Consider the following 288358-nt stretch of genomic DNA (forward strand, 5'->3'; position numbering starts at 1 on the left):
TTCGTCATGTAAATCATTTATATAAGCATAAAATGAAGTGGTCTTAAAACCTACCCTGCGGAACACTACTAGTCACTGGCAGCCAACCAGAAAAGGATCCTTTTATTTCCACTTGCTGCCTCCTACTAATCAGCCAATGCTCTAACTATGTTAGTAACTTTCCTGTAATACCATGGGCTCTTAACTTGGTAAGCAGCCTCACGTGTGGTACCTTGTCAAAGGTTTTCTGAAAGTCCAAATATACACCATCCACTGCATCCCCTTTATGTATCCTACTTGTAATCTTCTCAAAGAATTCCAATAGGTTTGTCAGGCAGGATTTTCCCTTAAGGAAACCAAGCGGACTTTGTCCTGTCTTGTCCTGTGTCACCAAGTACTCCATCACCTCGTCCTTAACAATTGACTCTAATTTCTTGCCACCCACTGAGGTCAGGCTAACTAGTCTATAATTTCCTTTCTGCTGCCTTCCTCCTTCCTTAAAGAGTGATGCGACATTTGCAATTTTCGTGTTCTCTAGCACCATGCCAAAGTCTTTCAAAATTTTTGAAAGATCATTTCTAATGCTGCCACAAACTCTAATGCTACCTCTTTCAAAACCCTATGGTGCAGTTCATCCGGTCTGGGTAACTTATGTACTTTTAGGTCTTTCAGCTTTTTGAGCACCTTCTCCCTTGTCATAGTAACTGCACCCACTTTTCTTCCTTCACACTACAACATCTGGCATACCGTTAGTGTCTTCCACAGTGAAGATTGATGCAAAATACTTATTTAGTTCATCTGCCATATGCTTGTCCCCCATTATTATTTCTCCTGCCTCATTTTCTAGCAGTCCTATATCCACTCTCATTTCTCTTTTATTTTTTACATACTTGAAAAAGCTTTTACTATTCACTTTGATATTATTTGCTAGCTTGCTTTCATATTTCATCTTTTCCCTCTTAATGATTCTTTTAGTTGCTTTCTGTAGATTTTTAAAACTTCCCAATCCTCTATCTTCCCACTAAGTTTTGCTTTGTTGTATGCCCTCTCTTTTGTTTTTGCATTAACTTTGACTTCCCTCGTCAGCCACGGTTGTACTATTTTGCCTTTTGAGTATTTCTTCATTTTTAGAATACACATGTCTGCACCTTCCTCATTTTTCTCAGAAATGCATGCCATTGCTGCTCTGCTGACATCCCTGCTAGCAGCTCCTTCCAATTTACATTGATCAACTCCTCTGTCATACCACCGTAATTTCCATTACTCCACTGAAATACTGCAATGTCAGACTTTACTTTCTCCCTATCAAATTTCAAGTTGAACTCAATAATATTGTGATCACTGATTCTTGAGGGTTCTTTTACCTAAAGCTCTCTAATTTCCTCTGATTCATTACATAACACCCAATCCAGTATAGCTGATCCCCAGTAGGCTCAACAACAAACTGCTCTAAAAAGCCATCTCTTAGGCATTCAACAAACTCTCTCTCTTGAGATCTATTATCAACCCAATTTTCCCAATCGACCTACATGTTAGAATCTCCCAACAAAATCTATTTCCTGTTGTAATCTGTTGTCCACTTCCCAGCCACTGTTACGAGGCCTGTATATAACTGCCAACAGGGTCCTTTTACCCTTGTAGTTTCTTAATTTATGACACAAGAGGTACTACTGATGCTGGAAATCTAGAGCAATACACGTAAAGTGCTGGTGGAGCTCAGCAGGTCAGGCAGGATCTGTGAATGGAAATAAATAGTCGATGTTTTGGGCCCAGACCCATTATCAGAACCAGAAAGCGGTGGAATTTATATTTAGGAAACATATATACACCAATTTATGGTCATTTACTTCCATTTGGTGACTTGCTTTTAGTTGGATGGATACTTAACAAATGTGATAGGAATCTGCAATTATAGATATTTTGAAAGGGATCACAAACAAGTGAGAGTAAATTAGTGCATAATTTAAAACTGGGAATAACATAGCAGGAGTATATATTTTTAAAATATATATATTCCACCATTTTCAGTTTCATTACCATATAGTAGTTGCTCAGTTTTCTACTCACTTGGACAATAAACAAAGGAAAATGTCAGCTTCAGCTTCCACTTGAAGAGCTGTACCTTTCTGTCCTTTTGTTGTTGCTACTCTCTTTTAGTAGATTGTGTACATTACATATTACTGTGGTTCAGAAGGCCAACTCGTCACCACCTTCCTTCTGGCTAATAAACATTAGTATTTATTATTAGTAACTCTCAGAATCTGTGTAGGAACATAAAACCAACTATTGACACGGTATGCTATTTAAAGAATGCTCCCTTGCAATTCATTTTGCCTTCTCTCTTGCTCAACATACCTACTACAGGAAAACACATGATTGTTAATGAATGGAGACACAAGAGAGGATGTTGGTTCACAATATCTAGAGCATCACACTCAAAATACTGGAAGAGCGCAGGATGTCAGGCAGCATCTATGGACAGAAATGAACAGTTGACATCTTGGGCCAGGACCCTTCATCTGTTAATATATGCAATCTTTCTACAGGAAGACACATTTCAAAAAAGAACATTAAAAATTCATGTTATTTTAATTGACCCCTTTTCTATGCCCTCAGTTAATTGAACTGGTATTTAGATAAGAAAGGATCTTTCTCTTCCAACACAATACTGAAACATTGATAAATGTTGCAATTCCAGAGGTCAGAAGATGATATTTATCTTACAAACACAGATAAACCTTTGACTAGAGGAGCATAAGTTGAGTCTTGTATTGGCCTTTCGTTATTCTCTCCAGACAGGCAATTTCTTGTTGCATTTCTGTTGACCTTTGCAGTAACTATTATTCTCACTTGTTTCTTTCTTTTTATTCTGAGTTATGATCCGATGATGTCAGTTTGACAGAGGACGGATGAAGATCTTACCAATCAACATCTTGGTGGTGACTCTGACCAATCGAAGGCAGAGTGTTAAAGAGCTGCTGAGAATAAATTAATTACATTTTGAACCAAAGCCAACTGAGTGTGCCCAATGTAAAAGAACCATATTCAAACAATTCTTTTCATCTACACAACTGTCTCTACCCGTGTTATTCCAGCTTTTTTGATTTCAGTAAGTAATTGTGCTCCTGCTACCTTACTTGCTCTATCCGTAATGATGTCAGGTAATATTTTTGTGAATCAAATGCAGATTCTAATGGTAAGTAATGACGAAATAGAATAAAAATAAATGAACTCAATAACAAAGGCATGCAGAAAACAGTTGACTCTGTAAGGAACAAATTCATAGATAAATATTCAGAACAGAACAATTTTCATTTTGAAATAATTTAACTTTAATAAGCAATATCATAATTTGGTATTTGTGAATTGATGGTTATATTCATTTTTACTTATTACCTTGGAGAAAAGAGCTCTTCAGCCCATTAGATACAGAACTTCACTACTAGAAATTATTTATGTCTTAATATGTCATACTTCTTCACATGAAAATGAGTTGCCTCCTTAGGCTTTTAGCATGAATTGTTATTTTCTTCAATGTATTATTCAATAGTATTGAGAATAGAATGCAAATGATGCTCTAATTTTATAAATTTGAAATCCTTTTGTTCAAATATCATGGGGACACCCAAGACTACAAATGAAATAATCTGTACAAAAAAAAAACAAACTGCTGGAGGAACTTGGTGTGCCAAACAGCATCTGTGGGTGAAAGGAATTTTCAGGATTGATGCGGAGACTTGACCCAAATCATTGGCAACTCATTTCCTCCGCAGATACTACTTGACACATTGAGTTCCTCCAGTAACACACGCTAATTGCTGGGTGAACTCTGTAGGTCAGGCAGGATTTATGGAAAGGAAAAAAAAGAGTTGATGTTTTGGGCTGAGATCCATTGTGTTTATGAGTTCCTCCAGTAGTTGATTTTTGCTGAAATTTCTTCTAACCTTCTTTGGCATAAAGATGCTGGATGGTTTGCATCAAAAAACTCTAAATGTGCACATGTACATTTGATAAAGAAATATACCAGAAATGAATAATTAAGCAAGACTACAAATTTTACTGCTGCTTAATTGGTTGTCAGCAGATGTAGAATAAGAAAGGTTCATTTGGTTTATGATCAGACTATTTGAGTCCATTGATAATATCCTATTTCAAATATGGAATGTTACAAATCATAAATACAGTAAAACAAAACTCAGAATCTTCAGAGCATGGATAATTAAACCATAGCAAAGGAGAAAAAGGCACATAATGAATAACATTTTCAGTTGAGACCGTGAATCCGGATAGTAAGTGTAGAGGGGATGAGGTAGGGACTAGTATGTGATACTTGGAACTAGATGAAAAGGGAGATGATGGGATTATGGTGCTAAATGCAAGAGTGGGAAGGATAGAGCTGGGAGATAGCTATTGGGCCATAAGATATAGGAGCAGAGTTAGGCCATTTTGCCTTTCGAGTCCACTCCGCCATTTCATCATGGCTGATCCATTTCCCTCTCAGCTCCATTTCCCGGCGTGCTTCCCATATCCCGTCATGCCCTGAAGAATCTATTAATCTCTGTCTTAAATGTACTCAATGACTTATCCTCCACAGCTGCCTGTAGCAACAAATTCTTCAGATTCACCAGCCTCTGGCTAAAGAAATTCCTCCTTATCTCTATTCTAAATGGATGTCCATCTATTCTGAGGCAGCGTCCTCTGGTCTTCGACTCCCCTACCATAGGAAACATTATCTGCACATCCACTGTATTGAGGCCTTTCAACATTCTGTGGGTTTCAATGAGATCCCCCTTCATTCTTCTGAATTCCAGTGAGTACAGGCCCAGAGTCATTAAACACTCCTCATATGATAAGCCTTTCAATCCTGAAATTATTTTCATGAACCTCTTTAGAACTCTCTCAAATATCAGCACATGTTTTCTTAAATAAGGGGACCAAAACTGTTCACAATTCTCCACGTGGAGCCTCACCAGTGCTTTATAAATCTTAACATTGTGTCCTTGGTTTTATATTCCAGACCTCTTGAAATAAGTGTGAACATTTGAAGGCATTTGCCTTCCTCACCACCAACTCATCCTGCAAATTAACCTTTAGGCAACCTTGCATGAGGACTCCCAAGTCCCCTTGCATCTCAGATGTTTGAATTTCCTCTCTCTTTAGAAAATAGTCTGCACTTTTATTTCTTCTAACAAAGTGCATGACCAGACACTTCCCCACACTATATTCTATTCACCACTTCTTTGCCCGTTCTCTTAATCTGTTTAAGTCCTTCTGTAGCATGTCTGCTTCTTCAACACTACTTGCCCCTCCACCTATCTTCATAGTGTAACAAACCTGGCCACAAAGCCATCAATTTCGTCATCCAAATCATTGGAATATAACATAATAAGAACCAGTCCTAACACAGACCCCTTTGGAGCACCACTAGTCACCAGCAGCCAGCAAGAAAAGGCTCCCTTTATTCTACTCTTGGCCTCCTACCAATCAGCCAATGCTCTCCACATGCTAGTACCTTTCTGGTTATACCATGACCTCTTAATTTGTTGAGCAGTCTGAATTGTGGCACTTTGTCAAAGTCCTTCTGAAAAGTCAAATATGCAACATCCACCAATTCTGCTTTGTCTATCCTGCTTGTATTTCTTCAGAGAATTCCAAAAGATTTGTCAGGCAAGATGTTACCTTGTGAACTTCAGCTAATTCTATCATGTTTCTCCAAGTACCCCAAAACCACATCCTTCACACTCGAATGCAACATCTTCTAACCACTGAGGTCAGCCTAACTGACTTATAATTTCCTTTCTTCTGTCTCTCTCCCTTCTTGAAGAGTGGTGTGACATTTGCAGTTTTCCAGTTCACTGGAACCATGCCAGAATCTATTGATTCTTGAAAGGTCACTACTAATGCTTCCACAATCTCTTCTTCCACTTCTTTCAGAACTTTGTGTGCAGACCCTCTGGTCCAGATGACTTATCTATCTTCAGACGTTTCAGTTTCCCAAACCCCTTCTCCCTAGTAATGGCAACTTTGCTTACTTCTGCCTCCTGACTCTCTCAAACATTTAGTGTACTGCTGGTACCTTCCACAGTGAAGACTAATGCAAAATACTTATTTAGTTCATCCGGCATTTCCTTGTCCCCCACTGCTACCTCTCCAGCATAATTTTCTAGCAGCCCAGTATCTACGCTCTTTTACACTTTATATATCTGAAGAAACTTTTGGTATCCTCTTTAATATCACCTTTGTAATCCATCTTTTCCTTCTTTATGACTTTTTAAGTTGCTTTCTGTTGGCTTATAAAAGATTCTCAATCTTCTAACTTCCCACTAATTTTTGCTCTATTATATGTCCACCCTTTGGCTTTTATGTTGACTTTGACTTCTCTTGTCAGCCATGGTTGTGTCATCCTGCCTTTAGAATACTTCCTCCTTGGGATGTATATATTTTGCACCTTCTGAATTGCTCCCAAAAATTCCAACCATTGCTGTTCTGCTGTCATCTCTGCTAATGTTCCCTTCCCTTCCCATCAATTTTGGCCAGCTCCTTCCTCAGGCCCCTGTAATTTCCTTTACTCCACTGCAATTACGATACATTTGACTTCACCTTCTCTTTCTCAAACTGCAGGGGGAATTCTATCAGATTATGATCACTGGCCCATAAATGTTCCTTTACCTTAAGCTCTCTAATCAATTCAGGTTAATTGCACAGCACTCAATTCAGAATAGCCGAATGAGTCAGCTCAACCATGATCTGCTCTAAAAAGCCATTTCATTGGCATTCTACAAATTCCTGCTCTTGTGATCCAGCACAACCTAATTTCCGAATCTACCTACAGTACATATCAAAATCCCCAATGACTATTGTAACATTGTCCTTTTGTATGTCTTTTCTATTCCTGTTGTAATTTGTAGCTCAAATCTGTGCTGCTCTTTTGGAGACTTGTATGTGACTTCCATTGGGGTCATTTTACCCTTGCAGTATCTTAGCTGTACCCACTATGATTCAATACCATCTGATCCTATGCCACCTTTCTAATGATTTGATTTCATTTTTTACCAACAGAGCCACCCCCCCCCCCCCCGCCTACCTGTCTGTCCTTTCAATGCAATGTGTAGCCTTGGACATTAAGCTCCCAGCTATAATCTTCTTTTAGTCACTATTCAGTGATGCCCACATCATCATACTTGCCATTCTGCAACTGTGCAACAAGTTCATCTACCTTATTCCGTATATTGCGTGTGTTCAAGTATAGCACCTGCAGTACTGTCCTCATCACCCTTTTTGATTTTTTCCCCCTTTTACACTGCAACTCATCCTGTTGACTGCAATTTTGCCCTATCATCAGTCGTTCATTACTAGTAATCTCACTACAGATTGCCTTTGTTTGAAAACCAACTTGATGGTGTTATGTACCCCGTAACTGGGTTGCCAAACCAGCAGAAATGGACCACTTAGTTGGAGTCTGGTTAACAGAAACTAATAAAGTTTTATTAAAGAAATAAGCAACACAGTATTCTAATCGTAAGGATATAAATGCAATAGGTTAGCAATGTTAAAACACACATGTACACAGAACTAGGGTAATAGGAATCAACCAAGCTCTATCACAGTCTAGGGGTAAAATGATCAGTCTCAAGTGACGCAGAGTTCAGTTCAGCTTAGTACAGTTCGCAGTAATTGCTGTTGTGCAGTTGGAGAGAGAGAGAGAGAGAGAGAGAATATGCAAATCTGATTCAGCCAGACCTTTGATGTTCTTCGCAGTTAGCTTTTGGGCGAGCCCTTTTACTGTCTTCGGAGGTCACCGACTGTGACCCCTCCATTCTGGATACGATCGTTCTTCCACGGTGAACCCAGCACCCAGGCAAGGGTGGACACACACACCAGGTTCCCGCCGATCGTACCTTTTCACAATGTGCGTCTATGGTCGGTCCTGCGAACAGACCTCCAAACTCTCACCAACTTGTGGGGGCACACCGCTCTTCCAGGGTCTCGTTATCTCGTGATCTTGTGGTGTGTGTCGTGCCTTAGCAAACTTGTTCTTTTTATCCCCCTGCTGGGGTATCACCTGTCCATCAAACTTCAAACAGTTCAGGTTCAAAGCAACCGGTCTGTCAATATTCTGAAATGTGTTTCTTTCTCGTTAATCTCTCTCTTCTCTCTTATTAGCATTTTGAATGTTTCTCCATTGTCTCCCTTATCTCTGTCATCAGCATCAATCTTCTGATAACTTGGTTTGTCGTCACAATGGGTACTGGATGTAGACAGTTATGGAGAGGGGTAAGAGGAGGCAGACATAACCAGCTTGGGGGTGGGGAAGGGCAAGTGGAGACAGAGAGAGTTTGGAAGGTGGTAAATGAAGACACAAGAAGATGAAGATGCTAAATCTTCGAAGTTCAAAGCAAATTTATTATCAAGGTACGTATATGTTACCATATACTATTTTGAGATTTTTGTTGCTGGCATTTACAGGTTAATAGTTGTAAAATAGCTGTAGTGGATGTAGCTGCTGCAAAGATGCAGAGGACTTGTTTGTGTGTTTGTGTGTGAGCAACTATGGCACCAAGCAAGGACCTGCTGGAATAGGCATAGAAGGGCAAAGGAGATGATTTGTTCCATATTGCTAGTAGTCTTGTCCATGGATGTCTTCAGAAGGTTTAATACAATGTGATGTGTTCATAGATACAGGTTTCTCAGTATCGACAACTGATCTACCCTTGCCTATAACTGAAGAGGTGATTTTCATTACCAGTACGGTGGGGTGGGGGGGGTGGGGGGAGGATGGGAAATGGGGAATTGAGAGCAGAGAGAAATGAATCTCAGGTATTTGAGATACAGGGAGTATAGTTTCCCGTAGGTTTCTCGGTATCTCCAAACAAGAGACGCACTAAGTAAGGTGAGCGTTATCATAGAATCAAGAAAGGGAGAAATAGCATAGACAAGACACAGACAGCAAAGATGTGGGACCCACAGAATAGACAACAAGGCCCACAGAGAGACAGCTGCCCCAAACCGGGCAAGAGATAGTGCAGTGTACGTGAATCATATCAAGAATAGTCCTCAGGCGCGGTCAAGAACTGTTGAAAGCAGTGCAGCTGCCTGCAGATGTAGCAACAATTAAAATTAAGACATTCCAGGAGGTGCGAGTAAGGAGAAGAAAGGGAATGAGTATGCAGATCATGGAGCAAAGGGAGCAGCAGAAGAACATAAGACAACAGAAATTGAAGAGCCAAAATTATACACATTACTCCAGAGGTAGTTGCGGTAAAATCTCTATACATTAGGTTTCAGGGACATGTACAAGGACACTCAGATTTATTTTAACATGAATATTTTACAAAGTTTTGAACATTTAAAATATATTTAACATTTCTACTGAGGTGGAGATATCACACGTGCACATCTGCCATGTTATTTATGAGGTCTTTCGGCATCATTTTGCTGCTCGCATTCCTACTTATGTTTATGTCATCAGTAAACTTTATCTTACATTTGGATCCCCTTGCAAAAATTGCTGATATGGATTGTGAATAGCTGGGACCCAAGCACTAGTCCTTACAGTACCCCATTAGTCATAGCCTGCCAACCCGAGAAAGATCTACTCTTCATTTTCTAACAAGTTTCCAGCACTCAGTCCAGACTTATCTTTACTCCAATTCCATGTGCTCTGATTTTTAACACCAGTCCTCCCTCACATACTCTATTAAAAACTTTAGAATCAGAATCAGGTTTATTTCCATTGATATCAGTCATGAAATTTGTTAGAGTTCAAAGAACTCCAATAGATTAGTCATACTTTATTTCCTTTTCATAAGTCCATTTGATTCTTTTCTAAATGCCTTGATGTCATATAGTTTATCATAGATTCCAGTATTTCCCTTACTACTGATATTAGGCTACCAAATGGGTACTTCCCTATCTTTTCTGTACGATCGTTCTTAAAATGTGGGGCCATATTTGTCTGATCTACAAAAACCACTTCAAAAATTTTGAAAATAATAGCCAGAGAATCCTCCATTTCCATAGCCACCTTTTTAAAAATCTGAAGATCCAGGATCAATCAACTTTCAGGCTCATTGATTTCTCCAGTAAGATTTCCATGCAAGTGTTTTTATTTCCTTGCTTGCATTAGACCATTGGTTCTCCTTTATTTTTGGTAATTTTTGTGTTTTATTCAGGGAAGGCAGAACACAGTTATCATTAAATCCCTGTGCCTGTATCATTCTTCAGTAGAAAATTCTCCTGTCTTGGTTTGCATTTGTCGCCACTAACCTTTTTCACATACATAAAGAATCTCTTGTAGGATAGTTTTATGAGTTTACCAGTTATTCTTAAATTCCACTTTCCATTTCTTCATTATACTTTGCTGATTTCTAAAGTCAGAATCCTCATGAATGAGACTGCATCCCGAGCAACTTTGGGAAAAGACTCTTGTATTATAAGTACAAAATCATAAAAATTTCTCAATGGAAACATATATAACTTTATCATGCAACATACATCAAAGTTGCTGGTGAACGCAGCAGGCCAGGCAGCATCTATAGGAAGAGGTGCAGTCGACGTTTCAGGCCGAGACCCTTCGTCAGGACTAACTGAAGGAAGAGTGAGTAAGGGATTTGAAAGCTGGAGGGGGAGGGGGAGATGCAAAATGATAGGAGAAGACAGGAGGGGGAGGGATAGAGCCGAGAGCTGGACAGGTGATAGGCAGAAGGGGATACGAGAGGATCATGGGACAGGAGGTCCGGGAAGAAAGACGGGGAGGGGTGACCCAGAGGATGGGCAAGAGGTATATTCAGAGGGACAGAGGGAGAAAAAGGAGAGTGAGAGAAAGAATGTGTGCATAAAAGTGAGTAACAGCTGGGGTACGAGGGGGAGGTGGGGCCTAGCGGAAGTTAGAGAAGTCAATGTTCATGCCATCAGGTTGGAGGCTACCCAGACGGAATATTCACACATTCTTTCTCTCACTCTCCTTTTTCTCCCTCTGTCCCTCTGAATATACCTCTTGCCCATCCTCTGGGTCACCCCCCCCGTCTTTCTCCCTAGGCCTCCTGTCCCATGATCCTCTCGTATCCCCTTTTGCCTATCACCTGTCCAGCTCTCGGCTCTATCCCTCCCCCTCTTGTCTTCTCCTATCATTTTGCATCTCCCCCTCCCCCTCCAGCTTTCAAATCCCTTACTCACTCTTCCTTCAGTTAGTCCTGACGAAGGGTCTCGGCCTGAAACGTCGACTGCGCCTCTTCCTATAGATGCTGCTTGGCCTGCTGCGTTCACCAGCAACTTTGATGTATGTTGCTTGAATTTCCAGCATCTGCAGAATTCCTGTTGTTTGCGTTTATAACTTTATCATATCTGCCATACAGAGAAATAAATTGTCTGATAATGTTTTAATAAATGGTTTGACTTTGATGGTCATTCATATTGACATTAATTTTATTAGTGAAATATTACCACCTGAATATTTCTGACTGTTTTTTTTAGCAAGAATAATTAGCAAATTGGTTTATCAGTGTGTTTCATTCATTCAGCTGTTCAGACTGTTTATAAATACTTTGAAGGCAGTGCTTTATGTATACTTACTAATAATATATCAAGTTGTTTGGCCAGATAAGGGATAAAAACTGCTTCAGCATAATGTGGACTAATTAACCAGATGAGCTAAGGAGTGGCAGATGGATTTTAATTTAGATAAATGTAAGTTGTTGAATTTGGAATAAAAAATTTGAAATAGACATGCATGATGAGCTAAAATTATTAAAGATGGGAAAGGAAAATTAATTTATTGTGATTATTGTTAATTAACTCAATATCATTGTAAAGACGTTAGCAGTGAGAAATGTATGTGCTCTGTTAGACCTCAAGGCATTTGATTACATCAAAACAAATTTCAGTGATAAGGCTTCACTTAGAAGTTATATGCAGTTTGGATGTACATCTTTGTAAAGACCATATGGTTACTACGGACGATTTAGACCTAAAGAGTGACAGGGAGGATCCCGGAATTTAGATATGTAAAATATGAACATTCTAAATGCTACTAAATTCCTTTCATATTTGAAGATCAAGTCCTCAAAACTGGCACAGAGCTCACTGTCTACCAGGCAGCAATGATCCCGGTCCTCCTTTATGTGTCATGAACGTGCAGTATCTATATCTACAGCACAGGGGAACCAGTATATATACACCAATCCACTGTTGGAAATGAATGTCAGCAGCCCCACCTCACCTAATACCTTCAACACCGAAGCTCTAATTGCACTCAGTGGCGTCCGTGGATATAGCCACGTTGTTAACGTGCTCCTGAAATAGATATTCCATTCCTGGAAACACAAGAGACTGAAAATGCTGGAATCTGGAGCAAGATGTTGGAGGAACTCAGTGGGTTCCTATAACTTCCTCAATCATATTGTTTGTTACTCTTATTTTTGACACTGTTACCACAAGAAATTACCAGGCAGATAGAGAACAATAATTCAAGAATGTTCTCCTACAAAAGCATAACAGCCCAGCTGACAGATCAGGAATCCAAGATCTATGAACACTCATTGTGAAGGTAGAGCTGTTGGGATGGCTTATGAAATCTCAGCAAAACACAGGAAACACTGGAGGAACTCCGCAGGCCAGGTAACATCTATGGAAAAACGTACAATCGACGTTTTGGCCGAAATCCTTCGGCAGGACATTTTTCCATAGATGCTGCCTAGCCTGCTTAACTTCTCAAGCATTTTGTATGTGTTGCTTGGATTTCCAGCATCTGCAGATTTTCTCTTGTTTGTGATTTGATAGAAAACCTCATGTCCATGCAGCAGGAGCATATAGAAGGCCAAGGAAAATAGTGGAAAGCGCACACTGCCTCGCATATCCACCCATCTGCCATGCATACATGTTCTGTCCCACATTCAGAGACACAACCTGTGGGTCCCATATTGACCTCTTCCATCATCCAGAATGCACAGAGCATGGATGGTATCAGGTTACCTCAAACTCTGGGTTCGATTTAAAAAGTGAGAACTTTATTCAGAAAAATGTTACCACATGATCATCTCTTACTATTTGATTTTTTTCATGTAATTATTTCATGCTTATTTATTTCTTAGAAACATAGAAAACCTATAGCACAATATAGGTCCTTCGGCCCACAATACTGTGCCGAACATGTACTTACTTAGAAATTACCTAGGGTTACCCATAGCTCTCTATTTTTCTAAGCTTCATGTACCCATCCAAGAGTCTCTTAAAAGACCCACCACCACTGTCGCCAGCAGCCCATTCCATGCACTCACCACTCTCTGCGTAAAAAACTTACCTCTGACATCTCCTCTGTACCCACTTCCAAGCACTTTAAAACTGTGCCCTCTTATGCTAGCCATTTCAGTCCTGGGAAAAAGCCTCTGACTATCCACACAATCAATGTCTCTCATCATCTTATTCACCTCTATTTGGTCACCTCTCATCCTCTGTCGTTCCAATGAGAAAAGGCCAAGTTCACTCAACATATTCTCATAAGGTTTGCTCCCCAATCCAGGCAACATCCTTGTAAATCTTCTCTGCGCCCTTTCTATGGTTTCCACATCCTTCCTGTAGTGAGGTGACCAGAACTGAGCACAGTACTCCAAGTGGGGTCTGACCAGGGTCCTATATAGCTGCAACATTACCTCTCGGCTCTTAAACTCAATCCCCTGATTGATGAAAGCCAGTTCACCTTATACTTTCTTAACCACAGAGTCAACCTGCGTAACCATTAATTTACCTAATCAAATTATGATCCAACCCCTAAGTTCTTGCAGCTTAACAAGCATTTATTTTCTTCTTCCCAGTTCTGATGAAATGACTACTACCTGAAATGTTATCTGTGTGTCTCTTCCCACAGATGTGGCATGATTTGTTGATGATGTAAACCCATTGCTTTATGTGTATTTAGTATTCTCATAACTCTAAATTCCCTTTGGAGTTACAGCTGGCATGCATTTACAAGACCAGGGATTTGGCTCAGATGTGATAGGTAGAAATTCTGTAGAGCCTCTAAAAGGCTAGTATCCAAGGAAAGGGCCAAGACAAGAGACCTCACATGGTTATAGACTCCTGAAGCCAAATCCTTCCATGAGTTGTGGCAACTCATTTGCCAAAACAATAATTCATAGTTAGCATATCAAGTAAGTACAAACAAGTTGATCATATCCATGAAATGTCCCAAGACTCCCAGAATACTGTATGCGTCAAAAAGAACTTCTATAGATATGTGGTGCAACATATATTGACTGGTTGTGTCACAGCCTGGTATGGAAACACCAATGCCTTGCATAGAAAATCCTAAAAAAGGTAGTGGATATGGTCAAATCCATCCAGGCCATTGCACACATCTACATGGAGCATTGTCCCAAGAAAGAAGCATCCATCATCAAAGACCACCACCACCCAGGCCATGTTCTGTTCTTGCTGCTGCTGTCTTGAAGAAACAGCTATTGCCCCTCAACCATTAGGTTCTTGAACCAAAAAAGATAACTATATTCGTTCCATTGCTGAACTGTTGCTAAAGGACTCACTTTCAAGGACTCTTCATCTCATATTCTTTATATTTATTGTTTATTTATTATTATATATTTTTTCTCTGCTGATAAAACCTGAGGTATGGGCATAGTCAAACACTCTCATTTCTCAATTGCTAGGAACTTTTGGACTATCTATTGGTGTTTAGAATTGAGGTTTTCTGAAGATTTTTATAACTATTGCTGTGCAGGCCTAATTGTTTAATACTATTGTGAAGTAAATTTGGGATGATACCAATTGTAGATGTTACTATCGGGACAATATATATCTTCTTCATCTTCCAAAGTCTTTCAATTTCCTCTTTTAATTCAGAGTATTTCTGGTGCTTTTCAATTATTGATTTCTGTATGTTATGTGTGTTTGTAATGGCTATATATACTAAGTAAGTTGTTCTTGCTTATATATCCTGTATTATTACATCTGTATGATTATAATGGATTGTCCTATCTGTAATTACTGATCAGTCATTGTATAATTTGTGATATTCTGACTCTAAAACTGGGGAGGCTTGTATTTATAGTGAGGTGTGATTACATTTAGGTTTGTATCTTAAAGCAAGATTTTGATTTGCCACTTGATTGTGCTTGTATAGGTAATCAGATTGTGTTAAACTGCTACAGGATACTGTAGTGTGCTGGATTGTTTCTGGTTTCTCTTAGCATTTTCTGCATTTATTGTCTTGAATTTGTGAGTCTTTTATTATGTATTTTTGATCATTTTTGTGTTAACCAGCCGGTCCAATCCTGTACTGCACATGGAACCCTCCTGTTTCTGGTCCAAGTGTTCAATGCTTCCTTGTCAACATCTAGTCTGCTCAGATCATAGGAATGTCTTCCACAGAAGGTCATGCTCTTCCATTGGAAAACTTTTTTCTTCAATAGTGATAATCTCTTCATTTTTCTGGGTTGTGCTCTCATTTAAGTTTAGTGGTGTATACTTCTTATCAGGATTACATACGTTTGCGTGGAGTGCTGATTCCTGTTTTCGTTCACGAAAGTACATCCTTAGAAATTTATCTGACTATTGTGCAGATTTTTAATGTCTGTTATTCCTTTTCCCCCTTTTGTCCTAGGTAGTGTTAATCTAAGCACATTCGAATGTACATAATGTTTTCTGAAATTTGTCATTTCAGTTCTTTTTTTTGTTGTAAATTTTCCAGATCAGTTTTGGGCCAAGATGTTATGCCAAAAGAATACATTAAAATAGGTATAGCACAAGTGTTTATTGCCATTGCTATACTTTTACTGTTGAACTCTGTTTGGCAGGTTTTCTTACGCTTCGAAGGAAACTCTGTCAGAAGTTTTTCCTTTAGCACACGATGATCTATTTTCTTTCCTTATTGATATCCCAGATAATATGTTTCACTTTCTTCCATCAGTTGTATTGTATCCTGTTGCTCTGTTTTGTATTCTATTAGCCTTACTGCACCTTTCTTTATGTTTATCTAGTCCAAATTCATGTTTATATCTTTTGAAAACTGAATTAACTGCTTCAGCTTAATTGATGAAGGAGCATTTAATTTCAAATCATCCAGGTATAGAAGTTGTGTAAAGGTATAGTTTTTGATTTGATACCCAATTTTCATCTGATTCAGTAAATTAGAGAGTGGGTTTAAAGCTGAACAGAACCATAGACGACTTAAATAGTTACCTTGGAAAATGCCTTGGGTTATTTAGGTAATGGTGGTTGTTCTTTTTTGTTGTTAATAGATAGGGTTGTTACAGTACGCCAATATTTCATCAGATGTTGCAGGAATTTCACAAGCATTGGGTGTAGTTTATATATATTGAGAGCTTCTATTAACCATGAGTGTGGGAGACAGTCAAATGCCTTTTGGTAGACAATATAGTATCATGAAAGATTTCTGCTTTTCCACTGGAACACACATCAAAGTTGCTGGTGAACACAGCAGGCCAGGCAGCATCTCTAGGAAGAGGTACAGTCGACATTTCAGGCCGAGACCCTTTGTCAGGACTAACTGAAGGAAGAGTTAGTAAGAGATTTGAAAGTGGGAGGGGGAGGGGGAGATCCAAAATGATAGGAGAAGACAAGAGGGGGACGGATGGAGCCGAGAGCTGGACAGGTGATTGGCAAAGGGGATATGAGAGGATCATGGGACAGGAGGCCCAGGGAGAAAGACAAAAGGGGGGGGGAACCCAGTGGATGGGCAAGGGGTATAGTCAGAGGGACAGAAGGAGAAAAAGGAGAGTGAGAGAAAGAATGTGTGTATAAAAATAAATAACGGATGGGGTACAAGGGGGAGGTGGGGCATTAGCGGAAGTTAGAGAAGTCGATGTTCATGCCATCAAGTTGGAGGCTACCCAGACGGAATATAAGGTGTTGTTCCTCCAACCTGAGTGTGGCTTCATCTTTACAGTAGAGGAGGTCGTGGATAGACATGTCAGAATTGGAATGGGATGTGGAATTAAAATGTGTGGCCACTGGGAGATCCTGCTTTCTTTGGCGGACAGAGTGCAGGTGTTCAGCAAAGCGATCTCCCAGTCTGCATCGGGTCTCGCCAATACACATGCCCTTACACTTCCTCCCTTACCACCATTCAGGGCCCCAGACAGTCCTTCCAGGTGAGGCAACACTTCACCTGTGAGTCGGCTGGGGTGATATACTGCGTCCGGTGCTCTTGATGTGGCCTTCCATATATTGGCTAAATAATAATTCCAGAACCAGCCTATTGGCTCAGGGTGTCTGAATTATGTGCCTGTTTGAGGTTAAAGATTAATGATTAAAGATTAAAGATTAATGTCATGCCAATATTTAGTCTGAAACATTGCATTCTGAACATGCGTGACATGAATGTGGCTTGATTACTTCAAATTTATAGCTATTTCTACAGAGAAAGCAGGATCTCCCAGTGGCCACACATTTTAATTCCACGTCCCATTCCCATTCTGATATGTCTATCCACGGCCTCCTCTACTGCCAAGATGAAGCCACACTCAGGTTGGAGGAACAACACCTTATATTCCGTCTGGGTAGCCTCCAACCTAATGGCATGAACATTGACTTCTCAAACTTCTGCTAATGCCCCACCTCCCCCTCGTACCCCATCCATTATTTATTTTTATACACAATCTTTCTCTCACTCTCCTTTTTCTCCCTCTGTCCCTCTGACTATACCCCTTGCCTATCTTCTGGGTTCCCCCCCTCCCTTGTCTTTCTCCCCGGACCTCCTGTCCCATGATCTTCTCATATCCCTTTTGCCAATCACCTGTCCAGCTCTCGGCTCCATCCGTCCCCCTCCTGTCTTCTCCTATCATTTTGCATCTCCCCCTCCCCCTCCAGCTTTCAAATCCCTTACTCACTCTTCCTTCAGTTAGTCCTGACGAAGAGTCTCGGCCTGAAATGTCGACTGTACCTCTTCCTAGAGATGCTGCCTGGCCTGCTGTGTTCATCAGCAACTTTGATGTGTGTTGCTTGAATTTCCAGCATCTGCAGAATTCCTGTTGTTTGCTTTTCCACTGGACTTGATTTAGAATTTTTGAATCTATTATGAGTTGATTTTTACATCCTTTCACACCCTTATGGCATCCTTTCTGCTCTTCTGTAAGTACATTGTGGTTATGCAAGTGAGTGGTGATTAGTTGTGAGATACATGACGTGCAACTTTATATATAGTTTGTAAACAAGTTTTAGGTCAATATTTTGATAGATCTTTTGTGATTTCCCCTTTAGGTAAAAGATATGTTTTACCTTCTGTCAAAAATTCAGGCACATTTTTTAAGATTTTTAAGAAAATTGTTGATATACTTAATAGGTATGGATGAAGGCAAGTTAATTTTTATACCAAAAATGTTGAATATTAACACTTGCAGTACTTTTCCAGTTGTGGGTATTGTTTATAGCCTCTTTCAGCATATCAATTGTACCTTCAGGTATTTGTATGTTGTGTGCTTTTTTCCACCCTAGCCCGCTTGCTTCTTGATTGTGTGTCACCCTATTTGACCAGATATTAGACCAAAAGTTCATGATCTCTGTGTTTGCTGGTAATTCTATGCTGGGGTTGGGATATTTTGGTGTGTTGAATGTATTTTCAATCTTCTGTATAAACCTGTTTCGCTGTTTTGGAACTGATAATTCTGTTTTCCTTGTCTGGTGCATTTCATGTATCTATTTTCTCTGACTTTATATGCACCAAACATTTATTTTAGTGCATCAATGAATACTAGAGTGCTTTTGTTAGGCTGATTGTATCTTGTATGGACCTTATATTTCCTTACTACTTCCTTAGCTTTTCTCTTAATTTTCTTGCTTGGTTATTTTCATACTCCATTACGTAGGCTATATCTGACCTTAAGGTTTTTATTTTTGGTTTTTAATCTATTCTGCCATTTTGGTATTCTCATTTCATTACACAGTTTTAACTTTCTATTAATAAATGCCTCTATTTTGGAACAAATGCACTGCACTGCTGTTAATGCAGTATTATTTATTGTGTGCAGTTCTTCAAATGTTTCAAGTTTTCCTAAAAGTTGTGGTAACATAATATTCGTGGGAGTATCAACAATAGTTTCAAATTTTGATGACGTATTTCGTTTTGGTGTGTAGGGTCTTTCTGTTGGGTTAATACCCATATATTCTCCTAGTATGGTGTTAAATATTAGGATAATTTTGTTTGTAAGCTCAGCTTCCTCATGTTAATGTCCAATTGTGAAGCAGCTGAAATGATTGTATTTTCATCAGTGCTTTGGTGAGTTGCGTCTTCATTATTTTCTTGCATAGTATTGTTGTAGATTTTATGTTGGTTTCTTTCTAGCTCTTGTGCAACTTCATGTTTTATTTGGTTTAACATTCTCTTATGCTACTGCTAAGGCTAATAAAATGGCTTCTTTGTTATGTTATAATAAAATGGCTTCTCTGTAATGTTAACTGCTGGGTTATAATTACTGATAACGGGAATTGTATTCAGTTGCTAACCAATTGAATAGATGTTATTCTTTCTCGTGTGTCTGTAAGCTATTGTTTTCGCGGGCTTTGGGCAGAAGGCGCGATGGGGACAGAGAGAGGAGATGCGAAGCTGTAAGCTGAGCGAGGATGGGACTCAAGAGGGATTCCGAGGCCCAGGGCTTTTCTGGAGGAGAACCAAAGAGGAAGGGCGTGCTGGACGTGCTCTGGTCGACCACTGTGGTTGGACCCAAGCGGCGGGTCGAGGAGTCAGAGGGGATCGAATGGTGGAAAGAAGACTCTGTTAATTGAGCTCCAACGGTTGTGCACGAAGTGGTTGAACTCTGATAAGTTTGCCGCCTTTTACTTTACTTTTATATTGTATCTCTATTAATTACATAGTTCCAGTAAGATCTATAAAGAGTAATCTGTAAATTGTACATTGTGTGCTGTCTGTTAATTGGCAGTGTGGGGTACATCACACAGCATCCACACAAACTTGATTACTCAGTTTGGCGGGGCCAAAGGCTGCTCCCCTTAGAGGAAAGCGAGCTGAGCAAGCCAGGAGGCTACATTGTGGGGGCTCGTCCGGGATTGGATTCCATTCGCTGCTGTGTGATTGCCCTAATTAAATTATGCATGCTGTGGGAGCGGAAAGCTGGTGTACCACTGTGGGATTGCTGGTTATTACTGCATGCGTGTTGGGTGGGGTGGCTGTTGGTACCCCGGAGGTCTTTGTTCGAGTTCAGACTAGCGCTGACGAGATGGTGGTGGGACTGCCAGTGTCTATTGGTTCCCCAGGTGAGGCGGGGCCATGGGCTGTCCATACTGTTAGGAGGCAAAGGAAAGAGTGGTCTGATTCGGAGGTGGTGCCTGCAAATAAATGTTCCAGCTACGGCAGGCTCTGCCTGGTTTTTGGGATAATGTCCACCCCTAAAGGGGCGGAGGCGTAGGTAGAACGGTCCTTGCAGTTGTTCGATGAGTGGCAGTGCTCGGCTGAGGGAAAGCGATAGGGATTAATTGGAAGTTTAGATAGGGGGGCTGTTGACGTTGTCAGAACTGTTACCCTGTAGTGACAGCTGCCGGTTATCTGAAAGTGGGGAAAAATGAGTTTGGTTCGACTGGAAGTAAAATGCAGCACCTGGGGGACTTTCCATACTTGTGTCAGGAGATTGGTGGGAAGTTTTCAGGGTATCTTCTCTGGCTAGGGGGGCAGATAAATTGCTTACAGTGCCAGGGGGATCAGTTAAGGGGATCAGCCCCTCCCTCAGTTGTTCAGTTGATCAGAGAGGTGTCAGGATACTTAGTGGAGGCCCAGTGGGGGCACGGCTTGAGGTCTCTGGGGGAGCATGTTCGCAGCAATGTACCAAGGAACTCCCGAAAGGAACAGACCCTATTCCTGAAGGGATAGAGGGATCACGCCCTCGGGTCTCATTACAGATAGATGGAAGCTATGCTAAGCCATCCTCGACACCTGGGCGCAGGTCAAGTTGTTGTACAGTTCGTTTTATAACCGGTCCCTGAAGCATTTACCCTTCACAATATTAAGGGCACTGGGGATTTGGGGTACCAGTGCCAGTGATTATCCAGACGACGGTTATTGGTCTGTGAAACTGGAGTTCTTGGAGGCCAATGGGTGGGTGTCAGAGGGTCATGAATCATTAATGCTGATGTGTCCGGACCCTGGTGCAACAGGCAGAGTTTTGATTCTGGAAGGGACCAACACCCCGCTGGTGAAGAAGTGCATGGGGGCCTGCCAGGAGGAGGTGGGTGAGAGCTGTTTGGGGGCATTGTCTGTGCACCCAGTGTTTCGAGCTGCTTGTGAGGACATGTGTATCTGCATTGGGCCAGTACTGAATTTAAACGAGAGCCGATGGTGGTACGGCCCGGGGGAAGTATCTGAGGGTGAGACCCTCTTAGTGGATACTCCAAAATACCACGAGGGAGGAGGGTTGACCACTCAAGACACCTCATGAGAGAGAGGTCATGGTGACTGACCCCTGCAGCCGTGGAAGACGTAGGCAACGTGTGTGTGAATTATAGGACTCTGAACAGGCACACTGTCATTGACCAGAATACGGTCCTGAGGGCCAAAGACGCGATGGTCTGTCTGATGGTGCGACGTGGTTTAATGTGCTGGATCTGACGAGTGGATGTTGCTAGCTCCTGATGAGTGAGGCTAACAAGGAGAAGACGGCCGTTATAGGTCCCCTAGGACTCTTCCAGTCTGAAAAGATGCCACAGGGCATATCCAGAGCCCTTGCAACCTTCCCACGGGGCATGGGGAAGACCATGGGGGATGTGGACTTGTTTGGAGTTTTGGTGTATTTGGATGATCTCCTAGCATTGGGATTTGCCTTGGAAGACTATGAAGCAAGACGAGTGAGGGATCCTGGGCAACTAGGGATTAAGGAAGTAAAACTTTCTCTGGACGAGTGCCAGGTCTAGAGAAGGATGCAGCTCCTGAGTGTTTGGCTGAGAGAGGAGATTTGCACCGCTGAACTGAACGCTCAGAAATGCAGGATGGAGACTGAGTGCTGCAATTTTGGGACAACCATTGAAGAATTGGAGCCCACGCTCATCAAAGTGGAGACAGGGAAATGGAATTCCGAGCTGAAACTGCGGTCATTTACTGATGAATTAATCCAGAGAGACGAAACAATGACTAACCTTTGAAAGAATCAGCAGAAACTCAAGAAATCGATCCAGAACAGCTTGGAAGAAGCTGGTGGTGTAATTGCGTCCCCGATGGAGATGAACACGAAGCGTGAGTCAGAACTGCTGAGACTGGGGCGAGAGTTGGAGGAGTCCAAGAAGAAGCTGACATCTTGATTGCAGGATGCTGAAGAGGCAGCAGAGGCAGCCCAGGCTAAGTGCTTCAGTTTGGAGAAAATCAAACAGCAGCTACTAATCGAGGAAATGGGGAAGAATACGGATTCAAAGGACGATGTGCTGGATGTGTGGTACATGCTGCCTTTCGCTAACTTCCCCTTGATTGAAGAAGAGACTATTGGCTCTTCTCCCACTGAGTCAGGGGTAGTGAGGAGGGCTATCTGTGGGCATCCTGGATTACTGCAGGACCCTGAAGGAAAAGAAGCAGGGCTCTGGACTGCTAAGGCTAATAAAATGGCTTCTCTGTCATGTTAACAGCTAAGTTAACGGTAGCAACTTGTTTGGGTTATAATTACTGATAATGGGAATTGTATTCATTTACTAACCAATTGGGATAGATGCTATTCTTTCTTGTGTGTCTGTAAGCTATTGTTTTCACGGGCTTTGGGCAGAAGGCGCGATGGGGACAAAGAGAGGAGACGCGATGCTGTAAACTGGGCAAGGATTGGACCCAAGAGTGAGCCGAGGCCCAGGGCTTTTCTGGAGGAGATCCGAAGAGGAAGGACGTGCTGGATGCGCTCTGGTTGACCACCATGGTTGGTCCCAGGCGGTGGGTCGAGGAAGTCAGAGGGGATCGAATGGTGTAAAGAAGACTCCGATAATTGAGCTCCAACGGTTGTGCACAAAGTGGTTGAACTCTGATAAGTTTGGCGCCTTTTACTTTCCTTTTATATTGTGTCTCTATTAATTACATAGTTCCAGCAAGATCTATAAAGTGTAATCTGTAAATCGTACATTATGTGCTGTCTGTTAATTGGCGGTGTGGGGTACATCACACGGCATCCACACAAACTTATTTACCCAGTTTGGCGGGGTCGAAGGCTGCTCCCCCTAGATGAAAGCAAGCTGAGCAAGCCAGGAGGCTACATGTCTATAGGGATTAAATTATTTTTTACTATCATTCTACGTTGATCTGCTATTTATTGAGCATTTACTTGCATGGAGGAATGTTGTGCTATAAACTGTTGATGAAATTTGTCCCTGTATGCTGTCATATCAGTCTCAAGTTCTGTTGCACGGTAATATACGCGCATTATGAATGTGTTCATTTCTAATGACCTTTTCATACCTGTCTCTCTTCTCTTAACGCTTGAGTAGTCTAAGCTACAAGTGGACTGCTGCCCTGAGAAATACCAGCAGCAGTCGCAGCCTGTGGTGTTGATGGGCTACTTTGAAACCTGGCAGTACCATTTCTGCTTTATTATTATTTATGTACGTGCACAGTTTGTAGTCTTTTGCATATTAGTTATTTCTTTCATGTCATCTTTCAGTGATTCTATTGTGTTTCTTGGATTTACTCTGTATGCCCACATGAAAATGAATCTTGCAGGGTTGTATATGGTGGCATATAATGTATTTTGATAATAATTTGCTTTGAACTTTGGACTTTGAAGATACGGCCATTTTTTCTTTCCTTGCTGTAAGAAATTTAAGATGGAGATCTTATTGTTGTAGTCATCTCCATGGAGCAGTTAAGTCAATGAATAGAGACAAGGTAAAAAATCAAAGCTAAAAGTCAATAAATAAGATGAAAAGTAAATCTTATTAAAATGCATTTAACAAACATAAATTAATTTAAAACATTAATAAATGTGACTGGTGAGAGACCAGATGACGTACCTTTACTTGACGTCAAGAGTTGACAGTGACCTGAATCTTCATTAGGCAGTCACTTAGGAGTGGATGACTAGCTTCCACCCCAATTCTATGAGGTCTGATGTGATTGATGAAGACCACGTGAAACTAGCAGATTTTGCCAAGAGGGAACAAGAGGTGCTTGATGAGGCAAATGTGCGGATAGGTAGGGTGGTGATACACTTTTCCACTATTCTTCACTCACCTCAAAACTACCCCTAAACCTGTGAGCTCAGCCTGCTGCTGTCCACAAAGGTGACACACACAACTGTACTGCAAGATCCAGCTTTAACCAGAACATTAAGTTTGCTGATGACACAACAGTGGTTGGCCTCATCAGTAGCAATGATGAGTTGGTATGCAGAGAGGAGGTAGAGTGGCTTGTGGACTCGTGTGAGTCTATATGTGGACAAGACTAAAGAGATGGTTGTGGACTTCAGGAAGCTGCAGCTGACCACACCCTACTGCATATATCTCCATGCCCAGAGTCAGGACCACCAAGTTTCTTGGAGTGCACATCATAGATGATCTCACCTGGTCCCTCATCACCACATCTTTAATCAAGAAAGCACAGCAGCATCTCCACATACTCCAGAGATTGTGGTGAACGAGGCTCCCTACTCCCATTCTAACCACTTTCTACTGGAGCACCATTGAAAGTGTTCTGACTAGGTGTATCTCCGTCTGTTATGGAAATTGCAAAGCATCTGACTGCAAGATACCGCAGTGGATTTTGTGGACACCTTAGTGATTTATTGGGGTCTCTCTCCCCTTCCCACCCATGACTAGAAGCACTGCATTCACAGACCCCTTCCATTGTCCCACAGTCACTTTGACCTCTTACAGAAGGCAGAATGTACCGTAGTATAAGAACAAGGACTGTTAGGCTGGTTAACAGTGTCTTCCCCTGTGAGACTTCCAATCACCCTGCTACCACCCAGTGTACTTTGTGTCAACTTTACTTCTAAAGAAGAAAACTTTTTAATCTGTTAATACTGTTGTGTTAATATTATATTATGTAATGTATGTGATATATGGTATGTACTGTACTTTGCACCTTGGTCCTTGATGAAAATTGTTTCGTTTAGCTGTATACATGTGTGCAATTGAATGACGATAAACTTGACCTTGAATTTGAACTATGGACTCAGTTTCAAAGACTCTACAACTCTTGCTCTCAGTATTATTATTCACTTGTTTATTTATTATTGTTACTTTTTGTGTTGGCATAATGTGTCTTCTTTGAACATTGCAATTCACATTGTTTGTGAATAGGTTTTCATTGATGCCTACAGTATTTAATTGTTCTACTCAGAATATTATATGGTGGCATTTACAGTACTTTACATTGAACTTTGTGCCCCTGACAAAGGGTTTTGTAATCCTCAGTCCCATGTTGCATGTTCCATCTGCACTTTAAGTGGATATGGTTGAGGAATTCCCACAAATTAATGGGGTTGTTCCTTTTTTTTTTGAAAATGCTTGAATTTCTTCCACATCCAACTCTTCCTTAAAGAGAGCAATAAATACTGTATCGTGTCTTCTTCGGGACTCTGGAGTCAGGCTTGATCAGTGGAACAGTAGGATGCCCATCTTGGTTCATATATCTTGCCTTTGGATTTGGAGGATTTTGTGGAGATAGCATAGGTTGTATTGCTATGTTTCTCTGAGGTGTCCACTTCAGGTAAACCAAGACTCAGGACTATACAGAGTCATGGGTGCCTGATAGACACTGAGTTGCATGTTGGCTTTAAATTTTTTAATCTTCTTATTTCTTCAGATAGCCAATACAAGCACATTAAATGTAAAAGCTAATTTAATGATCAATGTCTCCCTTCACTAAGAAATGTCTTTCCAAACATGAGATGGCAACACAGTTAGCCATATGGTTCCTGCAGATGTGAATAGTTCTCTCTTGATGTCTTAGCCAGCAGGCAGGAAGCTGAAGAGTCCTTAGCTCAGGAGGTTTGTAGTCTGGCCCTAGATTCTGTATTAAGCACAATGCTCTCCTCTCATTACCACCATCAGTGAGAATGTACAGAACCGTGAAAAGCCACTCTCAATATTTTAGGAACAGCCTTTTCCATTCTGCCATCAAATTTCTGAACAACCCCTGAACTCATGAACTTATTATTCCTCTTTCATATTTTTTATTTATTTGTGTCTTTGTTTATTTAATTCATAGTATGCCTGCACTGTACTGCTGCCACAAAACAGCGCACTGCATGAGTAATATCGACAATAAACCCAATTCTGCTTCTGATTAGTTGCTGGACATGTGGCTGCTAAAAAATGATAGGAGTGTGTGTTGTTACAGGAGAGGTACTAGATTAGATAGAAATTTGGCTGACTGGAAGAAGGCAAGGTATGGGAATAAAGGGGACATTTTCTGATTGGCTGCCAGTGATTAATGCTCTTCTACAGGATCGCTTTTAATCTGCCACTTTTCATGTTTTATATATATGTTAATGATCTGGACAATGGGATGAAAGGATTAACATATGAGGAGCATTTGATATCTCCGGGCCTGTACTTGCTGAAGTTAGAACGGTGAATGGGGATCTCATTGAAACCTACAAGATATTGAAAGGTCTGGATGGAGTGGACTTGGAGAACACGTTTCAAGTAGTGGAAGAGTCTAAGATCAGAGGGCGTAGTCTAAGAATAAAAGGAAGTCCCTTTATAACGGAGATGAGAAGGAATTTCTTTAGCTAGAGGTTTGAAAATCTGTGGAATTCATTGCCATAACTTGCTGTGGAGGTCAGGTCATTAGGTGTATTTAAAGCTGAGTTTGACAGCTTGAAAGAGCAGGAAGCACGATGGATGGAGTATTTCAGAGAATTATTGAATAGACCACCACCAAATGAAGAACCTGATGTACAAAAGGCAGCAGTGGACCTGGACATCAACAGAGATCAATCTAAGGAGGAAGAAATTGTTGCTGCAATTAAATCATTAAAGAACAGCAAAGCTTCAGGACATGACAAACCAAAAGTTGCAGCAGCCATCCTGCAACCACCGTTCACTATAACCTAGGAATAGGGACAAGTACCCAAGAACTGGACAAAAGGAGTTACTATTAGGATCCCCAAGAAAGGAGTCCTAAGTGACTGCAACTACTTCTGTCAACGCCCAGCAGGCTTCTCGCCAAAGTCATTGTCCAAAAGATTACAGATTTGAATTTGAATTTATTTAAATCTTACATCCATTCCACAATGTGAGAGAGTAGAAGTCTTTGCATTATGACTCTGTCGCAATGTACAAACATGTGAATTTATAAATCTAATGCCTTGCAGAAAGAAGCTGTCCTATAGCCTGTTGCTCCTGGCTTTAATGCTGCGATACCGTTTGCCAGATGGAAGCAGCTGAAACATTTTATGGTTGGGGTGAATGGTGTTCCCGATGTTCTTCGATATGTGCTTGAGGAAAGAGCAAGCTGGTTTTGGGAGAAACAAGCTGTGTCAACCAAATCTTCACACTGTGTAACATCAGAGAACAGTGCACAGAGTGAGTGAGACAACTGTGTGTGCACTTTGTGGACTTTGAGTAGGCTTTTGATAGCATCCACAGGGAGAGCCTGTGGCAAATTCTCAGATCATATGGGATCCCTTTCAAAATTGTCCGGGTTAGCCTGAATTTCTATGCTAACTTCATCTGCACAGTTGGGGACTGCAATTTGAGCTTTGAAGTCAAGATAGGAGCCAGACTGTGTGAAGTCGGCAATATTATTTAACCTGGTGATTGGGTTATGATGCAAGCAGTGAGGGATAAGCAAAGAGGCATTAGGTGGACCCTATTCTCTACTTTAGAAGACCTTGGCTTTGCAGATGACCTCGCATCACTATCACATATATACCAGCACATACAAGAGAAAACATTGCGCGTATTTACCTTTGATGGACAGTTGGACCCAGTCAACCAGAGAAAGACTGAGACCATGACCCTCAACGCAGGGTCTCTGTTGGAGCGATTTTTGGTTCAGCAGATTTACAATTAGCAAATGACTTTGGTTACCAGACTTCACATGTGAATGTGTACTGTGGATTTAATTTGGAGTGCAAGTCTGAACAATATGTTCCTAAAAGTCATGAATCCCAGACCAGACAATACTGATTAAAGTTCATTTGGATGTCTGTGATGTGAATGCGAATCGGGTGTGTGATGGTTGTATGTAGTTTCAAAGGAAGCATTGTCGATGCATTGTAAATATAGAATTGTCCTTTGATGTTTAGCACATAAAATATTGAGCCAGCTTGACCTTTTGACTGAAAACATCTCCACATGATGCATGCTGTACCTTGTTTTGATGAATAAAGAAGCTGATTCATATCTACCAGTACTTTTCTCCAGTGACTTCATTCACACAACACCAGCCTCCTCCTCCAGTCTGGGGAATGGCATCGATTTACCCAGCACTGGAAGATTCACCTTCCTCGGCAGGATCATTTGGAGGATGGTGGGACTACAAAAGATAGGAGCAGAATTAGGCCATTCAGCCCATTGAGTCCGATCTGCTATTCCATCATGGCTGATCCCGGATCCCACTCAACTCCATATATCTGCCTTCTTCCCATATCCTTTGATGCCCATCCCAACAGCTCTAGTAAATCCGCTTGAAAGATAGTCCTTTCAACATTCGGTAGGTTTCAATGAGATCCCTCCACCCATTTTTCTAAATTCCATTGAGAACAGGTCCATAGCTGCCAAACGCTTCTGATATGTTAACCCCTTTATTCCCAGAATCATTCTCGTGAGCCTCCTCTGGACTCTCTCCAATGACAACACATCTTATCTAAGATTATGGGGCCCAAAACTGTTGACAATATTCCAAATGTGGCCTGACTAGTGTCTTATAAAGCCTCAGTATTATCTCCCTGCTTTAATAATCTACTCCCCTTGAAACAAATGCTGGCGACATTGCATTTGCCTTCTTTACCACAGACTCACTCTGTAAATTAACCTTCTGGGAGTCTTGTATGAGGACTCCTAAGTCCCTCTGCACTTCTGATGTTTGTACCTTCTCCCCATTTAGATAATGGCCCGCACTATTGTTCCTTTTAACAAAATGCATTATTGTACATTTCCCAAAACTGTACTCCATCTGCCACTTTTTTGCCCATTCTTCAAATTTGTCTAAGTCCTACTGCAATCGCATTTCTTCCTCAGCACTACCTACCCCTCCACCTATCTTCATATCATCCGCAAACTTTGCCACAAAGCCATCGATTCCATTATTCAAATCATTACCAAACATTGTGAAAATCAGCAGTCCCAAGTCTGACCCCTGAGGAACACCACTAGCCACTGGCAGCCAACCAGAGAAGGCCCTCTGGACCTGGGACTGAACTACCTGACTCCCTGGACAAGGTCACTGGATTGGAGACGACAACCAGTGTAGTCTCAGCAAAGCTAGAAACATCTTCAGATCAATGGGGATCAACCAGTTATGGTGTCCATACCAAGGTGAAGCTGTACCAGCGCTGTGTTCTGTCCCCACTCGTGTACGGGTCAGAAAGCTGCCGTATGACAGAGAAGGACCTTGACAAGCAGTCATCATTCCACATCATGAGCCTCCAGAAGATCCTCTGTATTTTCTGAACAAGGAAGATTTCTAACCATAAGCTTCAGTATCACCAAGAGGCCGTGGCCATAATCATCATGAGAAAACACTGGAGATGGATTGGGCATGTGATGAGAAGACAGGACAACTCTATCAAGAAGACAGCATTTCATTGGAATCCTGAATGGCAGAGCAAATGCCAGAGACCAAAGAAAACTTGGCACCCTACCGTAGAGGCAGAAGTGAGGTCCTTGAACCACAAGAGAGGAAATGGCCAAGGACAGGGAGAGATGGAGGACATTCGCTGCTGCCCTAACCACAGGCGGCGTAACAGGCAGTACTAACTTCGACAGCTTCTTGATATGCAGGGGTGTCAAAGTTTATAGGCAGAAGAATGACTTCTTTGAGAGGAAAAATAACCCATTCATGATTGAATGGTAGAGCAGACTTGATGGATCAAGTGGTCTCATTCTGCTCCTATGTCTTTTGGTCTTAAGGTCTTATTTGTCTTATCTTATAGGTCAATATTAATAGATCTGATTCTGATTCTTATTCTAACAGAGCAGAAGGTACAACAAAACACTACCTACCTCTAGCTATTTCTATATTTCAGCAGAGGCACAAAAGTACACATTGACTTTGCTGGTGTGTCTATTCCGGACCGCTGGCAAAGACTACAGTGCCTTGTCAAAATGCCTTTGTTCACATAAATGAGTATTATAACCAGTGACTTTGGTCAATTTAATTCAGAATTTTTATTTGCTATTTTTTCACAGTAGAGCACAAAAAGCAGGAAAAAAATATAAATCCTGAAAACTTAAAATTCAAAACCATAAATGACATCAGTTCAAAAGTATTCATCCCCTTTGCTCAGTAATTAGTTGCACCACCTCTCACAGCTATTAGCTTTGCATAATATGACAGAGAAAGATTTCACCATTCCTCCTTGCAAAATTGCTCAAGCTGTGCCAGGTTAGTTGAACAGCTTTAGAAATTTTCCTGGTCTTTTTTTCGGGAAAAAAGGTGAAAAAAGGAGGATGTGATTCACCAAAAAAAAATTCTCTGTTAAATTGATCAAAATCCCTGATTGTAATATCAATTATGTGAACAAAAGGTTGGGGGACTTAATACTTTTACAAGGCACTGTAAATAAATTTTAGTCCTTAATGGCAATGCACAAATGAACACCAAATGTAATACATTTTTTGAAAGATTAGTTCTGACAAGAACCTTCATCAATCCACTCAATAAAATTTCAGCAGAATATTTTCAAGTAAATCTCATACAAAGTTGGTAAAGTTAAATATAGAATAAAGTATGCAAGCAGAAAGATCATTTGGCTTCATACCTACTTTATGCAGACCATCTATCCTGTCATGTGCTCTATTTCACCTCCTTAATCTCTTGAGGAAAAATTCTGCTTCCATGAGCACTAAAAGTAATCAAGCACAAATTCAAATATTTATTCAGTACTGCGATATGATACTGGTTGACTGCTCCCAATAGTGAACAGTTGCTCCTCAAGTTCAAACAGATATGAACCCTCTTGTCTCATTTATTATTTAATTTCTTTGTCTATATTTAACTTGAATACTGTTCCCAACTAGAATGTCATCTATCATTTGAAAAAATAATTAGCATTTTAGCAGCGGTACTACTCATTATGAAGTACTGTTCTAGACATGAAACCTGATCTGGTTGTATCATAGCTATACTTCTAATGTAGACTTAAAATAAAAAGCAATTAGCATTATTTGTCACATGTACATCAAAGTATTGAAACATACAGTGAAAGGCGTTATTGCGTCAAATCAAATCAGTGAGATCTGTGTTGGGAACAGCTCGCAAGTGTTGCCACACTTCTGGTGCCAACACAGCATGTCCACAACTTGTTATCTCTAACCGTACGACTTTGGAATGTGGAAGGAAGCTGGAGCACTTATCTTACATGTCCCAATGAAACCTCTTGTACAGGTTCCACTGGAATGTTTGCCATGAGATAGGACATAAAATATTGCAATGTTCCATAAATCCCTATTAATGCTATGTTCTTTAGTGGTCATATTTCTTGTTACTAAATATTTGTCACACAGATATCTCAATGTTGAAACATACAGTACATCATTTACATCAAATCAGATTAGTGAGATCTGTGCTAGGAGCACAGAAACTGAGTGATTATTCAACTGAGAAAAGATTTGTTTCTGAGTGTAGAAATTCTGTTGAATGCCACATTCAGCCAAAAATCATGCTTTGAGATTATACCACATCACTCATTAATGTTACAGCTGTCGAATCAATGACTTTGCACATCTGAGTACCTGACATTTTTGAATACGAAATGTGGAATGATTATGGAAAATCATTGTGAAATTGCTGATGTTGAAAATGTTTATTTTTTATTGATGCTTTTATTTAAAGATACAGCATGATATAACATTTTCTTCCAGCCCAAAGAGCTTACGCCACCCAATTAAATTACTAACCCGCCCATATATCTTTAGAATGTGGGATGAAAGTGGATCACCCAAGGGAAACCCATGTAGTCATAGGGAAAATATATAAACCCTTTGCAAACAGTGGTGAAATATAATTTCAACCTTCTGGTGAAAGTGCAGTGAAAATTAACTTTTTCTCTTTACACAGATACTGCCGGACTTGCTCTTTTAGTTCAGATTTCCAGTATGTGCAGTATTTTGGTATTCATTGTTAATATTTGCTAAGCAATAGTTTCACTCTGCATCTAACTGGTAACATGAACATTCTGGATTCAGCATAAAGACTTTCAGCTTTTTTTTCCACTGATCTTTATGACGGAAAAGGACTAAATTGTAATGGATATTCACTTCTTGGTTGCTTGCTAATCTCGGTTTTCTAAGCACAACCTCTGCCACTTGTAAGGTCAAAAATAGGTGTCAGTAACCTTCCAACTATATTGGTTTCTTGAGTTTCTACTTATAACTGGGAGTGGGTCTTCAGTTATTACATGTAAGTGGCAAACAGTAATCAGTTTGAAGTTGAATCAAAGTATTATCAATAGAACAGCTTAACAGACGCTCTGTCCACAAAAGCAGGTACTAGCTCACTACACCTGCTTTATTACTGCTGTAGAGTAGAATACAAGACTATAGGTTGTTTAATTTGGGTTGTTTCAAACAGACAAGCTGACTTTTAAGTCAGCTTGCAGAACAGATGGATAATATATCAATATATCATGGCATATCTATAACTGATATGTTTATAGTTGGAAGGTTTTATGTACTTGAGAAAGTTATCTTAACAGCATTCTCAGTATTAATTGAGCTCTATGACACCAAAGATGCTTATAAAGCATTTGTGTTAAAAGTATATCTGAGGAAATAGTAAATGGGTGTGACGTTAACTACAGTTGAAGTCAGAAGTTTACATACACCTTAGCCAAATACATTTAAACTCAGTTTTTCACAATTCTTGATAGTTATTTTCATTTAAAAATCTTTTTTATTAATTATTATTGAAGATTAACAAAAAAAAATTAAAGTAATCAAGTCAACATGTCAATATGTACAATGAGGAATTAAGTTACCAAATAACTGATTAACAAAGCTAAACAATATATCAATAATAATAAGAAAAAAATAAAGTGTTAAAACTATTTTTTTGGAAAAAAGAAGGAAAAAAGAACCCCTACTAACTAAAACAAAAAAAAACCCTGCTAACAAAAAAAAAGCCAACAAAAAAAACCCCATTGGGAGCACAACCCCGGAGCTATACGCCATACAAGCTTCCATAAAAGAAAAACATCAATCCGCCAACTCAAATCCATTTAAAGAAGAATCAATTTAATCTGAGAAAACATTCCCTGTCTTAGGTCAGTTAGGATCACTACTTTATTTTAAGAATGTGAAATGTCAGAATAATAGTAGAGAGAATGATTTATTTCAGCTTTTATTTCTTTCATCACATTCCCAGTGGGTTAGAAGTTTACATACACTTTGTTAGTATTTGGTAGCATTGCCTTTAAATTGTTTAACTTGGGTCAAATGTTTTAGGTAGCCTTCCACAAGCTTCTCACAATAAGTTGCTGGAATTTTGTTCCATTTCTCCAGACAGAACTGGTATAACTGAGTCATGTTTGTAGGCCTCCTTGCTCACAACTTGCTTTTTCAGTTATGCCCACAAATTTTCTATCAGATTGAGGTCATGGCTTTGTGATGGCCACTCCAATACCTTGACTTTGTTGTCTTTACGCAATTTTGCCACAACTTTGGAGGTATGCTTGGGGTCATTGTCCATTTGGAAGACCCATTTGCGACCGAGCTTCAACTTCCTGGCTAATGTCTTGAAATGTTGCTTCAATATATCCACATAATTTTCCTTCCTCATGATGCCATCTATTTTGTGAAGTGCACTAGTCCCTCCTGCAGCAAAGCACCCCCACAACATGATGCTGCCACCCCAATGCTTCACAGTTGGGATGGTGTTCTTCGGCTTGCAAATCTCACCCTTATTCCTCCAAACATAACGATGGTCATTATGGCCAAACAGTTCAATTTTTGCTTCATCATTCCAAAGGACATTTCTGCAAAAAGTAAGATCTTTGTCCCCATGTGCAGCTGCAAACTGTAGTCTGGCTTTTTTATGGAGGTTTTGGAGCAGTGGCTTCTTCCTTGCTGAGCAGCCTTTTAGGTTATGTCGATATAGGACTCGTTTTACTGTGGATATAGATACTTGTCTACTTGTTTCCTCAGCACCTTCACAAGGTCCTTTGCTGTTGTTCTGGGATTGATTTGCACTTTTCGCGCCAAAGTACGTTCATCTGTAGGAGACAGAATGCGTCTCCTTCCTGAGCGGTGTGACGGCTGCGTGGTCCCATGGTGTTTATACTTGCGTACTATTGTTTGTACAGATGAACGTGGTACCTTCAGGCATTTGGAAGTTGCTCCCAAGGAAGAACCAGACTTGTGGAGGTCCACAATTTTTTTTCTGAGGTTTTGGCTGATTTCTTTTGATTTTGTTTGTAAACTTCTGACCCACTGGAATTGTGATATAGTCAATTAAAAGTGAAGTAATCTATCTATAAACAATTGTTGGAAAGTAGATGTCCTCAATGTCTTGCCAAAACTATAGTTTGCTAACATGAAATCTGTGAAGTGGTTAAACAATGAGTTTTAATGACTTCAACCTAAGTGTATGTAAACTTCTGACTTCAACTGTAAGTGGGAAAAGGAGGGTATAAATGTAGAGAGCAGTCCATAAGACCATAAGACCCAAGACCAGAATTAGGCCATTTGGCCCTTCGAGTCTGCTCTGCCATTTCATTATGGCTGATCCATTTCCCTCTCAGCACCATTCTCCTGACTTCTCCTGGTAACCTTTCATGCCCTAACTAATCGATATCCTATCAACCTCTGCTTTAAATACACCCTATGACCTGGCCTCTAAAGCTGCCTATGACAATGAATTCCACACATTTAGCACCCTCTGGATAAAGAAATTTTTCCTTATTTCTATTCTAAATGGATATTTTGAGGTTGTGCCCTCTGGTCCTAGACACCCCCACCATATGAAACATCCCCTCCACATCCACTCTGTCTTGGCTTTTCAACATTCTATAAATTTCAATGAAATCCCCCATCATTCTTGTAAATTCCAGTGAGTACAGGCTCAGAACCATCAAACACTCCTCATATGATAAGGTGCCTCTGTGACACAAGTTTAACAAGTAAACAGTATAAAGCCTAGGCTTCGTAAGTGGTGAGGCCTGGGTGGTGGCAGAGTCTTCAGCTGACTCATGGCCTAGGGTAAGTAGCTAGTTCCCATCCTAACAGTCATAACAGTCAAGGGAATAACATGCAACATTTACACAACAAACCAACATCTCACATGTAAAATTTATTACCATTTGTTCTTTGCAACTAGCTCGAATATATTTATTGATGGTGATACCTTTTGTGTATCATTGGGACCTTGGCACTCTTCTACTTGAGTGCCTGAATATGCTAATCACAATAAGATGCTGTAGCAATTCAGAAGAGAAAGAATCGGATCCATCATAATTAAATGGTTCTCCTTTTACAATAAATCTTCTGCCTTTGCCATCTTCTTATCATCAGCAGCTCGGGCAGTTCTACCTGTTTTAACCACGATATACAAAGAAAATTAAACAAACCTTTGTTAAAAAGAAAATGTCAGCTTATGCTTAATAGCATAATGTATTAAAGTACAAATTTTACAGCAACAAGAAAGTGCACGGCAATCACCAACAACACTTGTTAAATATATTGTCCAATTGTTAAAAGTTGACGATGCACATACACATAATCAGACACCATTTGATGCCCACGGAAATTTAGGCAGTGCGTACACAAGGATTTTCTGTCCATGTGCTCGGAGCGTATCTGTGTGCACACTTACTTATAGTTATTATAGTTTAACTTGTTTACAGATGGAGTCAAGTTCAGTTTATGTTATCAACAAAGCCAGAGGAAGTGTACTCAAGAAATAACAGATAAAAAAGATGACTTATTTGGAGCAGTTCGAACTTATTCTGTCCCAGTGCAGATGCATTAAAATGTGTCAGGAAATCTTGTAAAAGCCTCATAAATTAGATCAAGCAGGCAATGAAAATCAACATGAATTGGGAAGTCTGGATCCATGCCTTTGCAGGTATACAGTAAATGCCACTTGCCAATAAGGTAAACCTAGAATAATTAACAATTTAATGAGCAGTGTGCTGTAGGTCACCTCAGCAACAATGTGCAAATGTTATTGCACCCATTATGATATAAGAAAGAATATGCTTCAGGCAGCAATTTTCATTGATAAATGCACCCTGTCTATTATGTTTGGAGGTGAAACTCTCCTTCAGCTTCAGCATGTATGAGGACATATAGCTGCACTCAAGGGTCAGAGCCCAGTCATTGAAAAAGGAGACCTTGTAAGGAATAAATGAAAAAAAAAAGAAAGGTTTTCCCTTATGTGGCACTTTCCATTAGTTCAAGATATCTTACTCAGCTCTAGAGGGAATTAAGATTAGATTAGATTATGAGGACACACAGTCCTCTTTTATTGTCATTTAGTAATGCATGTAGTAAGAAATGATACAATATTCCTCCAGTTTGATATCACAAAACACAGGACAGACCAAGACTGAAAAACTGACAAAAACCACATAATTATAACATAGAGTTACAACAGTGCAAGCAATACCATAACTTGATGAAGAACAGGCCATTAGCACGGTAAAAAGTTCAAAGTCTCTCGAAAGTCCCACATCTCACGCGGACGGGAGAAGGAAGAAAATTCTCCCTGCCATACCCGACCACAGTCCATCTCTGAGTCGTCCGAAAACTTTGAGCTCTGACCAGCCCTCCGACACCGTGTACGGAGCACCATCTCTGCCGAACGCTTCGACCCCAGCCCCGGCTGCCAGCAGCAGGCAAAGCCAAGGATTTTGGGGCCTTCCCTTCGGCGATTCTCGATTGCACAGTAGCAGCGGCAGCAAACCAGGTATTTCAGAAGTTATTCCAGATGTTCCTCCGTGCTCTCATGGCTGTCTCCATCAAATCAGAATTGTGCACGGCCCCTATTTAACAATACAATATCATTTCACCGGAGAGGCTACACCCACTGCGTCGTGCTGACATCTTCTCCTCCCGACTTCAGTATACCTTTTGAGTATACTGTTACTGTTGAAATATTGAGGACATGGCAACAAATTTCTGCGCTGTCACATGAACAGATATAATGATACTGGAGACATGGAGTGGGGGGGGGGGGTAATCTACCATAGAAGCAGGTCCTCTGGCCCAGCTGGTCCAGGTCAACTACAACATCCTCCCTGCAAGTCTCACATGCCATTGTTTGGTCCAATACTTTACAAGTCCCTTCCCTCTGCTTACTTGTTCAAATGCAACTTAAGATTTACAATTGTACCCTCCTTGGCCACTTCTCATTCCAGGTACTCACCACTCTCAGTGTAAGGAAATGACTGATTAGGTCGCTTTTAAATCTTTTCCATCTTGTACATGTGCCTTCTAATTTTGGTCTTCTCAACCCTTTGGAAAAGACTATGACCTTATCTATAACTTACATGATTCTCTAAACTTTTATGAGGTCACCCTTCATTCTCCTTTGCTCCAAGGAAGAAAGATCCAGCATGGCCAACCTCTCCCTATAACTCAGGCCCTCCAGTCCAAGCAGCTTCCTTGTAAATCTCTTCTGCACCTTCTCCAGCTTGACAATATAATAGGATGACTAAAACTGTACACAATGCATGAAGTGCGAACTCAGCAATGTCTTATATAAATGCAACTGAGCTTTTTAGTGATGTTTACCGAGGGGAACAACAGCAGATAGGGAAGAACCTACTACTCTTCATCAAAATGGTGTCCCAGAGCACTTAGACTCTCTTGCACAGCAGAACTTCGGCTTAATAACCCATCTGAAAGATCACTCTTAAAGAAATTGTAGTACACTTATGGTACTGTACTGGAAGAAGAGAAACAAGCATGTTCTGAAAAGAAAAACTCCTTGAAAATATACAACAGCTCCATTGACTCCTGTGAGTTTCTTCCCCAAAGCTTCTCAAAATGGACAGGAGCATTCAATAAGGCATTCAGGACATCAAATCCACACATCGAGATCACACAGAATCCCTGCATAAACGTGGAAGAAATTCATTACTATCCACCGGATTATCTGTCCTGCCAAGCACCTCCTGCCACAGTTGTGAGGGAAGTGTGCATGCCTCATCAGACACCTCAGAACTGGAGACGGAGAAAGTCATCTTCATCCAAGGAGCCACCTCAGTAAAAGAAGAGAAGGAAGAGAAAGGACTGGAGCATTAGCTTAGGACCTTTGTTCAGTTCTCTGGAGAGGAATTTGAACACTTGATGCTTTAATACATTTGGAAACGGGTAATCCTGATATTTGCATTTATTTTAAGCGTTGATGGATAAAATTTTCTTTTGCTAATAATTATGTTGTCATAAAACATTTATCCTATATCTAATCAATAATAAATATATTTTATGATTGCTCTGTTTCACACAGAATCTTGTCCTGTAGAATCAACTAAATAGCTTTAATACGAAGACAAATTTGATAGTCATTTACTGGTACATAATTCTGTTACTCCAGCTTTACCTGTATCTGTTACCATCTGTTGTAGAAAGTACCAAATAGACCATGTTTCATAACATCATCAACATATACAGCACGGAAACAGGCATCAATCACCCATTTACTGTACACTCATCCAATGCTAATTCCATCTTTTATTCTCTCCAAATTTTTATCAACTCCCCAAAGATTCTACCACTCATCTGTGCACCAAGGGCAACTTTCAGTAACTAATTAACCTATCAATCTGCAGAGAGAGCAAACAAAAAACAAACAGACAGCATACAGATTCACGATTGAACCCAGGTCTCTGTTGCGGTGAGTTTGCAGATGCCACTGGCTGTACCACTCTTCTCCCCAGCTTCTGTTTGAAGATTGTTACAAAGCGTAGTATTCTCCATTGTCACATCCCTGCTCCTATCCCTATCCTCTCTTTTAGTGCCACATAAAGCTAATATAGTTTCCCAATTCTGATATAGGATCTTTCACCTGAAACATTAGGTTTTCTATGTTGTTTCCTTCAGATCTCCAGGCTCTGCAGATTTTTCCCTTTAATTTTCGCCTTACTGTGGGATAGAGGTGTGTCTGTTGATATTCTAAAGGGAGAACAGGAGGGCCTGCTGAACATTCATTTACCTATTGCAATGGTACAAGGCAGGTTAGCAGAAGAACTATCATCTTCTCCCTGCTCGGAATCTCTTAACTGTTTCAAAACTAAGCAGAACACAAGCTCTGAGCAATATTCTGATCTTCATGCTTGTCAGATTTATGTTGTTGTTTATCTGAAAGAGTGCATAATTTTTATCCATGAATGTGGAATGAGAAAGGCAGAACAGTAGCAGCAGTGACCTTATCCTTTTCCATTCCATTAAGTTTTAAACCATATTTGTTTCCTCACTGCTGTATTCTTCTGATAACTCTCATTATTGCAGAACACCTCGAAATAAGATCACAATGAAACAAAAACTATTGTGCATTGTAGACATACATTGTGAAAACTTCTGAGGATTTCTTGTTTCCTTCATGATTAATTGGATTATGTGAAACGTCTAATTCAGCCTATGAATTATTTTATGAGCATTGGCTATTGCATAGCTAGCAATAGCTTTGACACTAATTCTGTTACATAATCTTCAAGAATCTCGGCCCCTAGTTGTCCAACTGGTCTATAAACAGGGGAATCACCTGCTAACCTTCACAATTATCCTTGCCAAGATATTCCCTCTGTCCTATCCATGTCTTTATCCCTACTCGTACCTTCAGTGGAGGTTGGGCATTGGCAAGGATGAGGCTCTATTCTACTACTTTTGTAATAATTACTGCTCATTTCTTTTATTTCACATTTCTTTACAGACCATTCATCCAATCAAGCCAATGCGGGATCTCGGATAATTTCCATTAGGCTCATTTATCTTTCTATAACTGATTCTCACTCATATATTCATCAATTCCCTCAAGCACTCAACTATGAGAGGGGTAATTCGCAGTGGCCAATTAATCAATTAACCGTGTCTTTAGATGTTGTGGAAACCAAAACTCAGGGAAACCCTTATGGTTTCCAGAACAACTTAGAAGGTTAGAATTGGAACAATTAGACAACTCTCATTTGATAGCAATGTCAAGCCTTGTTCAAAATCTATGGACAAGCTGTATATTTCATAATAATTGGGTCAATAACGGCTGTTGTTGTTTGAAAAGCACAATATATAATCCAAGGTCTGCTAAGTCTTTTCAAAATATCGAGTGCAGTTTTTGCAAGTAAGCAATGTATGAATAGAGGTAAAAACAACAGGAATTCTGCAGATGCTGGAAATTCAAGCAACACTGATCTCCCTCCTGGCACTTATCCGTGTAAGCGGAACAAGTGCTACACATGCCCTTACACTTCCTCCCTTACCACCATTCAGGGCCCCAAACAGTCCTTCCAGGTGAGGCAACACTTCACCTGTGAGTCGGCTGGGGTGATATACTGCGTCCGGTGCTCCCGATGTGGCCTTTTATATATTGGCGAGACCCGACGCAGACTGGGAGATCGCTTTGCTGAACACCTACACTCTGTCCGCCAGAGAAAGCAGGATCTCCCAGTGGCCACACATTTTAATTCCACATCCCATTCCCATTCTGACATGTCTATCCACGGCCTCCTCTACTGTAAAGATGAAGCCATACTCAGGTTGGAGGAACAACACCTTATATTCCGTCTGGGTAGCCTCCAACCTGATGGCATGAACATCGACTTCTCTAACTTCTGCTAATGCCCCCCCTCCCCCTCGTACCCCATCTGTTACTTATTTTTATACACACATTCTTTCTCTCACTCTCCTTTTTCTCCCTCTGTCCCTCTGAATATACCCCTTGCCCATCCTCTGGGTCCCCCCCCCTCCGTCTTTCTTCCCGGACCTCCTGTCCCATGATCCTCTCATATCCCCTTTGCCAATCACCTGTCCAGCTCTTGGCTCTATCCCTCCCCCTCCTGTCTTCTCCTATCATTTTGCATCTCCCCCTCCCCCTCCAACTTTCAAATCCCTTACTCACTCTTCCTTCAGTTAGTCCTGACAAAGGGTCTCGGCCTGAAACGTCGACTGCGCCTCTTCCTATAGATGCTGCTTGGCCTGCTGCGTTCACCAGCAACTTTGATGTATGAATAGAGGTGGTTGTGGAGCAGGAGTAACATGTGGGGCCTGGAAAATCATGAGTTCCCAAATTGCTCCCCTTCCACCCACTGTGCATTTTAATTTAGGTTTCTGATCCGGATGCCAGCACTGCTGTGTTCTCAAGCTTCATTACCAATTCAAGCTAGATTTTGAATAGCGGCTAAAAATCGAGCCTGTGATCTTCCTGTCTTCATGCACCACCACGCACAGTAGGCTAATCACAAGCATTTCAAAAGGATGTTAAAGGACAGCTGGATTCTTGTATGGTGGGTATAAATCCTTTAAAGCTGTACTGTCTAGACTGAATTTTCATCACCTGTGATTACAGTTCTTTTCCACACAAATGTGAGTGGGTAGATGACTGCAGGCTGACAATGTAGAAATGTTCTTCCTGCCATTATTTTTTTGTTGCCTGGACAAAGCAGCACCTATAGGGGGAAAGGCCCTCTCACTCCGCAGATGCTACTTGACCAGCAGATTGGTTATTGCTTCAGATTCAGTATCTGCAGTGTCTTGTGTCTCCATTACAAATCATGGGCATTGATTTTGAAGCGTTGCATACATTGGATTTGCTGTAATAACAGAAGGTGATTAAAACACTTCACCTCTCCATGCCTGATGGCCTATGTGCAACAAACATATACTGTATTTGATGTGGATTTCCAGAAACAAGATTAAATGTATAGATGAAACCAGAGCTGAACTGCCTCCACCCACTCATGCATTAAATAAAGTGTGCTTATTTTGTAAGATGTACTCAAAGGCAGATTTCTTGTCCATCCATTAGAAAGGTATAATGTGGCTCCATTCTTCAACTGAATGCCTACTCCACAATGGAGCTAGCAGAAGAATTCCAGGGTCTCTGGACCAATTACCTGCTAATTTTCAATGAACTGAATGGGTAGCTCCATCAGGCAGGCTACTTCCAGGGTAAGGGGAGGGGATTAAAATCAAGATGGCCATGGCCCCTGAGTTTAATTCCAGTGGCTCTGTGTAGCTTGAGAAACTGCAGGTACAGTATGGCCACCCACAACGATAGCAAATGAATGATCGTTGCTCATCAGGACCAAATTTACATTTCTTTTGCCTTTAATGTCATGTCAAGGTTCTCATTTTCAGTACACAGTAGAATTTCCAAAATCTGTTGCATTCTCTCTCTCATTAACTCTCTAATATACTGGAAAATATAGTGTACTTTAAACTACGATTGAACTTATGAGTGCTGGGCAACTTTCTTACTGTGCCTTTCTTTCACATAGAATCTCTCTGGAACTCTCTATAAAAATTGTTAGACCACCAACAGAATGTTTGTCAAATGACTTGATTTTTTTTTGTGATAAACAATCTTACAGAAATGTTTTAAATTATGAGAGATATAGACAAGGCAGACTGTAACAGTCTTCCCCCCCATGTTGGGGAGTTCAAAACTAGGGGGCATAGGTTTATTGTGAGAGGGGAAGATTTAAAAGGGACCTGAGGGGGGCAACTTTTTCTCATGCGGAGGATAGTGAGTATGCAGATTGAACTTCTAGAGGAAATGGTAGCAGTAGGTACATGTAAGAAGCACTTTGGTACATGTAGGGGTGGGGCTTACAGGGATCCGGTCCAAATGCAGGGATTAGCTGGATGAAGAGCGTGGTTGGCATAGGCTGGTTAGACTGCGAAGCCTGTATCTGTGCTGCATTGTTCAAAGGCTCCATGGTTCTCTGCACCGATCCTTAAGTAGATGTGTTGCTGTGGGTGGATTATAAATTATGTTGGGCGTGCAGGAAGACTTGAACCACAATAGTGATCCTGAAAACATAAGCAGCAAATTTAGAAGATCAATCTATACATTATTACAGACCAAAAGCAAAAGCAGATCACACAGCTGATTTTGTAAGATTGAAGTAAATATCTTCCTTAATCCCTGGTTTACACAAATTCTACATAAGTATACATAAATAAACCTCTAGATAGCAACATTATAGCACCAATCACTACTTGTAGACTGACATAATGTACAAACATACAACACAAAGCACAAATTATTGATGGAGCTTTTGGAGGAGATGATCAAAAGCTAAAGGGAAGCTCTTCAAGTTCTCTTTATAGCCAAACATAATTTTAGTTGAACCATTTGAAGCCTCCTTAGAAAATAAATACTAGTTTGTTTTCAAAGTGGCAATAAAGGTCCCATGACCATAATATCTCATCTTAAAAGAGCCTTCCACTAGAATCAGCCAGCTGTTGTGGGCACCCATTGCTTTCAGAGTAATATCAATCTGATCAAACATGGAAACAGCTTGTGAAGTTCTGGTTTTAGTTTAATTTTAAATTAATTTTAATTTCTTATTTTAAAATACTCATTAATTTCGAAGTTCAAAGTACATTTATTATCAAGGTATGTATATTATATACAGCCTTGAGATTTGTCTCTTTATAGGCAGCCACAACCAAAGAAACCCAATAGAACACACTAAAAAATGAAGACCGTCAAACACCCAATGTGTAAAAAAAACAAATCATTCAAACAATTAAAAAAAAGCAAGTAACATTCATAACTGAAGTTCACAAAAGTGAGTCCACAGCCATGAAGCCAGTCACAGCCAATCCAGGGGCGTTAGTTGCAGACAATAGCTGCTGTCCAGCCCAGAGATGAATAACACTCATGAGCAGTGAGCTGAATGCTGGCCTGTTCATTGCCTCTGGCCCCAACACCCTGACCTTTTCAATCTGTCCATCGTTTAAATTGGCCAAACAGTGGGCCATGCCGCTTTGATATGCTCTTGGGCCCAGGACCTGCTGCCTCTATTTGGCCCATACTCGAACTTTCCAATAAGGCCCGACACTTAAATGGGTCAAACCTCGGCTTGTTCCTTTCTTTTAGGTCCGGGTCCCACTGCTTTGGCTAGGCCTTGCTTCAATTCTGATGCTTTAAATCTCCCTCAGTCCACTCTAGCAGCCAAACCTTGGCTTGTTCCTTGCTTTTGGGCCGAGGCTCTGCTACTGTGATTTGGCCCGTACACACCACGTCACAACCACCCTGAACCTCAAGACTTCAGTTCACATTGCACCACAAAAATGCTAGGGTGTACAAGTAGTTTAAAAGCTCGACTCTGAAAGGAAAGTTATAGGCTATTGATTGCAGTGATTGTTTTCGAGAAAAAGCGTAATTAATCAGTAGTTGCTAGTTGTTTTTGCTGCCAGCGAGTCATCACTGCATTTCACCAGCACCATCTTAAACTGGAAATTTAGGAGCTCTATTCCCACTTGGTGAAACCATGTCCCCGTGTTGCATTTAGTTAAGGACACATCCCAATTTTTCACTGAACTAATCATTCTTTCATCCTTCATTGTGAACTAACTAGTTCATGGACCACCCTACCTAATTTCACTAAACAGTAGCAGCTTAAAGAAGGAAGCCTCAAACCACCTTCTCAAGGGCTGGGAATGAGTACTGGCTTTGCCAGTAGCACCCACATCCTGAGAATGACTGCATTTCATTTTGAATAGTGGTGGTTGTAACTAGTTCATTTCTGTTGCTAATTGATCTTCAGAATCTTTCTATCTCTTACTCTCTGTCATTTTCTACCATTAAATCCTGTAGAGGAAAAACACTGAAAACAATCCTAACAGCTTGCAAATACATAGACAGCAACAGAATTGACAATAGGAAATATTCGCTTCTCTGCTACCCAGTCTGCTATTCTTCCAATGGTAGAAAAAAATGCTGCATTCACTTTAGACAAATTAAAATATGCATATCTAACATGCAATGTTCCCTCTAATTTTTAGTAGGCAGTGTGCGCAAAAATCTTATGTTGTGCAGATTTTTTTCCTGTGACAAAAGTATGTTCGCACTGAATGCACATATGGCATAGTTTATGTAGGTTTACAAAATACTTGACATAAAACTGCACAGAATAACAACAAAATAACATACATATTTAAGTCACTCAGTTATTTTTTTCTCTCTCGTGTCTTTGGCATTTACCCATTCTTTGTAAACTCTATCTAGACTGATAGAACTTCCATCTCATTGATAGCTTTTGATGCTCATTAACATATCCAAATGACATTCACCTAAACGGCTTCTCAGCTTGTTTTTGAGTTGATTCATTAGGTTAAAACCTCGCTCACCGTCCGCACTAGACGCAAGAAAGTTTCCCCCAATATCCATCAACTGTGCATGGTCACAAAACTGTTCATTTTGAAGTAAAAATGCCACCATTTGAACAAAGTTTGAAATCAGTTTGGATTTAATTTTTTCTTGCACGGAAAATTTGAAATCATTAAACTGTCTAACTATTACAGTATTTTCAGTTAGAAAATCATGATATTTTAGACATAAGGCATTAACTTGTTCAACGCCAAATGTGAAGTCACAATCTGCAATTGCGGAGAAATCAAAAGCTGACCATTCTTGTACCTCAATTTTGATCTCCTCTGGGTTTGATTGTTTTCGCTTTCGCTCATCTGCACTCAACCGTAACATGCGTAGCGCTCCTGTAACGGGTAATGATGGGTTCTGTTGCCTGAGCTTTTGTATACTGTCCAAATGCAATTTACTTGCCAAATGACGCTTCAAAAAGTCATGTTTCCAAATATCAACCCACTTCTTTCCACTAGCAAATTCTCCAGCAACTTCCGCATCACGACAATACAAACTCCAGTTTCCGAATCATACATAAATATTTCTCGTAACTGAATGTTCATGACCTCATGAACTTTTGGTGTTGCAGTTTCTACTATTTTGTTGAGCCATTCAACTTTAAACAAATTTGCAGTTCTTTGCACTTCACGCCCTTCGCTTCTTTTGAATTCGACATAGTGGATCAATATTTTTTTCAATAAAAACTTAGTAAGCTATCTACAGGATTTGAAACAGATCTTTGTAAACTTTACAATATGAACAGTGTCCGCCAAACATGGCTGCCGCCGTGATGCAGCTGTACAAACCAGAACAGGATAGGTGAGGTGACGTAAATTAGTAACATGCATTGTGGTATTTGAAAAACCAACTAACTAGTTAACAGAAACAGTTAGCTAAAATATTATTTTCAATAAGTATAATTATTAATTACTACATTATTTCAGATAATTAACCTTTTGTGCGCACATTAATTTCCTTTGTGTGCCGGTTGAAAAATGTGTGTGCGTGCACACACGCGCACAGCTTAGAAGGAACTATGCTAACATGTAATGCTGTCTGCCAGGAACATTTAAAACCATAGAACCACAGAACCATAGAACACTACAGCACAGAAACAGGCCATTCAGCCCTTCTAGTCTGTGCCGATACTTTATTCTGCAAGTCCCATTGGCCTGCATCCAGTCCATAACCCTCCAGACCTCTCCCATCCATGTACCTATCCAATTTATTCTTAAAACTTAAGAATGAGCCCGCATTTACCACGTCAGATGGCAGCTCATTCCACACTCCCACCACACTCTGAGTGAAGAAGTTCCCCCTAATGTTCCCCCTAAATCTTTCCCCCTTCACCCTAAAGCGATGTCCCCTCATATTTATCTCTCCTAATCTAAGTGGAAAGAGCCTACTTGCATTTACTCTGTCTATACCCCTCATAATTTTGTAAACCTCTTATCAAATCCCCCCTCATTCTTCTACACTCCAAGGAATAAAGTCCTAACCTATTCAATCTTTCCATGTAACTCAACTCCTGAAGACCCGGCAATAAATCCTAGTAAATCTTCACTGCACTCTTTCAATCTTACTGATATCCTTCTTATAATTAGGTGACCAGAACTGTACACAATACCCCAAATTTGGCCTCACCAATGTCTTATACAACCTCATCATAACATCCCAACACCTAAACTCACTTTGATTTATGAGTGCCAGGATGCCAAAAGCCTTCTTTACAACCCTGTCTATCTGTGACGCCACTTTCAGGGAATTATGTATCTGAACTCCAAGAGCCTTTTGTTCCTCCGCACTCCTCAGTGCCCTACCATTTACTGTGTATGTCCTACCCTGATTTGTCCTTCCAAAATGCAACACCTCACACTTGTCTGCATTAAATTCCATCTGCCATTTTTTGGCCCATTTTTCCAGTTGGTCCAGATCCCTCCGCAAGCTTTGAAAGCCTTCCTTGATCCACAACGCCTCCAATCTTAGTGTCATCAGCAAACTTGCTGATCCAATTTACCACATTATCATCTAGATCATTGATATAGACAACAAACAGCAATGGTCCCAGCACAGATCCCTGAGGCACACCACTAGTCACAGGCCTCCAGTCTGAGAAGCAATCACCCACTACCACTCTCTGTCTTCTCCCACACAGCCAATTTCAAATCCAGTTTACAACCTCTCCATGGATACCTAGTGTCTGAACCTTCTGAACTAACCTCCCATGTGGGACCTTGTCAAAGGCCTTACTAAAGTCCATGTAGACAACATCCACAGCCTTTCCTTCATCTACTTTCTTAGTAACCTCCTCGAAAAACTCTACAGGTTTTGTTAAACACGACAAAGCCATGCTGATTATCCTTAATCAGCCCTTCGCTGTCCATATACTTGTATATCCGAACTCTCAGAGCACCTTCCAATAATTTACCTACTACTGATGTCAGGCTCACCGGCCTGTAATTACCTGGTTTACTTTTGGAGCCTTTTTTAAACAACAGAACAACATGAGCTACCCTCCAATCCTCCGGCACCGCACCCGTGGCTAAGGACATTTTAAATATTTCTGCCAGCGCCCCTGCAATTTCTACACTAGTCTCTCTCAATGTCCAAGGAAATACCATGTCAGGCGTGGGAGATTTATCTACCTTTATTCGCTGTAAAGCAGCAAGCACCTCCTCCTCTTTAATCTCTATATGTTCCATGACACTGCTGCTTGTTTCCCTTCCTTCCATATACGCTATGCCAGTTTCCTGAGTAAATACTGATGCAAAAAATCTGTTTAAGATCTCCCCCATTTCGTGAGGCTCCACACATAGACGACCACTCTGATCTTCTAGGGGACCAATTTTGTCCCTTACTATCCTTTTACTCTTAATATACTTGTAGAAATCTTTCGGGTTTACCTTCACCTTATCTGCCAAAGCAACCTCATGTCTTCTTTTTGCCTTCCTGATTTCCTTCTTTTGTCTAAGATTTAGTCTAAAATAAGCATAAATATTTCAGTATATAAAAGAAAGTGAACCAGAAAATTGCAACCTAGCAGAAACTGGCCACCCTGTATTATTTATATAGTTTCTCCTAGAAAAACTGATTGCAAAATGGGCCTTGCAGTATAATCAGCTCTTTTAGGATATAAATCTTGCTCAAGGCTTCCAATTCTCATATGGAAGTGAAGGTATCTTTTATACTAAACCAACACTGTGGCTTAACTTAAACCTTATAAAAACACTCCTTTGCACCAATACCTGTTAACCATGCTCCTGAAAACATACAGAAAATTGGAATCTAGAGAAAGCTAGCATCTTTTGATGTGAAAAGTTTGTGCACTTCAAGCAAGCACTTCTTTTACTCTACATTGAATTATTTTACGTTCTATGCACATAGAGAGGGCTTCAGAATAACTGTGGTGAATACTCATGAAAGAATTTTGTGGTTTTTAAATGCTTTGTAATTTGTCATTACTACTTGAGTTTCTGAGCTAAGATACACATTAACTGTGCTTCCTTTCAATGCTGGCCAATGAGTTTTCGGTAGATTCCCCCAATGAACACCAGGAGTAATTCAATAACAACTGTCTCAAGAGAAAAGTTTGGATAGGTCATACTTGCATCTATTTGCTTCTCGAAAAGTAAAAGCGGATTGAACTAAAACAAATAAAATCCCTAAGGGTCTTGTTAGTGTGGATAAGGAGAGTCTGTTTTGTCTTGTGGAAAAATCTAGAACCAGGTCAATATTTATGAATAAGGGGTCATTGATTTAAGATAAAGAAGGAGCGAACATTTTTCTCTCTGAGAAATATTTTTTTTCTTTGGAACTCTGTTTTGTAAAGGACAGTGGAAGAACGGTCTCTGAATATTTTTGAAGTAGTGTGATTCAGATTTTTGTTAAGACTCGTTGAGTTGTTACTGGGATTAGATAGCAGCATGGAGTTGAAATTATAATTGGATTGACCATTATCTTATTAAAGATTTCCTTATTTCAAAAGCAGATTCAAAGGGACAAACTACTAATTCATTTATTAATATGTAAATAATAACAAGATATCTCATTAATCAGATATTGGCATCCCTGGTTTTGGGATCTTGAGTGACCCTTCAATGCTTGCAAATGATTTTCTCTTGTTGTCTACATTCTACAAGTTTCTCAAACAATGCAAACACACATATAATTTGGCACAGTTGTGAGACCTAATGTGCAATGCAAAGAAGCCGGTTGTCATTCTCATCTGATAAGAATTCCAAAGAAGAATAGGGAAAGGTCAAAATTGAAGGCAGTACCTCAACTCAAAATAGACGATCAAATTGATATTCAATAGGTCAGGGATACCCTAATGCCTATAGATTCAGTTGATCACTCACAATAGAAAACAGCTTCTACTCTCATTGCTTTTATTGTCATCAACCATCCAGTTGTTGCACATGCACAAATGGTTTAAGCCATTTCATGGCTTCACATTCAACACTGAAAACGTTCATCATTTTATCAATTTCAATTCATCTTTTCATGTAGTTAGAGATTCGCAGATATGATGTTGTGGGTATTGCTGAGTCCTGGCTGAAAGAAGATCACAGTTAGGAGTTTAACATTTTTTTGGATACAGATTGTATCAAAACGATAGACAGGTAGGCAGAGGGGGTGGGGGATTTCTGTTGGTAAAAAGTGAAATCAAAGAAGGAGGTGACATAAGATTGGAAGATGTAGAATCCTTGTCAGCAGAGTTAAGAAACTGCCAGAGTAAAAAGACTCTAATGGATTTTATGTACAGGCCTCCAAACAGTAGCCAGGATATGAGATACAAATTACAACAGGAGATAGAAAAGGCATGTAAAAAAGGCAACATTGTGATAGTTATGGGGGATTTCAATATGCAGGTAGATTGGGAAAATCAAATTGGGGCTGAATCCCAAGAGAGGGAATTTGTAGAATGGCTACAAGATGGCTTTTTGGAGCAACTTGTGTTTGAACCCACTAAAGGAATGGTAATCCTGGATTGGGTGTTATGTAATGACCAGGATTTGATTCGGGAGCTTAAGGTAAAGAACCCTTAGAAGTTGGTGATCACAATATGATAGAATTCACGCTGCAGTTTGAGAAGGAGAAGCCAAATTCAGATGTATCAATATTACAGTGGAGTAAAGGGAATTACAGAGGCTTAAGAGAGGAGCTGGCCAAAGTTGGTCAGGAGGGGACACTAGCTGGGACTGATGGCTGGAGTTTCGGGAAGTAATTTGGAAGACACGGAAACGATACACCTCAAAGGTGAAGAAGTATTCTAAAGGGAGGAAGAGGCAACCATGGCTGACAAGGGAAGTCAAATACAGCACAAAAGCAAAAGAGAGGGCATATAATTGTCATGGTTCCGTTTGGCTGTTCCCCTTTAACGCTCACTTCTCTCTGTTTATGCCCTAATTTCAGTCATTAGATTTCCAACTGCTGCTAGTTTAATTAACTGCAGTACACCTGCTTTTCATCAGAGACTGAAATAAGTATGTTGGCATCTCCATCAGAGGTTACCAGTTTGTTTGGTCTATTCTTGTGTGATACTTTGTTTTCTTATCTGCTTAGAACTATTAGTTCTAAGTTCTGCTCTAGTTTCAAGATAGTCCCTGCAGATCCTGTCTCTTTGTCAAGATTCCTCTGGTTTGCTGTTCTATGTTCATGCCTATGCCAGCATCCCCAACTCTGGCGATGTGCTGGTGTCCTGCACTTGGGTTCTCCTCAGTTGCCCTGTGTAACAACAATATAGCAACATTTGTCAGAAGGTAGAGGATTGGGAAGCTTCTACAAAACAACAAATAGCAACTAAAAAGGCCATAAAGAGAAAAAAGATAAAGTGTGAAGGTAAGCTAGCTGATAATATAAAAGAAGATACAAGAAGTTGTTGTTATTGGATGTTGCAAATAAAGAATAAAAGAGAGACAAGAGTGGATATTGGATGGCTGTAAAATGACACTGAAAAGGTAGTAATGGGGGCCAAAGAAATGGCAAATGAACTTACTAAGTATTTCATGTCAGTCTTCCCTGTGGAATATACTAACAAATCAGGGAGCAGAAATGACTGTTGTTCCTATTACTAAGGTGAGGATGCTTGGGAAACTGAAAAGTCTGAAGGTAGCTAAATCAACTGGACCAAATGGATGATACCCCAGGTTCAGAAAGGGGTAGCTGATGAGCTTGTGGAAATACTAGTAATGATCTTACAAGAATCACTAGATTCTGGAATGGTTCCAGAGGACTTTAAAATTGCTAAGGTCACTCTACTCTTTAAGAAAAAAGAAGGTGGAAGTAAAGAAAGGAAGTAAGTTAGCCTGACTTCAGTGGTTGGAAAGATATTGGAGACTATTATTAAGGATGAAGTTTCAAGGTATGTTGAAGCACATGACAAAATAGTTCAAAGTCAGCATGGTCTCCATAAGGGGAATCTCACCTGACAAAGGAGAGTCAGTAAATGTTATTTGGATTTATAGAAAGCCTTTGATCAAGTGCTGCATGTGAGGATGCTTAACAAGGTAAGAGGCTAGGGTATTGCAGAAAAGATATTAGTATGGATAGAAGATTGGCTGACTGGCAGGAAGCAAAGAATGGGAATAAAGGGGCCTTCTTTAGTTGGCTACTGGTGACTAGTGGTGTTCCACAGTAGTCAGAGTTGGGACCACTTCTTTTCACATTATATCTCAATGATTTGGATGAAGAAATTGAGGGCTTTGTGGCCAAGTTTGCAGATGATACAAAGATTGATGGAGAGTCAGGTTGTGCTGAGGAAGCAGAGTGTCTATGGAAGGACTTGGACAGATTGCGAGAATGGGCAGATGGAATATGGTGTAGGGATGTGCATGGTTGTGGACTTTTGTAGAAGGAATGAAAACATGGACTCTTTTCTAAATGGGGAGAAAATTAAATAATCAGAGGTGCAAATGGACTAAGGAGTCCTTGCACACGATTCCCTAAAGATTAACTTGAGTTGGTGATAAGGAAGGCAAATGCAATTTTAGCATTAATTTTGAGAGGACTACAATACAAAAGCAAAGATGTAATGCTGATGTTTTATTAGATATTGGTCAGACTACACGAGTATTGTGAGCTGTCTTGGGTTCCTTATCTAAAAAAAGATGTGCTCGCATTGGAGAGGATCCCGAGGAGGTACACAAAAATGATCCCAAGAATGAAAGGGTTAATGTATGAATTGCTGGATGGGTCTGGGACTGTAAGTACTTGCTGGAGTTTAGAAACATGATTGGAGACCTCATTGAAACCTATCACATATTGAAAGGCCTAGATAGAGTGAATGAGGGGAGGATGTTTCTAATAGTGGGTGAGTCTAGGACCAGAGAGCACAGCCTCAGAATAGAAAGACATCCATTTATAACAGAAATGAGGAAAATTTTCTTTCATCAGCTGGTGGTGAGTCTGTGGAATTCATAGCCAAGAATATTAAAGGCAGACATTGAGAGCTTGTTGATTAATCAAGGTATAAAAGGTTACGGGGAAAATGCAGGAGAATGCGATTGAGAGGGATAATAAATCAGCCATGATGGAATGTCGGAGCAGACTTGACAGACTGAATGGCCTAATTTTCCTGCTATGTTTTATGGAAATCCAGAGATAGCATTTTTCATAGAAGATTGGTGAATATTGGGAACATATTGAAAATGACAAGTTTCACATGAATGATCAAAGTAAGGCTATTTCAAAAACATTTTCAGAACACCCATATACACTCAGTAGCCACTTTATTAGGTACACCTGTATGCCTATTTGTTAATGCAAATATCTATTCAACCAATCATGTGGCAGCACTCAATGCATAAGGCATGCAGACAAGATCAAGCGGTCCAGTTGTTCAGACTGTACACCAGAATGAGGAAGAAATGTGATCTAAGTGATGTTGACCATGGAATGATTGTTGGTGTCATAAAAGGTGATTTGAGTATCTCAGAAACTGCTCCACATTCACATAACTAATAAAGTGGCCATTGAGTGTACAATCTATTTATTGATGATCCATTGAGGGTTTTTTCTTCATTTGTAGCCTTTCTATTGGCCTGTAAAGAATGTGTTTTAGCAAATTTCTCTGGTCCTTGCTCTGACTTTACACGGAGAGCTATGCCAAAGGTCACTTCCCTAACTCCTCAGCCCAGGAAGCCTTGGCTAGTTGTACCACTGGCTAAATATTGGTTCAGAAATTTTCTGGAGTAGTGAGATCTTTATAGTTACCACAAGTCTGAGGACTTTGTTAAAACTGAAGATTCTATTAGACTGAAACAGTTATTCTGCTAAACAAACAGCAGTTACCAGATTTTGTATAAAAATGACAAGTCTAACTTCTCGTTCCTTTACAAGAATAAAAATGACAGAAAAAGATGGTGACATTTTTCTTCTTCATACTCTGGAATATTTAACCATGTGGAAAGAACTAGACAAATGTAGAATTTTTTAACTATGCATATGAATTTTCTCCCAGACCTTATGCCCATGATGAACCAAGAGAAATGATAAGTTATTTAAGTAGGTTAAGTAGAAATAGAAGCAAAATCTGTAACCTTTAAGTAGCGGCAATAGCATCGCAGAGTCCCTGCATTATTTCACCTCAGGGCATGAGGTGTAGGAGAAAGCTCATATGTTGGGCTTGGGGGAAAAAAAACTCAGCAGCATCAGTAGCTTACATATAGCACTTTGCAATATAGTAAAATCTTGCATGGTTTAAGGCAGAATAACAATTTTGAGCTCGCCTAAGCCTTTTTCTCCAAACAGAACTTCTCTAAAGATTTCAAGTTAATAGCACATATATTCAAATATTAAAAGTTTTACAACAAGGTAGGTGGAATTCAATTACTGTGGAATGAAAGATTGATTCCATTACACCCCACTTAAAATAGATTAGACAAATTGAAAAGTATATTCAAATGATCAGTTTTTTTCCCTCTAAACAGGAAACTAGTTGCTCCTGTTAAAGCCATACACTTCTATAATGTAGGTGTTTATACCGTATATTGGGAAACAATTATATGAATCAGCAGCCATGAAATTTACTGCAGTTTTGATATTCTGCAGTTTGCTCTAATTTTAGTGTGGTATTTTGTTTCATTATATCTGTAGAATAAAACTTGGATATGCTCTGAAGTGTCAAAACTATAAGATGTATTGCTCTGATGATTTCAGTGGAAATGGGATCTTTTCATAATACCATGCTGTATGGTAACCATCTGTTTTCCCCATCCTCCCTGTAATTCTTCCAAACCCTCCAACTATTTACTCTATTAGTCACTGTATAATTAACAAGGAACTTTATACACCCAAGGACTAATGTGCTGAGAATGATCAGTGGTAACAATAATTATATTGTTGTTATTGTGGAGTAAATTGGCTGGTATTTAATTCAATTCTTTCAGAAAAGTCTAGAATTTTAATTTTTTTGATGTGCCACAAATATGACTTGTACAAGAAGCATTTCCAAGGACATAGGAAGCTGATAAGTGAAACACAGGTGAATTTGTTTAATTGAGAGATGATTTCAACTTGCTCCAGGCCCTACAGAATAAAACCTCTCTTATTATCAATGCCATCCCTGTTTCTTATGACAGAGGTTTGGCAGAGGATCCTTATGCGGCTATAGCTATATTCAAGATGTGAGGGTGTCAAAAAGGCAAGATGATGAAGAAGAGCAATTTGTAAATGTTTGATGACATATCAGTAGAGGGAGACTATCACAATCCAATGTGCTGGAGTAGGATAAGAAGGTGCCCAGAGGAAGATCCACACAAAAGAAGTTAGTGGATGTAAGGTAGCAATGGGACTGGTCACTCCATCTCAGAAGAAAGCCCTTCACTAATGCCCCTATTTATGTAACATCTTGTGATGGTGTTCTTTTGTCTTCCCCATTTCCCTTTTACCTTGCTCTATATTGTGCTCCTAGAAACAAAAACAACAGTCCTGTCACTTGATTGTTGCCGAACATTCAGTTCAGGTTTACTTGAGATGAATAGATTGCATTGCATAAGTTCAAGGGAGGAAGAAAAGATGAGGAAGTGTCGGGAACACCGGGTTGAATGTTACTGAGTTAAATGGACATGTGGAATGTTGAAATTATGTACACTTTGCAAGAAAGCGAATGATAATAAGAGGAATAAATCATTGTCCACGTGGGAGTCTATGAATATCCTCAATTTCTAAGAACAGGTATTGTCATTGACCCATTTTCTAACTTGCATCTACAATGTGGGCACAATACTCCTTATCCATGTTAGAGGAAATCCCATGGATATATCATTAGGCCTTGGTCCACCTATCATTCAGAAATTCTCTAATTTCAGTCTGTGGATTGTCTAATCAGATATAGCTGAGATTGATACATGGGTGCTCTTCAATACCCATGGGTTGTTGGGGAGGTGTGACAAAATCAATTGGTTCATTTCTGTTAAGATTGCAGATCCTAATCTGCTCAGCAGAACTCAGGAGTTTCCCTGCAAAGTCAGATGGACAAACATATCTCCTGCATGGAAGTCACCTTCAAGTTAATGGAAGAGTCTAAAAGTTCAGCAGTAAAACAATTTGGATTTCCCCCTTCTGAGTTTATTTCCCAGCTGAGAAATCATTAGTAAGATTAGTTGAAGACTGGCACAATGTTCCTATTAAGATGTTGTGTCAATTTTTTATAATTCCATAATATAAATTAAGTTGGTTGTTTAATGAGAAGATTAAGAGGTAACCTCTGCCTGAGGAAATCAATTATGTCTGCAGGTGTTGAGTTTGAATTAATTTACTTTTCCTAAGTGGCTTATAGACATTAGCCTGGAAATTGGATTCATTTTTACAAATTTTCATATGCAAGTCATGCATAAAAATGGATTTACTCTCAGTATGGATGATGCTGGGTAAGGCTGGGATACTGGGAAGCCTGGGCAAGGGACAAGTTGCAAGATAAAAGGAGAGGACCAGAGCAGACCACCACAAATAGGCCAGTTCATAAAAGAAATTATTCTGGAGATGTGGAGCAACTGCACTTCCTGCAAAAAAAAAGGATGGAGTGATGAGTCCTTTTGTCATTTTATAGTTGCTGACAACTCTTCTGTGGATCTACTTGCTAAGCCAACCCATTATGTTATGATAGCCATGGACAATGATGGATTTCCTCTTCTGATGTATGGCAAAACACTGCCAAATTACTTCTTATTCTGATTTTTTTTTAAATCTGTTTGAAAGCCTAATGTTGAAACATACAATCACCATCACACAAGGCTCTCTGGCATGCCTGCATGATTTACTTCTGATGACCTAATGTTTTCCAATGCAAGTCACGCAGCTAGTGGTGTTACAGGTTGCACAACACACCATTCCTCTATTGCTGCCATAAACTGCAACCTTTAAATATATCATTTGGCCTTTGTTGAGATTTGCAAGAGAAAGAGGATTTGAACAAATCTCAGCAAAGGCCAACTATTATATCTAAAGGACCTCAATGAGACATTGATTTTTTTTTTTAATTGCATTATCATGTTAATATCTTGCCACCAACATCTGCCAGTCTCTTTTTGTCAATGGTATGGATAATGGAATCAGCTTCACTGATGTTCTTCACTTCATATTTTCATATAAATTGTGGCTAAACTGCATGCTTCAATATTAAGTCCTTGCACCAGCACACATACCACTGTGGCTTGAGCTCTTTTGCCTAAGAAAAGATGTAAGAGACCATCAAAGGGAAGTGCTCAGATACATAGCAAATCACCAAGCTGTGTCTCCTCTGCATTTCCTTTCACCTCCATGTAGTCATATGTACAGCTGTTTTGCTATTGAGAGAAGCCTTTTCATCTTTGACAGAATTCCCAATGCACAAAGCCCTCCACTTTTGCCAAATCTTACTAATATTTGAAGGAGTCCAATTAGTGCAATATGCAGCATATTTTGCCGAAAAAAAGCTAATTTTAAGCAATTATATTACATATAAAACAGATTAAGCTAGCTGCTCTGATTCAGTGTAATTACTGTACAATTCACTGTGTGTCTTTTATCTCAGTTTCTGAATTTGATTGATTTTCATTTACTCTCTGAAAGTGAATGAAAGATGTAACAGAAAGCAGTCCCTCTGAGTAGATTCAGAATGGATTGCTTTTCTGAATAAAAATAATAAAAATGTGAAGCACAGCAACCTCCATGTTACAGCCATTCAGGTAACGGAAGTTTGACATGCCGAATTCACAAATCACAACCTAAATATTTAAGGTATGAATAAAATTTGTTCTTGTGGAATGTATGTGAAATAAAATTAAAGTAGCAGAACATTTGAGGTCAAAGTGTGAGATGATACATTTTCAATTGTCAAACATCATAGTGAAAGGCAGGGCACCAACCAGTATTGTGGAACAGAGGCAAGAGGGAGTACAAGTGCACAGTTCATTGAACGTGGCCTGGTAAGTAGACAGGATGGTAAAGGAGGCATTTATCATGCTGACCTTTATCAGTTAGGGATCAAATGTAGAAGTAGGAATATTATTTTACAGTTATACAAGTTGTTGGTGAGGAGTACTGTGTACATCCTGTTACATGAAAGACATTACCAAGTTGGTGAGGGTGCAGAAGAGATTTTTAGGGATGCTCTCTGGACTTAGTGGCCTGAATTATAGAGAGAAGTTGGCCATGCTGGATCTATATTCCTTGAAGTGTGTCGAAGAAGGAGTACAATGGGAATGGTCATAGTTATGTATTTATGTGTATTTTGAACCCTACCAGTTGCTATCAAACTGCCCTGTGTTAATGTGATAGGGTATTCTGGGTAGAAAGCAAAATAATCAGCTGCACATTTGTTCCTCACCTCTCCATTTCGTGTGTGTGTTCTTCTTGGCCATGACTTCCCAGTGCCATAAACATAACAACTAGCAATAAGGAGGCAAGTCCTCACATGATATTTATTGCTTTGTTAGCTCCAACTTGCTAATTAAATTTGCTGATGACACTACATTGATTGGCCTAATCTCAAATAATAATGAGGCAGCCAACAGAGAAGAAGTCATCACCCCGACAGTGATGTCAAGAAAACAACCTTTCTCAATGTCGCACAATGTCGCTGGTTGCGGATTATGGGAGGAATGGAAATGGGCTAACCCCTATTAACACCAATGGATCTGTGGTTGAGAGGGTGAACAGCTTTAAGTTCCTCGGCATACACATCACTGATGATCTCAAGTGGTCTGTACACACCAACTGTGCGGCTGAAAAAGCACAACGGTGCCTCTTTCACCTCAGACAGTTGAAGATGTCTGGTATGGGGTCCCCCAAATCCTAAGAACTTTCTACAGGGGCACAATTGAGAGCGTCCTGACTGGCTGCATCAATAAAACATGCGAGCTTCTTCAACCACAGAGTGAGAGCCACTGAGTCTGTCCACAATATGCTCCCTCTTGTCCACATGTTGCTTTCCGATTTTCCAAAAGTCATTTTTATTTATTAGTGTTTTTGGTTGACATTTTCATTTTCACAGGCACATATGATGTATTCCTTTTTGACATATCTTTGGCAAACTAAATTCGTAATAGCAGCATTTTTTTTTTGCTGTATGCCCAGTTTTGCCACAATGGTAACATCGATTGCCAATAGGTGTCTTATTTTTAAAGTCAAAACTTTATACACTTGGGAAGATGTGCTATGCTTCTTTACATGCCATCTCTATAGATGCACTAATCTGTAATATTAGTCTGTCTTCTGCAAGCAAACAGTTCTGAATTGCCTCACTACACAGACCACATATAAGTCTACCACATAATTCTCTCACCTACTGCCCGAAATCAGTGTTCAAACAGCTGCTTCAGCACTGCCACAGACTGTGAAAATGTCTCCTCTTACTCTTGGTTCCTTTTAGGAAATCTGAACTCTCAGCAATACTTAAAGGTTTAAATGAATAATGGTCCTTTAAGACTTTAACTATGTTCTCATAAGGTTTTTCGCCAGTCTTAGCAGGGTGCACTAGACTGCATCATAAGTTAACCATTTTTGACAGTAAAGATGGAACACAAACGTTATCTGCAATTTGAATTGCCAGTGTAAAATATTCAAACTGTTCAGTATCTGAACTCGATTGCTCTGTTATTTTGGCATACAGCAACATACTTCCAAACATTGTCGCCATATTCAAACCCAATCATATTCCAGAAAAGTTTTATATCCCTCCCCCTCCCCCACCCCCCCCCATTGGACTCTTCACTCACCCTAATTCCTGTGGCTGTTCTATTTTTGCTCTTCACGATTACACAGTGCTACACTGCCAGCATTGCACATGGACTTTACTTGCTGAATTGAACTGACGTTATTACTTACATCCTTCATATACATGAGGAGTAAAAATCTTTATGTTATGTCTCCATTTAAGTGTGCAATGTGCAAGTTATAGTATTTTGTAATAAATAATATGTACAACAGGACAGTCAATATATCATAGAAATACAATTGTATCAGCATGAATTAATCAGCCTGATGGCCTGGTGGAAGAAGCTGTCACGGACCAAAGCTGACCAGGCAACACTCAATAAGGAGTACGCAGATATCTTTGAGGGGCTCGGATGCAAAGTGTGTCTTTGTTAAAGAACAAACATAACACATTCCAATGAGTTACAGACAAACATGTCTGTTACAAAAAAGAAAGCTATACAAAGAGATCCTGCTTAGATTGAGGCTGAGAAATGGTCTCTCTCTTCATATCTGTAACTTCTCACCACACTTACTGCCTTCTAATATATACATTTTTAGTCAGTCATTTAGTGATGAACTCATCTTCATGTAATATTTTCGGAACTGCATTGATCAAGTCAGACAGCAAGAGTCTTAGGTTAACAGACAATGTTGCTTCTACTGATTAGTCTGCAATCTCATTTAAGAGAACAGTAGGCTTCCGAGGCCGGACAGTATTGTTTCTCGAGAATGGCTAAATAATACTAGTTAAAAATGATCAATAAACATCTTAAACCTTGAGCAGTTTCTTCTATTGTGTTCAAGAGCAGAGTTTAGCAAAAAAAATCACCTATGTCTATGATATTTTCTTCTAAAGCCCAATGGAAACCATGAGATAGTGGGATGAGTCATTCCTACTAGGAAGATATTCTATATATGAACACGAGAGATTCTGCTGATGCTGGAAGTCTTGAGCGTTATAAAAGGGTTCAGTAGATTAGTTTTTAAAAAAACTTAATGCATTTCAATTTAAAACAATCAGTAGATATCTGTAAAAGATATAAAATCTGTAATAGTCAGTAAACCTACTGATTCTTGCAGCTATCTTGACTATGCCTCTCCACCCTGTAAATAATTCCTGTTACAATAGCATATAAAAACACTGTTTTCTTTACTCAATTCCTCCATCTTTGCCGCACCTGTTCTCAGGAAAAGGCTTTCCATTCTGACATGTCCTCTGTTTTCAAAGAATGGGCTTTCCCTTCCACTGCTCTCACCCACATCTCCTCTATTTCCCACACATCTGTCCTCACCGATTCCTCCTGCTAATAGAACAGTGATAGGGTTCCCCTTGGGTCACCTACCAACCCATGAGCAACTATATCTAGCGCATTACTTTCTGTAACTAGATTTATAAAAATTTCATTAGATTTCATCTTATAAAAGGTTTCAGTGGATATCTACACTCAGTGGCCACTTTATTGGGTACCTCCTATATCTAATAAAGTGGCCACTGAGTGAATGTTTGTGATCTTCAGCCATTCTAGCCCATCCACTTTAAGATTTGATGTGTTATTCATTCAGAGATGCTCTTCTTCACACCACTGTTTTAACGTGTGGTTATTTGAATTAATGTCACCCTCCTGTCAGCCATTCTCATCTGACCTCTCACATTATCAAGGCATTTCCGCCTATAAAACTGCCTCTCACTGGATTTTTTTGTTTGTTTTTCGTATCATTCTCTGAAAACCCTAGAGACAGTTGTGTGAAAATCCCAGGAGATCAGTAGTTTCTCAGGTATTCAAACTTCCCTATCTGGCACCAACAACCATTCCACAGTCAAAGTACTTCGATCACATTTCTTCCCCTCCATAGATGCTGCCTGACTTATTGAGTTCCTTCAGCACCTTGTGCGTCTTTTATACTTGAAGATAGTTTCCTGCAAAGTTGTACAAAATTGTGGGTTATTATGCAGTCACTTCCTTGCCTTTTTGCATCTTATTCAAATCATTATTTTTACAAAGAACTTGGGCAAAATCCAATATGGTCAGCTAAACTATAATTGTGTACCATTTCACTGTGAATTTATTTTTCAAATGTCCCCTGTCACAACTTCACAGGTAGTTAAAGTTTCTAATAAACTCACCTACTGATTTTTAGCAGTCCTGGGTATGACTCTAAACAGCAACTGGTGATGAGGCTCTGATTGGGGACTTTCAGAGCTTTGGGGAAAGTAGAGTTACCCCTTAGTCATTCATTGCTCCCAGGGCCGCTCTGACCCGGAACGGTAGCACCTGCAAGGGTTCCTGCTCAGGATACGAGCGAAGGCCAACGGCAGATCCGACAGGTTCAGTAACTGAACTTATGACGGAGAAGGCGGATGAGCTGGAACGTCAAATGTCAATGGCTATAGTATAGGCGGATGAACATTTGGGAAGAGAAATGGCGATTTCTTTAGTTTGCCCAACGGTAGGCAATAGCAAACCGCTATTGCTATTTGCTAAGAAAACCATGGTGAAACTCACAAAATGTATCACACACAACAGCGTCAAGAGGATTTTCAAGACAACTCTGAAGATGCTTCGCTCGGTAGGGTTGATTCTGGGCAGCAGGGCTCCCCGACCGTCATCAAGCTACTGCTCATAAAATACAAGTAACACAAAAGAAAATTATTGGCACTTGGAATGTAAGCACCCTGTCAAGCTGGAAGATTGGACAATGTGATAAATGGAATGGAAAGACTAAAGATTAACATCATGGGAATTAGTGAAGTTCATTGGCTGGGTGCTGGAACATGTCAGATTAGAAATAAAACACTAGTTTATTCTTGTGGAACATCCCGTACTAATGGAGTAGGAATTCTTATGGATGAAAACATGACAAAAAAGTGTTTTAGGACATGGAGCACTCTTTCGGATATTGCCCATTGTTGGATTCAGAGGGCAACCATTTGATTTAGCAACTATACAGGTATATGCACCAACAACAGATGGAACAAATGAGGATATAGATAAATTCTGTGAAGAGCTTGAACAAGCAAAGAATGAATGCAAATCTCAAGATATTGTTGTTGTCATGGGAAATCTAAATGCTAAAGTAGGACAATGTGCTGATGGAAATATCATAGGAAAATTTGGACTAGGGGAAAGAAATGAAAGAGGTGAGAAATGGGTAGAATGGTGCAAGATGAATAATCAGGTCATTATGAATACCTACTTTAAAAACCATCCAAGATGCTTGTGGACCTGGAAAAGTCCAGGTGATAACACTAGAAATCAAATTGACTTTATTACCATAAACCAAAGGTTTAGAAACTCAGTGACTCAATGCAAAACATATCCAGGTGCAGACTGTAATAGTGACCATGTCATGTAAAAGTAAAACTTAAAAAACTAAAGAAGCAAAAACCTGAACAATCCCTTGACTACTTGCAACTTATTAAAGAAGAAAACTTAAGACAAAAATTTACAATTGAAGTAAGGAATAGATTTCAAAGTCCAGAAATAGAATCTGTTGAAGATCATAGCAATCATGTAGAAATGAAATTTAACTCTCTAAAAGATGCCTTGGTAGAATCAGCAAAGTCAGTGATTCCGAAAAAAGAAAAAAAGCACAAAGAATAAATGAATGACAGATGAAATTAAAAATCTAATGGAAGAAAGGAGATGGAAGAAAGCAAATCCTATAGAATGCAAGTCCTTAGATTAAAAAAGTGAAAAGCTTATGTCAAAAAGCCAAAGAAGAATGGTTAAACCAGGAATATGAGCAAATAGAAAGAATCCCTATTACTGATCCAAAAAGGTTACATCAACAAATCAAGAATATCACTGGTAAAAAATTCCTCTGTTCTTCAGGTGGATGTTTGAAAGCAAAGGACGGTACCATTATCATGGAAAAAGATGAGATTATGAACAGATGGACTGAATATATTCAGGAATTGTTTGAAGACGATCAAGGCGAAAAACCAGAAATTAAGAAAAACATTGAAGGTTCAAGTATTTTAAAATCTGAAGTTCGTAATGCAATGAATAAGATGAAGAAAGGAAAGCCAGCAGGTCCTGATAAATTAGTAATAGAGCAAATTATCACCCTTGAAGATTATGGAAATGAAAAACTTACTGATTTAATCAATGACATTTATGAGACTGGAATAGTACCAGAAGAGATGAGAAAATCAGTATTTATCACTCTTCCTAAGAAACCTGGAGCAATAGAATGTGAATTACCATAAGTTTAATGAGTCATATCACAAAGATACTTCTAAGAATTTTGATGACAAGAGCTAAAAGTAAGATACAAGCTGAAATAGGTAAAGAACAATGTGGTTTTGTGTAAGAGAAAGGTACAAGAAACGCAATATTGATGTTAAGGATACTATCAGAACGAGCTATTCAAGTGCAAAAGATTGGTTTGTTTTATCGACTACACAAAAGCACTTGATAAAGTGAAGCACAATAGGTTATTTGAAATATTACAGAAAACTCTAGATCCAGATTCGAAGGACCTCTGCCTAATCAGAAATCTATACTGGGAACAAACTGCCACTGTAAGAATAGATGGAGAAGCGAGTCAGTTTACGAAAATCAAGAGAGGCGTTAGACAAGGGTGTGTTTCCTCCCCTGATTTATTTAATGTGCACAGTGAAACAATATTACAAAAAATAAGAGACATCTTGGGAATCAAATTTGGCGGTGAAAACATCAATAATTTCAGATATGCAGATGACACTGTGTTAATTGCAAGTACGGAGGAGGAACTACAAAACTTAATTGATATAATTGTTGATGAAAGTGCAAAAATGGGTCTGTCTATCAATTGCGGAAAGACAATGTATGGTGATATCCAAAAAGAAGGAGAATCCTATCTGCAGGCTGAGAATAAATGGGGAAGACATAAAACAAGAAAAGAACTTTTGCTACTTAGGAAGCTGGGTGACATCAGATGGCAGGTGCGACTTGGACATCAAAAGAAGAATAGGGATGGCAAAAGACACCTTTATGAGAATGAAGAGTATACTGACTAATACTAAACTAGGCATGACAACCTGCCTCAGAGTACTGAAATGTTACGTTTACCCAGTTATGTTATATGGCTCAGAATGTTGGACAATATCTTGTAACATGAGGAAACGAATTGTAGCAGCAGAGATATGGTTTTTGAGGAGGATGCAAAGAGTATCATGGTCGAAACTGATATCTAACAATGTCATGAACAGAGCAAAAACAAAAAGAGAAATAATGTATGAGATCATGAAAAGGCAACATAACTTCATTGAACATGCGATTAGGAAAGAGGAGTTAGAATGCATGGTAATTATGGGAAAGATTGTAGGGAAGAAAGCAAGAGGAAGGCAAAGACAAATCATGATGGAGACAGCAGCCAGAGAACTGGAAATGAATACCAATGAATTGATCCACTTGACCCGAAACAGGAGTGTGTGGGCGATGGCAGTCAAAGCTCAAACTGGGCATGGCACCTGATGATGATGATGATGATTGATTTTTAGAATCTACTGTGGTGGATGTAATAGAAGAACATTTTCTGCTATGCTCAGAAAAACAGTGAAGTTTACTCACCTCAGCTCATTTCCTCTCAGCCCTCAAATCTAACACCAGGGAACAATGTTTTCAATGAAACTGTAGATCTCGTACCAACTATATCTGGAGGATTTGGACTGAAATTAGAGACTGACTTCTCATTCCATTGGCAAAGTACTATGTTATAGTCGCACTCATTAGGAAATGTGGAACTGCCTGATGTCCTACAGAGAGAGTCTCTTATATCTGTTAGTTGAGCTTCAAGATTAATCATCATAGATGTGGGCATCTTTTCTCCTTCCTTTAAACACAACTCCTCCTCAACACGGATGTGGCATGAGAAGAATCTACATAATTTCAGAACCAAGTGAGATGCACTATTATACCTTGAGGAAGAGAGTGGATGAGGCACTCATTATATTCTGATTAGTTTAGATCATTATTTCAGAAGGCTGACAAGTACTAGAAATGAAACTGGCACTAGAAGCTTGCAAATGGCTTAGTATGTAAATTAAATTGAAATTGCTTGTAATGTACAGTATAGCATTTACAGCAGGAAAAATATCAGTACATTTTGAAGGAAACTATTAAAATTCATGTAAAGATAACAGACACAAAATCCAGAAGTACTTGCAGTATAATGGAATTTAACATAGTTACTTCTAAGTTTACTTGTAGAATAGTGGGCATAATGAGGACTATTCAATGTATCTCAATGGCTATTTCAAAGAGGACATGTGGAAAAAATAGGAATCAGGATGCCACTGACAAAGGCAATATGGTGCATTGAGGAAGAAGCTGGGAAGGAATTATATTTCTCAGCAATATAAGGAATTAACCTGGTGGTGCTGCCAAGAAAGGGTGACTGATTCACAATAAGAATCAGAATCAGTGTATTGTCATTGACATATGTTGTGAAATTTGTTGTGTTGAAGCAGCAGTACAATGCAAAATATAAACATTTATCTTGAGTCACAAAAAAGGTGCAAAAGAGGTATAGTAAGGTAATATTCATGAGTTTATGGATCATTCAGAAATCTAATAGTGGTATGGAAGAAGCTGTTCCTAAAACATTGAGTGTGCGTCTTCATGCTCCTGTGCCTTCTGTCTGATGGTAGTAGTGAGACAGTAGTCCCAGATGGTGAGGGTCCCAAATGATGGATGATGCCTTCTTGAGATTCCACCTTGTGAAAATGTCCTTGATGGTGGGGAGGGTTGTGCCTGTGATGGAACTTGCAGAGCCTACAGTCTTCTGCAGCATCTTTCAATCCTATGTATTGGAGTCTCCATTCCAGGCAGTGATGCAATCACTGTACATTTGTAGAAATTTGCTAGAGTCTTTGATGACAGACTAAATCTCCTCAAACTCCTGAAGTATAGCCTCCAACATGCCTCTTTCATATTTGCATGAATGTGTTGGGCCTAGGTTTGAAATGTTGACAACCAGGTACTTGAAGCTGCTCAATCCTTTCCACCACTTACTCCTCGATGAGGTCTGATGTGTGTTCTCCTGGCTTCCCCTGCCTGAAGTCCACAATCAATTCCTTGTTCTTGCTGATGTTGAGTGCAAGGTTGATGTTGCGATACCTCCTCAACCAGCCAATTTATTTCAATCTTCCTCATCGCTAGCTGAGATTATGCTGAAAACCGTGGTGGCGTCAGTGAATTTATAGATACCATCTGAGTAAAGTGTAAAAGGTGGCTATGGAGACAAAAGTATTGTGCTGTATTTCAGAATTCAGGGAGGGATGTGCTTATATCACTTAATCAGCTTAGGAAATATGGGTGTGGCGTGGGTTCGTTGACATCTCATCATGCACTCCTTATCCTGTTGTGGCAAAATTTATATACAGTTTCAATGAATGGGCAGAAAATAAGGAGGGTAGGAACAAATGTATCATTTTATATTTGGAAGGACATAAGGTTTGGCAATGGCTATGGATGAGAATAACCATTATACAATATCCAGATTCGCTGATAATTTGAAGGTGAACACTGGTATGACTTGTGAGATGGATCCAGAAGAGCCTCAAGGGATATAGGAACACCAGATGACAGGCAAAGCTGATGGAAAGTAATGTGAGATCATTCAGTTTGTTTAAACAAAAGGACACTAATGTTTTAAATGTTGAGAGATTGAAATGTGTTGCTGATCAGAAAAATCTGAGCATCCTGGTAAATGAAACACAAAAACTCAGCATGCAGGCAGTGGGTAATGCAAATGTTATGTCGGCATTTATAAGAGGATTTGAATCGAAAGTTAAGATATATTACTGAAATAACGTAAATTTAAGAGAATCTGTAAATGCTGGAAATTCAGAGCAACATACACCAGGGATGGGAGGGGGGAACTCAGGAGGTCATGCAGCAGCAGGGGAAAGGAATAAACTCTTGACTTTTTGGGCTGAGACCCTTCACCAGGACTGGAAAGGAAGGGGGAAGAAGCCTGAATAAGAAGGTGGGGGGGGCAGGGGATGGAGCACAAACTAGAAGGTGAAGCCAGGTAGGTGGGTTAGGAGGGATGAAGTAAGAAGCTGGGAAGTGATAAGTGGACAAGGTAAAGAGCTGGAGAAAATGGATCTGATAGGAGAGGAGAATGGACCGTGGGAGAAAAGGGAGAAAGAGGAGCACCAGGGGCAGGTGAGAAGAGGTAAAAGGTAGGCTATAGTGTGGAATTGAAGGGGAAGAGGGAAACAATCCTGGAATTTGGAGAAATTGATATTCATGCCACCAGGTTGGTGGGTACCCAGATGGAACATGAGGAGTTGCTCCTCCAACCTGACGGTAGCCTTATTATGGCTGTAGAGGAGGCCATGGACTGACACATAGGAACGGGAATGGGGATTGGAATTAAAATGGATGGCCACCCAGAAATCTTGCTTGTTGCAGACGGAACAAAGGTGTTCAAAAAAGTGGTCCCCCTATTTGTATCGGGGCTTACTGATCTGGAGCGTATACCACATTGGGAACACTGAGTATGTAGGTCACCCTGTCAGACTTTCTGGTGAGGTGTTGCCTCACCTACAAGGACTGTTTGGGGCAATGAATGGAAGCGAGGGAAGAGGTGAATGGCCAGGTGTAACACTTCTTCCGCAGGAGGGATGAAAATCATGGACAGAGGGATCCCTAGGGGAAAAAGGAGAGTGGGTGGGGGGAGGGGGGTGGTAAAATGTGCCTGATGTTACACTGTAAGTTGCTGAAAATAGAGTGCTGATGAGAACTTTCCTGGAATGTTTTGTATGAATCTTGCTATAGTGGGAATGTAATGACAGTTCATCTGCCTAGTTCCTGGTTGGAGAAGATTGTCCTAACAAGAAAGATTAATCAGACTTGGCCTGTAACCTTTAGATTTCAGACACAGGAGAAGTAACCTCATTAAAACATACCAAATTTGTACATTCCTCGACAAGGTAGTTGTAGGCATGACTTTATTAATATTTCCTAACAACAGGAAAGAAAACCATTTGGCCTGTTGAGTCTGGCCCTGCTCTAAAAACACTCAAGACCCATTCACTGTCTTACCATTCAATGCCTTATTCTCTTTCACATATTTAATAATTCCCATTTAATTCTCCTGCTATCCATCTAAACTAGGGGAAATTTATCATGACTACTATATTTTGTAACTTCAAAACATTAAACTAATCCAAAGGAAGACACAGGAATCTGAAATGTGAGTCTAATTTTGTGTTTTATTTTAAGCAAAGTGTGGGCATATCACATGGTAGCGTGACGCCCTATGCAATGCATATAACCCGTAATGAATTACTTAAACAAAGTCTGCTTGATCAGCAACATATTTACAAGATTATTCAAATATTACTGAAATAACAAATATGCAATAATGACTAATTAATCTATAAATATGGTTTGGGGATTTGGGAGCTCGTGGTCACTGGAAGAACGTGCAGACTCCACACATTCAGCTTTGGAGGTCATGGTCAAAGCTAGACCACTGTACCTGTTATGCCCTTGTGGAGTTTGTCCACGCTGCAGTTCCCTCATCTAACTGGGATATACAACATAATGATTATGAAACTCATTGCATGGTGCCAGAGCAACAACCTACCTTACCCTCAGCAAGACGAAAGAGCTGGTTGTTGACTTAAGTGGTGGGGGGTGGGGTTTGAATACATCACTGTCATCATCAACAAAGCTACAGTAGAGATGGTAGACAGATTCAAGTTCCTTTGAATCCAGCAGCTCCTCACCTACTGGTTCATGTTCTCAAGTTAGGCATAGTTACACTATTCAGGATCAAGATGAGATGAAATTACTTGATTTGACGGCAGTCAGTCCTTTTAGTTCTTCACCCAAGGATACTGTAAAGGCTTAGCAACTACGTATATTTAAGACAGGGTTTAATTTTTTTTTACATTAAATCGGTAGTGGCACTGAGTTAAAAGACATCAGTCATGTTGCTATTGAATATCAAACCAGGTGTGAGAGATCATTTAGAACTAGGGGACATAGCCTCAAGATTCAGGGGAGTAGTTTTCTGGTGGAGGTGAGGAGGAACTGCTTTTCCCAGAGAATGATGAAGCTGTGGAATTCTGTGCCCAATGAAGCAGTGGAGGCTACCTCAGGAAATATGAGACAAGGTTGAATAGACGTTTGCATAGTAGGGGAATTAAGGGTTATGGGGAAAAGGCAGGTAGGTAGAGATAAGTCCATAGCCAGTTCAGCCATGATATTATTGAATGGCCGAGCAGGCTTAATGGGCCAGATGGCCTACTCTTGCTCCTATTTCTTATGTTCTTATGTTCTTGTGTCAAATAGCCTTCTCCTGCTTCTATTTCTTATGTTCTTACATTTTTCCATCCATCATAAAAAAGCTTAATATTGGGGCCAAAGTACAATATATAATATCAGAATTTAAATTATATAATAACTATTACTCTAAAATGTATCAAAGTGGTTTACTGATAAACTGTATTAAATTCTGACTGTTTCTAATAAACTTGGTCATCTTATGCCTGCATAGGCATCAATAAGATGACTAAGCAGTAGCTGACCCTGAATAAATTCAAGTTCTTCTTACTGATTTGCCTTTGGTTTATCGGGAAGAGTGGGGTGGATATTGACCAGTGGATCTTCTTGCACCTCTTCATCTATGCAATTGCACAAATGGACCAGGTAGGTGAGAAAGTGACAACCTTGTTTTCTGTCAGTACAATGTACCAAAAGTACAAAGTACAAAGTACATTTATTATCAAAATGTATGTACTTTATACAACCTTGAGATTTGTTCTCCTTACAGGCAGCCTCAAAACAATGAAGCCCAATAGAACCCACTAAAAAATGACCATTAAACACCCAATGTGCAGAAAAAAAACAAATCGTTCAATCAATAAAAGTAAGCAACTAGCATTCAGAAACGAAGTTCACTGAAGTGAGTCCACAGCCACAAAACTAGACATCATTGCAGCTGATTCAGAAGCCCATAGCCTTAGTTCAGAGATGAGTTAAATTTGTGGAGCTGTAAGCTAATCTGGACTGCCCTTTGCCTCTGGCCTCAGTACCCTGACTTTTGATAAGCTCTTGGCCTGGGCCCCGTAGCCTCGATTTGGCCCACACCTGACCTTTCCAATTCAGCCCGGTGCTTGAATTGATGAAACTTTGGATCTTTCCCTGATCTTGTACAGGACTGTGCAAGAAAACCAGGTATGATGTATGGAGGGCTATTTCATGAGCAGAGAGACAATTCCATGCGAGGTTGGAGGCAACGTCAGATGCATGTCTACTCTGGCAGGGATTGCAGGGCATTACTTTTTACAAAGTGAATCTCAGCATTATGAATGGCAGCAATGCTTCACTACCAGAAGGGCTCAACACCTTTTATGTCAGCTTTGAAAGGGAGATTGTAACCACAGTTGTGAGGAACCCTGCTACACCCAGCTACCCTGTGATCGCTGCCTTGGAGGCTGACGTCAGGCTGTCTCTCAGGAGGGTGAACCTTCGCAAGGCCGCAGCCCCCAGTGGAGTAGCTGGTAAGGCTCTGAAAACTTGTGCCAACCAGCTGATGAGTTTATTCAAAGACAATTTCAATCTCTTGCTGCTATGGTCAGAAGTTCCCACCCGCTTCAAAAGAACAACAAAGAGGAGGAAAGGAGAAGATGGCAGCACGACGGCAGTGTGTGCAGCCACTTCGGTGATGATGTCTGTAATCTGTCAAGTAGGGGACCGTGCACAATTCTGATTTGATGGAGACAGACGTGAGAGCATGGAGGAACATCTGAAAAACTGCTGAAATGCCTGCTTTGCTGCTACTGTGAGGTAACCGGAATCTCCGGAGCTGAATGCCCTGAAATCCTCAGCTTTGCATGTTTCAGCAGCCGGGGTGAGGTTGAAGGTGCTTGGCAGAGGATGGCACTCGGGAGGCTGTATTAGAGAGGCTGGTCGGAAGCTCGAAGTTTTTGGACGAATGGACTCAGTGTTGGCTGTGGTCGGCTGCTTTCAAGGCATCGGCAAGTTGACGGTGCCGGGAGGTTTATGACAGGGAGTTTCTCCCTTTTGCCGCATGCTATCGGGGACTCGGGAGTTGATCAACTCGGGACTTTGAGACTATGTAACTATATGTTATAATTATGTGGTTTTGGCAGTGTTAGTCTTTGGTTTGCCCTGTTCTCTGTGATATCACTCCGGAGAAACATTGTATAATTTCTTAATGCATGTATGCATTTCTAAATGATAATAAAGAGGACTGAGTGTTCTTATAATCTAAAAAAAAATTATACCAGTGCCGAAGTGTGAACTGCCTTAATAACTATCGTCATGGCTAAGATCAAGGAAATGGACCTACTGCAATTTGCCTATCATCACAATAAGTCGATGGCAAACGCGGTCTCAATGGCTCTTCCGGCAGCCTTAGCTCACCTGGACAATGCAAGCTCCTACATCAGGAGGCTGTTCATTAACTAAAGTACTATGTTTCAAACCATCATCCTTCAGTCCTGATCAGAAAGCTACAGAATCTGGGCCTCTGTGCCTTCCTCTGCAATTGGATCCTCGACATTCTAACCAGAAGATCACGATCTGTGCGGATTGATAATAACATGTCCTCCTTGCTGATGCTGAATACTGGCGCACCTCAAGGATGTGTGCTTGGTCCACTGCTCCACTCTCTCTATACCCATGGCTGTATTGGCTAGGCATAGCTCAAACACCATCTATAGATCTGCTGATGATACAACCATTGTTGGCAGGATCTCAGACAGGGACCAGAGGTTCTACAGGAATGAGATTACCAGCTAGTTAAGTGATGTCGCAGCAACAACCTTGCACTCAATGTCAGTAAGACTAAAGAGCTGATTATGGACATCAGGGGGTAAGACGAGGGAACACAGGCCAATCCTTATAGATGGATCAGAAGTGGAGAGAATGGGCAATTTCAAGTTCCCGGGTGTCAATGTTGCTGAGGATCTAGCCTGGTCCCAACATAACGATGCAGTTTCAAAGAAGGTAAGACAGCGACTATGTTTCACTAGGAGTTTGAGGAGATTTGGTTTGTCACCTAAAACACTCAAGAATATCTACAGATGTACCATGAAGAGCCTTCTGATAGACTGCATCACAGTCTGGTATGGGTGGTGGTGGTGGTGGGGGAGGGGGGAGTGAGGTAGGGTGCTACTGCACGTGATTGAAAGAAGATACAAAAAGTTGTAAACTCAGCTAGCTCCATGATGGGTACTAGCCTCTGTAGTATCCAAGATATTTTCAAGGAGCGGTGCCTTAGAAGGGCAGTGTCTATTATTAAGGACTCTCGTCACCCAAGACATGCCCTCTTCTCATTGTTACTATCAAGAAGGAGGTGAAGGCACACACTAAGCGATTCAGGAACAGCTTCTTTTCCTCTACCATCTGATTTCTAAATGGATATTTAACCCATGAACTCTACCTCACTTCATTGTTTCTGTTTTTGCACTATTTTTAAACTTTAAAGTTGTTTTTTCTATGTTCATCATGTATTGCATTGTTCTGCTGCCACTAAGTTAACACATTTCATGACACATGCTGGTGATATTAAACCTGATTCTCATTCTGATTCTCGGGCCCAAGCTCAGGTCCAGCTGCTTCGTCTTTCCCTTGCCTTGGTTCTGCTCCAAGTCTACCCCAGCAATGGCCAAACATTGGGCTCATTGCCTGCTCTTGGACCCAGGCCCCGCTGCCTTGATCTGGCCCATACACTGCACTCCACAACTGTCCTGTACCTTTGGGACTTCAGTTGACACCACAAAAATGCTAGGCTGTGCTGGCTGTTCAAAAGCTGAACTCAGAAAAGGAAGTTACAGGTTATTGATTGCAGTTATTGTCTACAGTGTGATTAATAAAGTAGTTCATAGTTTTATTTGTTTTGTTTGCTACCACCAAGCAGTAGCAGTGCTTCACCAGTGCCATCTTAAACTGGCAGAAAAAGAAAAACCAAAAAAAATGTAGAATGCTGATACATTATTCAGTAAGGACTTTGCCATGTTAAGGAAGAAAAATATTCTTTTTACTTTTCACAGATTAACCGAGAGTTCAAACTCCAGCAATTCAATCTTGTTGGCCCAATCCCTGACCTTCCAAGCCTCAAATAAAGCATACGGGTTGTCACCCACTATGTCAAGACGAATAAAACTATTGAATTAAAATTATCTTATTTTACCAGCTCCCTTTGGTATAATGTTGCTCACTGAATGACCATGTGCTGAACCCACTCAACAACATAGCGCACTGTCTATGATTGATAGGACAGACAAGGGAAGATTAGTGACTGTGGTGTACTTGGAGTTTCAGGAAGTCTTTAATAAACTCCCACATTAAAGATTAATACCATGGTGAGAATTTGGTCAATTATGACAGATGAGAGAGGCTCACTTAGCTCAACTGATAAGTTTATTGTGATAAGCACAAAAGTAGACTGGATGCTAAGACCTGGGGAGAGAGCCCACTCAAACACATGGAAGAGGTAATTATAACACACCCCAGTTACCATAAGACCATGCTGGAGTTCTTTGAGGATACAATGAGCACAGTGAATAGAGGGGAACAGATGGAAGTTACTTGCTTGGATTTCCAGAAGGCGTGCAATAAGGTGCCACATAAAAGATTTATCCATAAGATAAAGATGCATAGAGTTGAGGGTGATGTATTAGCATGAATAAAGGATTGGTTAAGTAATAGAATGCAGAGAGTTGGGATACATGGGTGTTACTCTGGTTGGAAATCAGTGTGGAGTGGTGTGCCACAGGGGTCAGTGCTGGGCCCGCAACTGTTCATGATATACATTTACGATCTGGAAGAGGGGACCAAGTGTAGTGTATTTAAGTTTGCTGATGATACTAAATTGAGTGGAAAAGCAAATAGTGCAGAAGATACAGAGAGTCTTCTAAGTGAATGGGCAAGAGGTCTGGCAGATGGAGTACAATGTTGGTAAATGCGAAGTCATCCATTTTAGAAGGAAAATGGAAGAGAAGATCATTATTTAAATAGTAAAGAATTACATGTTGCTGTGTAGAGGGACTTGGGAGTGCTTGTGCATGAATCAAAAAAGGTTTGTAAACTATCAAGAAGGCAAATGGAATGTTGGCCTTTATTGCTACAAGGATTGAATTTAAGAGCAGGGAGGTTATGCGGCAACTGTATAGATTACTGGAGAGGCCACTCCTGAAATATTGTGTGCTGTTCTGGTCTCATTACTTGAGGAAGGATATATTGGCTTTGGAGGCAGTGAAGAGGAGGTTCACCAGGTTGGTTCCAGAGATGAGGGGGTGAATTTAAGAGCAGGGAGGTTATGCGGCAACTGTATAGGGTACTGGAGAGGCCACTCCTGAAATATTGTGTGCTGTTCTGGTCTCATTACTTGAGGAAGGATATATTGGCTTTGGAGGCAGTGAAGAGGAGGTTCACCAGGTTGGTTCTAGAGATGAGGGGGTGAGACAATGAGGAGCGATTGAGTCTGTATTCGCTGCATTAGAGAATGAAAGGAGATCTTATAGAAACATATAAAATTATGAATGGGATAGATAAGATAGAGGCAGGAAAGTTGTTTCCACAGGTATGTGAGACTAGAACTAAGGGACATGGCCCTAAGATTCGGGGGAGTAGATTTAGGACAGAAATGAGGAGGAACTGCTTTTCTCAGTGTGATGAATCTGTGTAATTCTCTGTCCAATGAAGCAGTGGAGGCTACCTCAGTAAATATACTTAAGACAAGGTTGGATAGATTTTTACATAGTTGGGGAATTAAAGGTTATGGGGAAAAGACAGGTAGAGGTGGAAATGAGTCCATGGCCAGATGAGCCATGATCTTATTGAATGGCGGAACAGACTCGATGGGCCAAATGGCCTACTTCTCCTTTTTCTTATGTTCTTATGTTCAAAATACTCATTTAGTTAATTTGCCATCTTCTTGTCCCTGCTTATTAATTCTCAAGCCTCATTTTCTAGCAGTCCCAGATCCACTCTCATTTCTCTTTTAAATTTTATGTACTTGAAAAAGCTTTTTCTATCCACCTTGATATTGTTTGCTAACTTGCTTCCATATTTCTTCTCTTCCCTCTTAATGATTCTTTTGGTTGATTTCTGTAGGTTTTTAAAAGCTTCCCAATCCTCTATTTTCCCACTAATTTTTGCTTTTTTGTATGCCCTCTCTTTTGTTTTTCCATTAGTTTTGATTTTCCCTGTCAGCTACATCACCATCATCATCAGCTGCTGCCATGCCCAGTTTGAGCTTTGACTGTCATGGCCCACACACTCCTGTTTCAGGTCAAGTGGATCAATTTATTGGTATTCATTTCCAGTTCACTGGCTGCTGTCTCCATCATCATTTGTCTTTGTCTTCCTCTTACTTTCTTCCCTTCAATCTTTCCCATAATTACCCTGCATTCTAATTCCTCTTTCCTAATCACATGTCCAATGAAGTTACGTTGGGTTTTCATGATCTCATACATTATTTCTCTTTTTGTGTTTGCTCTGTTCATGACATCCTCATTAGATATTTGTTTCGTCCATGATATTCTTTGCATCCTCCTCAAAAACCACATCTCTGCTACTACAATTTGTTTCCTCATGTTACTAGATATTGTCCAACATTCTGAGCCATATAACATAACTGGATAAACGTAACATTTCAGTACTCTGAGATGGGTTGTCATGCCTAGTTTTGTATTAGTCAGTATACTCTTCTTTCTTGTAAAAGTGCCTTTTGCCATCCCTATTCTTCTTTTGATGTCCAAGTCGCACCTGCCATCTGATGTCACCCAGCTTCCTAAGTAGCAAGAGTACTTTACTTGTTTTATGTCTTCCCCGTTTATTCTCAGCCTGCAGATAGGATTCTCCTTCTTTTTGGATATCACCATACATTCTGTCTTTTTGCAATTGATAGACCCATTTTTGCACTTTCTTCAACAATCACATCAATTAAGTTTTGTAGTTCTTCCTCCATACTTGCAATTAACGGTGTCATCTGCATAACGGAAATTATTGATGTTTTCACCACCAACTTTGATTCCCAAGATATCTCTTATTTTTTGTAATATTGTTTCACTGTACACATTAAATAAATCAGGGGAGAAAACACACCCTTGTCTAACGCCGCTCTTGATTTTATAGAACATAGAATAGTACAGCACAGTACAGGCCCTTCGGCCCACAATGTTGTGCCGACCCTCAAACCCTGCCTCTCATATAAGCCCCCACCTTAAATTTCTCCATATACCTGTCTAGTAGTCTCTTAAACTTCACCAGTGTATCTGCCTCCACCACTGACTCGGGCAGTGCATTCCACGCACCAACCACTCTCTGAGTAAAAAACCTTCCTCTAATATCCCCCTTGAACTTCCCACCCCTTACCTGAAAGCCATGTCCTCTTGTATTGAGCAGTGGTGCCCTGGGGAAGAGGTGCTGGCTATCCACTCAATCTATTCCTCTTATTATCTTGTACACCTCTATCATGTCTCCTCTCATCCTCCTTCTCTCCAAAGAGTAAAGCCCTAGCTCCCTTAATCTCTGATCATAATGCATACTTTCTAAACCAGGCAGCATCCTGGTAAATCTCCTCTGTACCCTTTCCAATGCTTCCACATCCTTCCTATAGTGAGGCGACCAGAACTGGACACAGTACTCCAATTGTGGCCTAACCAGAGTTTTATAGAGCTGCATCATTACATCGCGACTCTTAAACTCTATCCCTCGACTTATGAAAGCTAACACCCCATAAGCTTTCTTAACTACCCTATCCACCTGTGAGGCAACTTTCAGGGATCTGTGGACATGTACCCCGAGATCCCTCTGCTCCTCCACACTACCAAGTATCCTGCCGTTTACTTGTACCCTGCCTTGGTGTTTGTCCTTCCAAAGTGTACCACCTCACACTTCTCCGGGTTGAACTCCATCTGTCACTTGTCAGCCCACTCCTGCATCCTATCAATGTCTCTCTGCAATCTTTGACAATCCTCTACACTAGCTACAACACCACCAACCTTTGTGTCATCTGCAAACTTGCCAACCCACCCTTCTACCCTCACATCCAGGTGGTTAATAAAAATCACGAAAAGTAGAGGTCCCAGAACAGATTCTTGTGGGACACCACTGGTCACAATCCTCCAATCTGAATGTACTCCCTCCACCACCACCCTCTGGCTTCTGCAGGCAAGACAATTCTGAATCCACCTGGCCAAACTTCCCTGGATCCCATGCCTTCTAACTTTCTGAATAAGCCTATCGTGTGGAACCTTGTCAAATGCCTTACTAAAATCCATATAGATCACATCCACTGCACTACCCTCATCTATATGCCTGGTCACCTCCTCAAAGAACTCTATCAGGCTTGTTAGACAAGATCTGCCCTTCACAAAGCCATTCTGACTGTTCCTGATCAGACCATGATTCTCTAAATGCCTATAGATCCTATCTCTAAGAATCGTTTCCAACAGCTTTCCCACCACAGATGTAAGGCTCACTGGTCTATAATTACCCAGACTATCCCTACTACCTTTTTTGAACAGGGATAACATTCGCCTCCCTCCAATCCTCCAGTACCATTCCCGTGGACAACGAGGACATAAAGATCCTAGCCAGAGGCTCAGCAATCTCTTCTCTCACCTCATGGAGCAGCCTGGGGAATATTCCGTCAGGCCCCGGGGACTTATCTGTCCTAATGTATTTCGTAAACTAACTCACTTCTCCATCTATCCTTACAGCGCAGTTTGTTCCCAGTACAGATTTTTGATTGGGCAGAGGTCTTTCGAATCTAGATCTAGAGTTTTCTGTAATATTTCAAATAACTTATTGTGCTTCACTTTATCAAATGCTTTTGTGTAGTTGATAAAACAAACAAATTTTTTGCACTTGAATAGCTCCTTCTGATAGCATCCTTAACATCTTTCTTTCTTTCTTTTTAAATCTTTTTATTGAGTAAGTATACAAAAAAGATAAGCCATATAAACATTAATACAATGTTAAAGTATAATAAAATTCCAAAAGATAACAATACCAAAAAGAAAATACTACAAACAATGTAATTTAAGCATAAGAAACCAAAATAACATAATAGTATACTAGATTTTATATATATCAATGGAAAAAAAGAAAAAAAAAAACCCCAAAAAAAACCCACCGTGCAACTAACTAAAAGCAAAGCAAAGCAATGGGCTAACTTGAAACCAAACAGAGTTAAACTTAAAATCACGTCCTCAATCCCGACCTCCATTAAAACAGTGAAAAAAAAACAAGAAGGGTAAATATTACATTAAATGAAAATATCGAATAAAAGGTCCCCAAATCTGTTCAAATTTAAATGAAGAATCATGAAGGTTACTTCTAATTTTCTCCAGATTCAAACATAAAATCGTCTGAGAAAACCAAAAAAAGGTAGTTGGAGCATTAAGCTCTTTCCAATGTTGTAAAATACATCTTTTCGCCATTAAAGTAAGAAATGCAATCATTCTACGGGCTGAAGGGGAAAGATTACTAGAAATTTTAGGTAGTCCAAAGATAGCAGTAATAGGGTGAGGAGAGATATCTATATTTAATACCTTAGAAATAATATTGAAAATATCTCTCCAAAAAGTTTCCAAAGTAGGGCAAGACCAAAACATATGAGTTAAAGAGGCTATCTGCCCCGAACATCTATCACAGAAAGGATTAATATGCGAGTAAAAACGCGCTAACTTATCTTTGGACATATGTGCTCTATGCACCACTTTAAATTGAATTAGGGAATGTTTAGCACAAAGAGAGGAAGTATTAACTAATTGTAAAATCTGCCCCCAATCATCCACAGAAATGGTAAGCCCCAATTCCTGTTCCCAATCTACCCTAATCTTATCAAATGGAGCTTTCCTGAGTTTCATAATAATATTATAAATCATAGCCGATGCACCTTTCTGACATGGATTAAGGTTAATTATCGAATCTAAAATATATATAGGAGGAAGCATTGGAAAGGAAGGAAGTATAGTACTTAGAAAATTTCTAACTTGTAAATATCTAAAAAAATGTATTCTTGATAGGTTATATTTATTAGATAATTGTTCAAAAGACATAAGGGAACCATCTAAAAATAAATCCAAAAACCGTAAAATACCCTTAGTCTTCCAAGTTTGAAAAGCGCGATCCGTAAAAGAGGGAGGAAAAAATATGTTACCTAAAATAGGAATCGCTAACCCGAATTGATTAAGATCAAAAAATTTTCTGAATTGAAACCAAATACGCAAAGCATATTTAACGATCGGGTTAGAGACCTGCTTAAGGCGTTTCGAATCAAAAGGAAGAGATGAACCTAAAATAGAACCAAGTGTATAACCCTGAACAGATTGTAATTCCAATGCTACCCATTTAGGAATAGATAGTATATCCCGGTCAAGTAACCAAAATTTCATATGTCGAATATTAATAGCCCAATAATAAAATCTAAAGTTAGGTAATGCTAAACCTCCATCTCTCTTAGCTTTCTGTAAATGTATTTTACCCAGTCTCGGATTCTTATTCTGCCAAATAAATGAAGAAATTTTAGAGTCGACTTTATCAAAAAAAGATTTAGGAACGAAAATTGGTAATGCCTGAAACACATATAAAAATTTTGGCAAAAAAAACATCTTAACTGCATTAATACGACCAATCAAAGTTAAATATAAAGGAAACCATTTAGATGAAAGTTGAGTAATATGGTCTATTAATAGTAAAAAGTTAGTCTTAAATAAATCTTTATGTTTACAAGTAATTTTAATCCCAAGATATGAAAGGTAATTATTAATCAATTTAAATGGAAATTTATAATATAAGGGAAGATGTTTATTAATCGGAAAAAGTTCACTCTTACTAAGATTTAATTTATAACCTGAGAAAAGACCAAATTGTGCTAATAACTCTAAAACAGCAGGAATAGATCTCTCAGGATTAGAAATATATAAAAGTAAATCATCAGCATAGAGTGATAATTTATGGGACTTTAATCCCCGAGTTATCCCAGTAATATTTGAAGATTCTCGAATAGCAATTGCAAGAGGTTCTAATGCAATATCAAATAATAGGGGACTAAGAGGACAACCTTGTCGAGTACCACGAAAGAGAGGAAAAAAAGGTAAGTTTAAAGAGTTAGTACGAACCGAGGCTACAGGGGAGTGATATAACAGTTTAATCCAGGATATAAATTTCAGGCTAAAATTAAACATTTCAAGCACCTTAAATAAATAAGGCCATTCTACTCTATCAAAAGCTTTCTCGGCATCTAAAGAAATAACACACTCAGGAACATTTTGTGAGGGAGTATAAACGATATTTAACAATGTACGAATATTATAAAAAGAGTAACGACCTTTAATAAAACCCGTTTGGTCTTCCGAAATAATAGAAGGAAGTACTTTTTCTAGTCTATTTGCTAATAACTTAGAAAAGACTTTAGAATCAACATTTAATAAAGATATTGGTCTATAAGATGCACATTGAGCAGGGTCTTTATCCTTCTTTAGTATTAAAGAAATTGATGCTCTATTAAAAGATTCCGGAAGTTTACCAAGTTTCAAAGAAGCCTCAAAAACCTTATAGAGCCAAGGAATCAATAAAGAAGCAAAACATTTATAAAATTCAACGGTAAACCCATCAGGGCCAGGAGCTTTCCCCAGATTCATAGAAAAAATAACATTCTTAATCTCATCCATTGTAATGGAAGTATCTAATAAAGAAGACATATCCTGTGAAATCTGAGGAAAGTCTAACTTATCTAGAAAATCATTCATATATTTAGAATCTCGAGGAGACTCTGATTGATATAAAGAAGAATAAAAATCACAAAAGGTTTGATTAATCCCCACATGATCCAATATCAATCGATCATTTTGGTTATAAATCTGATTGATTTGAGATTTAACATAATTAGATTTCAATTGATTAGCCAGCAGCTTGCCAATTTTATCACTGTGAACATAAAAATCACTTCTTGTTTTCTTTAATTGGTTTACAATCGAGGACAAGAGTAGTAAACTGTGTTCCATTTGAAGTTCAGTTCTTTGTTTGTATAGCTCCTCAGAAGGAGCCATAACATATTTCTTATCAATTTCTTTAATCTTGTCCACAATTGCCATCTCCTCCTGCTTCTGTTTCTTCCTCAAAGCAACGGAATACGAAATAATCTGACCCCGAATATAGGCTTTAAAAGTGTCCCAAAGAGTGTTAACCGAAATATCTTCTGTATGGTTAATTATAAAAAAAAGCTCAATCTGTTCATTCATAAAATTAACAAAGTCCGAGTCCTGAAGCAACAGCGAATTAAAACGCCATTGTCTATTGTTTGGTATATTGGCCATAATTTTAATAGAAAGCTTAAGTGGAGCATGATCCGAAATGGTTATAGAATCATAATCACATTTAATCACTGAAGGAATGAGACGAGAATCAATAAAAAAATAATCAATTCTTGAATAGGAATGATGAACATGTGAAAAAAAGGAAAAATCTTTTTCCTGAGGATGCAGAAAACGCCAAATATCCGTCGACCCAGAATCAGAAAGGAAAAAATTAATCAAATTTGCAGATTTATTAGGTAAAGTCTGTAAAGGAGCTGAACGGTCCAAAGCTGGAGATAAACAGGTATTAAGATCTCCGCCCCAAATCAATGAAAACTCGTTCAAATTCGGAAACTGATCAAACAATGATTTATAAAATTCCGGACAATCCATATTAGGAGCATAAACATTAACCAAAACTACTTTTTTATTAAATAGTAAACCACTAACCAATAAAAATCTACCATTCGGATCAGAGATAATATCCTGTTGTATAAAAGTAACTGAGGAATCTATAAAAATAGAGACGCCTCGAATCTTAGCATTGGAGTTCGAATGAAATTGTTGTCCCTTCCAGAATTTGAAAAAACGTAGTCTGTCCCCCCTCCGTACATGGGTCTCTTGTAAAAATAAAATTTGTGCTTTAAGTCTCCGGAACACTTTAAAAACTTTTTTTCTTTTAATAGGATGATTAAGACCATTAGTATTCCAGGAGACAAAATTAATAATAGACTCCATAAATCCTAAAGTCAACCCACAACAGGGAGGATTGACAATAGGCGCGACCCACAAACCCGGAGAGGGAACAGAACATACAAAAGATACCGGGGAAAAGGACGCAACCAGTACTTCAATAATGTATATAGCCCAAAGAAAAACAAACTAAAACGTGAAGCCCCTCCCGCCACCCCCCAGCCCAAGACCCCAAGGCAAAATCTAAAGCAGACCCGCCAGAAAGAAGCAAGCGCTAAAACTACCCCCATGACTTCCGGTATACGCTCCCTAAAAAAAAGGTATAAATATGAAAAGGATCAGCTAATTGTAAAACAGTAAAAAAATAAGTAAAAAAAAGTTAGCTCAATTAGAATACACACAGAACAGAACAAAAGCCGGAAAATATATATTAAAAAAAACCACAATAAACCTCAAACTCATGAATAGACACAGCAACAAAAAAAATAGGATTATTAACATAAAGTGATTAAAAAAAGCAAAACAGAATAAAATTTAAACAAAAACTACAAAATTTAAGGCCGCACAGGAAATACGTAAGATGACAAAAGGGAAGTAACCACCCAGAATCCCCTGGGAAAAGAAAGAAATGACGCAGTTAAAAAGAAAGTTTAGTAGCCATATTAAGAAATCGAAAGTAAACTTTTCTGCCCAAATAGGGCACAGAAAAGTTAAAACCAACCAATTCACAGCCTCCGATCGACGGAGAAAATTAAAAAGAAAGCAATTAAGATGTTGGAGATGAAAGTTGATCCAGATAACTCTGGGCATCCGATGGAGAATCAAAAAAACGAAGGGCTCCATCTGACATGCGAATCCTTAGACGTGCAGGGTACAGCAGCGCTGGTCTTAAATCCCTCTTATAGAATTCCGACATCACGGATCTGTAACGGACCCGTTGGTCCCAGATTGGTTTACTGAAATCTTCCACGAATCGGAACTTAAGATCCGAAAAATCAATGAAACCTTTAGATCGAGCGAATCGAAACAGTCTCTCCTTGTCTTGAAAGTAATGAAAACGTAAGATAACATGCCTAGGTCTATCTGACCTAGACGAGTATGATGGGATTCTGTGAACACGATCCAGTAGCGGTGGTTGGTCAGGAAATACAGTAGGGAATGCATCTTTTAAAAGTTGGGAGAAATATTTCATGGGGTTGTTACCTTCAGCGGCTTCCCTCACGCCAATCATTCGTAAATTCTGCCGTCGCATTCTAGATTCCAAGTCAGAGTTTTTAAAAGTCAAAAAGTCAAGTTTCTTCTTCATTACATTAATTGTTTCTTCGATTTTCCCCATCTTAAGCTCACTTTGTTGCGCGAATTTTTGAAGATCAGATATAGCCGACTGATGTTCCGCAATACATGTTTGCATCTTATCAATTAAATCGGCAATTTTCTGGAAATTAGTTGAGATTTCCGTATGAATCAGGTCTTTAACAGGGCCTGCAATTTCCGTACGAATCATCTCCCTAACAGAGGTTGAAATTTCCCTCTGAATTAACTCCGCTATCGCTTTCAAAGTCACCGGTGATTCAGTCGGAGGGAGATCCGTAGCTTTCGGTTTAACCGGAGGTTTACCATCCTTGCCGTCTTTCTCGTTCTTAGACATAGCAGATCTAAGTTCCATCCAGTTGTCGGAGAATTCAGTTTAATTCAAAGTATTGTAAGAGTTGATGCCTTAATGGTTAATTAAAGTATAGCTGACCATAGAGAAAAAAAACTCAGAGGTAATGGAGCGAGTCAAGAACGCGACTTCACTCCATGAGCGCTACCGGAAGTCCCCCTTAACATCAATATTGTGTTTCTTGTACCTTTGTTTTTCACAGAACCACATTGTTCTTTGCCTATTTCAGCTTGTATCTTACTTTCAGCTCTTGTCATCAAAATTCTTTTAAGTATCTTGGTGATATGACTCAGTAAACTTATGTAAACTATTATGTACATATTAAACTATGTAATTCACATTCTATTGCTCCAGCTTTATTAGGATGAGTGATAAATACAGATTTTTTTCATCTCTTCGGGTATTATTCCAGGCTCATAAATGATTCTACCAAGGCATCCATTAGAGAGTTAAATTTCATTTCTGCATGATTGTTATCATCTTCAACAGATTCTATTTCAAGACTTTGAAATCTATTCCTCACTTCAATTGTAAATTTTTGTCTTAAGTTTTCTTCTTTAATTAATTGCAAGTAGTCGAGGGATCGTTCAGGTTTTTGCTTCTTTAGTTTTTTAAGTTTTACTTTTACATGACATACTACTGGGTTATGGCCACTATTACAGTCTGCACCTGGATATGTTTTCAATTGAGTCACTGAGTTTCTAAATCTTTGGTTTATAGTAATAAAGTTAATTATATTTCTAATGTTATCACCTGGACTTTCCCAGGTCCACAAGTGTCTTGGATGGTTTTTAAAGTAGGTATTCATCGTTACATGATTATTAATCTTGCACCATTCTACCCATTTCTCACCTCTTTCATTTTTATCCCCTAGTCCAAATTTTCCTATAGTATTTCCATTAGCACCTTGTACTACTTTAGCATTTAGATCTCCCATGACAATAACAATATTTTGAGATTTGCATCCATTCTTTGCTTGTTCAAGCTCTTCATAGAATTTATCTATATCTTCATCTGTTCCATCTGTTGTCAGTGCATATACCTGTATAAATGCTAAATCAAATGGTTGTACTCTGAATCTAACAAGGAGCATTCTTTCTGATATTTCCCAATGTCCTAAAACAGTTTTTACCATGTTTTCATCCATAAGAATTCCTACTCCATTAGTATGGGATATTCCACAAGAATAAACTAGTGATTTATTTCTAATCTGACATGTTCCAGCACTTGTCCAATGATCTTTGCTAATTCCCATGATGTTAATCTTTAGTCTTTCGATTTCATTTATCACATTCTCCAATCTTCCTGCTTGATATAGGGTTCTTACCTTCCAAGTGGCAATCATTTTCTTTTGTGTTACCTGTATTTTATAAGCAGTAGCTTGATGATAGTCGGGGATCCCCTGCTGACCAGAATCAACCCTACCGAGCGAAGCATCTACAGAGTTGTCTTGAAGATCCTCTTGATGCTGTTGTTGTGTGATACACCTTGTGAGTTTGACCATGGTTTTCTTAGCAAATTGCGACGGTGGTTTACAGCTACAGTTGTACTATTTTGCCATTTGAGTATTTCTATATTTTTGGAATACATCTATCCTGCACCTTCCTCATTTTTTTCCCCAGAAACTCAAGCCATTGCTGCTCTGCTGTCATGCCTGCCTGCATTTCCTTCCAATTTATTTTCATCAGCTCTTCTCTCAGACCACTAGTTTCCTTTACACCACTAAAATACTGTTATGTCAGACTTTACTTTCTCCCTATCAAATTTCAAGTTGAACTCAATCATATTATATTCTTTGTCTTCTTAGCATTCCTTTACCATAAGCTCCCTAATTGCCTCCGGTTCATTACATAACACTCAATTCGGTACGGCCAATCCCCGAATTGGCTCAATGGCAAACTGCTCTAAAGAGCCATCTCATAGTCATACAACAAATTCACTCTCTTGGGATCCATCCTGATTTTCTCAATTGACCTGCATGTTAAAATTTCCCATGACTATCATAGTACTGCCCTTTTGATATGCCTTTTCTATTTCCTGTTGTAATCTGTAGTCCATATCCCAGCTGCTGTTTGTATATAACAGATCTGTATATGACTGCCATCAAGGTACTTTTACTCACTTCCTGCAACTTATGGGTGTCTATTTCCCTGTAACTTTGATGACCTCCTCACTTTCCCGTACAAGCCAAAGGTCATCCAGCTGCTACTCCAGATCCCTGATATAGTCTTCAAGGAGCTGATGCACTTCATGCAGATGTTATTCCCTGGGAGAATCTGGCTCTCCCAGGACTCCAACTTCTGAAGAACATACAACGGCCATTTATCCTGCACTAAGTACCCCTGACATAGTAAGAAGAAAAGAAAACTTAACAGAAACTTACACGGTCAATTTTCCCAGAGCCAACGCCTCTCCTGAGCAAAAGCTTCCTTTGAGCCAAGCCTGACACTCCCACTGGCCCACTCCAAACAAGTCAGGGTGACTACAAATACACAGTGAATTAACTGTTTAACCCGAGCTAAAACGCAACAATAAATTAACTTGAACATCCCACCATGATCCCATGAATTCCTTTTAAATCAAGAACAATAGATAGTGCTGGCCACTGGGAGTGCTTGAGTGGACTGTTGACCATGCCCCCGGAGGGCCACATTGCATAATATGAAAATGTGTGTTGTTGCAGGGTGGGGTTAATGTACTGACATGGATTGAAAACTGTTTGATGGAGCGGAAACAGAGTAGGAGTTTATCAGAGTCCAAGGCAATGATTAGTGGGGTGCCCAATAAAACAGTGCTAGGACCTCAGCTACTTCCAATATATTTTGTTGATTTTGGTGAGGAAAAAGAAGATAATACTGCAGATTTTGCCAGTTATTGCACACTAAACTGGATGAGAACGTTACTTGGAAGAAAGGTGCAAATTTTCAGATTCAGAGTTATTTATTATACAAACATTGAAACATACAGTGCTTTTTTGCATTAACATTCAACACATCCTAGAGGTGTGCTGGGGCCACACAAGTACATAGACAGTCCTCCAGTCTCCGGGCTTCAGTTCTTGCTTCACCTCCCAGACTACCAATTGACCTTTGGGCTCCGATCATTGGTATCGACCCCTGGACTAGACGATGACGGGATGTAAGGAAAGAGTTAAATGTCATTTGTTGTATATGTGGCCTGGTTACACAACAATGCTATTAATAAAAATGCTGGAGACAGGAGTTAGGTTTCATGATTCTTTACTGGCAGAATCCGAACTCAGCACACATATATACAGATCCATATGTGCCTAATTATGCATGCAACGACGTGTTACTACAACATAAAGTAGTCCCTTGTCATAATGTAGGCTATACAGTACATTATAATGTAGGCTATAGTGTATCAACTTTTTTTTTACTGGGGTATTATGCTAAACAAATATGTTTACCCTTAACATTTAAAGATCTACCATTTGTTTACTTAGCAACTTAATAATATCAAATTATAACAAAGTAACATAATAATATCGAATTATAACAAGCCTTTTTTTTTTAACTTTTGGTCTAAGACCCATTTAAAACTCAAGTCTCTGGGGGGTGGGGGGGTCTTCTCTAGATTGTCCGGTACTGAAGCAAATAGGTCTTCACTCTATTGTATGAAATAAATTGAACAATCCACAAATTGGCGGGTTTCAGGCATAAAGTGTAGTCACCTCCAACTTGCAAGTATGATGAGAGCAAAGTGAAATCCGTGAAAAGATTAATGTTATTCTTAAAAATATGTACAATCATCAAAACTGAGATGGCATTGGAAAGTGTCTTCAAATAGTGTGTTCCTCAGTCTGTCAATAAACTTGTTTGTTTTAATACAGATTTCCATATAAAAGTCATGAACAGTTGACCTCTGAGCATAAAGAGTTAAGAAGATTTTCGCCTCCAACTTGCTAACAGCTCTAGGCAGCAGATCGCCTCTGTATAATGAAGACTCCTCTGTGCAGCTGTCCTAGATACATAAGCATCTTTGTGCTATCACTTGTCTTCCTTACCCATATCTCATTTGTTCCAACTGAGCTAATTACACAGCCAATCTTCATATTCACCTTAGGTTCCAAATAGATGGCCTAACCTTTATTACACCATCTCTTATCGTAATATAACTTTCCATCTTCTATTCATGCTTCATATCTTTGAAGATATGAAGATTGGTGATTCAGCAGGAGTGCTGGGAAGATGCTCAGGAGAAGACGGAGATGCTGGTCTTCTTGGAGATTTAAGCTTATTGAGAGTTTGCAGATCTTCCATTATCTGTTCATCTGTTAACTGCGCAGGTGCAGGTCTTCGTTTTTTATCTGTAATTGGAGCAGAGTCATTAGGTCTCCTCCTTAGTTTCCTAGTCATTATTGGCTTTACCTCCATAGACTCTCCTGTAAGTTCAATTGTTAGCCTCTCATTCTCAATCATCTTTTCCTTTTCTTCTAACTCAAATCTTTTTAAATTCAAATTCCTTCACTGCTGCTTTCTTCTCTTTAATATAATTCCTTTCCAGTTGCAGAAAAAGCTCTGCATTTCATATTCTTTCCTTGTATTGTTGACCTAGTTTTTTCATCCTTTTCTGATACTCCTGCAAAGTGCCTTCCTGTAACTGCTGTAGCTGTCTCTTGAGAGATGTCAATTTCTCCTGGTACATCTGCTCTTTTACATCCAGGTAGTCTTCATCATCCTGCTCATAGGCAATATCTGTCTCATTTGCATCTTCTGTATCTTCATCTGAGTCGTGGCCACGGATACTGCATTTGTCCTCATTGTCAATGCTGTCTAGCTCCTCCTTGTCATTGTAATAGTTGACAATGGGTGAGAGGAGAGCTGCGGACATCTTTCCCAACGAGCTGCCCTCCCTTGTTGACACACCTAGAGCCTTGATGGTGTGCCAAGCCAACTGGATATTCCTGAGCCATTCCTGTCCCAGCAACGGTGGTCCTCCATTTTTCAGTACATGGAGGTTCAGTTGCTGTGTTTTACCTCCATGGGTCACTGTCACTTTAATTTAGCCTTCGGGACACACCTTCTGTCCTGCGTAAGTCTTTAGCAGTAGTTTAGTTCATTTCAGAGGTATGTGAGAAAACAGTCATTTGTATTCGTGTACAGAGATCACTGTTAAAGCTGAGCCTGTGTCCAACTCCATTTTCAGCCTCACGCCTGCCACTTGTGGAGTGATCCTTATTACGCTTCAATCAGCTGTCTCTTTCGCGCTGTGAAGTTACAAACAAAACAATTCACTTTTGTCTGAGTTGTTTTCATCAGAACTGCTTTCTTCCATTTTGTGTACCTTGTTGTATTTTCCTTTCTGGGGTTTCTTGTTTCTCTGTATTTTGTCCTTTTTCTGCTGTTTACTAGCTTTTCATACTCTGCCAATGCGGCCCTGTTTGCCACAGTTTCTGCATTCTTTGTCTTTAAACCAATGGTCATCAGGGTCATGTGATATGTTCCCACAACGGTAACATTTCTTTCCTTCATTTCTGTTCAGTGACATTTTATGAGTAGCATATTTCAGAGGTTTTTGTTGTATCTCTGAAACACCCCATGCTGCTGTTTCCTTTGATATTGCAATGTTCAGCACCTTCTCTAATGTAAGGTCTTTTTCACCCAGGAGCAGCTTCTGTGTGGTTTCACAGTGCATGCCACACACTAACCTATCCCTCAATGCGTCCAATAGACCAGCTCCAAATTGACAATGTTCTGATAATTTGCGCAATTCAGCACAATATTCAGAAATGCTTTCATTTTTGCTCTGATTCAGTTTGTGAAATTTAAATCTTACAGCAATGACCAGTGGCTTGGGGTTTAAATGCTGTTGCAGAGTGTCTGCTATTTGCTTGAATATTTTGTCAGCTGGCTTCTCAGGGGTTAACAGGCTCCGTAGTAGCCTGTATGTTTTTGTTGCCATAATACTGGCTTTCTTTTCATCATAAACATTGTTAGCCTCACAATATAAGTCCAATCTCTCAATGTAAGTTGCCCAGTCTTCAATGCCACTATCAAATGCCATAGTGGTTCCAATCATCATCATCTTTGTTATGTTAATTTAGACCCATTTTCTCCTTGTTTTCTTTTTGACTCGCGTGTCCTTTTTGCTAACACCACAAGCGCACTCCATCTAGGTGCGTGTGTCGCTCCTTTGTATCTCCCTTCTGGGTCAGGCAGACCCTCAGCCCCTGGGGTCAGCGCCGGCTGTGGTCTTGGTTGGATTTGCTGCGGCACTGACTGTGTCTCTTGGTCTCCCGACGTTCCTGACCCCGGTCGTGCTCCTGCTTCCTTTTGGACTAGCGGCCTCGCTCTGCCTCTTTCTCCCACTACTTGGCTCGTTCCTTGCACTCTTCCTTTGAGTGTTGTTATCAACTAAAACCCAGCAATCCAATCAGATGTAGGTTCATTAACCTCATTGCCAATTTGTTGTCTATGTGGCCTGGTTACACAACAATGCTATTAATAAAAATGCTGGAGACGGGAGCTAGGTTTCATGGTCCTTTACTGGCAGGATCCGAACTCAACATACATATGTACAGATCCATATATAAAAGGTTGGGGTGATATACTGCGTCCGGTGCTCCCGATGTGGCCTTTTATATATTGGTGAGACCCAACGCAGACTGGGAGACCGCTTTGCTGAACATCTACGCTCTGTCCGCCAGAGAAAGCAGGATCTCCCAGTGGCCACACATTTTAATTCCACATCCCATTCCCATTCTGACATGTCTATCCACGGCCTCCTCTACTGTAAAGATGAAGCCACACTCAGGTTGGAGGAACAACACCTTATATTCCGTATGGGTAGCCTCCAACCTGATGGCATGAACATTGACTTCTCTAACTTCTGCTAGGCTCCACCTCCCCCTCGTACCCCATCTGTTACTCTTTTTTATGCACACATTCTTTCTCTCACTCTCCTTTTTCTCCCTCTGTCCCTCTGAATATACCTCTTGCCCATCCTCTGGGTCACCCCCCCCCCCCGTCTTTCTTCCTGGACCTCCTGTCCCATGATCCTCTCGTATCCCCTTCTGCCTATCACCTGTCCAGCTCTCGGCTCCATCCCTCCCCCTCCTGTCTTCTCCTATCATTTTGCATCTCCCCCTCCCCCTCCAGCTTTCAAATCCCTTACTCACTCTTCCTTCAGTTAGTCCTGACGAAGGGTCTCGGCCTGAAACGTCGACTGCGCCTCTTCCTATAGATGCTGCCTGGCCTGCTGCGTTCACCAGCAACTTTGATGTGTGTTGCTTGAATTTCCAGCATCTGCAGAATTCCTGTTGTTTGCGAAGAAAAGAAATTGTTTGGAATCTCCCCCATCTATTTTGGCTCCATACATAGCTGTTCACTCTGATTCTCTAAGGGACCAATTTTATCCCTCACTATCCTTTTGCTATTAATATAACGGTAGAAACCCTTGGGATTTATTTTCACCTTAATTGCCAAAGCAACCTTGTATCATCTTTTAGCTTTTCTAATTTCTTTCTTAAGATTCTTTTTACATTCTTTATATTCCTCGAGCACCTCATTTACTCCATGCTGCCTATATTTTTCTGTAGATATCTCTCTTTTTCCGAACCAAGTTTCCAATATCCCTTGAAAACCTTGGCTGTCTCAAACGATTAACCTTTCCTTTCAACCTAACAGGAACATAAAGATTCTGTACTCTCAAAATTTCACTTTTAAATGACCTCCATTTCTCTATTACATTCTTCCCATAAAACAAATAATCCCAATCCACTCCTTCTAAATCCTTTCGCACCTCCTCAAAGTTAGCCTTTCTCCAATCAAAAATCTCAACCCTGGCTCCAGAACTATTCTTCTCCATAACTATATTGAAACTAATAGCATTGTTATCACTGGACCCGAAGTGCTCCCCAATACAAACCTCCGTCACCTGACCTATCTCATTCCCTAACAGGAGATCCAACATTGCTCCTTCTCTCGTTGGTACCTCTATGTATTGCTGCAAAAAACTATCCTGCACACATTTTACAAACTCCAAACTATCCAGCCCTTTTACAGTATGGGCTTCCCAGTCTATGTATGGAAAATTGAAAATCTCCCACAATCACAACCTTGTGCTGACTACAAATATCTGCTCTCTCCTTACAAATTTGCTCCTCTAATTCTCGCTCTCCATTTGGTGGTCTATAATACACCCCCATAAGATTTACTACACCTTTCCCATTCCTCAATTCCACCCAAATAGCCTCCCTAGACGAGGCCTCTAATCTAACCTGCCAGAGCACCGCTGTAATATTTTCTCTGGCAAGCAGTGCAACACCTCCCCCTCTTGTCCCTCTGCTTCTTTCACACCTGAAGCAATTAAATCCAGGAATATTTAGTTGCCAATCACACCCCTCCTGTAACCATGTTTCACTAATAGCTACCACATCATACTTCTGGGTATCAATCCATGCTTTGAGCTCATCCACCTTTCTTAAAATGATCCTAGCATTAAAATAAACGCATTTAAGAAATTTTCCACCTCTTACTCTCTGTTTATCACTAACGGTGCTAACAACTTTACTATTTTCTTTTCCCTCCTCCTTCTCTACATCTGTTCCTATACTCTGGTTCCTCTCCCCCCTCGTACCTAGTTTAAATCCACCGGAGCCTCTCTAGCAAGCCTCTCTAGTCCATAGCAATGTTTTGAGAAAGCTAAGGGAGTCCATGTCTACAGACATAATAGTGGATAATTGTGAAAAACATGTGGTTCTGGGATGATGGATGTAAGAAATAAGGGTGTGCAGCTTGTACCAACAAGGGCTAGAAAAGTATTGGGTTAATAATGATGTTATGCTTTGAAGGAACCTTAAAGGGTATAAAACTGGGGCACTTTCTTTGTGCAGGAGAGAGTTTTGTCTAAGATTAGGTCACGACCTGTACTCGTGCTAAGAGTTGGAGAAAATAAGGATAAGTACATTGAGAGAGTTAGAGTATGTCAAGTCAGAGTTAGAGAGAGAGAGAGAAAAAAAAGGCTGTGAAAGTTTGTCGGCATTCTGCATATCAGCTCATTTAGTGGATAATAAATATTATTTTGATTTCTGTATTGCCACTACTGAAAACATTTGTACTAGTTCTAATAATGTAGTTTAACATGGGTGCAGTGTCTCCTTTGTTTGTCAATACATATGTGAATGCCCTGAGCTGAATCAAAAAAGAACACAGAATAATTTTAAAAATAATTTTCATTACACAGGACCCAGAATTCCAGGCTCTTGTCTGGGCATGCCAACTGACTGTTACCCGTGCTCCTTGTGTCTACTGGTCACTGTCCTTTGAGTGCGGATTGGAGGCCTGGACTGTGGATGCCCTTCATCACCCATCCACATCACTGGCCTTCAAGCGGAGACTGGGCGACTAGACTGTAGATTACCTTTGTTACTCATCCATGTTGCAGGACTTGGAGTATTGTGTGCAGTTTTGGGCTCCTTATTTTAGAAAGGATGTACTGACATTGGAGAGGGTTCAGATAAGATTCATGAGAACGATTCCAGGAATGAAAAGGTTACCATATGAGGAACGTCTGGTAGCTCTTGGGCAATATTCCCTGGAGTTCAGGAGAATGAGGGGGGGATGTCATAGAAACATTCCGAATGTTAAAAGGCCTGAACAGATTAGATATGGCAAAGTTATTTCCTGTGGTAGGGGATTCTAGGACAAGAGGGCACGACTTCAGAATTAAGGACATCCTTTTAGAACTGAGATGTGGAGGAATTACTTTAGTCAGAGGGTGGAATTTGTTGCCATGAGCGGCTGTAGAGGTTAAGTCATTGGTTGTATTTAAGGCAGAGATAGATAGGTTCTTCATTAGCCAGGGCATCAAAGGGTACAGAGTGAAAGCAGGGGAGTGGAGATGATTGGATGAAGTGGATCAGCCCATGATTGAATGGTGGAGCAGACTCGATGGGCTGAATGGCCTACTTCTGCTCCTATATCTTGTGGTCTTTTGGTCCTGTGACTTCTACCACAGAACTAGGAGTGTGGAACAGAGGCCTGACCTTGAACTCTTCCACTTTCCTATCCCTAACCCCTAATCTAGCCTCTAATTTTTCCACATCACAGTCTCTAAACCCTAATTTGATCTCTAACTCCATTTCTGATCCCAAGCCCATTTCTATGAACTTAAAAAAACAACTAAATCATGATCTTGAGCTTGGTACCACCTGTATGCAACGAAGTCACCACTGAGTGCATGTTTATGGTCTTCCGCTGCTGTAGCGCAATATCTTCATGGTTTGATGTGTTGTGCATTTAGCGATGTTCTTCTGTGCACCTCTGTTGTAACACACGATTATTGCAGTAACTGTTGCCTTCCTGTCAGCTTGAACCAGTCTGACCATTCTCCTCTAATCTCTCTCATTAACAAAGCATTTTTTGCCCACAGAACTGTTATTCACTGGATTTTTTTTTTCGTTTTTTGCACCATTTTCTGTAAACTCTAGGGACAGTTGTGTGAAAATCTCAGGAGTTAGACAAACCACCATGTCTGGCACCAATTATTCCATGGTCAAACTCATTTAGTTTTCTTCCCCATGCTGATGTTTAGTCTGAAAAACAACTGAACCCTCTTGGCCATGTCTGCATGTTATTATGCATTGCATTACTGCCATATGATTGTCTGATTGGATATTTGCACTAATGACCAGGTTTACAAGTGTACTTAATAAATTGGCCTCGGAGTGTATATTTTGTATACAATTTTTTTTATTCAAAGTGGATGAATCTAATCAACTGGGCTAGGAACAGAGCATGAATAGCTTCAACATATTCAGTTGCAAAGCACATGCTTAACTGAACATGATTAAACAACTCCTCACAAGCATCAGTGCATACATCATGGATTCTGTCAGTGGCTGTGCCTATGGAGACAGGAATTATACTGATTCAACTGATGACAGCATATCCCAATGTGACAATAACTACATATCAAGTTCGGTGTTTTCCCAATAGTGTTTGGCTTCTCTAGATTCTCAGTCGCCATGACAATGAACAGAATGTAAGGGAAAACAAAGTCCAATGCATTGGTATGTAACAAGTGAATTTTCAGAAGTTTAAATACAAGCATATCAATCATTGTAAAAAACAATTAACAGTAGAATTTAAATTTGTGTAATTAATTTTACTTAGAATTATAAGGCTAGTGACATTATGAAATGCAAATGTAAACTGACTAGAATAAGAAATAGATATGCAACCTCTGTAAAGTTAACCAGCTTTGCAAAGCAACAATTTTAGTTCAAAACTGAGTCCAGACCAGCAGCCAGTTGTGGCAGGGCCTACCTGATCTAACGGGTTACAAAACAAATTTGCACTTTTGAATAGGAGTTGGAATGTCACTACGCATAGCCTCAAGTGAACCTGAACCAACAGTCAACATTGCAGGCATAAGAGCAGTCAACTGGAGAGTTGACAAAGTTCTGAGAGTGAACACCTGGACAGTGTCCTGCATACATTGGCTGGTGGGGGGTATTTTTACATACAACTGCAGACACTTTCAATCTTTCCATGCTTCATTCTGAGGTTCCCACCTGGTTTAAGAAGACCGCCATCATCTTGATATCTAAGAAAAACAAAGGAACATGTGTTAATGACTGCTGCCCCGTGGCTCTGGCATCCATTATTATGAAGTGCTTCGAGAGGCTGGTCATGACCCACATTAACTTCATCCTTCGAGACAACTTTGATCCATTGCAATTTGCCTGCTGCTGAAGCAGGTCTATGAAAGCATCTGGACAATAAAGACACCTATGTCAGACTCGTGTTTATTGACTATGTTTCCACCTTCAATACAATAATTCCAAACAAATTCATCTAAATCCATCTGCTAACTCCTAAACCTGGGACTCAAACCTTTGCAGCTAAATTCTCAACCTCCTGATAACAGATCGCAATCAGTAAGGATAGGGAGAAAACCTCTGCCACTATTATCCTCAACACTGGTGCCTCACAAGGCAGTATCCTCGAACTCCTGATCTACTCCCAGTATACCCAAGATTGATTCTGCTCTAACTCCATCTACAGGTTTGAAGATGATACCTCCCACAGTGGGCTGCATCTCAATTAATGATGATTCTGAGTACAGAAAAGAGATAGAGAGCATAGTGACATGATGTCGCGACAATTTTACCCTCAGTGTCAGCAGAACAGAAAAGCTGGTCGTAAGCACAAAAAGGTTTTGCAGATGCTGGAAAACCAGAGTAATACACATAAACAGGACTGAAATGAAAGGAGGAAGATGCCAGAATAAGAAGGTGGAGAAGGGGACGGAAGCGAGTACAAGCTAGATGCTGATCCATAAAACCAGGTGAGAAGGAAGGTAGGTGGACAAGAGAGAGGGGTATGTGAGAAGCTGGGAGGTGATAGGTGGAAAAGGTAAAGGATAAGAAGGAGGAATCTGATAGGAGAGGAAAGTGGACCATGGGAGAAAGGGAAGGAAGAGGGGCACAGGTGGAGGTGAGAGACAGGTGAGGAAAAGAAAAGAGGCGAGCCAGAATTAGGATAGTAAAAGAGAGAAGGGTAAGGGGGAAGAAATTGCCAGACAGTAGAGAAATTAGTGTCAGATTGGAAACTACCCAGATGGACTATGAGATGTTGCGCCTCCAACCTGAGCATGGGTCTGAGCAGTGGAATCAAAATGGTTAGCCAGCAGGAAATTCTGCTTGTGTGGGTGGTGTAAAGGTGCTCTACAAAGTGGTCTCCCTATCTATAGTGGGGAGAGACAAATGGACAAGGGAATCATGGAGAGTGTGATCCCTGTGGCAAATGGAGAATGGGGGTCTGTTGAAGATGGCAGAAGTTGCAGAGAATCATGTGCTGGAAGTTAAAGCAGTGGGAAGATGGGGTAAGGGTTAGTCATTGACTTCCAGAAGGGAGGCAGTTTGCATCACCAGTGTTGAGCTTGAGGGGGTTGAACGCTTCAAGTTTCTAGGCGTGAACATGACCAGCATCCTGTCCTGATCCAACCATATAGATGCCATGGCCAAAAAATCTCACCTGTGCCTCTAGTTCCTCATGAGGCTAAAGTAATTTGGCATGAGCCTTTGACCTTCTCTGATTTTTAACTGATGCACTATAGAAAGCAACTTGAGTAGATGCATCACAATTTGTTATGACAATTGCTCTACCCATGACTGCAAGGAGTTGCAGGGAGTTGTAGACACAGCTGAGCACATCACAGAACCTAACCTCCTCTCCATGGACTTTGTCTACACTTCTCATTACCTGAGCAAAGGAGCGAGCATAATCAAAGACTCCTCTTGCCCCGTACATTTTCCCATCTTTCCAGTCCCATCAGGTAAAAGACTGAAAGAACATGACACAATGCTGAAAAACAGCTTTCGTCCTGCTGTTACAAGACTATTGAATGGTACCATCATTATTGCTTGCACCTTATTGTCTACATACACTGCACCTTCACAGTAACGGTAACACTTCATTTTGTCTGTAACTGAAACAATTTATTTTGCATTCTGTTATTATTTTTATCTTGTACTCCCTCGATGCACTCTGGCAAGGAATTGATCTGCATAGACAATATGCAAGGTAGATCTTTCTTTGCTCCTCAGTACATGTGGCAATAATATACCAATTTCTAAGCCCTGCTGGTTCATGAGCATCTTATAGGGGAGGATGTGAATGAATACCTGATTCTTGACCAGTCTGCCTGGCCTTGCCATTTATTCATATATATCAAGATAGAAAAAGATATTCCAGTGATTTAAGAAGGAGACTCACTGTTACCATTTTTGAGTGTTTTTAGGGTTAAACAAAAAAAAACTCACTGTGCCAGCAATGGGAATTTAATTATTGAATTATTATTATCTAATTATTGAGATATGGTAAAGAAAAGGCCCTTCTGGCCCTTTGAGCTGTGTCACCCAGTAATCCCTTGATCTATTCTGAGCCTAATCACAGGATAATATGTAATGATCAATTAACCTACCAACCAGTACGTCTTTGGACTGTGGGAGAAAACCAGATCACACAGAGGAAACTCACACAGTCACAGGGAGAACGTACAAGCCCCTTACAGGCAGCAGCAGGATTTGAACCTGTGTCGCCAGTACTGTAATCAGGTTGCGCTAACCAATACGCTACTGTGCTGCATGGTAGGGGAATTTCCCAGAAAGGAATAAAAGTACAAATAACTGCTTCAAAATTTTGCTTGAGATCTTTGTGAGCTGTTTAACTTCTCAATGGGATTTTAATCACTTTGCTATATCTCTGACTTCTAACGCCTGCCTCAGATCCTACTTGTGAAATTTGCCATTGAAAGCCTCATAGGCTTTATTTTTAAAGAGCTGTTACAATTCTTTTTCCACCTGCATTCCCCTTCCCTATCATTATACTTATTAAATTCAGATTGCTACCTTCCTCATCAGCAAGTTCTATTTTCCCATGAAGATGATTCATTATTCAATATGTAGGAATCAGAGGAAAAGCCAGCAGTTATTGAACACACCCAATTGTCCATCTCTTTGTGCCTTTTTTTGGAAACATTAACATTAAATACTTGAGTTTGAACTAATATATTTAGGTTTTTTTTGCCTAAAATATATTGTTTATTCTGAATTCAGTACAAACTCTAGTTTGTTACAAATATTGCTGTAAGTGCCTTCACACCTGCTGTTAACTTATAACCTCCAAAATGGAAACTATTAGGGGCTATTTTCTTTCTGCAGAAACATGTTTCACCAGCTGTTCAATATCAAACAGATATTTATTCTAGTTACTTCTAAAAATAGAGGAGCTTCCTTTACAGGAGTATTCTTATCTGAATTGATGTTTCTCCTGTTCTGTATCTCGCCATGATCCTTAGTTCTGCTTAACACACTGAGTTATGTTTAGTTTGTCAAGGAGCTATCTGAGCTTGTTACTTTTTCCTGAGATACCCTAACACTCAGTTTCTTCGCACGTTTACTGATATCTTACTCCGAACGCTTCTTTTCACTATTTTACGTGATAGCTCCACACTGGTATCCATACCTAGTGTCAGGCCATGTTAGAAATTCCTGGATACTCGAATGTAGTTGCTTGTGGTTTTGTTTTTCTAATTTATGATTGGATCTCACTCACTGTCAAGACTGTTATTTGCTGCCCTTTCCTGGCTGTCCTCAGATGTAAGACCATAAGACATAGGAACAGAATTAGACCATTTGGCCCAACAAGTCTTTTTTAATTTATTCATTTACAGGACGTGGGCATCGGCAGCTAAGCCATCATTTATTGCTCATCCCTGGTTGCCCTTGAAAAGGTGGTGATGAGCTGCCTTCTTGAACCGTTGCAGTCCCTGAGGTGTAGGTACACCCACAGTGCTGTTAGGGAGGGAATTGTGGGTCTGGAAGGTGCTGCCTTAGGAACTTTGGTGAGTTGTTGCAGTGCATCTTGTAGATAGTACACACTGCTGCAACTGTTCATCGATGGTGGAGGGATTGGATGCTTGTGGAAGGGGTACCAGTCAAGTGGGCTGCCTTGTACTGGATGGTGTCAAACTTCTTGAGTGTTGATGGAGCTCCATTCATCCAGGCGAGTGGTAAGTATTCCATTACACTTCTGACCTGAGCCTTGTAGATGGTGGACAAGCTTTGGAGAGTCAGGAAATGAGTTACATGCCGCAGGATTCATAGCTTTTGACCTGCTCTGGTGGCCACAGTGTTTATATGGCTAGACCAGTTCAGTTTACTGTCAATGGTAACCCCCAGGATGTTGATGGTAGGGGATTCAGTGATGGTGATGCCACTGAATGTCAAGGGATAATGGTTAGAGCCTCTCTCATTGGAGATGCTCATTGCCAGGCACTTGCATGGCTCAGATCTTACTTGCCAGTTGTTAGCCCAAGGCTGGATATTGTCCAGGTCCTGCTGCATTTGGGCATGAACTGTTTCACAATCTGAGGAGTCACGAATGGTGCAGAACATTGTGCAGTCATCTGTGAACATCCCCACTTCTGCTCCACCATTCAATCATGGCTGATCCCTTTTTCCCCTCCTCAATCCCATTTCTTGCCCTTCTCCCCATAACCTTTGATGTTGTGTCCAATCAAGAACCTATCAATTTCAGCCTTAAATACACCAAACAACCTGGCCTGCACAGTTACCTGTGGTATCAAATGTTGTTGGCTTTTCAATCACCAAATAGTGCGGAGGTCACTGAAGAGGCAGTTTGAAGGCGAAGTGTCTTGCTATGGGACTGGAGTCATATGTAGGCAACAGTGAGTAGGAACCTGCTTTATCTTTAAATTGTATTGCTGAACCAGCTGTGATTACACAACAATCTGGCAGGTTCATGGCCCCTTTTACAAAGCGTGGTTTTCAATCACAAGCAATAGCGTTACTAACCATGGATTGTAAACTTTGATGATAGTTATACTTGTTTTGTGACACACATGAAATAAGTTTAGTGTTGAATTTGGCAATTTGGCATAAATTCGTTAAGTCTGCTGAATAATGAGTTCAACTGGTACTCATATTGGCCACACAATTTAATTATAAGAATAATGTTCCCAGTAATTGCAGTAGCAATTATATCATTGCTGTCATATCCAGAACAGTACCACATACTGGACTACTGTACATTCAGCTATTGTGTGTGTCAGTAAAGGAAGTTGCATCATACACAAGTTTTAAATACATATGCGTCAGTTAGAAACATAGCTAATGACCTACAAATAATCAGAAGGAATTAACCATTCATAGATTTTAGGAGTTTAACCAACATATAACTGATTGCTCCATGGCACAGACTGAGTCATTGGTATCAGATCCACTATGTTAAAACCTTAGGCAGATGGCTATGAAGGTTGTCTGCAAAGAGTCAGTTCAAAGACGAATTGAAAACTGAACGCAGAGCTCATTGCTGATAAACTATATGTGCTATTCTTTGACAGACTGTTGCACTGGTTTTATGTTTGAAAAATATGCTGGTTGCTATGCTGCCTTCCATACTATTATTATTCAAGGATTTTAGACTATTTTTACCTAAATATGGCAACAATATAAAGGAGACATCACCATGATTACAAAAGAACATTTTCAGAGGTATTTGTTTTTTTATATAGCTGTTCAGCTTTTCTCAAAAGAAACAAAATACAACTGACACCATTGCTCTATTTTTAAAAGGTTATAATTTACATTAAGAATTAACCTGTTATCCTGAAAGAACTAGCTGTCAAATCAATTACTTCTTAGTCCTTTCTCAGCTATAATAGCCATCAGTAGTTGTGCAATGTATCTGAAAACTGTATCTGTCCTTGACTAGAGGAAATACTTAAAAATGCAGCTGTCATTCATCCTTAGTCCTCAGTTGTAGTAGCATGCAGAAATAAATCTCTATTAGACAAGGAAGTGCAGGGTTTGAGGTCAGAATTATCCAGAATTCCATGCATTGCAATGAATACTGCAATTGTTAACAGAAACACTGTTGGCAGGCCATCCTATTCTGCTGTTTTTTTAAAATATATAATGTCCTGGTTCTAATCACGATCACTTCATTCAGAGAGCAGAAATTCTTAAGAATTAGAGGTTATTTTGGTTACTTCCTTGACTTGTGAAAAAAGAGTAAGTGATTATTCAAAAAAAATTATGATTCATTCATTTAACTATAAGTTTATTTTTTTGACTCTTATTTACATTCAACTTCGTATCGATCAATAATGCCCTTTCAAATAAGCCAAAGCTGATCAAACTTGGTGTTAAATACCATGTACATATTATGTAATTGATAGTCTGCCGTGTCTGACAATGACAGTGGAAACCTGTGTGGGAGAGTTTTTAAAGAGGAAGAGCCATTGAACTGGGGCAGTTCCACTCACTCAGCCTTGGATGTCCAGATCCAGAGGTAGTAGTATTCCTCACAAATGGGGTCTTCCTTGGTTGCAGTGGATGACCATGACTTTTTCTGTGTCTTGTCATGCCTTTGGTCTCTATGAAGCATTGCAGAACCGCTTTCCTGGCCATTGGATCTCACTGTTGATCTCCTCCCCCAGAGCTGACTGTGCATGCGGGCAGGAACGTCCCTGTCTCAATGGAGTACGAGGCCTGCTGGCTACCCTCATCTCGTTTAGCCCATTTGTCAAAGCAATATACCAGCGTGTGGCTACTGTAGCATATGCAAGCAGCTACTTGGAGTCACAGGTGAGAGATAATTGTCCCTTAAAAACCAGAAGTGAGTTAGTTGCCCCAGAAATGATGGGTCAAGTCGCTTCACCAGAGATGCTACCCCTTCTTGTCTCCCCAGATACCAATATTGCTTGCAATATGATGTAAGCAGGCATCATATTGTCAGCATTTGCCAGAATCAGACAAAGTGACCTTCTCATGTAGATTTGTTCAGTTCTGAATTTGAATTAATTTCCTCAAATTGTGACATATATGGTTAAAGTACAAAATGTGTCTGCTGCTACTGACAGCATATGTAAAAAATATTTTTCCTTTGTTTCATTTGTGCTTGCAGAGTGGATATATTTATTTTAGGAGCAAGTGTTTATTGTTTTTTTTTTACCTTTTATTAAAAGTACAAGTTGCAATTTCCCATTGATCTCTGGATTTCATAGCTTAAAGCAATTTGGTCCTTTCCCATACAATGAGTTGTAAACTCTCTCAGATATTCATTTTGACAGGATGGGCATGCAATTCTGCGGGGGCCTCCATCCATTAAATATTTTAAATGAAATTCATGTTAGGTAGTATCAATTGTTGAAAATCAGCAAAGCTTTCTAGACTCCATTAATGAACAAGCAAATCAAGCAGAGCGTATACCTGGCTGCTAATAGGCTACCCCCTATTCAGCGCTGCTGTTCACGATGATTTCTAGTCTCAAGGCAAAAATATTTTATCTAATTCACTAATCCTTAAAAAAAAATGCACGGATACCAAATTTTTGACCTACCTTGAGCTCTACAACATGAGCAGTACCTTTGGAAAACAGAGTGCATAAAGGAAATAAGTAATGAGGTGACAGGGTGAAAAATTAGTCGGATGTAGGTAGAGATGAATCCATGGCCAGATCAACCATAATCTTAGTGAATGGTGCAGCAGGCTCAGTGGGCTATATGGCCTACTCTTACTCCTATTTCTTATGTTCTTAAAATTATGCAATTTGGACTGAGGAAAGAAAAACCTGTGGATCTATATAAAAATATACAGTCATTGCAAAGTGATTTTCTAAGTACCTGTGTGGGATCCAGGCAATGCTTGCTAAGAAAGCATTTATTGCCCTTCTTTAGTTGTGAGAAAGTGTGGTTGAATTGGTTTCCAGAATTGTTCTGATCTGTGTAGTAATGACAAGACTGTAATTAAATGTGCTGTTCCACATTTTCATCCAACAGTGCCAAAGGAATGGTTAATTGTTAATTGAATTTGCTTGTTTCTTTTGAGTTTTCTTTGTTTTTAATCTAGATATCCTTCGAAACACATTTTATGGACGCAATAATCTGAAGGAAAGAAAGTGTAATCTAAATCTGTTCATCTCACAGGAAATAAATCTCAGTGATATCAGTTGAACATTGTTTTTGTCATGGTGACAGACGGATGATGTGAAGCAATACAATCAATAGAACAACTTAGAAAAATAAAACTCTTTTATGTATATTAGGCGCTATTACAAGTTCAGACGAGAATTTACTTTAAATTAATCTGGTGAAAACATGAAATGGGCGGCAATAAATTGAGAGGTCATTTTGTACAGACCTATTTATTTTCCCCTGAAGTTGTAAATTGTATGAATTGTGAAGAGAGCTGTTGTTTTGCTGTTGGCTATTTAGTGACACTCAGATTTATATAACTGTGTCATCAAGTGACTGTGGTCCCATACAATCACTGCAAAACTGTTTTGAACAAATCACTGATTGGATGAGCTAAAATTACCTCCAGTTAAACAATAAGAAAACTGAAATAACTGTTTTTGATGCCAAAAAAAGAAAGATGAAAAGTCAGTGCTCACTTAGAATCCCAGTCGTTACAGTCCACGAACCAAGCCAGGAATCTTGGTGTTGTGATGGAGTCTGACTTAAATCTTAACTGCCACATTAAGATAGTTACAAATTAAGCCTGCTACCATCTTAAAAATAGAGCACGAGTTAAAGGGCTTATGTCTTAGAAAGATCTAGAAAAACTTGTCCATGAATTTATGTTAGTAGGCTTGAATATTGTAATGGCATTTTCACAGGTCTCTGTAAAAATTCCCTCAGAGAGCTGCAGCTCATTCAGAACCCTGCTGCTAGATTCCTCACTAAGACCAAGAAAGTAGGCCACATCACCCCAGTTCTCAATCACTACACTGGCTTCCTGTCCATCAGAGGATTGACTTTAAAATATTACTACAGGTTTATAAAGCACTGAATGATCTGGGGCCAAAGTACATGTCCGATCTCTTGCTGCATTATGTACCTTCCCCAGCTCTCAGGTTGTCTGGGGCGGGTCTGCTTACTGTTCCCAGGGTCAAAACTAAACATGGTGAAGCAGCTTTTTGTTACTATGCTCCACATATCTGGAATAACTTTCCAGAGGATCTGAAGTCTGCCCCAACTTTCAACTGTTTTAAATTGAGCTGAAAACTTTTCTATTCGCTATAGCTTTTAATTAGAATCTCCTGAACTGTAACTTCTATTTTGTTGTGTGATTTTATTCTCTTGTATATTGTCTGAAATTTGATGTTTGAATTTTATATCTTGCTCCATGTAAAGCACTTTGAACTGCCTTGTATTTGAAAAGTGCTATACAAATAAACTGGTTTCCTTGCTTACTCACCTCAGATTAGTTTCACTGCCCCTGTCTTATCATTTTGTCAACATACCATCATATTACAATTACTCTTTTATAGATATTTAGTATTCTTACACAGAATTGTTTTCATGTTTCTGTTATGAAGTAAAATAAGGGAGAAGTTAAGAACATTGAGTATTCATATTGAAGTATTAGCTATTTCTACTTTCAAGATTAATCTATCCAGCGTTGAAAAGTATTTGGAAGTGTGGCTTTGGAGTTTTTATACTTCCGGTCACATTGAGGGAAGAACTTGTTCAGTCTTTCAAAACTGATGTGAGGATATGACACACAATTGTGCCCCATTCATTTGTTGCCTCATAGCCAGCACTTTATATGAGAGCTGCATCCAGATGTAAGACAGCCAGAATGACAAAGGGGAGATACATGGAATCTCTACACAAATGGTGAAGTTTGGACAAGTAACCAAGAAATTAGGAATTAATGCAAAGTACTAGAGGTTTGATATAAATTAGTAAGATCAGAGAATTACTCTTCAACTGACCAACTGATCAATCATACTTCTAGCTTTAACTACTATGCAATTCAATAAAATACAATTAAAGCTATTGTCACCCTTACCAACAATCTTTAACAATGAGGGCTCCACTTTACCTTTCAAATGCCTCATTACATCTTGATATTGATGAGTAAGAGCAAACTTTACTCCTACAACTACCAACTTGTACACATGGCAGTTGCTTAATCTTGATTTTGCTGCATTATCCAAGCATGGTTGGGTATGCTTGGCACGTAGCCAAGTGGTTAAGGCGTTCGTCTAGTGATCTGAAGGTCGCTAGTTTGAGCCTTGGCTGGGGCAGCATGTTGAGTCCTTGAGCAAGGCATTTAACCACACATTGTTCTGCGATGACACCGGTGCCAAGCTGTATGGATCCTAATGCCCTTCCCTTGGACAACATCGGTGGCGTGGAGAGGGGAGACTTGCAGCATGGGCAACTGCTGGTCTTCCATACAACCTTACCCAGGTCTGCGCCCTGGAAACCTTCCAAGGTGCAAATCCATGGTCTCATGAGACTAACGGATGCTGCTTATTATTATTATTATTATTATACTCAGGATGCTGGCCAACACACTTTCCTTTTCTTTGCTGGAGAAAGTACACATAAGAACATGCAGCTGCAAAAATCTGGAGGAGGAAAAGAACACAAGGATATCCCACATCTTTAAATCTGTGGCCATTGGTAGGTTTATTATCTTGCCCGTTAATGAATGGAGAGGGGGATGATTGTGTGATGAAATAATATCATCTCTTGATCTTACCATCCTAGCTGCCAGCTCAGATATTGATAAAACAGATATTTTTGAGCTTCAGATCTTGGAGGAACCAGCAAGTGGTGAGACTCAAAAAGATCAGGTGTTAGGCTGGGAGAAAAGCGAACAGAGGAAAATCAAAGTCTGAAAAGCAATCAAAATCTGAAAACAAAGCAGAAACCACTGAAACACACTGCAGGTCAGGCAGCACCTCTGGAAGGAGAAACCGTTAACGTTTCAGGTGTGTGGCCTTTCATCAGGACTTCTATCTGAAACAGTAACTGTTTTACTTCCTGCAAAAGCCAGTGGAGATTCTTCTAAAAATCTTAATCACTATTATAGTATTTTCTCTTCTCGAGTTCTAAAGATCAAGAGGCCTCAGATGGGACAAGCTATATAAGACTTCTAGTGGGGGCCATATGGAAAGCTTAATATCAATGGCAGTGGAATAAAAACTGCAGGTCCTGGAAATCAGAACTGAGTGCAGAAAATGCAGGTGAAGCAGCATATGTGCAAAGAAAAATGATTCAAGTACTACACACTTTATAAGAATTAGGAATGAGAGAAAAAGAAGTTAGCTTTAAGGCAGGGAGGGATAGACAGGGCAGAAAGAATATCTCCAAGATGATGAAAGTAGGGTTACTGTGGGAATAAATGGTAGTGACCATCAGGTCAATAGGCTAATGAGGTAATTAAGAATATGATCAAATGCTATGAGGTGGGTGGGGAAGGAGGGAGCAGTAGCCATGTTTAGAAAATAAGAACATAAATCTCTTAATGTGGACTTATTCTTAAAGAGTATTTTAATTAAATCAACTGTTCATTTTAGTTAGGGTTCATCTCTGATAAATTTAAATTTATGAAGTAATTAAGATGCTCAATAAGTATTTAGAGTAATACAGCATGGAAGCAGGTCCCTCAGTCCAACTGATCCACACTGACCACAGCATCCTTTCTGATGGTCCCAGATGCCCGCATTCAGCCCGTAATCCTCCAAGCTCCTCCCCTCCAAGTAACTATCCAAATGTCTTTTAATTGTTACAATTAGACCTGCCTCGACCATTTCTTCTGGCAGCTCATCCCAGGCCCTCATTATCTTCTGTGCAAATAAGTTACCCCTCGGGTCTATTTTAAATCTTTCTCCTCTTATCTTGTATCTGCCTTTACTTTTGGACTCCCCAATCGTACGGAAAAGACTATGACTGCCTACCTTATCTATATCCCTCATGATTTTATAATCTTCTGTCAAGTCATCCCTCATTTTCCTGTGCTGCAGGAAAAAGACCCAGCATGGCCAATCCTTCCCTATACTTTTGGCCTTCAAGTTCAAGTTGTGTCCTCATAAATCTCTTCTGCACCTTCTCTGGCTTGACAAGGTCTACCCTATAATATTATGATCAAAACTGCACACAGTAATCCAAGTACAGTCTCTCCAATGACTTACATAACTGCAATATAATGCCCCTATTCTTAAACTCAATGTTTTGACTGATGGAGACCATGACACTAAAGGCCTTCTTCAACCTGTCTACTTGTGCAACTACTTTTAGTAAACTGTGTACGTGTACTCCATATCCCTCTGTTTCACCTCATTTGTCAGTACCCTGACATTCACTATATAAATCCTACCTCAGTTTGCATGTGCAAAATAAATCACCTCATACTTATCTCATTTGATATCCATTTGTCATTCCTTGGCCCTTCTCTTGAACTGATCAAGATCATCCTGCCTTACTGTCATTAACAAACATGTTAATCGTGCTGTATCCATTCATGTCAAAAGCATTTATATAAATTGTACATAACAGAAGTGAAGTAGATGGTTACCTCTCTGACTCGAGGCCTGTGACTGGTGGAGTGCTGCAGGGATTGGTGCTGGGTCCTTTGTTGTTAGTCACCTATATCAATGATCTGGATGATAGTGTGGCTAACTGGATTAGCAAATATGTGGATGACACCAAGATTGGGGCTGTAGTGGACAGTGAGGAAGGCTACCATGCCTTGTGGAGGGGCCTGTATCAGCTGGAAAAATGGGCTGAAAAATGGCAGATAGAATTTAATGCAGACAGGTGCAAGGTTTTACACTTTGGTAGGAACAACCAGGGTAGGTCTTTCACAGTGGCACTGAGGAGTGTGGGTAGATCAAAGGGATTTGGGAATACAGGTCCATTATTCATCGATAGTGGTGTCACAGATAGATAGGGTCGCAAAGAAAGCTTTTGGCACGTCGACCTTCATAATCAATGTATTGAGTACAGGAGTCGTGATGTTATGTTGAAGTTGTATAAGATGTTAGTGAGGTCTAATTTGGAGTATTGTGTCCAGTTTTGGTCACCTACCTACAAGAAAGATGTTATTAAGGTTGAAAGAGTACGGAGAACATTTACAGGATGTTGCTGGGTCTGGAGGACCTGAGTTATAAGCAGAGAATTGAACAGGTTAGGACTGTATTCTTTAGAATGTAGGTGGTTGAAAGGAGATTTTATAGAGGTATATTAAATTATGAGGAGTATAGATAGGGTAAATGCAATTATGCCTTTACCATGGAGGTTGGGTGGGACTACAACCAGAGGTCATGGGTTAAGGGAGTAAGGGGAACATGAGGGCAAACTTCTTCACTCACAGGGTCATGAGAATGTGGGATGAGCTGCCAGCACAAGTGGTGCATACAAGCTTGATTTCAATATTTAAGAAAAGTTTGGATAAATACATGAATAGTAGGGCTATGGAGGACTTTGGTCTCAGTGCATGTCAATGGGAGTAGGCAATATAAATGGCTTTGGCGTGGATTAGATAGATGGACCACACTCCTCAGTGCCCTATAGTTCATTATATAAGTTCAACATTGGTTGGTTCTACCGAAGTGCAAAATCTTGGACTTGTCTGCATTAAATTTCATCTGCCAAATTAGGGGAGCAACCCTAGTTTAACGATAATGATAATATGATATATGTTAATTGGCAAAGACAGCAAGATAGGAACAAAGCTAAGTACTCCTAAAATAATTTACTAGATGAGAAATTTGTATCAATCATGAATGGCTGTGGATAATAAAAGAATATTTCTGGTATCTGTATTCCAGAATATTTAAACTGGGTCCCCATTTCTTGGATTAACCACTATTATGAACAGCTGCACCGTGTTTCTGCTACCCAAAACCATTGTGCATTTGCATACATCTGTCAAATGGCTGCTCACCCATTTTTGTTCCAAGGAGGAGAACTTCTTCTTCATTCTAACCTCATTAATTGGACTGCAATGGTTCAAAAGTTTTTGACTCCAACGTTCTTAAGGTTAACTTGTGATAAGTAGTAAATACTGGTCATGTAAATAACACTGACGTCCTGTGAATGAATAAAAATGAAAACAAAATACAGTTACAATACACAACAGCGACTTTATGGTGTTGCTTTGTATATATTTTTCATTTTGTACTACCCTTTGACAATGCTTGTTGGTTGATATACTTAGTAACTTGATTCATTGATATTTTCTGGTTGTATCATGTTCAAGTACTTAAAGAGAGCCCAGCAACCTTAAAGAGCTCTTTTTCATCTTCTGGACATTGAAATGTACTGATGATTGAAGATTGAATCATGTGTCACATTTCTTCACTCTGTCACAGGTAATAGTGACTCTAGCATAAACAAAAAGTTAGGGATGTTTTAGAGTAAATTAGAACATGCTGCTTAATTTAAGAAGGATATAGTATAAAATCCTTGGGAATAGAAACTAGATTTTGCCTATTTTGTGTAAGAGAAGAACTGAAGGAGAAACTCTGCACCCTGAAGATGATTGGAAGAGACCACTTCCCTGACTGAGTGGACGATTGTTAGACATTGCTGCCAGCTTCCTTCAGCAGGTGCAGGCTCTTTCATTATGTGTATGTGGATAGTGGCCTCACACCCATTTTAAAATTCTTTTCCATCGTTGATGCTGCTGTTAACAGACGATGAGTTTCCTTATTGACATAGTCTTAATAAATAAGTACCAATCAATAGCAGTCTGTTAAAATGGTTTTCACATGGAGATGAGAGAAGCAGAAATGTCCCCTGCTGCTCACTGAGATCTCGGGATTTATTTTCGACTCATGATCCCCCTGCCCTCAATTTCCTCTTTCATACTCCTTTGAGACTCATCTGAGGATTGCTGCCAACAATGCAGATGGCTTAAATTATAGTCATCTAACAATGCAGCTTTAGAGGACTGACATTTGCCCTGACACTCACTTTCATGATTCAGATGAGCTCCAAGGATCTAATTCAATGGTGCCTCAAATTAAATGTTTGATTACCAGCATTATTCACCGTACCCACTTCAAACCAGCCTGTGTGAATGAACTTAAATATTGCAGACAAATGCAATTATAAAATCCATTACCTAAAATGCATTCTTGATCATTATCTGCTTTTTTTGTTCTTCTTCAAGTTCAAGGGTAACTTGCTCTCCAGTTCTCTGGGTTCTGCGATGACTAAAGAGGCCAGTGTGAAAACTACAAGTTTTGATACAGGTGGAGTAGAAGGTGTCTGATGGTGCAAGTACGTGGATAGTTTGTGATGTGGTGTCCCCTTTCCACAACGGTGTGCGTTTCTTTGTAAGGAAACTTACAGATGATCGTATCTCCTGTACCAACACTATCCTTAGAATTTAAATTAATTATGCATCCTTAGCTTAATTTATTATGCACAGAAATGTGGGCTGAAGGGCCTGTTTATTTACTGCTGCTCTGTGATTCTCCCACACACCTAATGCTCCAATTAAAACTGATTGAAATGAGTGTGTCTGTGAAAAATCTGGGGAGGAAGAAAGCACTAAGCTTGGCAATGCAGATAACGACTATCTGAAATAACACTGAGAACTGAATGGAAAAAAGAATTGCTGCAGAATAGACTACATTTTCCCCAGGGTATTACTGATCTAAGGAAGTTTCTGAAGCTGTAGAAATAATATAAATGACCTAATTAGGATATTATAAGTAAAATCTTTGTCCAGGTTATTATCATTGCATGGATAACACAACATTTCTGATTTCCGCAGACCATTCTTAAGTCAAAGTGCCATAGTTATATGTACAATGTAGGAAGGAAATAATGTACAATAACAGAAAAATAAGCCATAATTACTGATGCAGGCAATGCATTCACCTGCTGCTGTTTGTTTTAGTATTACATTCATGCTTAGCAAGAATTGAAAATCTGTTGTGTCTTTTTGTGTTTTACATAATAAGAGACATAATTGACAATAATCACGATTACTCAGTGATACCAAAAAGTCTGTATCTTATGTACTTTAGTGAATGATCTCTTCTTTAGGGCAGTAATCTGTCTTTTCTGGTGAGATATGGCAGTACACTGCCTGAGAATAATGATAAATGACTCTCAGAGGTGATGATGCCTTTATCAGATGAAATATGCAGAACAATGAGCAGCTACATTAAGTTCAAAAGTTGCTCAGTCATCAAATGAGGTTGGTGAAATTTTCAACATCAATAATAAGGCAGGTGTGTAGTCTTTTATACAATGATTGGTATCAAGTGTCAGGGAAACAGCTTTGTTTATATTAAGCCCACATCGGTATCATAATCCTAAAATGACTTGAACTTGGTTTATTTTTGCATAAGCAAAATCAAGTCTTTATTTTCTCTGGGTGAACAGTTTTATTCGAAATGACAGGATTTATGATTAGTTACCCAGACTTGCTGAACCCATTGGAAGACCTTCCATGATCACAGCACTTACGACATTTATGACCATAATTCTCTGGAAAGGGATTGAGATGTAGATTACATATGATAATAGCACTAATAAGATGAGAATGATTGCACTTGGATCTGAATATTTGTTTTATACATCATGTTAATGTCAGCAGCTTTCTACACGTTTAAAGTTTAATGATATGTCTGAAGAAGCATTACTGGGGCAATTTGATTGTCCATCCCATTAAATTCTACCAGCTTTTCCTTTTAGCCGAATCGCCCTGTTGTGTCAACTGCGTTGCTGACAAACTTTGAATGTTTGAGAAATGATGTGTTTGGCAACATTATATTAGCATTGATGAAACTGGATGAGCATAAAAAATAGAAAAGATGTAAGCCATTTGGCTCCCTCATACCTGCACTGCCATTAAATAAGGGTATGGGTGGTGTTCAAACTCAGCACCACTTTGCTGAATTAACCCCATCGCTCCTGATTTTCTTTCTATTTGAAACCTAGCAATATTTTGAATATACTCAGTGACTGGGCCTCTACAGCCCTCTTGGGTGGAGAATTCCAAAGATTCACTGTCTCTGGATGAAGAAGTTTCTTCCATCGCAGTCCTGAATGGCTGAACTTCATTAATGAGATAGTGATGCCAGGGCTTAGATGCTCTAGACAGGGGACATCAACCCCAATATTTACCCTGTCAAGCTCCATAAGAATGTTGCATGCTTCAATGAGATCACCTTTCATTCTTCTGAACTAAAAAATATAGATATAATGTACTCAATCTCTTCTCACTCAAAAATCTGTCATCTCTGGTATAAATCTTCTGAAACTACACTGCACTTTATCATAAGCACATTCTTCTTTAGGTAGGGATGTCAAATCTATACACAGTATTCCATCCCAATGGTTTTTCTCTAGGGCTCTATATATAATTGCAACAAGACACAGGTACATTTATACTCAGATTCTCTTACAATAAAGGCCAAAATAGCACTTACCTTCCTAATTGCTTACTGTAGCTATATCTTGTGCAATATAAAAGATGGTAAGCTTTGTAGCTCGAGCTGAATACATGCATTGCAGGTATTTTCTTCTAGAGTGCACTGCAGATGGTGGGAAGGCTTTGGGAAGAGAATAGGTGAGTGTCTAAGAGGGAGAGCCCTTTCAACAAGCTAAAAGCAGAAAAAGTGCAAACCATGGACTTTGACTCCTTCTAATGCATAAAACCTCGGCAAATGGGAAATACATATTCTCATTACTGTAAAGGTGATGACAATAAAATCACAATTTCATTGGTCAATTGGATAGTGTTTTCCTTCATCATATGAAGACAGTTAGATTAGAGCATGGAAAGGAGGCTGATAAATTGAACACTACTGTAAGTTGAAGCAAGTGGCCATAACATGATGAAGAGCATTATTTTATAACCTTGATCACCTAGCAATACTATTAGTGAATAAAGAGAAATGCTCTCTTAACAATCACAATATGCAATGAGATTTAGTCATGATGCAATAAAATGCTAGCTCCAAAATACAGTTGATAAGAATTGGCTGGAATGGAGTGCAAACTTCAAGGCAAAATTGGGATTAAGGAAACAGCAACACACATCAAAGTTGCTGGTGAACGCAGCAGGCCAGGCAGCATCTCTAGAGGAGGTACAGTCGACGTTTCGGGCCAAGACCCTTCGTCAGGACTAACTGAAGGAAGAGTTAGTAAGAGATTTGAAGGTGGGAGGGGGAGGGGGAGATCCAAAATGATAGGAGAAGACAGGAGGGGGAGGGATGGAGCCAAGAGCTGGACAGGTGATTGGCAAAGGGGATATGAGAGGATCATGGGACAGGAGGTCCGGGGAGAAAGACAAGCGGGGGGGGGGTGAACCAGAGGATGGGCAAGGGGTATAGTCAGAGGGACAGAGAGAGAAAAAGGATCAACTTCTCTAATCTCCGCTAATGCCCCACCTCCCCCTTGTACCCCATCTGTTATTTATTTTTATACACACATTCTTTCTCTCACTCTCCTTTTTCTCCCTCTGTCCCTCTGACTATACCCCTTGCCCATCCTCTGGTTCCCCGCCCCCCTTGTCTTTCTCCCCGGACCTCCTGTCCCATGATCCTCTCATATCCCCTTTGCCAATCACCTGTCCAGCTCTTGGCTCCATCCCTCCCCCTCCTGTCTTCTCCTATCATTTTGGATCTCCCCCTCCCCCTCCCACTTTCAAATCTCTTACTAACTCTTCCTTCAGTTAGTCCTGACGAAGGGTCTGGGCCTGAAACGTCGACTGTACCTCCTCCTAGAGATGCTGCCTGGCCTGCTGCGTTCACCAGCAACTTTGATGTGTGTTGCTTGAATTTCCAGCATCTGCAGAATTCCTGTTGTTTGCGTAAGGAAACAGCATTGTCCCTTAATAACAGGGAAGAATTTGGTCGCCTGCTCTTGGGGCACCTGTTTTTGGCACAGATGTAGCCATAAGACTATAAGACATAGGAGCAGAATTAGGCCATTTGGCTCATCGAGTCGGCCCCATCATTCGAATCTGGATGATTTATTATCCCTCTTAACCCCATTCTCCTACCTTCTCTCTGTAACCTTTGATGCCCTGTCTAATCAAGAACCATTCAATGTCCACTTCAAATATATCCAATGACTTGGTCTCCACAGTGCTCTGTAGCAATGAATTCCACAGATTTGTCATGCTCTGACTAAAGAATTTCCTCCTCATCTCCATTCTAAAGGGACATTCTTCTTTTCTGAAGTTGTGTCCTTTGGCCCTAGATTCCCCCACCATGGAAACATCCTCTCCACATCACACAATCTAGGCCTTTCAATATTCGATTGGTTTCAATGCGATCTCCTCACATTCTTCTAAAGTTCAAAGTTTAAAGTAAATTTATTATGAAAATACAGATATGTCTCCATATACAATCCTGAGGTTTGTTTTCTTGTGATCATACACAGTACATCCAAGAAACACAATAGAATCAATGAAAGACCGCACCCAACAGGACGGAAAACAACTAATATGCAAAAGACAACTAACTGTGCAAATACAAACAAAAAAAAACAACAAATAATTAAATAAATAAGCAATAAATATAAGAACCTGAGATGAAGAGTCCTTGAAAGTGAGTCCATGGCTTGTGGGAACACTTCAGTGATGGGGCAATTGAAATTGAGTGAAGTTATCCCCTTTGGTTCAAGAGCCTGATGGTTGAGAAGCAATAATTGTTGCTGAATCTGGTGGTGTGAGTCCTGAGGCTCCTGACCATCCTTCCAGATGGCAGCAGTGAAAAGGGAGCATGGCCTATATGGTGGAGGTCCTTGATGATGGATGCTGCTTTTCTGCGACAGCGCTCCATATAGATGTGCCCAGTGGTAGGGAGGGCTTTACCTATGATCAACTGGGCTGTATCCACTAATTTTATAAGATTGTCCATTCGAGGGCGTTGGTGTCTCCATACCAGGCTATGTTGCAACCAGTCAATATACTTCAGAGTACTTCATCAAAGTTTTAGATGTCATACCAAATCTTCGCACTCTTCTGAGAAAGTAGAGGTGCTGCTGTGCTTTCTGCATAAGGGTATTTACATGCTGGGCCCAGGACAAATCCTCTGAAATGTTAACATTGAGGAATTAGAAGTTGATGACCCTCTCCACTTCTAATCCTCTAATGAGGACCTCTTGTTTCCTCTTTCTGAAACACTGGGCACAAAAGTTTTGCATTCTGAATACTTTCAGGTGCATCTTATGGAATTTGGGCTGCTTTTCATGAAAACCACAATGAAATTTCCATATCATGCACCTTTTTTTGAAATTGCCTATATTTGTTATTTCAATTCATAATTGAAGTCAGAATAATTGATGCCAAAATTAAGGAAGGTGTTTTTGTTGGTCGACAAATCAAACAAGTCATCAATCACAGACAATTTGAAGAACATCTAGTGGGACTGGAGAAAATCGCATGGAAAGCATTGAAGGATGTTGTTGAAAATTTTCTTGGGAACTACAGAGCACCAAAATAGGTGCAATTGGTTGACAACATGCTTCACATATACAAAACCATGAAGTACAACACATCACTAAAGATTCATTTTCTGCACTCCTATTTCGACTATAAACCTTGGTACTGTCCATGAAGGGCATGGTGAAAGGTTTCACCAGGGCTCAGTAGTCATGGAGAAACGGTATCAGGGCAACTGGAATCCATCAATGCTGGCTGATTATTGTTGGACACTTAAGTGTGAAGCCTCAGACACTGAATACAAATGAAAATAATCAACAAAACATTTTTAGCTTAACAGAATTATTGTGAAGTGTCAACACTGTTATGCAATCAACTGCATTATTTTCAGTAAAATTTCTTATTTGTCCTAATTCCTCCATGATACAAGTAGTCTGAAATTATATTTGTGTTCAGCTTCATGCAGTCTATCATAAACAAAATAAATTTCTGAAGAAGCAGCACTTTAAAAAAAATTGTTTGGTGAAATCTTTGGTCTTGTTGACATTGAGTGAGAGGTTGTTGTTGTGGCACCACTCAGACAGATTTTCAATCTCCCTCCTACATGCTAGCTTGTCACCACCTTTGATTTGGCCAATGACAGTGGAGTCATCAGCAAACTTAAATATAGCATCGGAGCTGTGCTTAGCCTCACAGTCATAGGTATAAAGCGAATAGAGCAGGGGGCTAAGTACACAGCCTTGTGGCGCACCTGTGTTAATGGAGATTGTGGAGGAGATATTGTTGCAAATCCAAACTGACTGCGGTCTGGAAGTGAGGAAATTGAGGGTCCAATTGCACAAGAAGGTATTGACACCAAGGTTTTGAGGCTCATTGATTAGTTTTGAGGGAATGATGGTATTGAATACCAAGCTGTTGTCGATAAAAGGTGTCCTGATGTATGCATCTTCATTGTCCAGAAGTTACAGGGTTGAGTGAAAAGCCAATGAACTGGCATCTGCTGTGGACCTGTTGAGCTGGTAGGTAAATTGGAGTGGATCTAAGTCACTTCTCAAGCAGGAGTTGATATGCTTCATCACCAACCTCTCACGGCACTTCATCACAGTAGATGTAAGTGCTACTGGACAATAGTCACTGAGGCTGGTTCCCACATTCTTTTTAGGCACCGGCGTAATTGGAACCTACTTGAAGCAGATAGGCACCACAAACTTCCAAAACAAGGGGTTAAAGATATAGGTGAACTCCAGCCAGTTGATCAGTACAAGTCTTTAGTACTTGGCTAGGTACTGCATCTGGGCCGGATGTTTTCCGAGAGTTCATCCTCCTGAAAGATGCTCTCGTGTCAGCCTCAGAGACTGGAATCACAGGGTCATTGGGAGGTATAGGAGTTCATAATATTTCCTCCATGTTTTGATGGTCAAAGTGAGCATAGAAAGCTTTGAGCTCACCTGGGAGTGAAGGGTTGTTATCAACTGTGTTGCTCGGTTTCTCTTTACTGAGTGAAACCAAAAAAGTACAGGCCCAGGGTCATCAAATGCTCTTCACACATTAACCCTTCCCTTCCTGGGATCATTCTTGTGACCCTTGTCTTCAATGGCAACATGTCCTTTCTCCCTGTTTAGGAAATAGTCTATGCCTTTATTCCTTTTCCCAAGGTGAATGACTATACATTTTCCTACACTATATTCCATCTCCCATTCTTTACCCATTCTCCTAATCTGTCAAAGTCCTTCAGCAGAATCCCTGCTTTCTCAATACTCACCCATTCCCCCATCTCTTCACCTTGATAATCATCCGGGCCGCTTTCTTATTCATCTAGTGATCCAAGATGGAGTGAGTCTGACAGGTCATGATGCACACGTCCCTGAATAATGTGAGTAAAACTGTACCCAACATTGCCCTCATCTTGATAACCACTTTCATGTGTGGTTGCATCCAGCTGTGAAAGCAAGGTATGTGGGCACCAAATGTCACTGTGTGATGAGGCTTTATCAGATCCTAGAGTAGTGAAGGATTAGTCAGGCTCAGTTGCTGTGCAATGTCCCAGCCAGCTAGATATTACTGTTCTACCTCTCCTTTGTAGAGAAATCCCTCCAAGCAAGCACCTTAGCCACAAATCCATCAGGCAGTGGTCATCATTGATGTCCTGCAGACCCTGTGGGATGAAAACTCCATGGATATGGTAACGCAGTTCCTGGGCAAACTGTCCAAATCATCTGGCAGAATGCCTCACTGCCAGAACTCACCAATAAGCACCAAGACCAAACTAGGCTGGTGGTGAGAGGGAGTGTGATGGAATAGTCTCTACTCCCTGGATGAGTGCACCCAGCAGCACCCCAAGAAACTCAACACCAACAAGGCCAAAAGAATTTGCTTGAATTGCATCTATCCACCTTTCCCTTCACCATCAAAGCACAATGGCTTTACTGTTCGCATTTACAAAATGCATTGCACTTCCTCACTTAGGTTCTGATATCACCTCCCAAACCCACAATTATTGCCACTGTGAGAGACAAGGGTTACAACTGTACGGAAACTCAAAGTTATCCCTCAAGTCACACATCATTCTCAATGTGAAACATGCTGCGTCTCACTGGCTACATCCTGGATCTCCGTTCCCAGTGGGATTGTAAGTTTACCTTTACCTGAAGGGCTGCAATACTTCACGATATTGGCTCCACATCAGCATCATAGGAGCACTTAGAGATAGACAACACATGTTAGCCTCACCAACAGCGATCATGTCCCAAAATTGAATAAAGTAATGCTTCTTTCTGAGGATCATGAGGGGAACTCAAGAGGAAAATGTGCCTTGAACCTGACATCTCCAGCCATTTGACCTAGCTCTTTATCTTCAGGGGAGCAGTCCATTGTTTAAATGCCACATCAAAATACTCTTCACGGAAGAGCCCAGCTCATCACTTGAAAGTTACTGTTTGCAACTGTCTTTAGGTTTTTTAAACTAATGTGACCTCATGGACATTTGCTTTTTAGGCATACTCCTGAAGAACTCTGTTCTATATGAGTGCCCATTTGTGAAACAGAAAAAAAAAAGTGCTTTTGGTGGACTGGATTGCCTTCCCATGGATGTGCAAAATAAAAACAGGTGAGTGGAAGGTTGTTTTACAGGTATTGGGCCAAGGAGTAAAGAGGCCAGTGGGGAAGGAGGACAGCGGCTCAAACATTAGTCCAGATATGACCAAATCCTTCTAGGCTGGAATGGAGTTTAAGAAATGTAGGATCATGACTGATTATTTAGGTTGAGGTTGGGTGAGGTTGGAATGCAGTTAGGGTTGAGTGGTTGGGTTTATGACCAAGAGGTAATGGGGTTCCATGAATGTGAGAGAGGGAAATGTGGAGGAGGTTTGACCCAAAAGCAGAGCAGCAGAGATGATTTAGTGGTGAGCGACAGCTTTAATAACCAACTGTAAAATTACAAGCCACAAGAATAGAGTACAGATACTAAACTCACAAGCAACAAGGTAACTGGGTTGTTTGGTGGGTGAACAAGGACTGTGGATGAGAGCTGAGGTTAAATAGGCTACAGGTGATGAGTTGGAAACAAATGGCAGGTGATTCCTGATAGCCGGGTGGAGACTGGGAGCTGCCTGCCTGTGCAGGCCTGACAAGAGATCCCTAAAGCTGATATGATTGTTACATTTCTAACTTTAAGAGGACTCTTGCATTGGACGCCCCAGGCTCAGATCTGATCAAGAAGGGAATTTTAAGTAATGATGAAACAGGCCTCTTTTGCTCTGGGTTCTTATACATTCATGAAAATCATAGAAGTAGATTTTAAGCATTAGTTATATGCTATGGAATACTACTAAACATTTCTTGTTGTCTCTGTTATGTGTCTGATAAACAGAGGACCTGAAGAGAAAAACATAGAGTTCTTGCAGAAAGTACCAGATACAACTTCACTGAATATTTTTGGACTATTGCTAGGCATGCACAGACATTGTTTTACATGATTCAATCTTTGCTCTACCTTTCTGACTTTTTATCTGTATTAGAAATATGCAAAGCCAACTGATTCACATTCTATGGAACACCCATTCATTATTAACATACTTAGGCATTTCTATGTGGCCATGAATACGTGTTTTCTGCTTAAAGTTCTTTTGGATCCAAATTTTACAGGATGTGTTTTCACATGAGTCTCCTTTGTGTTCTTGCAAAGTGAAACAGTTTTCTTTATAATATTGTATTTAATTCAATTCATTAATGGCTCTGTTCCTTCTATGTAACTAGCAATGCCTGCCAGGATTAATGAAACTGCAGCACAATGATTGTTCTCTTTGGAAATACTATATAATACATCCCACTTTCCCTTTTTTAATCCAGATCTGCATAGTCAGATCTAAATGGCTACATTTTAATTTACGGCTGTTTTATTTAAAGTTATACTCAAATGAAAGTACAGCTATTTTTCAAGAGGTATTAGGAAAGCAATAATTTAATGCAAATATTCCATTCATTTTTTAAAATGAGAACAATGTAATTTGTTTCAATTACTTTTTAATGATCAGACAATTTTTTAAGAAAGGCTATTGAGGAAACATAAAATAGGCATCTTTTTTAAAAAAAAACAAATACTGAAATATTTACCTTTGAAATGAGTTAGGTTGTACACAGATTCATTCAAGATAAATATGGAGCACAATTTCATATCTGAATTTGTGTGGAATTGTATGTAACATGATTTTTATCAATTTTAGAAGATAGCATTTAATAGTCAAAACACTTGAATTTATTTATACCACCTTTGGTCATTTCATGAAATGGTTTAAAAGTCTGGAGATAGATAAAATTGGTTGAAAGTTTTGATTTCTCAACATACTGTTTTAATATTTAATGAGCGCTATAAAAAATAGAAGTGTGTATCTTTCTTCTGTCATAGTAAAAATGAATAACCAATTTGCCCAATGTGTTCCATTTGCAACAACAGCATATAAAATTCTGTAAAGCATTTTTGCAAAGATAGGAGTCATTTAAAGAAAGGGCCCTGTGGGCAAACTGTACAGTTTCTAAATTAGCACACCACTGACCTGTTTGCATGTTTCATCAGTTTCCATAAGATCTAATGGTTTGAAGACAATATGAGGTGAAATAGAGAGAATCACTCAAGACTCAATTGCAAATCACTAAAATATAGTTGAATGCAGATTCTTCATTTGATTGATTTTGTCTTCCTCCTGTGGGTTTGTGTCCTTCGGATAGCGTTGTGAAAAGAAGCAGGTATAGTTTTATTTGACTTGAAAGAAAGAATTCCAAGACAAAGAGGAAAAGATAACACTATTGAAACATCAGGTGTGCTTCATTGGTTGAATCCAGCAGGTGCAGTGAACCATCATGTTGATTTTAGGAATCAAGACATCATCACAATTTCAAAGAGTGTATATTTGATCCCTGGGGTTCCCATAAATATCTATATTTTTGACAGTATCATTAAAAGATTATCAGATCAATATCAGATGGATACGAGAACCAGCAAATTAACTACCGCATTGTTTACTTTATAGCAGTAACTCCACTTCATTGACTGCAAAGGCCATATTAAGAAATTCTGAATTCTGGATACTCAACTGTAATTGTGAATCTTTCTTTCTTGCATTTAGAACCCCGCTCTTAGCGTTAAAAATAAAGTCCATCTCAAATGTACTTTGACTCCTAGTTATTGCATCGTTCTTTGTAATTTAATAATTTTTATTTAGAGATACTGGCCTCCTCTGCCCAGCGGACCTGTGCTGCCTAATAACACCCACGTGACCAATTCCAATCTGTACGCCTCTGGAATAAGGGAGGAAACTGGAGCACCCGGAGGAAACCCACGCAGTCAAGGGAGAACATACAAACTCCTTACAGATACCAACAGAATTAAAACCTTGGTCACTCCTGCAGTATTGCTAACCACTGTTCTACTGTGAACACAAGGGACTCTGTGGATGCCGGAAATCCAGAGCAACACACATACAGAATGCTGGAGGAACTCAGCAGGTCAGGCAGCATTTATGGAAATGAATAAACAATAACGCTATGGGCTGAGACCCTTAATCTTGGACACGAAAGGAAATGGAAAGAAGCCAGAATAAGAAGGTGGAGGAGTAGAAGCTAGAAGGTGACAGGTGAAGCCAGGTGGCTGGAGAGTATGTAGTAAGAAGCTGGGAGGTGATGGGTGGCAGAGGGAAAGGGCTAGAGAAGAAAGAATCTGATAGAAGAGAGTGGACCATAGGAGAAAGGGACTGAGGAGGAGCATCAGGGGAGGTGATAGGCAGGTGAGAAGAAGAGAAGCGGAAATCAGAGGAGAGGGAAAGGGGATGGGGAAAAAATCACCAGAAATTGAAGAAATCAGTGTTCATGCCATCAGGTTGGAGGCTACCCAGATGGAATATGAGGTCTTAGTGCACATGCCCTGGTCGTGCATGCAGCCTGTTACAGCCGTTCCGACTAGTTTTCTTGCTTTTTTCTTTTTACTTTTTTAACTTAAGTTATTTGTTGTATTTTTTTTCATGGTAACATGTTGAATCTGCACCCTCTCTAACATGCTGGTGGAGAGAGTTGTATTTGGGTTTTTAGTGCTGGAAATAGTTACATTCGGACACGTCTCATTAGCGGGGCAGAAGTATGGTCGCATTGTTTATTCCAGGGACCAGCTGATTGAGGATATGCCGGCTGGTTTAGCGAACAGAGCGACGGACACCCCTGCTGAAATCTGGAGGAAAACACACAGAGGATGCAGAGGGGGATCAAAAACGTGAGGAAAGAGGACCAGGTCGAGACAACAGAGACTTATGGAGAAGAGGAGTTCGGTGGGTAATAAAATGGATGAGTTGATGGAGCTAGCCAGGAGTCAGAGAACATTTCAGGAGAGCAATGTTATGTGTTTTACTGAAACGTAGCTGCACGTGGACATACTTGACCAAAACTTTTCCATGGAGGGCTTCCAGATCGTTCGGGCTGACTGGAAGTGCACGGAGAGCGGTAAGCGTAAAGGAGTTGGGGGCTTGCTGTTCTGGTTAACAATGGATGGTGCAATCCTGATCATATTATGATTGAGGAACGTGTTTGTAGCCCAGATGTTGAACTTTTTGCTGTTGGACTCCGGCCATATTCCACTGAGATACAACACTGGGCATCATGGGAGGTTGTTCCTGCCTGTGGCCATCGAACTTTGCAGCTCCTCCCGTGGAGGGTCAGACACCCTGAGCCAATAGGCTGGTCCTGGACTTATTTCCATCTGGCATAGTTTGCGTATTGTTGTTTGATTGTTTGTGGTTTTTGTATTGCTATATTTATGCTCTATTCTTGGTTGGTGCAGCTGTAACGAAATTCAATTTCCCTCGGGATCAATGAAGTATGTCTATGTCTACGCCTATGTGTTGCTTCTCCAACCTGAGAGTGCACTCATTATGGCAGTAGAGAAGGCCATGGACCAACAGGTGGGAATGGGGATAGGAACTAAAGTGTTTAGCTACCAGAAAATCCTGCTTTTTTGTGAATGGAGTTAAGGTGCGTGACAAAGTGGTCCACCAAACTGTGTTGGGTCTCACCAACAAAGAGGAGGCCACATCGGGAGCACCAGATACTGTGGGCAACCCCAATAGATTCACAGATGAAGTGTTGCCTCACCTGGAAGAACTGTTTGTGGCCCTGAATGGAGGTGAGGGAGGAGCTAAATGGACTGGTGTAGCACTTCCACTTGCAGGGATAAGTGTTGGGAGGGAGATTAGTGGAGAAGGATGACTGGACAAGGAAATCACAGAGGAAGCAGTCCCTGCAGAAACTGGAGTGTGAGGGGGAGGTAAAGATGTATTTGGTGGTAGGGTCCCATTGAAAATGGCAGAGATTGCAGAGAATGGTGTGCTGGATGTGGAGGGTCATGAGGTAGTGGGTGAGAACAAGAGGAACTCTTCCCACCACTATAACCCGGATAGATGAGGTGAGGGTAGATGTTTGTGAAATGGAGGAGATTTGGTTGTAGACATCTATTTTTCTGTTTTAGTAACATTTTGAGAAGGGTAATTGTTTATTATTCTTTTACTTGGGATTCAAAAGATAAAGGATCAGTCCCTAACTGTTGCCCAGTGACCCCCATTGGAAAGTATTTCTGCTTGTGGGATGTTGAATTGAGTTCATCTTTTGTGTCAACCCTAGATACATCGTCTCTAATTAAGGTAGTCTTCATCATCAATTGACTATATCTCTGGACTATACCTATCCCCACCCTGTCTCCTGTAAAAGTACTACTCCCTTTCCTCAGTTCCTTTGTCTCCACCACATCTGTTCCCAGTATGTGGCTTTCCTTTCCAGGACATCAGAGAGTCCTCCTTCTTCAAAGAATAAGTTTGCCCTTCCTCCATCATTGATGCTGCCCTCACTCGCATCTCCTCCATATCCCGAACATCCGCACTCACTCCATCTTCCTGCCACCTTAACAGTGATAGGGTTTCCCTTGTTCTTACCTACCACCCCCATGAGCTTCCACATCCAGCATATCATCCTCCACAACTTCTGCCATCTCCAAAAGGATTCTACTGCCAAACACACCTTACCTCCCACTGCCCCTCTGTTTTCTGCAGAGATCATTCCTTCCATGATTTCCTTGCCCATTCATCCCTCCCCTCTAATCTCCCTTATGGGGATTATCCCTGCAGGTGCCCCAAGTATCACACCTGCCCATTCACTTCCTTCCTGCCCTCACCTCAATTCAGGGCCCCAAAAAGTCCTTCCAGATGAGGCAATGCTTCATCTGCGAATTAGCTGGGGTTGTCTATTGTGTCTGGTATTCCCGATGCAACATTCTCTACATTGGTGAGACCCGTCATAAATTGGAGAGACAGTTTTGTCGAGCACCTCTGCTCCATATGCCAAAAGCGGAACATCCCCAGTGGCCAAATATTCTAATTCCGGTTCCCATTCCTGTTCCAATATATCAGTCCATGGCCTCCTCTTGTCCCACAGTGAGTCCACCCTCATGGTAGAGGAGCAACACTAATTTTCTGTCTGTGTAGCCTCCAAGCTGATGGAGAGAATATCAATTTCTCCATCCGGTAATTTTTTTCCCTCCCCTTCTCCTCTTCTTCTATTCTCTACTCTGGCCCCTTATTTCTTCTTACCTGCCTATCATATCCCCCTGGGCCCCCTCTTCCTTTCTTTTCTCCTATGGTATATCCACCTTCCCTATCAGATGCCTTCCTCTACAGCCCTTTACCTTTCCTACCCAGCTGGCTTCCTAGCCATCCTTCTTTCCCTGTCCTTTCCAGTGCTGAAGAAATGCCTCGACCTGAAATGTCAACTGTTTTTTTTTTCATAGATGCTGCCTGACTTGCTGAGTTCCTCCAGCCTTTTGTACGTGTTACCTAACCTGTTCAATGTCTCTCCATAATTCAGTCCCTTAGTCATTATTACAGCTTCATTATTATAGCTCTGAATCTTCCTGCACCTGGTACTCATCCAGACACTAACTATGTATAAGACTACATACCTGGCACTCAATGTCAGTAAGGTGAAAGAGCTAATTGTGAACTTCAAGAAGGGTAAGACGAAGAAACACATACCAATCCTCATAGAGGGATGAGAAGCGGAGAGAGTGAGCAGCTTCAAGTTCCTGGTTGTCAAGATCTCTGAGGATCTAACCTGGTCCCAACATATTGATGCAGTTATAAAGAAGGCAAGACAGCGGCTATACTTCATTAGGAGTTTGAAGGGATTTGGCATGTCAACAAATACACTCAAAAACTTCTATAGTTGTACCGTGGAGAGCATTCTGACAGGCTGCATCACTGTCTGGTGTGGGGGGGGGGGGGCTACTGCACAGGACCAAAAGAAGCTGCAGAAGGTTGTAAATCTAGTCAGCTCCATCTTGGGCACTAGCCTACAAAGTACCCAGGACATTTTTAAGGAGCGGTGTCTCAGAAAGGCAGTGTCCATTATTAAGAACCTCTAGCACCCAGGGCATGCTCTTTTCTCACTGTTACCATCAGGTAGGAGGTACAGAAGCCTGAAGGCACACACCCAGTGATTCACGAACAGCTTCTTCCCCTCTGTCATCCGATTCCTAAATGGACATTGAAGCTTTGGACACTACCTCACATTTTTTTAATATACAGTATTTTTGTTTTTGCACGTTTTTTAAATCTATTCAAGATATGTATTTAATTTACTTGTTTATTTATAATTATTATGTTTTATTTTATTTTTTTTATTATTATTTTCTTTCTTTCTGCTATATTATGTATTGCATTGAACTGCTGCTGCTAAGTTGACAAATTTCACGTCACATGCCAGTGATAATAAACCTGATTCTGATTACCTCCTGAAATCAGGCATTTCCAGATTAGTGACAATAGGCATAATCTTTCTTGTCTGTAAATTAAAGAATACCTCATTCCAAGAACAGCGCTGATGGAATCTTATAACTCAAAGCATTTTGTACAGTCCTGGAGAACTAAATCCACTTGAATCTATATCAGGATTGTTTGACTTCATGAGACTCTTTAGCAGCTTTCAAAGAGAAGATATAACCTTGCTCTTAGTGTGTAGACTAAATTTTGACTTTAATTCCAGGGACTAGTGTACTTTTCTGCATTAAACTGTTCAATTCTCTTTAAGGACTCTTGATTCAATGGTGAAAATTTGATTTTCCCTATAAATGCCCTATTGCTGCAATTACAAACATGATCATATTTCTAAACAAATATAAGATAACTTAGCCTGAAGAACGTCTGTTTTTATGTTTTAGTAACATTTTTTCATCACATTTTATTCAGACATTTCATCAATCCAGCCATCTAATCTTCCCCTGAGTATACTGATGCTGATTCAATCATTTGTAGGGCAATGCCTGCTGAATCACAGGGGAAACAAATCACATTCATATTGCTCTTAGGGAAAAATGCTCACATGCCTTGTCATAGAATCCTTTATGGCCTTGTAGTTTTATGCTTCAATATATGAATGGTCTTTAGTATGTGTGTCATGTTTCATTTACCAAAAGAAGAAACAGGAAGTGAAATACCAAATTATACTGTAGAAAATGGAGGGTTTTTTTGCTGCATTGGGAATACAATTGTATATTCTCTGTTTCACAGATCAAATTACCAGCAGCCTGTAACTATTCATTAAATTGTTTAAAAATTTTAAAGATATATTTATTATATTAAAATAAAGATGTCAATATATGAAAAATAATTCTAGATTTACTGAATATAGACTTATCTGCTTGGAATTAACTAGAATTTTTTTTACAATTTATCTTTCATACTACATTCAATCACAGGAGATTGGGTGATTGTATGAATTAATTCAGCCTTAAATTTGATTGGTTCAGTATTTTAATTAACTATGCAATTCTGATTCAAGTTTGATAAGCCCAGTTAAATTTATTCAGAGAGGAACTAATCCATACAGTGCAGCATCCTTACTTCAATCTACAGCTTGCTTTGAGATGTTCATTGAGGCTTAGATAGTAGAAGGAAGTTATTGTGCTCTTACCAAGGGGATGGTGGGAAGGGAAGCAAGAGGTCAGTCTTTGAGTGTTATCTGGTAAGTTCATGGAAAGTTTTTCTACTTGTGGATGCTGAAGACAATAGGATTGAGTTTGTTGCTAATGTCATACTTGGTTGCACTGTCTCTCTGTATTCATAACACCAGGGTCCCACATGATGTAGATGTAATTATACCTCAGAGAGACTGGTGAGATAAATGGCAATAATTTAATTTAGTGTGAACCATAACCTGGGGAAATGACAAGAAATACCTTTTGGTTAGAAGCGGAAGGAAAGTATTTATGTGGTAAATATAATTAATTATTTGTGGAAGGGCTTTGTTTTGCATACATTATAATGGAAGATCTCTGGAATTCCAAGATGGTCCAAATCATATAATTTTTTGGATATAAAGTGCATTAATCTCTCGCAGTAAGAGGGAATATCCAATTGAGATATTGGGATAATAGGAAGATAAACTTTTTGAACTCGACTTCCACAGTAGTGTCACCACTTGTGAGTGAAGAATGGAGATCAGGGAATGGGAAATGAGGATTTTGTCCAAAGTGACACATAATTTTCTAATGTGGAATAGGATTTTAGAATATGCTGTTAACAATAACAATAGAATTTAGTGTTATTGGATTCCAGATGTGCTAGTTTTATATGATTATATAAACATATGTCTCTACACTACTTTTTTTAATGTTTGAATTAGTTTTTCCGTGAGAATCAGTCACACTGACAACTGCGGAAGGAGGTATAAAGGCATCAATGCAAATATCTCTTACCTTGTAGAGAACAGAGTTTCAACTCAAGTGCAATAAAGCACCAAGTTATGACCTGGGCCACTCTGCCAGGACAGCATTCCATTTGGGGGGGGCGGGGAGCAGGATCCCAGCACATTAACATGGGTAGCGTAACAATGGGGCTGTCTCATCACAGGCTGCTGGACATATACACAGGCTGTCAAAACTGTTAGTATGGTTGGGGATGTCACTGGATACTTCCAAATATCTTTGACATCACAACCATTCTGTAATAGTGAGTATGCATAAGAAAAATGTTAAAAAGTATATTTTTTAAATTCCTTATACTTAAAAAATATAATGCACTACTACAAAGTAAAAATCAATTAATGTTCTTAAAACTAATTTCAATTGTTACGTACCCCGTAACTGGGTTGCCAAACCAGCAGAAATGGATCACTCAGTTGGAGTCTGGAGTACTAGAACTAAGAAAGTTTTATTAAAGAAACAAGCAACACAGTAATCGAAAGGATAATAAATGCAACAATTCAACAATGATAACCACACATGTGCACAGAATTAAGATAACAGCATCAATCAAGCTCTATCGTTGTCTAGGGGTAAATGACCAATTTCAAAATGACTCAAATTTCAGTCCAGTTTGTAGTTCAGTTCGCAGTAATCGTTGCCATGGCGATGGACAAGGTGGGGAAGAGAGACATAGAATAGGAACAACTCATCATTCAGCACAGCTTCACTCACAGACCAGCGAGATGGCTCACAGACCAGCGAGATGGCTCACAAACAGCTTTTGGGCGGGTCCTTGGTGATGTCACCTGAGGTCACCGACTGTGACCCCTCCTCCAGATGCGGTCGATCCTCTGCAGTGAACCCGGCACCCAGGCAAGGGCGGACACACACCGGGTTCCCGCTGATCGTACCTTTCCACCCTGGTCGTTGTCTGGTACTTCTCACCCACTCGTGAGAAGCGTACCGCTTCCAGGGTCTCGTTACCTCGGGTGGCGTGTGTGTCTGTCTTAGCGAACCTGTCCCTTTTTATCCCCCTGCTGGGGTATCGCCTGTCCATCACTTCAAACAGTTCAGGGTTCAAAGGGGGGAGCCGCTCCAGACAGCTCTCCCTCCCACATCCCTTCATTACACATCTCCAGACGCTGCTCCATTGTTCCTTATCTCTCCTTCCCCTGAGGGCAGGTGGCAGACCAACTGCTGATGCCACTGATGCTAGCCCAGGCCAGCAAACATCTTAATTTTATGTGTATTCTCGTAACAAATAAATGATTAAAACTTAACAGCTTACCTTCATTCCAAGCATTGATGTGAATCATGTCTTCCATTCATGTGAATGGGGACTGCCTTGCTTGTCCCAGGTTCAACCAGTTAAATTAATCAAAATTTTGACTTTTTTCCAAACTTTATACAGTCCAAATACATTTGGATTAAAAATCTGCATTCTCCTTTAAATATACAGTATACATTGATATGTGTAGCTACTACCAATTATCCTCTATTCTCTTTCAAAATCAGTATCAGAATTGGGTTCAATACCATGGCAGAGAGTGTGTTGTGAAATTTGTTGTTGTGTGGCAGCAGTACAGTGCAAAACATAACAATATAACTATAAATTACGATAAGTATCTATAAAATGTATTAAATAAGTAGTGCAAAAGGAGAGGGAAAAATACCGAGGTATTGCTCATGGATTCATTATCCATTCAGAAATCTGATGCGGAGGGGAAAAGCTGTTCTTGAAGTGGTGAGTGTGTGTCTTCAGGCACCTGTACCTCCGCTTTAATGGTAGCAATGAGAAGAGGGCACTTCCCGTGTGATGGAAGCCACCATTCTGAGGCATTGCCTTTTGAAGGTGTCCTCGATGCTGGGGAGGCTAGTGCCCATGACAGAGCTTCCTGAACTTTCAACTTTCCGCAGCTTTTTCCTGGTCCTGTGCAGAGGCCCCTACGTACCAGACAGCGATACAACCAGTTAGAATGCTTTCCATGATACACCTGTTGAAATTAGCGAATGACTTTGGTGACAAACCAATTATCCTCAAACTCCTAAAGAAATATAGCTGCAGTTGTGCCTTCTTTGTAATTGTATCAATATGTGCGGCCCAGGATAGATCCTAACAGATGTTGACATCCAGCAACTTGAAATGTTCACTCTTTCCCCTGCTGGTATCTGTTCTCTCGATTTCCCCTTTCTGAATTTGGCAATCAGCTCTCTAGTCTTCCTGATATTGAGTGCAAGATTGTTGCTACAAGACCACTCAACTAGCTGATGTATCTTGCGCTTGTACACCTCCTCACCATCATTTGAAATTCAGCGAACAATAGTTATATTGCTGTCAAATTTATAGATGGCATTTGAACTGTGCCTAGCCACACGTGGGTGCTGATTATGAGTAAGGAGATGTTACTTCCAATCCACACAGACTGTGGTCACCCGGTGAGGAAGTCAAGGATCGAGCTGCACAGGGAGGTACAGAGGCTCAGGAGTTGGAGTTTCTTGATTAGAATTGAGGGTGAGATTTTGTTGAATGCTGAACATTAGACAATAAACGGCAGCCTGGCATAGTTTACTAATGTCCAGGAGATCCAAGGCTGAGTGAATAGCCAGTAAGATTGCATCCACTGTAGACCTACTGTGACTATAGGCAAATTGCAGTGGGCCCAGGTCCTTGCTTAGGTAGGAGGTGATTCTAGCTTTGACGAACCTCTCAAAGCACTTTCGCACACTAGATGTGAATGCAGCTCAGTTTTAGTCATTGAAACAGCCCAGTCTTCATTTTGGGCAGTGAGAGATTGTTGCTCTTTTGAAACCAGTGGGAACCTCTGACATCAGCAGTGAGAGATTGAAGATACAAGCCCATAAGATCATAAGATGTAGGATCAGAATTAGGCCATTTGGCTCATCGAGTCTGTTCATCATGGCTGATCCAATTTTCCTTTCAGCCCCAATCTCCTGTCTTCTCCCTTCATGCCCTGACCAATCTTGAATCTATCAATATTTACCTTAAATATACATAAAGGCTTGGCTTCCACAGCTGCCTGTGGTGAAGGATTCCACAGATTCACTACTCTCTCGCTAAAGAAATTCCACCTCATCTCCGTTCTAAAAGGACACCCCTCTATTCTGAGGCTGTGTCCTCTGGTCTCAGACTCTCCCACCATAGGAAACATCCTCTCCACATCCACTCTATTAAGTCATTTCTCCATTCAATACATTTCAATGAGGTCTCCCCACATTCTTCTGAATTCTTGTGAATACAGGTCCAGAGCCATCAAACACACTTCATATGACAAGCCATTTGATCCTGGAATCATTCTTATGAACCTCCTTTGAACCTTCTCGAGTGTCAGCACATCCTTTGTCAGATAAGGGGGCCAAGCCTGCTCACAATACCCGAAGTGAGGCCTCGCCAGTGCTTCATAAAGTTTCAACATTACGTCCTTGAGCATCCACACCAGTTGTTTGGCAAAAGTTTTCAGAGCCCTGTCAGGTACACCATCATGGCCTGATGCCTTGTGAGGGTTCACCCTCTTGAAAGATGTTCTGAAGTTGGCTCCGAGATGGAGATCCCATAGTCGCTGGATGCTGCAGGGATTTGCACAGGTGCAGTTTTATTCTCCCTTTTAAAATGTGCTTAAAAGGTGTTGAGCTCATCATGGCCAGGCATAATACTGTATTTTCTCCCAATGTGGAAAGAACAAATCACATTGTTTTTGTATCTTAAAATCAGGTCCTTTTTTTCTATTATAAAATGAAATAAATTAAGTTATAGTTGTCCTCATGCAATCAAACACTGTTAGGTAGTGCTATTTTTGTGCCATCAAGCATTTGTTCTGAAGTCCAGCAACAATTTATTTATCTCCTAGGAGATGTGGGCCGATGTGGGAAGGAGGTTGCAGTTCCCAGATGTGGTGCACACAACCCTATGCCCGGACATTCTACTGTGGTCAACCGAAGACAAGAAAATAATTCTGGTTGAGCTGACTGTGCCGTGGGAGGAGGGATGGGAAGAGGCCCACGAGAGAAAGGACTTGAAGTACCAGCCCTTAGTGCAGGAGTGTAAAGACAAGGGATAGCAGGCATGGTTGTTCCCTGTGGAGATCGGCTGCAGAGGTTTCCCAGCCAAATCAGTATGGCGGTTGTTGTCAGGTCTGGGCCTGGACAAAAGGAAAAAACAAGCAGCTCGTAGGATGGGCGAAGAGGCAGAATGAGCCTCATGTTGGATTTGGAGTAAGCGAGAGGAGGGAAGCTGGAAGCCAGGAGCAGATGGGCAGTGATTTGGCCACTACTGCTGGCCCACCAACTGAAGAGTGTCGTGGTTAAGGGTCGAAACTCTCGGTGAAGGTTGGGAACCATCTGATGATACCTGCTCCTGGCTGAAGGCTACAGTTAACTTATAAGGTAACTGGAGAATGCACCCTAACAGGTGTATGTAACAAGTAACAAGCAAATATCAGATTCAAAGTAAATTTATTATCTAAGTATAATATGACACCATATACAACCCTGAAATTCATTTTCCTGTGGGCATTCACAGTAAATACAAGGAACACAATAGAATAAATGAAAGACCATATCCAACAGATCAATCAATGTGCAACTGACAACAAACTGTGCAAGTACAAAAAAAAAGAAAAATATATAAATAACAACAATAAGTAAACATGAAATAAATATTGAGAACATGAGATAAAGATTCCTTGAAAGTGAGTTCATAGATCGTGGGAACAGTGCAGTGATGGGCAAGTGTGGTTGTGGGAGGTAATAAAACCATAAGACATAGGAGCGGAATTAGGCCATTTGTCCCATCGAGTCTGCTCCATCATTCAATCATGGCTGATTTATTGTCCTTTTCAATCCTATTTTCTTGCCTTCTCCCCATAATCTTTTATGCCTTGACTGATCCCGAAGCTCTCAACCTCCACTTTAAGTATACTCAATGACTTGGCCTCTACAGCTGTCCAGGGCAATAAATTTCACAGATTCACCACTCTGTAGTTAAAGAATTTCTTCCTCATCCCTGTTCTAAATGGAAGTCTTTCTATTCTGGGGCTGTGTCCTCTGTTCCTAGACTCACCAATATAGGAAACATCCTTTCCATATCCACTCTATCTATACCTTCCAATAGTTGATCGGTTTCAATTAGAATCCCCCTCACTCTTCTAAACTCCTGCAAGCACAGGCCAGAGCCATCAAACATTCCTTGTACATTAATCATTTTATTGCCGGAATCATTCGAATGAACCTCCTCTGGAGCCTCTCCAATGCCAGCACATCATTTCTCAGATAAGGGGCCCAAAACTGCATATAATACTCAAGTGTGGTCTGACCAATGCTTTATAAGGCTTCAGCCTCGCATCTTTGCTGTTGTATTCTAGTCCTTTTGAAATGAATGCTAGCATTGCATTTGCCTTCCTTACCACCAACTCAACCTTAAAGGTAAGCTTTAAGGAGTCCTACACCAGGACTCTCAAGTTCTTCTGCACCTCTGATTTCTTTTTTTCCCTGTTTAGAAAATAATCTTCACCTTTATTCCCTCTACTAAAGTGCATGACCACACATTTCCTTACGCTGTATTCCATCTTCCACTTCTTTGCCCATTCTCCTAATCTGTCTAATTGCTTGTGCAGACTCCCTGCTTCCTCAACACTACCTGACCCTCCACCTATCGCTGTATGGCTGCAAACTTGGCTATAAAGCCAGCAATTCCATCATCTAACTCATTGACATATAATGTGAAAAGAAGTGGTCCCAATACCGACCCCCGTGGAGCAACACTAGTCACCGGCAGCCAACCAAAAAAGACTCCCTTTATTCCCAGGTTTTGCCTGCTACCAGTCAGTCAATCTTCTATCCATGGTAGCATTTTTCCTGTAATATGATGGGCTGTTATCCCGTATTTTCCAATTTATTACAAGATAAATTGCCTGAGAACTAGCCATTGATTTTCTGAATGCTGCAATCACTTGGCAGTTTCTCAGCTTGATCATGCTGGTCCAACCACCCAGCTGGAATTGCCACCCTCACTCCTGCCTGTCTATGTTTTCCTGGACATTGCAGAGGGCTGATCTTGCTGGCACTTTGCAACCTCAACCAGATGATTATTGAGATCATGTAGTATAGATTTCCTCTGTGACATCCTGACAGCCTTCCTTTGACAGATAGCAACTTTCTGTTGAAGCTGCTATAAATATCAAAAATATTTATATATCTCTGATCATCAGTAACATGTAAAAGCTATAAAATTTTAAGTTGGTGAATGAAAGGTACTGTTGTAGAATCACACAAGCAAGTCTATTCTCAAGACAAAAGACATTTTTATTCAATTGATCTCTCCTTTGCAGGAAAGGGATCACCTTACCACTACAGCCACTCCCTCCAATATTACAAAGCATAGCATCACTTTCCCCAGGTAACCATTATGTACCTTGGTAACCTCTGCCCTGAATATGATGCCACATCTGAATTTTATGTTCCATCTGGGAGAAATCTAATTTTATTGCATTTAATATAATTCTGCTAGGTAGCATATATTCTTCAAACCTTCCATTTTGCCTAAACTTGCTGACTGTTGAATCCTTGTCTTCATTTACTGTTTGATCACTTGTTCAGTAATGTCAAGCTCTTTCAGATTCTGACTAACTACATCCAGACCCAGTTTCAAGCAGGGATATTATCTTCCATTTCTGTGCAAATTAATAATTCCAGAAAGAGCAATGCAGATCCTCCAAATCAATGTCCTGAAATGCAGCATTAATAATGTCAACAGCAGGTGAAGAAGCAAATGATTAATTTCTTTTCACTTTCATTTTAAATTCATGAACTTTCTTTCTTGTTTTATTCGCAGATCTATTTAATGACTTGCAGTGTAGTGGTTTGCACAGTTGTTTTACAGCATCAGTGATCACCGCCTAGGTTCATTTCCTGCTTCTGTCTGTAAGGAGTTTGGACATTCTCCCTGTGACTGTGTGGGTTTCCTATGGGAGCTCCTGTTTCCTCTCGCCATACAGTTAGGGGTAGGGTTAGTAAATTGTGGGCATACTGTGGTGCTTCTGGATACGTGACAATACCTGTGTGCTAACCCCAGCACAATCTTTGCTGATTTGGTCTGGCGCAGACAACACATTTCACAGACAAGAGAAAACCTGCAGATGCTGGAAATCCAAGCAACACACACAAAATGCTGAAGGAACTCAGCAGGCCAGACAGCATCTATGGAAGAGAGTAAACAGTTGACATTTCAGGCCGAAACCCTTCATCAGGACTGAAGAAAAAAAATATGAGGAAGAGGGAGGGGGGAGGGGAGAAAGAAGTACAAGGTTGTAGGTGATAGGTGAAACAAGGAGAAGGGAAGGGGTGAAGTGAAGAGTTGGGAAGTCGATTGGTGAAACAGATAAAAGGCTGCAGAAGGGGGAATCTGATAAGTGATGACAAGACGGCCATGGAAGAAAGAAAAGGGGGAGGAGCACCAGAGGCAGGTGGTAAGCAGGTAAGGAGATAAGGTGAGGGAGGGAAATGGGACTGGGGAATGGTGAAAGGTGAAAGGGGTGTGGTATTACCGGAAGTTTGAGAAGTCAATGTTCATGCCATCAGGTAGGAGGTTACCCAGATGGAATATAAGGTGTTACTCCTCTAACCTGAGTGTGGCCCCATCACAGCTATAGAGGAGGCCATGGACTGACATGTCGGAAAGGGAATGGGAATTAAATTAAAATGGATGGCCACTGGGAGATCATTTGCTGGTGGATGGAGCGTAGGTGCTCAGTGAAGTGGTCTCCCAATCTATGTCGGATCTCACCGATACACAGGAAGCCACACCGGGAGCACCGGATACAGTAGATGACCCCAACAGACTCAGAGGTGAAGTGTTGCCTCACCTGGAAGGACTGTTTGGGGCCCTGAATGGTAGAGAAGGAGGAGGTGTAAGGGCAGGTGTGGTACTTGTTTCACTTGCAAGGACAAGTACCAGGAGGGAGAACAGTGTGGAGGGACAAATGAACAAGGGAGTTGTGTAGGGAGCGATCCCTATGGAAAGCAGTAAGTAGGGAAGAAAGAAAGATGTGCTTGGTGGTGGGATTCCATAGGAGATTGTAGAAGTTACAAAGAATTATGTGCTGAACACAGAGGCTGGTGGGGTGGGAGGTACATGGGGTGAGGGCAGGCGAAATGAAAGAGATGTGGGTGAGGGCTGCGTTGATGATGAAGGAAGTAAAGGCTCTTTCTTTGGAGAAGGAGGACATCTCATTAGTTCTGGAATGCAGAGCCTTATCCTGAGAGCAGATGTGGCCGAGATGGAAGAATTGAGAGAAGCAGATGACAGTTTTACATGTGACAGGATGGGAAGAGGTATAAGAAATGAAGTGAATGATCTTATTGCAATATTACAGATTGCCAGGTATGATGTTGTGGCCATCACTGAATCGTGGCTGAAGGATGGTTTTAGTTGGGAGCTAAATGTCCAAGGTTACATGTTGTATGGGAAGCATAGAAAGGAAGGTAGAGGGGTGGTGTGGCTCTACTGGTAATGAATGGCATCAATTCAGTAGAAAGATGTGACATAGGATCAGAGGATGTTGAATCCTTGTGGGTTGAGTTAAGGAACTGCAGGGGTAAAAGGACGTGATGGCAGTTATATACAGGCCTCCCAACAGTGGCTGGGAGGTGGACCCCAAGTTACAACAGGAGATAGAAAAGGTGTGTCAAAAGGGCAGTGTTATGGTAGTCATGGGAGATTTTAACATGCAGGTCAATTGGGAAAATCAGGTTGGTAATGGATCTCAAGAGAGTGAGTTTGTTGAATGCTTAAGAGATAGCTTTTTAGAGTAGTTTGTTGTTGAGCCTACTAGAGGATCAGCTATACTGGATTGGGTGTTAAGTAATGAACCGGAGGTGATTGAGGAGTTTAAGGTAGAAGAACCCTTAGGAACCAATGATCACAATATGATTGAGTTCAAATTGAAATTTGACAGGGAGGAAGTAAAGTCTAATGTAGCAGTATTTCAGTGGAGTAAGGGAAGTTACAGTGGTATGAGAAAGGAGTTGGTAAAGATGGAATTACATCTTTAGAAAGAGGTGAATAGGGTCAGAAAATGTTAAATCTTTGTGGGTGGAGTTAAGAAGTTGCAAGGGTGAAAGAATTATTATGGGAATGATATGTAGGCCTCCAAATAGTATCCAAGTTGTAGGGTTGAGTTTGCAAAGGGAACTGGAAAAGACATGTTATAAGGGTAATGACACAATTGTAATGGGGGACTTCAATATGCAAGGGGATTGGGAAAATCAGGTTGGTGTCAGATTGCAAGAGAGGGAATTTGTTGAATGCTTATGAGATGACTTTTTAGAGCAGCTTGTGATTGAGCCTACTCGGTGAAAGGCTTTCTCAGATTGGGTGTTGTGTAATAACCCAGATCTTATTAGGGAGCTTAATGTAAAGGAACCCTCAGGGGACAGTGATCATAATATTATTGGATTCATACTGCAATTTGAGAAGGAGAAGCATAGCTCACATGTATCTATCGAAATGGAATAAAGGGAATTACAGAGACAGGAGAGGGAAGTTTGCCCAGGTGGATTGGAGGAGGATACTGATGGTGATACAGCAAAGCAGAGATGGCTGAAGTTTCTGGGAATAGTGCACAAGGCACAGGATAGATATGTCCCACAGAGGAAGAAGTTCTCAAATGGTAGGGGTAGGCAACCATGGCTGACAAGGCAAATTAAGTACTGCATAAAAACCAAGGAAAGGATATTTAAGATAACAAAAGTGAATGGGAATTGGATGATGGGGAAGCTTTTAAAATCCAACAAAAGGCAACTAAAAGAGATATAAGAAGGGAAAAGATAAAATATGAAGGCAAACTAGCCAATAATATAAAGCAGGATACCAAAAGTTTTTTTGTAAAAAAGAATAAAAGGGAGGTGAGAGTTAATATTGAACCACTGGAAAATGATGCCGGTGAGGTAGTAATGGGAGACAAAGAAATGGCAGACGAACTTAATGGGTACATTACATCTGTCTTCACTGTTGAAGACACTATTAGTGTGCCAGAGGTCTGTGAAAGTCAACAAGCAGGAGTAAGTGCCATTGCTATTACAAAGGAAAAAGTGCTAGGCAAACTGAAAGGTCTTAAGGTGGATAAGTCACCTGGACCAGATGGACTACATCCCAGAGTCCTGAGAGAGGTTGCTAATAGATAACGGATGCATTGGTTATGATCTTTCAAGAATCACTTGATCCTGGCATGGTCCTGCAGGACTGGAAGATTACAAATGTCACTCCACTCTTTAAGAAGGGAGGAAGGGAGAAGAGAGGAAATTATAGGCCAGCTAGACCAACCTCAATAATTGGGGAAGTGTTGGAGTCTATTATTAAGGATGAAGTTATGGGGTACTTGGCCAAGTGGTTAAGGCATTTGATTAGTGACCTGAAGGTCGTGAGTTCGAGCCCCAGCTGAGGCAATGTGCTGTGTCCTTGAGCAAGGCACTTAACCACACAGTGTTCTGTGATGACACTGGTGCCAAGCTGTATCGGTCTTTGCCCTTCCCTTGGACAACATCAGTGTTGTGGAGAGGGGAGACTTGCAGCATGGGCAACTGTCGGTCTTCCATGCAACCTTGCCCAGGCCTGCAGATCCATGGTCTCGCAAGACTAATAGATGCCTTTAATGGGGTACTTGGAGACTAATGATAAAATAAGGCAAAGTCAGCATGGTTTCTGTGAAGGGAAGTCTTGCCTGACAAATCTGTTGGAGTTCTTTGAGGAAGTAACAAGCAGAGTGGACAAAGAAGAGGAATAGGAAGTCATTTACTTGGAATTTTAGAAGGCATTTGATAATGTACCATACATGAGGCTGCTTAACAAGATAAAATCCTATGGCGTTACAGGAAAGATACTGTCATGGATAGCAGAATGTCTGACAGGCAGGAGGCAGTGAGTGGGAATAAGAGGGACCTTTTTTGGTTGGCTGCCAGTGACTCAGTGGTCAGTATTGGGACCACTACTTTTCACATTGTGTGTCAGTGATTTGGATAATGGAATTGATGGCTTTGTGGCAAAGTTTGCAGATGATAGGTGGAGAGGTAGGTAGTGCTGAGGAAGAAATGCAATGCATCAGGACTTGGACACATTGGAAGAATGGGCAAAAAAGTGGCAGATGGAATACAGTGTCGGGAAATGCATGATAATACATTTTGGTAAAAGGAACAAAACTGTGAACTATTATCTAAATGGGGAGAGGCTTCAAACATCAGAGGTGCAGGAGGACTTAGGAGTCCTCGTGCAAGGCTCCCAGAAGGTTAATTTACGGGTTTAGTCTGTGGTAAAGAAGGTAATTGCAATGTTGGCATTTAGTTCAAGGGGAATAGTATATAAAAGCAAGGAGGTAATGCTGAGCCTTTATAACACACTAGTCAGGCTACACTTGGAGTATTGCAACAAGTTTTGTGCCCCATATCTCAGAAAAGCATGTGTTGTCATTGGAGAGATTCCAGAGGAGGTTCACAAGGATGATTCTGGCAACGAGGAGGTTAACTTACGAGGAGCATTTCTCAGCTTTGGGCCTGTACTCACTTGAATTTAGGAGAATGCATGGAGATCTCATTAAAACCTAGATAGGGCGGATGTGGAGAGGATATTTCCTATGGTGAGGGTAGCCAGAATTAGAGGACACAGACTCAAAATTAAGGTGTGACCTTTTAGAATGGAAGCAAGGAGGGATTTTTTTTAGCCAAAGAGTAGTGTATCTGTGGAATGTTCTGCCACAGACAGCGGTGGAGGCCAGGTCCGTTGGTATATTTAAGATGGAAGTTGATCATTTCCTGATTGGTCAGGGCATCAAAGGCAGGTGTATGGGGTTGAATGGGATCTGAGAACAGCCGTGATGGAACGGCAGAGCAGACTTGAAGGTCTGAATAGCCTAATTCTGCTCCGATGTCTTATGGTCTTATGGTCTTTTAGAAAATTATCAGATTAACTTTCAGTAAAACAACGGTTACATTGTGTTGTCTGCTTTGTTGCTGTGTTTGAGAAAAGAACATTGGCTGGATTGTGGGACATCTTTCTGCTCTTTATCAGAAATAATAATTGATTTAACTAGACAAAAGTAATCAAAGGAGGTTCCAAAGTTCCTTTGCTGTTGCACTTGCTAAAATGCAAATTGTAGCTGGGAGGTTGGATTTTGGATTAAATAAAATCCAATTAAATCATGGCTCAGTCTATCTCTCTCGGCCTGATTTTGAGATACAATGTGTAATAAGAGGTTTCCACATCAATCAATATTTCTAAAAACAAGAGAAGCAAATGGTAGCTGCTTGCCTATTTTTGCTTCCTATCACAATTCAGGTCTGCTAGCTTTGCAGCAAATGGATTGCTGCAAAGCAAGCCATTGTGATTTCACTGCTTCCTTCCAATTTAGGCAGGTAACTTCAAAAGCAGCGTTTCAGCACTCCAGCTTGTCAAGTTCAGAAAAAAAACGAAGACACGATGAGTGTATTGATTTTCACCAACAGAAGAACTATAACAGCAGATCTTATGTATACAACAAATCAGTTTAGCTGCACTGCTCAGAAGATAAGCTGAATATGGAATTGAAAGTCAAAATCATTGCAAATGACAACTTTTCCATAATAGCCCAAACACATCAAGAATGGCTTTAGAATATTTTTGGCAAGTTGGAAGCTTATGCAGTGATCAAAGCACTATCACTTTAGAGAGGATCTGACTCTGACAGCTTTGTATCTGGGCTTTATAAACCATGCATAGCTTTGCTTGTCTGAAATTATTAAGATTCAGCAAGATGGAGATACACACTGAGACCATGAACCTTGCTTTGATGTGAATTCTGCATTAGAACGACCAGGACATTTTTCATTGCAGTAGTTGATAGCACAAACCACAAGTGAATGCAAACTATAGCTTAATATCTAAGAAGGACTCTCTGATTAGGAGTGAGTTTTCTTACTAAGGTCAGAGTTGATCCACTGTTATTAAACAGGAAATTTTTACTTGTTATTTTGTGGGCATGGACTGTGCCCAGGCAAAGCTGCAACATTGATAGAAAGCAAATATTTCTCAGATGACGGAATCCATCAAAGTTAATGCCAGGAATTAATTTTGAGTTTGATTATTTTATAGTTATATTCTTGAGGCGTCGAACGAACATTTTAAAAATCTGCTCACATACCAAATGTATTTGTTGTGTGGAATTTTGACCATCCCATTACACAAAGAATATGGAAGTTTTGGAAAGGATGCATAAGAGTTTTTTACCTACTACATCAAAAGATATGAGAAATGAGGTTGCACAGACTCTCTCTTGAGTGTCAAGGCTGAGGGTGAGCTGATAGAAGTTTATAAAACTCTAAGAGGTTTAGCTATGGTAGACAGTCAAAATCTTTTTCTCAGGGTTGAAATGTCAAGTGATAGAGGACTTGCATGTAAGCTGAGAGTGGGAAAGTTTAAAGGAGATGAATGGAGCAAGTTTTTCAATACAAAATGTGGTATGTGCCTTGAACAGGCTGCAGAGGAGGAGTGGTCTAAGCAGATCTGATAGGAGCGTTTAACAGGTTGTTAAATGGATGAATGAATATACAGAGAATGGAGGAATATGGATCATATACTGGCAGAAGAGAGTTAGTTAATTGGGCATTGAGCTTGGCACCAATTTTATGGGCCAAAGGCCCTAATCCTGAGCTGTACTCCTCTATGCAAAATCTTTAGTCTTTATCAGAATAATAATTGACTTGCCTAAAGCCATTGAATCTCAAAAGGATGCTTTTGCTTCCTTATTTTAATTTAAAAGACAAAGAATGTTAAAGGCATGAGCTCCATCAAAGCCATAGAAAACACAGAAACAGGGTAAGGCACACTGTGGATTTTACAACTTTTCTAGTCTTGGAATTGGAAGTTTACAGAGGCACGACTGGTAAACAAGTTCCTACATTCCTTCTCACCCACACATTGTTGCATGCTTCAGACCCTAGCAGCAACCTTTTGCTGCCAATTTGCTCTTTCAGTCAACAGTTAAAGTGATTGCCTGGCTGAATTCTGGTGAATTGGTATCAGGTTTATTTTCACTGGCATACAATATGTTGTGATATTTTTTGTTCTGCAGCAGCAGTACAGCGCAGAACATGAAATTTATTATAAATTACAAAAAAAAACAACAAATAAGTAAATATTGTGAAAGAGGAATAATGTGCTATAGTTCATGAGTTAATGGACAATTCAGAAAATTAATGGCGGAAGCAAATAAAATTTTCCTAAAACATTGAGTGTCAATGTTAAGGTTCCTGTGCCTCCAGCCCAACGATAGTAATGAGAAGAGTGCATATACACTGTTGAGAGTCCTTAGTGATGGATGCCAACTTTTACAGGCACTGCCTCTTGAGAAAGTCCTCAATGGAAGAGAGGGTTGTTCCTTTAATGGAGCTTGTTGTGTAACCCTCTGCAGCAACCTTCCAACCTGTATATGAGCTCTCTGTACCAGTCATTGGAAGCAGAAATGTAGTAATTCAAGAATTATTCCATGTGTTGGAACTTGACTGCATTAACTGTTGAGTATGTTTGCAGGACATTAATCTGTGAGAGTGCTTTCCAAAGTTCTTATCTAGTGTTTAGCAGGAATTCAAGGTAAATATTCCTGCTTCTATTGAGGTGCACAGGAAAGAGATAGGTCATGTGAATGAGTGGTGTTGCAACAACAACTTTGAACTCAATGGACTTGACTGTGGACTTAAGGAGGTGGAGGTCTGCAGAGCACATGCTTATTCTCACTGAGGGGTCAGCAGTGGAAAGGGTAAGCATCTCCAAGTCCCTGGGTATCAACGTCTGAGTATCCAACCTGAGGCCAACATATTGATGTAATCACAAAGAAGGCATGCCAGTGGATATACTTCATCAGTAATTTGGTTATATCACAAGATTCTCACAAATTATGTCACATATATTGTGGAGAACTTCCTGGCTTGTTGCATCACCACCTCATTTGGAGGCTCCATTGCAGAAGATCAAGAGATGCTGCAGAGAGTTGTAGACACAACCAGGTCCATCACAGGCACCATTCTCCCCACCACTGAGGGCATCTTCAAAAGGTGACATCTCAAGAAGGCAGCATCTATCATTAAATACCTTCATCATCTGGGTCATGCCTTCTTCTCACTACTAACATCAGGAAGGAGGTACAGGAGCCTGAAGACCCACATGCAACATTTCAGGAACAACTTCTTCCCCTCTGCAATCATATTTCTGAATGTTTGCTAAGAGGTTTTTAAATGCCCCTAATGCACAGTATCTTCGTCTCCATCATCCTGGCAGTGCATTCCATGCACCTACCGCTCTCTGTGTAAAGAAATGACTTATGACATCCCTCCCCACACTTTCCTCCAGTCGCCTTTGAATTATACTTTATACTTTATTGTCGCCAAACAATTGATACTAGAGTGTACAATCATCACAGCGATATTATTCTGCTCTTCGTGCTCCCTGGAGTACAAATCGATAGTAAATATTAAAAATTTAAATTATAAATCATAAATAGAAAATAGAAAAGGGAAAGTAAGATAGTGCAAAAAAACCGAGAGGCAGATCCGGATATTTGGTGGGTATGGCCCAGATCCGGGTCAGGCTCCGTTCAGCAGTCTTATCACAGTTGGAAAGAAGCTGTTCCCAAATCTAGCCGTACGAGTCTTCAAGCTCCTGAGCCTTCTCCCGGAGGGAAGAGGGATGAAAAGTGTGTTGGCTGGGTGGGTCATGTCCTTGATTATCCTGGCAGCACTGCTCTGGCAGCGTGCGGTGTAAAGTGAGTCCAAAGATGGAAGATTGGTTTGTGTGATGTGCTGGGCTGTGTTCACGATCTTCTGCAGCTTCTTCCGGTCTTGGACAGGACAACTTCCATACCAGGTTGTGATGCACCCCAGAAGAATGCTTTCTACGGTGCATCTATAAAAATTAGTGAGGGTTTTAGGGGACAGGCCAAATTTCCTTAGCTTCCTCAGGAAGTAAAGGCGCTGGTGGCCTTCTTGGCAGTGGACTCTGCTTGGTTGGACCAAGTCAGGTCACTTGTGATATTGACCCCGAGGAACTTAAAGCTTTTGACCTGTTCCACTTCCACACCACTGATATAAATGGGGTCGTGTGGTCCACTACTCCTTCTGAAGTCAACAACCGATTCCTTCGTCTTGCTGACATGGAGGGATAGGTTATTGTCTTCGCACCATGCCACCAGGTTCTTAATTTTCTCTCTGTACTCAAACTCATCATTACCCGAGATACAGCCTACAATTGTGGTGTCATCAGCAAACTTATATATTGAGTTCGATGGAAACTTGGCTACACAATCATAGGTGTACAGTGAGTACAGCAGGGGGCTGAGTACACAGCCTTGTGGGGCACCGGTGCTCAGAGTGATTGTAGAGGAGAGCTTGTCCCCTATTTTTACAGCCTGGGTCCTGTCTGTGCAGAAGTTGAAGATCCAGCTGCAGATCTGAGTGCTAAAGCCCAGGTTCCGGAGCTTAAGAATCAGCTTATTTGGAATAATGATATTAAAGGCAGAGCTGTGGTCAATGAAAAGGAGCCTTACATATGCGTCTTTATTCTCCAGGTGTTCTAAGGAGGAATGTAGGGCCAGAGAGATGACATCTGCAGTTGACCTGTTGCTCTGGTAGGCGAATTGCAAAGCGTCGAGGTTGACCGGTAGGCTGGGGTTGATGTGTGCTATAACTAATCGCTCGAAGCACTTCATAGCAATTGATGTCAGAGCCACAGGTCGATAGTCATTCAGGTATGCCACCTTGCTCTCCTTCGGCATCGGGATTATCTTTGCCTTCTTAAAACACAAGGGGATCTTAGACTGAAGCAAGCAGCAGTTGAAGATCTCAGCAAACACTCCAGCTAGCTCGCTTGCACAGGCTCGGAGAACCTGTCCCGGGACGCCATCTGGGCCCGTCGCCTTCCTTGGATTTATCTTCAGGAAGGCCCTTCTAACATCCTCCTCGGTGACGATTAATCTCGATGCCACCAGGTCCGGTTCATCTGGAGGGAGTAGGACACTCCTCTTCTGTTCGAATCTTGCGTAGAATACATTAAGTTCATCAGGAAGAGAAGTGCCACAGTTATTGATATTCCCAGCCTTTTCTTTGCGCCCAGTGATCTCATTTAGACCCTGCCATAGTCTACCGGCATCCCTTTGGCTAGCCTGGGCTTCCAATTTGGCTCAATATTGCCTCTTGGCGCCCTTAATGGCTTTCCGGAGTTCACGCCTGGATTTCATGTAGCGACTGGTATCCCCGGACCTAAAAGCCACAGCTCTAGCCTTCAAAAGGGACTGGACCTCATAATTCATCCAAAGTTTCCGGTTAGGGAATACCTGGATCGTCTTGCGAGACACACAGTCCTCTGTGCATTTCTAGATAAAGTCCGTGACAGCTGAGGCATACTCATCGAGGTTAGTTGCCGAGTCCTTGAATACTAACCAGTCCACCGATTCAAAGCAGTCATGGAGGACCTCATCCGTTTAACACCTGGATGTAACCAATTTCTTTGAAGGCACAATGGGAATTAAAGGATGGATATAACTAGTGGAGCCGTTGCACATTCATGAAAAATCAGCATGTGGGTATATCTGATAAGGAAAGCAAGGGAATTGTTCTTCTTCAAAGACAAGAACCTGCAATGATGGAAGGCCAAATAAAATGCTAGAAACACACAGTAGGTCAGACAATGTTTGCAGAAAGAGAAACAAAGTTAATATTTCAGGACAAAGATCCTTCATAAACAAAGGGCCTTTGATCTAATGTGTTAACTCTGTTTCACGCCGTGATTATTTAGCTTTATTGTGAGAAAGATAAAACACAGAACATAAAAAACTACAGCGCGGCACAGTACAGGCTCTTCAACCCATATGTTGTACTTAAATTTTAACTTATTCTAAGATTAAACTTACCATTCTGTCCTACGTAGCCCTCTGTTTTTCTATCATCCATGTGCCTATCTAAATGTTTCTTAAATACCCCTAAAGCACACTGCCCCCCCACCACCTCTGGCAGGATGTCCCACATGCACGCCACTCTCTGTGTAAAGAACTTAACTCTAACATCCTACCCCCCCCCACCCATACTTTCCTCCAGTCACCTTAAAATCCTACTGGTATCAGCCATTTCAGCTCGGATGAAAAGTCTCTGGCTATACACTCGATCTATGCCTCTTATCATCTTGTACACCTCTATTAGGTCACCTCTCATCCTCCTTTGCTAGAGAAAGAAAAAAGTTAGGTTGCTCAATCTATACTTATAAGACATGCTCTTCAATCCAGGCAACACCCTGGTAAATATCTACTGCACCTTCTTTAAAACTTCTACATAAAGAACGAATATGGGAAAAATGAGGACAAATGGGACTAGCTTAGATGGACATCTCGGCCAGTTGGGCTGAAGGGCCTGTTTCTGTATTGTGTGACTCTATGACACTTAGACTATAACTCTATGTCCAGATTGATTCCTGGTTTGAAGGAATTGTTTTATGAAGAAAGGTTGGAGTTTTTAAAAAATGACAGATTATCTTTATTGAAGCATGTAGTATTCTGATATAGAGCTTGATACGATTTATCTGAAATTATATTTCCTCCGCAATAAGGCATCTGAAATTAGTGGTTGGAGTTTCAGACTGAGGTGAAGAAGAATTCCTTCTCGGAGGGCTGTGTATGTTTGGAATTCAATACCCCAAGAGAGTTGTATAGGCAGAGTTGTTGAAGAAATTTTGATAATAGAGACATCAAGAATCATTGGTCATAGGGAGGAAAGTGTAGTTGAGGTTAGAATTAATCTGCCATTATTCTCATTGAATGACAGAGCAAGTCGGGGATAGTCCATGGACAACTCCTGCCCCACTGTCAAAATTCTTATAACAAAATATATTCTCAGACCTTCAGCAATTTTAGCAATAAGAAGCTATGAGACTTTTTAAAATGTTTTAAAGATCGAATACGTCACATGGTCTGTGGCCATATTTAGGAACCTCAAGCAGCAAAATGAACAGAAGCAAGGATAGGATCATAACTCACCATAATGTGATCTAGCCCTCAGTTTCACTTATTTATGAAACTAATTCTGCCTTAGTCAAGGTCTGGCAGGAAATGAGAACTGTAAGAATGCTTTTACAATTCTGTTCACAATGTCGCTTCAGCTATCACCCTGACTCAGGCAGGGCAGTGGCAATATAAAAGTCACTCCAGAGCTCTTAATGTAGAGAAAAAAATCTCCTGGGGCATTTCAGATTGGTGTAGTCAAAAATGCAGCTAAAACATATATTTCATCAACATCTGCCTGTGGCGGGCATGGTGAGAAACACTGAAGTTTTCGAAGGGTCACAAAGAACAACATGAAGGGTCTGGGCCCGAAACGTCAACTGTACCTCTTCCTAGAGATGCTGCCTGGTCTGCTGCGTTCACCAGCAACTTTGGTGTGTGTTGACTGAAGTTCTTTATAGTGTTAAAATCCTTTACCCCTTTCTATTTCTGTTAACTTTCTCCCACCCCATGGTAGCTCTTCTTGCACTCCAGAATGTTGTTGCCCCTCCAGTGCATCATTGTGGCTTCAGTCAACCAGTTTGCATTACGTAGAATTTTGTCTCCATGTCCCTCAGACTGTCCATTTCCAGATCTCAGACTATGATGAGCAAATCTCTCTTAAAAAAGACAACAATTTGGCTGTATTCATCGATTTATCCCTTAGCTTGGTGTCCAATTATTTCTTGCATCCTCATGAAAAACAGGACTTTCTCCACATATAAAGTTGTTATTCTTGATTTCATTGGAGCCACAGATCACAGACCATGCTTACTAGGATTTTAATCTGTTTTCAATTCAAAAAAATTGAATCTTTTGGGTTATTTCCTCGTGTTAGAATATTTCATTAAATAGCAAGCATTGAACAAATGAACCATCGTTCGTCTAATCTCAATTCTTTCAATGGGATGGAGCACTTTGATTAAGTCATTAGATTATCCACTTTAGATACTGTGCAATTTTTAATTATTCAAGGATGTAACTATAGCATTTGGGCAATTCCATCATTCTGGTCCTCCGGGCAACAGGTTGGAATTAAATTGAATTCATTGAATTAATTTACCATTTAAAGAAATGGCCTATCAATTCTAATCTCATTTTGTCAAATATATACCATTTAAAGCAAATTCAATAACTACTAACTGGAAACCATCACACAAAAAAAAAGCAACCTACTGTATATTTAAAAGGGCATGGCTGCTCTATCACTGGCACATATTAGAGGTGAATACTTGGCACATTTAATCTATTGTGTCTGCTTTCTAACTTGAATTTATACTTAATTGTCAGTGGTTCTACATTGGTTGTGGAAATTAGCACTTCTTTGACATGTAATAACCAAAATAATTCAGTCATGTAACACTGCTCTTTTCACTGCTACGAGAATGAGAATGGAACGAGAGCTCACCATTTGTTAGAGTGCACATTAGCACAGACTGAAGATTGAAGACGGAGACCGGCGATAAATGGAAGCACAAGAGATCCTACAGATGCTGGAAATCTTGAGCAACACACACAAAATGCTGGAGGAACTTAGCAGGTCAAGCAAAGGGAAATAAACTGTTGATGTTTCAGGCCAAAACACTTCATCAGGAAAGGAGAGAGGCAGAAATTAGAATTAAAAGATGGGGGAGTGGAAGGAGAACAGCTGGCAGAAGATCCAGGTGAAAGGGAAAGGTTCCCTTTATAGACGCTGCCTGACCTGTTGAATTTCTCCAGCGTGGTGAGTGTGTTGACGATCAATTAATGGGTCAATTTCAGGCTGTATGGGTGAAACTAGAGGAGTGCCTCAAGAATCACTCCTTGGCTCTCCGTTAATTATAATTTGTATTAATGATCTGGAGAAGGGGCAAAATGCACGCAAGTTTGCTGATCATGTGAAAGCAGGTGGGAGGCATATGTAAAAAGAATATTCAGAGTGAATGGGAGAAAACTAGGGAAACGGAGTTTGATGTGGGAAAATATGAGGTCATGCACCTTGGCAAATGGAGAAAAACTGTGCGTGCGCAAAGAAAAGAAGGATCAGGTGTTCTACACCATGACTCATAAAAGGTTCTTAGGCATGTACAACAAGAAGGCAAATGGGATTAGGTTAGCAGGTCTGTACGGACAAAATGAACAGAAAGGCCTGCTTCTGGTAAGATGGCGGTGCCCTTGGATGCAACGGCCACTCTGGGTCCAATCAAAGATGTACCTGTTCGTCCCGTGTATCTTCTTTACAATCACAAGTCACTGCTGGATACTAAGAACATCAATTACTGCAGGACTATCCCATTAGCGAGTTGTTCAATAGCAATGGCACTGAACTTTCTTTGTACTGTTGTTGTGTTGTCACCTGGACTTGTTACATATCATTGTGCTGGGACAATGCATGGTCCAATAAAAGGTGTGAATGCTTGTCTTGGACATTTTTATAGGGATCGCAAGACCCTGTTGGACATTGATAGCATAGAATACCCTAGGTCTGGTTCTTTTGATGAAACAGAAGGTAGGGGAGCTGCATTGCCTCAGTTGTTGTATGGGCAATGACCCCACGCCCTCGCCTGTTGCGGTCACAGTCAGAGGAGACACCGGAACTCGTTGTGTCATTGGATTTTGTTCTGGGTTGGGGGCTGGCCTCTCCCGTCAGTGCTGCCCTCCAGTGTTCACTCAGTGGAAGAACAAGCTGGACCCGGACAACGACAACACTGCGACTTGAGCTACATTTTCTTTCTCTTTGTGACTGTAGGTTTTACTGAAGTCATTACAAAATGTGCTCTTTGGGCTATGTGCTATCTGCGGTGTGCTGTGTGTTGTGAGTAATGCGTTTAGCACCTTGGCGCTGGAGGAATACTGCTTCATTTACAACTCCTCCCTTGGAGGGTCAGACACCCTAAGCCAATAAGCTGGTCCTGGACTTATTTCCTGACATAATTTACATATTACTATTTAACTATTTATGGTGTTATTACTATTTATTATTTATGGTGCAACTGTAACGAAAACCAATTTCCCCTGGGATCAATAAATTATGACTATGACTATTTGGCTGTATCTATATTTGGTTGAATGATAATTAAAGTTGAAACTTGAACTTGAACTTCCATGCTGTTTTACTCTATGACTGTAAGTGGTAAGGAATGAACCTATCATATTGGATCTTATTGCAAAAAAGTTGAAATTAAGAAATAAAGAAGCTTTATTAGAATTGTACAGGGTTATGGAGAGGTCGCCCCTGAAATACTGTGCACAGTCTAGGTCCCTGTATAATAAAGGCTATACTGGCAGGGGAAGCCTAAAAAAGATTCACTAGGATATTTTTTGGAATGTGAGGGTTGTTCTATTACAAGTGGCTGAAGAAATTAGATTTATGTAATTTGAAGATTAGAAGATGAGGGGTGAATATATTTGAATATAAAAGATACTAAGAGCACATGACAAGGTAGATGAATCAGAAACAGAATCAGGTTTGTTATTACTGACAAGCTGTGAAATTCATTGTACTGTGGCAGCAGTACAGTGCAAGACAATACAAAATTACTGTAAGTTGCGATACTAAATAAATACAGGAAAAGAAAATTAGTAAGGCAGTGTTCATAGACTGTTCAGAAAGTGGATGGCGGAGGGGAAGAAGCTGTTCCTAAAACGTTCGATGTGGGCTCTCAGGCTCCTGTACTTCATCCCTGATGGTGGTCATGATCTCATCAGGCAAGGGTCCTTCATAATTGATACTGCGTTCTTGAGGCATTGCCTTTTGAAGATGACCTTGGTGGTGGAGAGGTTGCCCACAATGGAGCTGGATAAGTCCGCAAACCTCTGCACTCTCTTTTGATCCTGTACATTGGAGCTTCCACACCGGGCAGTCAGAATGCCTCCCACTCCACATTTGTAGAAATTTGCTCGAGTCTTTGGTGACACTACCAAATCACCTTGAATTCCTGATGAAGTATATCCAATTGCATGCCTTCTTCGAAACTGCATCAACGTGTTGAGACCAGGATCGGTCATCTGAGATGTTAAGCTCAGGAACTTGGAGCTTCTCACCTTTTCCATGATTGACCCCTCAGTGAAGAATGGTGTGTGTTCTCTTGACTTCCCTTTCCTGAAATCCACAATTAATTCCCTGGTCTTACGTAATAGGCTGGGATGACTAGATCCAACAATTCGAGTGTCCAGGAGATGTGGTAATAACTGTACAAACACAAAGTAACTTAAGCTTAATTTATTATCATAAATAGTAAGCACAAATAAACCACACACAATGCTATATAACAAGTCACGAAGATTTCTGGACTCACGATTCTTAGTCACCACTTGATTGTTGCTGTTGTCGGGGGAAGATTTCTGGTCTCAGACTTCCTTCACCACTCGGTTGTTGCTGTTCTCCAATTTCCAACTTACTCGTGAAACCATCCTTCGGTCACAGGCACTGATCGCGATTTCCAGACCCGGCTGAAGTGCAAAGAAAGTCCAAAAACAGCCCAGTATATTGACAAGCTACACAAGCACAGAGACACACAGAAACAAACAAACTCTGTCTGTCTCTCGGTGACCATTAACACAGACTTCATAGATCAATTAGATATTTCCTCATTTACTTACGTCCAGATATACAACATTCCTCGGGCTTTCAAAAGTACCTTAAAACCTTATAAACAATAAGCCCAAATCCAGACCGGGATTCACATTTTAATGGTTACTCATGGTTATCTCAATGTTTAACAGACATCATGTGGTGGGAGTTTCAGAAAGAATTAAGTTGTCGTTTGACCTGACAGACATTTATTCAATGTTTTACAAAATCCAATATGCCACTCTTGTTGACATCGAGTGTAAGGTTGTTGTTGTGACACCTCTCAACAAGCTAATCTACCTTATTCCTATATGCCTCTCCTTGTTGTCGTTTGAGATTCTGTCAACAAAAGTAGTGTCATCGGCGACTTTATAGATGGTGCTTAAGCTGTGCCTAGCTGCACAGTCGTGAGTCTAAACAGAATAGAGCAGTGGGCTAATCACACATCCTCGAGATATGCCCATGTTGACTGTCAGCAAGGAGGAGATGTTATTGGATCCACACTGACTGTGGTTTCCTGATGAGGAAGTCAAGGATCCAATTGTAGAAGAGATGCAGAGGCTCAGGTTTCGAAGCTTGTTGATTAGTAGTGATGGAATGATGTTGTTGAACATCAACATGTACTTGATAAACATCAGCCTGATGCATGTATTGCTGTTATCCAGGTAACTCAATGCTCTTGTTTTTGAGAAGCATGAATGTTTTGAGGATCTTAAGTGAAGGGTCACAGTTAAAAGGCAAAGTAAAGGTCTCCTCACACAGAGTGTTGAATCTTCGGAGCTCTGTCATGGATGGCTGTTGAAGGCAAATCACTCAAGGTATTTAAAGAGAAATGGTTATACTGTAGTTTTGAAATATCAAAGAATTGAGGGCTTTGTGGATTAACACAAAAAATTAGGTCTGGGGCAGATCAGATCAAATTGGTGGGGTAAGTTTAAGGGGCTGAAAAATCTTCTGTTCCATTTTCTAATACTGAAATACGTTTTTACATAAGGACTCAAAGAAGTATTTTAAGCTTATTATGTTGTCGAACACCTAAAGCGCCAGGCATAACTCACATCATTTTATATGACATAACTGTAGTTATTACTGGCTTATTCAATGGCAATATGAATACAAAATAGGCTGTTAATAAACTTTAAAATGTGTGACTTTAGGAACACAATAAAAATAACAGATCTGTGGAGATAGGATAGTCAGTGGTTCAGGTCAAGACCCTGACATTCGGCTGCTTCCTCAGATGCTGGCTGGCCCACTGAGTTCTTCCACTAGGTTGTATCTTTGCTCCATATTCCAGCATCTGCAGCCTCTTTTGTCTCCATTAACTGGAATCACTTTAGTGTGAAAAGATGGAATTTTTGAAGTGCATCCAAGAGAGATTTTTTTGAGCTGATACTTAAATAATTCTACTAGAGAAGGGGCAGTATTCAACCAAAAATTGTGGAATGTAATCTGGCAAGTGAATGAAGTGTTAGTTTGAGGACATTTTGGAGCTAGTTGCCAAAATGATAATTTTTGAGATATTTATGGAAAGAACCAAGATGGTTTGGAAAGTAAACTCTGAAACGGGGAAGATCAATTTCGATATCATTAAAGTATGCTGGGAGCAGCTATCAGTGGGTAGGTCATATCCGGCAAGTTAGAGTCATTGAAAAGTAAAATTAAAAGTTCATGGCCAACCAGATTCCCTTTAAGTCCAAGAAACTCTTCATAACAAGGTCTATGAAAGGCTGCATAAACTGAAATCAAAGGACAGATACAGAAGATATGAAGAAATGAAAAGTACATAGAAATAAATTAGGATCACAAATAAAGGAGATCGAAGTATCATGGGTGAAAAAGTTTAAGGAAAATCCCAAAGCATTATGTGCATTAAAGGTAAATTGGTACCAGAGAAAGAGGGCTAAACTGTGTGTGGATCCAGAGAAGTAGTTGTGGTCTAGAATTGGAATTGGTTTATTCCAATCCAAGGCACGCTGAAAAGCTTGTCTTGCACACTGTTCATACAGATCAAAACTTCACACTGTTCATTGCAGCAGTAAAAGGTAAAACAATAACTACGCAGAATAAAATGTAAAAGCTACAGAGAAAGTGCAATCCAGTAAACAATAAGGGTGCAAGATCATATCAAGCTATCTTGTGAAGTTAAGAGTCCAAGAGGAGAATGAATACTTCTCATTTGTATTTAATATAGAGAAGGTAATGCAGCCGGAGAATTCAGGAAGTGAAATGCTAGAACATATTTTCATTGAAAAAGAGGAAGTGTTGGATTCGTTAGTAGGCTTAAAGTTGGATAAAATCCCCAAGCCTGAAAAAATCTGTTCCAGGTACTATTGGAGGCAAGAGAGGAGTTTGAAAGAGTTTTTAAAATGCTTGCTGGCCGCAAATGTATCTCAGAAGGACTCAAGAGTTGTATCAGACATAAACTAGGTAATAAGAAGAAACAGAAGAAGGATCTTGGCCTGAAATATGGACGGCCTAAAAGCTGCCTGACCTGCTGAATTCCTCCAGCACTTTGTGTTTTGATCCAGATTCCAGCACCTGCCATTTCTCATGTCTCCATAAGGCAAAAAATAATGGCCCTGTGTTGATTGTAAGCCAAGTTGCTGAGAAAACTTCTGAAAGACAAAATTACTCTGCATGTTCGAAGGCAGGGAAAACAAAGCCATTATGATTCTGTTGGGGAGAAATCCTGTCTGGACAAACTAACTGAATTTTTCAAAGAAATGAAGAGAATAGTGTGACTGATGTAGCCTGCCTGGACTTCAGTAAGGCCTTTGACAAGGTCTCACATGAGAAATTGGTCCAAAGGTTAAAACTCATGGGATCTAGGCCACCTAGCAAACTGGATCCATTCCTGGCTTGGTAATAGGAGGTTGACAGTGATGGTAGAAGATTATTTTTGTGATTGGAACCCTGAGATCATTAGTGCATGATCGGATAAAGATGGGGCTTCCTTTCCTACAGAACATTAGTGAACCAGATGGGACTTTACAATAATTGACAATGACTTTCATGGTCATCATTAAACTTTTTAAATCAAGAGTTTGAAAAGAGAGGAGGAGTGCTGTGTTCTGACCACAAGTTGAACATATGTGTTGGCTGCCATGATGGTATCCAGCTTGTGTCAAAGTCAATGTTGCATTTTTATTGATATGCAATCTATATATTCTCCATTACTTACAGCCTGTATAAGGTGTACCTATTATCTATAATGTGAATAAATAAACTTTGTTTCAACTACACCAAACAACAAATTGGAAACACATTTTAAAATTATATTGTTGTGTCCTGTATCTAAGAATTGATTTTAAAGTTCTTGTACATGATTTTAAAGCTCTCAATGGTCTGGGATAGGAGTACATCACAGAATCACTAATGTTTTACAATCCTGCTCGAGCTCTCAGGACTTCTTCCACTGGTCTCTTAAATTTAAACAATCGCTCCAAAGATAATTGGCACGTCAGCTATTTTTAAACTATGCTGTGACGCTGTGGAACTTAATACCTGAAGCTATAAGGGATGAAGACTCAGTTGACACATCTAAATGCCAGCTGAAAACTTATTTATTTAACCTTGCTTTTATCTAAGATTATTTTGTCTTATATTTTCACGTTTACATTTTGTCCCATTGTAAGACATTTTGAACTACATTGTTTGTTTGAAAAGTGCTCTATAAATAAGTCATTTTATTAATATTATTATTATTATTATTATTATTATTATTGAATTGTCACCTCTACTATCCAAACAAGTGCTACATTGTGCAGAGCTGATTTGTGAAGAAATGTAGTTAAAAAGGTTTCTGAAGGTGGGGAGATACAACACTTTTTAAAACAATCTACAAAAGTTTGTAGGTAAATAAAAATAGGATTTTTGCACATTTAAATTTTTTGTAAGATGATAAAGCAAGGCATATGTATTATGTATTAAGTGACCCAGATTTTTCATTCATTCATTTTTACTTGAGTAATTGGTTTTACAGACTGAAAGAAAGTGGATTATGGAACAGGCAAGAAACATAATTCTCCCTTGCTGGATCCAAGTATGCTGTTCCTTGTTTTTCATCATTTTTATTTGCTTTTGTTTTAATATTCATTTCTGGTCTTTCAGTCCCATTACAGAAAACAAATATCCACATCATTCTTTTCATGTGTGTGCATTGATTTTATAATCTGAGCTTTTACATCTTACATATTCATTTACGAGAATATCAAAAGCATTTCTGGGGGTCATTAGTAGCTGCTGGACAAAGACAGTGTCGAGAGGGGAGCATACAGATGTTTGAGTGCATGTGCTTTATCAGCAGCCTGAATGATTGCTCTGAACATGTTTGGCCCCACAGTTTTGATAGCATTTCTGTACCCTTGGCTGACACAACCAGTACTCCAAAATTAGCTTAAAGAATATTTAGTAAGAACATAAAAAAGTTAGGAAGCAGAAGCAGGAATCCCCTCTTATGTCTGTTCTACTATTCACTAAATCGCTTTGGAGTAGCTGCAATGCTATTGTACTGCAGGTTTTCAATATTCTTGACCTAGTTTTACCTGCAGCACTTTAAGCTGCTAGTAGATCACAAAGGATGGTTCCTTCAAGCCTGACTGACTGATAAATCCCAACCATAAACACTAGAAGTACCAGGATAAAACAAAAATTATTGGTCTATTAAAGATGCATATCATGTGAAACACTGATAGTGTAGTTGGTATTTTCCAAGGGTCATATTCATGATGTAATCTGCATTGTACACCATTGTACATGGACAAGGGAGACATTAAAGACGACAGATGCTTAAAACTAGAGCAACAACAAATCTGTTGGAGGAGTTCAGTGGACGAGGCTGCATTTGGAATTGTCGATGTTTCAGTCAAAATCCTGCGTCAGCACCAGATGCAGAGTCCTTATGTCGGGTTTTGCCCTGAAATGCAACGATTCCTTATTCCTGCGCACCAAATTCCATTGCAAAATCATGGTTTAAAATAAAGCTCGACCATTAATTGATATATGCAAACAAATATGTGCAGCTCTATATCCTAATAGAAAACTATCCAGAATTCTTAGAATGCAATTTTCCAGAGGTGTAATTGAACTTTGTGATGGAAGGGAAATGGGGTCAGAGACAGAGCTCATTAGCAGTCATTTTCCAATAAATTGCTTGTCTGCAAATTGCATAAGCTTAGTTACAATTGTGCAGCTTCAGCATAAATTACATCAAGTGCAAAGTAAAATTAATATCAGCAGAAAGGAATATTTGAGAAATTATTGCACATAGAATGATACTAGTTTCATTCAATTCCTATTTATTCTATAATGTCCCTGTCTACTTAATTATATTTACAGTTCTTGCCTCTTTTACATGGCTTGCCTACATCTATACCTCAGTCATTTTCCCACCATAAATAAAATCACAATTAATTTAATGATTTCACACAATTTGTCCAAATCATCAGTGAATTCATTGGCTACAATGAGTTATGAAAAGAATGTCCTCATCAATCCATTTGGGAACATCCATTTATATGCTGCGACCCTAGCTAGACACGTTTACAATATATTTATTGCACCATATAGCCTACAGTATAATAAGGGACTACTTTATGTTTTAGTAACACGTTGTTGAATGCATTATTCGAAGCATATTGAGCATGCGCTATTAGGCACATATTGATCTGTATGTGTGTGCCGAGGTTGGATTCTGTCAGTAAAGAATCATGAAACTTAGCTCCCACCTCCAGCGTTTTTATTACAGTAATAGCATTGTTGTGTAACCAGGCCACATACACAACATTTATTTATTTATTTGTTGACATGTAGTGCCACAACGCCCCAATTTAATCCTACCCTAATCATGGGACAATTTGCCTACTAACCGGCACATTTTTGAATAGTGGAGGAAACTGGAGCACCCAGGGAAAACACCACGCGGTCATGGGGAGAACTTAAAAACTCCTTACAGGCAGCTGTGCAAATTGAACCCAAGTTGCTGGAACTGTAAAGTCTTGTACTAACCACTACGCTTCCATTTTGAACCACCGACAAATCGGATTTCTGCCTGAGTTTTCAAATCATTTCCTATAACTTCATTGGAAAACACAAGGAAAATACAGTAAAAACAGCTACTTGTACCTTGTACTGCATACACAAGAGTTCCCAAGACTGTTTTTACAACAGTATGACAGACAAATATGAAAGTCCTCTTGGAAATTCAGCCCAAATGTCTTTATACTATATATCACTTGGACTTTTCTTTACTTAAAGATATAGCATGGTAACTGGTCTTTCTGGGCCGGTGAGCTCCTACTGCCTAATCACATCCAATTAACCTATATCTTTGGAATGAGGGAGGAAACTGGAGCTCTCAGAGAAAACACATGGGTAGAATGTACAAACTCCTTACAGTCAGTGGTGGAATAGTGCACTGCAATAGTGTTACACTAACCACTGTGGTACAATGCTACCACGATTGAGTGGCTCGTAAAACTTGGCACTACTATGAGGTATTTTCACCCAAATGCGTGGAAGACATCACCGCTCCAGCATGCCAAACCTCGAAATCTACAAGAGTCATCCTGCAACTTCTCTGAAAGTCAAGTTCAGATCAGTTTAGTAAGCAGCCTTGTTTTAGGAGCGACCAGATGAGGATTTCTGAAACTCATTTCACATAGATAATTAAATGAAGCAGAACATTTCATCCCATAAAATATGTTTTACAGCTTTTTGTCCTTGTACACCACTCGATCCTAGCTTTAAAGTTTTATTTTTTAATTTGAGCTCATGAATGTGTACACTGAGAATTCAAGAGCATTCCTCTTACGATTTTTCAGCAATTAATTTAAATATTTATGGATGATAAATTCTGGAGGCATGCTGCAATGTTTTGCTTTTAATGCAGAGAAGGTAAAAGTGCCAAAATTTTCATGCCAGGATTGTAAATACAGACAATTACTTCTTTCTTCTTTTTGTAATGTTATTCTTACAATATTGATGTTATTCATCAATCACACTGATGTGCAGATAAACTTCACTGGATTCATTTTCCACCAATTGTATTTGTAAAGACAGGAAACAGTGCACTGAGCATCCAAGTTTCCAATTTGTTCTCCGGGCACGCACCGTTCCTCTGAGGCATGCTTACAGCAATAACATTTCCTTTACTCTCTGCTATCCTCTCTAAAGTTAGGCTTAAAGTTTAGATTTATTTGTCACATGTACATAGAGACATGCAGTAAAATGGTTCGTAGGCATTAAAAACAAGTCTGAAGATTGTTCTGGGGGCAGCCTGCAAGTGTCACCATGCTTCTGGCACCAACATCGCATGCCCACAGCTTACTAACCCCAATCAGTATGTAGGAGAGAACTGGAGCTCTCAGAGGAAACACAGGTTGTCATAGGGAGAACATACACAATCCTCACAGGCAGCCGCAGGAATTGAACCCTAATCACTGGCATTGTAAAGTATTACAGTAACCATTACGCTACCATGAGATCATTGTGCACTTCCAGTTTAGCCTTGCTCATCCATAGTTCCTTCACTCCGGTTCTGGCTGTCTGTCTTAGTCCTGGGGTTTGAATATCTTTATTAAACCTTCCCATCTATAAACCATTTCTTGAAACCTATCTCTTTGATGCAGGTTTTGGGCACATTCACATTATATGCCCCAGTGCCAAAGTTTATTTGGTAAGCTATTGTTACAACGTAGAATAAAGCAATCAGCTGAAAATTGCAACTTTGCTTAAAATTGTTCTTTTTGCTTAAACGAATGGGACTGAGACTTACCAAATACCAGCACTCAGCGACGGTTGCATTCAGTCAGCACCTTTTTTAAAGAGCGACTCAAATAAACTTCAAGCTATTTAGGACCTAAATCAAGATTTGGACAGAGGATTCGAATGCCAATTATTCTGCCTCTACCAGTGATTACTGAAAAACATGTAACTACTGCTATATTGGGTCTTCAGTGTCAGCTTTGTGCTTATAAAATCACTTTCTAGGCCTATAGTTTTAAACTGAATGTACCTAAAATACTTTGATTTTTTTACTTGATTCTGCTGAATATTTTTGCAGTGCTGTTGAAGTTGAAAGATTTCGAATCAGAATCAGATTTAATATTGCAGGCATGCTGTATGTCGTGAAATTCGTTTTCTCTGGCAGCAGTACATAATAATAAAAAAATGAAAAAATTACTATGAGAAATACATTTTAAAATGAAATTAAGTAGTGCAAAAAGGAGAGCAAAAAAATATTGAGGTAGAGTACATGGGTTCATTGTCCATTCAGAAATCTGATGGTGGAGAAGAAGAAGCTGTACCTAAAATGTTGAGTGTGTGTCTTCAGTCTACTGTACCACCTCCCTGAAGGTTGAAATGAGAAGAGGGCATCTCCTGGCTGATGGGAGTCCTTCATCATCATTGTCGACTTTTTGAGGCATCACCTTTTGAAGATGTCCTTGATGCTGGGGAGACTACTGCCCATGATGGAGCTGGAAGAGTTTACGACTTTCTGCAATGCTTTCTAATCCTGTGCGGTTGCCCCCCACCCCCATACCAGATAATGATGCAACCAGTTAGAATGCTCTCCACTGTACATATGTAGAAATTTGGGATTGTCTTTAATGACATACCAATTCTCCTCAAATTGCTAATGAAGTATAGTTGCTGTCATGCATTATTTGTATTTGCATCAGTATGAGGGGCTCAGGATAGATTCTCAGAGATGCTGACACACAACTATTTGAAACTGCTCACCATTTCCACTTCTGATCCTTCGACGAGGACTGGTGTGTGTTCCCTGACTTCCCCTTCGTTATGTTCACAACCAAGTCCTTGGTCTTACTGACTCAGAGTGCGAAGATATTGCTGTGAAACCACTCAACTGGCTGACCTATCTCGCTTCTGTTCACCTTCTCATCACCATCTGAAGATCTGCTTACAACAGTTGTACCATTGGCAAATTTATAGATGGCCTTTGAGCTATGCCTAGCCACACAATTGTGGGTGTAGAGAGGGTGGACTAGTGGGCTAAACACAGATCCTTGAGTTGCTCCAGAGAGGAGGAGATAATATTTCCAATCTGCACTGCCTGTGGTCTCCCGGTGAAGAAGACAAGGATCTAGTTGCAGAGTGAAGTACAGAGGCCCAGGTTTTGGAGCGTGTTCATTTGAAGTGAGGGTATGATGGTGTTGAATGCTGAGCTATAGTCAATAAAGAGCAGCCTGATATTGGTATTGCTATTGTGCAGGTGATCCAAGGCTGTGTAGGGAGCCAGTGAGATTGTATCTGTTATAGACCTATTCCAGCATAGGAAAATTGCAGCAGGTCCAGATCCTTACTTACAGGTCTGCCTCCGCAGTAACATAAAAGTCGAAACCCCCTTATACTTACGTAATAGTTAATTCTAGCCATGGTCAATCTCTCAAAGCACTTCATCACACTAGATATGAGTGCTACTGGGCATTAGTCATTGAAGCAGCTTACCCTGGTCTTCTTGGGCACTGGTATGATTGTTGCCTTCTTGAAGCAGGTAGAAACCTCAGACCACAGCAGTGAGAGATTGAAGATGTCCTTGAATACTTCCACCATTTGGTTGGCACAGATTTTCAGAGCCCAACCAGGCACACCATCAGGGTCTGACGCTTTGCAAGGGTTCGCCCTCTTGAAACGTATTCTGACAGCAACCTCCAAGACATAGACCGCAGGATCACCAGATGTTAAAGGATTCGCACTTATGTAACTTTATCCTCCATTTTAAAGATGTCCTCGATGCTGGGGAGGCACGTACCCATGATGGAGCTGCAACTTTCTGCAGCTTTGTTTATGGTGAGTCACCACTCTGTACCATGCAACTCCAAGTTAGAATGCTCTCCACAGTACATCTGTAGAAATTTTTGAGAGTGTTTGATAGCATTCAAAGTCTCCTCAAAGTTCTGATGAAGTCAGCTGCTGTTTTGCCTTCTTTGTAATTGCATCAATATGTTGGGCCCAGAATAGATCTTCAAAGATGTTGGCACCCAGGTACTTGAAGCTGCTCACATTTTCCATTGTTCTTCCTCAATGAGGACAGGTGTTCTTCCTGTAGTTGCCCTTCCTGAAGTCAACATTGGTCAATTCAAACTGCAGTATTTGTAATTGCACTTACGAGCTGGGCCCAGGACAGGACCTCGGAAATGATAACACCAAGAAAACTAAAGTTGTTGACCCTCTCCACCTCTGAATCCCCAATGAGGACTGACTCAAGGACATCCATTTTCCTCCTCCTGAACTCAATTATCAGCTTGACGTCTCTCCATGTTCACCTTAAAGTCTCTCCATAATCCAAAGCAATTCATACCCTCACTGAAGCAATGAAGGCATATGGAGGTTTTGGTAAATCCTACACTGGATACTTTTCAAATTCTTTTGCAAGCAGCATGAATGGGATGTGAATGCAGTTAATATGAGTTTATCAGATACTTTGCTGATTCAGACTTCCACATTCTTTAAATAGCATGGTTTCTTAATGACCCTGTGACTGGCAATCCACCAATAAAATTTACCAAAGCAAACACAGCCCAATACTGATACCTCCCCATTATTGCTGTGTTATGTAAATTTGCCCTTACTGAGTTCACAAGTGGTTACCCCAAAAGATTGAGATAATGACTAAAATGCACTTGTGCAGAATTTGTGTGAAAAGCATTAAGTGAATCAACACAAAATTATCATCTCATATTTCTTGCTGCATGCACAAATGAAGCAGATTCAGCCTATGAAAAATTATGATAGGGACCATTTTCTAGGAAAACAACCCCCACCCATAACACAGTGATCATTTGGAATTACCCCAAGCCTGACATTCAGGAGGAATGCATTGTTGGAATCCATTATTAAGGCTGAGGTTTCAGGGTACTTGGAGACACACAATAAAATAGGCTGAAGTCAGCATGTTTTCCTTAAGGGGAAGTCTTGCCTGACCCATCTGTTGGAATTTATTGTTGAAACAACAGACAGGATAGACAAAGGAGAGTCAGTGGATACTGTGCACTTGGATTTTCAGAAGGCCTTTGGCAAGGTGCTATATGTGAAGCTGCTAAACATGATTAGAGCCCATGCTATTACAGGAAAAAATTTTCCTATTTGAAGGGTCAAGAACCAGTGTATGTAGAATGAAAATGATTAGAAAAGGAATAAAAGTTTCATGAAGGAAATCCATATTTTTGTGGCAGATTTTAAGATTGTGGAATGATGGAGACAGATTGAAGAAAAACTTTGGAAGCATCTGATGAAAAGAATTTTCAGAATTGTGCAAAATGGGACCAACCAGATTGCTTTCAGATAAAGGCTGAACTGGACTGACAGACTGAGTGCTTCCCGCCATGCTATAACCATTCCATTACTTTAATTTGGTATTTTTCCTCCATAATTTAAATGTATAATCCCTCATCTTTCATCAAGCTTGTGGGAAAATTGTTAATGTCATCTTTATATTGACTTCTCTAAAGTCTTAAGCCATTTTAAAAGTCGTACTGTCATTTAAATCTGCTTCAATAATTTCAGTAACTTTGATCTAGTCTCCAGACTTTCATGATTTATATTGATATTGTTATCATTTACATAAATATCTCATTCAGCTACAGAATCTTCATATCTGTGAACTGAGAAATGTTGACATATGCTTTGTGAATTCAATTTATCTGCACAAAATTTAATCTGGCATTGACATGCATGTATTTGGTTTGTGAAATTTGTTCTGCAATTTCCTTTTCAGTTCCATGTCCCCTCCTCAAAGTTCAAAGTCAATTTAATATCAAAGTACTGATACTGCATTTATTATCTAGGTACATATATTGCATATTGCCATATACTACTTTCTTGCAGGTATTTACAGGAAAATGAGTAAGTACAGTAGAATTTTACTACAAAACCAAACATAAAGAATGACAAACACCATTGTGCAAAAGTAGACAGAATGTATAAATTAAAATACTACTGAGAACTGGAGTTCAGAGTAATGGTGAATGAAGTTATCCACACATTTTCAAGAGCTTGATGATTGCAGGGGAGTAACAATATCGGGGAGGGGTCTGCCTGTGATGGAATGAGCTGCATCCACCATTTCTGTTCTTGGGCATTGGAGCTTCTATACCTGGCCATGATGCAAACTGTTAGGATACTCTCCACTGTGCATTTATGGAGTTTGTCAAAGTTTTTGTTGATATGCCAAATCTACATAAACGGAGAAGATGGAGGCAGAGGCACTGTCATGCCTTCTTTGTGATGACATTTATGTGCTGGCCCAGGACAGATACTCCGATATGTTGATGCCAAGGAACTTAAAGCTACTGGCTCTCTCCACTTCTGATCTTCTAATGAGGACTTGCTAATGGACCTCTAGCTTCATCCTTCTGAAGTCAATAATCAGCTCTTTGGTTTTGCTGACATTAAGAGAAAGGTTGTTTATGTCAAGTCAAGTCAAGTCAAGTCACTTTTTATTGTCACTTCAACCATAACTGCTGGTACAGAACATAGTAAAAATGAAACAACGTTTTCCGGGACCATGGTGCTACATGAAACAATACGAAAATTACACTGAACTATGTAAGACAAAAACTACACTAGACTACAGACCTATCCAGGACTGCATAAAGTGTACAAAACAGTGCAGACACTACAATAAATAATAATAAAAAATAAACAAGACAGTAGGCTCAGTAGAGGGCAGTAGGTTGGTGTCAGTCCAGGCTCTGGGTATTTGAGGAGTCTGATGGCTTGGGGGAAGAAACTGTTACATAGTCTGGTCGTGAGAGCCCGAATGCTTCGGTGCCTTTTTCCAGATGGCAGGAGGGAGAAGAGTTTATATGAGGGGTGCATGGGGTCCTTCATAATGCTGTTTGCTTTGCGGATGCAACGCGTGGTGTAAACGTCTGTGATGGCGGGAAGAGAGACCTCGATGATCTCCACAGCTGACCTCACTATCCGCTGCAGGGTCTTGCGATACAAGATGGTGCAATTTCTGAACCAGGCAGTGATGCAGCTGCTCAGGATGCTCTCAATACAACCTCTGTAGAATGTGGTGAGGATGGGGGGGGGTGGGAGATGGACTTTTCTCAACCTTTGCAGAAAGTAGAGATGCTGTTGGCATTTCTTTGCCATGGAGCTGGTGTTGAGGGACCAGGTGAGATTCTCCGCCAGGTGAACACCAAGAAATTTGGTGCTCTTAACGATTTCTACAGAAGAGTCGTCAATTTTCAGTGGAGAGTGGTTGCTCCGTGAGCTCCTGAAGTCAACAACCATCTCTTTTGTTTGTTCACATTCAGAGACAGGTTGTTGGCTCTGCACCAGTCCGTTAGCTGCTGCATCTGCTCTCTGTATGCAGATCTGTATATCGTTCTTGCTGATGAGACCCACCATGATCGTGTCATCGGCGAACTTCATGCTGTGGTTCGAGCTGTGTGTTGCAGCACAGTCATGGGTCAGCAGAGTGAACAGCAGTGGACTGAACACACAGCCCTGGGGGGCCCCGTGCTCAGTGTGATGGTGTTGGAGATGCTGCTTCCAATCCGGACTGACTGATTTCAATAATTTCAATAAAATCAGATTTTCAATAATTTCCCCAATCAGTTCCCCTTCCCCCACCCACCCACCCACCCACCTTCTCTCTCACCTAGTTTCATAAAGTGCACAGGTTGTACTCCTTCCTCTTCCCCCACATTCTTATTCTGGCTTCTGCCCTTTTCATTTACAGTCCTGATGAAGGATCTCGGCCCAAAAAGTTGACTGATTACTCCCCTCCACAGACTTGCTGAGTTCCTCCAATATGTTGTGCATATGGTAATCATTACGAGCTGCACTGTGCAACAGCCTGTTTTCCAGAGGTAATGCTGCAGGCGCTAGAGTTCTCCAATGTTATGTTATGAGATTGAAAGTTCACAGCATTTAAAAATCCCTAAGATCCCCCTAACACCTATCATCAGTGGGATAGACTCTCTGACTTACTACCTCACTAAGCATTTAACAACCATGCTGTCTCCCTTTGTTGGGGCTTTGAGCATAACAGCATGAATTCAACCAACTTTGTTAAGACGATGACCAACATCCAGATGACCCCAAAGGATATAATGGTCAGTTTCGATGTGGTGTCCCTGTTCACGAGAGTTCACGTTAAGGATGCCTTGGTTCTCCTGCGGGCAAGGTTTGATACGGGTACCTTTGAACTTTTTGAACACACCCTTACATCACCGTACTTCCTCGATAAGGGGAACAACTATGAACAAATGGAGTGGCTGTGGGATCTCCCTTGTCGCTGACTATTGCTAATTTCTATATGGAGGATTTCAGGAGAGGGTTATGAGTTCATCACTCTTATACCCCAAATACTTCTTCAGATACATCAATGACACTTTCGTAGTGTGGCCTCATAGACTTCAGGCTTTCAACAGTTACTCAAGCATCTGAACACCATATGTCCAAACATTCAGTTTATGATGGCGATGGAGAAGAATAGTTACTTCTCATTTCTGGACGATCTAATACAAAAGAAACCAGATGGTAGCCTTGGACATGGCATCTATTGGAAACCCATTCAAATGCACTTATACCTCAACAATAACGGTCTCCATCACGCCTCCCAAGGTAGATCAGTTGATTTGCTCTGTGAAAACTATTTCAGATCTGGAGAGTCTACATGAGGAAATAAAATGATTACACATGACATTCCTACAGAATGGCTACAAGTTGAAGAAAATCAATTGGGCCCTTAAAAGGGTTGTCAGAAAAATTAGGACACCTAACAATGAGGAGGAACCCATCACTACCGTCTGCCTTCCCTATATTTCCATGGTTTCTAGAAGGATCAGCAGGATCCTGAAGAAATACTGGATTGATAACATTCACAAACCCATAAGGTAGCTCAAATCACAGCTTATGTGGGCCAGAGTTGACCTGGGACTGAGGACAGCTGGCATTTACTGGATTCTTTGTGAATGCAGAACAACGTATATTGGCCAGACAGAACGCATAGTGGAAACCTGCATCAAGGAGCACAGAAGGTGTATCCTCTTGGGTTAACCGGAGAAATCAATGGTGGCAGAACATTGCATTTTCCATAGTCGTAGGATTGATTTTGATGGCACAAAACTACCGAACCGCGACAATGGTTTTTGGGATGCCTGGTGAAGGAAACCATTGAAATAAAATTGAGGAAAAGAATTTTAACTGTTACATACCCCATAATTGGGTTGCCAAACCAGCAGAAATGGATCACTCAGTTGGAGTCTGGATTACTAGAACTAAGAAAGTTTTATTAAAGAAACAAACAACACAGTACTCTAATCAAAAGGATAATGAATGCAACAGTTCAGCAATGATAAACATACATGTACACAGAATTCAGGATCAAACAAGCTCTATCGTTGTCTAGGGGCAAATGACCAGTTTCAAAGTGACACAAAGATCAGTTCAATTTAGTTCAGTTCGCAGTAATCATTGCCATGGCGATGGACAGTGGAGGGGGGGAGGAGAGAGAGCAAAATGAATGAATATTCAAAACAGCTTCCACACACAGACCTTTGCAGTCAGCTTTCGGGCGAGCCCTTTGTGATGTCATCTGAGGTCACCGACCGTGACCCCTCCGTTTTCAGATACAACCGTTTCTCTGCGCTGAACCTGGCACCCAGGCAAGGGTGGACACACACCAGGTTCCCGCCGATCGTGCCTTTCCACCCTGTGCGTCTAAGGCTTGATCCGCGATCAGCCGTCCAAAAGCTTCCCCCGACTTGTGAGAGGCGCACCGCTTCCAGGGGCTCGTTACCTAGGGTGTCGTGTGTCCTGCCTTAGCGAACCTGTCCCTTTTTATCCCCCTGCTGGGGGTATCGCCTGTCCATCACTTCAAACAGTTCAGGGTTCAAAGGGGGAGCCGCTCTAGACAGCTCTCTCTCCCGTCCCTTCATTACACATCTCCAAATGCTGCTCCATTGTCTTCCTTATCTCTCTCTCTCCCGAAGACAGGTGGCAGACCAACTGCTGATCACACAGGACAGCTAACATCTATGTGTATTCTTGTCACATAACAAAGACAAAGGTCTCACTCTAAGTAAGAACAGGAATCCTATTGTAAACAAGGTGGTATAGCAGAAACCTGAATGGATGGAAACTAACAAAACAGGAGGGATGGACAACAGGGGTATAAATACTACCGGAGCAGACATGCCCAGGCATCGTCCCTGAAGAAGATGAAGAGTTTGTCATCACAATATCAGTTGAAAGCAATACCTATACTTGGCTGGAACCTGAGAAGAGTTTATTCTTCATAGCAACACACATCAAAGTTGCTGGTGAACGCAGCAGGCCAGGCAGCATCTGTAGGAAGAGGTGCAGTCGACGTTTCAGGCCGAGACCCTTCGTCAGGAAACGTCGACTGCACCTCTTCCTACAGATGCTGCCTGGCCTGCTGCGTTCACCAGCAATTTTGATGTGTGTTGCTTGAATTTCCAGCATCTGCAGAATTCCTGTTGTTTGCATTTAAATTCTTCATAGCATTTACATAATAGATGTAACAGCTTAAATTATTGGGCGAATGACATTTAATACAGGAGATTTTAATGCACTTTGAAGTGCATTGTTGCAATCCATTCATCACTTTGAATATGTAATCAATATTAATGTATTTTTGCTCATGTTTCTGTGCAAATACTGTAGGTGAAAAATATGCAAAGGGAAATGAACCCAAGTGCCAGGAGTACTTGCACAATGGTACACTGCTACTTATTGTGTAACTTGCAGGATATCTTTGTCACATCATCTTGCTTTACTGCTTTCCAATAATTGTCATGAGTATTATCTATCTCCCAAATTTTAGGAGACAATTACACAACAGGTTTAGTGCTTATCAGAATAAGATTTGGCTTTGTAGCAACAGCAATTTAGCAAACCTACCTGAAGTCAGCCTTCAGCTCTAAAGCTAGTTTTTCATTTAGAAATACAGTGCAAAATAGGTCCTTCTGGCCCTTCGAGCTGCACCACCAGCAACCCACTGATTTAATCCTAGCATAATCACGGGACTATTTACAATGACCAATTAACTTACGACTTCGTACTGTTACATGCTCAAGGAGATCTGTTTTTTTTGTGAGAATGCTGTAATGGTCTTTTGGAGGTCACCTGATGTGATTTTCCCACCATTGAGGTCACGTGATGACATGTGCCCCGTGACTATATAAGGGTCGACCCAGGTGACGCAGTAGTTTTTTGAGTTTGTAGATTTCCAGGTAGAACGTGTTGTGCCTCCGTTTCTTGCGTGTCTGTTTTTGTGATGCAGTTTCATTTTTAAAACAGAAGGTGCGTTCTCTTACAAGATATTGTATTTGGACTGGGAATTTGTGGCTGGAAGTGCCAATTTGCTCAATTCCGACAGTTTTGAAGGGAGAGTGAAGAATTCATCGAAGTGAAGGATCGAGAGAAGTCGGCATCGTTCGGCAGTTTAATAAAGAATCGACCTTATTGAGTCTTCGTCGGAGAGAACCTGCATTGAGATAACTCTTGCAATAGGGCAATGAGTTCATGCAAAAAGGAGCTCTTTCTCTAAAGGAATTTAAAATCAGTTGATTTAAACTGTTTATTTTTGGCATCGGGAATCCTGTGGACAGAACCGGCAGTAAAGGTGCGTCTGTGAAGAAATCCTTCTCCAGAGAAGTCTCTCCCAATTGAATGTGTAAAACTGTTGGACTTTCGAAGTTATCGCCTTAAGAACTATATCTGACTGTATCGCTTTAAGAACTGTTTTTGCATTTAATGCTTTAAGAACCAGAGCCGAGTGGAGTTGATGAACGGCTGCGTACCTGTTTAACCTCTGGTTAAAGTTTTCCTTTGTTTTTTTTTTCCTTATCGTTTATACGTGTTTAATAAATGTTTGGTTGTTTTTAATATAACCCGTCTCGATTGATATTCATTGTTGCCGGTCATGTAACGGTACTGTGGAGGAAACAGGAGCTCCCAGAGGAAACCCACACATTCACGGGGAAGGAGATCCAACTCCTTACATTTGAGGTTGGAATTGAACTCTGAACTCCGATGTCTCGAGCTGTAATAGCTTCATGCAAACTGCTACGCTACCTCAACATCCTCAATAGGAATATAATTTCAGGCACAAATTGTCGCTATGTGTCGCTGGTGAGCAGGCACTACATGAGGCTTGCTGTTGGAGAGGCTATGTACTGGCAGGGAGAAACTTACACATTCAGCTTTCCTTTCTGCAAGACTGCTAGCCAGTAGTGGAAGCTGAAAGTGAGAGTGACAAGCACTACCCACTACAGTACCACACTAGACATACCACAGCAACCATTTTGACGACATTCAATATTAATCATGAAAGAACTAGAGGCAGGAAAAATTGTTGTTTAACTGTGGTGAGACACTTAGAAGAGAAAATACAAGTGATTAGGATCCCAGTCAGATATTCTATTTGTTGCACTGGTGTAAAACAAAACACTTTAAAAGTTGCAAAATGAATGGAAACTGAATGAATAGCCCTCAAACATGAGGGCAAAAATCACGGTACACAATTACTCAGCTCTGTTAATGAGTATTCTTGTGCTTCCTGTCCATTCATATGATCTCTGTGTGGGAGGAAATCCGTCCTGTCAATGGGTGCGTAGATCAGCGGAAACTGATACTTGCAGGCATCACCTTTAAATAAGTCTCTTGCTTACATTCAATAAGCACTCCTTAAAGCACAGATGCATTGTAGCTGGATCAGGTGCTGGCAGATCTTTGTGAGCCACACCTTCCCTGAGGAAAGGACAAGAAGTCAGTCATATGGGAGAGAACAGCCACCCGTATTTACTATGGCAACACCAATGCTCTTGGTTGAAGAGATGGAAAGGAGAAGAGACATCCAGAAGACACTGAAAATGAGGAGACTCTCCAGTCACAAAGAAGCAGATACTCTGAAGGTTGATGTTAGATTGCTATCTCAATAACCTAGTGCAGAACTGCAAGAAGTTTAATGGCCTTACACATGCAGTGACTGACGACCAGTGAACGCATCCACAAATACTTTATTCCTCTATTTTAATAAGCAACATCAATCAGTGCTCAATACATTACATACTCATTTCTCAGCTACCTACAATCACAAATGACTAGGACAGATGCCCATACACCTTGCATTAAGACAAACCTTATTGTCACATTTTGTATTACATTGACAACTCTTCACCCATCAATTCGACATGCCACAGGCTCTCTCTCTCCCTAGAAGGAACAGAGGTGGCATCCTTTCCACTACGAGAAGGAGGTCAACAGGTCACAGTTTAAATGTTACAATCTGAAGCAACACTTATTTGAGCTCAGCCAACTTGGGGATCAGCAGGCTTTCCCCCAAATTCCACTATTGACAGAGAAAGAGAGAGAGTGATCGCCTGAGTGTAGAGGCCTCCGACAGCTGCACCCATTGTTGTGATATTCCAGTCTCCGCGACATGCCAGCTGGTGACATCGACGAGAAATCGCGTCATCCACAGGGGCTGCCTGAGTTTACATCCCAAAGGCCTCAAAGGTGCACATCTTCCAGGCTGCTCCTGGAGATACTAAAAGTGGCCGGTCGGTGAGCTCCGGAAGAGGAAACTCATATAGAATCGCAGTTTCAGTGCAGATATAGATCACAGACGCCGACAGGACCCCAGCCAACTTGAAAAGGTAAAAAGAGACATTAAAGAGAAGAATTTAAGCTGTTTTTCAGATGAGCTTGAAGAATTTTCCCTCTGGCGCCATCTTAGCTCCTTTAGTTGGCAGCCACTGATTCAATACTGTTCACTGGCACAGTTCCCTCTCCTCGAGCCACAGCGTTGTATCACATGGAAATGGGTGTAAGATTCATGGCACATAATTACCCTACTCTGTTTATGAACATCATAGTTCTGTTTGCGCATTTATTTTCCCTCTCAGGCAAACGTTCAAAGGAGCAATGGCATCCTGTTGGAAGAAATGTCCAGCATTTTGAGAGAGAGATCGGAAAGCTTACATTGCTGAGATTATGGATAGCATTGTGGCTGAAATTCATTGGACATCCTGATCTTCCCCAATTTCACTTGCCCCTTATACCAGAATCCCTTCTGACGTACGGATCTGGACATTAAAAGGTAGGATACTTGGTAGTGTGTAGGAGCAGAGGGATCTCCGGGTACACGCCCACAGACCCCTGAAAGTTGCCTCACAGGTGGATAGGGTAGTTAAGAAAGCTTATGAGGTGTTAGCTTTCATAAGTCGAGTGATAGAGTTTAAGAGTTGCGATGTAATGATGCAGCTTTATAAAACTCTGGTTAGGCCACACTTGGAGTACTGTGTTCAGTTCTGGTCACCTCACTATAGGAAGGATGTGGAAGCATTGGAAAGGGTACAGAGGAGATTTACCAGGATGCTGCCTGGTTTAGAAAGTATGGATTATGATCAGAGATTAAGAGAGTTAGGGCTTTACTCTTTGGAGAGAAGGAGGGTGAGAGGAGACATGATAGAGGTGTACAAGATAATAAAAGGAATAGATAGAGTGGATAGCCAGCGCCTCTTCCCCAGGGCACCACTGGTCAATACAAGAGGACATGGCTTTAAGGTAAGGGGTGGGAAGTTCAAGGGGATATTAGAGGAAGGTTTTTTACTCAGAGAGTGGTTGGTGTGTGGAATGCACTGCCTGAGTCAGTGGTGGAGGCAGATACACTAGTGAAGTTTAAGAGACTACTAGACAGGTATATGGAGGAATCTAAGGTGGGGGGTTATATGGGAGGCAGGGTTTGAGGGTCAGCACAACATTGTGGGCCGAAGGGCCTGTACTGTGCTGTACTATTCTATGTTCTATTAATCGTAGTCTGCTTGCATTCGCCCTGCTCTTACAAATCTTATCCTAATACACTTTCCTTTCACAAAATCTACAGTCTGGCTGGGCAGTGATGAGAGTGATATGAGGAAATGTTGAGTGAGCTATGACTTCTTTCTTTGGAGCGCAGGAGGGTAAGAGGCAATTTGATAGAGGTGCATAAGATTATAATAGGCATAGATAGAGTGGGCAGCCAGTATCTTTTTTCCAGAGCAGCAATGGCTAATACCAGAGGACATTGTTTTGAGGTGAGTGAAGGAAGTTTACAGAGAGTGGGTGGTGCCTGAAAAGTGCTGCAGAGGGGCTGGAGGTGGTGCTAGAGGCTGATATATTAGGGACATTTAAAGAGGGTTATGGGGTATGTAGGAATTAGGGGTTAGATTCATCTTGGAGTAGGTTAAACGGTCAGCACAATATCTTGGGAAGAATGGCCTGTATGTACTATACTGTCTACAGTATGTTGTATGTTCTATGATTGATGATAAAGATTTCATGCTGAAGGTTTGATGCTGATACGATGTGCCTAATGGGGTAGATATGAAAATGGCAAATGATGAGAAAGTGCAGAAGTGTAGAGGTTGGTGACTCAGGGTGGAGTCAATGGGAGTATGAAAGAGAATGTGTTACAGGGAAATGTGGAGTAATGAGATTGATGGGATTACTTTGAGAACATAGACTCAATGGGCTGAATAGCCTTCTTTTATCTCATGAATATGAAAAATATGAGTAAAATGCCTAGAAAACTTCAGCTGCTTTGATCTACTTATTGTCAGATTAATTTCTATTGGGATGCCAGAAACTGGCAACAGATCATTCATTTATAGTATATAGTTAAAGTCCTAAGGCCGCCATGGGGTCTTGTTATGCTCATCTTAACCAGGTAAAATAGGGTCCAGTTCTTAACTATGTAAAATGGGGTCCAATATCTCCTTCCCCTTTCACTGAGCATAGTACATAGTACAAAACCTTTCCGAATATGGTTTGCTTGAACTCAATGTTACAAAATTAGTCCAGCAGGGTTGTATAACTTTGTGACCCAGATCTATTTTCATTGCCATTACTGATAAGGTTTCCATTACCTCTCTGTAACTGTCTTAAAAGTGCATCAAGCATTATGTTCAAAGAGTACTTCTTAGTAATTTAAACAATCCATCCATCCCTAATAGCCTATCAGAATGAAACGGTTATTCTGTTGGTCAAATGGGTAAGTGAAGAGTGAAGATATTTCTTCATCTGAAGAGAAGCATAGCTAATTACAATTCCATGTAAACACATACAACTCAGATATAAAATATTGTGCAAAACATAAAATGATATTAATCTACTGATAATGGTGCTAAGCTGTATAACTAAAAGCCAGGAAAATTCACATTCCTTTTACCCATTAATGGACATATCCTCAGGATACATTTCTACTATTATTCATTGGGTTTTAGCCAGAAACTTGGTCCTGCCTGAGTGGCTGCTCTGAGATTGAGAAACAAAGAAGAGCATTTTCTAAGTTCCTGCAGAATTTAACTGCTATGCATGAGCCAGGGGATGGGAGTGGGGGCTGGGGTTAATTTGGATAGGAGGCTGAAGTAACCAAAGCAAGGATATGGGATCAGCTAGGTTTGTGGGGGAAGCAAGAGAGACTGCAGGTTGATAGGGAGATTGAAGAAATGTCATATTTCTGGAACGTGTATATTTTATCATTTGTTAATTTATTTGTGGTAAAATTACTTCATGTGTTGAGTGTGATGTATATATACTGTGTTGTGCACCTTGACTCAAGGGAACTTGGTTTTGTTTGGTGGTATACATGTATATGATTGAATGACAACAAACCTGAACTTGAACTTCAAGAGTTCTGGGTTACGAATAAGGAAGCATCCCAACGGTGCTGGGAATGAAGTTTCATGATCTAGGCAAAGCAACCATAGAAGGAAAGACATATATTATCATGATGAGACACTTGGAGGTGGACATGCAGTGTCTGTATGTCCATTAGCTATCTCCCTAGTTTTTTCTTCGAGAGTGGGGTGTTCAATACCTGGTCACCAGCAATATCTCCTTCCCCTTTTGTTGAGCATAGTACGTACATAGTACAGAACAGAAGCATGCCCCTTGGACTACTATGTCTGTCCCAACCATGATGCCTATCTAAACTAATCTCATCTTCCTCCACATGGTCTGTATCTCTTCCTCTTCATGAGTAATTGGGCAGTGTGGCTCATTGGGCCGAAAGGGTCTGTTACCATGCTGTATCTCTTAATAGTAAGTCAAGTAATGAAAATAAATAACATCTTCTGCACCCTCCCCAAAACCACCACATCTGTTCTATAGTACAGTGACAAGAACAGCACACAATATTTCCAACGTGGCCTATCTAAAGATTTATACAGTTGCAACATGACTCCACATCTTTTATATTCAATATCCCAATCAATGAAGGAAGATGTACCATATGTCTTCTTTCCTACCCTATTCCTTCATGTTGACATCTTCAGGAAACTATGTACTTAGACCTCAAGATCACTCTGCACAGCAATGCTCTGAACTGTCCTATATACTTTCCACTTGCATTTGATTTCCCAAAGAGTATCAAGTCACACTTGTCTGGATTACCTTAAATCTCCTGATAAATGACCTTTTCCCACACCCATCAACAGTACTTCACAATTCTTCCATTCCTCGGATCACAGCTGCATTGGACTGTTCAGAAATCAGCACTTTGTTTGACAAATTGATAAAAAGGAGGTCTGAGACTGTTTGACAAGGTTCCTTCTGGCTGTTAAATGTACTTTCATGATTACCAAGAGTACTCTAAGGTATTGAACAAAACATCTATTTAAAGCAAGACATTTGCACAATAATTTTTGTTTCTTTATTGTTCACCACAAAGGATTACAGGATTCTTTTACCCATTCACACATTCAGACTCATTGATGTCTGCTAAATTGCTGCAGCAGATAACCATACTGTGAAGACAGTGCAAACCATAATAACATAACAAAATTTGCACTAGAATCAGAATCAGGTTAAGTATCATTGGCATGTGTTGTGAAGTTTGTTAACTTCGAAGCAGCAGTACAATGCAATAATGATAGTTTGGTAATGTGGCTTTTGATTTGGTAATGCCCGGTATGTTCTTGAAGACAAACACTCATCCACAAATGTTTTGACGGAGTCGCTGACGACTATAGAACATAGAACATAGAATAGTACAGCACATTACAGGACCTGCGGCCCACAATGTTGTGCTGACCCTCAAACCCTGCCTCCCATATAACCCCCCACCTTAAATTCCTCCATATACCTGTCTAGTAGTCTTTTAAATGTCACTAGTGTATCTGCCTCCACCACTGACTCAGGCAGTGCATTCCACACACCAACCACTCTCTGAGTAAAAAAACCTTCCTCTAATATCCCCCTTGAACTTCCCACCTCTTACCTTAAAGCCATGTCTCCTTGTATTGAGCAGTGGTGCCCTAGGGAAGAGGTGCTGGCAGTCCACTCTATCTATTCCTTTTAATATCTTATACACCTCTATCATGTCTCCTCTCATCCTCCTTCTCTCCAAAGAGTAAAGCCCTAGCTCCCTTAATCTCTGATCATAATCCATACTCTCTAAACAAGGCAGCATCCTGGTAAATCTCCTCTGTACCCTTTCCAATGCTTCCACATCCTTCCTATAGTGAGGCGACCAGAACTGGACACAGTACTCCAAGTGTGGCCTAACCAGAGATTTATAGAGCTGCATCATTACCTCGCGACTCTTAAAATCTATCCCTCGACTTATGAAAGCTAACACCCCATAAGCTTTCTTAACTATCCTATCTACTGTGAGGCAACTTTCCGGGATCTGTGGACATATACCCCCAGATCCCTCTGCTCCTCCACATTACCAAGTATCCGGCAATTTACTTTGTACACTGCCTTGGAGTTTGTCCTTCCGAAATGTACCACCTCACACTTCTCTGGGTTGAACTCCATTTGCCACTTCTCAGCCCACTCCTGCATCCTATCAATGTCTCTCTGCAATCTTCGACAATCCTCCACACTATCTACAACACCACCAACCTTTGTGTCATCTGCAAACTTGCCAACCCACCCTTGTACCCCCATATCCAGGTCGTTAATAAAAATCACGAAATGTAGGGGTCCCAGAACAGATCCTTGTGGGACACCAGTAGTCACAATCCTCCAATCTGAATGTACTCTCTCCACCACGACCCTCTGCCTTCTGCAGGCAAGCCAATTCTGAATCCACCTGGCCAAACTTCCCTGGATCCCATGCCTTCTGACTTTCTGAATAAGCCTACTGTGTGGAACCTTGTCAAATGCCTTACTAAAATCCATGGAGATCACATCCACTTGCACTACCCTCATCTATATGCCTGGTCACCACCTCAAAGAACTCTATCAGGGTTGTTAGACACGATCTGCCCTTCACAAAATCACGCTGGCTGTCCCTGATCAGACACTGATTCTCTACATGCCCATAGACCTTATCTCTAAGAATCTTTTCCAACAGTTTTCCCACCACAGACGCAAGGCTCACTGGTCTATAATTACCCAGACTATCCCTACTACCTTTTTTGAACAAGGGGACAACATTCGTCTCCCTCCAATCCTCCGGTACCATTCCCATGGACAACGAGGACATAAGGATCCTAGCCAGAGGCTCAGCAATCTCTTCCCTCGCCTCGCGGAGCAGCCTGGGGAATATTCCGTCAGGCCCCGGGGACTAATCCGTCCTAATGTATTTTAACAACTCCAACACCTCCTCTCCCTTCATATCAGCATGCTTCAGAACATTGGTGAATACTGGAGGGAAGTATTCATTGAGGACCTCGCTCACTTCCACAGACTCCAGGTACATCTTCCCACCTTTATCTCTAGTCGGTCCTACCTTCACTCCTGTCATCCTTTTTTTCTTCACATAATTGAAGAATGCCTTGGGGTTTTCCTTTACCCTACTCACCAAGGCCTTCTCATGCCCCCTTCTTGCTCTTCTCAGCCCCTTCTTAAGCTCCTTTCTTGCTTCCCTATATTCCTCAATAGACCCATCTGGTCCTTGCTTCCTAAACCTCATTTATGCTGCCTTCTTCCACCTGACTAGATTTTCCACCTCACCTGTCACCCATGGTTCCTTTACCCTACCATTCTTTATCTTCCTCACCGGGACAAATTTATCCCTAACATCCTGCAAGAGATCTCTAAACATCGACCACATGTCCGTAGTACATTTCCCTGCAAAAACATCATCCCAATTCACACCTGCAAGTTCTAGCCTTATAGCCTCATAATTTGCCCTTCCCCAATTAAAAATTTTCCTGTCCTCTCTGATTCTATCCTTTTCCATGATAATGCTAAAGGCCAGGGAGTGATGGTTACTGTCCCCCAGATGCTCACCCACTGAGAGGTCTGTGACCTGACCCGGTTCGTTACCTAGTACTAGATCTAGTATGGCATTCCCCCTAGTTGGCCTGTCAACAAACTCCGCCCCATCTAAACCCTTGGAACTAATCAGGTGCCAATCAATATTAGGGAAGTTAAAGTCACCCATGATAACAACCCTGTTAGTTTTGCACCTTTCCAAAATCTGCCTCCCAATCTGCTCCTCTGTATCTCTGCTGCTACCAGGGGGCCTATAGAATACCCCCAGTAGAGTAACTGCTCCCTTCCTGTTCCTGACTTCCACCCATACTGACTCAAAAGAGGATCCTGCTTCATTACCCACCCTTTCTGTAGCTGTAGCTTTCTATAATATAGAAACAAAAATAAATGAATAAATAAGTAAATCCATCAGGTCTGACCACATGAAGGTGTTGGGGATCTGGTTCGGAGGGGCTGAGGCGTGCAACAAGAACGGGCGGGAGCGGACTGCCAAGGTGAAACAGAAACTGGGACTGTGGGGAGGGCGCACCCTGTCGATAACGGGCAAGAACCTGGTCATCAGGTGTGAGGTGCTCTCAGGGCTGCTGTACTTGGCGCAGGTCTGGCCCGTCCCCCGCTCCTACAGCTCGTAAATCACCCGAGCTGTCTTCAGATTCGTCTGGGGATCCAAGATGGAGCGGGTGAGACGGACCGCCATGCACAAGTCCCTGGACAATGGGGGCAAGAACGTCCCCAATGTCGCCCTCACCCTGATGGCCAGCTTCGTGTGTGGCTGCATCAGGTTGTGCGTGGATCCCAGATACGTGGGCACAAAGTACTACTATGTGCCTAGGTTTTACCTGTCGCCCTGGCTACGAAGGATGGGTCTGGCCCCTTTACCGCGCAACACCCCTGTCAGCTGGTCGTTGCCCATTTACCTGTCCTTCGTAGAAAAATTCTTCAAGACCGACGCATTTGACCACAGGGCCATTAGACAGTGGTCGGCACGTAATGTCCTGCAGGCACTGCAGGAGAAGGACCTGATGGACACAGTGGGCTGGTTCCCGGAGCAGACTGTCCAGTTCATCTGGCAAAATGCCTCATCGCCAGATCTCACCAACAGGCACAAAGACCTAGCCTGGCTGGCGGTGAGAGGGGCCCTCCCAGTCAGATCCCTCCTGTACGCCCGGAACGGTTCCTCCACACCCCGTTGCCCAAGGGAGGACTGTAATGGGGTGGAGTCGGTGGCTCATCTCTTTGCACACTGTGGGTTCGCAAAGAAGGTGTGGAAGAGAATGGAAGGGACAGTACTAAGATTCATGCCCAGCAGCTGCGTGACCGAGGACTCCGTGATCTACGGGCTGTTCCCAGGGACGCACACGGAGACCAACATCCGGTGCTGCTGGCAGATCATCAATTCGGTGAAAGACGCTCTTTGGTCGGCTCGAAACTTGATGGTCTGCCAGCAGATGGAGATGTCCGTGATTCAATGCTGCCGACTAGCACACTCTCGTCTGCAGGAGTACGTGCTGAGGGATGCACTCAAACTTGGTGCGGCCACCGCGAAGGCCCGGTGGGGAAGGACCACAGTTTAACGTTCATCACCCGTAGGAGGGGGAGAGGTTGGGTGGGGAGGAGACCTACCGTCATCAGCGGTGTGGACAGATAATCAACATGGTGCCCAAGGAGTGGGTGGAATTGTTAATTTGGGAAAGTATTAGAGCCATTGCCTGCCTTTATTGTTGAAAATTTTGATTGTTAATAAGTTTTAACTCTTGACCAAGGGTTGAGAGTAAACGCATGATTTACTGTAAACATCTTTCATTTGTAAATGAACAGAGTCAACGAAAAAATTTATTGTTAATAACTGTACTGAATAAGGATTTACAGTCAACAAATGGTTTTCTTTTCTTGTATGTAATTATTTTTATTTTGTAATATTTCTGAATAAAGTATTTTTGGAAAAAAAATCAATTACAGGAAGTGTGTGTGTGTGTGTGTGTGTGTGTGTGTGTGTGTGTGTGTGTGTATTTGTATGTATATTGATTAGATTAAAATAGTGCAAAAACAGAAATAAGATATATATTTTAAAAATCAGGTAGTGTTCATGGGTTCAATGTCCATTTAGGAATCATATGGCAGAGGGGAAGAAGCTGTTCCTGAATCACTGAGTGTTTGCCTTCAGGCTTCTGTACCTCCTTCCTGACGGTAACAATGAGAAGAGGGCATGCTCTGGGTGATGGGGGTACTTAATAATAGCCGTTACTTTTCTGAGGCACCACTCCTTAAAGATGTCTTGAGTACTACGATGGCTAGTTCCCGAGATGGAGCTAACTAGTTTTACGATTTCTGTAGGTTCTCTTGGTCCTGTGCAGTAGACACCTCCCACCCCTCATGTATCAATCAGTGATACATCCTGTCAGAATGCTTCCACTGTATATTTACAGACGTTTTTGAGTGTTTTAGTTGACAAACCAAATCTCCTCAAATCCCTAATGAAGTACAACTCTCGCTTCGGCTAGCGCCTTAATATAGGGGATGGTAGCCCCCACCCACCCCACCGGCCTGGCCAAACTTAAGAAATCTCGTTTGGGTGGATGCTGTGCAATGTGTCCCCTGTTACAAAAAAGTACCATGAAATAACAAACAGTAGACAATATGCAATTAAACGATTGAGCTTTGTAATTCTTAATTTGACTATGTTGCTGGTTAAGAAAACAAGAAAAAGGGCCCATTCTCATGAAACAGTCTAATGTGTAACTTTGGAGCTCACTGATAAGGTTGTTTGTCCACCATCGACCTCCTCCGATTGTCGCTGAGCTTCGGACCCTCGATCCGAGTCCACTCCATCCAGCAGTCTACCAACTCCCTCCATTCGAGTCTTCTCTCCTCTTCTCTCTCCGGTAAAAGACCACGAATTCCCGGCTCCCAGATACACAAGAAAGAGTAACATCCTGCTCATTGGTTAACGTGTCCCATTAGCTCTAGTCATAACCCAAACAGTGCTGCTACAGAGAAACCATCCCCTTAGCAGTGGAACATTACAGAAAAGCCATTACATTAGCAGTGAAACCTTACAGCGTGTTACATGAGTACAAAATTTAACAGTTATCAATAGTCATTACACAGCATTGACAACAGAGTTCAATTATGGCATGAAGGAACAGGTTCATTTAAATTAACATGGTTTTGAGTAAATTAAAAGTGTGTTCAAAACAGCTTCAAAGCATTGTTTTTGATTTGGAAGGTGAATTCATCAATGTTGCATTGAACACTGCTTGAATAAACTTTCATATGGTAGAGCAATGACTGGTTCTCTGGGCTTCCTGATATATCTGGACCATGGACCTTGATCACTGGCTGCTTGGGATTTCTACAACAGGAGCTTAGGAGGATTAATGGCACCTAACAGTCACTCCTTTGCTTGCATTTTCGGAAACAACTCTATTTCTATCTTTAATATCTCTATTTTTCCCTTTCAACGTTCTTATGAAGTCTCTGACCTGGTGTTACACGCTGACTACGGTTCTTGGCGGGAATGAGACCTGCTCTCGGGGTTTCACGACTGGCTGTTGCTCGGCATGCCAAGGGCTCAGCCTAAGAGCTCAACCCGCCTTCGGAGGGCTGAGATCTCGGGGCTCTGGAGACGGGCGGATCGAAGGTCATTGTCAGGGCAGATTGGTGTGTCGTGGGAGATGGAAGATCTAAGGCTGTGTGCTTAGAGACCCGAGACCTGAGGTCTGGGCACAGAGCTTGGAAGAAGCAACGCACTGGACTTTTAACATCTTAAATCAGTGAGTTGTTTGTTACGTCTCCCTCCACCCCCGCTATGAAACGGAGACACCTCTTTCTCCCTTATTATGGAGAGAGAGAGAGAGAGAGAGAGAGAGAGTGGGGGGGGAGAGAGGGGGGGAGAGAGAGAGAGAGAGAGAGAGAGGGGGGTGAGAGAGAGAGGGAGAGAGAGAGGGGGGAGAGGGAGAGGGGGGAGAGAGAGAGAGAGAGAGAGAGAGAGAGAGAGAGAGAGAGAGAGAGAGAGAGAGAGAAAGAGCCTGTGGTATGTCGAATACTGGGTGAACAGGTAGTCTTTGGAGTACTGCAAGTCTGTGTCTTTGCTGTTGCTTTGCTCACATTTGAGTGTTCGGTGGCGGGTGCTGATGCTTTTTTTTGCCAATGGGGGGGTCGTTGCTTGCTGCCATTTACGCACAGAAGGGAGGGGAGCTGGGGGTGGGGGGACTTTGGGGTTCTAACATTTAACTGTCATTCATTCTCTGGGGGCACTCTGTTCTCATGGATGGTTGCAAAGAGAAAATATTTCAGGATGTATATTGTATACATTTCTCTGACATTAAATTGTACCTTTGAAACCTTTGAACTTAGTGGTGAAGCCTTTGCTTTTTGTGATGTATATCCGGAATCATTAATTAGTAGCTATATTAAGTATGAGGTGTGATAAATAGTTAGGAATTTATTAATAAACGTTAAGAAAATATAGACATGTTGTATAATTGAGAAGACAAGGAACAGATGAGAATCAGAATCAGGTTTAATATCATTGGTATATGTTGTGAAATTTGTTATCTTTGCGGCAGCAGTACAATGATAAAGAAATATAGAGAAAAAATGGAATTACATTAAATATATTTACATTTATTAAATGGTTAAGTTAAAATAAGCAGTGCAAAAAAAACACTAAATAAAAAAGTCATGAAGTAGTGTTCATGGGTTCAATGTCCATTTAGAAATCGGATGGCAGAAGGAAAGAAGCTGTTCCTGAATCACTAAGTGTGTGCCTTCAGGCTTCTGTACCTGCTTCCCTGTTTTAAAAGTGTGAAGAGGACATACCCTGGGTGGTTGGGATCCTTAATGATTGATGCCAAATATTATGGAGGCTGGTACCCATGACAGAGCTGACTAATTTTACAAGTTTCTACAACTTAATTCGATCTTGTGCAGTAGCCTTGCCATACCAGACGGGGATGCAGCTGGTCAGAATGCTTTCTATAGTACATTTGTAGACATTTTCGAGTATTTTAGGTGACAAACCAAATCTCCTCAAACTCCTAATGAAATATAGCCGCCGTCTTGCCTTCTTTATACCTGCATCAATATGTTGGGACCAGGTTAGATCCTCAGAGACCTTGACATCCAGGAACTTGAAATTGCTCACTCTCTCCACTTCTGATCCCTCTATGAGGATTGGATTGTGTTCCCTCGTCTTATCCTTTTTGAAATCCACGATCAGCTCTTTGGTCTTACTGACACTGAGTGCAAGCTTGTTGCTACAACTTTGCTGAACTAGCTGGTATATCTTGCTCTTGTATGCCCTTTTACCACCATCTGAAATTCTACCAGCAATGGTTGTGTTTTCAGCAAATTTATAGGTGGTAATTGAGCTATGCCTTGCCACACAGTCCTGAGTACAGAGAGTAGAGCAGTGGGCTAAGATTATGGTGGAAGATGGTGATACATTTTGGTTAAAAGAATAAGGAGATGTTTTACAGGCAAATTGACACAATTGTACTTCACCATTTAACCCACTTCAGACTTTACACCATTCTCTATAACAGCATCTGTATCTATTCCCTGTATAGATATACTTTAATTTCCTAATTGATTTCATCTTGTTTCTCTTTAATTTCAAGCCAGGAACACCTGTGTAATTCATGAGAAAAAATGTCTATCAATGAAATTTAGCATCAAGAATAATTATTATCAGTAAATACAATCAGTTGGTCAATCCCATATTCCAGCAGTGAGCCAAATTTACAAAAGGAGTCTCATGAATATTATTCTAATGATCAAGGAATCACAGCTATTTTTTTCTCTCTCTCCCCCCTCTCCTCCCTCTCTCCCCTTCTCTCCCACACGCCTTCTTCCTCTCTCTCTCCCCCTCCCTCTCTCCCTCCCCCTTTCTCTCTCTCTCCCCCTCTCCCTTCCCTTTTCTCCCCTCTCCCTCTCCCCCTCCCTCTCCCCCTCTCCCTCCCTCTCCCTCTCTCTCCCCACTCCCTCTCTCTCTCTCTCCCCCTCTCTCTTCCCCCTCTCCCTCCCCCTCTCTCCCTCCGCTCCCTCTCCCTCTCTCCCCCCTCCCCCCTCTCTCCCTCTCCCTCCCTCTCTCTCCCTCTCTCTCTCTCTCAACAAAGAGCTGGTAAACAATTGAGTTTCATGACAGATTCCTTTATCAGCAACAATCTATGCACTAAATTGAATGCAGTGAGGAAACTACACAGAGGTCACAATGTTCTGTGTGACTACTTTCAGCGGCTTCAGGCATTGGTTAGATTCACTTTTTCATATTTAGATTTTTGAATTATTTGTATAGCAAGTCCAGAAAGTACACACTAATAACCTGCATTACAGAAAATATCCCTCTGGAACATGAGTGTCTAGAAGTGTGCATTTTTGTACAATTAGATTGAATACTGTAAAAGTAAGATCATACAGATTAAGCGGCTGAATTCAATATCAATTCAAGTACAGAAATAGAAATAAAAGTGTAAAGAAACATTAGAATGAAAGAAAAGGAAAAAAAATCAACTAACTTAAAAATTACATATTTTTAAAATCTGCAAGAAAGGTTAAAATCTGAAGAAACTAGACTCCATATTTTGCATGATCAGTCTCTAGCTGTAATTAACACGTTACATAATTGAGGGATACCAAGTGAAATGGGGCAAAGCTCGACTTCCTGTGTCGAGCAACTGCACCAATTTATTGCTACTCAGTGCTTGTCAATGTTGAGGAAGATAGCAGGATGCCATTTTTTGTGATGTTTAGTGGCAGAGCCTACAGCTTCAACAGCAAATTTTAGACTGTTGCAGTTAATTGCACATCTGCTCTCTCTGTACATTTGTGCATAAATAATATAGTGCCATTAGCCTCACTGTAGCTTTGGCACATAAATATAGGCCATTATGTTGTGAAGAAAATCAATTGCATGAAGCACATTTAATTGTATTAACTCCTTCAGTGCATTTGTAGCTATTGTTTTACTTGTTTTTTAAAATATTTATGTAGCCTGGGAAATATACACACGCAGGACAACAAATACTTTTTTGGATCTTTAATTCCTTTATCTGTTTTAGATGTTTTAACGTAAGAAGAGGGTACCAAAATAAAAACAACAAAATAAATTTTAAAAAAACAGAGTTCCTGCTGTTACAATCTCAGCTTAATTTCAGTCCATGCTCTTGTGTATCAACTAGTTACATATGCAGTATGAAAATAACTAAAACAAAATATACAAAGCCAATACAGTAGTGGCAATCCTAAGTCAGTAAGGAACTTCACACAACCACGCTATCCAGCATCGATACTTACTCGCAAAAATCTCACCATATGACCTGCACTCAACGTTCTTTCTAGAACATTGTAACTCTTCTTTCTACTCCAGACGTTCATAATGACATCAGCATTTTCTCTTAAAGGCACAGGCAGCTATTTTACCATTGCCAGGGCAAACACATAAGTGCACTTTAACAATAAAAAATGATATTCAACAGTCACCTGGTTATCTTCTCCCCTGCATACCAGTAAGCATCCTCAATTACTTGCTCACTGAAAAAGTACTTTTAACCCCTTTAACTGCTTCTCTGAATAGAACTGAACTTAGACCAGCCAGTATCTGTGATGCTGCTGCAGGACTTATGGAGGTCACATTTAAACTGACCTTGGTTCGAGATGTGGATCAGAGTGCGGTCCAGCATTTACTCTTTTACTTCTGCGGGGTGCTGCAGCAGGCAGACTACCAATATCTGACCCTGTATCAGCTGTTCCAGAAGTTTTACTGAAGACTAGGGTCAAAATCATGTACATCCAGTTCTGACACATCTTCTCCCAATATCACACCATTCTCTGAATCCTCAGAATCCGATTCATGTCCCATTGGAGGGCTAGCCTGAAATACAGGAGTTTGCAGTCTCCTTTGAGGAACTGGGGTGGGAATGTTCTCATAGGGCCTGATGTCTACCCTGTTTACCCTCTTGATAGGCCCTCCCTCCAAAGGTTCCACAGTGAAAGTGTCGTCTAGCTCTTCTCCCACCCTGTAGACAGTTGATTTCCAAGCATCCTGGATCTTATTACGACCTAATGGTCTGTTCCTGAGGTAAACTAGTGCACCTATGTCAATCTTGGGACAGTGAATTTTATCCTCCTGTAAGGCAATGCATTCTGCAGCCTTCTGTTCAGAGTATTCTTTTGCTCTGGCATAAGCATCACACAGACATTTATGATGTATGGCTAACCAGTCATATTACCTGTCTACAGACTGTTCCTGCTCCAGGAGAGCATCCACTAGCAAGAGGGGATGAACACCAAACAGTAGGTAATAAGCAGAAAATTTGGTGATTGCGTGAGGCGTCACATTATACGCATATACTAACGCGGGTAAATGCTCTGGCCACTTGCGTTTCTTTTCTGGAGGCAACGTACGTAACAAATCATGCATTGTCCTGTTGAAATGCTCACACTGAGCATTGCCAGTAGTATGATGGGGTGTAGTATGACTCTGCTTTACCCCGTACAGTTTGCAAAGCTCAGTTATGACCTCACTTTCAGAGTTACAGCCCTGGTCTCAGGAACACCATGCTTCATAAAACATTCCCTTAAGAGCTGTGGTATCTGCCTTTTGATCCTGAGTTGAGAATGCTTGGGTGAACTTTGTTAAAACGTCTGTGACTCCTACTCACTCCCATCGGCTGCTGGCTCAGGCACAGTGAAATCTGCAGCGACAATTTCGAGTGGCTTAGAAGCAAGAAATGATTTCATGGGGGGACGGATCTTAGGGTATGGCATTTTAGTTAACACATAACACAGACAATTTTTGATCCACCTTGCCACATTCTCATGCCTGCCCACCCAAAAGCATCTGCTTCTCAACAAGTGCAGAGTATGCTCTATGCCTTGATGGCGCATAGAGTCATGTACATACCCGAACACTTTACTCCTCAAGCTGGTAGGTAGCAGAAGCTGATAACACTCCCTATACTTCTCATCCTCAACTACACAATACAGTAACCCCTTACACTCCCTGATACTGTCCCAGTGCTTTAACAGAGAGGAAACAGGTTTAGGCAGAGCTCTACGTTCTTTGCCATTCAGCCTTCTTTTTTTTGTCCCTTAGGTTTCTGAAGACACATAATGTAGGATCTTGCTGTTGAAAAGTGTGCAAGTCTTTGTTAGAGTAACCCGGGAGGGTTGGGTGTTCCCTTGTATAAGACCACTTACATCACTAGTACCAGCTTCAAGAGCTCGAAGTTGCTTAACCCTACAGCTTTTAAGACCTGCAGTAACCAGTGCTGGGTAAAGAGCAGTGCCGCGATTGATCAGACCACAGGTTACCACAGATTCATCAAACTCAGCATCCTCTGAGATCGGCTCAGTCTCCCCTGGAAATGGCTACCCTGAGAGAGCATCAGCCACAGTATTGCTCCAACCTGCATATCAGAGTCAAACACTGACAGCCGTGAAATCCATCTCTGCTCAATTGGTCCCAACTTGGCAGTTTTCAAGTGAGATAATGGATTATTGTCAGTTATTACGGTGAATTTTGAACCCAATAAGTAACCACAAAACTTCTCTACTATAGCCCACTTAAGTGCAGGCAGGTCTAATTTCATGCTGCTATAATTCCTATCACTCTTTTCAGCATTTCTCAATCATTGGCTTGCATATACAATAATCCATTTTGCTTCTCCCTGTTGCAGGAATAAAGCAGCTCCTAGTCCACGATTGCTTGCTTCGGTCTCCACTATGAAAGGTTGTATAAGATCAGCGAAGCCTACAATTCATGGGATAGGTTGTTCAGTGCTAATAGGATCCCTGAAAGCCACAATATGGTATCTTCATGCACTTTGCTTGAACCTTTAGCTCTAGATAGCCGAGATAATGAATATCAAGGTTCATTACCTAAGCCAGCCAACAGTGGACAACATATCCTCATCCTCTCCATTCAAGTGTTTTCGAAAGAATTGCTCAGTCATGGTGCTCACTTGACTCCCTGTGTCTAACAGACAACGGACAACGACACCCGATAAGCTTAACACCTTAAGCTTAACAACAGGACATGTACCTATGGCACGTTGCAGAAACTGGTCACTGAAACTGGTCACTGGTACCTTATCTGAGTCTGTGATTTTCCCCAGAAATTGCCCAACTCACAACAACCTGAGGACTGGAGGATTTGGGCTTTACATCCCTTGCACTTCATTTTTGTTTCAATTCTTGGTCACGTGCCCCCCAACCTGACATTTGAAACATAGTACTTGCCTATGCTCTGTGAACCTAGGCTGTAACTTAGGTCTATGTTAGTAGCATGCACAACACCTCTCTGTACAGAAAGATCTTTCACTGCTTGAGTCAACTCACTAATGGTCTTGCCCTGCTCTAAGACTACTTTACAGACCTATCACGATTATACTGCTGGGTTTAAAGGTGATTTGCTTTCTCTCCATTTCTGATGTATGAAAAACTCTTCTGTGTGTTCTCTGGACATGGTGTAGCTGCTTCACACCAGAAAATACAGAATGTTCCAGTTACAATAAGGTTGAAGGTGACTGGAGATAAGGCTTTGTTGCACAAAGTTAGCACAAATAAATAGCATCACATAAGATGGATGTTTACAGACATATCTGGATGTCTGTGAAGAGTAAGTATTTCAGGTTGTACACTGTATACATTCTCTGATATTAAATCAAACCATTTGAACACACACACACACACACACTCAAAAGTTTCAAAGGTACATTTAATGAATGCTTTTGAATTGTATTGAATTACTTCATTTCATACATCCTTCACATACACGACAAGTAAAAATTTTTATGTTACATCTCCGTCTAAGTGTACAATGTGCAATCATAGTAATTTATAATAAATAGAACAGTCAATGCAACATAGAGTACACTCAAATCAGCGTGAGTTCATCAGTCTGATGGGCTGGTGGAAGAAGCTGTCCTGGAGCCTGTTGGTCCTGGCTTTTATGCTGCGGTACCATTTCCCGGATGGTAGCAGTTGGAATAGATTACAGTTGGGATGACTCAGGTCCCCAATGATCCTATGGGCCCTTTTTACACATCTGTCTTTGTAAATGTCCTGATCATGACAAGTTCACAACTACAGATGCGCTGGGCTGTCCGCACCACTCTCTGCAGAGTCCTGTGATTAAGGGAGGTACAGTTCCCATACCAGGCAGTGATGCAGTCAGTCAGGATGCTCTCAATTGTGCTCCTGCATAAAGTTCTTAGGAGTTGGGGGCCCAAACCAAACTTCCTCAACCATCTGAGATGAAAGAGGCGCTGTTGTGCCCTTTTCACCACACAGCTGGTGTGTACAGGTCATGTGAGGTCCTCGGCGATGTGGATGCCAAGAAACTTAAGGCTGTTTATCCTCTCAACCCCAGATCCACTGATGTCAATAGGGGTTAGCCTGTCTCCATTTCTCCCATAATCCACAACCAGCTCCTTTGTTTTTGCGACACTGAAGGAGAGGTAGTTTTCTGTGTCAGAGAGATGACTTCTTCCCTGTAGGCTACCTCGTTATTGTTTGAGATAAGGCCAATCAATGTAGTGTCGTTGGCAAATTTAATTAGCAGTTTAGAGCTGTGGGTGGCAACACAGTCATGCAAATACAGGGGGTAAAGGAAGGGACAGTATACATCCCTGAGGGCTCCTATATTGAGATTCAGATGGGTGGAAGTGAGGGAGCCCACTCTTACAACCTGCTGGCGATCTGACAGGAAGTCCAGGATCGAGCTGCACAAGGCAAGGTCAAGGCCGAGGTCTCTGTGCTTCTTGTCGAGCCTGGATGGAACTATGGTGTTGAATGCTGGACTGTAGTCGAAGAACAGCATTCTCACATAAGCATCCCTCTTCTCCAGATGTGTAAGGATGGTATGTAGAGCAGTGGCTATTTCTCTATTCAGAGAAATGCATACAATATACATTCTGAAATACTTTTTCTTTGCACCCATCCACAAAAACAGAGGAGGGCCCTGAAAGTATGAATGAGAGTGAATGTTAGATTCCAAAGCCCACCCAGCTCCCCCCTCCCATGCATAAGCTGTAACAAAGCAACAAACACCACCCCCAGCAAAAAAGAGCTTCGGCACCTACCACCAAGCACTCAAATGTGCAGCAAAGCATCAGCAAAGATACACACTTGCAGTACCCCAAAGACCACTCATTCACCTGGTATTCAACATACCACAGGCTCTCTCTCTCTCTCCAAAGGAGAAAGAGATGTCTCCATTTCACAGTGAGAGGGGAGACATTACAAACAACTCGCTGATTTACGATGTTAAAAGTCCATTGCGCTAGCTTTTTCTGAGCTCTATGCCCAAAGAACTCGGGTCTCTGGTCACACAGCCAGCAGCCAGGTTGCTGCTTTCGATCTTCTGTCTCCCATAACACACTGGATTCCTGCAGGGACACCGATCTTCGGTCCGCCCGTCTCCAGAGCCACGAAATCCTGGAACTCCGAAGGCGAGCTAATCTCTTAGGCCACATCCTTGACATGTTGAATAACAGCCAGTCGTGCAACCCCGAGAGCGGGTCCCATTCCCACAAAGAGCCAAAGTCAGTGTGTAACTCCAGGGCAGGGTCATCAAAAGAACCCTGAAAGGGGAAAATAGAGATACTGAAGATGGAAATAGAGCCATTTCCGAAGATGCAAGCAAATAAGTCACCGTTAAGCGCCATTGTCTCTTCCTTCACAACACAAACACACACACACACACACACACACACACACACACACATACACACACACACTCGTATGCAGGTCCAATGTAAGCAAGACAGCTCCCCAGATTCCTCTGATTGCTCAAGCCTCTATGAGCACGTTCAGACTCAGAAATTTAGAAGGGGCCTGTCAGTGATCACATGCTGTATTCCACTGAAATCCTGGCAAAAGGAATATTTTTGAAATAAATGAAAAGCATGTCATCTTTTAAGGACCATTCTAAAATTTCTTCTGTTACAACACATACTGTACAGCTGAATTTAACAAAACACAAAATAATTTTGTTACTGAATATCTCTTCTTGCATACATACCTGATCTATCCACCCCATGAAAAACTGAAAGATGTGTGTTTTAATTGCCAGCCACAACAGACATATCCAGCACCACATTCAGCTGTTCAGGTTCAAGTTTATTGCCATTCAACCATGTACATGTATTCCACCAAACAAAAGAACGTTCCTCCAGATTAAGTTACACAACACAGTACATAACTCACACACAACATATAAAGTAATCGTACCACTAATAATTTAACAAATAATAAAGTGCACTTATGACATAAGTAAACAGTATAACACTACTGATGTTTCGTTTGTGATGAGACCTGGGTGGCAGTAGCGTGTCAGTAGTCTCACAGTCTGAGGAAAAAATCTCTTTCCTATCCTAACAGTCCTTGTCCTAATGCTATGTTACCTCCTGACTGATGGTGAGGGGACAAAAAATTGTTGAATTGCATATTGTACCTTCATTCAGAAAGCAAATAATTTTTTTTTAAATTTACTTTATTTTAATTGATATTAATGTTTTATTTCTTCTGTGACCAGACGAATGCACTTTTAAATACATATAAATTCAAATACATATAAATAATTTAAATTAAATAAATAAATATAAACAAAAATAAACTTGGACATCAAGTTGTTTATTAATACTTACATTTGTTTACTTATCTAAATGCTTTTCAACTATTTCTTAATGTTACTAACCATAAGAGAAAATATGGAAATGGCCTTTGACAGCACGGGCAGTCAGTACACCATGAGGGTAGACCTTGGGCAGAATCTTATTGTCTATGTCCTGTGACCTAGTCAACACTCACAGCCCATTTTCTCACACAGAAGGGCTGTATTTGAAAGGCTGCTACGAGTCTAGGAGAGAAGTGGCTTTAAGAACTTGCTCTGACTATAGTCATTTCACAAGAGGGGAGTTTGAACCATGCAGCTGACTCCAATGAAAACCTCTTCCCTCACTGACAGCAGCAGCACCATCGTACTCTTACACCAAACCCAATGCTCCTTGCAATCACTGTTCCATTGTTCTAACACTGTCTCCGACTGTCTTTTAATCTACTGCAATTGAATACTGGAGTTAGTCTTGAACTTGTTTTGATTACACAATTGCACATTTTGTTCTGTTTGATTTCCTGTAAACCTTTCATTTCTGTGATGTTTTGTTCCTGAGCTGAGGTGGTATATCTGGCATGTAACTCTTCTTTCTAAATCAAAGCAAGGAATCCCACAGGCTCTTTTCCTGCCCTTGCCGATACACCGAAGTCAGTGCCAAGTACACAAGCACTAAAGCAGAATTGATGTCGGTACCACAGTGAGATTCAGCTCTGGTGCTTATCGTCTGGCACTGCTAGCAGTTAGCACATGTGGTCTGCGATCTCACAGGGATAGTGCAAGGTGATGGATTTCTTATCTGAGCAGACCTTTGTGCCAAAAATCCATGTGTAATTCATGCTTGTTGAAAACACAGTTTAATTACTCTTTTATTTCTTGCTGTATTGGTAAATAAAGAAAGGAAGAGTTCATACGGTTTTAAATCCTGGTACTTGAACCTAGTCTTCCGGCTTTAGATAAAGATAAAGGTTAGGTTTGTCACACAAGCATCGAAACATAGAGTGGAAATGGGTCATTTTGTGCCAACGATCAACACGGTCTGAGGATGTGCTGGGGGCAGCCCACAAGTGTTGCCATGACTCCAGAGTGCCACAATTTATTAACTCATTATGGAGCGTGGGACAGAACGGGAGCAGCCAGGAGGAAACCCACACGGTCACAGTACAAACTCCTTACAGGCGGTGGCGGGATTTGAATCTAGATCACTGCCACTGTAAAGCATGGTACTTACTGCTGCACTACCATGCCACCATTAGAAGCAGTTTCCCTGGTTTTACTTCAGTGGCACACATTCAGTTCCAGCTGTGTGTAAGACCTGAGGTACCTTCGGACTGGTTCATGGTTCCGCACTGGGAAGGCGGTGTCAACAGCCCCATGGTATTCTGAGTGCAATTTATTGTATTCCGAATAATGTATTATTGTATTAATGTGTTCAAAACGGAGGGTGAATGGAGGCGTGAGAAGGGAGGGAGCATGTCCCTGTTTTTAAGATCACAACCCCACAAATCTTTGTGATGGAGGGAGTTTTGAAATAGGAGGCCAGAAATGCCCTCAGAGAGAATGACAATTAGAAGGTTGCAGGAATGGCCAGAAAGTTATCTGCCAGATTGGTACATCTATAAAATATAAGGCAATGCCACACAAAAAAAAAACAACATGACCTGACATACTATATCAAGGAGAGAGCTCTAACATGCGAAGGAGCACCACAGATATGCTTCCTTTAGCTACAGAATTTCAACCTTACATGTTGTAAGCATTAAATCTTCACATTCAGAAACAGGCACCTAAAACATCCACAAAATGCCCTCATATTCAGAGACAACCAGACACCTACACACACAATCCACAATGTACTGCATATGCCTCCTGCATGGCCTTCTAATTCTCCTACCATCTTTGCTGAATTGATTTGACACAAATGACGTATTTTACTATATGTTTCGATGTATATGTACATGACAAATAAGCTAATCTTTAGAATTGCTTACTGTGTATGCAAAGTAATGTCAGTGGAGACCAATCCTTGCATGAACGTTGACAGATGAAATCAAATAGCTTTGCCTTCATCACTGCATGCAACATAACTTATTACTGGTTGGTAAACAATTAAAGGCCAGGCAGTTTCCTGCCAATTTTCTGTCTATCTGCATCTCTCATTCATTTTGTAAGAAAGGTTAGTGAAATGCTCATTACGTCTAAATTCCTGCGTGCATCTGTCCACTGTAATATTATTCCTCTATACATTATCTCCTCTTCTTGATTTTGTCATGTTGAATTATGTAGACAGTCTCACATGCCAGTGTTTGGTCTGTGTCTCTGAGGTTATGTGGAATGATGGATCATTTTGTTACAGAGATCTTGGTGACCTTAAAAATGGTTTATTTGCATTGTGTTAGTATCTCCGTATTAGCATCTCAGAATTAGAATGTTGAGTGGAGCTCAAAGCGAAATTTTTAGAACTGAAATGCAAAAGAGTTTGTCCAAAACATGTCCAACAACTCAAATGACTGCACTAACTGTTAGGGCAGCAATTATTGTAGAATTAAATATGTAAGAATATTATGGCGATTTTATAGTGACTATTAAAACGACAAAAATGTTCATGAGGAATTTTATTGTCAAATAAATTGCAATGGAAATTGTACGTAGAGTACCGTTTGTTGATGCAGGTGTCACAAAAGACCTGCAAGTTGATTGCAGTATGAAAGGAACCAGATGTTTTAGTGAAATTCTGCTCTTTGTTTGCTTGTGGTTCTACATAATGGGACTGCAGTGGATGAATATGTCTTTAGCTCAAGCAGTTTGAAGAATCTTCATAAATTAACCTCTTGAGGGAATGCAAACCTTAGAAAGATTAAAATCAAGTTCTGCATGTTTCCAAATTTGTTTTTGTCATGTTAGATCCCAATAATATAAGTTCCATCAGGAGATCCTCCTGCTGTCCACGTCCCTTTCTTAGTGTTCTTCCTTAACATGAGTCTGCAGGCAAGACTGTAGCCCTTCTTTAGCTTCTTCACGTGAGGATCACTGGGGCTGAAGAAAACCATGGTCATGTTCCACAGACTCCTCACTAAGAGCCCTTGGCAAATGATTATGAGTGGCTGTTCTGGTATGTGCGGCTGTCTGTTGAACGCCAGTAGATGTTCATCACAGGATATGGAACCTGTGGAGCGGAGGTGGTCTGGAGAATATGTGAAATGTCTCTGATGTTAATGTCCTCAATGTCCAGATACAGTTTCCTTTCTGTACCTCCTGCAATTATCCCCAAGCTCTGGCATCTGCTGTGTACGATGTTGCTCCTTCTCCTTCTCCTGATCTCAACTGTGAGTGACTTACCTCTTATCATGAGCCTGTGACCCTTGGTTCTAGATTCTGGAGTCTCTAGATCTATCTTCCCTGTATCTAGATTGTCTATTCCTGTGGGACTTTACAAGCTTCTATAAAATCTCTTCTCATTCTTCTGTAGTGCAATGCGTAAGCTAAGACAATCGGTTCTTATGCATCAGTCCTGTCACCCTACAAATTACCCAATCAAACCTTGGTTGGACTCGCTCTCCTTTCTCAGACAAGGAGAACAGAAATGCAGACAAGCCTCCATAAGGCCCCGTATAGCTGCAGCAAGATATCTTTACTCCTACAGTCAAATCCTTTTGCAATGTAAGGAACAATGAGTATGACATCCTGTTTGGAAGGTAACAGAAGTTCCCCCTGAAATCCTGCAGGTAGTAGAAATGTACACTGAAGAGGCTGACAGCATTTTTCACTAGCCCCTCCCTTCAATTATAGTAGAATTTAGCTGCAATAGATGGAGCATAGTCAGAAATCAAATGCTAAGGAAGGAGGGAATAGCCCTTATTACTGTCAAAAGTTCTTGTGCGACAGTACTGAAATCTGGTTGAATGAGTCAATTCATTTCAAAGTGAGAAACAGAATTAGAATCAGGCTTATTATCACTGACATACAATATGTTGTGATTTTTTTTTGTTTTGTGACAGTGCAAGACATAGAAGTTACAATAAGAAATAAAATAAATAAATAGTGGAAAAGAGGAATAGTGAAGTAGTGTTCATGGGTTCATGGATTCATGGACCATTCAGAAATGTGATGGAGGAGAGGGAAAATCTGTTCCTCAAATGTTGACTGTGCATCTTCAGGCTTTTGTAACTTTTCCCTGATTGTCGAAATGGGAAGAGGGTATACCTCCTCGCTGAGGAAGTAATGAGAAGGGGGCATGCTCCAGGTGTCATAGTCATAGTCATAGTTATAGTCTTACTTTATTGATCCCGGGGGAAATTGATTTCCGTTACAGTTGCACCATAAATAATTAAACAGTAATATGTAAATCATGCCAGGTCCTTCATGATGGATGCCACCTTCTTGTGGCACCTTTTTTTGAAGATATCCCGGATGGTGGAGAGGCTTGTGTTTGTGATGGAGCTGGCTGAATCTGCAACCTGTTTCGATTCTGTGCATTGGAGCCTTCATACCAGACTGTGACGGAACCAGTCAGAATGCTGTCCACCACACATCCATAGAAATTTGCTGGGTTCTTTGGTGACCTATCAAATCTCCTGAGACTCTTAATGAACTACAACCACAGGTGTGCTTTCCTTGTGACTGCATCAATATGTTGGGCCCAGGATAGATCAACGGAGATCTTAACACCCAGGAACTTGAAGTTGCTGATCCAGAGAAAGTGAAGTTGAGGATAGCAGTGACCTTGATTCCAAGGGTAGGTTAGTCCAGACATTTTTATCAATATCTATACAATTCTAAGTCACATCTTCGGAACTGCCTGCTAAAGCCTGATTGCTTTTCATGACCTGCATCCCCCTCGCAGGACATACAGTACTCAGGCCTCTCAGTCAATGAATCCTGCAAAGTAGCTGAAGGAAAATACAGCAGCAGGTAAAATGCATTCAAGCACAGGTAGGCGATCTCATACATTAAGCCCCTCATGCTCCAGTAAGTACAGCCAAGCACACCACATGGTAGTTGCTCTGTCTCTGAAAGTTTTGTTTTCAATAGTGTACAATGAAACAAGATCAATGGCAGAATCCAATGACCTGGTGTTAGTGCATAACTCATTTAATATCACCAAGAGATACATTTCCATTTCCAGAATTGTCTGAGAAATTGTGCAAGATCTTGCTGAAATATTAGAGCTTGAAGTAATTTTTTAATGTATTGAAATCTCTAATTATTTCTATAATGACCATAATTTCATATGCATGACAGTATTTAATTGATAAAATGACAAGCACATCAATTTTGAAAGACAATTGTAAAAGTTTATTATGTTATATACGGCAGTGATGCAGTTTCCTTCCAATGTTTTTACCACTCCAGGTTATCCCAGGCAGTTACCAAAACTGGGTAAATAACTCGGAACATTAACTAACAGTCACTTTTTATTAACGTAGGCTCCTGTCAATAAATTGACTGAGTCCTCACACTGCCAGCAATGTATTGTTCGTCATTTGCCTCTGAGGTATTTTTCTTCCTCATCATTAATATTAAAGCCCAGGATCCAAGGGAGTAGCACCTTGAGGTAAGACTGGAGTGGATGATTACCTTAGTAGGGATTCAAAGACCCTTCAAGGTATATGAATTTTCTGACTACACTTTATACCACTGCAAGAAGATAATGCTGACATGTAAAAAAAATGGCAGGGATTGTCATGATTATAGATTATATAAAAGTAGTAATTCACAGTAAAGTCCACTAGAGGGAGACAATAAATGCACGTGGTGTACAGATGCCAAGAATTCTACTTTTCAGAGGTAATTTCATCAGTACATAGTCACTGATAGTGCAAAACCTGTTGACAAGTAATATAGTTTTCTTAACAATTAAGTAAAATTCAGTGCAAATATTCTCCTTCCTATCCTGTGTGTGTGTGTGTGTGTGTGTGTGTGTGTGTGTCTGTCTGTCTGTCTGTGTATGTGTGTGTGTGGGGGTGGGGGGGTGGGAAGGACACAATGGATTTACTGTCTACTTAAATTAAGCTGTAAACAATAGATTCAGGTCTGGTAAATGTGCTCAGAAACCCATCAAGACTATTTCAAAACAACTTCACATACCTGCATTCTAGACAGATGAAGACAGTAAGTGCATAGGATAATAAAAAAAAACGGTGTTATGTCAGAGTTTATGATCCACTTCTCCCAACATTTCTCATCCACATGTAATAGTATAAACCCAGTGTTTCTCATCCACATCTAATAGTGTAAACCCAACATTTCTCATCCACATCTAATAGTGTAACCCTCCCAACATTTCTCATCCACATCTATTAGTGTAAACCTCCCAACGTTTCTCATCCACATCTACTAGTATGATTCTCCCAAAGTTTCCACATTCACATCTACCAGTGTAACACTACAATATCTTTTTGTTTATACATTTGCACACCTTCCCTTCACGGCTCCTGTTCTATGCACTTCAACCATGCCTATTATAATGAGTTCCTTATGGGGTTTGTTATCGGGTTTCCTGGTATTTACACTACATGAAACACCACTAATGCTCTTCATCCTAGATAGAAATATTGTTTCTGTATCCATTTTTTCATAATTTTAAAGACCTCTATTAACACACCTAATTGTATTCTTTTCTCAAGAGAAAAAGGCAGAGCAACCTTGTGTGATAATCTGCTTCAGAATTGCATGCCCTCCCATTTCTGGCATCATCTTTGTAAGACTTCTCAGCACCACTCTAATTAATTAAGTTATGCTGAACAGAACGGCACTCAAGATTGTACCTGCAGCCTAACCAAAAAAATTGATTCAGATTTAGCATAATTTGAACCTTCTAAATATTAACTGAGCTTACTATTCTTCCGACCAAAGTGTTATATATATCATTTTCCTTTTTGGAACTTTGACGATTTTTGTCTAGTCTGCAAAATTATGAATATCTTTATATAAAATGTTTCAGTCCTCCTCAGTATTGAGAAACACCTCCTGCATGATCAACTGCAAAAATAGAAATTGCATTTGATTCCAAACTACAAGCTGATAATAGACAAAGTAAACAATAATTATTCTTGTAGAGCATTACAACCCATCCTCTTCATTATGAATAGCTAAGTTTTATTTGAACTTTCTGTTGATGACTTTAATCCAGGAAACATTCTGACTCTGCATTTCCTGACCTTATTTGTTATCTATTATGAGGTACTTTATAAAAACCCATCTAAAATCCAGGTAAACCCAGAGGAACCCCACACAAACCCACACAATCATGGCAAAAATATAATAACTCCATACAGACGGTGCCAGAGTTGAACCTGGGTTGCTGACACTATAAAATGTTACGCTATCTGCTGCAACACAATGCCACCCTGTAGAAATCTCTTGCTATTGTTTTTCTTTTTTCATTGAAAAAAATTTCCCTTGGGACCTAGTGTAATATATTAGAATTTGTAAAACATTGAATGAATATCTGTCAGGTCAATGACCACTTAACCCTTTTTGATCTTGTAGCATGTGGGCTCTGTTAGTGTTTGATGATAGTTGGAATTTTTCTTTGGGCTTATTGCTTATATGTAAACATTAATGTAATTTGTATGCCCAAGGAATGATGTGTGCTACCAGATAACAAGGAATGACTGTTGCCACGTGAACTAAGATACTGGAGAGCATTTAGCTCATAACCAGCAACTGACTTCAAATACAAATATAGACTGTAGATTAAATTTGAAATGCAGTTCTGACAATGGGTTCCTAAGAACCATGAACCACAATTAATTGAAAGGCCAGAAAATGCTGGTATAAATTCATTATTTGGGTATCATTTGGGTGCCTGTAGTATGGGTGTGAAGAGGGAGGTACGGAGTTTGTGTGTAGTTCAAAGGAAACATTGCAGATGCATTGTAAATATGGAATTGTCCTGAATAGTCATTTGACTTTTAGCATATAAAATGTATAGTGTTGGGACAAGTAAGCCTTCTTCCTCTGAGAGTAGTCTCAGTATGATTCCTGCTCTGTTTTATTTTGTTGAATAAAGAGACTGCTTCATAGCTATCAGTACTTCCCTCCGGTGACTTCGTTCACGTGACAACAGTGACCATTAAAATGTCTAACTGACTTCTGAGGGTAGGCTGAATACTGTGTTAAAGGACCCATGTATTGTTTGAAAGAACAAAGCCAAACTGTTCAAGGACAAGAACAAATACTTTGTATCATGGTGGCTTGGCATTTGTGAAACTTGGACAGTTTTAAAAATAATATTCTTTGACTTCAACCAGGACTGGGATTGCGATCAGTGCCAGGAACCCAGGGGTGGTTTTACGAACTGGAAATCAGAGTTCCCTCAAATGTGACAAAATATCAAGTGGTGAGTAGGAATCATGAGTCAAGAAATATTTGTGACTTACTATGTTTTTTGTGGTTTATTTGTGCTATCTATTTTATGATAATAAATTAGACTTACTTTGTTGTGCTTGTACAGTTGTTACCAAATTTACTGGACAGTTGAATAGATGGGTCTGATTAACCCAGCCCTTTACACTTAGGTTCTATTCTATTTGAATTTGATTAATTTGCTTAACATATAAATTTTTACTAAATACGTATCTCATTACTCATTTTCTAATCCGATTTCATATCCACATTTTTCCATCTCTCCAGTATAATAATTTCTCATATCCATTATTCACCCATGATTATTCATGGTACAATTTCTGTTGTTTGATGACCATATTCTCTTTTTAACCTTCCTTTCTTATAAGACATCTGTAAAATATTTTATTTATTTGTTTTAGATTTGTTTCCTTTTGTCTTCCTAATAGTTATTCTACACTTCTGAACCCATTTGATTATTTCTTACCATGCACTCTTCTGCTGTATATGTATTTAATATATGGCTTCTTCTTTACCCTTAGATAAAATGTCTTTACTCATTCATAAATTTGCATGTTATGCTCTTTCCTTTAAGCAGAAATATTTTCTTGTGTTCTGTTGACTACCATTTTCAATGTTTTCCATTCTTGTTCATCATTGTTGGTTGCCAATATTGTTACCCATTTTATCTTTCCAAATTCTAATCTCAAACTTTTCTCCAATCTGTCAATTGTTTTCATCATACTTGTGTCCATTGTCATCTTAAAGGATGTAATATTAATAATCATTATTGCCTAGATGTTCTTCTTACTACATTAGACCCAAAAGTGATCTGTTGGAAGTATACAGTATATATTGCAGAAACTTCATTCCCATTTCTTCCCAATTAACATTTGGATACTTAATATTTCTCATTATGATTATTCTATTTTACATTCATTTTCCTAATTTGAATGCATATTTCTTTCTTCACCTCCTTTCCACTCTTAGGTGGTCTGTAGGAAATTTATCTATTACCGTCATATATTTATAATACCTTGGAAAAGCATTCAGCCCCCACCCCTTCGTGCACACACTACAAATGAGTATTACTTCCAAGGATTTTGATCAATTTAACTGAGAATTTTTATTTGTGAATCACATGGTCCCGTTTTCACAGCAAAGTTCAAAAAACAGGGAAAATTGTAAAACTTGAAAGACTAAAAAATCAGAAACTAGAAGGTTAGCAGTTCAAAAGTATTTGTCCCCCATTGCTCAGTACTTAGATGAACTACCTCTCACAGCTATTACAGTCAGTAATCTTTTTGGATAAGTCTCTATTAGCTTTGCAAAAAGTGATGGAGCAAGATTTGTCTATTCTCCTTGCAAAATTGCTCCCCAACTAACCAGCCGTGCCAGGTTAGTTGGGGAGCAGCTGTGGACAGCAAATTTGAGGTCTTGCCAGAGATGTCCGATTGTGTTAAGGACAGGACTCTGCGTAGGCCACTCAACAACATCAATTTTCTTCATTTGATGCTACGCCGTGGTTGCTCTGGCAGTGGGCTTTGCGTCATTAGTCTGCTAAAATCTTAAACTTTTGGTTTAAGATGGCGTTATCGAAAGTAAAGGGATTCAATTAAAACATTATTAATAATGTATTTTTAAAAATAAATTGTGGTAAACTATCACTGCAAACAATGAAGAGGCGACTGAGAGCAAAACGAGTTCGCAAGATATGCCCTGCAGGTGTGCTGCAAAATCAACACACTTGGAGTTGGAGCCATGCTGGTTGGAGTGAATGATTCGAAGGGGAGAACATGAGACAGAGGAGTTCCAATGCCTGTCCAACTTACCCAGCATGCAAGTGTGGCCCACTCTAAGCAGTGAGCCAATTTGGTGAGGTCAAGAATGGCTTCTTCACTAGTGAAATCCAAGTCCAAAGTGAATTGCAGGGTGGCGTGTTCTAAGCTTGGAGTGATTCGCCATGGTGGGGCCCAGGTCCTAAATGCAAGGTACAATACACTGTTTGGACAATCTAAACATCAGCAGAGATAGGCTGGAATTCAGTGTGTTGAGAGACAGGCAAGGTTGGATCACGCTAAGCGCTGAGTTGATTTGCAGAGGTTCAAAATGGCTTCTCCGGCAGCTAAACCTAGGCCCGGAGTGATTCACCGTGACAAGGCCCGGTTCCTAGTGTGAGGTTCGGACAATTTAAATGACTGCCCAGATAGTCAGGGGGCTACTCTCTCCATGATGCTAAAGCTGTGGGACTGCCTTTGGCTGCTGTGCTTCACACCTGCGAACTTTGCTGCACCTTGCCCTACTATTATGATGAACTGAATACTGAGGCTTTGGCCTACTCCGAGCTGCTCTGAGGATTTGAATCTAAGGACTCATTTTGGTTTGGAATTTATTACAGTTGCTCACTCCTATTGTTTGCAAGATTTGTTTTTTTTCTCTTTCTCTATGGGCACTAGGGTTGGTCTTATATATTTTTAAATTGGGATCTTTCGGGTTCCTTGCTTTGTGAATGCCTGTTAAGCAAACAAATCTCAAGGTTGTATAGCTTATACATTTGCTGATAATAAATACACTTTGAATCTTTAAACTTCTTCCCCGGTGATCTCTCTGTATTTAGCAGCATTCATCTTCCCTTTAATTCTGACCAGATTTCCAGTCTGTGCTGCTGAAAAGCAGCCCCATTGAATGATGCTACCTCCGCTATACTTTGCAATAGGGATAATGTTGTCTGGCTGGTGTGCAGTATTAGACTTACGCCATGCTTACTTCTCAGATTTGAGGCCAAAATGTTCCACTTTAGTCTCATCTGACCACAAGACCTTCTTCCACATCTTTACAGTATCTTCTATGTGACACTTTGCAAAGTCTTTATTGGCAAGGATATGCTTTGCTTTTTAGTCAGAGCTGCTTCCTTGCCACTCTTCCATAAATACCCCTTTTATGCAAGGCCATAGAGATTGTGGAGCCTTGCACTTCATCTCCAGTTGCAACCACAGACTTCTGCAGCTCACTCACAGTGACTGTTGGTGTCACAGTAGCTTCTCTTACAAGCGTTGTTCTTCTCCAGTGACTATGTTTAGAGGGGCCTCCTGACGTAGGCAATATGGCTGTGGTTTCATTTTTGTTCCACTTTTTCATGAAGGATTGCACTGAGCTCCGAGGTATGTTCAGTGCCTTTGAGGTGGCCTTGTAGCTTTCCCCAGTTTTGTGTTTCTCTATTAGCATTTCCCTGACTTGCCTTGAATGCTCTTTTCTCTTCGTTTTGGTTTGGTCTGTTGAAAATCTACCATACCATTGGACCTTGCAGAGAGAAGGGTATTTACTCTTATGAATTCATTGAAAACAGGTGATCCTCCAATTTTCTACATCAACAAATTAGGTGAGTTGGTAAGGTAATATACAGTATTATACCTGAGGAAAGTTTGTGTTGTAATTACAAATGGGACGAATACTTTTTCAACCTCACAATTTTGCTTTTTAATTTTTAGTAAATTGTTGACAGGTTTTGGAATTTTTTTTGATTTGACATGGTGCACAATGTTTTGTGGATTCGCTCAAAAAATCCTACTTCAGTATATTTTAAAATTAGAAAATGAGGCAGTAAAATGTAAAAATGTTTGTGGGGGCTGATTACTTTTTCAAGGTAATTGGATTCTATTTTTGTTTTCTTTGTAACTGAATCCCCATCTTTTACCACTATTATGTTATTCCTTTCAATCCCCTTTTCTCTCTGTATCTCTTCGAAACATAATATACCATTTGTGCTTGAATGCAGTTTCACTTCCAGGACATAAAACCCTGACTTGATCAAGTAGCATTGTTGGTTCATTGTTATTGAATTAAAATTTGTACCAATAACATTATGAAGGTACCTTCAGTGCATGGACTTCAGAAGAAAGACCCATTGCAAATAGAAACAGAAAGAACAATGGGAGAGTTGCTTTTCATTAAGCTGTTCCCCGTTAAGGACACAGAGTTCTGCTACATAAAATGAACAGTATGGCTCAGTCTTCTTTGGTTCAACCTAAGTCCTCACTGGCAACTTTTTTCTTAAAGGGCCATGTAGAACAGATTGCTTTCTCCAAATAGAAAGGCGCAAACTAGGTTCCAGGAGTTTACAATGCTTAAAGAGAAAGGGAGGAGACTGAAAGTTAGTTTTGTCTCTCTATCAAAAACTATCCTTAGAGCGAGGCTTCCCAACACCCTTTTTTATGCCATGGGGCCTTAGCATTAATTGAGGGGTCTGTGGACCCCAAGTAGAGAACCCCTGCCTTAAAGAGTACTGCTTTGCACTTAATTTTCAGTTAAACCATTGATAACCAACTGTAGACACCTCGTCACCTTTATGCTTTCATGTGAAGGGTATTGGATATTTTTTTCAGAATATCAATTTCAGGCCACTTGCCCTTCTACAGTTGCATAGCCAGAGAATTCCCTGTGTATCCATTACTTGGCTATTGCTATTGTGCTTTTGGCCTTCAGTGACATTAATTCAATGTTAGAACAAAGCAGCATAGGTTCTTAATGCTCATGTGCTTGGGTGGTTTACCAAAGGATCTGGAGCACTGCAGTCTTGTCTAGGTAATTATGATGTGGATAGTTTTCCACTGAGAGGAAAATCTTTGGACAATTCCTGTTGCCTGATAGCACTGGTTTTACCAGTTCCAGTACATAATTACTTTGCAATTATCTGTTCATGGAGAAGACCAACTCCATCCAAGTGTTCACCTCTTAGAATTATTAGATCGAGCTGAATGGTGACATTATTGTATCACAAAGCTTCTGCTACTGTCATTTGATATCAATGCCAAATACATCTTTCTTTCCCCTCCCTTTCCAGCCTTTTTAAAGGGGCATTCCCTCCAGGACCTTCTTGTTCAATACTCCCCTAACTCCACTATTCCAAACAGCCAAGTGAAAGAGGAATTTACTTGTACATATTTCAACTTAGTAATAATACAGTTGGTGCTCAAAGTGTGTTTCTTCTGTACTAAGGAACATGAATGCAGATTTGGTGACTGCTTTTCAGAACATCCTCATTCAGTCTGCAAAGATGTCCCTAAGGCTCCTGCTGCTTGTCATTCTAATTCTCCATTCCAATCTTACCTCAAACTCTCTGCCTTTATTTTTCAATGCTATTTCAATGAATCTCAACAAAATTTTGAACAATAGAACCTTATCCTTCGACTATACACATTATAGAATTCAGGACTCAACACTGAATTAAAGAATTTCAGACAATCACCTTTTCTAGCCTTATGTCTCACTTCTCCATGACATACAGATTATTTTTTTCTCCTTTTCTGGTCATTTCCATTCACTTTTTCCACTTACATTATCCCCAAAACAGATTTTCACCATTTTTTCTCAGCTGACGCCACAATCATTGGTATCTTTTTTTCTTTTCCATATCACAGAATTCCCCTTTTGGTCTCTTTGCCCTTCTCTTGCCTTAACTGCTCCTTTCTGGAAATTAAAAAGAAACTGTAACTTTCCCAGTGCTGATGAAAGGTAATCATTCTGAAACATAAACTTCACTTGCAAATAATGTTCCCTGACCTGCATTTTCTATGTCTTTGGAGTACTCTTATTCTTCAACCTACGATTTGTAGGAGAATGGATGCACGTTTAGAACTGATTGGTCCTCATCTTATTGAATTGTGTGAAAATAAAATCAAATTTGTCACATAGACCTTCCTTGCTCTCCAGGACTCTGCTGATGTGCAGTTTTGCCTTCAAATAATGTTTTTGACTCTAATGTTGTTTGAAATTTTAGATGCCGTAAAGAAAACATTGTTTTTTTTTGCATATTATACTTCGCTATACTCTACAGTTTTCTGTGCTGCTGTTCCTGCATTATTATTGTTAATGACTGCACTGTTTGCTGCTGAGTTTTTGCAAAGCATTTCTCCTTTGGCATAGATTTCTAAACAGCACAGTTGTCAGCAGCTACAGTCCTGACCTCCAACCAGTCTGCTCAGCATGGGCATTTCATTGAGTCTGTCAATGACTGTCAGAGATGTGAAAAGGAACAGTTGCTCAGGCAGCTGGGAAAAAACCAGATGTGCTTACAACTCAGGTGTCTGTGTCACTTGGCAAGGGGCCAGGAACAAAGACTGCAGTTCTCAGCACAACTACTTGGCCAAGAATGGGGAGATCTCCTTTCACAAGGAAGTACATGAAAGCCTTTACGAGAGCTCAACCAGCAAGAAATTTCATACGGTGACAGCCTTTCTTTTTGGGCTTAAAGTCAGTGACCATTTTGTCATCATTTCCTTCGGAACATTAGTGCGGGTGTTTGCCATGTTAGTTAGACTGCAGAATATTGATGCACTGAAGAGACTGTAGAGCTTTGTTTGACATGAAAGAACACAAGTCAGTTTCTCTGTGTAAAAGAATAAACACAATGAAAAGGTACAGAACCTTCAGCAGGTGGCAAACTGCACTTAAACTTTAGGAGCACGTTGGTTCCATTATAATCTTTTTTTGCTGCCAATGAAGACAGGCCTATTGATATTTAGAGTCTACGTCAGGGTTGTCATTGACATTATTAAGGAATGTATATTAAGTATCAGCAGGAGTGTATCAGGAAAGCACAAAATAAAAGCTAACTTGTTTTCTTTTTGCTTCCTATCTCTGTCAACCTCTGTGCATACTTACAACAAAAAGCCTACCGCACAAGTTCAGCAGATTTGTTGGGATAAAAGTACATTTTGTATCAATGCACTTCTGGAATTCTGCAATATTCATCACCATAAATAAAAAATATGATCCTTTCTGTAAGAAAACTAAACAAGTAAATTGGGAGTAGCGCACACAAAATGCTGGAAGAACTCAGCAGGTCGGGCAGCATCTATGGAAAAGAGTAAGCAGCTGATGTTTCGGGCCAAGGCCCTTCATCGGGATATGATGGGGGCTGGCCTAGTGAGTTCCTCCTGCATTTTGTTTGTGCTATTTTAGATTTCAGCATCTTCAGATTCTCTTAAGTTTAAAATAAATTGAGAGGTTGAGTTCATTTTGGAGAACATTGATTTTTTTGATGACATCACAATATGTATTTTGTTTATTTGTTCAGGAAACATCCAGAAGTATGTGAATGGATAGCCATAAAGCAAAGGAAATGCCACTCATAATATCTGTGTGAAATGCAATGCAGCAACTGGATGCAGAAAATGTCCTTCTGTTTGTACTGTTGGCTCCATATTGGATGGTAGTATTAGATACTGGAAAATTTACAGAACTCATTGACAATGTGAGGCTGTGGAATGTATGTATTATAAATATTTGTGAAATATTATGCAAGCTTTACTTATCAGCCTAATCACAGTCAAGAATCTTTGATACTGGCTCTGCAAACACAAGAAGCTAAAAGTTGTGATGAATGACTCTAGCACCCACATATGTTTAAATACTGAATGGCCAAAATATTTATTAAGCCAGTTATAAGGAATAGCATTTTAAAAACTAGATTTATGATGCAGTTATTTAAATTTGACTATATACAATATCTACAGACATTAAAAAAAACAGAAAATACTGGATGTCCTCAGCTTGTCATGTAGAATCTTTGGAGTGAGAAGCAGTCAACATTTCAGATGAATGCTTTCAGCAGAACTGCACCTACAGTGTTTTAGCTTTTCAGTTTCTTGTAATATTTTTCTTGCATGTAAATCTACCCAGATATTCAAGTGTTAGAGCCCCAAACCTTACAGCAGGTCTTACAAAAGACTTCTAACGGATCGAGACCTAAGTTTTCAATTATGGGATGCATGTCACTGCAGATGACAGAACATTGCCTCCCATACCACATACAATAATAAAGTCTGTGTGAAGAACAATCTTTCAGATTCCCTCAGGGAAAAATTCCCTTATGATGAAGAGAGTCCTGTTAATGGAGTCACTTTCATTCAGGTTTAAGAGCAGATGTTCTCCCTTCACTTTTGATTGGCGTGGAAGTGTAAAGACACCAGACAGTTGGACTGAGCAGTTCTAAAAATCAGGTAGATGAATCTAGGCAGGTAATGGTGCTGACTGCAGTGCTGACTGCTTTCTATTTCACTAGCAGCTGCTCCTGAGAATAATTTGTCAAAACATAAATCACCGCTACCTGCAATGCAAATGGATGTAGCAAGAACAAAGCCAAAAACGGATTTTCTGCTAAAGAAGGACATTCTTTTAGCACTGTCAGGTTTTTGCGAAATGGCTCATATGCTGATTGTGACTCTTCTGAAATTGCTGAAGTTCATAGAGAAGGTTATGTTTATGGAGGAGGATATTTATTCGGCAAGACCAGACATGCAGCCACAACAACTAACAGGTAAGGCCTTCAGGGGGCATTTCATTGTATCTTTTCTTCATCTGACTGCTTATTATTTTCCAGTGATCTATATAGCAGTCCAAACTACTCTTACACACAGTTTGCAGAAAGATAATTTAAAATGCAGAATTGAGAATAAAATTAGTCATTGGAAAATTAACTAGATCTGGTCCAACCATAATAGTCCATCAATTTTATTCAGCTTTTGAAATCTGCGTGTTTTAAGCAGAAACTAAAGCAACATTCCATCTTTTCCAATCAGATCTTAGGTTAACATTATCCTCTGTCTTCTTGAGAAACAAATTAGCCCATAATTCTTACTTTTTTTTTCAAAGCATCCTGTGATATAGAAAATTGAGGTATTAGGACCAGAGCAAGTGGAGGCATTTCATTGCTTGAGCCTACTCGACTATTCAATGTGATGGCATATCTTGCGTTAGCTCTCTTCCTTGCTGACTCTCCTATCCCTAGATAAAGTTTTCAAAAAATAAATTGTTTGTTAAAAGATATATAGATCTTAATCTGGGGTAGAGAGTTTAAAAAATCAGTCTCAAATTAAGATTCTGCCTCCTTTTCTTCAAATAGTGGATACAGATTCTGCCTGTCAATTAATTTAAGGTACGCACTGGTGCTGTGTATGTTTCAGTGAGATAAGCCATCATATTTCACTTGCAGGGATCATGGTCCAGCTTATTCACACTCTCCTTTTAGGATGATACATACTCCCAGGAATCAACCCAATGAGCTTTTGTTGCAGCATCTCAAGAAAAGGATTTAATTTAGAATATTATACTAGGATAAAAGTCAAGGTATCTACAAAGGCTTACTCAGGCAATCCCAAAATGCTAGAGGAGCTCAGCATATCCAGTAGCATTTATGATGAAGGAAGTTGGCTCAAAAAGTTAGCTCTTTATTCCTCTTCATAGATGCTGTCTCAGCTGCTGAGTTCCTCCAGCATTCAGTGTGTGTTACTCTGGATTTCCAGCAATTGCAGAATCTCCAGTGCTTATGCCTTTCTCAGCAATGCCTCACTAATAACGTAATGATCTCCAAACAACAGGGACTACAACACACCAACCATGCCTGGAACCACCACATCCCCACCATAATTAGCACATGTAAAAGACTCTTGGCTTTTTTGCCTGCAAGTGCCAGTATTGACTTAATGAGAACAAATAGGAAATCAAGAGCTAATTAATCACAAGTGCCAGCTTTCTGAGAATTGGAAGCATCACCATGTCTTAAAGAAAACAGATCTACATTAGCTCCTAAAGATCAAGTTCCATCAAATAGAAGATATTGTGGGTGGTAGAGCACAGGAGACCCAATGACATCCATGACATGAGGACGCCTCATCATTTTCAAGGCCATTTAAGTCTGGAATTCCAAAAGTCTTATCCTCATGATCATAATAAATGGCAGTGCAGGCTCGAAGGGCCAAATGGCCTACTCCTGCACCTATTTTCTATGTTTCTATGTTTCTATCTTGAAACCTAAGGAAGAACTAGAGCTTATCAAGGACAGAGTAGAAATTATTATGAGAATCATTTGAAAGAACTTTCAGAAGAGACTCTGCCTTTGACACAGATCTCTTTGATTGCCCCACAGTCCACTATTCTATCCAGTCTCATTGGTATACAAGGTCAATAAGAGGTTGGAAAAAAATATGCCAGCTGAAAAGCAAACAGCAAGAGCTCTACAGCAGATGGCATCTCTGCTAAAGTTTTAAAAACTTGGCAGAGATGAAAATCCCAGCATCAGCTCCCCCTTTTGGAAGAGGAGGAGCTGGCAGTAATCTCAGAGTCTGTGTAATCATGACCACCTTCAAGAAAGAGACGAACCCAGTTGTAATTACAAAGGGTCTGCCACGGAGAAAGTCTTTTCAAACTCCTTCTCAGCTGCCTCTTTCCAATAGGCACAGATCTACTCCTGGAGTCACAGCTGGGGTGGGCTGGCAGCACAGCACAGCACACCTTGCAATGCCAATGATCGAGGTTCAATTCCTGCTGATGTCTGTAAGGAGTTTGAACTTTCTCTCTGCAGGTTTCCTGCGGGTGCTCTGGTTTCCTTGCACATTCCAAAAATGTACCGTTTGGTAAGATTTAGTAAATTGTGGGCATGCTATGTGTTACTGGACGCATGGTGACGCTTGCTGGCTACCCCTAGCATATCCTCAGATTTTGTTGGTCGTTGTTGCAAATATTGAATTTCACTGCACTTTTTGATGTTTCAATGTACAAATAACAAATAAAGCTAATCAATGTTGATTCTGTCCATTGAGAAATACAATGAAGATGGATCTTTGCCATGTAAACATTCGTAGGAACATTTTAAAAGCGCCTTCGATCACTGAGTCACAATGATCTTCTGCAACCTCAGAAGAACTCTGGCAGTCAGTGGAAAGGGACTATGAAGAATCCACCTCAAATTTAGCTGCATTCAGAAATTAATCACCCTCAACAACTGTCTCAATACTCCCTGCAGATTGGGGTCCATCAAAACTGTCTCCTCGCACCAGCCCTCAATCTCCTCACAACAATAGTTTGCTTCATCTCCTCTGCTGGAGCACAACAAATAAGAAAACTGTTCAATATTCATCACGTCTACTTCAGAGCATAAAGCTTTAAAAGGGCCCTGAGGGGCAAGTTTCTCACACAGAAAATTGTGAGTACATAGAAAGAGCTGCCAAAAGAAGTGGCAGAGGTGGGAAGAATTACAATGATTAAAAGTCATTTGAAAGAGTTCATGGATAGGAAATGTTTAAAGGGATATGAGCTAAATACAGGCAAATACAGGGACTAGCTCATTGGAAGGCATCTTGGTTGGCATGGATTTGGACCAAAGGGTCTGTTTTCATGTTGTATGGCTTAGATTCTGAAAGTTCACTCTACTACCTACCCCAAAAGGAACTACCTGAAAGAAGCAACAGGATAGGTTTGGAAAACAAACATTATGAACCGTCTTCAAGAAAAAGCAATGCATTATAGTAAACAGAGACTGATACACAGATTATTTATCACAAAGTAAATTTATTTAACTAACATAGGAATTGAGGAAAATGGCTTAAACTAATGTTGCCTTTTGCTGAAGAGAAACTTTAGCCCTGAATCAAATGAGTTGAGGTGTTTCACAAATATTGTGACAGTGCACGTTCCAACCTCAAGGTTGGATAAATGTAATTTTTAATACTGTGAGCTTCAGGGTGTACAGCAGCTCAAAAAAGACCTCGGTGTGCTCTTATTATATGGGTGTTTCCCAGCAGGAATCTGATAAGTAATACTTTAATAGCTTTCTTGATTCATCAGAGTGTTACTGATTGATTGATGTTGATGTTGTCACTGATGGTGGCAATGCTTTGTTGGAATTGGGAGTTTAATCCATGCGGTCATGTTCCAACAAATTTAGTCACTGTTTGCACAGTGAAGTAAATCCTGTGAAGGAAGTTTTTTTTCCCCCAGTGCTTGCTCATTCTGCTTGTATCTATCCATATCCATGGGAGGATTGCTGGGTATTTTCCTTTGAAAATACAAACACACAACTTTGTCTTCTTTGTGCAAAAGAACCGCTGGAGGAACTTAAGAAATCAAGCTGCATCTGAAGCCGATTGAGCTCCTCCAGCAGTTTGTTTTTTTTGTTCTAGCTTCCAGAATCTGCAGTCTCTTTTGTGTCAAACTGCCTTCCTCGTCTTTTTATCTTCTTTTTCATCATCCGTTCTAAGTCTGTGAGATCGAAGGTGACTGGTAAAGCCCATGTAGAAATGCAGACTCCTGCTGCGATGCAGGTGATAGTGGGTGGGGTCATGGTAGCAGTACAGTGTTTGGGGGGCGTAGGCCATTAACTTGTTTGGGAGGTTCTATGCTCCTTCAGCTGCTATTGTTTGCATGCTCTCATCAAAGAAAATAAAGGTACTTTCCACGACCCTTCTCCACTAGCGTTAATGGCCTTGACCCAGGGATTTCCATGATCTGACGAAAGTTTCAAGGGGGTTTTGAGAACATTATTGCCATCTGTGCCATCCTGAAAGTTTCTTGCCACAGCAGAGATCGAATTGAATTGAATTGAATTGATGTTTCAGAAAGGACAGTGAGGGGGGCAAAAGAGGTGGGGGCATGACACTGTTGATCAGAGATAGTGTCACAGCTGCAGAAAAGGTGGACGCCATGGAGGGATTGTCTACGAAGTCTCTGTGGGTGGAGGTTAGTAACAGGAAGAGGTCAATAACTTTACTGGGTGTTTTTTTATAGGCCAGCCAATAGTAACAGGGATGTCGAGGAGCAGATAGGAAAATAGATCCTGGAAAGGTGTAATAATAACAGAGTTGTCATGATGGGAAATTTTAATTTCCCAAATATCGATTGGAATCTCCCTAGAGCAAGGGGTTTAGATGGGGTGGAGTTTGTTAGGTGTATTCAGGAAGGTTTCTTGACACAATATGTAGATAAACCTACAAGAGGAGAGGCTGTACTTGATTTGGTATTGGGAAATGAACCTGGTCAGGTGTCAGATCTCTCAGTAGGAAAGCATTTTGGAGATAGTGATCACAATTCTATCTCCTTTAACATAGCATTGGAGAGGGATAGGAACAGCCAAATTAGAAAAGCGTTTAACTGGAGTAAGGGGAATTATGAGGCTATCAGGCAGAAAATTGGAGGCTTAAATTGGAAATAGATGTTCTCAGGGAAAAGTGAGGAAGAAATGTGACAAATATTCAGGGGATATTTGTGTGGAGTTCTACATAGGTACGTTCCAATGAGACAGAGAAGTTATGGTAGGGTACAAGAACCGTAGTGTACAAAGGCTGTAATAAATCTCGTCAAGAAGAAAACAAAGCTTACAAAACGTTCAGAGAGCTAGGTAATGTTAGAGATCTAGATGATTATAAGGCTAATAGGAAGGAGCTTAAGAAGGAAATTAGGAGAGCCAGAAGGGGTCATGAGAAGGCCTTGACGGGCAGGATTAAAGAAAACCCCAAGATGTTCTACAAGTATGTGAAGAGCAAGGGGATAAGATGTGAAAGAATAGGACCTATGAAGTGTGACAGTGGGAAAGGTTGCTATGTTATTCACCACTGTACAGTTTATAGTTGGCCAACAACACATTATTGCAAGTTAGAGTTGCTAATACACAGAAGTTTTCTGTTCTTTTGACAAAATTACATTTCTTGTGAGTTGAATAATGAGTAGAGAAAAATAGGGAACCTATCACATAGTGGGTTTGCCCAAGTCCTTTCCTTAACAAAAATACAGCAATCTCTTTGTCTTAAACATTTCAATTGGTCCAATATCTATACATTTTTTTTAGAAGAGTGGGTTCAATATTTCCATTATATTTTGTAAGAATGTGATTCCAGTTTTCATTCATCACTGAACAAGATCAAATTTTAATAGTGAACATTTTTAACCTATAAATTGTCTTAATAATTTAAAACCCAAATTTTGTGCCGATTTTCCTCATGTCTTCAAAGTTCAAAGTAAATTTATTATCAAATTATTGTATGTATATGTCAACTATACTAGCCTAAGATTAATTTTCTTTTGGACATTCACAGTAAAACAAGGAAGTACAATAGAATCAATGAAAAGCTACAAAAATTGACCAACAACCAATGTGCAAGAGAAGACAAATGGTGCAAATACAAAATACTAAAATACATACAACCTGTAAGGAGACAAATCTCAAAGTTGTGTATACGTAGTATGCATACATTGAACTTTGAAATAAATATATACATGCATTCGTACATAAATAAATAATCCTAAGAACATGAGTTGTAGAATCCTTGAAAGTGGGTCCATAGGTTGTGGAATCGGTCTGATGTTGAGGTATGTGAAGTTATTCATGCTACTTCAGGAACCTGATCATTGAAGGGTAATTAATACCTATTCCTAAACCTGGTAGTCTGGGATCTAAAGCTCTTGTACCTCCATCCCAATGATAACAGCGAGAAGAGAGCATGACCTTGCTGTTGAGGATCCTAAGATGTCGCCAGAAGGTGGCTTCTTCGAGCTCATCTGCAAAACAGCTTTATTTCTTCCCCTTACTGTCCCTTTTTTCTTCCGCTTCAAAGTGTGTGGGGTTCTCTTGGTCTGTGACCTACAGCTGCACTCAAACTACGGTTCTTTACGGTGGTGGTTCCCATTCCCAGAGCTTACGAACCGGCCGTTTTTCGAAATCTCCAGGATGCAGCCTGGAAGATATGTGCCTTCAGGGCAAGGCCCTGAGGCCCTGTGGAAGAACTGATTTCATGTTAGCATCGCCAACTGAGGTGTCGCAGGAGAAAGGGAATATCGCAAATGGCTTTTTGGGGCCTCTGTACTCGAATGATCTCTTTCTTTCTCGCTCTCAAATACTTTAATCTTATATCAGTCATTTATTTTTCCACATTCTCCTCAACCACCCTCAAATTCTACCATTCACATACATTTTAAGGGAAATTTACAATAGCCAATTAACCCACCCAATCCACAGATCTTTGGGATGTGGTAAGAAACCAGAGCAGCCAAAGTAAACTCATAAGGTTATAGGAAGAATGTGTATCCTCCATACAGACAGCAGAGTTGGGTGAGAGGTTGTTGTGAAAACATTCAACCAGATTTTCAATCTCCTTCTGAAGTGCTGACTCTTCACCACCTTTGATTTGGTCATGCAAAACCCCATCTTGAACGTGAAGCTGCTCCTTATTGTTTCAAAGTCAAACATATAATAGCTTTCCAAATCTACTTTCATATTTCATTGCCCTCAATGCTACGTCAGCTAACAAGAAGATACCATACAAGCATAAGCAAGGATGCATTACTAGCAGAAGCATTCAGCTCATATTCTACCAGGCAACAAGAATTCCTCTTTTCAGCAATGTGTTGGAAATAGGCATCCAACAATGGTTCATCAAAATGCCTGCTCATCCCTGGCAGGATCCAATGAGACAAAATCAGTGCCTCCTCCCAGATAACATCTTCAGCAGGGATAATCTGATTACACTCAAGCCTACAGTCAGTAAACAATCTTAATTGACCTCAAAACTGCAACCCCACACTATCTTTCTATAGGGGCACAACTGAGAGCATCCTGACTGACTGCATCACTGCCTGGTATGGGAACTGCACTTCCCTGAATTGCAGGACTCTGCAGAGAATGGTGTGGACAGCCCAGCACATCTGTAGATGCGAACCCCACTATTCAGGACATTTACAAAGACAGGTGTATTAAAAGGATCATTAGAGACCTGAGTCACCCCAACCACAAACTGTTCCAGCTGCTGCCATCCGGGAAATAGTACTGCAGCATAAAAGCCAGGACCAACAGGCTCTGGGGCAGCTTCTTCCACCAGGCCATCAGACTGATTAATTCATGTTGATGCAACTGTATTTCTATGTTATATTGACTATCCTGTTGTACATAATATTTATTATAAATTACTCTAATTGCACATTGCACATTTGAATGGAGATGTAATGTAAGTAATAAAAGTAATTTATAGAAACATAGAAACATAGAAACCCTACAGCACAGTACAGGCCTTTCAGCCCACAGAGTTGTGCTGAACATGTCCCTGCCTTAGAAATTACTCAGCTTACTTATAGCTCTCTATTTTACGAAGCTCCATGTACCTATCTAAAAGTCTCTTAAAAGATCCTATCGTATCCGCCTCCACCACCATTGCTGGCAGCCTATTCCACGCACTCACCACTCTCTGCGTAAAAAACTTACCCCCGACATCTCCTCTATACCTACTCCCCAGCACCTTAAACCTGTGTCCTTTTGTGGCAACCATTTCAGCCCTGGGAAAAAGCCTCTGACTATCTGCACAATCAATGCCTCTCATCATCTTACACACCTCTATCACGTCACCTCTCATCCTCCGTCGCTCCAAGGAGAAAAGGCCGAGTTCACTCAAGCTATTTTCATAAGGCATGCTCCCCAATCCAGGCAACATCCTTGTAAATCTCCTCTGCACCCTTTCTATGGCTTCCGCATCCTTCCTGTAGTGAGGCGACCAGAGCTGAGCACAGTACTCCAAGTATGCTCTGACCAGGGTCCGATATAGCTGCAACATTACCTCTCAGCTCCTAAATTCAATTCCACCATTGGTGAAGGCCAGTACACTGTATGCCTTCTTAACCACAGAGTCAACCTGCGCAGCTGCTTTGAGTACCCTATGGACTCAGACCCCGAGATCCCTCTGATCCTCCACACTGCCAAGAATCATACCATTAGTAGTATATTCTACCACCATACTTGACCTACCAAAATGAACCACTTCACACTTATCTGGGTTGAACTCCATCTGCCACTTCTCAGCCCAGTTTTCCATCCTATCAATGTCCTGCTGTAACCTCTGACAGCACTCCACACTCCCAACACCCCCAACCTTTGTGTCAACAGCAGACTTACTAACTCATCCCTCCACTTCCTCATCCAGGTCATTTATAAAAATCACAAAGAGCAAGAGTCCCAGAACAGATCCCTGAGGCATTCCACTGGTGACCAACCTCCATGCAGAATATGACCGTCTACAACTACTCTTTGCTTTCTGTGGGCAAACCAGTTCTGGATCCACAAAGTAATGTCCCCTTGGATCCCATGCCTCTGTACTTTTTCAATAAGCCTCGCATGGGGTACCTTATCAAATGCCTTGCTGAAATCCATATACACTACATCTACTGCTCTTCCTTCATCAATATGTTTAGTCACATCCTGAAAAAATTCAATCAGGCTCATAAGGCATTACATGCCCTTGACAAAGCCATGCTGACTACTCCTAATCATATTATACCTCTCCAAATGCTCATAAATCCTGCCTCTCAGGATCTTCTCCAACAAAGTACCAACCACTGAGGTAAGACTCACTGGTCTATAATTTCCTGGGCTATCTCTACTCCCTTTCTTGAATAAAGGAACAACATCCGCAACCCTCCAATTCTCCAGAACCTCTCCCGTCCCCATTGATGATGCAAAGATCATCGCCAGAGGCTCAGCAATCTCCTCCCTCGCCTCCCACAGTAGCCTGGGGTACATCTCATCCGGTCCCAGTGACTTATCCAACTTGATGCTTTACAAAAGCTCCAGCACATCCTCCTTCTTAATATCTACATGCTCAAGCTTTTCAGTCTGCTGCAAGTCATTACTACAATCACCAAGATCCTTTTCCATTGTGAATACTGAAGTATTCATTAAGTACCTCTGTTATTTCCTCCGGTACCATGATACTTTGTTTCCTTATACTTCCAGAAGCCAAGAAGTACTAAAAGATATCTAATGTGACTATAGCAAGCATAACAAAAGCAAAATGTGTTACTTTGTTGTGAAAGAAAGCCAGAGTACAATTTGTCTAAGGTAACATATATAATTAATTTAATTTATATATTTATGGCCCACCAAGGCCATCTTGGCTTGCTAAGATCAATTAGCTAAAACATGCTCATGACTAAGTTGAAAGTAAAACTCAGATTCTGAATCAGAATCAACTTTAATATCACTGGTCTATGTGTCACGTGACCGACAACAATGAATATAGAATTGAGTCAGGTTTTATAAACAAATAACCATTTATTAAACTCTGCTCAATATTAGTAAAAAGATAAACAAACGAAAACCTTAACCGGAAGTAAACTGCTATGCAGCCATTTAACAAACCGCCAAACTCAGTACTAGTTCTTAAAGCGGTAAATGCGAACACAGTTTTAAAGTGGTAAATTAGAACACGTTTCTTAGAATGGTAAATTTGAAAGTCCAAGCGATTTATACAGTCAATTAGGAGAGACTTTCCTGAAGTAAAGAATTCCTTGAAGACGTGTCGTTACTGCTGATCCCAGCCAGAATCTGCCTTGTCAGGATTCACAACAACAGAAATAAACAGCTTAAAAAGAACTAACCTTTTTCCTGGTGAGCGAACCTCGCACAAACTTCCTTGCTCTTTTGGCAGGAGTTATTCTAGATGCAGGTCACTATCTCTTGACCGAAGAATCAATAAGGTCAATCCTTTACGAAACTGCCGAACGACACCAACTTTACTCGACTCGGTGAATTCCTGAATTTTGGTAAGGTCTTCACTCTCCAATACTACTTATAAAAGAAAGTAGAACTCCACCTTAAAACAAAACTGCATCATCGGCCGAATACGCAGCAAAAACGGAGTATCTAACACAAAACTAAACTGAAAACCCTAACTGTGTCACCAGTGGTCTCCCTTTTATATACCTGTTGAGAACAACTTATTATGTGACCTCACTTTGGCAGGAAAATTACATCATGTGACCTCCGCAAGACCATTACATCATCCTCATAAGACAGTCACAAGATATCCCTCATAAGACAGTCACAAGATATCCATGAGGTATATAACATATGTCATGAAATTTGTTGTTTTGCAGCAGCAGTACATTTCAATACATAATAATAAAAAAGCTATAAACTACAATAAAAAATATATATTTTAAGTTAAATGAGTAGAAAAGGGTTAGGCAAAAAAAGAAAACAAAAGAAATAATGAGGTAGTGTTTACGGGTTCATTGTCCATACAAAAATCTGATGACGGAGGGGAAGAAATAATCCCTAAACCTTGAGTGTGTGTCTTCAGGCTCCTGTACCTCCTCCTAGAAAGTATCAATGAGAAGAGGGCAAATCCTGAGTGATAGGCATCCTTAATGATAGATGCCAAATTTTTAAAGATGTCCTTGATGCTGGGGAAGTTAGTGCCCATAATGGAGCTGGCTGAGTTTACAAATTTCTGCAGGTTTGTTCCGATCCTGTGCAGTTGCCTCCCCATAGCAGACTGTGAAGCAGCCATTTAGAATGCTGTCCATGGTGTATTTCTAGAAATTTGCAAGTTTCTCCTCATACTCCTAATGAAATATTCCTGCTGTCATGTTTTCTTTGTTATTGCATCGATATGCTGGGCCCAGGGATGGATCTTCAAAGATATTGACACCCAAGAACTTGAATCCACTCACCCTATCCACTGCTGATCCCTCGACTTGCGTGTGTGTGTTCCCTTGACTTTTCCTTTCTTGGTCTTACTGATGTTAGGTACAAGGTTGTTGTTGTAACGTCACTCAACCAGCTAATCCATCTGGCTCCTGTTCGCATCCACATCACCATCCAAAATTCTGCCAACAATAGTTGTGTTTTCAACAAATTTAGAGATGGCGTTTGAGCTGTGCCAAGGCACACAGTCAGAGAGTGGAGCAGTGGGCTAAGCACACATCCTAGAGGAGCCCCAGCATTGATTGTCAGCAAGGAGACTGTATTATTTCTAATCTGTATTGATTATGGTCTCCCGCTGAGGAAGTCAAGGATCTAGTTGCAAAAGGAGGCACAGAGGCCCAGGTTTTCAAAGTTCAAAGTAAATTTATTACCAAAGTTCATATATATATCCATATACAACACTGAGATTCAATTTCTTTTGGGCATACTCGATAAATCTGTAATGGAATAGTAACCATTATAGAATCAGTGAAAGTCTGCACCATCTTGGGCATACAAAAGAGAACAAACTGTGCAAATACAAAGAGAAAGAAACAATAGTAAGAAAGAAATAAGCAATAGATATTGAGAAGATGAGATGAAGAGTCCTTGAAAGTGAGTTCATAGGCTGTGGGAATATTTCGATGATGGGGCAAGTGGAGTTGAGTGAAGTTATCCCCTTTGGTTCAACAGCCTATGGCTGAGGGGAAATAACTGCTCCTGAATCTGATGGTGTGAGTCCTAAGGCTTTTATGTAATCTTCCTGATGGCAGCAGTGAGAAAAGAGCATGATCTGGGTGACAAGGGTCCCTGATGATGGATGCTGCTTTTCTGCAACAATGCTTCAGGTAGATGTGCTCAATGGTGGAGAGGCCCTTACCCATGATTAACTGGGCCGTATCCACTATTTTTTGTAGGATTTTCCAGTTAAGGGCATTGGTGTTTACATACCGGGCTGTGATACAGCCAGTGAATATACTCTCCACTACCTATCTATAAAAGTTTGTAAAAGTTATAGAGTTCACACTGAATCTTTGTCATCTTCTAAGGAAGCTGAGGCACTGCCATGCATTCTCTGTAATTACACTTTTGTGCTGGGCCTAGGACAGGTCCGCTGAAACAATAACGGTCTAGGAATTTAAACTTGTTGACCCTCTCCATCACTGATTCTCTGATGAGGACTCTGGTTTCATGGTCCTCTGGTTTCATCCTCCTGAAGTCAACAATCAGCTCCTTGGTCTTGCTGACATTGAGTAAGTGGTTTTGGAGCTCGTTGGTCAGATCTGAGGATATGATTATGTGGAACGCTGAGCTGCAATCAATAAACAGCAGCTGATGTAGGTATTACTTTTGCCCATGTGATGCAAGGCCAAGTAGTGAGTCAGTTAGATTGCATCCGCTGTAGACGTATCATGGCAATAGGCAAATTACAGCAGGTCCAGGTCCTTGCTTAGGCAGGAGTTGATTCTCGCCATGACCAACATCTCATAGCACTTCCTCACAGTAGATGAGTCTGCAACTAAGCATTAGTTTTTGAGGTAGCTCAGCCTGCTATTCTTGGCCACTAGTATGCTTGCCGCCCTTTTGAAACAGGTGGGAACCTTCGAATGCAGCAGTGAGTGATTGAAGATGTCCTTCAAAACTCCCTCAAGTTGCTTGACACGGGTTTTCAGTGCCCAACCAGGTATACCATCAAGCATCAGCCTGACGCCTTGCAAGGGTTCACCCTCTTGAAAGATGTTCTGATATTGGCCACTGAGACAGAAATCACAGGGTCACCAGATGGTGCAGGGATACATACAGATGTAGTTTTATTCTCACTTTCAATGACTGTAGAAAAGCCGTTGAGCTCACCTGAGTGTGAAGCATCGCAGTCATTCATGATGTTCAGTATGCCTTCTAGGAAGTAATATCTTGCAAACCCTTCCAGAGCTGATATGCATCTAATTCCATCTCTAACTTCAATCGGAATTGTTTTTTTTTTGCTCTTAAAATAGCCTACCTTGGGTTGTACCTGGACTTCTTGCATAGTTCTGGCTCACTGGTCATGAATGCAACAGATTTAGCCCTCAGCAGACTAAAAGTCTGCTGGTTCTTCTGTGGCTTTTGCTTTGGCTATGTCTGGTATATTCTTGAAGGCACACACTCGTCCACACAGGTCTTGATGAAATTGGTGTCAACTGGGGCATATTCATTCGGATTCAGAGATGAATATCTGAATATTGTCCAGACCACCAACTCAAAGCAGTCCTGTACACACTCTTCTGACTCTGTTGATCAAACCTTCTTGATCCTTGTAAATGGGCTGGGTTGATCAGAACCAAAAGACCACAAACCAATTTGGGTATCCAGGAAATGTGGTAGTGAGTGTTTATCACAACAAAGTAACTTAAGCCTAATTTATTATCATAAAACAGCAAGCACAAATAATCCACACTAAATACTACATAATAAGTTACAAAGTTTTCAGGGCTCATGATTTACCGTCACCACTTGATTGGTGCTGTTGTCAGGGGAGCTCTGAATTCTGAATTGCACAATCACTCTGGGCCTGATCGAGGCAGCTATCAATCGTGATTCTTGGTCTAGGTAAAGGCTACGTCCACACTACACCAGATAATTTTGAAAACAAAGCTTTTTCTCTTCGTTTTGTCCTTCCATCCCCGCTGAAATGGCGTTTTCAGCCCCCCAAAACAGAGATTTTCAGAAACGGTCTCCAGAGTGAATAAATCTGAAAACGCCTAATATCCATTGCAGTGAGTACGGGGTAACCGGAGCTTTTTAAAACCACTGTCATGACATGCTGGAGCAGATAGCGACAGCACAGTATTTCATTGTTTTCTTCTTCTTCTTATTCTTCTTATTATTACTACTTCATTGTCGCCAAAGAATTGATACTAGAGCGTACAATCATCACAGCGATATTTGATTCTGCACTTCGCAGAACCTAAAAATTTCAGAACAGATGGCAATGAGACTGAAGCCAGAAGAGTTAGAAACGTACTCACCAAATACTTTGACCCATAGCTTACTGAATAAATAAGTAGACTCACTTTGCCCTGTTTTCTGTCCTTGCTTGTATGAAAGTGCTTTACCTATTTATACAAGTACTTCTCTGACAATAGATGTGTAACAGCCTAATGTAACATTGTATGGAAATACAAGATAACACTGATGCAGACATTCACAACACACTGGAGGAACTCAACAAGTCGGGCAGCATCCGTGAAAACGATGAGTCGACGTTTCAGGCTGGAACCCTTCATCAGGACTGTAGAGGGAAGGGGCAGAGGTCCTATAAAGAAGGTGGGGGGAGGGTGGGAAGGAGAAGGCTGGTAGGTTCCAGGTGAAAAACCAGTAAGGGGAAAGATAAAGGGGTGGGGGAGGGAGGCAGGGAGGTGATAATCAGGAAAGGTGAAGAAGGAATAGGGGAAAACACAATGGGTAGTAGAAAGAGGGGGGACCATTAGTGGTAGGCAGCTGGGGAAGGGGGCAGAGTGTCGTAGGGATGGAGGAAGGGAGGGGGAGGGAATTACCGGAAGTTGGAGAATTCTGTGTTCATACCAAGGGGCTGGAGACTACCTAGACGGTATATGAGGTGTTGCTCCTCCAACCTGAGTTTAGCCTCATCATGGCAGTAGAGGAGGCCATGTATGGACATATCTGAATGGGAGTGGGAAGCAGAGTTGAAGTGGGTGGCTATTGGGAGATCCTGTCTGTTTTGGCGGACAGAGCGAAGGTACTCGATGAAGCAGTCCCCCAATCTGCATTGGGTTTCACTGATGTAGAGGAGGCCGCACCAGGAGCACCGGATGCAATAGATGACCCCAACAGACTCACAAGTGAAGTGTTGCCTCACTTGGAAACCCGACGCATGTTGGGGGACTGCTTCGTCGAGCACCTCCACTCCATCCGCCAAAACAGACAGGATCTCCCAATAGCCACCCACTTCAACTCTGCTTCCCACTCCCATTCAGACATGTCCATACATGGCCTCCTCTACTGCCATGATGAGGCTAAACTCAGGATGGAGGAGCAACACCTCATATACCGCCCAGGTAGTCTCCAGCCCCTTGATATGAACACAGAATTCTCCAACTTCCGGTAATTCCCTCCCCCTCCCTTCCCCCATCCCTATGTCACTCTGCCCCCTCCCCCAGCTGCCTATCATCTTCCTCATGGTTCCGCCTCCTTCTACTACCCATTGTGTTTTCCCCTATTCCTTCTTCACCTTTCCTGACTATCACCTCCCTGCCTCCCTCCCCCACCCCTTTATCTTTCCCCTTACTGGTTTTTCACCTGGAACCTACCAGCCTTCTCCTTCCCACCCTCCCCCCACCTTCTTTATAGGGCATCTGCCCCTTCCCTCTACAGTCCTGACGAAGGGTTCCGGCCCGAAATGTCAACTCATTGTTTCCACGGATGCTGCCCGACCTGCTGAGTTCCTCCAGCGTGTTGTGAGTGTTGCTTTGACCCCACATCTGCAGATTATTTTGTGTTTACTGATGCAGACGTGTTTTATACAATTAACAAGATGCTTTATTAATGCAACAGAGTTAGTCAGTTATTCAATGTTTGTCGTCAGCCGGGTCATACTGTCCATGAACTCCCTGTCGGTTGCCTCCATAGGCTTCAGTATTTTTTTTAGTTTTAAGTCCTCCTGCGCGAGAGCCAAGAGCAATTCCTTTTAAGTTTTTCTACTCTGTAACTCGACAAATGCGCACCAAGCATATCGTTTCCTCTTCGCTTGTTTTCTGTGTGTTCTGAGCATGCCCAGTAGGAAGAGATTCGTCCAAATATCCATCTAATGCGGACAGAGATATTTTGAAAAACACTTAGCGTGGACACCTATCGTTTTTACTCGAAACCGGCGTTTTCAAAATTATCCAACGTAGTGTAGACGTAGCTGAATTCTCAAGAACCAAGCGAAATCCACAAGCATGGAGAGACATGCAGAGATAGATGAATCTTTAATAGTTTGTTCTGATGCCACGAGTGCCTGAGGCTAAGAAAGAATCCAGAGGCTATTAGCGGATATTTAATTAACCTATAGTGTAAGAGCACAACTGCTATTCACAGATATTTAACAAATCAACTGTGTTAAACTTGTAGAGACACCTTACATGCTACAAGCTCAGAACAAATTAAAGTGTCACCTGGAATTGTTCAGACTTTCATCAAGTATTTTTACAAAATTTAATACACCATAGCTGACATAAAGGTCAGTAAGTTAATTGTTTACTGTAAATTACTTCACAGGTAGAGAGTAGTAGAAGAATCAAAGTGGAATTAATTCAGGGGCAATAAATTAGAAGAAAATAATGGGGGGATGGGATTGTTTTCAGAACTGGCATTGACTCTCCTATTCTATCATGAGAGAATAAGAGAAATATATCTGTATTTTCTTTTCACAGAAGCAGTTGGCTGTTCAGGTGGCAGTAATGTCACTGAGCAGCTACCCTAACTGTGAAGTGAACCAGACAGCAGAACTGTGATCACAGCAGGAATGGACATTAGGAAAGAATCCTTGTCTGATTACCCTTCAGCATGTGGTGGCATATTTAGATCAGAATTCATTTATGTAAATGAGCAGTTGTTTGTAAATCTCCATTGGGATCAGAAAAAAATGGTAATCATACTTTCTCCACTTTTATGTTTTTGTCAGTGGAGCAAGGTATCTGAATAAATATGAATGTGAGGAGGCTGTTTATAAAGAAAAATATCCTTTAGTGTGGCTAATGGTGAGTCAGTAGGCATAGGAAGAGAGAACTTGTCTTTAGTTGCCAATGCTAAAAATGTGTAAGATTATCTGCTGGTTATTACTTAACCATGGGCATTTGTTTAGATGAGGCAGAGATAAGTATAACTGGCAGCTGATATGCTTACATGGTCTTAAGACTAATGAGCAAAGAGGAATTTTTTCTATTCATCTTTACAAGAAAGGAATGTTATAACCACAGGCAGATGAAGGGATTGATGACTAGATCAATGTACCCATCCAGAAATTACTTTCTTAAGAAAAACAAGAGATAATGTAAAAAAGAACATTGAACAATTTATTTAGACATCACCAAGATTTAAAAATAAGGATTAAAAGATAATTATACACATGAAATACTTTACCTAGATAACAACATGAATGAATTAAATCACTAGATTGATGTCCAATCCGGCCACCTTAACACATCATGAATGGAAACAAATTTTTGAATGATACCTTTCATGATTTCTGATAGGAAAGGAGACTGGATCATGAGACAAAGGAAAGGAGTGGAGGTACAAGAGGAAAGTGATAGGCAGGTGAGCAGAAAAGAAGGAGTAGGAAAAGATTAGAATGGAGAATGGATAAACAGAAGTGGGGAGAAATTACTGGAAGTTTGAGAAATTGATATTCATGCTTTCAGGTTGGAGGCTACCCAGATGGAATATGAAGTGCTGTTCCTCCAACCTGAGAGTGGCCACATCGTGGCTGTAGAGGGGGCCATGGAGTGACAATGGGAGGTAGAATTGAAATGGTTGGCCACCAGGAAGTCCTGCCTGCAGCAGATGGCGTGGAGGTGCTCTACAAAGCAGTTAACAAATCTACGTTGGGTGTTACTGCTGCAGAGGAGACCACACCAGGAGCACTGGATTTGGTCATTTGCAGGTGAAATGTTGTCTCACCTGGTCTGGAAGGACTGTTTGGTGTTCTGAGTCATGGTGAGAGAGCAGGTGAAGTGCAGGTGTAGCACTTGTGCCACTTGCAGGGTTAAGTTCCAGGAGGGAGATGAGTGGAGAACGACAAATGGACAAGGGTGCTGTTGTACATAGAATAAATATTAAACAAGACACTGTACCTTGTTATTTACTGTTTTGTCCGCTTAAGAAGAGAGGTGAATCTATGCTTTAAAGCTACTAATGTGTTAACAAAGGACGAGCATTTTTGAAAAGATCTCTGTGACCACAGATTATCCAGAAGTGTTTTAAAATAATTAAGTAACTAAATTAGGTAACTTTGATGTAAAAGATGATCTTACGCATTTAAAGTTTATCATCTCCTCAGGTTCAATTTTACAATCGCAAGACTACCTTTAGCTCTGTCATGAACAGTCCCAAGCCCAGCTGTGAGAGGAGGGTTGAACATGGGCTAGCAATCCCATTCCGCAAAAGCCCAGAATGCCAGCAGAAGCTCCAAAGATCTTACCTTCAGGAGAGGAAGAATGATGATAGGCTACACCTGGGGATGACTTGAAAGATTGACTCAGGACAGAAGAATCTGGCTAGCTGCTGTCGGCAGCCTTTGCCCCAGTAGGGCTGATGGGCTCAAGAAGAAGAAGAAGAAACAGAAGAAAATTACTTTTGAAATTCAATCTGTTTCAGAACAAATATAAGCACAACCCTAGAGCAGGTCTCTGAAACAACAAATGATTGATGTGCAATCCAATCTTACTTGTTGAAAAATATATGTTAGCCAGAACATTAGAAATATCAGTTGTGTTTCTTCAGGTTGTTCCATGGGATATATTACTTTACCAGAAGAGACAGATGGGACTTTGGTTTAATGCCAATCCTCCTTCAGTACTGTGTTGAACTGTCAGTTAAATTATATGTTCCAGTCTATAGTAGTGCTTAAACTACAACCTTCTGACACAGAGACAAGTGTTTTCAACAGGCCCAAATTGACACTTAAAATAAATGCCCTGAAATTGATTATAAAAGCAAGCGTTCATTTCTGAACCAAGCCAGTATATTCTGCTTTGGACATAGTTGGTGACCAGCACAAATTTACATTAGCTTTCAGATGAACATTTTTTCTCATATTTCCTCTCTAAATTATTTGCATATGGCCAGATCCAAACCCACTGTGAGCCAGCGGAATATGACATGTTATTAGAAAGTAACACAAAAGCAAAAAATCTTTGATTGTGGAAAGACCAAACTAAAAGTCCTGAAATATTCAGCAGGTTATACAGTCTTTGTGTAAGTAGAAAAACATAATTAACATCCCAAATCTGCTCTTATATTTAATTATATGTTTAAGACAGCTAAATGGTGAAATTTTGTGAATATTGATGATTATATATTTACCAGAAAATATTTTTAAACTGAGCATCTAGTCTAATCCAATACATGTGAATAACTGAGATTTATTTTAATAGAACTATGTAGATGCATTTATCAATAAAGTTATAGTGGATTTTTTTTAGTAAATTGAAGAAAATGATTAATAGATGTCTATTGGCATGTGCTTTTGCTCTTCCCCCACATTCCAACTCTCTCTCCATGTTGAAATGGGGGAGGATAGTTTAAATTGCTCATCTGACCTCTGTTCTGAAGGAATGGGTGTACTGCATATGCTATTGAGTCAAAGCTAGAGTAGCAAAAGCATCCAACACTTCCCTATGTCCACTTGTGCCAGTGCTGGAAAAGGGAAAGAGAAGAAACAAGCAAATAAGAACAGTAAATCAATAAAGCAAAAGCAAAACAGAACATCAATAAAAATAATGATAAAACTGCCAAAATGAAACAGAAGAAATACGTTGTTTTCATTCTTATTCACTGAATAAAATATTCTAACTCTATGTTTTTAACAGTTTAGATTATTAAATCACGTCAGACCTGGAACCTTTAGGAATGCCCAAAGGGGAGGGGGTGTCTGTTAGAATTCTTAAAATAATGATTGGCTGGGACTTGGAAAACGTATTTCAAATTGTAAGAGATTTGAAATAAGGATCTAAACTGCAAGATATATCCCTAATGTATTCAGTAAGGAATTCAAGAAAAACCTCTCTGAAAACGGTTTGGGTAAATAGAAAAGAAACAACTTAAGAGGAAACTAGATACACTAATGAAAGCAAAAGGGATAAAACCATAAATTGATAGGATGAAATAAAGAGAGGTGGCAGGGGACATAAATACCAGTGCAAAGCCATTAAACCCAAGGCCTGTTTTAATGCTGTAAAAGTCAATGTGAGATAAAGCTATTAAACAGAAATCTATCAAAAGCTATCTATTGGCAGGGTAGGCCACATCTGTAGGAAGAGAAACAGAGTCAATGTTTCGGGTTGGAGACCCTTTGAGAGAGCTGAAAAGAAGACATAAGAAGCTTGAGAAGCTGCAGGGTGAGTGGGGAAAGGGGTTGTTTCTGAAGGGGTAGAACAGGGGTGACCATTGGGCCACTGATTTGGCCTGACCTGCTGAGTATTTCCAGCATATTTGGTTTAGATATTCAGTCTCAGCAGTTTTTTTTAATTTTAATGACATCTAACAGATAATTTTGCTTAAATCCGCTGGCTAATAATAGTTTCAGATTGACCCTTTGTGCCGTTTCAGCTAATTTAGGTTAATGGCATACAAAGTGGTTGTAGTTATAAATAATTCAATTATATGTATAATTAAACTTGCTACAACTACTTGGCATTCCTGTTTTATAAAAGAAGGAATCATACATTAGATTTACGAGGTTGGGATCAGTGATGACTCATAAAAGAAATAAGAATACATTTCAGAGGGAAATCAGAAGGGCAAAGAGAGAGTATTTGATGGGTTTGACACGTAAGGTAAGGAAACTCCTAAGGGGTTCATTATCTATATTAAGAGTAAGAGAGTGACTGGAGAGTATGCCTCCTTAGAGAATAGTCGGGTTACTTATGTCTTGAGCTAACGGAAATGGGTTGGATTTTGATGAATATTTCTCTTTGTTTAATGAGGAGAAAATCATTGTTGCACAAGAGTTAAAGGAGACAAGCGGATATGTTTTGGAGAACATTCCTATTACTAGGGATATGGTAACTGCAGCTTACAGTGCATTAAGGTGAATAACACCCCAAGGCCAAACTGAATACATTGTTGGACATTGTGGGGAGCTAGAGAAGAAATCATGGAGGCTCTTGCAGAGCAAGTAGCTTCATCATTAGCCACTGATGAAGTTCCCAAAGACTGGAAGGTAGCAAAGGTCGTTCCATTGTTTAAGAAGGGCTGCAAGGACAAATCAGGAAACTACAGGCTGATCAGACTTACATCAGTGGCAGGAAAGCTGCTGGAGGGAATACTTGGGGATAGGATCTTGGAGCATAGCTTTGTGTGTGGAAAGTTGTGTTTGAAGTTCCTTGAAGACATATCCAAATATACTGATGAGGGTAAGGCAGTGGATGTTGTCTATTTGGACTTTAGCAAGGATTTCAATAAGGTCCCACATGCTAGACTGGTCTGGAAGGTGCCATATAATCCAAGGAGAGCACTTAAAGATGATTCCAAATTGGATCAGAGGTAGGAAGCTGAGACTGTTTCTCAGAATTGAGGCTGGTTACAAGTGGTAGCATTGGAACCCTTGTTATTTGATATTTGTATAAATGATTTGGATACGGATGCAAAAGAAGTTTGCAGGGTGACACAAAATTAGAAGATGTTGTTGATAATGAAGATGATTTTAGGTGGAGAGGTGGCAAATCGATTTCAATACAGAGAAGTATAAGGTGTTGCATCCTGGAATGTCAAACCAGAGTAGGACTTATACTATGAATAGCAGGCTACTAGGGAGTGTAATGGAACACAGGGACCTAAGGATGCAAGTGCACAGTTTGTTGGACGCAGTGTCACAGGTAGACAGAGTGGTAAGAAAGATGTTTGGCACACAGTGTATCACAGTCAGGCTACTGAGTAAAGGAGTTGGAACATTATGTTCCAGTTGTGTAAGTCATTGGTGAGACTGCACATAAAGTATTGTGAACAGTTTTGGTCACCCTATTATAGGAAAGATATAATTTGACTTGAAAGAGGGCAGAAAAGGTTCACAAAAATGTTGCCAGGACTGGAAGAATAAGTGACAGGGGGAGGCTGGCCGTGCTGGTCTTTATTCCTCAGAATGTAGGAGAATGAATGGCAATCTTATAGAAAAGCTTAAAGTCATGAGAGGCATGGATAAGGTAACATTTTTTCTTTTCCTCATGAAAAGGGAGTCCAAAAAATTAAGTGTGAGGAGAGAAAAGATTTAAAGGGGACCTGAGGGGCACCTTTTTCAAACAGAAACATAGAAACATAGAAAACCTACAGCACAATACAGGCCATTTGGCCCACAAAGCTGTGCCAAACATGTCCTTACCTTAGAACTACCTAAGCTTATCCATAGCCCTCTATTTTTCTAGGCCCTATGTATCCATTCAGGTGTCTCTTAAAAGACCCTATCGTTTCCGCCTCCACCACCGATGTCGGCAGCCCATTCCATCAATTCACCACTCTCTGCGTAAAAAAATTACCCCTGACATCTCCTCTGTACCTACTTCCAAGCACCTTAAAACTGTGCCCTCTTGTGCTAGCCATTTCAGCCCTGGGAAAAAGTCTCTGACTATCCACATGATCAATGCCTCCCATTATCTTGTACACCTCTATCAGGTCACCTCTCATCCTCCGTCACTCCAAGGAGAAAAGGCCAAGTTCACTCAATCTATTCTCATAAGGCATGCTCCCCAATCCAGACAACATCCTTGTAAATCTCCTCTGCACCCTTTCTATGGTTTCCACATCCTTCCTGTAGTGAGGTGACCAGAATTGAGCACAGTACTCCAAGTGGTGTCTGACCAGGGTCCTATATAGCTGCAAAATTACCTCTCGGCTCTTAAACTCAATCCCATGATTGATGAAGGCCAATGCACTGTATGCATTCTTAACCACAGGGTCAACCTGCGTAGCAGCTTTGAGTGTCCTATGGACCCCAAGATCCCTCTGATCCTCTACACTGCCAAGAGTCCTGCCATTAATGATATATTCTGCCATCAAATCTGACCTACCAAAATGAAACACCTCACACTTATCTGGGTTGAACTCCATCTGCCACTTCTCAGCCCAGATTTGTATCCTATCAACGTCCCACTGTAACTTCTGACAGCCCTCCACACTATCCACCACACCCCCAACCTTTGTGTCATCAGCAAATTTACTAACCCATTCCTCCACTTCCTCATCCCGGTCATTTATAAAAATCACAAAGACTAGGGGGGTCCCAGAACAGATCCCTGTTGCACACCACTGGTTCCCTGGCCTCCATGCAGAATATGACCCGTCTACAACCACTCTTTGACTTCTGTGGACATGTCAGTTCTGGATCCAGAAAGCAATGTCCCCTTGGATCCCATGCCTCCTTACTTTCTCAATAAGCCTCGCATGGGATACCTTATCAAATGCCTTGCTAAATCCATATACACTACATCTACAGCTCTACCTTCATCAATATGTTTAGTCACATCCTCAAAAAAATTCAATCAGGCTCATAAGGCACGACCTGACTTTGACAAAGCCATGCTGACTATTCCTAATCATATTATACCTCTGCAAATGCTCATAAGACTCACTGGTCTATAATTTCCTGGGCTATCCCTACTCCCTTTCTTGAATAAGGGAACAAAATCTGCAACCCTCCAATCTTCTGGAACCCCTCCCGTCCTCATTGATGATGCAAAGATCATCACCAGAGGCTCAACAATCTCCTCCCTCGCTTCCCACAGTAGCCTGGGGTACATCCCATCTGGTCCCGGTGACTTATCCAACTTGATGCTTTCCAAAAGCACCAGCACATCTTCTTCCTTAATACCTACATGCTCAAGCTTTTCAGTCCGCTGCAAGTCATCACTACAATCACCAAGATCCTTTTCTGTAGTGAATACTGAAGCAAAGTATTCATTAAGTAGCTCTGCCATCTCCTCTGGTTCCACACACACTTTTCCACTGTCACACTTGATTGGTCCTATTCTCTCACATCTTATCCTCTTGCTCTTCACATACTTGTAGAATGCCTTGGGGTTTTCCTTAATCCTGTCCACCAAGGCCTTCTCATGGCCCCTTCTGGTTCTCCTAATTTTATTCTTAAGCTCCATCCTGCTAGCCTTATAATCCTCTAGATTGCTATCATTACCTAGTTTTTTGAACCTTTCGTAAGCTCTTCTTTTGTTCTTGAGGGCCTTTGTACAGCACGTTTCCTGTACCCTACCATCCCTTCCCTGTCACATTGCAACGTATTTACGCAGAACCCCACGCAAATATCTCCTGAACATTTGCCACATTTCTTCTGTACATTTCCCTGAAAACATCTGTTTCCAATTTATGCTTCCAAGTTCCTGCCTGATAGCCTCATATTTCCCCTTACTCCAATTAAATATTTCCCTAACTTGTCTGTTCCTTTCCCTCTCCAATCTCCAATGCTATGGCAATGGAGATAGAATTATGACCACCATCTCCAAAATGTACTCCCACTGAGAGACCTGACACCTAACCAGGTTCATTTCCCCATACCAGATCAAGTACAGCCTCTCCTCTTGTTGGCTTATCTACATATTGTGTCAAGAAACCTTCCTGAACACAACTAACAAACTCCACCCCATCTAAACCCCTCACTCCAGGGAGATGCCAATCAATATTTGGGAAATTAAAATCTCCCACCACAACAACCCTGTTATTATCACTCCTTTCCAGAATCTGTCTCCCTATCTGCTCCTTGACATCCCTATTACTATTGAGTGGTCTATAAAAGACACCCAATAGAGTTATTGACCCCTTCCTATTCCTAACTTCCACCCACAGAGACTCTGTAGCCAACCCCCTCATGACTTCCTCCTTTTCCGCAGCCGCGACACTCTCTGATCAACAGTGCCACACCCCCACCACTTTTGCCTCCCTCCCTGTCCTTTCTGAAACATCTAAAGCCCGGCACTTGACGGAGCCATTCCTACCCCTGCACCATCCTAATCTCTGTAATGGCCACAACATCATAGCTCCAAGTGCTGATCTATGCACTAAGCTCATCTGCTTTATTCATAATACTCCTCACATTAAAATAGACACATCCCAAACCATCGATCTGAGTGCGTCCATTCTCTATCACCTGCCTATCCTCTCTTTCGCTGTGACTCCAAGCTTTCTCTATTTGTGAACCAACCTCCCTTTCCTCCGGCACTTCAGTTCGGTTCCCACACCACAGTAATCTTAGCTTAAACTCTCCCCAACAGCCTTTGCAAACCTGGTGAGTATGTGGATCGAGCTGCAGGAGGAGGTGGTTGAGACAAGCATAACAGCAACATTTAAGAAGCAGTTGGATGGTTTCCAACTTGGAAAGATCAGGGTCAAAGAGGAACTGAGGACTAGTTAGGTGGAAAATGTGATTGGCATGGGTTTATTGTGCTGAGTGGCCTATATCCGTAATTCCTTGTTCTATTACTCTATGATGCAATGCTATAAATAGATTTACACGGGAGCAACTGTTTGCATTTAGTGAATTGTTGCTGTCCAACTATGTTTCTATTATATTTCAATGTTTACCTTTAAAGATGTATTTTGCAAGGTGATTTCATCTAGAATTTTCAGATAAAAGACCACAAAAACTGATAGGATAGCAGTGGAACAGAAGCAGCTTGAGAAAAAAAAGATGCAGAAAGTTGATAGTGCACCTTGCATATTTTTCCATACTTTTATGTTAAATCACCAGGTTTTAACTACTATGTATGCACACAAGATTAGGGATCTTTATTTGGCAATAGTACTCTTGACATGGGGTGTCTAGGGGGGGGTAGCACCTCTGGTGGGGGGGGCCTGCCATGCCCTTTTCAGGGCAGCTCGCCCACCTTTGGTCCCCACCTGGCGCTCAGCTCTCACCTGTGGCTCCAAGTAGCTGTAACACGCGCAGCAGCCACACCCCGGTAAACTGCCTCGGCAGATGGGCCAAACCAGGTGAGGGTAGCCGATGGGTCTTCGACCCTCGGTGAGGTAGGGGATCTGCCTGTCCCAGTGTATGAAGTCTGGCCATGGCAGATTGAGCGGAAGAGACCAATTAATGGTCCAACGGTCAAGAAGGCAGGCCAGCAGGCGTTGTGGAGGGCTAAGAGCACGACAAGGCACTTAGACGTCCTGGTCATCCACTGCAAGAGGTGGTGATCTCTTTAAACTCACCCGGCAGAAGGCAAAGGCAAACCACTGCTGTAACCTGCCATGAACATGATTTCCCAGAGCGGCAGGGAGGGAAGTCGTCCGCCAAATGCAAATTCCAGATGCGGCCTAACGACGACTCTTGACACTGGTATTGTGTGGATTAAGTCTTGGTAAAAGATAGTATGTAGCTACTTCAGGATCACAGGTTGCAGCTGGTTAACTGCTGCAAGAATCAGTACTTGGACCTTATTTTTCTCAGTCTAGTTCAATGACTTACATGGAACGATTTTGTGCAAACTATTCATGGTGTCTGTGGGTTTCTTTCAGTTGTTATAAGCTTTCATAATTAGAGAGTGATAGAGCTACAAAGGAAAAATGCATAATTGAAGATAGAAGTTCTCAACTAATTGTCTTGCATTGCAATTGCTCAGGGTCATATCAGGTGGTACATACAGTTCAGAAAGGTATCCTGGTACTTATTAGTCAAGGTATTACAATGTTACTAATGATAAAATATTTTATAAAGGCGTGAACTAGTAAATATTGATATATGCAAGAATTTGAGTGTCTTGTATATAAAAATACTACCATCATCATTATGTGCTGTGTTGTATGACGTGGATGATCATGGTCTATCCATGACTATGATTGTTCTTGGCAAACTTTTCTACAGAGTGCTTTGCCATTTTCTTCTTCTGGACCGTGTCTTTTCAAGACGTATGACCACAGCCATTATATAAACTCTTTAGAGATTGCCTGCCTGGCATCAGTGGTCGCATAACCAGGACTGTGATATGCACAAGATCCATATGATCATCCACCACCTGCTCCCATGGATGACCTGCAGGCTAGTGGAGGGAAAGAGTGTCATACACCTCCTTCGGTGGAGACTTATCTCCACCCTGCCATCCAAATATATAAAGGTATAGCAAGCAATTAAGAGATCAAATTGTTGTTTAGTTTTTATTGCAATTGATCAGTTTCATAAGCCCCTTATGCAATATTTGATTACATCATGCACGTTATAGTCTCTATGTTTCACAATCCTTTGGAAAAATGTAGAAGTCCTTCTCTAAAATTCCACCATTGATTTTGATTCCATGGTTTTCTCCCATGTACTTAAAGCAATCATAGGAAAAAAATAGTTGCAGGGTAGCAAAGATCATAACCGCCATTTTATGGTAAGGCCAATTTCAAGTTTAGAAGGGCCCTAGCTATTGGCTATCTTCTATACTGGGTTCTCTTTTTCTTTGTAGACCCTTTGAAGGATCTCGGACCAAAACATCAAATGTCTATTTCTCTCTATAGACACTGCCTGACTGGCTAAATTCCTAAAGCTTTTTGTGTGATGTTTTAGAAGGGCCCTGTTCTGATTGTCTAGGACCAGGCTACCATTAGAAGTGTTCACCTGGGAGCTTGGTGGAAGACAGACTACATTCCAAATGGCATAACACCAGCATATGCTCACAACTCACTGGTCATTTGAAAATCTTGCTTGTTTACCGAAAGAAGCTGCACCATTGGATCTTCTGGTCAGTGAGGATGGGCAACAACTACAGTACATGTGCATACTCCAAAAACAGCTGCGTATTGCTCCATTTAACCACTGAGAGCTTATGATTTAACTCTTATTATTATTTGTATATTTAAAGTTTAAAAAATCTGGCATTCATTAAATAGGTTTAAATCAATAATTCAATTTACAAATTCAGTGCACTCTCCTTTCTGAGGAAAGAGTTCTTGTAAAGTTGTCTTTCACAATTTTCTTAAAGCAAACTTTTTCCCCCCATTGAATCCATGCTGTCAGTGGAGCCGCATTCCTAGTCCTAAGGGAAATCATTCTCTCATCAGCAATTCCCCCTTAGGTGAATAATCTATTGGTATGGGAATTCTGAACGTATTGAAGGCAGTACTATTGTTTGTTTATTTATTAGTTGCTCACCAGACTTTGGGTGTGCGTAGTTTTTCATTGATTCTATCGTACTTCTTTGTTCCACTGTGAATATCTGAAAGAAAATGAATCTCAAGGTAGTATTTGATCACATCTTCGTACTTCGATATAAAGTTATTTTAAACTTAGAAGAGGAAGGTTGTTATTTAAATAAGCTAGAAAATTATATTGTGTTGCTTGATAAAGCATCTTTGTACAAGGAAGAGTTTGCCTTGTGAATTTCCAAAGCAAATCTTTTAAGTGGCCTTTGGCTGTAAACCATTAACCTGTGATATCACCCTTGATAAAAAAGTTCAATTTTTTGCATTTGTTTTGTGTTTTTTTTCACAAATTCCATAAGAGTGAAGTTTTATTTCATATATCAAAACATTTGTTAATGATATGTGTCTAGTGCTCTGGTTCCCATCTTTATTGTTATGCTGTAGGTATTTCATTCAGCAGCTCTGTAAAAGCTGCTGTTCTGCTTTCAGCCTGTTTGGGTTATTGTTGAAGATAAGGGATGATGTGGAATGTGTGCCATCCAATTAGCGGGAGGTTTTCCTTGGTGAGGGACAATAAGCTTGGTCTTGGGCTTTTGTTCGAGAGGACATGAAGAGAGAAGATGCTGGGGAGAACCGGTCGTACCATACGATCCAGTGGGAGACCCATTTGTTTGAGATGGATTGCGAGCGACGTTCGGAAGGTGGTGTGTGCTTTCACGTTGACCGAGGGCCCAGCGCATGAGTGATAGAGAAGTTCAAGACAAGCTCCAACTTGTGCACATTTGACTGTTTAATCAGAATGGGCCTTCTTCTTTTTGTTATTCTTTATTAACCCTTTAGTTAAGATTCATAAACATAATTCCTTTAATCATATTCAGAATACTATCTTTATTTTGTGGCATTAATTTGCATCAGGGTAGCGAATTACACAGCATCCACACAAACGGGGGGGGAGGGGGGCTTGCTCCTCAATCTCACACTTTTGGCGGGGCAGGAGATTGTCTTCCCTATACGTATGCGGCTAAGGAAACCAGAATGCTTCATGTGAATGACATAAAGGCAAATTTCTGTTTCCTGAACTGCTGTAACATGGGAATATACAGCATATTTTTGTCTATAAAGCTACAGCATTCAATTTGCTATGATGTAGAAATATTCACAAAGCCATTGATAATGTCTAAGGCTCTCACCAGATATTGTTATAATACTGTTACTGTAAACCTATTACATTTGCCAAGATAATGAGCAGCCAGGTATCATACACCTTAAAATTCAAACTTCCTTCAACTGGCAGGTTTGCTGTTGTCCATACAAAATGGAAAAGCATTGCCAATTCATGATTTCTGGGCTGAAAATCCCACCATAACACTGAACAGTACTGCTAAGTACCATTCACTGTGAGAATCCTGTATAATGGATTTAGTTTACAGCAACCATCTCATCGGGAGAGTTATGTTTTAGTGATACATGAATGACTCCAAATACTCTTCCTAGATTCAAACAGATGGAGTGCCCTTCAAGCAATCATGGAAAACATAAGTTTCCAATGTAATGGAAAATCTAAATGCATTCTCATTTTAGTTGATCTTGTTTGTGTCAACTTTCTGACAAAATAAGCTATTAATACGATATGCTTTTGTAAAATACTTCAACTCTATCACAAATTTTAATCAAAGAGATGCGGAAAGCCAATCACTGTGCGCAGCCATTTTTTAAATGTAAGAGATCTAAATTTCAGAATTCATGCCCAATGTTCATCCATCTGCAAAACCTTTAACTAGTACTTTCAATACATAATTACATTCTATTCAGCTTCCAAAACAACAGCAATATATCACCTTCGGGAGCATTATTCATCTTGGGGTCTCTTACAAATACTGTTAGGATCGCTGCACTTTTTTAGACAATGATGCACTGCAGGTCAGAGGAGTTCTTGTGGAGAGTGACTCACTTCCTGACTTCCCAAATCTTGCTATCAACTACAAAATAAAAACATCAGATTACTGTAGGACTAGTGTAAATGGATGAAAGACTCAGTGAGCGGAAGGGTTTGTTTCTGTCCTATATCTCTCTGTGACTCTCTGATTACACGCCACAGGTCAGGAGAATGATGGAATTCTGCTCACATGCTCAATGCTACCTGGCTCAAAATAACGTACTTGATTGACAGTCCATTCAGCAACTCAGCCACTTAATTCTTCCATTGTAGATGCAATGTATGCCATCTTGAAAGCACATTGCAATTACTTGTTACTCTGACAGCACAGTCCAATCCGGTGATCCTCTATAACCAAAAAGGAAAGGGGCAGCAGATATATGAGAACACCATCACCAACATGTTACACTCCAAGTTACACACTTTCCTGACTTAGAAATATATTGATGACAACGTATTTGGCCTGCGTGGTTACCCAAAAACTCTGCAAGAGTTCAAGAAGGCAGCTTCCCACCGTATCCTCAAGGGCAATCCTGGAAATACAAGAGATGCTGGCCTTGCCAACAAAATTTCCATCCCCTCAGTAAATAAAATTATTAAATGTCATCAATTTAGATTGCAGTCAATTTCACAAATGAGGTTAATGGACTGTTTATGATAGTTAATACTGTATAAAAATTATTGACTAATTATGAATGGATCAACTGTTTTATTGTGTAAGTGTCCTCTTGATTGATCTGTTCAGTTTTCTAATCATTTCATAGCAGTTACAATGTGGTAATACTTTGCATACAAGATCACAAGATCACAAGACAAAGGAACAGAAGTAGGCCATTCGGCCCATCGAGTCTGCTCCGCAGCTCCTCCATGAGCTAAACTATTCACCCATCTAGTTCCAATTTCCGGCTTTTTCCCCATATCCCTTGATACCCTGACTAATTAGATACCTGCAGTTGTTATTTGATATAACCTGTGTACATTCTAATAGATAGTGATTGTCCAGCTAGTCTCATTAATTTGGCCAGTCTTGCAATTAAGGTGTGTGAATGGTGGTTGGGAGGCAAGCATAAACTGGAGAGTAGAATATTTGCCTTATCTGTATATTCAGTGGTGTTACCTTGCCAAGTAGGTTACGTAGTTTCTGCTTACAATAAATTTGTGAGTGACTCTTAGATTGAAGCTGTACTCACAACACGCTGGAGGAACTCAGCAGGTCGGGCAGCATCCATGGAAATGATCAGTCAACATTTCGGGCTGGAACCCTTTGTCAAGACTGAAGAGGGAAGGCAAGGGAAGATTTAAACTTCTTCACGATGCCTAGCCTGCTGAGTTCCTCCAGCGTGTTGTGAGTTTTTCTTTGACCCAGCATCTGCAGAGTATTTTGTGTTTAAGATTGAAGCTGTACTGGACAGTGAGGAAAACTATCAGAGCTTGCAGTGGGGTCTGGACCAGCTGGAAGAATTGGTGGAAAAATGTTAGTTGGAATTTAAAGCAGGTAACTGTGAGGTGTTGCGCTTTGAAAGGACCAAACAGCATAGGCCTTACACAGTGAGCAGTAGGGCACTGAAGAGTGCGGTAGAACGAAGGGATCCAGGAATACAGATCCATAATTCCTTTAAAGTGTTGTTCCTGTTAGAAAGGGTCATAAAGTGAGTGATTAACACATTGGCCTTCATAAGTCAGAGTACCAAATACAGGAGTTGGGATGTTATATTGAAGTTGTATAAGATGATGGTGGGACCAAATTTGGAGCATTCTGTGCAGTACTGGTCACTCACCTACAGGAAAGGTATCAATAAGATACAAAGAGTACAAAGAAAATTGATAAGGATGTTGCCAGAACTTAAGGATATGAGATATAGGAAAAGGTTCACTAGGTTAGGACTTTATTCGCTGGAGCATAGGAGAATGAGGGGAGACTTGATAGAAGTATACACTGTTATGAGGGTATAGACAGAGTAAATAGAAGCAGGGTTTTTAGACTGAGATTGGGTGAGATTAGTGCTAGAGGTCTTAGGTTAGACTAGTAAGGTGAAATATTTATGGAGAACCTGAGGGACAACTTCTTCACTCAAAGGGTGGTGTGAGTGTGGTATGAACTGCGAGTGGAGGATGTGGGTTCAATTTCAACATTTAAAATACATGAGAGGGAGAGATATGGAGGACTATGGTTCAGGTATAGTTGGATAGGACTAGGCAGAATAACAGTTCAACCTGAACTAGATGGGCTAAAAGGTGTTTCTCTGCTATAGTGTTCATTGACTCTATGACTATTTGTTGCATTTAAGTTCTTGAATTACTTGTCAATATGGAAGCACTGTTTATTAAGATTTGCACGTTTTCCTTCCAACAGTGACTTTGAGCTCAAACACTCATTCCCCTGAGAGATGAATCTGAGAGACCTGTCATTACCATTTGGACATGTCCAAAATCTCTGCTTGTATTAATTATACTTTATCAGGGAGGCAGTCTTGGCAGTCCTGTAGTTTAAAAATCTTTTTGAAATACATTACTGAAAGGTAATGTAATATTCAAAAGGAATTTGGTTATTTGTCAAATTGGAAAAATGTAGCTAACATTGCTTAATATTGACAATTAAATTGCCCTTGGTTCCATAGATAGCAATGTCAGGATTGTATCCACAGTTATTAAACATTATTAGCAAATGGTTACAAATTTAAAGATCGGAATCAGAATCAGGTTTATTATCACCGGCATGTGATGTGAAATTTCTTAACTTAGCAGCAGCAGTTCAATGCAATACATAATCTAGCAGAGAGAGAGAAAAAAAAATTCAATTACAGTATATGTATATTGAATGGATTTAAAAACGTGTATAGTATTTTTTAAAATACTATATATTAAAAAAAGTGAGGCAGAGTTCAATGTCCATTTAGGAATTGGGTGGCAGAGAGGAAGAAGCTATTCCTGAATCGCTGAATGTGTGCCTTCAGGCTTCTGTACCTCCTACCTGATGGTAACAGTGAGAAAAGGGCATGCCCTGGGTGCTGGAGGTCTTTAATAATGGACGCTGCCTTTCTGAGACACTGCTCCCTAAAGATGTCCTGGGTACTTTGTGGGCTAGTACCCAAGATGGAGCTGACGAGATTTACAAACTTTTGCAGCTTCTTTTGGTCCTGTGCAGTAGCACCCCATAACAGACAGTAATGCAGCCTCATCAAAGTTGCTGGTGAATGCAGCAGGCCAGGCAGCATCTCTAGGAAGAGGTACAGTCGACGTTTCGGGCCAAGACCTTACGTCAGGACTTCGACAGTAACGCAGCCTGTCAGAATGCTCTCTGTGGCACATTTGTAGAAGTTTTTGAGTGTATTTGTTGACATGCCAAATCTCTTCAAACTCCTAATGAAGTACAGCCACTATCTTGCCTTCTTTATAACTACATCGATATGTTGGGACCAGATTAGATCCTCAGAGATCTTGACACCCAGTAACTTGAAACTACTCACTCTCTCCACTTCTGATGCCTCTAAGAGGATTGGTATTTGTTTCTTTGTCTTACCCTTCCTGAAGTCCACAATCAGCTCTTTCATCTTACTGACATTGAGTGCCAGGTTGTTGCTGTGGCACCACTCCTGTACGCCCTCTTGTCTCCACCTGAGATTCTACCAACAATAGTCATATCGTCAACATATTTATAGGCAGTATTTGAGCTATGCCTAGCCACACAGTCATGGGTACACAGAGAGAAGAGCAGTGGGCTAAGCACACACCTCTGAGACCCTTCGGCAGGACCAGAGGAAAAAAGAAAAGGACTAGATTTAAAAAGTGGTGGAGGGGAAAGAGAAGCACAAGGTGATAGATGAAACTGGGAGGAGAAGGGATGAAGTCAAGAGCTGGGAAGTTGATTGGTGAAAGAGAAACAGGGCTGGAGAAGGGGGAGTCTGATAGGAGAAAACAGAAGGCCATGAAAGAAACAGAAGAGGGGAGGAACACCAGAGGGAGACGAAGGGAGGAATTCAAAAGAAAGGAAATATAGGCTTTTTAGCCTAACCTCAGTGGTTGGAAAAGTGTTGGAGTCTATTATTAAGGATGAAGTTTCAAAGTACTTAGAGTCTAATGATAAAATACGTCAAAGTTGGCATGGTTTCTGTAAAAGGAAATCTTGCCTGACAAATCCGTTAGAGTTCTTTGAGGAAGTAACAAGCAGGTTGGACAATGGAGATGCAGTGGATGTAACTTACTTGGATCTTAAGGCAATTGATAATGTGCCACACATGAGGCTGCTTAACAAGATAAAGTCCTATAACATTACAGGAAAGATACTGGCATGGATGGTGGAAGGGCTGACAAGCAGGAGGCAGCGAGTGGGAATAAAAGGGGCCTTTTCTGGTTGGCTGCCTGTGAATAGTGGTGTTCCTCACGGGTCACTATTGGGACTGCTGTTTTTCACATTGATTGTCAATAATTTAGATAACAGAATTGATGGCTTTGTGGCAAAGTTTGTAGATGAAACAAAGATAGATGGATGGGTAGGTAGTTCTGAGCAAGCAATGTGATTGCAGCAGGACTGAGACAAATTGAAAGAAAGGGCAAAAATGTGGCAGATGAAATATAATGCTGGGAAATGTATGATAATGCATGTTGGTAAAAGGAACAATACTGTGAACTATTATCTAAATGGAAAGAAGGTTCAAATATCAGAGGTGCAGAAGGACAGGTGTCCTTATGCAAGACTCCCAGGAGGTAAATTTACAGGTTGAGTCTGTGGTAAATAAGGAAAATGCAATGTTGCCATTTATTCCAAGGGGAATAGAATATAAAAACAAGGAGATAATGCTGAGTCTTTATAAGTCAGACCGCACAGAGTATTGTCAACAGTTTTGGGCACCATATCTCAGAAAGGATGTGTTGTCAGTGGAGAGAGTCCAGAGGAGGTTCTCAAGGATGATTCTGAGAATGAAGGGGTTAAAACATAAGGAGCGTTTGGCAGCTTTGGGCCTGTAATCACTGGAATGTAGAAGAATATGGCGGGGGTGGGGGGGATCTCATTGAAACCTACCGAATGTTGAGTGGACTAGATAGGGTGGATGTGGAGGGGATGTTTCCTATGGTGGGGGTATCCAGAACTAGAAGGCACAGCTCAGAATTTAGGGGTGACCCTTTAGAACATTGGTAAGGAGGAATTTTTTTAGACAGTGAGTAGTATATCTGTGGAACACTCTGGCACAGACTACAGTGGAGGCCAACTCCATGTGTATAGTTAAGGTGGAAGTTGATTGTTTCCTGGTCGGTCAGGGTTTCAAAGGATATAGCAAGAAGACAGGTGAATGGGGTTGAGTAGGATCTGGTCTCTGCTATGATGCAATGCTGGAGCAGACTTGATGGGCTGAATGGCCTAATTCTGCTCCTACGTCTTATGGTCTCAAGGACATAAGGTCAGAGAGGTAAAGAGGGATGGGAATGGTGAATGAGAAGTGGGGGGGGGGCATATCAGAATTTCGAGAAATTGATGTATATGCCATGAGGTTGGAGGTTATCCAGACTGAATATAAGTTGTTGTTCCTCTAAGCTGAGTGTGGCCTCACTGTGACTGTAGAAGAGGACATAGATTGAAACATGTGTTAATCTCACCTGTGTTCTCTCATCTGATAGGACTGTTTGGGGCCCTGGATTGTAGAGAGGGAGGAGATGTAGGGGCAGATGTAGCACTTGTTCTGCTTGCAAGGAAAGTACCAGGTGGGAGATCAGTGGGGAGGGCCTAATGGTCAAGGGATTCGCAGAGGGAGTGATCCCTGCAGAAAGCAGAAAGTGGGAGAAGGGAAAGATGTACTTTGTGGTGCGATCCCATTGGAGATGGTGGAAGTAGCGGAGAATTACATGCTGGACGCAGAGGCTGGTGGGGTGGAGGGTGAGGACAAGAGGACCCCTACCCTTGGTAGGGTGGTGGGAGGATAGGCTAAGAGCGGACATGCGTGAAATGAAAGAGATGCGGTTGAGGGCAGTGTTGATGGAGGAAGGGAAGCACCTTTCTTTGAAAAAGGAGGACATCTCCTTCGTTCTAGAATGAAAAGCCTCATCTAGAGAGCAGATGCAGTGGAGACAGAGGAATTGAGGGAAGGGGATGGTATTTTTACAAGTAACAGGGTGGGAAGTTGTTCTCTTGTTGGCTTTACACTATTTTGTTGTTTATATTATTTCTGAAGTCTCAGTGTCAGAGATTCCCAGGGCTATTTTGGGGCAGGTAGGGTCAAAAAGGTTTCTGCAATGTCCTGTACGTCTGGAGTTCTTGCCTCTACTCAAACCTCCCATTGGATCTCGCCGGCAAAATACATCCCTGAAGTTCAAATCAAATGAACACCGCCATGAAATTGTAGGTGGCAGTTCTTTGCAGAGGTCAATGAAATTTGGTCACATAAAATTTAAAAAGGGCAGAGAAAAACAAAATAGTTCAAGTACACAGATCTTTAAAAGCTGATAATTCTCTTAAAGAAAACTTTTGGGAGATGTTAAGTAGTAATTAAGACAGTACAATAGTAAAGTAATGCAAAAACTACAAATTATTAGTAAAGGTGGAATTGCAGTATTATGGCAAATCCCTTGGTTTTGTGCAGAGGACGTGTTCAATTTTGAAAGCTATTTTAAAATGGGCTACAGTGAATGTTCATGTTTGGCAGGGGATAATAATCCTCCTACGGCTCATACAGATATGAGGAGCATAACAGACTTACTTTTCCAATTTGGTCACCATCTGATTTGGCAATAGCTCTTTCTTGGAATCTCTCCAGAAGAAATAGTTACTGGGTCTCTTCAGTACTATAACTTGATAATGAAAGATCTGTAGTTAATCTATTCGGTGCTAGGCAACATGAATATAAGATCATTGCAAAAAGTAAAACTGGAGAGAGAAATGATATAGAAACATAGAAACATAGAAAATAGGTGCAGGAGTAGGCCATTCGGCCCTTCGAGCCTGCACCGCCATTTATTATGATCATGGCTGATCATCCAACTCAGAACCCAGCCTTCCCTCCATACCCCCTGACCCCTGTAGCCACAAGGGCCATATCTAACTTCCTTTTAAACATACCTAATGAACTGGCCTCAACAGTTTGCTGTGGCAGAGAATTCCACAGATTCACCACTCTCTGTGAAGAAGTTTTTCCTAACCTCGGTCCTAAAAGGCTTCCCCTCTATCCTCAAACTGTGACCCCTCGTTCTAGACCTCCCCAACATCGGGAACAATCTTCCTGCATCTAGCCTGTCCAATCCCTTTAGGATCTTATACGTTTCAATCAGATCCCCCCTCAATCTTCTAAATTCCAACGAGTACAAGCCCAGTTCATCCAGTCTTTCTTCATATGAAAGACCTGCCATCCCAGGAATCAATCTGGTGAACCTTCTTTGTACTCCCTCTATGGCAAAGATGTCTTTCCTCAGATTAGGGGACCAAAACTGCACACAATACTCCAGGTGTGGTCTCACCAAGGCCTTGTACAACTGCAGTAGTACCTCCCTGCTCCTGTACTCGAATCCTCTCGCTATAAATGCCAGCATACCGTTCGCCTTTTTCACCGCCTGCTGTACCTGCATGCCCACTTTCAATGACTGGTGTATAATGACACCCAGGTCTCGTTGCACCTCCCCTTTTCCTAATCGGCCACCATTCAGATAATAATCTGTTTTCCTATTTTTGCCACCAAAGTGGATAACTTCACATTTATCCACATTAAATTGCATCTGCCATGAGTTTGCCCACTCACCCAACCTATCCAAGTCACCCTGCATCCTCTTAGCATCCTCCTCACTGCTAACACTGCCACCCAGCTTCGTGTCATCCGCAAACTTGGAGATGCTGCATTTAATTCCCTCATCCAAGTCATTAATATATATTGTAAACAACTGGGGTCCCAGCACTGAGCCTTGCGGTACCCCACTAGTCACCGCCTGCCATTCTGAAAAGGTCCCGTTTATTCCGTTCATTAAAGCAATCATTTCCTTTAAATGTCCAAGGTTTCAAAACATAATTAAGGTTCTTTTTGTTTGCTGTAACTGATTTGTTCATGGAATATGAGTACCGCTAGCACATATTACTCATTGCTAGCTGCCCCTGAACTGAACGGTTTGCATGACCATTATAGAGACTAGTTGTGAGTCAACCACTTATTGATGATTTGGAAAGACAGACAAGAAAAGATAAAGATGGTTAACTCCTTTTCTGGATGGCTTCAGTGATCCAGATAGCTGCATTTGTACTGATTTTCACAGACTCTAGCTGTTACTTCCAGGTTTATGTAATTACATGAATTCAAATTTCCCAGCTATTATGCTAGGATTTTAATTCATGTCCTCCAATCACAAATGGTATAGAAGTCAAACAATGAGGTTGCGTTCATGGGGTCATGGACTGTTCAGAAATCTGATGGCGGAGGGGAAGAAGCTGTTTCTAAAATGGCTCCTGTATCTCCTCCCGGACTTGTAGTAATGAGAAGAGCGCAGGTCCTGGATGATGCCGGGTGCAGCCTTCTTGAGGCACAGCCTCCTGAAGATGTCCTAGATGCCAAGGAGGGGTGTGGCTGTGATGATGTTGGCTGAGTTTACAACCCACTGCAGCCGTTTGTAATCCCGTGCTTCGGAGGCTCCATACCAGGCTGTGATGCAACCATTGAGAATAGTCTCCACCGTACCTCTGTAGAAATTTGCTAGAGCTTTTGCTGACATACCAAATCTCCTCAAAAACAAATGCAGTAGAGCCACTGGCATGTCTTCCTTGTAATTGTGTCAGTGTGTTCAGCCCAAGATAAAACCTCTGAGATGTTGATGTCCAGGAACTTAAAGCTGCTCACCCTTTCTACCACTGACTCCACGACGAGAGCTCACGTGCATTCTTCTCCCAACTTTCCCTTCCTGAAGTCCACAATTAATTCCTTGGCCTTGCTGATGTTACAACACCACTCAACCAGCTGATCTATCTCACCATTGTAGGCCCCCTCATTGCCATCTGAGATCATGGTAACAACGGTAGTGTTTTTGGCAAATATATATTACTTGACACATTCTTTCTAAACCCTTTCACTTAATCTGTCGACTATGCTTCATAGTAGCTCAGCCGTACCAGCCATTGGACTATCTCTACACACATTGATGTTATCACTCTTTGGGTGCTGTTTTAAACTAAGAATATTTTCCAACTAAGTGACAACAACAAACAAGAATTGGTTGTGGACTTCAGGAAGGTGAAGTTGGGAGAACACACACCAGTTAGTAGTGGAAATTGTACAGGTGGCAAATAAAACTGATGCATCACTGAAGCATCCCTTGGGGTGCTTAAAAAGTACAGAAGTATCTTGCATGAGGTTCCAGGAACTGAGCACATCAGCTGAGGCCTTGGAAATGTGGTGGGTACAAGTGCTATTCTTTACTTGTTCAGCTGTTGTTAGGTGATGTGGTTGAGTGACAAAATCAGGGTGGAGTAGAAAAAGATGTGGATGTGTAGGATTGTTCAGGGAAGATGTCTGGTTGCATTAAGTCATCGAATATGAAGGCTCCATTCCACTGGATTGGGAAAAGCTGCAGAGGGTTGTAAACTGAACCAGATCCATCATGGACAATACACTCCCTATGATTGGGGACATCTTCAGAATGTGATGTCTCAAGAAATTGGCACATATCATTAAGGATCCTCACCACTCAGGACATGCCTTCTTCTTATGACTATCACCAAGGAGGAAGTACAAGAGTCTGAAGACTCATGGTTTTAGGAGCAGCTTCTTCCCCTCCACCATCAGATTTCTGAACAGTCCATGAACACTTGATCACCACCACATTGTTTCTCTTCCACATCGTTTCGTTATTTTGAAACTTATAGTAGTTTTTATATCTTACACTTTACTACTGCTGCAAAACAACAAATTTCGTGACATACCTTAGTGACCATCAACCTGATTCAACTATGACTAGGACTATGATTCAGAGTCTGAAAAAAAGGGTAAGTATGTGAGATAGAAAATATTATAAATAAAGGGCAGTGGAATAGATGATCCTCATTAGAATATGTCAATTAACAGGTTTTTTAATATTTGAAATCAATATTAACCAATTCCATTCAATCCTATATCAGGCCCACTGCACAATCAATCAATTTTAAAGTCCTTTTAAAGCCTCTCCACACTGTATCCTTGCTCTGCAATGTCCCTTATTGTTAAATTCCATGCTGTTCATTGGAAGCAGACCTTTCAGTAGCAGCAATCTAATTACTTGACACATTCTTTCTAAACCCTTTCACTTAATCTGTCGACTATGCTTCACACCTCTCCTTATCTTCCATTACTCTCTCTACACACATTGATGTTATCACTCTTTGGGTGCTGTTTTAAACTAAGAATATTTTCCATAGAAGTGCATTGCTTTACACAACAATTAAACTGTATCTTTACTTTACTACATGTTCCTATTTTGTAAATGAGGGCCACAAGTATAAGGCAAAACACCATGAGCTGGAAATTGTACAGGTGGCAAATAAAACTGATGCATCACTGAAGCATCCCTTGGGGTGCTTAAAAAGTACAGAAGTATCTTGCATGAGGTTCCAGGAACTGAGCACATCAGCTGAGGCCTTGGAAATGTGGTGGGTACAAGTGCTATTCTTTACTTGTTCAGCTGTTGTTAGGTGATGTGGTTGAGTGACAAAATCAGGGTGGAGTAGAAAAAGATGTGGATGTGTAGGATTGTTCAGGGAAGATGTCTGGCTGGGGAAAGTCAGAGAAATCACTGGATTGGGTTCAGGCAAAAAAGCAATGATAAACTGGGGTATATGTGTGGAAGACTTTGGGTGTTGTGTGGGGAAGCAACCAAGGCTGAGATTAGCAATTTTAAGTGAAGATAATTTAATGACGCACCCAACAGCAGAATTGCTAAGGACAGAGCGTTTTAAATAACACTGATGTTGGTCTTAAGCCACCCAGTTAAAGCCAGCTTTTTGCTTACTTACATCATATGGCAAAGAAGGAGGTTCTTTGGCCTATTTGATCAATGTTAGTTTACAGCAGTGTAATCCCAGCAGTCCCAATCCCGCTCTTCCAATTATGTACTCTAAAGGGTAGTTTATGGAAGCTAATTAACCTTCCAAAATATTCTTGGAGTGTGAGCAGAAACCAGTGAAGCACGAGGAAACCCACACAGCACAGCGAGAACGTGCAAGCTCCAAGCAGAAAGCACCCAAGGTCAGAGTGAAATTCAGGGTACTGGGACAGTGAAGCATCAGTACTAACAGACTGTAGCTCTGGTTGGTGGGACAGCAGCATTCCTAAGACTCATACAGACGGACAAAAGAAATTTGCTCATTTACTGTCAAAGCAAAACGGTCATGCCAATCTCTTCACACATGAGGTGTACACATGGGCAATCAAATGTAAATTTCAGAGCTCTGAGTGCCTGAGTGATTTTAGAAATTGGGTTTTTCAATTAAAAAAATCAATCACCTACTGAACAAAGCCATTACAGTACACAATCTTTAATTCACTCTGAGCTTGCGTCACCATGATCTCACATTAGATTATTAATTTGAAGCATTTTTCATATTTCTCTTACTCTTACAATATAAATAGAGAGTGCAACTGTAAACCTTTAAGGCAGCAGCCCTTTAACCACAGCCAATAAATTCCTCAGAACAATGCCTTGCAATCAAATTCTGAAAAAAATGGTTTTATCCTTTAAAGTCTGCCATTTGTGTTTATGGTCCTGAACCAATGAACTTCTAAATAATGCAAGATCAATATCTATTGACTTTTCTATCAGTCCAGTTGAATCCAATGAGTGAGGTAAACCTCAGATCTCTGAGTTCAATTAACCTCAACCATAAATAAAGGCAGCAGTTAAATTTCCATTACAAAGCATTTAACAAATCAATGTGGTGATCCAAAAATGTTTGGGATTGCACAAGCACTTACCAGGCTGTTCACCTCAATGAGACTAACAGACATTATCGACTAGTGTTTACTTGCAACTAATTATTTTTATCTGTAGATTAGGTCTACAAAGCAATTTGAATATGTGCCATGCTTTTCCAGTTGCAAAGAATCTGTTCGTGGTATTCTCAGAGCTGAGACCTGTGACATTGGGTTGGGAATAACAGAAGAAAACTGACAACTACAGTGCCTTGTTTAGTGGGGGTTTAGACCCACAATTTAGCAAGATGTTCTACTGGCACTCTACCCCAGAACAGAAGTACGGTAATTGTAAGTGCATTATTAATCCTACTTTTACTTGTTCATCTGCTGTGGTCATCACTGATAAGGCCAGCATTTATTTTCCTTTCCTTATTCTCACCAAACTGAATGCCTCGCTAGAACCACACTAAGTCACATATATGTCAGCTCAGGCATTGGCATAAACATAGGCAACTTACAATCCCTTCCTCAGGAGAGTCTACATAGCAATCTAGTTTTGTGTCAGGAACTCAAAATTTCCTTTGGAAGATTGGTTGGCGCAAATTTCTTAACCATCAGATTTTCTGATGAATTATCAATATTGTGGTTCACACCACTGGATTGTTGATTTAAATGCCTCAATATATTTACATTCACATTATATTCACCATTTACCTGAATGAGCAGAGGAAAGTAACTTCACCAACTCTTAATACTTAAAACAGTTGCCTATTTGATTGGTACATAATTTACCATCCTAAAAGTATCGTCTGTACATTCTGTACACCGCTGACACACAGAAAGTACCACCTATAAAATACACTGCATTTTATTGCCGAAGGTGCTCTGGCAGCATCTTCCAAATCCACAAGCTTTACAGCCAAGAAGAGGAAGAGTAACAATTGTATAGGAACAACACCACTTTTAGGTCTCATTCTAAAGACATGCACAAACCAGACTTTATTGCCAATAGGTTTGAGTCCTGGATCTTCCTATTGAACTGCTTTGTGGGAATATTTTGACTAGAGGAACTGCAGAAGCGTTGTATTACCCAAGGATAATTAGAATCATAGAGTCATAGAGTGAACAACATAGAAACAGATTGTTTAGCCTTTTGTATCCATGCCAGCCACCATGCCTGATTATATTAATCCACTTGCCCGCATTAATTTCATATCCCTCCAGTCCCTGCTCATTCAAATACCTGTCAAGATGCCTCCTAAATTCTCTAACTATTCCAGCTTCCTCCAACTCCTCTGGTAATTAAGGGATGGACAATGAATAATGGTCTTGTCACTAATGGCCAGTTCACAGAAAAATGAATAAAAATAACCCTCAGAAGTAATAATACTACCAATGGACCAAAACTAATGCATTTAGAGCAAGCATAGTGCTTTTTTTTTAATCAAAGATTTGGCAGCAGAGCTTGATTGAAGAACTGAAACTTCAAAGGCAAATTTGAAGCCAAGAAAAAGTGAAACCAAATTCTCCCAAGATTTGAAACAGTAAAATTAATTAATTGCATTTAACAAATGAACCATTGGAATCTCTAAATTACTGCTACAAGTCGGATGGTACAATTCAGTGATAGTGATGTCTATTATGATAGAATGCTTTTGGAACTGGACCCCAGACTCCCTGGTTTTGCCTAGGGATTCATATTCATTGAAATTGGAGACTAACAATTCAATTTAAAATGGAGATCCTGCAGTTTCACCCGACACTGGGATAAAATTTACTGTTCGGATCTTAAAATTATCTGACTGTTCTGCTTAGCTAAATCTGCACTCTAAAAGGAGCAACATCCAAAAGTCCATAGCCATTAATCCAGTTTAAGACACTGTCCTTCACAATCTGCATTATGCTTGAATGAAAATCTGAAATGGGGTTTAGTAAAGGCAGGAGAATTTTGCTCTCCTATTTCCTTTCTTTCCTCACTTACATACTTTCTATTTTTCAATAGACTCCCTTGATTCCGGTCACCTACACTGGAAATGTGTTTCCTTTATTTCTTGATTTTTTGATAAGATAAAGATAAGCTTTATTTGTCATATGTACATTGAAAAATACTGCACAGTGTGCCACTTGGAGGCAGAGGTGAGAGATTTAGGAGATGAATGAGGAGCAGTGATGCCTGTCCACCCTACCAGGATGAGTGCAGCTGCCAGACATCAGAGGTACTACCTCTATTCAGAGCCCCCTACACTCCAATTGAATACATTTAAACTGAGGTTGGTAACTTCTTGGTGAGTCAGGACATCAAAGGTTGCAGGAAGAAGGCAGGAGAACGGGGTTGAGAGAGATAATAAATCAGCCATAATGGAATGACAGAGCAGACGGGATGTGCTGAGTGGTCTAATTCTGATTCTACCTTTTATGGTCTTATGACTGATGTGGAAATCACAATATCTTTGCAGGATTGAATTTTATTTTGATTGGATGTGCATAGATTTCTGGAATGTTATGAATCACATTGAAAATAGTTACAATCACATTACACTCAGCAATAAATTATCTCTATTTATCTCCTGTTCAGAAATTTGGTACCTGCCTTCTGGGCCATATTTTGCAGCTAAATTGCTCCGGTAATATATCTTGGAGATCAACCTAGAGGCTTCCATTAGTCCTATGCCAAATATTTGTGACAGTAAAGCACACATTGCTTCCCTCTGGCCATCAAACTTTACAACTCCTCCCTTGGAGGGTCAGACACCCTGAGCCAATAGGCTGGTCCTGGACTTATTTCCTGGCACAATTTACATATTATTATTTAACTATTTATGGTTTTATTACTATTTATTATTTATGGTGCAACTGTAACGAAAACCAATTTCCCCCGGGATCAATAAAGTATGACTATGACTACGTAATACTTCTGTGATTCTATGAGGAACATTAAAAGCTTTGGGGAAAAACAAAATGTCAGGGAGCACCTATGGAGGAAAATGGACAGTCGACATTTCAGGTCGAGACCATTCGCCAAATGAATAAGCTTGACCTGAAACATCATTTCTCCATTTCATTCATCCATTTATTTGTTTATCACACATTAATCAAAACATACAGAGAAATGCATCATTTGCGCTAACAACCAGCACAACCTGAGAATGTACTGGTGGCAGCTTGCAAGTGCTGTGAACCATTCTGGCGCCAACATTGCACACCCACAATGCTTGGCAGAACACAACAAGCAGCAAAACAACAACAGCAAAATAAACCCCTTTCCTCCCTACCGCCCACAGACAACTCTCCAACCCCAGAACAAGCTTCCAGTGACCTTGTGGATAACAGTCCTACAACTTTCCAACAAGACATCAGACTTATAGTCCCAGGAGCTTGGCCATTGGTCTTCAACTTCTGGATTTTTGATCGACTTTGGAATTGACGCTCCATAGATGGTCTGATCTGTTGTGTTCCTCCAGCACTTTGTGTGTTGCTCCAGATTCCAGCATCTGCTGTCACTTCTATCTCTAAGACCCTATGAAATTTGGTAGTTCATTAATGCACATATTTTGTGAGGCTTTTTTTTAAAGTATATATTCATATGTAGTAGTTTAGATTCACTGGTCTCATAATGGCATCAGCAGAACAACATCTGTAATTTCTATGTATAATGCACTATGAATGCTGCCAGCCACCTCAAGATGACTCAAATGAACATTACCCAATAACATTTGACACCAACCAACATAATATGATCTGTCCTGATTTCAGAGCTTACTCCAGGACCTAACCACGATTCTCAATGAAACAGAATCAGAATCAGGTTTAATATCACTGGCATATGTCATGAAATCTGCTGTCTTGCAGCAGCTGTACATTGCAATACATTGTAAAGAGTAATTATAAAAATACAATAAGAAATACACATATATATGTATATAAGATAATTAAATAAGTAGTGCAAAAAGAGAAAAGAAAAACATCGTGAGGTGCTGTACATGGGTTCATTGTCCATTCAGAAATCTGATGGCGGAGAGGAAGAAGCTGTTCCAAAAACACTGAGTGTGGCCTGGCTGGTGGTGTAGTGGCATCAGCAGTGGACTCTGAGGTGATGGGTTCAGATTTCAAATCCAGCTGTGTCGCAATCTGGGCAGCAGCTGTACCTGTACAAAAGAAAGGCCTGGTAACCTACTTCTGTATCTTGCCATGAAAACCCAATGGACAACTACACTATCCAGAGGATCACCATAGTTGATGATGACTCGACGGCAGTCAACAGTTCAGACTCCTGTACCTCTTTCTGGTGGTAGCAATGAGAAGAGGGCACGTCCTGGGTGATGGGAGTCCTTAATGATAGATGCCATCTCTTTGAGGCATTGCCTTTTTAAGATGTCCTTGATGCTGGAGAGGCAAGTGTTCATAATGGAGATGGCTGAGTTTACTACTTTCCACAGCTTTTTCCGACCTTGTGCACTGCCCTCCATACCAGACAGTGATGCAACCAGTTAGTGTTTTCCATGTTAAATATGTAGAAATTTGTGAAAGGTATTGGTGACATACCAAGTCTTCTCAAACACCTACTGAAATATAGCCAATGTCGTGCCTTCTTTGCAATACATCAAAATTATGGGCCTAGATACCTTCAGAATGTTAACACCCCCCCCCCACCGAGAACTTGTTACTACTCTCCCTTTCCACTGCTCCACTGCTGATCTCTCAATGAAGACCGGTATGTGTTCCATTGATATCCCCTTTCCGAAGTCCACAATCAATTCCTTGGCCTTACAGACATTGAACTCAACTAGCTGATCAATCTCATTCCTGTATGCTTCGTCACCTTCTCAAATACTGTCAACGATAGTTGGTTTTTATGTTTTGCAACTCCAGAAACTAATCAAAAGATAAAAAGCCAGGAGCCGGGATGATGGACTACAGTACTTAGTTTCCTTTACTTTTCTTCTTGGTGAAGTACTCACATATGGGATGGTGGCATAATGATAAATGGCATTCACGTATTTCTTACATATAGTCCATAATAAATTATGCAAACAACAAAGGACTGCATAACCAAACAATATATTTACAATATCACTCAAATACAACTGAAATATGGAATACATTACACTCCTCCCTGCTTAGCTATAAATTCCAACTGAAAATAGAGTGCACCTCCACTCAAATATATAACATATTGCTCTTTAGTCATTATACTGTATATACATAAATATTTACATACTCAGTCTACTATATAATACAACTACTATATAGACATCCACAGCTAGTAAATTTAAATTTGTCCTATTCAGACCTAAGACTTAATTCGCTGTGGAGTATTTCTTACTCTTGTGGGATAATGTTGTCCCTAATAAGAGTTGGGGGGGGGGGGGAGGGTTGGAGATGCAGGGCACTCTGCTTAGCAAGTGAAATTTGTAGCTGTGAAACAAACTCAGATTTTGGGGCCTCCTCCATGGTGGTTATAGAAGTTGTCTCTTGGACTGTATAAAGTGGTTCCGACAGCTTTGAACACTTTTCTTCTCTAACAATTAACTGATTGCATCAACTTATTGATGTGTCGTCTTCAGATGTGTAGGAGAGTGGTTTAGTTCTGTCCTTAATCTTTCCAGGTACCGACTTTTGATCATGTCTATAGTCCTCTGCCAGGACTGCTTGTTTAGGACTGAAACATCGAACCTCCTTGTTTGAGAAGCCCTCAATTTACAATATTTCTGCTGTTTGTTCTGCATACTCCTTCTGAAATTGGATTTGAGGAGATCCAAGTTTCAGCACAAGGGATGACCCAGGAACAGCATAGCTGATGAGTCGATGGTTGTGGAGTGTGCTACTTTGTGATATGCAAAGAAGAAATTGGCGAGCTTCTGATTCAGTGCAGTGTGTTTTGCTGACTTTGCTCACAGTGCACTCTTTAGACTTTGGACAAGCCTTACCATCAGCCAATTTTAGATGGATGAAATGGTGCGGATGTAATATATCTTATTCCATTCATTTTCAGGAATGATGGAAACTGTTCCACAATAAACTGTGATCCATTGTCACTGACTAATTGTTCTAGAACACCACTGTAGTGGAGGCCACTGGGATCACTTCTGGCCACTTTGTAACTGCATCCACTCTGACCAAGAATTTTTTGCCCATGAATGGTCTGGCAAAGTCCACATTAATCCTCTGCCAAAGCATTGCTGGCTATTCCCAGGGATGGAGAAGCACTGATCTTGGCATCTTCTGGATGTGTTGGCATCCCACACAATGCACAGCAAGCTGTTTGATCTGCTGATCTATCCCACACAATTCGACAAAACTTCAAGCCAAATCTTTCATTTTAACCACTCCTGGATGACTGGCATCTAGCTCCAACACTTTAACTTTCAGCTTGGATGGTGCAACAACTTGCAATCCTCACATAAGGCAACCCCATCAAGGGCAAGTTCATCCCAGGATGGGTGAAAATGAGGAACTGGAATTTCTGATGCACATTCCAGCCATTTGGGATTGTCATGTAGACCTGGAACAGTGTGAGGTCATTTCAGGTTTCCATTTGGATCATCTCAGCCATAATAGGGAGACTTTTGATTTGCATTAGAGAGAATATGTCAAGGGAAGTGGTCCTCTCTTGTAATTTTTCAGGTATTTACTTTTCCAAGTCATCTGTATTTCCATGATCAGTCATTCCCTTGCATTTGATCTTGTAATTGTGTCCTCCAAGAAACAGAGCCCACCTCTGCATTCGTGCCGCTGTTAGTGGAACACGCTTCTGTAGATTAAAAATGGACACGTGGTTGATGGTTAGTAATAAGTGTATACTCTCACCCATGCAATTACTGGTGAAAATGTTTTACACCACAAACCAGACTCAAAGTATCTCTGTCAATCTCTGTGGGCATTTTCAGTTAACACTATTTTACCATTGATATGTTTGAGTTTTCTCTCAGAAGAAAGAGACCATGATACAAAGGATATGGGGCATTCACATCCGTCACTCGTAACATGTGACATGATTGCACTTAAACCATAAAGCAATGTGTCACAGGCAAGCTTCATGGGACTATGTGGATCATAATGTATGAGTTCATGTCTGCTGTCAGCATTTCCTTTCCCATTAGAAAGTTACCTCATACTGCTTTGTCCATTGTAGTGTCTTCCTGATCTGTAGCAGTGAGTTCAAGGCATAGAGCACATTAGTCAGGTTTGGCAGGATCCTGTTGTGGTAATTGTCAAATCTTAACATGGACCACAACTGTGACATGTTCTTTGTCCTTTGGCCATACACCCAAGTGTGAAGTTTCTCAGCACACTTGTGTGATGGTCATGTGTCAATGGTGTGACCACTGTAAATAATGCTTGGTTTAAAGAATTCACACCTGTCACATTGTGCTCTGAGCCAATAGCTAATAATTTTCTAATCTTTTTAACCCTGCCTTGAGATTTTGGAGATGTTACTTGTCATCCCCGCCAGGAACAATGATGGCCATGGCATCCAGGTAACACTGAGTTCCTGGGAACCGTGCAGCACGTGGTCCACAGTTTTCTTTCTCAGAGAAGGTGCTCATGCTACTCGAAAAAAAAGCTTATTATAGTGATAAAGCCCTTTGTGAGTGTTTATGGTGAGAAACACTTTGGACTTTTCCTCCATTTCAATGTGTTGGTAGGCTTCAACTAAATTCACTTTGCTGAAGTATTCCCCTCCAGAAAGGTTTGCAAAGATATCCTCTATCCTCAGAAGAGGGTATTCACCTACATTCAGTACTGGGTTGATAGTGAACTTAAAATCACCACAGACCCATCCTTCTTGGCTACTGGGACCACCAGCATTTCCAATAGGCTCTACTCAAACTTGGAAAGAATTCTTTTAGCCTCCATGCAATCTAGCTTGCTGGCTAGTTATCATGGATGGTATAAAGTGACAAAAAGGATTTGCAAAACTTGGGTGTGGGCATTTTCAGTTAACGCTATTTTACCATTGATATGTTTGAGTTTTTCAATGCCATCCTTTAACACTGCTGTGGCATTATCCAGTACTTTTCTTAATACGCTTTTAGTTAACCCTATTGCAAGGGATGTGCATGCAAATACTGAATTGGTCCCCAATCAAGTTGTATTTGCTTCAGCCAATCATGGCCCCACAATGCTGGCTCACCTGATATTACCAGATACAAGCCCAGTGTGGCTTGTTGGCTGTTGTATTTCACTGCTATGAATGTCATTCCCATAGGGGTTATCTTTTTTCTAGTGTAGGTTCTTAGTTGAATATCTGCAGGCTTCTGTTCACTATCTTTGAAATGCCATTCAAACTTATTTTGTGGAATGACTGAAACAGCTGAACCAGTATCCGATTCTATTTTAGTTAATTTGCTGTTCACTCCTAGTGTAAGCAATACTGCTTGTCACTTAGTTTTCACATTGTAATTCTCAAGGCTACCTGTTCCTGTATCACTTTCATCATTATTAGACTTTTCAGCTAAGTCAACTTGACTTTTTAGTGCAAACACAAGGAAATCTGCAGAGGCTGGAATTCCAAGCAACACACATAAAAATCGCTGGTGAACACAGCAGGCCAGGCAGCATCTATAGGAAGAGGTACAGTCGACGTTTCGGGCTGAGACCCTTCGTCGGGACTAACTGAAAGAAGAGATAGTAAGAGATTTGAAAGTGGGAGGGGGAGGGGGAGATCCGAAATGATAGGAGAAGACAGGAGGGGGAAGGGATGGAGCTAAGAGCTGGAAGTTGATTGACAAAAGGGATATGAGAGGATCATGGGATGGACGGGAGGCCTAGGAAGAAAGAAAGGGGGATGGGGGAAGCCCAGAGGATGGGCAAGGAGTATAGTGAGAGGGACAAAGGGAGAAAAAGGAGAGAGAAAAAAAAATATTAATAATATTCCTCTGTCTCCACCGCATCTGCTCTCAGGATGAGGCTTTTCATTTCAGGACGAAGGAGATGTCCTTCTTTTTTAAAGAAAGGGGCTTCCTTTCCTCCACCATCAACTCTGCTCTCAAATGCATCTCTCCCATTTCACGCACATCTGCTCTCACTCCATCCTCTGCCACCCCACTAGGAATAGGGTTCCCCTTGTCCTCATCTACCACACTATCAGCCTCCGGGTCCAACATATTATTCTCCATAACTTCTGCCACCTCCAACGAGATCCCACCACTAAGCACATCTTTCCAACCCCACCCCTGCTTTCCGCAGGGATCGCTCCCTACGCTACTCCCTTGTCCATTCGTCCCCCTTACCCCTTCCCACCGATCTCCCTCCTGGCACTTATCCTTGTAAGCGGAACAAGTGCTACACATGCCCTTACACTTCCTCCCTTACCACTATTCAGGGCCCCAGACAGTCCTTCCAGGTGAGGCGACACTTCACCTGTGAGTCAGCTGGGGTGATATACTGCGTCTGGTCCTCCTGATGTAGCCTTCTATATATTGGCGAGACCCGACACAGGCTGGAAGACCATTTCGCTGAACACCTACACTCTGTCCGCCAGAGAAAGCAAGATCTCCCAGTGGCCACACATTTTAATTCCACGTCCCATTCCCATTCTGATATGTCTATCCACGGCCTCCTCTACTGTAAAGACGAAGCCACACTCAGGTTGGAGGAACAACACCTGATATTCCGTCTGGGTAGCCTCCAACCTGATGGCATAGACACTGACTTCTCTAACTCCTGTTAATGCCCCACCTCCCCTTCATACCCCATCCGTTATTTATCTTTTAATATTATTAATAATTTATTCTCTCTCTCTCCTTTTTCTCCCTCTGTCCTTCTCACTATATACCTTGCCCATCCTCTGGGCATCCCCCCTCTCCCTTTCTTTCTCCCTAGGCCTCCCGTCCGTCCCATGATCCTCTCATATCCCTTTTGCCAATCAACTTTCCAGCTCTTAGCTCCATCCCTCCCCCTCCTGTCTTCTCCTATCATTTTGGATCTTCCCCCTCCCCCTCCCACTTTCAAATCTCTTACTATCTCCTCTTTCAGTTAATCCTGACGAAGGGTCTCGGCCCGAAACGTCGACTGTACCTCTTCCTAGAGATGCCGCTTGACTTTTTAATCTTTATCCCTTGTCTGCACGTCCTTTTATTTTTGTCTGCCCGACATGCTCTTTGTACAATATGTGTCCTACTTTGTTGCAGTTTCTGCAAGTTTCACCTTTAAGCATGCACTAGTCTAGTGTATGTGAGCCACTGCCACACCAATAACGCATCTTGTCCAGGCAGGAGTCCGTTTAGACAGGGCAATTTTGTCTACACTCACTTTCATTCCTGACTGCAACTCAGTTGCGTCTCTGGCTGCTGTTTCCATTGATACTGCAGTTTCATCTGGTCTTTTAAATGTGAGTTTTACTTCACTTAGGAACTGTTTTTGAATGTTTTCTTTTAAGATTCCACAAAATGAACCATCTCTCAGTGCGTCATTTTGCCCATCACTGAACTGACAATGCTCAAACAATTTCTTCAATTGAGCCAAAAGCTGAAATTAACTCCCCTTGCTTTTGTTTCCACTTATAAAACCTAAAGCATTCTGCAATCAACAGTGGTTTCAGTTCTAAATGTTCCTGCATTACATTTGTAATAGCAGCAAAGCACATTTCAGCTGGTTTGATTAGAGCAGTTAAACTTCCAAGTATATTTTATGCTTTTCCACCCATTGCACTCAGCTACACTGACACTTGCTTTTCATCGGCTATTTTATTTGCTTCAAAATACTGCTCAATTTGTTCAGTATACATCATCCAATTATCTATAGTGCAGTTAAACCTGTCTACTTTCTGATGAAGCTAGCCATTTCTGCTTTTTATTGGTTTAATATTATTATCACCTAGTACTCATTGTTTATGAACCCATGTCTGTACTCACTGTACCTACCTAAAATAATCAAAAGAAAAAAACAAAGGAAATGGAATAATGGTCTACTTAGTTTTTCTTTTCCTTTTTTTCTAAGTGAAACACTCACATCTGATGTGGTGGGGTAATGACAAATGGCATTCACTTACATCTTCCAAATAACCCATCATAAATTATATAAACAAAGAATGCATAATTAGACAATATATTTACAATATTAGTCAAGTATTACTGAAATATTAAATACACTACAGTTGTGTCATTAGCAAATTTATAGATGGCATATGAGCTTTGCCTTGCATAGTTGTGGGTGAAGAGAGAGTTGAGCAGTAGGATAAGCATGGATCCTTGAGATGTGCCCATACTGATTGTCAGGACGGAGGAGCTGTTATTACTGATTCACACAGACTGTGAATCCCTTAATGAGGAAGTCAAGGATTCAGTTGCAGAGGGAGGTACAGAGGCCCAGGTTTTGAAGCTTTTTGATTAATACTGAAGGTATGATAGTGTTGAGCACTGAACAATAATCAATAAAAGAGGAACCTGACATAGGTATTGTTATTGTCCAAGTGATTCAAGGACGAGTGGAGAGCCAGTGAGATTGTATCCACCCTAGTGCGAGGGTAGTGAAAGCCAAATTGTAGCGGGTCCTTGCTTAGACTGGAGTTGATTCTGGCTATGACCGAATTTGGAACGCACGTCATCACAGTGGATGTGAGTGGTCCTGGGTGACAGTCACTGAGGCAGCTCACCTTGCTCTTCTTGAGCACTGCTGTGACTGTCATCCTTCTGAAGCAGGTGGAAACCACCGACTGCAGCAGTGAGAAACTGAAGATGTCCTTCCTTGAACACTCCTGTCAGCTGGTTGTCACAGGTTTTCATTGTCCTACCAAATACACTATCAGGGCCTGATGTCTTGCAAGGGTTCACACTCATGAAAGAGTTTCTGACAGCTGGCTCCGAGACAGAGATCTCAGGGTCACCAGATGCCGCAGGGATGCGCACAGATGCAGTTTTATTCTTCCTTTAAAGTGTGCATAGAATACGTTAAACTCATCTGGGAGTGAAGCATCACAGCCGTTTAGGATATTAGTTTTCACCTTGTGGAAAGTAATGGCCTGCAATCCCTGCCAGAGCTGATGTTCATCCCAATTCATCTCTAAATTAATTTGGAATTCTTTTCACTCTTAAAATAGACTTCCATAGGTCAACGATGTCCTGAAGTTCAGCAATGACTTGGACTGCTGTCATTCTGGTATCCTTGTTTTCCTGCCAATTGCTTCTGGTAGGCACCTCATGGAATGCGATGATGCTGTGCCAACCTCGGCAGACTCCTGAGCTCAGGCTGGGAAATTTGCCCACTTAGACTGTGCTAGTTCAAACCTGGCACAACAGTAATCACATTAAAATGAATGAGAAATATCAGCTGCGGAGGGAAAGGTAAGCACCATTTTGTAATTTATTTAATTAATTGAGTTTAAATAACTTAAAATATTTCTGTGCCAGCATATTTCAGCCTTGTAAAAATACTTAAGTTAAAAAATAGTGGTTATTTGATCTGGGTTGCACTGACGGTACCACATATCAAAGCAAATTCAAAGTTTCAAAGTAAATTTATCATCAGGGTATATATATTTCACCATATACAACCTTGAAATTCATTTTTTTTCTGGGTGTAGTCATTAAATTCAATAACCATAATAGAATCAATGAAATACCACACCAACCAGAGTGCAAAAGTCAACACATTGTCCAAATACAAAAAACAATTGAAAGAAAATAAATAAATAAACAAACAAACAATAAATATTGGGAACATGAAATGAGGTGTCCTTGAAAGTGAGATCATTGGTTGTGGGAACAGTTCAGAGATGGGACAACTGAAGATGAGTGAAGTTATCTCCTCTGGTTCAAAAGCCTGGTAGTTGAGAGGTAATAACTATTCCAGAACCTGGTGGTGTGAGTGCTGAGGCTCCTGTACCTCCTTCCTGATAGCAACATTGAGAACAGAGTATGACATAAGTGGTGGGGTCATAGATGATGGATACTGCTTTCTTGTGACAGATTTCATGTAGATGTGTTCAGTGGTTGGAAGGCTTTACTCTGCTTTACCCTACAACAGCATCTGCAGATTATTTTGTGTTTAGGCTTTACCCTGTGATGGACTGGGCCGTATGCATTACATTTTGTAGGATTTTCAGTTCGAGGGTATTGGTATTTCTATACCAGGCTGTGATTCAACCAGTCAGTATACTCTCCACTGTGCACCTATACAAGTTTGTCAAAGTTTCAGATGGCATGCCAGATCTCCACTAATTTTAAGAAAATAGAGGTGAACAAATTTCTAAGAAATTAGATTTGCTGCTGTGTCTTCTTTAAAATGGCACTTACGTGCTGGTCCCAGGACAGATCCTTTGATAAAATGCCGAGGAATTTAAAGTTACTGACACTCTCCACCTCCAATCCAATCCCCTAATGAGCACTGATTCATGGATCCCTAATTTCTTCCTTCTGTAGTCATTTATCGGCTCTTTGATTTTGCTGATATTCAGTGAAAGGCTGTTGTGCCACTACTCAACCAGATTTTCAGTCTCCTTCCTGAATACCGATTCATCACTACCTTTGATTCAGTCGACAGCTGTAGTGTCATCAGCAGACTTAAATGTGGCATTGGAGCAGTACTCAGCCTCACAGTCATAAAAGTGAGCAGAGCATTGGGCTCAGCACACAACCTTGTGATGCACCTGTGCTAATAGTGATTGTGGAGATGTTGTTGCCAATCTGAACTGACTGGGGTCTACAAGTGAGGAAATTCAGAATCCAGTTTCTCACAGAGATATAGACTTTGATCTTAAATAACAAGCTGCAAAATAGCAAGCCATGAGGGACCGCAAATCAAGGGAGAACAGATATTTAACATGACTCGGTAACTGAAGATAAGGAGAAACTGGTTGAGGCTGGCTGACAAGGGTTATGGATTAGAACTGGGTTTAAATAGGCTACAAGTGATGAGATGAAAATGAGTGGCAGGTGATTCCTGTTAGCTGGGTGGAGATTAGGAGGAGCCTGCAGGTGCAGGCCTGACAGGACCCAACCCTGTATAGCTGGCCCCCGGTGGCCCAGGATAACTCAGATGGGTCTAATGGAACTCCTCAGTGAGTGATAGAACCAAGATGTAACTCTAGCTATCATCCACAGAACAACAGTCAGTCAGAAAAAGTCAATCAGCCCCTGCAGAAGTTTCTGCAATGCTTCGTTGCCTCTACCCCTTCTACATGGAAGAAATATCTGCTCTGGGGTGAGCTCCCCTTTGCGCCATACATAAAGCATGGAACATAGGACATAGAAATCTACAGCACATTACAGGCCCTTTGGCCCACAATGTTGTGCCGACCATGTAACCTACTCTAGAAACTGCCTAGAAATTCCCTCTATTTTTCTAAGCATGAACCTATCTAAGCGTCTCTTAAACGGCCCTATTGTATCTGCCTCTACCACCATTGCTGGGAGTGCATTCCACACACCCTCTCTGTGTGAAAAACTTACCTCTGATATCTGCCCTGCACCAACTTCCAAGCACCTTAAAACTATGACCCCTCGTGTTAGCTATTTCAGCCCTGGGGAAAAGCCTCTGACTATCCACACGATTAATGCCTTTCATCATCTTATTCACTTCTATCAGGTAGCCTCTCATCTTCCGTCACTACAAGGAGAAAAGGCCAAGTTCACTCAACCTATTCTCACAAGGCACGCTCTCCAATCCAGGCAATGTCCTTATAAATCACCTCTGCACTCTCCCTATAGTATTCACATCCTTCCTGTAGTGAAGAGAAAAAAACTAAACACAGTACTTCATGTGGGGTCTAACTAAGATCTTATATAGCTGTAACATTACCTCACGGCTCTTGAATTCAATCCCATGGTTGATGAAGGCCAACACCCATACGCCTTCTTAACAACACTGTCAACCTGTGTGGCAGCTTTGAGTGTCCTATGGGCATGGACTCCAAGATCTCTCTGATTCTCCACACCGCCAAGAGTCTTACCATTAATATTATATTGTCCTCAAATTTGACCCACTAAAATGAACCACTTCCTGTGGACCAGGTACCGCACACCCTGTCCACAATAGACAATAGGTGCAGGAGTAGGCCATTCAGCCCTTTGAGCCAGCATCGCCATTCACTATGATCATGGCTGATCATCCACAATCAGTATCCAGTTCCTGCCTTATCTCCATAACCTTTGATTCCACTATCGTTAAGAGCTCTATCCATCTCTTTCTTGTAAGTATCCAGAGACTTGGCCTCCACAGCCTTCTGGGTCAGAGCATTCCATATATCCACCACTCTCTGGGTGAAAAAGTTTTTCCTCAATGACATGGATCCATCGGCCAGCGAACTGCATGCACCAGACCACCTTTTGCCATCCCAGGTCCCAGAGATGCAGACTCAGGTGGATTGAGTGCTCTACGGACAAGAGGCTTGAGACAGGACGCATGGAAGATAGGTGTAATCCTGAAGGCTGGTGGCAGCTGGAGATGGTAAGTGACTAGATCGATGCAATGGGCAAATTGGAAATGGATCAATGACTATTGGGCTGTGGATGATGGCCGAAGGATAAACTCACTGAGATGCAGAGGAGAACTGCTGATTTGGAGAAGGCCAAAGTCTGTGTTTTATGATAAGTTCCTTGTGATAATTGGATGTGGAGGTTTCGTCATATTCTTGTTTACTCAACTTAGGACGTCTAAGGATTAGGTGCTGATCATTCTACTTATCAAGAGAGTTCTCCCATTGCAAAATTTACATACCGCCAAAAGCCAACCTAAATCAGTCACTCAAGATATTGAATGCTGCCATCACCAAACAAAGTTCAATCTATCCCAAAGCATTTCAGATCATAGTTGGGGATTTCAATCAGGCTTGCTTAAAGAAATCTCTGCCATATTATCATCAGCATGTGACCTGCAGCACCAGAGGTCCCAACACAATCAATCACTGCGATACTATGATTAGGAAAGCTTACCATTCCATGCCTAGACTGCACTTCAGTAAATATGATCACCTGGCTGTCCTCCTACCTGTATATGGCAAGGCTCCGGAGATTAGGATAACAATGTGGTGGTCGCAGGAGGCAGAGGAGCAGCTACCAGATTGCTTCAAGTTGCTGGACTGGGCCATGCTCAAGAACTCAGGGGATCTGAATGTTTACACCTTGGTCGAAATGGGCTTAGATGAGTGTGTCCCATAACATCATTCTGAGTCTTCCCAAACCAGAAGTTCTGGATGAACAAAGTTAAGATGGTGCTAAACGGCGACTCCTTTGCTTGTATTTTCAGAAACAGCTTTGCTTCTATCTTTGATATCTCTTCTTTTTTCTTTTCAGGGTGTGGGGGTGGTTTTTGAAGACCCTGACCTGGAGTTACGCTCTGACTTCAGTTCTTTGCAGAAATGGGACCCGCTCTCAGGGCCTCATGACTGGTCGCTTTTTGATATCCCAAGGATGTGGCCTGGAAGACGAATGCGCCTTCAGCGTGCTGGGATTTTGTGGCTCTGGGGACTTGCTGATTCTAGGCTGGTGCCCCTGGCTTAGGGTTACGGGAGAACATGGAACATCGGAACCAGCAAGTTAGCTGCTGGGCTTGTTTGTCCGGAGAGCTGTGCCTTTTTGGTGCCAACCCTCCGGGCACAGAGCTTGGAAAACGTGATGCAACAGACTTTTAACATTGTAAATCAGCGAGTTGTTTATTATGTCTCCCCTCTCGGTGTGAACAGGGACACCTCTTTTTTCTTTAGGGAGAGGGACAGCCTGTGGTATATCAAATTATTGGGTCAATGAGTAATCCTTGGGTTATTGCAAGTCCTGTCTTTATTGATGCTTTGCTGCATGCTTGAGTGCTCGGTGGAGGGTGCTGATGCGGTTTTGCTGGTGGGGGTGGGGGGTCATTGCCTTGCTACAGCGAGTGCGAGGGTAGGGAAGTTCGAGGGGAGCTTTGGGTTCTAAATGTCATTCATTCTTTGGGGCACTCCTCTTGTTTCATGGATGTCTGTGAAGAAAAATTTCAGGATGTATATTGTATACACTTCTCTGACATTAAATGTACCTATTGAAACAATGAAATCCGTAACTTCACAAACTTCCAGAGCTCTTGAGGACGTGTGATTTCAGTCTCTGAGCCCAACATGACAGCATCCATCAGGAGGGTGAATCCATGGAAAACATATCTCAGATGGGGTACCTGGCCGGGTTCTGAAAATGTGTGCTGATCAATTGACTGGAGTCTTCACCGATATCCTTAATCTCTTGCTTCGGTAGTCCGAGGTACCCACCTTGCTTCAAGCAGGCTTCAGTTATACTGGTGCATAAAAAGAACAATTAACCTGCCTCAATGACTATTGTCAGTAGCACTTACTGTGATGAAGTGCTTTGAGAAGAACTTGGATCCACTCCAATTTGCGTACAGGCACAACAGTTCTACAGCAGATGCAACTTTATTGGCTCTTCAGTGAACTTTGGAGCATCTGGAAAGTGAAGTTGCATACATCGGGATACTCTTCAGCTTGACTCCAACTTGGCATTCAATACCACCATCCCCTCAAAACTAATCAGTAATCTTCGAGACTTTGGCCTCAATACCTCCTTATGCAATTGGATCCTTGATTTCTTCACTCGCAGACCCAGTCATTTTGGATTGTCAACAATATCTCCTCTGCAATATCCATCAGCACAGGTGCACCACAAGGCTGTGTGCTTAGCCCCCTGCTCTACTTGCTTTATACTTATGACTGTGTCACTAAGCACAGCTCCAATCCCATATTCATGATTGCTGATGACACCATTGTCATATGCGAAATCAAAAGTGGTGACAAGTCAGCATAGGAGGGAGATTGAAAATCTGACTGCATGGTGTCACAACAACAACCTCTCACTCAAGTAACAGACACAAAATGCTGGAGGAACAGTAGACCAGGCAGCATCTATGGAAAAAGGTACAGTTGATGTTTTGGGCTGAGACCCTCCGTCCTGCCAAAGGGTCTCGGCCTGAGACGTCGACTGTCCTTAGAAGTTTATGGCGATTCAGCATGGCATCTAAAACTTTGACAAACTTCTAGAATTGTGTGGTGGTGAGTATATTGACAGTTGCATCATGGCCTGGTATGGAAACACCAATGCCTTTGATTGAAGTAGTCTACAAAAAGTAATGGATTATGCACAGTCCATCATGGGAAAAGCTCTACATGGAGGACTGTTGCAGGAAAGCAGCATCCATCATCAATTACTCCCGCCATCCCAGTCATGCTCTCTTCTTGCTGCTGCCACCAGGAAGAAGGTACAGGAGCCTCAGGTCACTCGTCACTAAGTTCAGGAATACTTATTACTTCTCAGCCATCACGATTTTGAACCAGTGGGATAACTTCACTTAATTTCACACTGCCCATCACTGAACTGTTCCCATAACCTATGGACACACCTTCAAGGACTCTTCATCTAATGTTCTCGATATTTATTGCTTATTTATATATTTATTATTTACTTACGCTTGTACTTGCACAGTTTGTTGTCTTTTGCACATTAGTTGTTTGTCCTGTTGTGTGTGGTCTTTCACTGATTTTAATATGTTTCCTGGATATACTGAGTATGCCCACGAGAAAATGAATCTCATGTTTGTATATGGTAACATATATGTATTTTGATAACAAATTTCCTTTGAACTTTTGAACTTCGAGGGAGTAGAAGGCTCAACAAAAGCAGAAGGCAAATTATGGGCCCTGGTCTGACACAATTGGCTGAGGAAAACCGTGGAGTTGAATTACATGTTGCAGAAACAATTCCATCATCTCAGCGGCTGATAGAAGTGTCAGGATGGCAATGAATGAGTGACTTCAGAGAATTGGTCCACCACCAGCAGGATGATTGTGGACCTATTGGACGTTGCCAAACCTCTGATGAAATCCGTTGTGATGGATAGGTAAGGGCCAGGGGAACCCAGAAAGCCACTGATTGGAGGAATTGGACTGGGCACACTGAGGGCAGGTGGCAGTGTACTGATGTCAATCTGCAACCATGGTGAGCCACCAGAACAGGTGTCATAAAAAAGCTAGGTAGCCAGAGAGGGCTGAGGATTGTGCCCACTGGAATGGGTCAGAGCAGAGCCGCAGGCATGTGCATGCAATATTCAGGTGTGTTCACTGGAGCAAGCTTACTCTGTAGCAACTGGTGGATCTGGTTCTCCAAGTCCCAGATGATCAGGACGAGTGTTTTGAATGTGCTGTCCATCAAGAGGAGAGGGTAGCAGCTCTTAATGATGATATTGTCGAGCCCACTGTAGTCAATGCAGGGACAAAGACCCCATCTTTGTTCTTGACAAAGGAGACTCCTGCACTGCCAGGGGACTGGGATGGTCAGATGAAGCCCTGTTTACTACTTTGATGATATAGTCATTCATGGCTTGGGTCTCAGGAGGGGATAGGGAGAACGGACGATGTCAAGGAGGGGTTGTGCCCAGGAGAGTTTAATGGAAACACCAAATCCTTTCAACAGAAAATCCAACAAAAAGTAGTAGATAGGGCCAAGTCCATCACAGGTAATGCCCTCCCAATCATTGAGCACATCTACATTAAATGCTGCTGCAGGAGAGCACCATCTATCATCAGGGATCCCCACCACCTAGGTTATGTTCTTTTCTTGCTGGTGCCATCAGGAAGAAAGTACAGGAGCCTCAGGATTCATAACACCAGGTTCAGGAACAGTTTCTACCCGTCAGCCATCAGGCTCTTAAACCAAAGGGGATAAGTGCACTCAACTTCACTTGCCCCATCACTGAAATATTTCCACAGCCAATGCACTCAATTTCAAGGACTCTTCCTCTCATATTATCAATATTTATTTATTGTTATTATTTTTTTGTATTTGCATATTTTGTTGCCGCCTTCACTCTGGTTGAATGCCCTGGTTCGTTGGTATTTCATTGATTCTGTTATGGTTATTATTCTACAGATTTACTGAGAATGCCCGCAAAAGATTGAATCTCAGGGTTGTATATTGTAACATTAGTGTACTTTGATAATAACATTTACTTTGAACATTGGAGTAGCAGATGAAACCACTGTTGTGTGCCATATCTCAAATAAGGATGAGTTGGAGTCTCAGAAAGCAATAGTTATCTTAGTGACATGATGGCATGACAACCTTCGCTGTATCTCAATGTAAACCAAAGAGCTGTCGTTGATTTAGGAAGGGGTGTATTGCACATGCTCTTATCTACATCAATGGTGTTGAAATTAAGAAGGTTAAAAGCTTCAAGTTCATCACCATTAGCCTTTCCTGGTCAACCACATTGGCGTTACAGCCAAGAAAGCTCAACTTCCTCAGAAGACTAAAGAAACTTGAAATGTCACCATCCACTCTTACCAATTTTATCAATGCACCATAGAAAGCATCCTATCCAGATGCATAATGGCTTGATATGACAACTGTTCTGCATATGACTGCAAGAAATTGCAGAGAGTTGTGGACACAGCTTAGCACATCTAGGAGGCCAGCCTCTCCTCTATGGACTCTATAAAGCAGTCAGCATAATCAAAAACACCATCCATCCCAGAGATTCTTGTTTCTCCCTGCTTCCATTGAGCAGAAGATACAATAGCCTGAAAGCACATACCAGCAGGCTCGAGGACAGCTTCTACCTCACTGTAAGACTACTAATTCGTTCCCTGGTCCAATCCACTCATAATGAGGTAGATTGTGAGAACTCTGGACCTCACATTCCACCTCATTATGATCTTGCTGCTCTGTACCTGTGCTACACTTTCTCTGTAGCTGTTATACTTGTTTCTCCTCAATGCACTGAGCAATGGTTTGATCATTATGGACAGTCTGCTAGACAAGCTTTTCACAGTACTGTATCTCAGTACATGTGACAATAACAAACCAATGCCAATAACCACACTGCCCTTTCTCTGAACTATATTATCAGTTATTCTACATTCATTATTTTTCCTTTTGTACTACCGATGTGCTTATGCATGGAGAGATCCATATGGATATCATGCAGACCTAAAGCTTTTCACTGTATCTCCATACATGTGACAATAATAAACCAACACAAAGTTAATTTAGAACATGTCAATTTTTAGAAAATAACTGAAACATTTGTATTGATTAGACAAGGAAAAAAATATAAAACAAATACTTACCTTTTCTTTCTGTTCTATTAAAGGAATGGGGTCACTGCAGACCTCAAACAAGGCTGGCATAATACATCTGTGAAATGCATTTGTTCCCTCCACTCAACATTTCTGAGCTCACTCTGAACCCAATGCTAAGTTTTTCAGCAGAGTAGGAGATCCAATATACCACCAGTTGAGCTCCACTGTGTTCCTGACTTACAAGCGGCCCATGTAGAGGCACAGTAATTAGGAACAGTTGATCCAAGTACTGCAGTTAGCAGGCAGTTGTCCATGAAACAGTTTTCTGTGGCTAGTGGCACGATTTGGCTCAGTCATTTTATTTTTAACAGGTTCTGATTGATTTTGAATGGTTATGAATGTCAATTGTTATAGCCAGGAGAGAACTAGAATTGTCAAATGTGAACATAGCAATCTTGCTGTTGTAAAACCCTGCCAAGTTTTATTTACCTGAGAACACACATATAGAGTAAGCTGAGTGGGGAGAAAGCAGCACGAAGAATTTTTTTGCTTTATGTCAAGATTTTTCAAAATTTTATTATCAATCTTCAACAATAAACTGATTTAATTGTTGGGATGAAACTAATCAATTTAGAAAAATTTCAATTTCCTCAAATAAGAAAGATTTAGTTTTTGTGACAGAAGAAAATTAAATCAAAATAAACTACCACACAGAACTGCTTATGGAAGTGTAAGTAGGTACATGAAAATAATTGCAGGGTAGCTCTTAATATCTGAATATACTATAAACTAAACAATAATATTCTTAACAGAAAAACGTATAAACTTGATTTCGATCTTGTAGGCTGAGATACAAGTCATCAAACTATTAACTTAATAGTTTATATTCTCGACTCATTGATTCAACGCTTATTTTGATGGATCATTGAAGAAAGAGAGACTACTCCAATACTAGATTGGTATCCGTCTTTGTGTGAGATTTCTCTGTTATACTTACTGAACAGTATCTTCTGATGGTGCATAGGTGAAGACTCATTTGTGACATAACAACAACCATATATCATGTTGGAAAATGCATCAAAATGTATCATAAACATGAACCATATCATCAAAGAAATAAATATTATGCTCTCAGAGTCAATCTTCTCCATTTTTTGGTTACTTTAGCAAAGCAAAAATGACACTTTTGACAATGTTTCATATTCTGTTATTCTCTTTCATGAGCACACAAAAATAACCAGAAACCAGATGATCTATCTTACATACAAGAGAAAATCTGCAGATGCTGGAAATCCAACCAACACACACAAAATGCTGGAGGAATTCAGCAGGTCAGGCAGCGTCTATGGAAAAGAGTAGTCTATGTTTTGGCCTGAGACCCTTCTGCGGGATTTATTTTACATGTCCTCACTGCTCCCACCATTTCTTTCATTCTCCCAACTGATCAAAAACCCACACACTGATACAAACCACCATAAGACAATGCTACCATAAGACATAGGAGCAAAATTAGACCATTCACCCCATTAAGCCTGCTCTGCCATTCCATCATGGCTGATTAATTATCCCTTTCAACCCTAATACATATACCTTCTCCCCTTAATGTTTGATGCTCTGACTAAGCAAGAATCTATCAAACTCCGCTTAATATATACCCAATGACTTGGCTTCTACAGTGCTTTGAAGCAATACATTCCACAGATTCACTACCTATTAGCGCCAGCACTATGTCTTCCTGGGCAAAGCAAAAGATTAGGGTTCAGAAATTTTAGGCTTAAATGGGGGGGGGAGGGGGTAAATGCAACTGAATTTCCCTCTGATCTGCATTTCAATATAATTATATTCCAAATATTAACAGCCACTGGAAAACACATTCCTAATTAAGACTCCCTTTACTATGTGTACCATAGTGCACCAGTAAAGGTGATAATTTTCTGCTAATCACCTCTTTTGATTCTGCTTGACATTCTCTCCGGGACTCTTGTCATTTTTCTTCCAGTAGTCTTTCAGGACTTCCAGGTTTTTTAAGTTGCCAAATATTGGAACAGAGAGGGAATCGTTCACATATGGTACACCTGCTTGTTTGTGAGACGAGATATAGCACTGGCAAAGAACTAGAGGAAATTGAAACAATCAGTCATATCAGGATCCTAACTAGTGTCAAAACACTATTTCCCCAGTCTATTCAGAGCTTACTGCTAAGCCCTGTGCTGAGCAGGGTCACAGAGTTCCTGTCGCTGGCAGTTGTTGATTCATCATGCAGTACTGACACCAGCAGAAACTCTAACATTCAACCTGACATTTAAGATGGACTGTTTCTCTTACTCCTGTGCAAATCCTATTATCATGAAGCATAGCATTAGAATGCTGCAGAGGGAAAGAAATTGTGGCTTTTATTTCAGTTAAGCAAACATGGTGTAGCTATTTCACCACCCTTATGTTGAAAGATGATCAAAGAAAAATAATAAACACGCTACATTGCAGTCAAATAATTGTAACTGCAATATCCCCATATAATATTATGAAATGTTCATGACAAAATATTGTTCAACATGGCACCAGGATGACTGCTTGAATAACTAACTGCAGGTGCTTGAATCTAGAGGCCCCCATCATTTAGAATGCAACTGAAGCTGTTTATTTGACCTTATCTTTTATTAAGAAATGAATACATTCACACAGCAGCAGAGGGAATTTGCTGAAACCCTCAATGGCTCAATGGTCCCTTTACTGTTTAATTATTATATAATTACACAGTAATTTATCAGATATACGTATATACAGTATTATGATGAAGTACAGGCAGGATAGACAAAGGAGAGTCAGTGGGTATTGTTTACTTGGATTTTCAGAAGGCCTTTAACAAGGTGCAGCACGTGAGGCTGCTTAATTAGGTAAGAGCCCATAGTATTATCGGAAAGATACTAGCACGGACAGAAGTGTGGCTGACTGGCAGGAGGCAAAAAGTGGGAATAAAGGGGCCTTTTATGGTTCGCTGTTGATGACTACTGGTGTTCTGCAGGGTCAGTGATAGGACCACTTCTTTTCACATTACATGCCAATGATTTAGATGAAGAAATTGATAGCTTTGTGGCCAGGTTAGTGGACAAAATGAAGATAGGTAGAGGGCCAGATAGTGTTGAGAAAGCAGGATGTCTACAGAAGGGCTTAGACAGATTAGGGGAGTAGACAAAGAAGTGGCAGATGGAATATAGAGTAGGGAAGTACATGGTCATGCTCTTTGGTAGAAAGAATAAAGGCATAGACTATTTTCCAAATGAGGACCAAATTCAAAACTCAGAGGAACAAAGGGTTATCTAAAGGGTTACTTACAGGTTGAGTTGGTGGTGAGGAAGACAAATACAAATATTTTTAGAGAACTAGATGTGGTGAGGACCTTCGGGTACCTAGATGTGCATCTGGATGACAGGCCTGAGTGGAGCACCAACACAGAGGCTGTGTACAAGCAGTCCCAGAGTTGCCTCTACTTCCTGAGGAAGCTGAGGTCCTTTGGAGTGTGCAGGCCTTTCCTTTGCGTGTTCTAGCAGTCTGTTGTCACTATTACAATCTTCTATGTGGTGGTGTGCTGGTGCAATGGCATCAACATGGGTGCTGCCAACAGGCTCAATAAACTGATTAGAAAGTGTGACTCTGTTATAAGAGTCAAACTGGACACGCTGGAGGCAATGATAGAACAAAGTACCCTACAAAAATTCCTGGCAGTTCTCGACAATGTTTCTCACTCTTTGCATGCCACCTTAGCTGAACAGAAGAGCACTATTAGTAATAGACTTAGACAACTGCACTGCTCCAAAGAGTGTTATGTGAGGTCATTCTTACTTGTGGCTGAGGCTATAGAATGAAGCAACCCTATAGCTGGGGAAGTGATGACCCTCTCCTGTTAGACTGTTTGAGGTAAATTATTTTTTATTTGGTCTTACTTCTATGGGTAGTGGGTAGTGGCTCCATGTGTCACTACTACAGGGCGTGACGACCCTGCCTTACACAAATCCTGGGCTCAGCTGGCTCCGGCTGCCAGTACCCGGTATGGGCCCCTATCCAGGGTTATGGATCCCACTACCTTGTGGGTATCTTCGGGAGAAGAGAAGGCTAAGGGGTAAACCCTACACAAATCCGGAGTGGAGCCCCTAAGGCAGCTGGATGACCTATCAGGTTACCTCCCTGCAGCTCCTGCAGCCAAGCTGATGCCAAATATACTGCTTCACATTCCTTTGGGCCACATCCACGAGGCCGAGAGGGGGATCTTGATGTCTGGGCAGACCAGGATCTCCATATTGCATCGCCCAGGTCTGCACCCCGGAAACCGGGCCATCTATTGTCTACTTAGACAGACGGAGCCATTAATAATAATTAATAATAAGTCTTACTTCTGTTCTATTATTTTTATATCTGTGCACTTGTAATGCTACTGTGCCACTGTAACTTTCTTTTGGAACAATAAACTAGTTATCCATTTTTGTAATGCTGAAGCTTTACAAGGTATTGGTCAGACAGCATTTGGAATATTGTGAGCAATTTTGGGCCCCTTATGTAAGAAAAGATATGCTGGCATTGTAGAGGGCCCTGAGGGGGTTTACAAGATTGATTCCAGGAATGAAAGGTTTAATGTATGAGGAGTGTTTAATGGTTCTAGGAGGAGCAGACTCGATGGGCTGAATGTCCTACTTCCGCTCCTATGACTTAGAGTCTTTTATTTTTTATTCATAATTAATCACAATCTGTTGTTTTTAGGAGCAATAGCTGGGATTATCTGGTATATTTTCTACCTCTATGCACAGGATTTGCATCCAAAGCAATTTGCAAAATGATATGTATCCAGACTGTGATTTTCCACCTATTAACTTTCATGGATAGGAAATCAAATTCCAGAACTGCACTATATAGCAATATGTGCTCCTGGCATATTGCCCCAATTCAAGATAAAAATAATTATTTTTAGATTTTCCACTTCTTAGCAAGATTATTAATTTTAGTGGCAATCTAAATAGGAATATATGTATCTATCAAACAAAACAGAAAATGCTGGAAGAAGACTGCAGCCCTATCAGCAACTACAGGTAGAAAGGATAAATTATAATGTTTTTATTGGCTAGTTTTCGTTTGAACTGGAGCCATACCCTAGAATTCAGCTGTCAAAGAAACACCCACCTGAGCTATCATGCCTTGTCTGTTCTCTTCAGTTTCTTTACATTTCTGGTTTTTGCAGTCTTCTTTGTTGTAACTTAAGAATGTACCCCAAGAGATTTTATTATTTTTCATGCTCTAAATGACTTTGTTAGCCATCAACATGGAATCCCATGTCCATTGCAGTCAGTAATATATTGCCTCCAAATTGGTACATTCAAACATACACATGTAAAGGGACTGCACTCTTGAATGAATAGTTTCATGTGCCAAATGGAGGGAGGTGCTAATGGCATGAACTGACTTTCTCTCATTTCCAAAAATGCATGGTTGCAAGAACTGTCCAAACCCCTCTATTTTCTCATGTGTCATTGTTATTGAAACATAATTAGACATTCAAAATGATTTCCATTCCAATAACTTTTCGCAGTCCCTTTTGGTTCATAGTATCACTAGCTGTTTCATACAATATACTGTATACTGCCATTTTTTTCAACAAGAATCAATGGGATAATGAGGTTTGGAAATATTTTCTCCAGTATGATGGTAGGTCGAGAGTGTCAGAGGTCATGACGTGTGTGAAGTTGCCATTACAAGGGAGAAGGTTCTTGGGATACTGAAAGGTCTGAAGGTAGATAACTCACTGGATCAGATGGTATACACTTCAGAGTTCTGAAAGAGGTAGTTGAATGTTTGTGGAGGCACTATTAATGGTCTTTCAAGAAGCAGTTGATTCTGACATGGTTTCATAAGGCTGGAAAATTGCAAATGTCACTCTACTCTTCAAGAGGGGAGAGAGGGAGAAGAAAGGAAATTGTAGGCCGGATAGTCTGACATCAGTGGTTGGGAAAATGTTGGAGTCAATTGTTAAGGATGTGATTTCAGTGTATTTGGAGGAACATGGAAAAATAGGCCATAGCCAGCATGCTTTCCTTATGAGAAAATCTTGCCTGATGAATCTGTTTGTATTATTTGAAGAAATATCAAGCACAATAGACAAGGGAGAATCAGTGGATGCTGTGTAGTTCAATTTTCAGAAGATATTTGACAAGGTGCCTCACATGAAGCTGCATAACCAGTTAAGAGCCCATGCTATTATAAGAAAGATTCTAGCATGTATAGAACATTGGCTGATTGGCAAGAGGCATAGAGTGGGAATATAGGGAGCCTTTTCTGGTTGGCTGCTAGTGGCTAGTGATATTCCACATGGGTATGAGTTGGGACCACTTCTTTTTACTTAGTTTTGAGGAAGCAGAGAGGCCATATAAGTACTTAGACAGATTACGAGAATGCAGGATTCCCTAACGGTTAATTTGCAGGTTGTTTCAGTGGTGAGGAAGGCAAATGTGATGTTAGTATTTATTTCAAGGGGACAGAGGACTAGAATATAAAAGCAAGGATGTAATGTTGAGGCTTTATGAGCTACTGGGGTATTGTGAGCAGTTTTGGGCCCCTTATTAACCTTTTGGAAATCATGCATGAACCTCCCAAGTCCCTTTGTACCTTTGATTTTCTAATTTTCTCCCCTTTTAAAAAATAGTCCATGTCATTATTCCTTCTACCAATACAATTATGGAGCATGACCATACCATTCTCTATACTATATTCCATTCGCCACTTCCTTGCCCATTCTCCCAATTCGTCTGAGTGCTTCTGCAGACTTCATTCTTCCTCAACATTTGCTGCCCTTCCACCTATATTTGTATTCTACAAACCTGGCCACAAAGCCATTAATTCTGTCATCCAAATCATTGACATATAACATGAAAAGAAATGGTCCCAATAGTGACCCCTATGGAACACCACTTGTCACCAGCAGCCAACAAGAAAAGGCCCCCTTTATTCCAACTCCTAGCCTCCTAACAGCAAACCAATCTTCTATCTATACGAATATCTTTCTTGTAATACCATAGGTTATTATCTTGTTAAGCAGCCGCATTTGTGACGATTTGTTAAAGGCTTTCTGAAAATCCATGTAGACAACATGCACTGATTTTCCTTTCAGATGGTCAATCTGTTCTAGGTGATTTATCAACTTTCAGCTTCCCAAGCACCTTCTCCTTGGTAATAGCATCTACACTCACTTCTGCTCCTTGACAATTTTGTATTCCTGGCATTTCTTCTGAAATAAAGACTAATGCAAGATATTCATTAAGTATATTCACCACTTTTTTGTCCCCCATTACTACCTTCCCAGTGTTATTTGCCAGCAGTCTGATATCCATTATCTCTTCTTTTTTTACTCTTTGATATATCAGTTAAAAGAAATGGTGTCTTATTTTGTATTATTGGCAAGAATACCTTCATATTTCATCTTTTCTCCCCTTGTGGTATTTTAGTTGCTTTCTGTTGGTTTTTAACAGTCTCCTAATCCTCTATCTTCTTGCTAATTTTTGCTATATTATATGCTCTCTCTTCTCCTTTTATGCTGTCTTTGACTTCCTTTGTCAGCCACGGATGCCTCATCCTCCTGTTAGAGTACTTCTTCATCTTTTTGATACATCTATCCTGTGCTTTCCGAATTGTCCCCAGAAACTGCAGCCATTGCTTTTCTGCTAGTGTTCCCTTCCAGTCAACTTTGGCCAGCTCCTCACTCATGCCTCTATAATTCCCTTGACTCTACTGTAATACTGCTACATCTGACCTTATCTCTCCCTCTCAAACTGCAGGGGCTATTCTACGTTATTATGATCACTGCCTTCTAAGAGCTCCTTTAACTTAAGCTTCCTAATCAAATCTAGTTCATTACATGACACGTAATCCAAAATTGTGTTTCCTCTAGTGGGCTCAACCCTAAGCAGCTTTACAAATCCATTTCATAGGCACACTATAAATTTTTTCTCTTGGGATCCAGCACCAATTTGTTTTTTTCCCAATCTACCTGCATATTGAAATCCCCTGTGATTTTCATAACTACTCCTTTTAACATGAACTTTCCTATTTCCATTGTAATTTATACCCCATTTCCTGGTTACTGTTCAGAGGACAGTATATAACTCACATCAGGGTCTTTTTACCTTTGCTGTTTATTAACTCTACCCACATTCTAATCTAAGGCCACCTTTTCTAAGGATTTGATTTCACGTTTTACTAAAAGAGCCGCCCCACCCCCTCTGCTACTTGCCTGTCATTTTGTTACTATCATCCTATACCTGAACTGTCTAGCACTTGGCACTGGGAGTAATCCGGAGATTAATACGTCTTCAGCCTCTTCTCTAGCTCCATATACTCACTGCACAGGACCTCTTCCCCATGTCATTGGGGTCAGTGTGCACCACCACCTCTGGCTGCTCACCATCCCTCGAGAATGTTCTGCAGCTGCTCTGAGCCATACTTGACCCTAGCACCTGGGAGGCAACTCACCAATCTCGTGTCTTCTTCATGGCCACAGAATCATCTGTATGTTCCCCTAACTATTGAGTTTCCCATCATTATCACTCTACGTGACTTTATACTTTATACTTCATTGTCGCCAAACAATTGGTACTAGAACGTACAATCATCGCAGTGATATTTGAGTCTGCGCTTCACACTCTCTGCATTACAAATTTTAAATATTAAAATATTAAAAATAGTAAATATTAAAAATTTAAATTATAAATCATAAATAGAAAATAGAAAAATGGGAAGTAACGTAGTGCAAAAAAACCGAGAGGCAGGTCCGGACATTTGGAGGGTATGGCCCAGATCCGGGTCAGGATCCATTCAGCAGTCTTATCACAGTTGGAAAGAAGCTATTCCCAAATCTGGCCGTACGAGTCTTCGAGCTCCTGAACCTTCTCCCGGAGGGAAGAGGGACGAAAGGTGTGTTGGCTGTGTGGGTCATGTCCTTGATTATCCTGGCAGCACTGCTCCGACAGCGTGCGCTGTAAAGTGAGTCCACGGATGGAAGATTGGTTTGTGTGATGTGCTGCACCATGTTCACGATCTTCTGCAGCTTCTTTTGGTCTTGGACAGGGCAACTTCCATATCAGGTTGTGATGCACCCTTGAAGAATGCTTTCTACGATGCATCTATAAAAATTAGTGAGCGTTTTCAGGGACAGGCCAAATTTCTTTAGTTTTCTCAGGAAGTAAAGACGCTTGTGGGTCTTCTTGGCAGTGAACTCTGCTTGGTTGGGCCAAGTCAGGTCATTTGTGATATTGACCCCGAGGAACTTAAAGCTTTTGACCTGTTCCACTTGCGCACCACCGATGTAAATTGGGTCATGCGGTCCGCTACTCCTTCTGAAGTCAACAACCAATTCCTTCATCTTGCTGACGTTGAGGGATAGATTATTGTCTTTGCACCATGCCACCAGGTTCTTAATTTCCTCTCTGTACTCAAACTCATCATTACCCGAGATACGGCCTACAATTGTGGTGTCATCAGCAAACTTATATATTAGAGTTTGATGGAAACTTGGCTGCACAATCATGGGTGTACAGTGAGTACAGCCAGGGGCTGAGTACACAGCCTTGTGGGGCACCGGTGCTCAGAGTGATTGTAGAGGAGAGCTTGTCCCCTATTTTTACAGCCTGGGTCCTGTCTGTGAGGAAGTTGAAGATCCAGCTGCAGATCTGAGTGCTAAGGCCCAGGTTCCGGAGCTTAGGAATCAGTTTATTTGGAATGATGGTATTAAAGGCAGAGCTGTGGTTAATGAAAAGGAGCCTTACGTATGCATCTTTATTCTCCAGGTGTTCTAAGGAGGAATGTAGGGCCAGAGAGATGGCATCTGCCGTTGACCTGTTGCTCTGGTAGGCAAATTGCAAAGCATTGAGGTTGACCGGTAGGCTATGGTTGATGTGTGCCATAACCAATCTCTCGATTGGTTATTGGTCTTTTCCCTTCCCTGCTGAGCCTCAGAGCTGGCCACACTGGCCTGGCAGCTGCTGCTGTGTCCTGATAGTTCATTCCCCCCAGTAGTATCCAAAGGTGCAAACTTGAGTTGAGGGAAATGGCCATAGGGGAAGTCAGCACTAAGTGCTTACTCCCCTTACTTCTCCTGGTGGTCATTTATCAGTTTACAGCCTTCCGGATGGTCTTGCATGCATTCAGCTCCAGTTCCAGTTCCTTGATCTTATCAGTCAGGAGCTGAAATTGGATGCATTTCCTGCAGATCTAGTCATCAGGAAGACTGTTAGGTGCTCTGCAGTTCCACACCTTACAGGAAAAGTAATCCATTGCCTTAACTACCATCTCACCGAAACTTGTTCTATCTTTACCTTGAACTTCTTAAGCTTAAGTTCAACAATCAACTAAATGATTCTATGTGGCTCAACTCCCTTAGCCTCTGCCTGTTCTCACCAAAGCCTGTTAAACCAAAGCCTGACCACTCTAACACTGACCCACTTACTCAATGGACACTCCCAGAATGCAAGATGTAACTCTCCCACTCGCTACTTCAAGCAATGCATCTCACATTTGCGGTATCTATAGACACAAGAGGTACTGCAGATGTTGGAAATATAGAGCAATACATACAATGTGCTGGAGAAGCTCAACGGGTCAGGCAGCATGGGAATAAACAATCGATGTTTTGTGCCAAGACCCTTTATCTATGTTGAAATAAGTAGTTGATTCTACAAGTTTATCAAATATTCTGTAGTTTTTCACAATGATTCTCTCCCACCCTTTTAATCATATCACAGTGAATTTCTCATTGCAAGATTTGTTCTGACTCTATAAAATGACACAGCTTGCATTGTTCTTTAAACACTGTAAAATTAAGTTTAGATCAGATATAAACATCTGTCTCTGTTTTCTAGTGATTCATCTTAAAGATCATCAACACTTAGTTCCTTAAATGAAATAAATTCCAGAGGAGGAGACGATGGTGGCGCGACAGCAGTGCGCACGGCCACTTCGGTGGTGATGTCTGTTATCTGTCAAGTAGGGGACCATGCACAATTCTGATTTGATGGAAACAGTCGTGAGAGTACGGAGGAACATCTGGAAAACTTCTGAAATGCCCGCTTCGCTGTCGCTGTTACTGTGTGGTAACCGGAATTTCTGGAGCAGAAGGCCCCGAAACCCTCGGCTTTGCGTGTTTCAGTGGCTGGGATGAGGTCGAAGGCGCTCGGCAGAGGATGGTGATTGGGAGGCTGTATCGGAGGGGCTGGTCGGAGGCTCTAAGGTTTTGGACAGATGGGCTAATTGTCGGTTGTGGTCGTCTGCTTCCAAGGCATCAGCAGGTTGACGGTGCCTGGAGGTTCATGGCAGGGAGTTTCTCCCTTTTGCCACCTGCTATCGGGGTCTCGGGAGTCGATCGACTAGGGGACTTTTGAGACTTTATTTACCGTGCCCATGGTTTCTTCATCAAATTATGGTATTGCTTTGCACTGCTGTAACTATATGTTATAATTATGTGTTTCTGTCAGTGTTAGTCTTTGGTTTGTCCTGTTTTCTGTGATATCACTCCGAAGAAACATTGTATAATATCTTAATGCATGTATGCATTTCTAAATGACAATAAAAGAGGGCTGAGTGTTCTCATAATCTAAATCTAAAAAAAATACTTTATACTTTGGTTCCCAATCTTCCTTTACAAAAATTTTGAGTACAAAGTTAAACTGACCTTAATTTTCAACCACAATCAACAAGAGTTTATTTTCATTGTCCTTCCAGCCAAAATCTGAATCATAATTAAACCAAAGTGTTAACAAACAATTGCCTAAAGTATGTATCAAGCTAACTCCAAGTAAGTATGTCTTTTCCTTTTCTCAGCTATTATTTTATGCTGAACAACTTCATGTGCTTTTCATCACGCAGTCTGCATGATCTTGCACCGAAGCTCCATCAATTCCCTTAAATAAGTACACTAATTCTGTGGCCAGTCTCATTCACACCCCTCCCTGTTAGGGAATATTCTGGAGTTATGTGAATATGGCAGATATTAATTCAAGCAAGAACCAGTCTTCAGTGTTTTATTGTAAATTGCAAGCAGTAAACTGAAGTTAAAACTCACCGTTTGAACATTCAGAGATGTCTGACTACAGATATGTAATTCAAAGGAAACGTCATCATCCGTAAATGTTGAAGTGAATGATGTCGTTGTAGCTATTGAAGTTGTATTGAATTACCTACTATTACTTCTGATCTTAAGGGTATAAAAATGTGATGTACTTTGTGCTTGTGAATCTCTACCGAGAATGTCTCCAGAATGATGCCTGCTTGTTGTGACAAATGAAGACTTCTATAGCTCCAGCTTCAGTGTCTCTTTGGTGGCTTTGATTATAGACACAGTATTTGAGTCTCGTCTGAGATATTTTTATGACCTATTGAGTGGCTATTGACTTAAGCAGTCTAAAGCGGTGAGTATTTTTAAGAATAGCACCCACTCTTAGACTGTCCAGATCAACAACTATGGTATCACAAAGTATCAAAGAACATGGCAAAACTCTGAACTGGTAGCTAAAAAGTGAGGTGTGTGTGCATGTGTGTTTATATAAGGGACCAGGCATTTTTGGGGTATTTTGGTGAGAGAAAGCCTCCAGTTGCAAAAGATGGTTGCTGACTGTTCAGGTTGCTAGCAGGGTGCATGTAACCTCTCCTGGGGCACTGTACAGTAGTATACCTGTTTGTGAATTTTAAGAACAATTTTGAAACTTTGGGGTAAATGACTTTTATATGGAAGGTCAGACAGCATCGAGTCATGAATCCCAACAACACGAGCCAGCCTCTTACCCTGATTATTAGTATTCATAAGCCCTTCATCCCCAGGGAGAAGCAGAGCAATTCTTAAAGTTGCTTGTGGCAATTCAGAATTCTTGTGCAACTCTAGGAAGTGATTGAAATTCACCTGATGCACCCTAAGGATATACATGTGATGGTTAAAGGAAAATGCCTGAGGAATATTTGGGAAAGAGAACTATCACTTCTTTAAGGGGGAAGTAAGGCAGTGACTGGGGGAGGTGAGAGTAACTAGGGATGGATAATGTCAGTGGTTTAGAGAGCTGATGAGCCTGTCATGGATTATGCAGAGTGTAAATACTGAGCATATGAGGAGTTTTCAGAGTTGGACATCCCTGGGAGATATAATCCAGTCCTCCTGAAAATGCTGAAGGGAGGCTTGAGTTCAGTTTACCAAGAAGTTTTAGATCTGGGGATAGCAGTGTAATCAACCTACCCAGCAATAGTATCATGGGCAGGTGAGATAGACCAGGGAATGGGGAAGAGAGGTCATAAGGTGGCTGTAGTGAATGTAGATATTGCGATGACAGAATGGACTTACTTTGTGTGCCAACAACTAGGAAGGAACTGCCAGAACAGACATTGAAAGGTGAGGAAGATGATTTCTTACAGCTGTGGCCTCTCAAGCCATGGTTGGAGGTAGTGTCCTAAAAAGAGAGAAAGTTCTGAGAATCACCCACCAAAACAGGCAGAAATGACAGTGGCACCATTTCTGTCCAGTTTGACTACTGACCAGATCATAGAGCCAATGAAGACAGCATCCAGGTCAGACAAATTTTGGGAGGCAGCCTCCATTGCCAATGGTAGTCACCCACAGATGTATATAAGGGGTTTGACAATGTGATATGTTAGTGGACACAGGGTCATCAGTTTTGATAACTGATCTTTCCTTGCCTACAACCAGAGAAGTGATTTACATTGCCAGTGCATGGGATGAAACAATGAGGTACTTGAGATTGAGGGAGTGCAACTTCCTGTAGATTTTTGGTGTGGCCAAACAATAAGGGTACTGTTCTAGAGATAGACACACTGAGAAAGGGGGGTGCTTTCATAGATTCAGGAAAGGGAGAAATCAGATGGACAAGACAGGGACAGTGAATGTGTGAGTCACAAGAGTAGACAACATGACTCAAAAAAGTGACAGCAGCCCCAAGCAGGGACAGAACATGGGATGATGTGCATGAATCATGTCAGGAGCTCCAAAGGGTAGAGGTCAAACACAGTCAAGAGTTGTTAAAAGCAGTGGAGAGGTAGCAGCAATTAAAGTAAAGACACATCAGAAAGGAGAGAATAAAGTGCAGAAGAGAATGAGTGTGCAAATCAGGGGGCAAACAGAGAAAAGAAATGCGAGTCAACAGAAATTGCAAGTGTAGAGGAAGAAACTAATGGACCCAATTTAATAAGGTGATATGGAGATGTGAGGGTCATTGTAGCCAGGTTAACACAATGAGGGATTGTGGCAAAACAGCAACAACATATTGCTGATTGGAGAAAGTCAGAAGGAAAGAAGTTAGTCCTCCCACAGCCAGGTGAACAAGTGATGGTAAGGGAGCTGCCTGAGAAGGCAGGGTTCACTCCCAGGTGCATAGATAGCCAGTTAGGCATGATAGTGCACATAGGGACATTATAGGTTAGTAATTAGGAAGGGATCTGAAATGAAGGGAATTTATGCTACCCTGCTTGATTAGACCCTTCTTAAAATTTGGCCTTCCTGCGACATATTTCTGTCCAGTGACCAAGAGAAGAGTATGTTAGGGAGTATTCTGGAATTATGTGAACATAGCAGTTATTAATTCAAGCAAGAACCAGTCTTCAGTTTTTATTACAAGCAGTAAACTGAAGTTAAATGTCCACACACTTTGGTTTGATTTGATTTGCAAAGCGGTGATCATGAGATGTTTTGCATAAACATGAGTGAAACACTAAGATGATGGCATTAATTGACCCGCATCAAACCAGACAACATTGCATCATTATAACTTGTGTTCAAGCTGGCAGACCAGACTGATGCTGTCACTTAGCATATCAAGCATGGTCACAAGTATAGGTAATCAGTAGTTTTTGCGTTCTTATCATATTTGTGTACTCAGAAACAGCCCTGACAACATTAATTTTGGGTGTCTGGCTCTATGTCTTCAGAAGCATTTGGACTATTTGTATGAATTACTTTGTGACAAAGGTGCTTGAATATTCAGAGGTATCTCCCACTGTACATATGTAATTGAAAGGAAGCATCATCAGCCTTAAATACTGAAGGGAAATATGTCATTGTAACTATTGAAATTGTATTGAATTGTGTACTGTTACCTTTAATCTTAAGGATATTAAAATGTGATGTACTTTGAGTTTGTGAGCTTCTACTGACAGGATCTTCAGAATGATGCCTGCATGTTGTGATGAATAACACCAGCTTCTGTATCACCAGCTTCAGTATCTCTCTGGTGAATTTGATCACAGCTACAACACCCCCTACATGTCCTTTTACTTAAATTCTGCTGCCCATATGCATTCTACATTATCCTTGTCTAATATGAACCTTAAAAGTCTCACCCCTGTATTTGAAACTTTCATTGACATTACATTTCCCTGATTTAGTTACCTCTTCAGTCCTACTTGATCTAAACTAAATTTACTGTATTTTTATATATACTTCTTATTGCAATTTATAGATTATTACATATTGCAATGTACTGCTGCCACAAAATGAAAAATTTCATGAGATAAGCCAATGATATTAAACCTAATTCTAATTCTGATTCTCTGATTTGTTGTGCCTGACCTGTGCTGATCCAGCTGTGCCTCAGCCACAGCTTCAACTGTCTCATTATATCTATAGAATTCACTCTCACAAGCCCTCTTTCTTTCCAGCATATTCTTAATACTTTGTAATTGTTTAAAAATAAAATCCCTTTATGTTTCTGGTGAATAAGTATCATAATTGGTTCTTGATAAACAATGTTAATATTCAATTAAAACATGTAACACTGACTTGTTTAAAAAGAATTCACCAATGATATTGTTTCTTACCTCTTTTCCAATAATGCTTGTCTTAAGTGTACCCATTCTCCTACCAGCAGAAATATGTTTCTGAGCATACACCATTATCTATTCTGTCAGTGGACCCCAATTGCAGTACAAATTTCTTAATCTGTATTCTCTACGAGAAATCTCGCACAGGAAGGATGGTAACAGTATGAAGAGAAAGATGGATTATTTGCCCATTGAATTAAATAAAATCTTTCTTTGCTTTTAATAAACACAGTTTAAAAGATTCAAAGGTTTGTTTTATTACCAAAGAGTACAACTCTGAAATTCTATTCTCCGGATAGCCATAAAACCAAAAGAAAGAAAAAGAAAGGCAGCATGAACATCAAACTCCAAATCCTCCCCCTCCCCACACAAAAAAACAAGCAAAAATAGAACAGGCACATCAGTCCCCAAGTCCCCCACCATCACACACAGAAAAGTGAGAAAGATCGGGTGGAAAAAACTGAATATAAAATCTATAGTTCAAGTCCGCATCCAGAACTCAGGAAACATGAGTAACATTCTCCAGGCACAGCAGTCGGCTTTCCCCTCTCAGGTCGCAGAGCAATCCCCAGCAATCAAAAGGCAGGCGGCTGGTGCTCACCCTTCACATTCAATGTTTCAATATCCCTCATCGCTTTGATTGGTGAACAATGGAAGCTTTAATTGGTGAAATGGAGTCGAGAAACAGCTTGCGCCCATTCCGCAGACTTCTCCCCATGGTTTTCATTCCTATAGCAGCTTCAAATTAATAAAACTTCCCCAGACATTTTTCAAGAGCATTGTCTAGCAAAATTTGATATTGAGAAGATAAAAGCTGAAAAATATCAATGCACAACTCTATCTATTTATTCTTCAATCCAGAATACAACATTTTGTTCCCAGTAACAGTACTACTTTTCTACTGCAATACCAAATAGCTCATCTTCTTTTAGCTTGGAAGCAGCATAGTGGTGTGTGTTTACAGTTATCAGGTCTGCTTAGACAAGCTGATACCATATTTCCAATTAATGGATAGATTCTTCCTCTAGAGCGAACATTTGCACAGGCATTTATTGATTTTCCATGCATCTTGTAGCACATCCTGAGTAGAATAATTAGATAAGAGCACAGTTTGTTCATCATAAGGGTAATGTTTGCATTCACACTCTATCACACTCCTTTAGACCATTAAAATGATACAGCACAGTTGAGCAATCACGACAGAGAAATGCAGCCCTCATAAGTTCATAAATATCCAGGATCTACATATTAACTCCAGAGTCTTGAGAGCCTCTTTTTGTATAGTCAATGATATAATTAATTTCCTGACAGAGATTTTCATTAAAAACAATTGGATTCACCTTCATTCTGCTTGAAATGAGAAGAGGCAGCAGCATGGTTTAATTGTTTATTCAAATTATAATTAGCACAACTACAAAGAAGAAAAGTAGATTTGAACACCACAGTTATTTGTTTCTTCTACTGGGACTGTTTTCACTGTTATTTTTATTATTTGCCTGTTCTGAGGTGGTTATTTTATTGCTAACCAAGGTGATCTGCTATTGTTTGAAATATTTTCCAATATTCCAGCATGTTCCAATATTTTATACTAATGCCGAGAAAAAGAATCTATACATTAAAGAAAGAACCACACTTGAATGAGTTTG

General features: G+C 40.7%; 1 long non-coding RNA gene across 2 annotated transcripts; it reads right to left on the reverse strand.

The window, feature by feature from the left end:
* Window positions 1-87250: 87250 nt before the first annotated feature.
* Window positions 87251-218416, reverse strand: LOC134343415 (uncharacterized). Of its 2 annotated transcripts, XR_010017224.1 has the most exons (4): window positions 218176-218416; window positions 95753-95784; window positions 91355-91492; window positions 87251-87334 (listed from the first exon to the last, which is right to left on the reverse strand). It is a non-coding gene; the product is annotated as an uncharacterized LOC134343415 (long non-coding RNA). The 2 variants fall into 2 exon arrangements; XR_010017223.1 differs by lacking the exons at window positions 87251-87334; window positions 91355-91492; window positions 95753-95784 and adding exons at window positions 150699-151417; window positions 151525-151678.
* Window positions 218417-288358: the final 69942 nt, after the last annotated feature.

The sequence above is a fragment of the Mobula hypostoma genome, chromosome 3 (genome assembly GCF_963921235.1).
Source record: "Mobula hypostoma chromosome 3, sMobHyp1.1, whole genome shotgun sequence".
Classification (NCBI taxonomy): domain Eukaryota; kingdom Metazoa; phylum Chordata; class Chondrichthyes; order Myliobatiformes; family Myliobatidae; genus Mobula; species Mobula hypostoma.